This window comes from Rhipicephalus microplus, chromosome 7 (genome assembly GCF_043290135.1).
Source record: "Rhipicephalus microplus isolate Deutch F79 chromosome 7, USDA_Rmic, whole genome shotgun sequence".
In the NCBI taxonomy this organism is placed as follows: Eukaryota; Metazoa; Arthropoda; class Arachnida; order Ixodida; family Ixodidae; genus Rhipicephalus; species Rhipicephalus microplus.
In genome coordinates this window covers 146,148,948-146,414,695 of record NC_134706.1, presented here as the reverse complement: position 1 = coordinate 146,414,695, position 265,748 = coordinate 146,148,948, and the positions used below count along the sequence as shown (strand labels likewise).

Sequence of the window (265,748 nt, the reverse complement as noted above, 5' to 3'; positions counted from 1 at the left end):
CAGTACTCTCGCAATGTCAATCTAGAAATTCAGGGCATTGTCAGACAAGAAAATGAAAGCGTGCCGCATATCCTGTCACTGATCGGAAGTGCCAATAATGAGCCAATCAGAGAAGCCGACATATAATCTTGTCACAGAGTGCCTACGCAAAACCCTGAGCGATTCAACATCGTTCTACAATTCAAATCAAGAGCGAAGCGTGATGCAACTCTGAGGAAAGCAAAGAAGGCTCGACTAACAAACAAAGACGTGGGACTAGATATCTCGACACCGATCTACATCAATGAGCACATTTGCCCGACATTGAAACGGCTACTTGGAATGGCAATAAGAAAAAAAAAACATGAATGCAACTGGAAAGCTGTGTGAACAGCGAATGGCAAAATTTTCGCGAGGCAGAGCAAGCTTTCAGCTGTAATTCAGATTCATGATGAAAGTTCTTTATCTAAGATAACTTCTAGTTCGTAAAGGCTCACTGTTTGGTCCAAGAAAGATGGCATACCACGAGTTCGTATTGCCTCATTTGCTTAGTGCTCAAAACAGATTCCATTCGACTGTGTTGCATTTCAATTCTCGATCTGCAGAGCTTAAGAGTGACGTCATACACTACCTTCTCAATGATTTCGACTTCAAGTTTCAAGTCATCATGATGACTGAAACATGGTATGACGGCGCAAGCTGCCGGCAGAAGTTTAATGGATATGAGACATTTTTCCTTGACCGTCGTAACAGGCGTGGTGGAGGCGTTGCTATTCACGTAGACGGTCGCTGGAAGTTTAATTTAGTATTGGATTTCTGTGTCACGTGTGAGGACTACGAAGTATTGGCACTCAGGCACAATTGAGACATGATAGCTGCGGTGTATTGTCCTCCAAGGGGCAATATTTTGAGCTTTCAAAGCTTCTTTGATAAATTTCTGCATTACGTACCGTCCAACAATTTTACACTGGTATGTGGTGGCGATTTCAATATCAATATCTTGAATGATAACCCTATTACAACGGATTTTTGAACATGCTTCAATGTGCCGGATTTAGGAATGTCATTTCCACAGCAACACGTGTTACACCATTATCTGTTTCGTGCCTTGACTTATTATTATAAAATATCAAAGCCAGCGTATTTCAGTGTGGAACAGTTTCATCAGATATAAGTGATCATTGCCCGATATTTATGTGTTATTTTCACAAGCCGAATATTAAGGAGATGTATCGCAAACCGTACACAATACAAACAGTAACAAACCACAGTTTGGAATCTTTTAGGAAGGATATTAGTGAACATGATTGGTCTTTTCTTTTCAACTTAACATCTGCAGACGAAGCCTATCGAAAATTTCTTGCTGTCTTTGTACATATATACGTAAAACACTTCCCGTTCAAGCAAGTTAAACTATCGAAAAAAATACGTAAACCATGGGTGACCCCCTCTCTTGCTGGTATGATACGACTTACGAATAAACTTCACAACTTATTCTTGAAATCAAGAGTACTGACAGGTTTGGCAGAGTTTAAAAAAACACGTAACAAGCTGAATCGGGAGCTTAAGTGAGCTAAGGTAACTTACTACGAGAAAATCTTTGCTGAAAGCGCCCAGCAATCACCTGACGCTGTTTGGCGCTTAATTAATGATGTGCTTGGTCACGGCAAGCGGGACTCCGCACCAGCTAAGATTACCGTTGACAAACTCAATATCGCCGGTAAAAAAACTTGCGCATCACTTGAATAATCATTTTGTCAATGTGGGTGTATCAGCAAACGTGCCTTTGCGGGCAGACTCTTTCAGGGCTACACCAGGAAATAAACGCCCCGACAGTATTTTTCTATCACCAACGGATGAACGAGAAACTTACACGACATTCTTGAACCTAAAGAACAGTAAGGCACTAGACATTGACAACATTCAATTAAAACCTATAAAATATGTCTTAGATTGCATTACTCCTGCGTTCAGCCACATTTTTAATTTGATACTTAAGTCGGGTGTTTTTCCAGAAGATATGAAAAGAAGCAGAGTGACTGTGTTATTCAAGGGTGGTGACAGTAACCTGGTCACTAATTATAGACCTATATCTATTATTCCTGTGTTTTTTAAGGGATTAGAAAAATTAATCTATACGCGTATATCTGCCTTCTTCTGTTTCAGAAATATAATCACTGACTTTCAGTTTGGTTGTAGGAAAGGAAGGTCAACGGAGACGGCCCTATTAACACTTAAGGAAATGATACTGCAAAATTTTGAACGAAATCTTTTTACGTTAGCTGTTTTTCTTGATTTCAGCAAGGCTTTCAATTGCAATAATCATACCATCTTACTGCTTAAGCTAGAATCATACGGAATCCGTGGCACATCACTTCAGTTGATAAAGTCATACGTGCAAAATAGACAGCAATGCGTTAAGTTAAGCACTCATACGTCATCATATTTACCTGTTCTAAATGGTGTGCCCCAGGGAAGCGTACTGGGGCCACTATTATTTATTGCTTACATAAATGACGTCGTGGATATTGATCCCAGTGTGAGCTTTGATATATATGCTGATTACACGAAATTACTCTTTTCAGGCCCTGACGCAAATGAGCTAATTATCCGGTGTTATGAGCTATTTGTGGTCTAGCAAAAATTTATTGAAAATTAATTCACTGAAAACAAAAGCCATCGTATTCCTAGCTAAAAGCAAAATATTTTCATCAACACAAGCGTTAGCTTACGCAGGTGAAGACATTCGTTTCGAGGATGAACATAAAAATTCTTGGTGACACGTTTTCATCAAACCTCAGCTGGAACCAACACGTCGTTGACATCTGCAAAAAAGCCTCTAGTGTAGTTGGTGCGCTAGCTCATTCTAGATATATCTTACCCGCAAAGATGAAACTGCAAATATACCATGCTCTTTTTCTTTCGCACATAAATTACTGCAGTTTGGTGTAGGCAACCACGACAAAAACTAACATAATGAAACTTCAGACCGTGCCGAAAAAAATTACTAGACATGTCGCTAATTTAAATTTTTGTCATCAACACAACTTGGGGGTCGGGACTACGGTATTATTAAAGTGGAATATATGTATATCTTTCGCATTGTGCGATCCTGCTATTTCTGTTCCATTTCGTTTAAACAGTTCATTAGAAATACCGCATGTCTAACTGAAAAAAATAGGAAGCAGTGATGTTTGGATTGTTCCGAGGTTTCGCAATATATACAAATCTCAAACATTGCAATACAATTTACCAATGATTCTCAATAAATACAGTCACGTAAACAGTTTCTCATTAAAAGAACTGCGATCGTTTTTTGTAAATATAGGCTAACTTTTTCACGTTGTAAAATGTGCTGTCTGTACGATAGTACAATTTCATTTTTCTTTCAGTGTGTGCATCCATGCTGTACCGTATAGGTTATATGATATAATTCTGTCTGTATAAATTTGTTTGTCTGACATGTGATGTACATTGTATGATGCAGCACATACACAAGGGGCAAATTTGTGTATATCTTCCCTGATATTTTCATCATTTATTTATTTTATTATAATATTTTTGGCAATACTGGTGTTATGGTTGCTGGATATTTCTTTTGTTTATTTGTTTTTTTTTTTCATTTTGCTCGCGTCCATGTAATCTTCTGTGCTGTGCTGGTATCAGGATGTTTCGTAGGAATGTATATATATGTTTTCATTACACCGTATTTGGTATTGTAATGCTAGCTTATGGTCTTTATTATTATACACATCTTTGTCATTGTCCCACTTGCCTTGTAGAGGGATCACTGGCCTCGTCAAGCTGTCCATAAACAGCTTTTATTCATCGAACTTCTCCAGAACCTGTTTCTTTCTGGGAAAATAAAATGATTTGATTTGATTTGATACAGCTACATAACTTTAGTGAAAACAAGTGTAATATGGCGCTTTTTGTAACCTACAATATATTACACAGATATGCATGCTGTATCACATTTCAGCTCAATCCTACACATATCTTTTAACAAGCAACAGATTGGAGGAAGCTAGCAAAACATTTTTGTACCATTGGGTTACTTTTGCGTATTATTCGATAGCTTGAAATACATTATTTAGGTACCTTCAAGAAGTGACAAAAGTTTTATAAAAGAAAATGAAAATATTTTGCCCCAGCGCCGTGCTTTAGAGCGCACAGTTGCTAATGTTCACTAGCCCCGCCGGGGTGGTCTAGTGGCTAATATACTAGGCTGCTCACCCGCAAGTTGCGGGATCAAATTCTGGCTGCGGCGGCTGCATTTTTGATGGAGGTGAAAATGTTGTAGGCCCGTGTGTTCAGATTTGGGGGCACGTTAAAGAACCCCAGGTGGCCGACATTTCTACATCCCTCTTCTACAGCGTCTAGCATAATCATATGGTGGTTTAGGGACGTTAAACCCCACATATATATCAATGTTCACTAGCCATTATTGCAAATAATGAAATCAATCACTGGTCATTACAAGCAGTAGAATTCAAACTGGGTTGTGTTGGTACTTGCTGAACATCTTGATAGGATAAGGATACCAAACCTTTGTAAAGCAAAAAATCAACAGCGCGAAAAACATGAACAATCAAAGGGCGGGAACACGAACTAGCACTACTTTGAGTCGTCTCCCTTTTCTGTTCATATTTTGCCGCACCTAAAAAAACTTTCTACGCGATGAATTACAAACCCGAGCAAACACTCACGCTAAACAAGTATTCAAAGAAAAAGCACTTCACAATGTAGAACTCATGAAAATTTTAGATCGCGCAGATGCCAAAAGTGTTGCCTGAACTCACACGTCGCCGTAGTAATACAATTTAGAGTGTATGTACGAGCTAAACAAGAAAAAAAATGCACACTCAGGAGTGATCAGCATCATGAGCTAAGACGCCGACAGAGAAAGAATAATGGTTGCAGCTCGTCATGTATTTGCTTGTACTCCTCTTTCCTCTCAAATACGTACCAACATGCCCAGTTTGGTTAACATATATGTATTTTCATAACAGTATGAATTCATTCAACAATTCAAACTTTCGGTCCAACTAGGCTATCAAGGCACTGTCACACAGATTACACTTTGCTGTGTGGTAGGCCTCCATGTCTTGTGAGCTGTGTGAGATACCCACATTCATGGTATTTTCATAGGTTGTGGTGGGAACATGTTCCGAACAATGTGATGAAACATGAGTGTGCGCTGCCTCCCAAGAAAAGCTGTCCCTGATTCTGATGATTAAACTCTCGGGCATATGAGATATTTGAGAAGGTTTCTTGGGAAAAGAATAGTCACTTGCATGTTTCACGATGTTACTTAAAACAAGATTGCCCTTCAACCTATAAAAATACCACAAATCTGATCATACGCGTGAAAATTTGAAAACAAGCTGAAAAACCAACTCCTGTAACTACCTCAAGCAGAAATGTGCCAAATTTTGGTGGCCGTATGTGTACATAGGAAAAGTGTGCCTATTTACATTCATTAAAATTTTTGAACTTTATTGTGGTTTACTGTTTCCTTCAAAAAGCACTAAAAATGAATGTCACTTTTACTTGCAAAAAATTTGTTCAAGAAATATTTTGTTTTCATTAAAACAAAAAAGTTCAAGGTAAAAGCAATCATCTCAACAATAGGCGAAACATGATTTTAACTAAAATTTCACGGCACACAGTTTCATGACAGTCAGAACGAAATAGACCTTAAGAGAGGAAACTTCAAAAGACCAGCAAATTCTATAAGAGTAAATGTCCCTGCAGCCAACCTTCCAACTTATGTGATATTGAGCACAACGTAACACAAAGACCAGGACAGAGGACGCAACACGTACCCGAACTTTATAAAAGGTAATTTATTGCAACCAAATCACTAGAATATACAGGGTGAGCATTACGTCACAAATTTTTGTGTTTACGTTGCAATAAACCATTTTGTTTAAAGTAAACGCACCACTCTCATCCTTGTGGTATATTGAGCTATATATTACCTAATGTTTTAGAAGAACTATTGAATTTTGTCTTGTGCAACCCTTCAACAAGAACTCTTCCTATGTTCAAGACAGCAGTGACAAGAAACACCTGTTCCCATTACCAAGACGCCTCCAAGTGTCGCAACGTTGGCTGCAGCAATATTCTATGTTAAAGGATTACAAACCAAATGACACATGTTCAATGTCCAAGAAATACTGCACTGAAGGGGAGGACATAGGCTTCCCACACCTAAGCCAAAAGACAGTGTATGCTATATTTTAAGGGCTTTATGTGTCCGAAAGGTCCCACTGTGGTAACGAAAATAAATGCCTTCCACTTAATATGGCTCGCCAGGGCTTGCAGGGAGACCGCCCTAATCGTGCACTGAAACCTGTCCTGTGTGTCGGGACCATAAACAACCGTCATCGCTGATACATACATAACAGATACCACAAAATTTTACTTTCACACACAATAAACAAGATATCCAACAGACATAGGGAATACCAAACATGCCTTAGCCAAGTGTTTATTGATACATTAAAAGGTCAATCCTTGAATAAAGGGATCATGGCAGAATCCGAACAGGCATTGCTGTACTATCCCCTTCTTGCTGACAATCGACAGGGTGCAACTGCATGTTTTGCATTCCCAAAACTACATAATAAGACCAGGAAGAGCATGTACAAGTGTATGGGTGATCTATCTGAGGAAAACAATATTTTCAAAGAGTGCATGGTCTATGCGCACATGGTACGTGTGAGAGCGAGCTATGCATATTGTATTACATTATAAATGTAAGCTCTTCAGGAAACAAACTGTTGGGAATATGAATCGCATTCCCATGTAGTTTGACTTGTTCACGGACGTTATCTGCAGGCTTTTTTAAATTAGAAAAGCCCCTCACAAAAATAATATTAGTCTGAAACTTTCTGTCAACATGTCAAAACATGTGAATAAGATCTTCTGGCTTCTAATTTACTACCTCACAAAACAAAACAAACAGTAAATCATTGTATGCTACACATTGTTTATACATCCTCGTCATACAAGCACGTATAAAATATCAGTAAAACGCTGATGTGAAAAAGAAAGAATGGAAATACAACTTGAGGTGCCACCCAATAAAGCAACATTTATACTACATGAGTGCAGTGTGATTTATTTGTGATGAGGAATCTCGTATGGTTCAAGCAGACAACAAAAAATTTATATAGCTAACAAAAGTTCACACAAATATTGCAACAAATGGTGTCATGTATTATGGTAATTACCCTAATTGAATTCACATATTCTTCTACTAGAACTACTCTATATTAACATATCTTCAATGCAGTGGTAGGATTGTACTCTTAGTTTCAGCACATAGTGCAGTTTAATAAAATACGAACACTTGGACTTAGCTCTCTCAAAATATTTATATGGCAGCTAGGATAAAAGCGTAACCGCAAAAGAATTGCAAGCATTTTCGCACAAAAGAACTGGGAGCGCAGTCACTAAAACATTTCCTTCGTGTGCATTTGACAGGGCTGTTCGTTTTTCTGTCTACGTGCCCAGTCGTGTGATTGTTGTGCGCCTAATAAAGCACAAACCATCAAGTTGGGTGAATGTATACTGCTCTCGCGACACCCGTATAGTTTAAAGCAGACACTTTTGTACGGCGACAAGGGATCGAAAGATAATCTCATGCAGTCAACAGCTAAGAAATAACAGCACGACACGAGGCTTGCGGGATCGCAGGATAGATCGCGCATCACACATTAAATCACACGAACAGCACGAGCAATTACTAAATGAAGGAAGAAATCGCTTTTGACAGTGAACAGAAAGGCGCGCGTCCGATACGGCTGTTTGTAGCGGCAACGTACGGCGAGGCTTCGTCTGCCACTCGATCAATGCAGCAGAACTTCCCGACACGCAGAAGCTATGGAGTAGATGAATTTTAAAGGAGGATAAGCATACAATGCACGCAATATCTATCAACACGCTAATAGGTGACCGGTAAAAGGAGCAATCGCAGGGAACTGTGGGATACGACAGCTTTCGGTTCGACGCACCACACAGGTGAGTAGCGGCAAGCGCGCATTTCTGTACTGCTCCGTTGAAAAAAGCTGCTCGCCGTGCATTAAGTTGTTTTTTTTTTCCGCACCATGACTGTGACGATGACAAGCTACGAAAGCCATGAACGGTCCGCAAACATTTTTGTCACACTAAAATGATGTGCAATGCTTTTATGTTGCTCTGGGGTGCTGTCAGTTTGGCTAGAGGATCAGTCGATACGCATAACAGTTTTCCTTGTATCATACGGTACTGCAGATAAGAAGTCGCCATTTTAAAGATCTCAGGAATGGGGATGACTGTAGCAGTGTGCTAAGAGTTCATTTCGGGATCGCTGCGACGGCCGACCTCGTCAGTCGATCGGCGTGAAGCGCAGCACTTATTGAGCGCGTTGAGATATTTTTTTTGTGGCCTTCAGCGCGCTACCAGATGCATTCCTTAGTCGAAGCCAGATGCTTATTCGAACGCTGATCTCGGTCAAGCAGCATGGCACGGCGGCACATAAACGATACAGTCAGACATAGACGGCGCCGAATAATCGAAAAACTGCACATGTTTAACGCACTTCTTCCTTTGGGTGCCATCCTGGCGCACTGTTTGACCAAGATAAACGCAAATGGACTTGTCCAGCGCTTCGCGTAAACTTTCTCTTGAGTGAAGCTTTTGCGTTTTTTGTCATGTATGTGGGTGCAGTGGCCGGCTCTCAACTCGTATGGCAGGTAGATTGCGCCCGCGCGTCGCCATATTAATTTTGCTAGGCGCGCCTGAACAACAGTTTATTTCTCAGTATAATATACGTGCCAAATTCATGTGCAAGCTTTTTTGGCGTGGAATGTACCTGAAATTGTGATAAAATGGGTTTCTCACACTCTGGCTTCAACGTTCTGTACTCAAAGGCTACCTGTATCTCTGGCTCTCTTTACACCCGCTGCCCACCTCAATTTTTTTCTTCGTTCTACGAAAATTACACCTGCGTTTGCCTTTCACGCTCGAGTAGGAGCCGCCAACGGCTGAAAAACTGACCATGGTTTATCAGGAGGAAGATAAACGGGCGACCGCGCGCACAAATTCCAAATAATCTGAGGCTTTCAGCAAAGCGGTTCGCCGTGTTCTACTCTTTTCGAACCGGAAGCCGGCAGCAGACGGTGCATCCCACAATCCCTCACTCTTTTTCTGGTCACCTATAATGTAACAGCTGACTTGCTGCACACATGCTATCGTGAAGCTATTAGTGAGCCTGCAGTGCAACGAGGCCTGTTGCAACTGCTGGTATACAGAATAACCCAAAATAAGCGAACAGGCGGAATTACTAGCGAGCCATAATAAAAATATTTTCACAATATCAATCAAATTTATTTGTAACTTTTTATGCCAAATAGGTCTTTTCATTAGTAGTTTTTATTATATTTAGTTGTGCAGTTGTAAGTATTTTGTTATGCATAAAAAATTTTCAGAACTCTTGTCCAAAGCGATAGTCATCTCTGAGCCTCGGCAACGCAACGCCAATAAGTACAGGTCTCAAGGGCAATGCTTTTGCGGCAGCGGCTTTGGTCGTGTGTAGAAAAGCATGAATGACTTGTGTCCCCGCTCAATAAAGAAGGACCGGATGTCCCACGCCGAGCCCATGACCCCCTCCCTCCCCTCGTGCTTTTCAGACAAATTCATTTTTCGCAATGGCATACGTGAAGTAAAATGACTATTTGCCTGCCCCCTTTCACTCCCCGAGATCAACGAGATGTTCTTTTACTTCCCCTTCTTCGTTTATCGTTTACCTGCGCCGCTGTCTCTACGTGACAGCCAGTGTTTTGACAGCAAGCAGTGGAGAGTGAGAGGCATGGCTGCACATTAATCCTTCTCTGTTCCTCTTCATCACACCTTCACTCGCACCGACCTGCTGGCGGCAGCGATGGAGAGAGAGCGCACATTTGGCAGTTGCCACTCCCAGCCACTTTTTCTTGTTGTAAAAGTTTAGCTGATATTTATATCTGGTTCTAAATGCACACTACAACGATACAATGTGTTTATCTCTTGTGGTGCCCTCGGTGTCCACTGATCAGGTAATGCAACCGTCCCCCTCCATGCAAAAGGAAAATTGGCTACTTATGTAATTGTTCGGTGTACCGCTTCAGCACGAGCGATCGTTCTTATGCTTGTCAGTTTTAAATACATATTCAAAATCTATGCGCGCAAGGTGGTGGAAAGCACCCCTGACTGTCCCAATAAAGTTTGCGTCCAGATCGCGTTGCTGTTACGAATATCTCATAATAATAATAATAATAATAATAATAATAATAATAATAATAATAATAATAATAATAATAATAATAATAATAATAATAATAATAATAATAATAATAATAATAATAATAATAATAATAATAATACTTGTTATTGTAATATTATTATTATCAGTATTATTATTATTAGTAGTAGTAGTATTGCTGTTATCCCACAACCAGCGGGTCAGCAGCTGAATACCTTAGCCACTACACAACCGTGGCGGGGCAACTTCGCACAACTTTCCTTCCCACTGACGTCCCTTCTTCATAAAGATGATGATGATGATGATGATTAATGGGGTTTAACGTCCCAAAACCACCATTTGATTATGAGAGACGCCGTAGTGGAGGGCTCCGGAAATTTCGACCACCTGGGGTTCTTTAACGTGCACCTTCTTCATAAAGACACACCGTAATTGTGGGATGATAAATCTGCGGCTGCATTCCAACAGCTGAAGTTTTTATTGATTTGAGGACCCCCCTGAAACATTTTGATCCTGACGCTTTGACTGAACTTCATACTGATGCTAGTGGGTTAGGTGTTGGTGCTGTGCTGATCCAACTCTGCAACAGCCGTCAGCACGTCGTAGCATATGCTAGTCGGGCCCTGACCAGAGCAGAGAAGAGCTACACTGCCACCGAGCTTGAGTGCTTAACAGTCGTCTTCGCCATTCAGAAGTTCTAACCGTATATTCATGGCCGCGAGTTTAAAATAGTGACCAATCATCACTCACGAAGCTGGCTTCTGGGACTTCGCAACCCGTCTGGCCGGCTGGCTCGTTGGGCGTTGCGCCTCCAAGAGTACAACTTTTCTGTGTCCTATAACAGCGGGCGATGTCACACGGATGCCGACTGGTTATCCCGTCTTCCTTCAGTACACACCAATGCTGACGACGATGACATTGATGACTTTTTAGTTTCTGACTCGTCCGACTTCCCAGATACTAGCAGCTTCAAACGTGAGCAACAACGCGACCCCACCCTGAAACACTTGCTCGAAGCTGCACATAACTCCACCGACAAGCACTTTACAATTTCAAATGGCTTGCTGTACAAGAGAAACTATTCAGCCGACGGACTCCCGCTGCTTCTAGTGGTGCCAGAAAACCTGCACCAGGTCGTCCGTCGTTCTATGCACGGTGATATATCATCCAGTCATCGTGGTTTCATGCGTACGCTACATCGACTATGTGAGAGCTTCTACTGGCTCAAAATGAGACGACAAAACTTAACGTCGCCAGCTGCGCTATATAACAGCGCCACAAGCAGTACACCACTGCTCCAGCAGGTCACTTGCAGCCCATCTCACCACCGACACGCCCTTTTGAAAAAGTCGGCATCGACTTGCTTGGACCGCTTCCTAAGACCCCACCCAGCCACCGATAAATTATAGTGTGCGTGGATTATTAAACTTGTTATACGGAAACGTACGCACTGATATCGGCCACAGCAGCCGCTGTTTTCTCTTCGCTGTTACTACAAGTCTTACTGCGTCATGGTGCTCCACTGGTTGTCATCAGGGACCGCGGGCGGCAATTGATCACCGTTGTGAATGACAAAATTGTGTGCCTCTCTGGCTCATCTTATCACCACTCCAATCCATACCATCCGCAATCTAAAGTTCTCACTGAGAGAATGAATCGAACTCTTACGAATATGCTATCAATGTACGGTGATGTTGAGGACAGAAACTGAAACGCCGTCTTACCGTTTGTTTCTTCGACATATAACACCGTCAAGCATGAAGTTACTGGACATTAACCCTCTGTCTGCTTTACGCACGAAACCAACGGAGTTTTCTGGACACTCTCTTACCTTTCTCGCATGAGGAGAATCTGTCCATCACTCGGACGCTGTGTCATGCTGACGAAGCACGCCAACTAGCGTGCCTTTAAACATTGTCTTCTCAAGAACACAGCATAAGTCGCTATGACACCAAGCATATTCCCGTACAGTTTTCTCCTGTCGACTACTTTTGGCTATGGGCTCCTGGTCGCACAAAATGAGTGTAACGGAAATTTCTATTTAACTATTCCGGCTGAATTGTGATATTCGCTCGTCTCAGTGACGTGAATTACATTGTCACTCGAGTTACAGCCAATAACCGGCGTTCCCGCATTACGCATATTGTTCACTTAACCCACCTCAAACAGTAACATCATTTGCATATTTAACTCGCTCGGCGAGCTTCGTCTGCCACCGGGGGAATTGCAACGAAAATGCGTGAGTGTATAGGGCACGTTGTAAGAAGAGTACTGGAGCCGGCGTTCGACTGCGTGGTTGGGTGAACCGGACTAGGCCTGTCTCAGAAAAAAACGCTGCTCTTTCCCAACGTCATTTCACCTAATCCATGAAGAAGCACATAACTCGTAACAATATATTATGGATGCGTCCTCTTGAGTTGCTCTTCCCCATTTCATTTAGAAGTTCCGCACAGAATTTTTCATCTTGGCATGCATCACACAATGCTTTACCTGCTTTTGGTGCTAGACATTTCACTTTGAACAGTCCAACTTAATAGCCATCGCTGGTGAAGTGGTCGGAAAAGCTGCCGAAAATGGGTATACTGCCAGGACGTGAAGCCTTGTTTCCAAGACTTCGATGCCTTGGTCATACAAGTTCATTCATTCTTTTTCTGCCTCTACAGCTACTGCTTCATTTTGCCGAGCGTACAGCTTTGGGTCATGAGGATTAAGTGAAGTCTTCTTCTTCCTCAGATAGAGAATGCCTTCCATTAGGCCTTCAGGCTTCATGAAGTGAACCATCGTGAAAAAGTTGGACGCTGTCAGTCAGGCAGTTCTTTCCTTTACCCACTCCGGGTTCTCAGCTTGTTCAAGTGTGCTTTTGCATATTCCCGCTGTCTTCGCTGGTAACAGCACCGCCTGCTGTTGCACACATGACTGTAACCTTTCTATGCACTTTTCTGGGTGCAAGCTTTCTCTGTCTTGAAGGGCGCTTTCAATGTGAGGGAGTGGCGGAGATCCTGTGCTGTATCTATTAAATAGTATACTTGGTACAGTCTTCTTGATATCACATGGAGACCGTCGGTCTGCGTCTGCTCCATTTAGTGAACGCGCGCGTTGAAGGAGATGCTTCACTTTGCATGACACAGACCATTGAAGACATATTTCGTAAAAGTTATGTCAGCGATGGTTAATACAGGGAAATGGTTCTGTCCTGAAATAAATTAAAAATGTATTGCTTTTCGAGTTCAGGCATTTCATGGTGAATTGAAAGAGCTATAAATGAACACAGTGAAAGAAAATGAAGAGTCACACGAGTATCGCAGTTTTTCATATTTATGCTAACCACCTTAGTTTCCATTGATTTTCTCAAAGTGCGAACATTCTATATTGTGGTTGAGTCTTCTTGATTGTCCATGTGCAATGCATAATGTCATTATAGTATAAATAAATAATGGTCGGTGGATCGATTCTATAAACACTGTGCATTTATGGGAAAGATATAGGAAAGCCGTAACTGCGCTTCTCTCGCAAAAATGTGATTCGTAGGCCAAAATGACCCAGTTACAAAACGCAGCTATATGGAACGTGATCTGCTGTTTGAGATATGCCTGTTTAATCCTTCTTTTTTATGCAACGTGAGCTGCACATCCAGCATGCACAGATATTCTCAAAAGATTATTAGCAGGAATTACGTATCAAGCCTAGTAAGCTGTGTCTACTTGCAAATATGTGCAGCTGCTGAACTTATTTGCGCACAATATCCACCACAATTATAGTAATACCTTGTAATTCTCAGTTTTGTCAAAATACACATTCAATGTAGCATGCGTTGACAAGGAATTACCTTGACTCGGTGCCATTCATTTGTGCGGCATATCTGTGCATGAGGGCGACTTTACATTCATGAGGGCAAACAGCAAGGTAGCAACATGCTGGCACCTCTCGCTCAGCCTGCAAAGAGAGTTAGACTTGATTCCACACACTTTCCAATTACGACTACTAGGGAAACTGTCCAACAAGCACACACAATTTCTTGTTCATAACTGGATTTGTTTTCCCCTTGATCAGTGAGAAGAAGCCCTCATTTGAATAGTAGAGCCATCAAAGTTTGACAATTTTCACCACACCTCGAATGTTTCCTGCACTTGCAAGGCATGTCAAAGCAGTCGAAGCGCGATTTCTAGCATGTTAATAGCTGTTACTTCTTGATATTGAGCATCAGCAGGTATTTGTAGTTTCTTTACCCTCTTTCCATGAGATAGACGACATTCATGAAAGCACTTCGGTGTTAAGGTGTCACCGGTCGCAGAGTGTTACCAAATTTTCGTACTATCGAATCATCGCAGAAGGCTTCGAAATGAGGTTGCGAGAAACGTTAACGTTCACTTTCGCATGTGCTTTATTAGGATTCGCCACAGAATATTTGCGAAACTTTTGAAGTGCATAACACCCACACAGTAGCATGAAGGTTGACTGAAACAGGTCCCTTAAACACTGACGAAGAGTTACAGCTGTGCAGAGTTTGTAATAGGGGGCCATATACTGCACGGTGCTTTGCCGCACTTACTTCACAGGACAGAATCGGCTACTCACCCAGCAACGCAGTCGCAGTATGCTTTCAAAGCGTGCGAATCAGCTTCTTGCTGCGCAACAATATGTCGTAAGTGTCCGGACTTGATGAAACATAAGCATATGCTGCGCGTGACGGCCAAATCGCAGCTGCAGCGGTAGTGGTACACTTCGAATTCAATGCGGCATATGTACTGCTCTTCTATAAAGGCCCACTCTTTTCTTCTTGTGGTGTGAGCTACCAAAGAGGTCATCTGTGGCACGTTTCATCATACAGGTCACATAAGTTGGGTCGGTCGGCCATGACCCTCCGGAAACATAGCGCCACCACAACTTGTCCAGCAAAAACTTATTGTGCACGGATGGCCGTCTAACTACCATTGAATATACAAAAAATATGGACATAGACATTGCAACAAAGAGCGCGCGCACTGCGGAAGCAGCTGAGGAAGCCAAGAAGTTTCACAAGGTGCGACGAGAAGGGCAACACCTGCAGTTGGAGGTGGTAGGTGTACACATAAGAGCAACAATAGCTTTTGTGATTGGTTACCAGCCTGCCGTCGTAAGCCTTCAAGGTAACGGGCCACCAGTTTTGATTTGCCTGCACCCACTGAGAGCACTGTTCTGACTGCAAAAAGGCCGAGTCAAAAAAATTCATTTTTTATGAGAGGCGGCAGCTTGTTGCATACACGTTGCCTCGCTATAAACGAAATGCTCATAGCATCCATTCGCCCGTCCACCGAAAACCTCCGGTGGTCAAAACTTCTGGAGCCCTCCACAACAACGCCTGCCATATTTGCATCGTGGTTTCGGGAGGTTAAACTTCATAAATTATTTTTACTATAACATTTTGCAGTTGTGGCACAGAATGCAATAACCATACCTTTTTGCTGGTACTCCATGTCGACATAACATATTGAATTTGTGACCAGATTATAATAACCATAACTCGTTGCGTGAACCTATTTCAACCTAGATTCGTTTCTGTACTCATGTAACAGAACGTGATAGCCATACCTTTTTGCTGGCACTCCATGTCGACATAACATTTTGCTCTTGAGACCAGAACATAATAGCGATAACTCATTGCTGGAACTCTATGTCAACATAACTTTTTTGCGCTTGTGGCACAGAATGGGATACGGATAAGTTGGCTGGCATTCCTTGCCTCAAGAAATATTTAGAAAAAACCAATGTAAATAGGCAAGAGCAGGAACACAGTCATAACGAACATTGAGAAAATAGAATACGTTATAGAATGAGTAAATTAAAAACACAACAATAACAAGAAACAGTATCGCACTTTCAGGTCCCACTGAGGCAGCACTGAAACAAGGCTGAAGCACTACTTGCATAAGACAGGGCCTCCTCTGATTTTTTCAGTGGGTGCTGCGGATAATGATGGGCGCTGCGGATAGGGTGAGTCGTTTGGAATATCGTTTGGTCACTTTGGTGCCGTTTAGGGGCTGTTAAGATTGGACAAACATACAAATGTAAAAACAGACAGACAGACAAACACATCAAACTTTTCGCGTCGAATGTCTCCAAGGAAGACTATCGTCTCTAAAAGCAATTATTGCGCATATCTGAGGCACCATAACAACACCTCAATATTCTGTATGTATGTCTTTTGCTAGAAAAGGCATGCATAGGTACTTGAAAGGAGTGTAGCATTTATCACGTGGCGCTGACCAGGCAACGCTTGCACGAAAAGGCAAGTGTTTCGTACGTTTTGCTAAGACGACACGGTGGTGGCACCAACCCGTCGCCTTGCTTTCTACATCTTATCGCCTCCGAGACGGGCGCGCAGGATGCGCACGCTTTGTTTTCTAGGATAACTGCTAGATAGCACTCATGTCTCATGTATGACGTGACTTGATGCACTTGTTCACCTCCACTGCATGCTCGAGGCATTCTAATGCAGTGCCTATAGTATACCGTTCACAAATTTTCTTGCGCAGAACATCAAATGAACGTTTTGTTAACTCTCTCCAGACGCTAGACTATTTTCTTTCGACGACATCTGCAGTGTAACGTGTAGATACGGGGCAACTTTTAACCATCGTCCCGCCAAATCACTCCAGCAAATACCTAAGAGAACGGTTTCTAGCATGACGTTCAGTGAGAAGTCACCCGTAAATCTAACGTGTGGCGCACCTCTGACGACTGACCTCTTTGTTGCTACTGCGCACAGCGGGCCATGTGTACCACAAGAGTGCATATCGTAGGATAGGCCTTCAGGGGTTTCACCCTAACGCGCGACTACCCTGAAACGGGGAGCGTCTTCGCGAGATTGAACAATATCTAGCATCGCAGAAGCCGTTGCCTCCTGCACAAAGCCACCGACCACGTTCCCGTTCTCCTCGGCGTATCGGCTCTCCTAGTGACTACACCACGTGTTCTGGTGTTCGAAATAAGTGCCGAAGTTCTGGCCCGTGACAGGAGAACTGAGGCCAGCGGCTTCCAAGGGTTGGGCTGCGGTTGACCGAACTGGCAAGCACCCTCCTCTATGTCACGTTGACGACGCTGATTTCCCTGTCGCAAATTTTTCTGAACGCGGCATAGCAGTTTCCGCCGATGTTTCGATAACAGTCGACAATCACTTGGTCACCGCAGTCGTGGATACTAGCGCGGATTAATCCGTTATGAGTGGCAAGTTCGCAGCTATTTTTCAAAATTTGATGACGCCATGGAACGATCCGCAGCTCCGTACCGTGAGTATGCATCCAGTGACGCCGGTTGGGAGGTGCACTGCCTGAGTACATATTGGTGCTTTGACCTTCATTGGAACCTTCGTCGTACTGCGGGAATGCCCGAGGCAGGTCATCGTGGGATTAGACTTCCTTCGAGAATATGGTGTTATTATTAATCTGCGGGAATTGCTGGTGACGTTTTCACGTAATGCACATAATCAGAATTGCAAATCTTGTATGATGGTGGTGCCTGTAGGCGACGATTCAATGACAGTACCGCCCCTTTACACTGTCCTGGTTAACGTGCTGAGCGACATCAATGAAGCGACTATGTTGTGGAAAGCACTGTGTCCGGGCTCCGGTCTCCTCAATTGTGCATGGCCCATGGCTTTACAGAAGTAACACAAGAGCCTGCGAAAGGTGTACTAGCAAATTTCAGCCATGAATACTAGCACTTCATAAGGCAATGTGTCATCGCTTACTTCGAACAAATCACAGACTCGAAAGCCAGCTTATCTCTCGCGCAACTCTCTTTCGGTCCTCACGACGACCAACATTCTCCGGTCAAGCTTGATGTGAACTGCACACTATCGAATTCAAAGCAAGAGAGTCTTCGCTTCCGTCGGCTTTCCTTCATTGACTGCTTTGTCACGACGTGCAAAATGAAACAGACGCCCGTCGCGAAGCACGGAATCATAACAGAGACTAATGAAAGGCCAATTCGACAACATGATTATCATGTCTTCACAGAGAAGAAGACGCCATTCACGACAAATTTCAACAAACGCTTGATGACGACATTATTCAGCTATCTACAAGCTGTTGGGCATCGCCACTTTTATCGGTGAAAAATAAAGAGAGCACATTGCGTTTATGTGTTGATTATCTCAAACTGAACATCGTGACAAAAAAGGACGTTTATCCACTTCCTCGCATCGTCGGCTCACTCGACCGCTTCCTAAACACCAGATATTTTTCATTCATGGATCTACGCAGTTGTTATCCGCAAATTGAGCTCGATGAGCATGACCGAGAAAAGACGGCCTTCATTACTCCTAACAATCGGTTATAATTCAAAGTGCATCCTTTTGGACTGTGCACTGCTCCCACGGCATTTAAACGAATGATGGACACAGTTTTGTTTCGTCACAAGGGCCAGTCGTGTCTTGTCTATTGGTATGACGTCGTCGTTTTTCAGAGACATTGGAGCAGTACATTCAGCTTCTCTTTGCAGTACTTGAAGCGCTCCGGAGAGCTGGCCTGTCACTCAACCACAAAAACTGCCACTTAAGCTAAGAGGAGCTCACGCTCTTCAGACATGTCATCAACAGTGACGGAATTCGCCCAGATTTTGAGAAAACAGTTACTGTCGCTGCCTTTCCAACTCCTAAAAACAAACACGACGTACGCAGTTTTCTGGGCCTTTGTGCGTACCATCGGCAGTTCGTTCTGAATTTTTTTTTAAATAGAACCTTTACACCAACTCACGAGAGACAACGTTTCTTTCTTGTGGGCCTCATAACAACACAAAGACATTTTTTTTGCTACAATGACGCCTTAAGATTCTTCCAATCTTAGGTCATTTCGACGACAATGCTGACACTGAAGTGCACACGGATGCAAGTGTTGTCAGCCTCGGAGCCATGCTTGTGCAATAGCAGGAAGGCATCCAGCGAGTGATTGTCTATGCTAGTAGTACGTTATCATCAGATAAAACGAACTGTTCCACCACAGAAAAGGAATGCCTAGCTGTTGTGTGGGGCATAGTGAAGTTCCAGCCGTATTTGTATGAGCAACCATCAAAAGTAGTCACTGACCACCATTCTTTGTGATGGCTTGCAGGCCTAAAAGACCCTTGAGGCCGCCTCACTTGACGGAGTCTCCGCTCACAAGAATTTGACGTCACCGTGATTTAGATGGCGGGACGAAGCACAACGATGCTGACTGCTCACCACGTGCCCCAGTTGAGTTGATTCTCTCGTTACCAAACTGACAAAGAAAGTTTCCTCATGGCCGTCACAGCCTCTGACACTGCTCAGAAACTACGTGATGACATATACTTTCGCCCTGTCATTTACAATCTCGAGAACAAGCCTAAAAAATCACCACGAACATTCAGGCGCACGATTAGATGATGATTATATTAGGTATATATTCGCGCAAGGGCCATGTGAAGGTCAAAGAGCGCCATCAACAATGATGATCGAAATGCAATGGTGCGTTATTAAAGTAATATGAACACAATATGAACAATGATAGTAATGCGCGGCTGTAAGGCCTAAAGTTTCACGCCCTGAGGCGGGTTAAAATTAAAAATTACTAAGTTATGGCAGTGACCTGAAACACGTGGAGGAGAAATAAATGACAATGTTGGTGGTGAGGACCGTCGCAGCCGCGACCGCTGTACAAAGGTACACCTGCAGATCGCCTCAATATATGTGGTCAAATCCACAGACATCTTTTAAAAAGGCAAAAAGTGACTGAAGTTTAAAAAGTGGATCCCTACCGATAAGCATGCCAGGAAGTAGTAGAAGCTGCAGTTGGTAGGGCAATCAAAAGTGTTTTTTTCTTCAAATCATCTAAACCACTACACTGAACTAGAATGTGGAGTACCGTTGGTGGATTTCCACAGCTCTCCCAGATTGGTTGGTCATGGCCAGACAAAAGGTATGAATGTGTAAAGTGTGGGTGTCAAATCTGCGGCCTTGATAGTGTAACCTATGTGTAGCTTGATCTAGACACTGATGGCTAATTTCCAAGTGTCGGTTTATTACCATGTATTTTGTTGTCTGTTTGCCTATCCAGTAGGTGCTGCCAGCACGCCCTGAGCTCCCGTCGTATGAAGGGCTTCATGTCAAGTCAAAGGATGTCCATGGGTGTATTGGTGGGTGCGTCGTCTTGCGCAGACGCAGCTAGCTAGTCGGCTGCCACGTTTTCAGCGATCTCACAGTGCTCTGGCACCCAGAACACAACGACATGTCGTTTGAGGGCGTAGATACTGCATAAAAGGTAGTAAAGCGACATAAGTATATGATTTCTACGTTTTTAAAGTGTTTTCAGAGCTTTCACAACCCTCAGTGAATCTGTGTATACAACCGCCCGTCGTGGTTAAGTTCCTTAATGTGCCTGAAAGCCATAAAACCGCATAAGCTTCTGTGGTGAAAATGCTTGTTTGGGGGTCCAGTATACCAGAATTTGAAAAAGATGGGTTAACAGCTGCATCGCACACGACAGTATGAGACTTAGTAGCGTCTGTAAAGGATTCTGGGCAAGTGTACTTGTGTTGAAGTTCGAGGAAGTGCATGCGGATATGAGCAGCAGGCGCGTGTTTAGTGACTTCCACGAAAGATATACCGCCGTCTATAACTTGCCATTTTTACGGTGGCGGATATACTGCTGGAGCCATCAAATGGTGTTTTACAAGTGACACAGCTGTTTCCTCAGCAAGCGTCCTGACACGGAGTGAGTAAATCTGCCTGAACGATGGACGGTTGTTGAAGAAGGTAGAATTGGATAAGTCAATAACTGTGAAGTGAGTGGGATGTTACTCGTCTGCGTTCACCCTGAGATAGTATGTAAAAGACATATCATCTTTGCAGATGTACTGACCATTCATTTGATTCTGTCCACAAGCTTTCTACGGGGCTAGTTCGAAAAACACCATTAAAAAGGTGAATTCCTTCGTGGTGGACGGTGTCGAGCATTTTTAAAGCAGATTTTTGTCACAGACTGGTAGCTTATAGCTCTGTAATCTAGGCGCGTGTGCCCAAGGCTGCTATACAGATTCATCAAGCGTTTCCTGTCACCACCCCACGTAGTGCGTGACAACACTTTCAAAATATTCATTATTTTTACGCACCCGTTCTTTAAATACTTGATATGAGGTATGAAAGTTAGTTTTATGTCTACTATAGACCCAGAAACTTCTGCTCGGTTTGTACTGACAGACGTTGACAATGCAGGTCAAGTTCGGGATTGGGATTAACACCCCTCTTTCGGCAAAAAAGACACATGGGCTCTTTTGCGCATGCAGTTTAAAACCATTCTGATCTGTCCATTTAGAAACGTTGTTCAAACCTAACTGAACCTGTCGTGCACATATTGATAGGTTGCAAGATTTAAAACCGGCCTGTACATCATCAACATAAGTGCAATAAAACATATTGTGAGCGAAAGCAAGGGGCAAAGAGTTTATATTAACTATGAAGAGTGTACAGCTTATTACGCTTCCTTGCGGCACTCCTGTTTCCTGAAGAAATTTTCACAACAAAACAGTGCTTACGTGAACACGGAAAGTGCGATTGGTTAAGTAGCTTTCAGTTATGTTCATCATTCTACCCCGTACACCGATGTGTGAGAGCTCTCTCAGTATGCCAAAGCGACACGTAGTATCATAGGCCTTCTCCGTATCCAGATACAGAGAGAGAAAAATTTGAATATGAACGTAAGCATGATCAATTTGTGTCTCGATGCGAAAAAGGTGGTCCGCAGTGGACCTAGCCTCTCGAAACCCACATTGGTAAGGCTGAAGTCGGCCATGAGTCTCAAGGAAGTGCATGGGTCACCTGTTTAGAGTTTTGCAGAGACCTTGCAAAAACAGCCGGTTAATGCCATTAGATTCTAGCTTGAAACTGAAGATGGTTCTTTCCTTGTTGTAATATAGGAATAACTATGGCTTCATTTCAGATCGACAGCACTTCGCCGGAGAACCATACAGCATTATACAGGCACAGAAGGGATCCTTGTGTTTTCGACGGGCAGGTGTTTCAGCATTTCATAAGCCACACGGTTGGAGCCTGGGGCATGCTTATTGCAGCTGTTTAGCGAGGCTTGTAGCTCAGCTAAACAGAAAAGTGCAGTGTATGCCTCGTAGTAGTTTGTACGCTGTAGTTTCTCTGTTTATGTTCTGACTTTGTATCGTTGAAACCCTGAGGTATAGTGCGGTGAGCTGGAGACCTCCTCAAAGTGTGCGGGGATAGAGGTTGCCTGGTCTTCCAAGCTGTCACACTGCGTGTTTACAAGTGGGAGTAAATGTGCTAGTCTTCCTGCTGATTTACCAACTCTGCTCCAACCTACAGCTATACCTGTATGAGATATATTGCCTGTAGAAAATTTCTGCCAATTCTACCGCCTCGTCTTTCGGCACACTCTTCTACCTTGAGACTAAATCGCCATGAAACTATCATGGTTTTCGACAGTTGGTGAGTCCTGAAGCAACTTCCATGCTTTGTTTTGTCTTTTACGTGCATCTCGACACTCACTGTTCTACAAAGGGACACGACGTTATGTGCCAAATGTTGTTTGTGAGATACAGTTTGTTGCAGCATCAATTAGAAAAGTTGCAAGGTAATCGGCAGCTGCATCTACCCTTCAGCCACACATATCAGATCAACTTTATTTGCTACCATTTTGAAACTTTTCCAAATATGCCTAGTCAATATGCCATCTAGAAGGGCTAAAGGACCTGTTTTATCTGCTGTTGTACTCAAAATAAAAGAAAACGATCATTTCCGTACAGATTATTTATGACTTTCTATGTGAGTAAAGGTACGAGCGATGGAGAGACAATGCATAGGTCTGTAGGTGAGTAGGTGTTATTAGCGAAACTATAGTATGTTGGGTCCTTTCGACCTATGAGAAACGCGCCAGAAGAGAAAGAGAACTGTTAAACTAGGCGACCTAGCGCATCACAGCGAGAGTAACCCCATAAGCTACTATCAACAATAAAGTCCCATTGGACAATATATGATTCTGGAAGTTCATCATTGAGCGACAAGAATTTATGTCTGTTTAGTTGATGAGGTGGAGGTATGTAAATACTGCAAATTGTTTCCAGTTTATTGAAAATGACAGCTCAAACAGCTTCTGCTTCAAGAGATGTTTGAAGAAGCAAATTTGTGCAGGCTGTTTCTCAACTAACTTATGACAACATCGCCGGATGAGGTGACAGCACCATCTCGGTCGTTTCGTAAGATGATTTAATTGCCTGGAAAGTGTGTTTTGACTTTGACTGTCTTTCTTGCACACAGCACTTTTGATGTATGCTTGTGTAAGAGCTTCTGGATATCGTCGACGTTTCTCAGCAGTCCTTTGACGTTCCACTGTAGTATTTGTGTCATTTTATAGTTGTGTTGCGCTGGGTGTACAAAAGTGTTGCCTTATGTTACGGGGCCCTTTTGGGGCTCTATAATTTAGGTTTTGTTCTTTCTTGGCGTGCTCCGAAGAGTTGCGCCTATCCTTCAGCGTCTGAGGCATCGGAGGAGTCGTACTTGTATCCATCACCTCTTGTGAGGTGGCAGATGGTGCCTCCTCGGCAGGCAAGTTCACAAAACATTTGGACCTAGCTTTGCTTGCAGTGGTCGGAGGGTCAGCAGGTACGGGGGTCTCCCAGCACTATTTGTCAGGAGACGGAGCTGTACAGGCTGCTTCAGCCGAGGGCACTGGCGGCGTAATCGCGGGCACACTCTGTGCGACATTCGTGGGTGCGGAAACTTGTGGTACGGCGTCCCAGTGCTTCACATGTGCAAAAGAGGGATAAGGGCAATCGAGCAGTGAAAAAAGTTTACGTGCTTCTTGGAATGACAGATTGAATTGGACCTTGAGTTCTACTATTTGTTTCTCTTTTTTTCATGTGGGCATGATCGTGAGCAGGCACGGTGATTCCCATCACAGTTTGAACAATGAATTGCTTCTTAGGTGCAGTCGTCCAATACGTGTTCAATAGATGCACACTTTGCGGAAGTGGCGCACCCTCTACAACTCTGCGATCCATGCCCGAAACGTTGACACTTGAAAGATCGACGAGGAGTGGGTATATATGGTCTTACACGGAGCTTACAGTAGCCAGTTTCAATTGATTGTGGTAAGTGACTAGTACCAAAGGTGATCATGATGTGTTTCGTGAGTGTGTCTTTCATGTCTAGTCATATATTATTTCTCTGTAGCTTGACTGCATTCTGGTATTGCCAGTATTCCAATAGTGCACTTTCTAACAGTTGAAAAAGATCATCATCAGAAATGACGCCGCGGACTGTGTTCATAAATCTATGTGGGCCTACTGATAGTGGGACGTCCCCGATCGCTGTCAAGTTCTGAGAAATTGTCATACTGGAACTTGTCGCGGACCTCCAGAAGAAGGTCGCCGCTTCCAGTCTTGGTTACATTATATCCTGGGCCTGTTGCTTCCGTGAGGGTTTTTCATAAAAGAAAATGTGAAATTGATTGAACTGACCTAATTTCTTTTTGGCTATGTATTACATAATACTTGGAAAAGTATTGTTTCGGTTAGAAAAGTACAAACAGTTTATCGGTGCGCCACCTTTTCGGGTGGCAAGCAGGAAGTGGGGAGAAAAGTTTGCCCTACATGGAATATAATGTTCAGCGGCGATAGCGGCCACCAACCACTGAGCTCAACAAGAGAACGCTGCAAGGTAGAACACTTGAAGACGCAAGCAGTGCATTGTCGCTAGGGTGGCTAGGAATAACCTTGTGCAATCACTCAAACTTGGGCAAGTATATATGGTTATAACCATATATATGTACAGAAGTTCGAGCATTTACACAGGGTTATCTCTAGCCGCCAGGAAATTTCGAAGTAAATAGAACAGGGAAGATAACAGGATAGATTTAGAGGCGAAAAGACGAAGATGTAGGGAGAGAGAGATAGAAAAAAGTGACGGCTGATTTCCCTTGGTAAGCCCAGGGGTGCCGTTTACGTGAAGCCGGGGCCAAAAGGGTTTGTTGCTTCTGTCGGGGGGCCTTAAAAGTCCAATCACCCGGTATTCGCTCAACCACCTGGATCACCTTTACCCCGGACACGGCTCAGCCACGAATGGCGAAGCGTGGGAGGAGGTCGAAACACTCCCCCTCCCCCGTAAGTTTGGGTCCATGGTGTTGCCACACACCAAACGCCTGCTTGCGCTTATTCCCCAGCGGGTGGCACAAGTCCCATTATTTTTTTCTCTGTCTCTGTGACAACATCCTGTACGCGCTGAGCTTTGATCTCAATGCTCAAACCACCCTACTGGTGGCACAATCCGCTTTGCAAAACGACATCTGAAGGCGTGCCTTGAAATATCGTCTCCGGGCATTTAGGGTTCACGCGTATTCTGGATCGTATCCGCCTGAAGTACTACTGGCTCAAACTGTCTCGTACCGTCAAGCACTACTTCAAAACCTGCTGAGACTACCAGCGTCGCAAGAATACGCCCATAAAACCTACTTGTCTTTTAAACCCTGTGGAGCTAGCCCAGAGCACCTTTTCTACAAGTTGGTCTGGGCCTGCTAGGTTCATTACTGATATCTTCAGTGGGTCATCACTGCCTAATAATAGCGATGGACTATTAACCCGTTACTTCGAAACATGAATACTTCAACGCAGTAGTGCAAGTGATGACGCGGACTCCTTCATTGATGCTGCCGTCCTCCGTCATGGTGCACCAGCCGTGGTGCTGACCGTCAGAGGCGTGGCCTTTACCGCCTAATTTTTGGAAGATGTTATGACACTAAGCGGCACGGTATGTAACCGGACGACAGCTTGCCATCCGCAAGCTAACACCTTAACAGAACGGCTGAATAAGAACATCACAGACATGATTTCCATGTATGTCGACTCGGGCCGTAAGAACTGGGACAGTGTCCTCTTTTTCGTAACGTTCGCATAAAAAATCGCCATGCAAGAAAATACAAGATTTACACCTTTTCGGCTGCTTCACGGCCGCGAAGTTATTGTAATGTTAGAGACCATGCTTTTACCTGACATCTTTTCGACCATCACTGAAAAAGGCTGACCAATATGCGCAGCGGGCCGAAGAACCTCGACAACTAGCTCGCTTGCGCATTCACTGCCAGCAATGATATGATGTTTACAGGTACAACCTTCGCCACTGAGAAACACCTACAACCCCGGAGAAAAAAACGTATGGCTCTGGAGTCCCGTGCGCCTACGCGGCCGCTCTGAGAAGCTCTTCCGTTGTTATTTCGGCCATTATCATGTCCTTCGGCGCCTCAGCGATGTCAACTACGAAGTTATCGCAGAGCCTAGTGAGCGCTCCTCCCATCGTGGGGCACGGCTGGACATCGTCCATGTGACCAGGGCGAATCCATATTACTCACGCTGGAGATTTGTTCTTGCCAGTCACACATCGGAAAGTGTCGAGTCGATGCTTTTAGAGAGGGAGAGTAATGACACGGGCTTATAATGTGTTTGTGGCTGAAATGAAACGCATCACGGCACTGAATGAAGCAATCCTCTATTGCTTCAGGCTCGTTGCACAATCTGCATTTTAAAGACGGGGACACGTATGCACCTTTTTTTTTATGAAGCCATGTCTTTACATGTAGTGTGGAGGTGTGTAGCTTGAAGAAAAATGTTTTCGCTGCTGGCATTCTACATATTTAGTCACACCGTATAACACATTTTGACTAGGTCAAGATAAATATTGCTGTCGGTCAACAGACTCGGGGAAAAGGGGCTGACAAGTGCCAATGTGTGTGTTATACTCTGTTGTCAACATTTCTAACGGCAAGACTTTTAAATGCACCATTCACCGTTTGGTGGTCCCCGAAGCTCCTCGAATTCAGAGCGTTTTGTTCATCAAAAGCGAGATAGTACCCAAGGTCTAAAGGTCACCCCGTCCCGCATTTCGATGAGCGCCGCCTCCACGGAGCATTCGGATCTGCATTCGTGCTTGTCGGATTCGTGATTTATGAAAGCACGAATGTCACTTCACTTCCGTCCACGACCGCGTTCACGAAAGAAAGACGCTGCTTACACACAAGGAATTTGGACAGCTGTTCGTGCTTGTCTCGTAACTATTAATGCGTTTGTTTCATGTGTCATTCTGTCTGTTTAAACACCGCACATTATATGTCGAGCTGGGACAGTTGTAAGTCAGTGCTCGTAGTGTGTATGCCCATTTCAGGTGTGCTTTTGCGCGGGCTGCTTTCCGTTGCTTGAGTGACTTTGCGGTTTGTTTCTGTAGACGTCATTCTTTCACCCTTGTGTCAAAAGAATGCACAAAACGCTCAGCTACATCTGTGAAGAGACGTTTCACTAGTATGTTATACAAATTCCTGCAAAGACAGACCAGCCACGTTTTTTTGTTCCCTAGCATTCACCTAATTTTTCCATTCCTTTACAGTGGTGCAGTGAGTAGTAGTAGTACTTACCTAATTTCTGCAGCGAATAATTTTTTCTGGAGAAGGTATCTTGCAGCCACTGTAGCATTTCTCGTTACCAAGTGTAGGGTCCTATACTAACGCGATAGCATGAAAGAGAACGTTTCGCATACATTTCGGCAATGGTGTCAGCGTCAGTGTCGGTGTTGTTCATTCTAAGTGAAAACTCATCATTGAATGACCAGAAAATGGAGAATAATTCAAACAAAATGAATTAAAAACTTGTGGCTCAAAGTGGATATCGAACACTGGTCGTTTGCGTGGCAAGCGGGTGTCCTGCAACAAAGTCATGTCTATGCTTACGAACACTCTCAAAATAACTTCCTCTGCTTGATAAAGTCGAAGGAACTTTCATGCTTTACAAAGAAACGTGACTTGTACACTTGCTGGGAAGTAATTTATAAAGAAACAAGATTATAAATATAAAGAAACAAGATTTATAAATATAAATATAAATATAAAGAAACAAGATTATACTTACATTATTTACTCTTAACGGTTCTATCATAGTTCATCGTGAACGCTTTTTTTCTTATTTCTTCAGTGCTCACGCGTGCGTCTTGATGGCTTCTTCTTCTCCTTCTTCTTCTCAACAAAAGGTAAACATTCAATACATATATCAGAAAACAACGTGAAATATTACTGTAATATTGCGTGGTACAAGCGTAGATTGCCATCGAGCGTCAGAACGGAGGTTTCTCACAATGACTTCATAGTTTAAAGCCAGTCACCCATTACAAAAAGCACACATGCTACTGCACCCTTAAAGGAGCACTGAGATCAAATTTTAAGATCAATATGTGCTCAATATTCGATCGCTTGGTCTGCATAGATCTTCTTGGCCAAATTTAATGGCTTCCGTCATGTGAAAGTTATTTTATTACGAAGTAAAACAGCGTAGAAAAGCTGAGAAAAAAACTGAAAATAGACTGCCCTGTGACATCGACACATGTGCTACGTGTTCGGTGTGATTCATTCTACCTTTGCATTCCCCCAATACCATTCTTAGCGACGGTGCCGCCGTAGCGATGACGTGTACAATCCGAGCGTTCTTATTGTGGCGCCTAGGCGCAGAAACGCACTCGCTCATCGCGTCTGACTTTCGTCGCACCGGTTTGAATGATTTCGTGAAGTTATCAAGGTAAAAATCATCTTTAAAAGAACCGCAAAACAAACGAGCAAGATTAAACAGGTGCTCGTCGGTCAGCATGTCAAGGAATCGTTGTGAGTTGCAGGTGAGTTACAGTCGTCTAGTTCGAAGCACGGAAAAAGCGCAATGAGCGTGTCCTTTCATATCACGTATGTGTTACACATCAACACGACCACAAGCTATCAAAAGTAGAACAGCGTATTGTCAGATATCATCGCCAACAAGTAACATGCAGGTATTGTTGTATTTTAGCTCATCTGTAGACTTTGCCCCACGTAAAAGTGGTAATACCGTGTTAATTGCAAGAGGCTACATAGGTGGGGCCATCTCAAAGCACAAAAAAGAACCTGCCAAGCAGGAAACGTATTCTGTTTCTCTGCTGATGCTCATTCGCGATAGCTCTATTGATTTGACCCCTCTGCATATACCTGAATGCTTGGCACACCAAAACACACCAATATAGCTATCTGAGACACACGAGTGAACATGGCTGGAGCGCGCATCCTCGGGTACCTCTGCAGTGCTGCTTGGAACGGCGTCTATTTCGGAATCACTGTTTTGTAAAAGGTCGATGAAAGCAAAAATAATTCACGACGTCGCGAATCGCAGAGATTTCAAGCTCTAGACTATCGTATTTAACCCGAGTCGACATTTTGTACGGCGACGACAACAATGCAGGTGACAAGCCATGACTGAATGTGTCCGCCAAGCAGACGAAATGTTTGCGGAGCAGCTGTGCTGACCCGCAGGTCGCGGGTTCAAATCCCGGCTGCGGTGGCTGCATTTCCGATGGAGGCGGAAATGTCGAGGCCCGTGTGCTCAGATTTGGGTGCACGTTAAAGAACCCCAGGCGGTCAAAATTTCCGGAGCCCTCCACTATGGCGTCTCTCATGATCATATGGTGGTTTTGGGACGTTAAACCCCTCAAATCAATCAATTGCGGAGCAGCTGAGCCTGACGTCACTATTTTGTGTGGAGAAGTGGCCAGCTGTGACGTGATCTGCAGGTGACCGGGAGGTAGCGACACTGCTGGTGCTCTCTGCGCTGAAAATGGCGGGATTGCAGCCTTTTTGAATAGTGCTGGATACCAGTGATACAAATCACTAAACGTGATTTGTATTTTCCCTCAGTTGCGTTTTAGGTCGCGAATCGCTGCTACGGGGTCTATAGCTACTCGCTGACGCCAAAATCTTGGCAAGAGTAAATTTGATGTTAGTGCTCCTTTAAGGCCACGTGGTGTGTGTATAGCAAGTTGGTAAACATTGCCTACGCTGTTTGAAGTACGCACTAGGAACAGTTACCAAGTTACTCTTAAAGACGAAGCTTAAGAGTCCCTCAAACTTTGGCCCTCCTTTTAGGAGCGAAGCTCCTCAAGGCGTGGGCTGTGCGTCTCCTGTATGTAGCCACCTCTCGTTCAGTTCTAAGTATTACGCTAGCCACCGCCCGATCTAAAGGGTACAGCCATATCCATCCGTCCATCCGTCCATCCGTCCGTCCATCCATCCATTCATCCACCCATCCATCCATCCATCCATCCATCCATCCGTCCGTCCGTCCGTCCGTCCGTCCGTCCGTCCGTCCATCCGTTCATCCATCCATCCGTCCATTCGTCCGTCCGTCCATCCATCCATCCACCGGTCCATCCATCCATCCGTCCGTCCGTCCATCCGTCCGTCCGTCCGTCCGTCCATCCGTCCATCCGTCCGTCCGTCCTAAGATGCAAGATGTTATAAACTAGACGGCGGTTCGTGTAGTTGATTATGAAAGATGCGAGGTGTTATAAAATAGGAATGATGCCACATATGGCGCGTGTCATCGTTCGATATAGTGCGGCGACGTACGCTAGAGGGAGCGTTGCAATAAAATCGAGTGGGCAAAATGTACGGAGGATTCATGGTTTACCAGGTTTACCTCCGGAGCTTCGCCCACTCATCATCATTCACTTCGTGGATATGGCGGCATTTTTTTATAGGAGCGTTGCTAAGAAGTGCAAATTGCCTGTTTTTTGTTGTACAAACTAGTTTTCTTCGAAATCACTTCAGACATATTGCAGCCAGTTTGAACGATTTCGCTGTTACGCTTACAAATGTAGAGGTAGTCTGCATTTGTTAAAATGTTGTCTCCATGGGGGACGTGTTAATTGTGCAGATGTCCGAACAATTAGTGCTAGCTACCGAATGTAACTACCGAATGTACTCCACGCCTCGCGTTCAGTTCGTGAATCCTATGGAGTGACAAAGTGCTATTTTAATGAGCTGACAATAACATGTCAAATTATTTTTGTAGGTGACAATGCCTGTTACTCCTGCAAAATTGAAATTTGCCCGGTGAAATATTCACTCTCAAAAATACCTTGCAAATGCCAATATGATGCGTCTTTTTTATTACTATCAGCACAAACAGATTATCAATGCCAGTGGGTAGTTTTGCGCGCACGGACACAAAGGTGCTCCTTACAGTTACTGATTTATTTAATTGGGAATTTGTTAAGCTCAATAATGGTAGTAGTCAATCAATTTTAAGAAAGAAAAATCGAGTGCTTTCTATTGTTTGTTCGTCAAGAAAGGCTTTCAACTACGCATCTTGTTTGACACTACAGTAATTGTATATATTGACCTACACTATTTCAATGATATCAGTGAAACAATAATACCTCTCTTCGACAATACTACAGTGTCGCTGTACTGCACTGCAAGCCCACCACTTTGCCTTTACTCTTTCACTCTTTGTCCAAGTGAGCTCAGCTTTGGCTAACATCACTACTATTGTTTGCTGATGCATTTTTTGTTCTATTCTATTGCTTGTAATGATCAACTCTATTGTTTGCATTGTTTTTTTCAATTATTAACTGAGACATTCAGTTAAAAAACTTTGTTGGTCTGCTCGGTGGCGTGTTTATTGGGTATCGCTAAGCATTGTTACGAATACAGGCACTGCCTTTCTGTTCATTAACAGAGGAGCTGATAATGTGCGCCCACCCTGCCGTGGTGGTCTAGTGGCTAAGGTACTCGGCTGCTGACCCGCAAGTCGTGGGATCGAATAGCGGCTGCGGCGGCTGCATTTTTGATGGAGTTGAAAATGTTGTAGGCCCGTGTGCTCAGATTCGGGTGCGCGTTAAAGAACCCTAGGTGGTCAAAATGTCCGGAGCCCTCCACTACGGGGTCTATCATAGTCATATGGTGGCTTTCAGACTTTAAACCCCATGTATACATATATATATATATATATATATATATATATATATATATATATATATATATATATATATATATATATATATATATATAGTCTAGTAGATCCTCCGTGAGCGGTCACAACGTGGTTTATTTCGACGTTTCGGCCTAGAGTCTGGCCTTCATCATATATATATATATATATATATATATATATATATATATATATATATTGTCGTGGGTTATAAATGACAGGGGGTTTATTTGAAAACACGGACAGTGGGACTTGTAGAGACGCTCTCAGAAAGGGCGCTAATATGGTCGTCTTCTTCACTCTCCTGCGCTGCGCCTCTCGAGCAAATCCGCGTTCTTCGTTGTCGTCGCTATCTCGCCGCTAAATGCAGCTATGCACGCGGCATTACCCTCCCGCCAGAGTGAGTGTAGAGGTAGAGATGCGGACGCTCAACAGGTAGAGATGCGGACATCGAGTGTTTACATCACTGAGAGTGGTAAAGTTTCATGCAGACCACGTGCACTGTCTCAGGCAGATGCTGGCGACGTTTCGAACAGGAGGAGGCGTCGGGCACGACTTCGTACGTCACGTCGCTAAGACGACGAGAACCTTGTAGGGTCCGAAGTATTGGCGTTGAAGTTTCAGTAAGAGGCCTCGTCGTCATACAGGAAACCAAACCCAGACTCTATCTTCTGGTTGATAAATGACGAATCCATGGCGAAGGTTGTACCGCTGGGCGTCAAGTTGCTGCTGGTTCATTATTCTGACGCGGGCAAGCTGCCTTGCTTCTTCGGCGCGCTCAGTGAAGTCTACGGCGTCTGTCTCTGAATCAATGCAATCGTAAGGCAGCATGGCGTCAAGCATTGTCGTAACTTCTCTGCCATGAATTAGTGCGAACGGCGTCATTTTTGTTGTTTCCTGGCGCACCGTATTATACGCGAATGTGATGTAAGGCAATATTCGGTCCCAATTCTTGTGTTCTACTGCGACGTACATGCAAAGCATGTCAGCGATTGTCTTGTTATGTCTTTCTGTAAGCCCAATCGTTTGTGGGTGGTAAGCTGTCGTCTTCCTATGCGCTGTGCCACTGAGCGTAAGCACAGTGCGCAAAAGCTCGGCTGTAAACGCGGTACCTTTGTCTGTTATGACGACGGCTGGAGCACCATGTCTTAGAACAATGTTCTCAATGAAGAACTGGGCCGCTTCAGCTGCAGTGCCACTCGCGATTGCCTTGGTCTCCGCGTATCGGGTGAGGTAGTCCATCGCCACTATAACTTATTTGTTGCCGCTGTCCGATGATGGGAATGGGCCCAGCAGATCCATTCCGATTTGAGCAAACGGGGTTTCTGGCACGGGCGCAGGATGTAATAGCCCAACGGGTTTAACAGGTGGTACCTTGCGCTGCTGACAGTCAATGCAAGTTCGGACGTAATGTTTAACCTCTGCTGCGATTCTTGGCCAGTAATATTTTTCTTTGATGCGTTTCAGTGTTCTTGTGAAACCGAGGTGGCCCGCAGTGGCTTCGTCATGGCAGGCTTGTAGAATTTCGCTGCGGAGAGCTCCTGGAACTACCAGCAGATAGCTTCTACCTGTTGATGAAAAGTTCTTTTTGTACAGAATTCCGTCCCGTAAACAGAATGACGATAAGTTCTTCGAAAACACTCTTGGTGCATAGACGGCTCGTCCGTTCAAGAATTCTATAAGCGAGTTGAGCTCCCGATCATGTTTTTGTTGCCGAGACATGATAGCTGCATCAACAACTCCTAAAAATCTGGGAAATCATAATCCTCTATAGCCGGTGATTCAATCGGTGACCTTGACAAACAGTCGGCGTCTAAGTGTTGCCTTCCGGACTTGTAAACAACGGCCATGTTGTACTCTTGGAGCCGTAAGCTCCATCGTGCTAAACGTCCAGATGGGTCTTTCATGTTGGTCAACCAAGAAAGAGAGTTATGGTCGCTTACGACTTGGAAAGCGCGGCCATATAAGTACGGGCGGAACTTCGCAACTGCCCAAACGGCGGCCAGACACTCTTTTTTCGTTGTGGAGTAGTTGGACTCGGCACGTGTCAACGTTCTGCTAGCGTAGGCAACCACTCTCTCCACACCATCTTGGCATTGGACAAGAACAGCACCTAGGCCCACATTGCTGGCGTCTGTATGGATGGCTGTTGGTGCATTCTCGTCGAAGTGAACGAGGACAGGTGGAGTTTGTAGACGCTGTCGCAGCTCGTTGAATGAAGCTTCTTGCTCTTCACCCCATACAAATGCGATGTCTTTCCTTGTAAGGCGGGTGAGTGGAGAGGCGATGTGTGCAAAGCCTGCTATAAATCGCCACTAGTAGTCGCAGAGACCCAGAAAACGCCTGACCACTTTCTTATCAACAGGCCTTGCGAACTTTGCGACGGCTGCTGTTTTATCTGGGTCAGGCTTCACACCTTCGCGACTGATCACGTGTCCCAGGAACTGGAGTTCTTCGAAGCCGAAGTGGCATTTTTCCGGTTGAGTGTGAGTCCAGCGGACCGCATGGCTTGAAGGACTGAGAGTCCTTCAAGCCATATATATATATATATATATATATATATATATATATATATATATATATATATATATATATATATATATATGTATATATATATATATATATTGTGAGCGCTGATTATGTACTTCATCGGAAAATAGTGTGAGCGCTGACTATGTACTTCATCTTCATCTGTATGACCAAGCCATTGTAGTGATCATCATCGTATGTCACGCGGGCTGGCTCACTGGCTCGTGCGTCTGGATTAAAGAAGGATAACCTGGTTGCTGCCGTACCGGACGTGGTCTCATAATATATATATATATTTATAGTGGGAGTAATAATTGAATGGGCCAAGTTAGTATAACTCATCCCCTGATGAAGGGAGGACCCCTCCCGAAACTGTTGGGAAATAAATATATTTATCCTTGTTGACAACGCTCCCGTTGTTCCATATATATATATATATATATATATATATATATATATATATATATATATATATATATATATATATATATATATATATATATATGTATATATATATATATATATATATATATATATAATACCGCGTGCATAGCTGTATCCGTTCGGCTGGTACGATACTTCTGGAGCCAATGGACGACGCAAAGCGTCTGCATAGGTACACGAGTTTGGACGGAGCGGTGAAGCGGAATATTGCTGAGGAGAGGCAAACGCTTGTCGAAGTTCATGGCGAACGACTTCAGTGACGGAGGCTACCGTGGACTCGTGCTGCAGGCGCCGCCGCACTTACCGCAAACGACGAGTTTGCTCTACGCCACCTGATTAGACAGATCGTGCGTGAGGAGATCGCGAAGGAGAACGCAAAATACACATTGCAGTCACAGGCGCCCCCGCAGCAGGAGTCCACGGTAGCTTCCGTCGCTGAAGTCGTTCGCCATGAACTTCGACAAGCGTTTGCCTCTCCTCAGCAATATTCCGCTCCACCGCACCGTCCAAACTCGTGTACCTATGCAGACGCTGTGCGTCGTCCATTGGCTCCCGAAGTATCGTACCAGCCGAACGGATACAGCTATGCACGCAGCAATATATATATATATATATATATATATATATATATATATATATATATATATATATATATATATATATATATATATATATATATATATATATATATATATATTTATATATATATATATTTGTTTTATGCCCGCACAAACAGCAACAAGATTGCGCCAAAGATAGCGAGCGGCTGCGGCAGCGGCTGGCATTAGCAGCAGCCGGGTGTTATATAGCGAAAAAAAAAGCATGCTCAATCCCTGTGTCAAAAGAATCAGTAAAACACAAAAAAACACGAAAGTGAAATGTGTCCTTACAGGAATAAGAAAATGTTTACTGTACGTTGATATAAAATAGCTTGCGCGATGTGTATTGGTAGTTGACAGAAATAGCGCTACTTATTGCAGCAGCGTTGCCGCTCAGCCATATATGTCGACCCCAACGACAAACGTCTATGATTCAGCAAACCCATGTGGTCACAGATGCTTGTGTTAAGGAAGACAGCGAAACCAGAGAACACGATGTGACAGCCATAGAGTTTCGTAAAATTAAATAGAGAGGACTCTGGCGCTGCGATTGTTCAAGGACCATGGGAGTGATAAGTAGTACACACATTTTTCTAGTCTTCGTACTTCTAGCGAATCCTACTTGCGGCTTTCTTTATTGCTGGATTTCGGTTTTGTTTTGAAAGAAATATTTAGCCCTTTTAAACTTCGCGACCCGATTTGGAAAGGTACGTTTTAAAGAAATAAGATGATGAAGCGCAACTGCTGAACATTTGCTAATAATTGTTTCGTAAGAAAACAGTTTGAAGCCACACGAACACACACGGAGCCAAAAGCAGGCCAGAAGTATGAATAGTAGACAAATGTGTGTACTACCCATCATTCCCATGCTCGCTGAAGTGCCGTGCGTTGCAGCTCCCATAGACATTAGTGCTAGAGTTCCCTCTAGTGTATATTGGGAAACTCTATGGTGACAGCCAGAAGAGTGTTGACGTCAACGACTGGCAGATTCGAAGTGGCCAAGGAACTCGGCCCCAGAGCACTCAACTCTAGCGGAGGACAACAGAGGGAATCTACCAATTGAATACACGTGCTCTCTCTGGAGCAAGGGGCACAATAAGAATGGAACGTGCTTAACCCAACTCTCTTGTTGCTTGAGTCGGCATGCTGCAAACAGTGATGCTACGCTAGCAAAATGTGTTCTCGACGCGAGCGGCGTCCTTTGGCACGCCCAATGTCAGCACCGTTTGAAAGCACAGGGCGCTTGCAACGTCCGGTCAAATCGACCAATTTTCGCAGAGCAGTAAAAGTTACTCTTATGGAGTGGATGTCGTGACGGAGCTGCTCCAGATCTACCAATAGAACATACAGAAAGCACCCTCAATTTGCCAATGAAATAGACTTCCTCCGTATGTGTTACCGCAAGTATTGCCAAAGTATTACCGCAAATGCTCCGAATCTGCCAATGAATGACACTATATGTCTAATTGGACGCCAAACTATGGCTAAGGTTGCCTACTCACTGCATTTTGGCGTTATGCACCCCTGCGCAGTGGAAGAGAAACGAGAGGTACGTCACGTCTGCCTCTTGGCCAGCCGCGAGTGTTCGCGTCGGGAGGGTATACATGAAGAACGCATAGTTAAAGGCAGACGAAGCAAATGGGCGTTGCAGAGCTGTTTGGTATCGATCATAGATTTTCATACAATAACACCTAGATGGGAATCTGGCCCTAGTGTCACGCGTGCTCCTTTAGATGCGCTTGTACCTTCATGAAAATTATGGGAAGTACAGGCTTTGTATCCTCTTCGTATGTGTCATATTCTTGAGATTCGCTCCGCTTTTTCTCCGAGTGTAAAGATGTATGCACTTATATTTGATTGAAATTTGCTTCATTTTTTTGGACGCAATCTTTATCGCAAAATTATTTGTGATGAGGCGGCAAAAGTGAATTTAGGGCAAATTTAATCACCAGGATATGCATTGCTCTGCCGTTGCGTTCTATATTTGGCATTGGGATTTCATGAATAATTTCTGACAACACTTGAAAACAAGCATGCTTGTCTTTTTCAGGAAAGTACGCTTTATTTATTCATGGAAATACTGGTGCAGTATTAAGTGAGAAACACCTAACGTTCCGCTTTCAGCGATGCTGGGTGCGTTTGACCAAGTAGTCTGCCCCAAAGGCACCTCTGGTTTGTTAGGTAGTCGAGTCAGCGGAGCTTGACGGTTCGTCTATTTAGCTTCGTCTTCGTTTCGCAGTCAATTTGAAACGACCTTCGGCAAGGTGTGCTAGCAAAGAAACATTAACACGACGCAATATCCTGCACTAGCATGAGACGCTACATTATGCGCAGCAGCGAATGAACGACGCGCAGTTTAAACTGTCAAATACGACTCGTAAAGCTTCAATGCCACAGCAAATGACAGGCCTAGCAGTCTTAAGCCTCTTTAAACAACAATGGTGTTGCGTCATTGCTTTTCACTGCGCTCCATTACAAGCGCTGCGTGAAGAAACAAACTAAAACTGTAGAAAACGTCTGTAGACAGTTTGCCAGCTAAGCATACCTAATCCGAAGCCTGTACATTTTATTATTCCCATGGAGGTACACAATCGAAGCGAAAGATTTCTCTCTAGGTATAATTGTATGGAACTCTGTGGTTTCGATTGATGCTATAAGAGACGCTGACACCTGGGGTAAGGTTGCCACATGGGTGTGTGTTGAGGCGTTCACAGAATAGCTCTTCTTCTATTAGAAACGCGCCGAATGGGAGAGACACTTAGAAGCGAGGCGTGGAAGAAACTCATGGCAGATACCACAATTATGATGCATTTCAGCACTTTACCAAGAACACAGAGAGTAGAGTGGCAGATATAAAAGACGTATTTTGAAGTGGAAATGCATCTTTAGTCAGGCTATGTCAGGCATCTGGCCTATTCTGCGATGGTGGCCTCGCGCTGGCAGGTGCTATTTTTTCGTTCTCACTCCCTCTCTCATAGCAACAGCTGCTGGGGCACATGCTTCTTCTCACCCCTAGGCACCAGAGCACGTGGTGCAAGTGAGAGCAGGAGAGGGTAGGTGCAGCCCTTCACCACTCTTCTCGCCGTTCGCTCTCTCCTCTCTGCGCAACTCTCGCGTCTGCTGGCGCCTCACTTTCGACTGTTCGCTGGCTAGGTGCCTTTCAAGAACATCGGGAAATGTGTGCTCGAGACGCCGCTGTGAAACGCCAACGCCCAGCCGAGAGCGCTGATGTCCCAGTATCCGGTTAGCTCACTCCTCACTCTTAACTGTTGACTGGATGGGCGCCTCTTAAGGCAATGCCAGAAGGGTGCGTTGGCGAATTTTTGATGGCAACGGTACCCTCTCTGAGTGCCACTTCGCGATTCCCTCCGAGTAGGTGGGGGCATTTCTTAAATGTATACCAAGTTTGTGACATTGGCGAAGTGCGTTGCGTGCCCGACATCTGTTGTCGCGCACCCAGGGGTCATAGGCTCTAATACCACTAGCATATTATCTTTCTCCGTATGTTGATCGTCCTTATTTTTGAGATGTTATTTTCGTGAAAAAAGTACGTCACTAAAATTTTGGTGCACCGCAGAATAAAACACCTCCGTGTTAAATACACTATCATCACTACGGCAAAACAATTACTGTGATAGTGAAAAATTTGAATACCACATGAAGAACAAGCAGCTCGATACTTTCAGCCCACTGCTGCAGCACAGTTTGAGACGTCGAAAAGAACGCATAAGTCAAGAACGCACATGAAATTGTGAACAACTGTCAAAGTAATACGTCTTCGTCTTCTAGAAACGCGCAGTGAGCCGACTGTCATAAGAGTGTTACCCACACACAAAAGTAGAACTGAAGAAGACGAAGGAGTGTGTGCTGTGGTGTGCACGATAACGAAATGAACGTGATGTGCATGAGCTAGCGAACGCTGTCATAATAACAGATTCCCTATCTCTCTGTGCGGCACTTTCAGTTGGTGCTCATGATCAAGTAACAAAGGCGTTCCGTGCTCTAGTACCTGCGCATTTGAGAAAAGTACGATTAGTTTGGGTGTCTGGACATAAAGGGTTGTTTCTAAATGAAATAGCCGATTCCTTAGCTAAGTCGTCAATCAGCGAACCAATTCTACCTCTCTGTCCATCATGCGCTTATGTGACTGCTGCTCGATTCCGCAGACGTACCCTTATGCAAGTCTTTAAAGGTTCAGCACTAACAAACTCTACAGAATATCGCCATTTATTATATCCCTGGCGAAGAGACTTTTGCCGCACTCGAAAACAAGAAGTAGCTATCACGACGCTGCGTTGCCGGGTACCAAATCTAAATTTCTATAAGCGCAGGTCTGCTCAGACACCTTCGCCACTGTGTGCATTCTGTGATGAACTGGAAACAGTAGACCATTTCTTTTTGATCTGCAGGCGGTTTAACACATTAAGAAAAACCCTATTAGAAATACCTTTACGTGGTATTGGTATGGACTTAACTCTGCCTGTAATTTTGTCTTTTGGAGCTTCCATTTCTGGTTTCTCTAATGCGACAGTATGCGCGGCCGTCCAGGAATATATTGATGAAACTAATAGGTTGACTAAATAACTAGTTTAATTATCCTAACAGGTCCACATAATTATATACGTGTAAAATCAGATTATTGCTCTATTCTAAGAATAAATTCGTTTATGTATATATTTGTATGCATTACATTAAGCACCACACTTTCCTAGGCTATCGCTAATTTTTCTGTTAAACCTCCATCAATCTAAATCTGAACAGTAAATTTTGAAACCACTTGATTCTTGGCCAATCCCCCAAAGTGGGTATGCGCCACTAACATCAGGAGAACAAGAACAACAACAACGCGGACGGGTGAAACCAGCCTGGCCAGCGAACCGAGCAGTGGGGGATGTTCAGCATGAGGGGCCCAAAACGGAGCGAGCTTTTGCTAGCAGACTATCCGGAATGAGTTTAGCGGTTTGCCTGCGGCGAGCGATTGCTCCGGTCATGCCGTTCAAGCGCGGGAGCCGAAGTGGGCAGCTTATGCAGACTCAGGTGGTGTTCGGACAGCCACTTGCTACTGAAGTCGTGGAAATGGTGCAGACGTAGGTCGGGTCTGGCCAAATCGCCTGATGAAGGCCGGACCTTGGAGTCACAAGTTTACAGACTGGCACAACCGGTTTTAGGGCATCGCCTTGGTACTGCGCCACCGAATCATCATCCCACGCGTTTTCTGAGTGATGAGCTATGTCTGCTCTTGGCTTCGCGACTCACTCATTGCGTCATACGTGCTGCAAGCTTCCGTCAGCTGCACTGTCGCAGGTACCAAAAATGACACCTCTGTACCCAGAGACTCCGTATAAGACAGGACGGATATTCGCGTATGCTTACGGACTGTAAGGACTGGTTGTAGACGAAGATAGTTGCGTATAGCCTGTTTATTTGTGTGTATTTGTCTTGTGGAAGTTTCTATAAATGGTTTTTGCCCTGGACTCTGTGTATAAGGGCCCACTAACTACTCCAATTGGCAATCCTCTGCCAAGATGGCTTATTAAAGCTTAAAGCCGATACTCAGATATAGTCTGCGTTAGGGATATGGAAAAATTATTGCACTTAATTGGCCGGCAGCAAGAGTCACGAACGAGGAGCTTAGGCAGTGGGTTGACAAAGCGCGTGTTGAAGTTCGAGATAAGCGTGCTAGGTAATGGGACATCGCAAAAGATGACGCGGGACGACAACTAGAGCTACTAGAGCAGCCACAGAAGGTACAGGAGCAGCGACAGAAAGTGTAGGGGCGGGAGCTTAAGATCCCAGAGCTGAAGCTGCAACTTCAGGAGATTGGGAGGCAGCCACAGTTTACTGACAGAATAGAAAGTTGGGCGAGTTGGTGTTTATTTATATCAAAAGAAAAGCGGCGCACAAAAAGATGGAGACAAAGAAGAGCTGTGTGTGGTTTTCTTCTTTGTCTCCGTCTTTTTGTGCGCCGCTTTTTTTTAATATGAACAGTTTACTGAGACTGATGATCAAGAAGGGCCTGGAACAAGCAGCAGAGATAGGACGTACATCTGCAGTCCTCATTAGTCGATACTACCCTTCATTGAAAGAAGGTATGATCTCGACGTGTACCTGCAGCGTTTTGAGTGGATTGCAACGTGTCAGACAGGGCTGCGTGAAAAGTGGGCACTTTTGCTTAGCCTCTGTATGAGTGGTGAAGCAATAATTATCATAGGCTGGTTGAACCTAGCAGCTGCACTGAGTTGTGATAAGCTAAGGGCTGCGCTTATTCAGAGGTTCCGTTACACTGTAGAGGGCTACCGCGAGAAATTTCGCAAAGCAAAACCAGAAGAAAACGAGTCTTGTTTGCAGACTTTCCGGCTATTTCGGCCACTGGCTGGAAATAGGTAAAATATAGAAAAGCTATTCTGGCTGAAAATAACTCACCTTATGTGAACAGTTTATGAAAGTCTGTTCCCCAGAAGTCTAAACTTATCAGAAGCAGAGAAGGTACCAGCCACGATGCATAATGTGTGGGGCAGCCATCTGTTTTATGGATGCACAAGCGATCATAAACCTCAGTAAATAAAGCATTTCAAATGAACCTGGACTACCTCCGCCAAAATAAGATTTGCGAGGAGGGCAGAGGAGCTCTCAAGTGGCTGCTTTCAATACAAAAGGGCTGAAAATCGCGCAACCGAATACTGTATAGCAAAAAAGCATGCTAATGAGTGCCTATTGACGTGTTCTGCTTGGCAGAGGGCACAGAAACAAAGCATCGTGCCATGTGTGAACTGATGCGAAGTCAGCAAGAAAAGAAGGCTATGCCAATATAGAAGATAGGGACCAAATCCCCATCGCTTCTTCGTCATTGGGCTGATGTGGAAGTGAGGGCATGTCCGTTGGCAACGGATCTTTAGATTTCTTCCCAGTGACCTTACTGCGTAACTCGGGATGCCACACTGTTATAGTGCGGCAGGCATTAGTGTCAAAAAAAAGCTTAACTGAGACATATCGTCCGATACTTCCGATCGCATGGCGGGTAATTTACGATAGGTGATGGTCTCCTTGAATACGCCACTTTTCAGAGGAGAAGTCCCAGTTCAGTGCGTGAAAGATCCCCTTTATGATGTTGTTTTAGGAAACATCAAGGGAGCTTTAGCAAGAAACATCACGAGAGCGGTGGACAAGAGGTAAAATGCAAGTCAATGCAAGTCATCGCATGGACATCGACAGAAAGACACCTGAAGCGTCTACTATTCATCGTAATGAGAGAAGATGTCACTTCACTGTGAGTCATCCTGCGAAGCGACGATGTGTGCCAATGCCCGAACCCAGTGACTACAGTACAGTTCCAGATGAGAGTAGCACCCATACGGCATGAGCCAGTGGCAAACAACGGCGCATTCATGTGAATCTCCTTGTGTATCGACAACGCCATGGCGGAATTTGCAGCTGTATTCAACGCTCCCCTTGGTACACCTAAACCTCAAGATGAGACGCGGTCGCGAATGAACACAATAGAGCCAGGGCACCAACATGGCGACAAGCCAAATAGCACGTCAATTTCAATTGACGTGATGCCTACCACCTCATTTGATCTCAGCTGGGGGTTTCGATGCTTCACAGCGATAGCACTGGGAGCCTCAGTGAACCAGTGAAGCAGGCATCATCACCACCTTTGCTACCGTTGCAACCGCCACCTTTTCAGAACAATCATTGATGACGCAGGACTAAGACAAGCGCTGTGACCACAACCAATACCGATCGCTAGCGGGAACATCGCGTGGTGTCGCCACTGCGACAAAAAGACTAAGCGAAGACGAGAGATTTTTATCGTGCAATGTGTGTTGTGGGTACTTAGTGTGACGCGTGTATGCGAACCAGAGCCACCAGTTGGTGCCTGGTTCGGAAGGTTACTTATGTAATATTGCGATATTATGTGTTAGACCATGCGAAAACAGCGTCTACCTCCGGGGTCTGAAATTGTGAACCAGATCACTTGAAGTGTTTAGTGAAAAAAAGTTTTAAATACTACATACTTATGTGACCAGTGATTATTTTTATACCTGTGTTACGTTGTGTCGCGTCAGGCCTAACATTATCAGCGGCAGAGCGTACTCAAGTTAGGGGGAAGTACGGTAACAACCGCCCCGCCGCGGTGGTCTAGTGGCTAAGGTACTCGGCTGCTGACCCGCACGTCGCGGGATTGAATCCTGGCTTCGGCGGCTGCATTTACAATAGAGGCAGAAATGTTGTAGGCCCGTGTGCTCAGATTTAGGTGCACGTTAATGAACCCCAGGCGGTAAAAATTTCTGGAGCCCTCCACTACGGCGTCTCTCATATACATATGGTGGTTTTGGGACGTTAAACACCACATATCAATCAGTATCGTAACAAGCAATAGTAGAAGGGAAGAAGACGAAGAAGTGCGCACGAGAGCGAGATTAACGCAAAACGCGTGAGCTTGAGAACTCGGACGGGAGAATTCAGTGTGGCCAGTGAAACGAGCAGCTCAGGGCGTTCCGCCTAAGGGGCTAGTCAGGACAAGCTTGGCGATCCATGGCCGCGAGAGAATGTTCCGGTCGTGCTGTTCTAGCTCTGTGCGAGCCAGAACGGGCAGCTGATCCCGGCTCTGGTGGTGTTTTGAGCGTAACTGGCTGCCGAAGTTGTGGACGTGTAGATGACTTGGGCAGAGTGACTTGTTGGGCAAGTTGGTCCAGTGGACCGTATGAGATTATTGGCTTGGGTCCGGCAGAACCACCTGTAGACGGTGTGACCTAGGTGCTACCCTGGTGCATCGTTGTGCCACGCGTTTCCTGAACGAGCAGTTACAGGCCTGTTTGTGCCACCATGAGCGATTCATTGCGCCATCTCTGCTGCAAGCTTGCATCAGCAGCACTTTAATTACTAGCATGAGCGACGCCTACGGACCCAGATACTTCATATAAGACTGGACGCGTAGGTATTCGCGTATGCTTGCGGACTAAAAAGACCAATTGTAAAGGAAGAGAGCGTTATATAGCAATTTTGTGTGTGTGTATTTGCCTTGCTGAGTGTGCAGAAATATTTTTGTCCTTTATTCTGTTTGTGTTTGACATTCCACAAACCACCCCTCCAACACTGTCAGATTTTTTTCATTTTTTTCTAAGTTGCGCCACGTAGAAACTTCAAGTGTTGCTTGGAGTTATCGTTGTGTATGTGTGTAGTCCGGACAGTCGTCAGGGTTTATCAATTCAAGCTGACACTATGCGAAGACTCATTCAAACACGGGTCTCTCTGTAAGTAGAAACAATTTTCTCCTTATCATTTCATCCACTGTTTTACGTTATTAGGCCAGCCATATGTTTCACTAGTACTTATGTTTCACTAATCAATGAGAACCACTATTTACTACTATATCTATTTATCAGAAATATTTTCGCTGCTACAAAACACCCGCAAATCGGGATACTGCCTTAAAAGCAGGGCCACACGACTTTTAGCGGTTAGAATCTTTTCGAATCTACAGTTGATGCGCTGCATCCGCCAGCGACGTGTACGCTCAACGTAACAATAAAATAGATGTAGGCGATCAGTTCGAAAAACGGGAGCTCGCAACTTGCCAGTCGACAGAAAACGTCAAAGTTGAAGTACCATGACTCGATATCAGCAAAGTTTGACATCATGAACACCTTAAGGATAAGCCGGATTTGCTGACAATATCACGATTAGCCATCAATGTCAAGTTAGAGCGATACAGGATTACGTTAGGATAGAATAAAAACCTGAAAAGGAGGGAGATTCAAAGCGCTAAGCTGGCCTAATCTCGCACTCAGAAGTTTGAAACCACACTGGATGTTTTTTGGAAGGACATATGGCCTTTCATACATTTAAAAAAGGCCAGGCGTGCTAAGAGTCATGTGAGATTGAGATCTTATAGGCGGTCAGGCGGTAATCTACAGTGCTAAGAAAGGGCAACAGGACCCCTAGTTAGAACTAATGCAGCAACCTAGCATGCAATGACGAAACTCGGTTCTAATGGAGGTGTTTGACTATTTCTAATTGCATAATTATTTGAAAAAAAAAGAAAAGAGCTGGGCTGCGGCCTCACTGGCAACCACTTGCTGGTAATGCACTAGTTCACCATGGCAGGATTGGCCACCCTCCTGCAGTACGCGACCACTACCTCTGATACGAACGTACCAATTAACCTTTTGCCCTCAGTATCTAGTGGCTGTGAAAGAACTGTACAATGTGGCGGTCAGACCTGCGAAGCTGCGGAGGGTGCAAGGGACTCTGGGTCCGGGCAGGCCGCCGTAGGAATCTTAACTTAGCTGCGTTTGATGGTACAGCGCTACCTAGATAAGCTAGTTTACCTGTGGTATTCGAGAAATCTCAGGTTGCTAAGTGGCATTTATTTGGGCCCAGTGAAGCTGAGAGGACATGTGAGGGTGTAGAGTGCTGAATAGCACACATGTTCTATGCTACCAAGCACTAGTTAACAAAAAAATAACCAGGTTTGGGTTTCTTATACACAGAATATCTCTGGCAACATAAAGGAATATCACCACAATTAGTGAGGTTATGGCAAGTATCATAAATAGGGTATAGCAAAAGGTACAAGGCTAAGGCGGTACAGGCCTATGCGCCTACATGGTTGAACGCTTCTGTAAACATATACTGTCAGCCATTGTAAAGTGGAGACAGAGTATGCTATTCTGGCGTGCGGCTCTAATGCTAAAGTAGGCAAGAAACAGGCCGAGGATCGTACAGTGGGGGATTATGGCATCGGTTCTGAAAGCGTGAGAGAAGAGTTGTTAGTAAAGTTCACACAATGTAATAATTTATGGATCTTGAATGCCGTCTTCAGAGAACGAGCTAACCGTTAGTGGACGTGGTGAAGTCCTAATCGCGAAACTAAAGATGAAACAAACTTCATTTTTTGTGCACACCGAGGCATTCAACAGGATGTAGAAGTTGGCAAGATCTCATGCAGTGACCATAGAATGGTAAGAGCCCGTATTCACGCAGATTTCAAAAAAAATCAAAGACAAAGACTGATACTCAAGAAGCCAAATTAAGAGATAGCAGAGAGAGAGGGCGAGTACACGAATTCAAAGTATTGTTTCAGTATAGAAACGAAGTAACCGTCATTTGTGCTGACACGAAGAACGATAACCTTACTAGTATCATGAAAGAGTGTGCAGTATAAGCCGAAGGTACAATCACTAGACACGAAACTGACAAACTATCTCAGCAGACAAAAAAAAGTCACATTAAGAGACGACAAGCCCTGAAAGCCCTAAATAAAACCGACAAAATAAAGCTAGAGGAGCTTTCGAAGTTAATTATTAGGCATAATCTAGCAGATATCAGGAAGTGTAACATCGAGAGAGTTGAGCAGGCTGTTAAGAGCGGCAGAAGCCTAAAAGCCGCGAAGGCAAACTTGTGCATAGGCAAAAGTAAGTTGCATGCAATAAATAACATGGAAGGTAATTTCTTACCAATAAGGATAGTACAGTTGAGGTGGCGGACCAATTCTGTATAACGCTGTACAGAAGCTGAAACAGCCTGAGTGATATCAAGAGAAGCAATATCAGCCGAGAGGAATTCTACATTCTACCAGTAACGATAGGGGAAGTAAGGAAAGCCTTAATAGAAATGCGTTTAGGCAAAGTAACTGGAGAGTATAAGGTAACAACTGACCTGCTGGAATATGGCAGAGAAATTGTGTAAGAAAAACTGGCAAACTTATATGTGAGTCTCTCTTGACGAGAAGGCTACCAGAATCTTAGAAGAGTGCCACATCATATTAGATGAGAAAGGAGATAACAAGAACTTGAAAACTCACTGACCGATCAGTGTACTGTCCGTTCTCTACCGAAAATTTACAAAAAAAAATATTAGCTAATGAAACTAGGATGACATTACTGTTCGATCAACGGAAAGACCAAGCAGGATTTCATACATGCCACTCCACAATAGACCATATTCATACTGTAGTAAGGAAGCGCACGAGTGACATAATAGTTTCTGTAACCGTAGTTTTTGCCTCCGTTAATGTGCAACTCGCATACGCCACATCGGAATCGCCATAGATGTTTTTCTGGTGCGCAAGAACTGCACCAAGGCCGATGTTTCTGCCTTCGTTAATGTGGAACTGGCATGCGACACAGTTTACTCATCACGGAAGTCTTTCGCTTGCACTGGGTTCGCACCAAGGCCGATGCTACTAGCGTTCATGTGTATCTCTGTAGACGCTTAGGAGTCGTAATGATGGAGAATTGGTGGTAAGGTTAGTAGGCGCCGTAGTTGCTGGAAGGCTTCATCACGCGAGTTTGATCACGGCGAAATTCCGTTGCTTGCGGTAAGCAATGGATTTAGTAGGGCTATAAAGCTTTCAAAATTTTGCACAAAACTTTGAAAGTTATACCAGAGCCATATGAAACTACTGAGTGCCTTGAGTGTAGTGGGCTTTGGGAATTCTGCGACTGCTCGAGACTTGTCAGAGTTAGGAAGCACGCCATCTTTGATAGGACATGTCCTAATGGTGTTAACTTACAGCCAGCAAAACAGCACTTTTTGATGTTAAGTAGGAGTTCGGTGAAGAAAAGGCGTCAGTATCTTACGTAAGTAAAGGGGATGCGTTCAAAAATCGGTCGAAAACACGACAAAATCTCCAAGATAGCGCAGGCATGTTTCTCCCTTGTAGTTGCGAAGAATGGTATCAATCATGCGCTCGAAGGTAGCTGGCGTATTATACAGGTCGAAAGACATGACACTAACTGTGCACAAGCTGTCAGGCTTTACAAAAGCTGTCTTTTGGCAGTCAATTGAAGTCATTGGTACTTGCCTATAGCCGGAACGAATATCCAGAAAAGAGAAGTACTGCGCACTCGACAAACAGCCGAGGGCATCATCTATTTAGGGTAGTGGATACGCATCTTTGCGAGTGATGCTATTTACCAACGATAATCTACACAAACGCGTATTGACCCGTTTTTACGACGTACAATCACCACAGCTGCCACGCACAGGTTATGGGAAGGACGAATGACGCCACGTTGCAGCATATTGTCGACTGGCTCGCTAATGACCCATTGTTTGGCAGCCGACACGCACTATGGTCACGGGTTTAATGAAGCATGAGAAGCCGTGTGAATGCTGTGAGTGATATTTGACGTACGTCCCGTGGATGGTTCGTCGCAATCAAACGATGACCGAAAATACTGAAGGAGAACGAGGACTTGCTGGTGACCTGGATCTCGCAACTCGGCGTCCAAGGCGTTTTCACGAGCGTCTGACGAGATCCATGGCAATGATGGTGATGTGAAATGCTCTGAAGAAGTAAGAGCGTCGAGGTGAGAACAGGGTACATTGTCAGGAGCCTCCAGAATGCGAAGTGGCTCAGTGGGCTTAGCAAGACTTAGTGATGTTCCTCGCACTGAGAGTACGGGGTGCAGAAATAAATTAGAAACAAAAATAGCTACGTAAAAGGAGAGGAAGAGCCTGTGACGTAAAAAAAATAGGTGACAGTGAAAACTACGCTTTTGTCTGGCGTCGCGGAACAAGATACGACCACAAGGACAGACATTTCGGGCCGTACTTCAGTGTGGGGTAAAATGGTGATCTTCATTGGTTCACTGATTGAAGGGGTCTAGCAGTACAAATCCGGAGACTGAGAAAAGCACCACTTCAGCTCGGGCACAGTCTAAGATGGCACGACGTTGCGACAAGGCGTCTCTGCCGAGGATGATTTAATGGCAGCATGAAGGCAGGACGAAAACTTTCATGACGTATAAATCGCCTTCGATGACCGCTTTTTTGTTGCACACAGCATTCGGTGCTATATGCTGCGTACTTGCAGTGCGCAGTAGCATGCCTGATAGCGGATCTAAGACCCTATGCAGTTTTCTACAAAGTTTCCTGTTAACGACTGAATCTGCACCCCCAGTAGTAATAAGCCCTATAGCGGCAGTTGCTTCAACTCTAACGCCCAGTCGATTGTGTGGTGACTGATAAGGTCTTGTAGAGGTTGCGAAGCTGGAAGTTCGTGCCTGCGGAACTACAGCAACTGGTTTCCATTGTGAAGGGTCTGCCAGATACGCAAGGGCAGTGGCAACAAACGAGGTGACAGGGAGTGATTTGTGCTAAAGGGCCGTCGAGCAGGAAGTGAAAAGTGTGAGCTAAGACACCCAGTGTAATCATCTGCTACATGTGAGTAGAGATATCTGGGCGTTGCGGTGCTGAATGGGCGGGCGGCATGTGATGGTTGCAATAGTGTGCTGTATGAGCAGCAAAAACCAAACAAAGCAAATGGGCGGATGTCGCACTTGCGCCAGGGGTTTTGAACATGACTTCAAGTATGCATTGGGGGCGGCGCACAAGGTTGGCTGTTCGCTGGTGAATTGCTTAAGGGAAGGCGAACGGTTGCAGTAGAGCTCGCGCCGGGGCCACGGCATAGGCAGAAATGCTTGAGTTAGAGGGGGGAGCTGCAGGGAGGCTGGGCTGGGTCCGAGGTACCAATTCGGCAAGTTGCTTGCGGATAGCTCTTCTTGTTGGATCAGCCGGTGGTAAGTGGCTGCAGGAGTTCGTCGTTTAGAGCCAGCATTGAAAGCTTTCGCACCACCTCCTACCGAATGAAGTCTTTGACTTTGCTTGATAGGGATGTACCAGATGAAGCGTTGAGAGCTAGCGTGAGGCTCGAGAGTGGTTCAGCAGCTGCGACAGCGCTACGCGCAAGGAGCCTTTGTCGACGCAGCTTATCGAAATTTTGGCAAACAGTGATGACCTCCAAAACCGAGACACAATTTTGCGCAAGAAGCATCTGAATTCCGTCGCCCACGGTGTCTTTGAGGGTATCTTTCATTTTCTCCTCTTCGCTCATGGAAGCATTGACGCGTGAAAAAATGCTGACTGCATCTTCGAAGTAGCTCGTATACGTCGCACTAACCATTTGAGCGCGCTGGCCTAAACGTTGTTCTGCGCACAGTTTCCGAAAGGTAACGCAGCCAAAGACATCTGCGATCGCTTTTTGAAATTGAACGAAGAGGGAATCTCACCCTCGTGATTGCGAAACGAGAGCTTGGTGCCAGCATAAAGATAGAAGATCACGAAACGAAATTTTGCCGGGTTATTCCCATTATTGCACGCACTGACACGCTCATAAGTGGAAAGCCACTCGTACAGGTCAGCCTCACCTGTTCCGCTGATGATGGGAGGGTCACGGTACCGCTTAATGGCACTGCTGGAGCCGGAAGCCATGGTGGTGTTGGGCTGATGGCGGGCACTGTCAGTCATTGCAGCAAGTGAAGCAGCTAGAAACGCCTAGTTGCGAAGTTCCAGGGTGAGGGCAGTGAATTCAACAGCCTCCACGAGTTTTTGTACGACCATTTACTGTTAACGTGGTGACAAATGCAAGTAAGGTTAATGCCAATCTGCCAGGGACGCAGATTTTGTCCACAAACTCGTCGTATTCCTCACTAGAGTACTATAAATCAAATAATAAAAAATTGTGAAACACAGCTAAACTGAATACATAGCATTCAGAGATTACGACGAGGCCTTTCATTCAGTTTTGCCATCACGAGTAATGCAGGTAATACAGAATAAGGGCATCGATGAAACTTACATAAATGAACTGAAAGAAATCTAGAGTGGCTTCGCAGCCACAATGTTCTTGCATAAAGGAATTGACAAAATCTTAACAAAGAAACTTGTAAGGCAGAGAGACACAATCTCTCCAGTGCTTTTGAATGCATCTTTACAGGAGATTTTAAGGATCATATATTGGGAAGATATATAGGTAAATGTTAATGAAGATTATGTTAGTCGCCTGCGATTATCCAATGACACTGCCTCGATGGACAACTCAAGGGAAGAATTAAAGCTCAGGATTGCTGAACTGGACACAGAAAGCAGAAGAGTAGGTCGGAAGTTCATGTAAAAAGCTAAACTAATGTGCAACAGTCTCGGCAGACTATAACACTAGGAAATAGGTGGACATACGCTGCTGATTGTGAAGAATTGTGACTACAAAGAAGAGGTAGTAACTGTGCCACTGAACCATGAAAGTGAAATAACAAGTATAAAACTGTGGTGATTCAAATTTTGCAAGCATTCTTAAATCAAGAAAGGTAATCTTCCTCTCACCCTCAAGAGTAAACTACATAATAGCTGCCTCTTGCCGGTAATTACCTACAGAGCAGAAACCTGGAGGCTCACAAAAAAAATTCAGTTTAGTTTGAAGATGATGGAGCCAGCGATGCAAGGGAAAATGATAGGTGTAACCTTGAGAGACAAGAAGAGAGCGGATTGGGTCAGCGAACAAAGCGGGGTAAGGATATCACAGTCAAAACCAAGAAGAAGAAATCAACTTGGGCTGGGCACGTAGCACGTAGGCAAGATAACCCGTGGTCATTATTGGTAACCGAGTGGATCACTAAAGAAGGCAAACGCACGAAGAGCAGACAGAAAGTCAGCTAGGCCGATGAGAATAAAATATTCACAGGTGTTTTCATTTCATTTTATTTCACCCTCAGGACCGGAGTATTACTGAGGTGAGTGGTTAAACAATACGAACAAAAGTAAAACAAAAACAAAGTAGCGAAACTTGCTCGGTAACACAAGAAATAATTGGCCACGTAAGTCCAGAAGTCATAATGCCCGAACAGACCAAGCGAAACTTTAAGTGGTCCTAATTAGAAACAATAGTGCCGTGGAAGTGTTACAACTTTTGAGACTTCCTGGGAATAAATGATTGGTGACAGGTTCTGCTATGCCAGCGTATTATCCTAACATTATGACCATGATCAATGCGAGAAATACAACAAGGAGATTTTATAAGGTTATTTTGGCACCCAGGTAGGCACTGTAGATATATAAAAAAACAAGGCTAAAACACTAATGTCGGGACAAAGGGGAAGGTAGTAGTTAGGAGTTTTTCCTGAAAGTCACGTTTGATGTTCTCCTGTAGTTGCTACAAATGAAACAAGCGGCATTATTAAGGATTATTTTGAGTGATTGATTATGGGTCGCAGAGTAATGGTCCTTGACGGACGATGCGCAATTCATTTTACTTCTAATGAGAGATATAAGAATAATTTTAATAAAGAGGAGCAGAAGATATTCAGATATGTCTTACCATGTTATTATGTTAGTAATTAGCTTACGATTGTGTGAAGCCCAGTATAGTGTAGAAGTTATGTAGGCACCAAGGTACTAGAATAACTTTGCGAGATTCCAAAGGAATGCTATTATAATATTTGTTCGGCGGAGGATTATTGTTATGATATACGCGCATATATTTACATTTAGAAATTTAGAAATGATTAGTTGCATTAGCCATATATTGTACAAAATACAGACATTTTTTTATTGTCAAATACAGACTTGATATTGTTGTTATCTGAGATTTCACGGAGGATAGCGCAGTCACCTGCGTAAAGATAAATTTTGCATGAAACATCGTTTGACAAGTCCGTAATGTATATAAGGAAACGAAGAGGGCCTAAAACTGATACGTGTGGTACAATTGTGCCTACAGTGTCAAATGAAGGTGGATGACCAGTTGACCCAATGTATTGTGGCCAATTTCAGAGGAAATTCTCAAGCCATTTATACAGGTCAAAATCAAGACAAGTTTACTAAGTTTAAAGTGTAGAAGTTGGTGATAAGCTTTGTCGAAGGCCTTTACATATCCGGAAAATACACTGTCAGTCGAACAACTTCTGTCAAAACTAAGATGGAGACTGGGAGTAAAAAAAAGAAGTGTTTCGCAACACAAGTTTTTCCAGGAACCATGTTGCGCATTTAGGAAAAATGGATCATGGTTAAGGTGTTTTTTAAGTGTGAGTATAGCATAAGTTCTAGAAGCTTGCGGGAAACGCTGGTGAGGGAGATGGGGCGATATTTGAGGGATTAATTTTGGTTGCTGAACTTGTGAAGAGGGACCATTATGCCAACCAGGTCAGAAGGTAGCTCATAGGTGTCTTAGGAGCGCTGAAAGATGAACAATAGTACTTTTCAAATTATTTGAAATATTAACTACTGAACCGGGACTATAAAACAACTTCAGATCGTCAACATAACTTTGAATTCTAAGAGGCTAAATGAAAAGAAATTCTGTAACAGGGCAATTGCGCTACTCAAGATAAGGGTATACAGGTTTAGAAACTACAAAGCCGTTGTCACAAAAACAGAATAAAAAGCTGCGGGCATACATCATCAGGTACCGGTAAACCGAGAGAATCAATAATTGGCCCGCAATTGTCACTAGAAGAAATTACGACTCAAAAATCTTGTTGGGTTGGTTTGAAAGCGTTGTCGGCAATGAGTGCATGTAGAATCCCTTTTTTGCTAACTTTATTGCCGATATATAGGTGCTGTTTGAGTCCTTGTAGGCATCTCATTTTGAAGCCATTTAACTTTTTCGGCTATAGAATGCATTCGCTTTTATTGTCCGAATGTTCTTTCAACTCTGGATCTAACCCGGGGTTTTTATCATTACAACATACCTGATTCAAGGGGACAAATTTGTGAGTCAGCTCAAATATTTTATTTTTAAACATAGCTTGGTTATTGTCTACCATGCTACAACCAAATTATTGAAGAAGGAATCTAGGAAAATGACAAGCTCAGAAATAATGTCGACAAAATTTGCCAGGTCTTACGGAAAAATACTTTTTTCGAGGTCCAGCAAAAACACGGCAGCAGAAAGCACGCGACCAGGTTGATTATCAACCATGGGATAGGCCGTTATCCTGCAGTGAGCGTATTCAGACTAATGATGAAGACCTGGAATGTCTACACTGCATCTCCTGAAGCCTACTTCACATGCGAGCCACCGAGAGGTGGCGGTCGCGGCGATGAGCGGCGAGAAGACGTGCGGACGCGCGTTCGTTTCACATGCCCCGCTCTACCGCTGCTTTTGCGCGATGCCCGCCGCTCTGGCGGGCAGTGTCGTCCGTGGAAAGGGCGGGTCAACCGCTGTTTTCAGGTATCTAAAAGCCGCGTTCTCCTCCAAGTGCCCTTCCTTTGGCAGTTCTGTGCGGTGAGGTTCGTCATCCACAGCCCCTCGATTTGCACGCGTCTGTGCACTGGTCGAACTAAAGGTGACATGAATGTTACAACAATTAGGCAACGTTTGCAGTTGCTTTTTGATTTGTCTAGGCTTTGGAACGTATGGTTCTTGTTGCGCGCTCATATATCTGACCGTGGAAAGGCAAAAGGTTTGCTGGTATGGTTTTATTAGACAGCTGTTTCAGCTTGGTGAATTCTTAAAAACTGCGAGCCTGTTTTGTGCAGCACTTCCCATGTTTCTCCAATTCGTTGCTCCTTTTGCTGTCAGCGATTTAACTTAGGAAAACGCGGAACAAGGTTTCTGTCAACCACTATACACAACTCGCTAAATTCATACCTAAATTTTGTACCTGTTCACTCGAGTCAAATTAAGAGTTTTTATAAAAAAACGCAGTGGTAAGCTTCAGCAGTTTGTGGTCACCCTTTGGCTCATGCTAACACACCCTTCATTGAGATTTTCTGAGTGGTCTACATCCCTTCTGGCGCTCGAATTTCTATGCTTCCACCCTAAACAGTAAGATTCTTACATTTATTATTGATTTAGTAGAGCACCCCAGGAAGAGTTTTATTAACGGTAGGTAGCATGCTATACGTGATACGCTCGTTGTCCCGGTTCTTTGGCTGCTGTATATACACTTGTGCGTGGCGCAGGTGAGGGACTACGCAGCGATTCTTGCTTTATTTTTAATTTGCATCCACAAATGCTGCGGTGGTGGGCAGGAAAGCCGAAGTATCACATCATTTCACACAACAAACATTTGCCGTCGGCACATAGTGACATTCAATTGGTAGCCTTCGACCGTGTAATATAGGTGCATTCCCCTAGAGATGTGCTGCTGCGCTGGTGCCTGAAATCAACATCATTTCTTCGTTATTTATGCAGTGTACGTTGTGCTCGTGACCGAACATCTATTTTCGCCTAGCCAGTAACGCATTCTTGCACTGAGTGTCATGGAGAGCAGCTGACTGGTGTGGCAGGACCTGTCGACAGGCTGCAAACTTGAGTGCTGTGCAGTGCAATTCTTCCTTGAGAGAAAAGTGTCGCAGAGGACGCGGACAAGTAAGCCTGTGGTTTAGTGAGAAATCAAGGTGTTGTTGGAGGGGAGAACAGAAATAAAGGCCCCTGATGAGTGCCTTATTTTCCCGATTCATGACAGCAAGCTTCGCGCCCATTCTTTGTTTAGTTACATCACGAAATTCCTTTTCAGTGATCTGTGTGGAATGCTACTGCTCAAGTCGACTACCGTAGCACCCGTCCTTGCGCTCTAGTTCGTGTCAAGCTTTTCATCTATGCACCGCGTCACCAAATGTCATCGTTTCTTAAACCAGCAACTATTTCCGCGACATGGAAGTACGGCGTGCCATGCGGCTCTTCTGTGGGAGTAACTTTCGATGAAAACGCAAAGAAAATAGTTGTAATAATATTATTGAAATAAAAAATGCACCGCACACAATTGTCACTCCGGTGAAATGAAAGAAAAACGCTGCACTTCGACTTCACCAGTCAACATGGCCAGTTAGAACGACGAAGTTTACTTTGTGGAAGTATGCGACTTCGGCAATCTCTTCCCAAAGATTTATCTTCCTATGCTTCTTGCGGAAATCATCCATCTTGACTTCTGAAAGAAGAGATCATTTCACAACTTCTATCAGCGAATTGTTGAAAGAAGCGCGATAAATTTGTGAGCCAAGGAGAGGATGGATGTCGTCTGCTACTGAGTTGGAGTAAGTTGTTCTGTGAAGCCAGTTCCTCGCAGCGCGTGCGTCAACTTCTCGACTCCGCCCCCGTCGTCAGTTGTCAAACGACGTCACTGGTTGCTCTGCCGCTTGCGTCGCTAACGAAATTTTCCAGTTCTCGCGGTATTCACAACCGCATCCAGTCACCGCCGTAGAAACCTGTTTTGGCCTCGCGCGGCAGCTGCCGCTTCGCTCTTAGAGCAAAGTTGCTCACTTGTGAAACAGGTTTGACACGTGGTGGCGTGTGACGCTAAGTTTGCCCAGTGTTCTTTTTTTTTCTCTTCTCCATAATGAGTGGTACACAAAGGGGCCAATTTATTGTCGGCATCAAGGACAGTTTTCAATTTAAAAGTAAACAAAAAAGTGTTGGTGTAAGAAAATACGCTGAAGCAGTTCTAGGATCTCTGTATAATGAGCAGTAAGTGATGTATATGAATAGCTCTCCGTGATATTACCAGCGAAAGCATTGCGTGTTGATTATCACAGTGGTCTCTGGAACAAAAAGCCGCTGGTTCGAATACTGGAATGGTCGTTTGAATTATTGTCATACCGGTTCTTCTTGATGCCTTCTTCACATATACTAGTGCATATATAAATACGCCATATAAAGTAATGATCATGAGAGCACCCATAAGTAAGCCGCTAAATAGATAGGTGCAGAAGTAAGTGGCTATATACATCAACAGATATATCGATCGATAGACGCCAACGAGAGAGAGAATGAAATGAGGGAAAGTCAGAGAGGTTAAACAGAAATGCTACGCTGCACTAAGGAAAAGGGGAAAGGAAGAAAAGATGGGAAAAAAAGCGAAGAGCGAAATATACACGCGTAAAAGGAAAAAAAAATGAAAGAAAGGTAGCTGAGGTGCTATAGCCTATTTAATTGGCCACTACCACGCAAAAAAGTTCAAAGTGCTTGCAGAACGCAAGAAAATGTTTCGCATTTAAAATGGTGGCAGATTGAGGTAGCGGTGGCGAGTTTCTTTTCATGGTAGTGGTGGCGAGGCAATGATGACGATAATGGGAAGTGATGACAGATGATCGAAATGTGAAACGTTCTCATGGTTGCCTTAGTTGAATAAGCTGAATGGTAGTGGCATGATAAAAGTGCACGTTTCAACATGTGAAATCACAGCGGTTTATAACGTTTTTTTTTCTCAAAAGTACAGCAAACTAAGATTACAGCTAAAAAAAAACCAGCACATATAATAGGCTTTCTAGAAGGCTTTTTTATTCGTATGACAGCTATGTGCTCTTGAATGTTTCTGCATCACAACTGCCGTGAATGTTTGCATTTTGTGCACGTTTACATAGTGGCTGTAATCAGGGTTGCAGCGCAAACATGAAAGTGCTGGAGGAAAGGCAAACGGTAGGCGAGGAACGGAAGACAAAGAGGACAACACGAGTGCTCACTACCAACTGACTTTATTTCTCGCAGCGCATACGTTAATGTATAAAACAGACAAAATCTTTTATTACAAACGTGAGCAACAGGGAAAAGTTCAGGTTAGTGCCCGATAGAAATTAGGGCACAATTGTAAAATGGCTGATGCCGATGTAAAAGCGCGATCACTTTTTTATGCAAAGCCACCCAAGGCTGGCTCACGCATTCGCGACCAAAATTCCTAATAAGATATGACTCAGCAACCTGCAATTCTGGCTTACTTTGCACGGGAATGATAATACCACATCCACACGTTATCTCGAGCCCACGTTTTTGAAGCCTTGGGAAATATTGTAGAAGTATGAAACAACAGTCACTATTTTTTGCTATTTCCTTCTTCTTGGCTTCTCTTGCTTTTGTTTGATTTTCTGCAGCAATGCGTCGCACACATAAAAATGATAGATTTCGAAAAAACCGTGGAACAAAGGCTGGTAATATGCGTTCTTACACTGTCAGTAATTTATGTATCCGTGACTTAGATAAGCTAGCGTTTATATCTCACGAAGCAATCACCCTTTAAAGTAGTTTTGTGTGGCAGGATACACAGCTTAGGAAGGGCTTAATACTTTGTCGTTGGTATTATTTGCCAAGGTCAGCACGATTCCTAAAAAAACTGGAAGATTTGGTACAAACCGCCTTCAGTTATGTGGACGACTATTCATTTTTCTGCATTCTGCCGTAAAATGAGCCAAAACCAGTTTGAAGTTGTAATAGTGCTTTCATAACACATGGGGGCCCTTCGTCCAGAACTTTGAAGTTTGCACTGCAACCCTTACTACAATCAAATTTATTCATCTAGCCCGAAAAGCCGTTCTTATACACATATCGATTTGACTTCCACGATGTTTTGTTGTATTGGGGTGTTTACAAACCTCTAAATGAACACCGAAAATATCTGTAACGTTTTTTTCCAGTTGTGCAGAAGTTAATGAACGCTTGCTTTGCAACTGTCTTTTCAAACCGTAACATCAGTAGATAGGTTGGTTCACGACATGGGTGCCGTTCTTTTAGGTAACGCGAAAGGGGGGGCGGATGAAGTCTGCCCCATACTTTGACCTAATAAAGGAGGCGCGCTGCGATAAACGTTTGGCTCCTGGGACGCGAAACGCTGCGCACGCTTACGAACAAGAAAACAAGTACTATAGATTGGGCCAGTTGGTGCATGAGAAAAGCGTATGCTTCTAACACACCTCTGTTTGAGCGTGAAGAAACGAAACAAGTGAAAAAGAGAAATACAAACGACCGAACGAGTGCCCATCCTATCATCTGTATTTTCCTTCGCCACTGGATTCTTTTCTTCGCAATCTAGCAGAGCTGCACTATAAACATATGATTTCGAAAGGAAAACAGCCGCACCTTGACATTACCCAGGTGGAAGCACAACTCATGTAACTCCTGCCACACACTTACCACAACGGACTTTAGCGCAAGAGTGGAAGTGCATGCATAGCTAAACCACATATTCTTTTAGCTTTACGAGGCGTCGGAAGAAGCTCCATCAAGTGCAGCTTCCCGCAATGTAATCTGTAACCAAAGCCCAAGCCTAGCGTATTGACAGGGTCCGTGTCTGCGTGCCATCGGTGCTTGTGACCTTCTGGATATAAACGGTGTAACACTCTGAGACGCAGTTCCGAAAACAGCGCAGTTTATTTCGCCATCGTTCCAACAACCTCTTCTTTCTTTTTTGGAGAATACGCACTGACAGTTCATGTCCGAAGTTTGTCGCGCCAGAAGAAAAAAATATACGCCACAGAGCCCCCCCCCCCCCCACGCCTGCAGACAAGCGGCTGTGGGCACATGAAAAAAAAACGATCACAGCGAGTTTGTCAGAATGGGTGCTGTCTTGATAACTTTAACGCTGACTGTGTCTTCGTGCCCATTATTCAGGATTGTAAAATGATGTTGAGAACGTTTCATGACTAGAAAAGGGCTGTCAGAGTAAGGCTGAAAAGCACGTGGGGACAGATCAACACCAACAAGAGCGTGTGGAGATGTCAGTAGGTTTGCCATCAGAAAAATAAAACCATCGTTCTTAGTGTGCGCTGAAGTGGGTGATTCACGCAAGCATTGCGTGAAGATCCGCAGACGCTGGACGAAAGATGGATCCAGAACACCGTGCGTAGTAACGCTGCTGGCGAGGTCCCGAGACAAACGGAGTGTGTACCCAAAAACCATCTCAGCTACAGAGCAGGCAAGTTCTGACCGAATTGTTGAACGAAGGCCAAAAAGCACGGTGGGGGGTGTGGTACCCAATCTTCGGAGTGAGGCTGTGAGGCGATTGCTGCTTTTAGATGACGATGGAGTCTCTAAACAATGCCACTTGGGGCTCGATTATATACTGTTGTGCGAATCCGCGCAAAACTCAGTAGAGATGTGACACAGGGGAAAAGCGCTGACTCAAACTGTCTGCTTCCAGCACTAGAGACCGTTGATGGTACGCTGAAACAGCTAATCCAGATAGCAAGAAAGGTACGAGCAACGGTTTCTGCCGTGATGTCAGGCATTAGAGCTGCTTCAGGCCACCTAGTGTACCTGTCAATACACGTAAGCAAGTACGTATATCCCCGTCATAGAGATAAAGGCGCGACAATTTCCAAATGAATAGCGTCGAAACGTGCATCAGGGAGAGAAAATTTTTGCCAAGGAGCCTGGGTGTGCCGTAGTACCTTCGTACGATGACACGCTGTGCAAGTGGAAACTCAGTCAACACTGTTAGCGCGTATGCGCGGCCAGACATGGCGTTCCGTAACCGGCTGTTGCGTAGCTCTTGCGCCTGGATGTCAGATATTGTGGAGGGTGTCAAAACAGCATCATGAAGTTGTGAAAAAACATAGATACGAGTGCAGTTTTTTGAAACGTCGCACCACAGAGTGACGTCGTCGTTGGGAAAGTTAACTTATTTCAGTCGGAGAGAGGTATAGAATCGGAATCGTGGAAGCTTATCGTCTATTCTTCGTGCATCTTCGAGCGAAGACAATGAAATGCTCGTTCGTGGCATTGATGGTAATACGAATGAGAGCATCCGCTGCACTATTAAAGCTGCCTTTTACATAACATGTGTCTGTTGTGAATTTCGCAATGAAAGCAAGGTGTCGAAGCTCTCGTGCTGTGTGCGTGGCGCTGCAGGAACGTGAAGCCGGAAAAGTGGCTCGTAGACAGTAAAAATGGCAAATTGTCGCCCCTCAAAGAAATACGTGAAATGCTTCACCGCAAGGTAGGCCGCGAGGAGCTCCCGCCCGAAAGTACTGTATCGGTGCTCAGTATCGCGTAAATTGCGGGAAAAGAAGGGAATAGGAGCCCCTGCACCAATGATCATTTGATGAAGAGTAGCTCAACTGCTTCTGAAGAAGCGTCCACCATGGACTAGTGGGAGAAGTTGGTGAAGGGTGGTGCAGGAAGGTGGGCCGGGCGAGTTTGGTCTTTGCTGCAGCAAAAACTTGATCCGCGACCGTGTCCCAGGAAAGTATGGCTGAAACGACTTTAGAAGTCGAGAGTAGTGCTTCCAAAGGCTGCAGTGGTGGAGAACATATAAGGATGACGCGGTGATAAAAATTGAGTCCGAGAAAATGTCGGAAACTATGTGTGAACGTGAGCGGTGGATAGTCGATGATGGCTTAAATTCTGTCAGGTAGAGCAGTGATGCCATCTTTAGTGATCTGGCGTTGGAAGAACGCTATCTCCAAAACTCTAAACTGACACTTTTCGACATTGATGGCCAGGTCGTAATCACGTAGTAGAGTGAAAAGCTCACGGATATGTGCCTTGTGTGTTTCAGTGTTCTTGCTAGCAACTAGAAGATCGTCTATATAGGCGAAAGAAAACGGCAAGCCGCTTGTGATTTGTCTATAAAACGTTGAAATGTCTGAGCTGTGTTTCTCAAATAGAAAGACAGAAAGACACTTGCAAATGTTCATAAAGCCCAAATAGGGTAATTATTGAAGTTTTGGGAATTTCGGAAGACTCATCAGGAATCTGATGTTAAGCTTTCACGAGATCAATCTTTGAGTATACAGTTGTGCCGGCTAAAAAAGCAGTGGACTCCTGAATATTGGGTAACGGCATCGATTTGCAACGGTGAATGCATTGAGAGCCCGATAATTACCACAGGGCCACCAGTCATTGTTCTTCTTGGGAACCATGTGTAGCGCCGACGACCACAAGCTTCATAACGGATGGATGATCTGCAGCTGTAACATATGCTCGGATTCATTGCGAGCAGGTCGAAGTTTATCAGGGACAATTTGGTGAGGGCGGCAGTGGACAGGTGGGCCTGTGGTAACGATGCAGTGGGTCACAGTGTGCTTGGGGGTCTTATTCATTGGAGACTGCGCAGTAATCTACGGACACTCGTTGAGCAGAGCTGTATATGGTGACGTAGGTGGTTTTATTAAAGTGGGGTTAGGCGCCGTAGCACGTGGCAGAAAACCATTGGCGGATAAACCGATATAGCTATCCACCAGACAACAGCGGTTTATATTCACGTGCAGATGATAATTCCTTAGAAAATTGGCGCCTAAAATTGCGTAGCGTACGTCTACTATTCAAAATAACCCCTGTAGTTTGTTCTTGAGACCTAGATCAAAGGTCAGAGACTTGTTTCGTAATTTGCAATGACAGAAAAATTGATCGCTAGTAAAGGATTTGGTTTTTCGTGGAAACACCGGTCAGCTTTGGAAGCTGGCATTATGCTGACTTCTGCTCCTGTGTCCACCAGCAAGCGAAAACCTGTGGTTCTGTTGGCGATGTGAAGAAGGTGGCTTCCTAATTAGCCTTGGTCGCCCCCCACTGTTATTGACAATAGGCCTGATTGTTTCCCATGTGCCAAGAGCAGGATGGCGCACATTTGGAGCCACGGCACGAAAACGCCGGAGATAAAAGCATGTCGTCAGCGATGAAAAGTGGTGCTCGGGCTGGTGGAGTGGCTATTGCTGAGCAGGCGACGTGATGGCTAGTCGGTGTGGAGGAGGCTGATCATTTAAGTTCCAAATGCTGAGAAATTGCAGACGCAAGTTGGCGCTTTCAGCTGTGAGACATTTTATCGTTTCGTGAAGAAAATCTACTTCGGAAATCGAAAAGGTGCGGGTGGCGTTTATGACTGTCGGAGCAACTTCCATTATGTTGTCAGCCGTTTCTGCCAGCTACGACAGGGTCTTATACTGAGCTGGGACAACAGACATTCGCATGGTAGGTGGAAGACACTGTAGAAACAACTCACGTAGTATGGTTGTTTCCGAGCAGGCCGGCTGGTCCTCAAGCAGGTGTTGTGGGTGACGTAAGAACTGTGCACGACAGCGCTCTTCCAGCTCTTCGTTGCACAGGAGTTGCTGAATGCACCGATGCTTAGGAGGAAAGAGTCGGTGAAGAACAGTCTGGTTGACTGTCGTATAAAGAGGTTCACCAGGCCGGCCCAAGAGGATGTCGCGTATTTCGGCCAGTGCCTGTGGCGGCAACGCTTCAATGAGAAGCTCATGCTTCCGAACTTCTGATGTGATGCTATGAATGCGGAACCTGTTCTTTATTTGAATGATCCATAAGGAAGGATAGGCAAGCCACAATCTCGGGAGCGTTGAGGTAGTACTACCTCTACCAACGCCGGCCCTATCAGACCAGCTTTGTACCAGTAGAAGTTTAATGGGGATACACGACATCGAAATCTAGTGATCATCACTTCTGATTTTCGAGATAGGCTCCACTGAAATTTTCATGGGTATTTTAGGTGATTATATTCCGCCCGCGTGGTTATTGCTACCCCCCTATTCGTGCGGGTGACTGATCTTCTAAACCTGATTGCGGTGAAGTAATCTACCATCGGGAGAACCTGAATTATTGGAAGATCTTGTGATGAGCGGGCTAATGCGTCAGCCATTTTATTTATTGTTAACCCACAGTGACCTGGTACCCATACGAATTACAGGTACTTCTGCTGAAACGGAACTGAAGATCGTAACGCAGTGATGGCACGACAAGTATAAGTAGCTTTAAGGGCTGTGCATTCCAAGAGCGAATCAGTAATTAATATTGTTCTGTTCTCATTCCTCGAAAGTTTTCGCAGTGCCATGATGACTGCCATTAGCTTTGCCTCCAAAACAGGAGTGAAATCGGGCAGCCTCACGGCAAATGACCAGCCAAGTCATTTGGAGACTATCCCTACACCTGCCCTTCTCTCATCGACGGGAGCGTCTGTGGCTATTATGTTACGTGTCTGTGTATGCTGCAGAAAATCTGCTAGCCTGTTCTCTAAGAATTTTCGGGATAAAAATTTTGATTGTGGAGGAAAGGTCTCATCATATTTTATAATCAGAATATGGTTTCAGATATCAAATGCAATTTGCAGATTTCCAACAACCTCTTGTTTCTTTTCTGAAGACTACTGTCTGCTATTTCAAGCCCCAATTTTGTCGCGCCAGAAGAAGAAAAAAAGTACGCTACAATGTCTTTGTAAAGCGGCCCTAACACAAAAAGTATGGCCTCGCGTTTTTCTGCTGCAGTGTGTTGCTTGGGGCCAGTTAGTCAAAACACGACACATCGTTTACTGGAGGAAGCAACAGATAATTATTTACAGGCCACTCATTATTGAACTGTTTCTGTTTCTGTTTTAGAGAGCTCCAAAATCTTGAAGGCGCCCGGTGCAACAATTGCCCCTTAATGGGTGCAGCTCCCGACCATGGAAGTACACAGATCTGTGGCTCACTTTTGTACTGTCCGCAACACGAATTACTTTCAAATACAAAACGGGACTGCAGTGTCGTCAGCACAATACTTTCAAAGCTTGCGCCTTGGCCATGCACTTGCGACCAGCCGCTGAGATGCACAGGCTGCGGAAACACACGCGGCAAAAAATAATGGCTATGACGTCATCATAACTAGTTTAAATGACTGAAGCGTGGTGACGTGGAGGAAGTGAGGGGTCTACAAAGGGTCCCCTTCGCGGGCCTCAATGACCCGATGGAGTCAAGCTCTCATGCAGACTTCAAAATATTTAAACTATTTCCAAAATATATATTGCCACCCACACGTAGTGGGTCGACAGCAAGAGCGGCTCTACCATCTGAAGAAGAGAAAGTAGATCGCGTGCCTCTTCTCGACTCGAGAGCCAGCCATGGCTCACGCATTGTGCCAGCACTAGCTATTCGGTGGTTTAATGAACCCCCAGTACCTGGGAATCATCGTGACAAATTGGTGAATGTGCTGGGTAGTCTCACGGATGCTACAGACCCCGCCAGGGAGCCGTAATACAAGTCCAGTGCCAGTCAATAATCCCGTGCATCGGACCAGCCACCGAATCAGGGAATTGCCTCCGGAAGTCGACGATACTGCTCCCACCACGTCAACAAAAATTAACAGCACTTCGGTACAAACCATGCCAACCAGCACGGGAAGCACGTCGTCGAACCGCTATACGTTGGAAAGCCCGCGGGCACCGGCGACGTTCCAAGGTACGGAGCGCGAGGATGTTGAGCACTGCTTAGTGGGCTTCGAGCGCGTAGCCGCTTTGAAACAGTGGGACGACGCGGCGAAACTGGGTCGTGTCTACTTCTATCTCAAAGACGGGGCACGCACTTGGTATCAAAATCGAGAGGAGCAGCTGATGACGTGGCCCAAATTCTTTCGTAGACTTCTGCAGACATATGCCAGCGCCGACCGCCAAGAAATAGCTGAACAAGCTATTCTTGCCCGCGTCCAGTCGCCAAACGAAAGTGTGACCGCGTACGTCGAAGAAATGACGCGCCTCTTCCGTCGGGCAGATTCAAGAATGACGGAGGAAAAGAAGTTGCGTCAGTTGATGCGCTGTGTCAAGGACCAGCTTTTCGCCAGCCTCGTGTGAAGCCCTACGAAGGCGGTCGCGAAGTTCTAGACCGAAGCCGTGACAATGGAAAAAAAAGTGCCGCCATATCCACGAAGTGAATGATGATGAGTGGGCGAAGCTCCGGAGGTAAACCTGGTAAACCATGAGTCCCCCGTACATTTTGCCCACTCGATTTTATTGCAACGCTCCCCCTAGCGTACGTCGCCGCACTATATCGAACGATGACACGCGCCATATGTGGCATCATTCCTATTTTATAACACCTCGCATCTTTCATAATCAACTACACGTACCGCCGTCTAGTTTATAACATCTTGCATCTTTTGGACGGATGGACGGACGGACGGACGGATGAACGGATGGGTGGATGGATGGATGGATGGATATGGCAGTACCCTTTAGATCGGGTGCTGGCTAGCGTAATACTTAATGCCGTCAGCTACAAGTACCGCCATCTAGTGAACACTGCAAGAACTGAACGAGAGGTGGCTACATACAGGGGACGCACAGCCCACGCCCTAAGGAGCTTCGCCCCTAAAATGCTGTAGCAGCGATCAAACGAATACGACAGGCAAGTCAGTGGCATGTCCACTGCTGACATTTTCACCGCCGCTGGGACCAGCAATGATTCCTTACGTGAACTCATCCGTAATATCGTACGCGAGGAGTTGCGAAAGACTGGTGTAACAGCTCCTCCTATGGTTAGCTCTATTGCAACTGTGATCAAGAATGAGCTGCACCAGGCTCTCCGGGACCCCTTGACCCCTGTTACAGCTGCGTCAGCTCCTGCTGAATACCGCCGTGGGACAACCTACGCGGAAGCCTTGAATCGCCGCCATTGTTCGTTCATCCTGTCCCTGCAGTTTCACTCCAGTCTGCGCAGCACATACCATACTACGAAGGCACGTACACGCCACTGCCCCTGCCCTTTGCAAGTGTTGCTTCCGTTGCCCATCGTTCGGTGCAACTGGTCCAGTACACCGATGATCGCACTCGTCTCCTCGGATCTGGTGTCTGGCGCACACCCGCTCACCGGCCTCTATGCTTTCACTGCAGAGAAGCTGATCACTTGTACCGCCAATGCCCATATCGCCGTCTTGGGCTTAGCGGTTTCTCTGCGTACTCGCCACCACCCCGTTACGGCCAGAGACCACGCGACATCGAAAACTACCTCTCCCAGCAGCATGCACCACCATCGGCCAGGCGCCAGTCGCGCTCGACATCACCGAGGCGATTTTCATCAACGCCCTCAGTGGTATTCTACCGCACAATCTCCCAGCCCCCGCCGGGAAAACTAGCCGAAGCGACTTCTGGGGGCGGGGTCGCTGAACATCGAAGCGCTGAAGACTTCCTATTGACGCAGAACCGTACAGAAACTGGTCCGCCATCACCTGCTGCTGCAAAGGATAGCCGGCTTTCACTCGACATAGCAGTGACAATTAATAGTTGTGTAGTTAATGCGTTAGTGGACACCGGCGCAGACTATTCCTTACTGAGCGCGGAACTGCTGAACGCAGCTGAAGAAAGTAATCACGCCGTGGCATAACTCGCAGATTCGGACAGCTGGTGGCCATGTCGTCACACCACTGGGCGCCTGCAAATTTAGAGTACAGGTTCAAGTGTATACATTTGTAAGAAGCTGCCTCGTTATACGTGAATGCCCCCGTTACGTCATTCTGGGAGTTGACTTTCTACAGGAAAATGGAGCTATCATCGATCTGCAAGAGCGCCGCGTCACGTTCTCAGCCCAGGGAGGAATCAACTTGCAGGATGATGGAAGGCGTGTCGACGTACTCCGTATTTCTGAACAGAGCGTGACGCTTCCTCCCCGAGCAAGTGTTGTAGTCGACGTAACATGCTGTGGTTTGAGCGATGGCGATGTGGTGGCCGAGACAAATTTAGAACACCTCCTGCAGCAAGGCATCTGTGTAGCGAGAAGTGTAATACACGTTCGTGAAGGCCGATCTGAATTACTCGTTACCAACTTTAGCAACGAGCATCGACACCTTTTCCGTGGCACTGCGATAGCGTTTGCCCATTAAGTAGCAAGCGTAACTAACTGTCTCGCGTCAAAAATAGCGAATAACGAAGACACGCCAATGAGCAACATTGACATCAATCCTGATCTCTCCACCGATAACCAAACTGCGCTGCAAGCGCTCTTGTTCGAGTACAGGTCTTGCTTCGCAAGTTGCTCAATGATCCACCAAACGTTCATCACTCAACACAGGATCATCAAGTACGAGGACGCACGCCCAATACACCAGCACCCCTTCCGCGTGTCGGCTAAAGAACGTGAAGCGATAGGTACGCAAGTTCACGAGATGCTTGACGTTGGCGTTATCGAACCATCCAACAACCCGTGGTCATCTCCAGTCGTGCTTGTCAAAAAGGACGGGTCGCTACGCTTCTGCGTCGATTACCGAAAGCTTAACAACGTGACGAAAAAGGATGCGTACCCACTGCCGCGTATTGACGAATCGCTGGATAGACTTCGTCATGCCCATTATTTCACTTCTCTTGATCTCAAAAGCGGGTACTGTCAAATCGAGGTAGATCAGCGAGACCGCAAGAAGACAGCCTTCGTGACTCCAGATGGCCTGTGCCAATTTCGAGTACTCCCTTTCGGCTTGTGTTCAGCGCCGGCAACTTTCCAGCGAATGATGAACACTGTCCTCACAGGGCTCAAGTGGCAGACTTGTCTTGTCTACCTTGATGATGTGGTGGTCTTCTCTGCCACGTTTAAGCAGCACCATCACCGCTTGCGCAGCGTGCTGGAGGCTATCCGATTGGCGGACCTCACATTAAAGCCACAGAAGTGCCACTTCGGCTATGAAGAACTAGAATTTTTTTAACATGTAGTTAGCACCGAAGGAGTACGGGCCGATCCAGACAAGCTTGCCGCTGTTGCCGAATTACCAGCTCCTGTCGATAAGAAAGCCGTCCGGCGCTTCCTTGGTTTGTGCGCCTATTATCGCTGGTTCATTCATGGCATTTCACAGATAGCAGAACCTCTGACTCGTCTCACAAGGGAATACACGCCGTTTTTCTGGGAAAACGAGCAACAAGCAGCTTTTGATGAACTGAGACAGCGCATGCAATCAATGCCCATTCTCGCTCATTTCGACGATGATGCTGACACGGAGATCCATACTGACTCTAGTAACGTTGGGCTTGGTGCAGTGCTCGTTCAGCGTCAAGAGGACATTGAAAGAGTGATAGCCTATGCTAGATGCTCTCTATCCCGTGCCGAGGCGAATTATTCCGCTACGGAGAAAGAGTGCCTCGCAGTCGTCTGGGCAATCGCCAAGTTTGGCCCGTACCTTTATGGTCGTCCCTTTAAGATAGTGACGGACCACCACGCCCTCTGTTGGTTGGAAAGCCTGCGCGACCCTTCAGGACGGCTGGCATGGTGGAGCTTGCGGCTGCAGGAATAATTTGTCACCATCGTCCATAAGTCCAGCCGTAAGCATGAAGACGCTGACACACTGTCACGCGCACCCCTTCATGTTGTCAGTCAGGAAGCAGAGGAAGACGAAGGCTTCCTGGGCGCCATTAGCTCATCAGACTTGAGCACACGGCAGCGGGATGATGCAGAGATTCGTCCAATCATCGATCATTTAGAGGGCCAGGGCACAATCATACCACGTAATTTATTCCGCTCGTTGCCATCGTTCTGCCTCCGAGTTGGTGTGCTGTACAAGAAGAACGCTCGTTCGAACAACTGTGCCCTACTCCTGGTTGTTCCTCGAAACATGCGAGACGACGTCCTCTTCGCTTGCCATGACGAACCCACATCCGGTCATCTGGGCTACTCACGCACACTTGCCAGAGTGAGCGAGAGGTAATATTGCCCAGGACTTTCCGCAAGCGCCAAGAAGTACGTCTAAAGCTGCCGGGAATTTCAGCGCCGAAAGCAACCATCTGATAGGCCAGCTGGTTTGCTTCAGCCCATTGAAGCACCTTGCACGCCATTCGACCAAGTTGGCATGGACATTCTCGCGCCGTTTCCCCTGTCTGCGGACAGCAACAAATGGGTGATCGTCGCGACCGAATATTTGACGCGCTACGCTGAGACACAGGCGATCCCACGAGCCACGGCTTCTGAGGTAGCACAATTTTTCATGCGCCACATCGTGTTACTACACGGTGCTCCTTCCAGTATAATAACGAACAGAGGGACGGCATACACGGCGCAGCCTATGGACGAAGTTTTCAAACTGAGCAACAGCAGACACCGAAAGACATCTGCGTGCCACCCACAAACCAACGGACTTACCGAGCGACTGAATAAGACCATCGCAGACATGATGTCCATGTACATCGACGTACAGCACAAAACATGGGACGGGATCTTACCTTACGTGACCTTCGCGTATAATATCGCCGTGCAAGAGACCACGCGATATACGCCATTTCGGCTTCTCTACGACCGCGAAGTGCAGACCATGCTGGACTCTATGCTACCGTGTCAAGACGAAGACGAGTTGGCAACTGACGCTGACAAAGTCGCAGAGCGTGCTGAGGAAGCCCGACAGCTCGCGCGACTACACATCGGCCAGAAACAGCAGGCAGGCGCACGGCGCTATAACATCCGCCACAGAGAATTGTTTTCTAACCCCGAAGACCAAGTTTGGGTGTGGACGCCCGTCTGCCGCCGTGGCGTCAGTGAAACGTTAATGAGCGGGTACTTTGGCCCATATAAAGTGTTACGCCGCGTCAGTGACGTGAACTACGAAGTGGTTCCGGACTCAACATCGCAGACATGGAGCAGGACACGACCGAGGCCGGACGTCGTTCATGTGTTGCGCATGAAACCATTTATTAGGCGTTGTTCGTAACTTTTTCTTTGCCGTACACTGTCCTTTGTGATATATTCATTTTGTGCACTTGCTTCTCGTTCACTAATTTTTCCTATACTGGCACGCTCGTTAATTTCTAGTTTTACTTGATCCGAATTTCCTATGTCTTTTTTTTTCACGTGCCCATGTCGTAACAACGGGGTGATGCTATGTACTTTTCTTTTCCTCTTTTGGGACTTTTTTTGTTTTCGAAAGGGAAGATAATGCCACCCACACGTAGTGGGTCGACTGCAAGAGCGGCTCTATTATCTGGAGAAGAGAAAGAAGATTGCGTGCCTCTTCTCGACTCGAGAGCCAGCCACGATTGACGCATCGTCTCAGCGCTAGCTATTCGGTAGTTTAATAGACCCCCTGTACCTGTGAATGATAGTGAAAATATGCTGTTTATATTTTGCAAACTGTATACAAATGTTCACAGGAATCAACCCTGCTGGCTATCTCGGCCGCAAAGTTTAGTGTCAGGAAGCATTTTTTTCTTGTGTGCATTACCCGCACAAGTCCGATGTGCATCGAAATGACACGCTTTCAGCAAATGCTCCCGTACACTGACAGCCAGCGATCCCACTAGCTAGCATTTCCCTGGCTCGTATGCAAGAACGCGAACTTGTCTATTTGTACGTGGTACTAAGTCATTATGATGGTATATTTTTTCCACACTGCATTCATGATTCGCCAAGCCGGCTGTACTCTGTAGCGTACATCGCAGCCGCAGTGCGCTGTACGTTACCGAGGAAAAAAAATATATAAGGCCCAGTCGTCAGTCCGTGCACTTTATGAAAAAAAACCTAAGAGTCAACGTAAAGCATCTGCTCATGTCACCGTGCGAAAGCAGCGAGAGAGAGCTCAGAAACTTGGTAGTAACAAATAGAAACACGACCGCGCTAGTAGTTCCACCTTATATTTTTGTAGTTTCGTTGTTGATTGTAATATAAAATTAACCCTGTTGCGGCTACCGACATGTTATTCGATCGCGACAACATTTCTTTAGGGCGTGTTTGATATATATACAAGCTTTGGAAAGATGTGGAGATCGAGCCTTTGTCGAATATGCGATGCACAAACCTTAAGCGAATGCCATATTAAAAAATGGCAGCATATCCACGCAGTGACTGATGGAGAGTGGGACAAAGCATCCATCTGTCCATTCGTTCTTGTTTCCGTTTGTCCATGCATCCGTCTGTGTGACCGTCCATGCGTCCATTCGCCCGCCCGTGCGTGCGTGTGTTCGTGCGTCCGCTCCTCCACCTGTGCGTCTGTCCCTGCGTTCGTCCATGCATCCGCGCCTGCGCCCGTCCATGCGTCCGTCTATCGGTGCAGCCATCCGTGAGTCCGTCTATGTATCTGTCTGTGTGTCCATTCGTCCATCTATTCCACACTCCGAGTACCACCAACTCGCAAATTTTCATCCTTTATTCCTTTTATAAAAGCACCTCCATCAAGCGGACATTCCAAGGACTTAACGAGAAGAGGCACACGCACACTTTTTTGCGGCTTGCGCTTCGTGTCTCTTTAAGCACCTCGAGTTCTTGTTGTATACTAGTTCACTGTATTTATGGCAGCGCAACCCAACGCTCGATAAACCTTTCTAAAACTAATAAAGTTGCGCCCGGTGAGTATAACGTAGCTACCCCTTCTTGTCAGACAGTGCTCAATGTACATGCCAATGGCTGCTAAGGGGGAATGAGAGACAGGAGAATACGGCCTTTAGTTAATGCGCACGCCACGAATTTTTATTGTTCACCAACGCACAGGAAAAATCTCTCACCGGCATAACCTCAGAGGTCAAAATGTAAGACTGGTTATACACTACGACATCTACTACGACTACGAGGGACGAAAGTGTGCCCCTATAAGGAGCTTCGCCCCTAAAAAGTTATTGACCATATACCCGAAAAGAATCTAGGATACGAAGGAGGACTGGTGCGCACGGCGTAGACCCGCTTGAAACAGGTGTCGACGCTGGTGCTGAAAAAATTTGGCAGATTCTACGTACAGTGGGAATCGATGATATGCAAAGGACGAATGAGAAATGTTCATATGTCACTTTAAAATCACCACAACGTTATGAGCTGAAGGTAATGATGCCGTACACCACTTCCGTGTAATCATTATGATGTTTTCATGTGTCGTTTACCTTCGTCATCTATTCACGTCAAGTGATACCAAATCTAGTATATGTGAAGCAAAGAACGTGACAAGCGTGTCATGTTCTTACATAACACGCTTGTCAAGATTATCATGTTTGTACCAGTCATATAACTCGTCATTCATTGACGTCACGTAACACCAAATTAGGTACATGTGAAGCTAGCAAAACAGCCGCGAGAGCATCATAAAGGGCCCAATATACTCCTATGTAGCGTTGACGCGCGTACGCTGGGTTCAGCGATGCTACGTTAGCAAAACGCGAGCACTCTTTACTCCTACGCCAGGTAGGTAGGTAGTAAGTGCACTGATCATTCCGCCTCTGCCCCAAAACATGACAAATGGGACTCACGATGGGCGGCGTACAGCGAGGGCTACAGCCCTACAGCAACGATTTGGCTCAAGCCCGGGAGTCTTCTACACGGACGAATCCGGCCCCCACCACGTTGGGTGGTACACGGCCGCTGTGGTTCACCAAAACGTACCTATTCAAGGACTCACCTTTCGAGCACCGGATATCACACACGCGGAGGAGGTCGCCATAGCCCTCGCCGCAGCGGACCCCGCATCTCGGATAATTATTACCGATTCGCGGAGGGCGTGCCAAAATCTCACACGGGGTTGCATCAATGATCGCGCGGCCAAAATTTTTAAGCGATGCTATTATCTAGATCGCCCAAAACCACGCACCGTCATCTGGACTCCTGCTCATACGGGGCTAGTTGGAAACGAGGCTACAGATGCCTCGGCCCGCGCGCTTAATTACCGGGACCCGCCTCACGCTCCATCGCCTGATGTTCCAGAACCCAATCCGGCTAGCTCTTTCACAGAAATCACCGCTATGTACAAATCGAACAGGCTCCGCTTCCCACCCCCAGCATCGGGCCTGCCCAAGAAGGACGAGCGCTGGCTCCTCCGTCTCTATACCAATACAGTATTTTGCCCGGCGATACTCAAACATTTCAATCCGGCATTCTCTGGGGAAGGCCCGCACTGTGACCATCCGTTCACGGATACTTTCCATATGGTTTGGGCATGTCCCTCAAATCCAGCGGTCCCGCCACTTCCTTCCCCTTCCCTCCCTACCCGAGAGAGCTGGGAGGCTGCCCTGCTCGATTGCTCGACCCTAGAGGACCAGCGTGCCCTAGTGGCCCGAGCGCGTGCTGCAGCAGAAGCCACAGGGGTCCCGGACTAGGGACTCCTCCTAGATTTGGTAAGGGGCCGGCCCTTAAAGCCGTCCCCAACTCTCTCCTGTCAACTCCTACGCCAGGCGCTACCAGCGTTCGTCGGCGCGGCCAAGCGGCAACCAGCGCGAAATGTGACATGCTTGCATTTCGCGCTGATGAGTTACCCAGACAACACTGCGTTTCCCACTTTTCGTGACGAAGGGATGCTGGACGCGCTGAAATGCGCATGTGTCAAAGCAACGCAGCGCGGCGCGCAGCTGAGACTATACGGTAGGACCGGCGCCGGTCATGGCAACGCCGTCGAACACTGCATCACGTCATGTCGAAATGTATTGGTGCCTTGATTGTGGCTTGTATTCATGTTCTCACATGACACGCATCTCATGATTATCATGTTTGTACCAGTCACTTAGATCCGTAATCCATTGGCGTCATGTAATACCATATTCGGCACATGTGAAGCCAGCGAAACGGCCATGAGCGCAACAAGAGTGTGGCATGAAGTCATGTTGTTACGTGATACGCATATTATGTTTATCCTGTTTGCCCCAGTGTCATACCTTGGCCATCCATTCACTTTCCGTAAAATCAAATATGGTATAGGTGAAGCCAGCGAACAACCGCCAGTGCATCATGAGCGTGGCATGCACTCATTTTACATGACACGCATCTCATGATTATCATGCTTGGATGTGTCATTTACCTATGCGTCCATTCACTTCGCGTAATACCAAGTTAGGTACATGTGAAGCTAGCAAAACGGCCGTGAGCGCATCATGAGTGTGACATGTAGTCAAGTTGTTACGTGACACGCATCTTATGTTTATCATGTTTGCCCCAGTGTCACACCTTGGTCATCTATTCACATCCCATAATACCAAATATGGTATAATTCAAGCTAGCCAAACGGCCGCCAGCACATCATGAGCGTGGCATGTGTCTCATGTTTTTACATGACGCGCATGTCATGACTTTTATGTTAGGGTCTGTCGCTTGTGTTCGCCATGCAATGATGTCATACCATACCAGTTTGTTTTGCAACATGCTTTGTGAACAAACCACTCAAAAAGCTGCAGGACCATGAAATGTCAATCATGACGTTCATGCCATACATGTCATGATTTTCAAGTTATGACTAGTCAAATATGTTCTCCATACAGTCGTGTTATACCATAACAAGTTTGGTATCGTTACCATTCATATAACGGCCAGGAGAGCTAAAAGTCAGTGGCGGCTGGATAGATAGATAGATAGATAGATAGATAGATAGATAGATAGATAGATAGATAGATAGATAGATATATAGATAGATAGATAGATAGATAGATAGATAGATAGATAGATACGCTCAATGTTTCCAAAGTTCGCTGAGATGTGCTTCGCATTTAAAAATTTGTTGAAATATAACTCGGTGTAGCGTTTACTCGAGTAAACGCTTCTTTGAAACGCAAATATACGGGAGGTGGGTGTGGTATTGTGTAAGTTCATTGCAGAGAAACGAGCCGAAAGGGTAGACAGATTAGTTACGCTTCTTCAGCAGCCAAACAAACGCAGCCTGCTGGCCATTTGCAATGACAGGCAGCGTCTGTATGGCTGCCGAAGACGCGCAAGGGCCTCTACCAGGGAGGCTGGCGCTGCGATTGTTTTGACGTCACAATTGGGGCAGCAGTTGTGTATCACGGAAACTTTGCTCTTGCGACACCACATGCATCGTTCTTAATGACTGCACAGGTTCTTAGTCCCGATTTTACGATGCAAATTAGTTACGACAATGCAATCGGGGCACCGATTCGTAGTTTGCTTGCCCGTAATCACTTGTTTAAGCAATGGGCTTCGATATAAAGGGAATAACAGTGGTGTCTACAGCAAAAGCGCAAAAATGCGGAGTTTCTAGCAAACAACGCATTTTTTTTCTTTTTTGTGACATTATCACGTAGGTGGCGCCGCTGTATGTCCTCGAGGACAATAGTGTTTCTACTCGACGTGCGGTTGAGTGTTGCACGTGGTGGAGAGGGTGTAGCGAGAGACAAGTGCGTTGTTAGCGGGTGGAGGAGTAAGCAGCTGCTGATGCGGGAGGAAAAAAGTGGCGTAAATGCGCAGCTGCGACTTGACCAACTAGGCACCAATCCAACACCTGCGGCTAGGGGGTTTGTGCAGACTCATGGTATAGTTTTACACAGGTTACTCAACGAGCTTCTTCGCATCTAAAACTAGCGTTGCTGCCGAACGAAACGGGACGAAAAGCATGTCTTAGATTGGTTAAGGGTTGAAGCACTGGCCTCAGGATTAAAAGGTGCTGCGTTCGTTTCGAAATGGTGTATGGCATTCTTTGTTTGCGCGGACTTTTTTCAGGGGCAAAGCTCCTTATGCCATGGGTGGTGAGTCAACGATGTATGTAGTAGTAGCAGTAGTAGTAGTAGTAGTAGTAGTAGTAGTAGTAGTAGTAGTAGTAGTAGTAGTAGTAGTAGTAGGTAGCCACCTCCACGGCTGGACAAGACGAGCGGCACGCGCTCACTTTTTTGAATTTAGAGGGAAACCTGCCCACAATATTCATAAATAAAATGATAGTTTTTTTTTGTTGGAGTAACCTACATCGGTGAGTGTCAGTTACTTCATCTACAATAAAAATGCCTTAAATTTGATACCAGCTAAAAAATTCAGTAACAAAAGTAACAAAAGTAAGACTTTCAGCACTATCTGTCCGAAAAAAATTGCCACATTAAATTTCCTGGGCGTAACTTCCTCGGACTTAGCAAGGTCTAGCGAGAGTTGGGTCTCATTGACAGCATTTACAGTGGTAAAAGGTGGGAACTAAACAGGAAGCGCAGTCCATAAGATAGTGCATGCGTGCCACTCCTCTAGTCTGGCCGAGCCACCTCTCGTTTAGTCCTTCGAATGTCCGCTGGATGTCGGCACTTATATTTAGTGGATACATGATGAAAAGATTGGAAATGGCAGTAGTTCGAGAGTTCACTGGATGTACGGACGGATAGACAGACGCGTGGATGGAGAGACAGACATATGCACGGACGGACGCATGGATGAACGGGTGAACGGGCACGCAGCCGTACGGATGGACGCATGTAGGTGGCACACATGGATGCACGGACGGGCGAAAGCGCGAATGGACAGACGGCGCTTCGCCCCACTCATCATCATGGTCTCCGTTCATGTGGAGTGATTTTTTACTAATGCTTGGCCCAAAATATTTTCAATACAGATATTTGTGACAGCCACACATGATGATTCTCACGCTGTAGAGCTGTTTTGTGCTCCGCTTCTCTTCAGCGTCCACCATACGCAGCATCCGTCATTCACCAGAAGGCACCATATGCCTTGATATGGCAGGATCATAAGCAACCACTATTGCAAATGGTGCAATCAAGCATTCACATTGTGTGCACATATTAAAGACGATAGTCTTTCTTGGGGACCTTCGACTTAAAAATTTTGGGGCTGTCTGTCTGTACAATTGTCTGTTTGTCTGCCCTAAAGATACCTCTAACGGCACCAAACGGCCAACCCCATCCGCAGTGCCCACCAATATTGCTCAAGGTTTAGCGTTCATAGTTGTGCGATTGCCAATTAAAAAGCAAATATTGCGCATATCTGAGGCGTCAGAACAACACGTCTATGTTTTGTATGCCAACGTTTTTACTAGAAGAGGCACACACAAGTAACTCTAAGGATTGTAGCATTTATTGCGCTGCGCTTACTGTGCAACGCGATGCTAAAGAAGTTGTTTCTAATGCTTTGCTATGACGACACGGTGGTGGACCCCCGTCGCTTTGCATTCTACACCTTATCAGCTCCGAGACTGGCGCGCATCTTTCTCCGCGGTTACGCACGCCTTCGTTTTCGAACATAACTGCCTGATGGCGCTCGTTCGTCTCCGCTACACGCTCGAGGCACTCGAACGCAGCGCCTTAAGAATATTGTTCATCGATTTTCTTGCACAGAACATCAAATAAACGTTTTGTTCACTCTCTCCTGACACGAGTTTATCATCTTTCGACGACATTTACAGTGTAACAAGTATATTCGGGTGAATGTTTATTTGTAGAGGATTTATCAAATGAAAGATGAAAGTTGTTTGTTCTGTCCTTTGTGCGGACATAAAACATTCGCACATTGCACGCCCATGAATTCCTACTTAACCACTGGAAGCACATAGGGTGCTTGAATCCCCACAAACCATTCAATGTTTATCTAAAGAACTCCACATTGATTAGCTTGCAGCTAACATACTCCACTCCGTTAACGTAGTTTAAAAAAAACACGGTATTTAGAACAGCAGAAGTGCCTTTCATCACACCAAAAGTGCCATTTGCAACGCCAGAGTGCATCGTACTTTGCTGGACAATGTAATTGCAGTATGCGAAAGCATGGTACACGCAGAATTAACGATTGCATCTGCTTTCGTGGTTAATACAAAGAGTGTGAGAACTACACATTTGAGTTTATAACTGGTAACACGTTAGGAGTAAAATATAGTTTCGATGCGTTTGCAGTAATAATACGTGTAGTTCGTATAATCTTTTAAGGGCAAAGCTTCATAAGCTGCGACTCAGTACCACCTCCACACTCCGTTCTAGTAGGCACCCCTTAGTCCTCACAATGTTCACAAGATGGTGCTGTGCCATGGCCTCTGAGATTGCGGGCGCTCGGCGTGTTTCTCTCCGGCTGTCCGAATCGCCGCACCCGCCAGCTAAATGAACGAGTATCGCCTTGCGCGCCCGGCTACCGCGAGAGGGCGCGGATTCTGGCTGTTGCTTCTGAAAAACATTTATTTACAGATGCTATTTACAGGGAGGGTGGGAACGGTCCTTAAGGGGCCGCCCCGTACAAACACTAGGTGAGCTCCCTCTTACGGGAGCCCATTGGCGTTGGCCGCGGCCCGGGCACGCTCGACCAGGGGTCGTTGGGCCGTCAGGTCAGAGCAGCCGAGCAGGGCTGCCTCCCAGTCCTCCCGCGAAGGGTTGGCTAGTGGGGTAAGGTTTGGGGTTTTTCGGCATGCCCACACCATGTGGAAAATGTCAGAGGAATTTTCCTCACAATGCGCGCACTTCCCCGTGCAAGCGGGGTCAAAGTGTTTTATTATTGCCGGGCACAATAGAGTTTTAGTATAAAGGCGAAGGAGGATTCGCTCCTTCGCCTTCGTGAGGCCCTTACAGGGTTTCGGATAGACGTTATGGCCGGATTGATAAAATTGTGTGACTTCCTTAAAGGTGTAGGCGGGATTTCTTAGCGAACTTCAGCGAGTTTGAGCGTATCTATCTATCTATCTATCTATCTATCTATCTATCTATCTATCTATCTATCTATCTAGCAGCCTACGACATTTAGCTCTCGTGGCCGTTTCGATATGGGTATCAATACCAAATTTGGTATGCCAATGCATGACTGTGTGAAAAACATATTTCAGCAGTAATAACAAGAGAATAGTCAAATGGATGTCATGAGTTACATAATTTACTTTTCATGGTCCTGAAGCTCTTGCGGTGGTTTCGTTTACATAGCATGTTGCAAAACAGGCATGGCATGACATTATTGCATGGTGAAAACAAGCGACAAACCCTAACATGAAAATTATTACATGCCCGTCATGTAAAAACATGACACATGCCACGCTCATGATGCGCTGGCGGTGGTTTCGCTAGCTTCACTTATACCATATTTGTATTATTGGACGTGAATAGATGACCAAGGTTTGTGACTGTGGCAAACATGATAATAATGAGATGCGTGTCATGTAACAACATGACTGCATGCCACGCTAAGGATGCGCTGGCGACCTTTTCACCAGCTTCACTTATACCAAATTTGGAATTATGGGACGTGAATGGATCGCGAAAGTAAAATATCAGTGCAAACACGATAAACATGATATGCGTGTCATATAACACCATGACTACATGCTACGCTCATGACGAGCTCCCGGCCGTTTCGCTAGCTTCACATGTACAAAACTTCGTATTACGAAACGCGAATAAACGAAATCGGAAAATGACACTTAGAAACATAATAATCACGACATACGTGTCATGTAAGAACATGATTACATGCCACACTCATGATGTGCTCGTAGGCTGTTTCACCAGCTTCACACATGCCAAATTTGGCATAACGTGATGTAAATGTATGGCGAAGGTATGTGACTGGTGCAAACGTGATAATAATGAGATGTGTGTCATATGAGAACATGGCTACACGCCACAGTCAAGGCGCCTATACATTTCTAACTGACGCGGTGCGCGTGCTCGCCGGCGTTGTGACGCCAGTTGACGGTCCTGCCATACACACAAAGCCGATTCTGACCCTAAAGGATGTAAATGAGCTTGTCGCCCGACGAGCACCCTTTGCTTCCTATTGGGTGTTCAAAAAGGGTGCTGAAAAAGGGTGCAGAGTTCAGCACCCTTAAGAAAAGGGTGCAGAGCAAAAAATTCATAGGATGTAATTAAAGCACCCTTTATAAAAAGTGCTGTGATGTCATAACCCCCTTTCAAATGGGTGTTGGAAGGGCGCTCCACAGCGACGTTCCAGTGAACCAAATCTAGGATTGACGCTGGAGATAGCTAAAAATGCAGATTGCTGTATACTCTGTAGACCATGCTGAGTGACAGCCCACATACTGTTTGTTAGTACTTGAACACAAGTACTATGTCGTCCATTCCACCCTGAACACGTGCACCATGCACGCGGCCGGCCCTCCACAGAGTGCCTTCCGCAGGCGCTTACAAAACTAGCACCAATACACAATGACAGCTCTAGGTGGGGCTTTTGCATCATTGTGTTTTTAAAAGCGCTACAGTGAAGCGACTGGCAAGTTGGCTGCAGTGTTTTGCTTTTCCTATACGTAGGCAAATAGGCAATCCGGCACTGTTATCGTGAAGTGCTACAATTGTGCCTTACCCTGTCCAGCTGCTGCTCCTCGTGTTTTTGTTTTTTGCTGCTCTGGATAGAACAAGCCGCACTTATTGCACTTCTTAAGAACAGTGCCAAATTTTAGATAAGCTTGTAGTGTTGCAAGAGCAAAGATAGCTTCACCGCAAACGAAGTGTGATTTGGTGAAGCCGCCTTTCTCCAGCAGCCAACAAAGTGGAGGCCCCACTTACAGCTGTCTGTACGTTTGTGTACTAGTTACCAAAGTGCCCTCGAGAAGCGCTCAACAGAGTGGCGGATGCATAGTGCAATGTTCAAGGTGGAAGTAGACAATATGTAAACATATACCTTAAACAAGATATATTGAATAAATATGTGTGTTTCAATAATCATGAAATTGATCCGAGAGTGCGTATATGGCCTGTGCTACCCATTTTCGGTCCAGACTGAGTGTAATCTATTCAAGGCCCCTTCCTGCACACATGCATGCCCAATTTATGGATGCTTGGTCACCATACAGACGTGTATGCCAGCAAATTAAAAATTCATAAGTTTCGAATACTGGTGATTATTTGAGAAGCCGAATACTCACTTTAAAAGACACACAGATAATATGCTCTAAATACAGAACGTTACCACAAATTATGTGCAGCAGAAGTGAGCTTTTATGTATGTGAGAATGCAAGGTATTAAGCCCCCAAAAAGTATATGACAAAGAAATTAACATGATGCAAATAGTCACTATTTTATTTACATAGCATACAACCCAAAAAGACTGACAATAGTAAACATGAGCATGAACTACGGCATCGATTGTGATGGTGAGATCTGTGTGAGTGAGGATCACTCTTCTGTTTTTCTAATCTTTTTCTTATGAGTCGACATATTTTTTTGTGACGAGACTACTTTTTTACCTTTGAACGTTCTGACTTTCCCTCCTTTGCATAGTAGGTAACAGATAAATTATTTAGAACAACAAAATATAAGTTAGAGGCATCAGCAGTCCAAAGGCACTTATTGAGAGTGTTGCAAGTGCCCACACAGAAGAAAAAGAAAATGGATAGGAAAGTAGGTCTGTGTTAAAACATGTGGACTTATAAAACATGCTTTGGTCATCGTGCTGAAAGCCTTGACTATGAACTTGCTCAAGGCTTATATACAGCTCTCCCTTTATATATGTGTGTGTGTTTCTAAACTTGTGCGTTACAAAATCACAAACTGTGATGGATTAATATATTGTGATCATTCAAACACTTGCACAATCCATATTCAGCTGCCCAGGCGACTTTTGTTCCTTTGACAGAAGTGTGGTCAGGGCATTCCTTCTCTACAGCATATCCGCACCCAGAAGCCTAAAATAAGGATAGAAGTAATCACCAAGAGTTTCACAAGACAGACTGTCCAAGATACAATATGCTTTGTCATGCTGGAGTGTTCTTAGTTCTGTGTGAGTAGAAGTCAGCATCAAAATCTGCTTTGTTTTCAACGGGAAACATGCCTGTTGGGGGTACCCCAGGCAAAAAGCTGTGTAAACAACTTGACAGTACCTGGGGGCCTACAGAGGGTAGCACATACAGTAGATTTCACATACAAAAACAAACAGCATAGTAGAAAGGAAATATATATACGAGAAACATCTGGGCAATGATTCAGCATGATGAACACGTGAAATATGAGTTAGGTTTGAGTAAAAAAGCTGTTCATCAAGTAATTGTTCACATCCGATTTGAACAAACCGAATAAGGCAATGAAGTTATTTAGGGTTTTTAAAGAATTGTAAAGTGCCAATAAGCAATATTCTAGTCTGGCTCTACTATAGTGTGTCATGTATGTAGTACTAGTATTTGCCTTTTAGGTATGCTGTAGTCATGAATATATTCAGTCTTCTTATTACCTAAAACATAGAATGTTGCAGTCTATGTGTTTATGTTCAATAAATAATTGTTTATGGTAGCATTCAGGCTACAAATTTGATGCTGAAAATTCGGCAGATCCCCCATACTTTAGGAATTGATGTTACGTGAAACACGCGGATGCAAGGTGAATGTGATTTATTTTTTATTGAGCGATTTTATGAAGTGGAGCTCTATATATGTACAAATTCCCGCACACACATACGGTAAACAGCTTCGTATGTTTCATTTCTTATGGGGAGATGTTACACCCATGACAACATTAGCAGTTATTTGCAGTTTCGTAACGATGCCAGCAGAAACATGGATATTAGCCACACTAGAAGTGGTAGGCTGGTATGAAGCATTGATGTTTGCGCTGGGACTCGCGAGGATAGTAGCCCTGAACACTGCTACACAAATACCTCACAGGATGGTGCCTGACTACAATAAACTTTGATTCGACCTCACGGCTGCATCATAGGAGTGCATATGTAATAGTTATAAAATTTAATAGCCAGTACTGCAATGACAGTTGATGTTACACAAACATTGGAGACTATTTGTAAGAGTATAACCGAGGCCGGGCACGGCTTTGTGGTAGAATACTTAATTGCCAAGCCGAATAGAAGGTTTTGATTCCTGCTGGGACACTTAACTTTATTTTTGCATTCATTCGGTCAATGCTGCCGATGTCAGCTTTTTATTATGACAGCGTTGAAGAGCTCGTGTCACAAAAAACCCACCACCGGCGTCTGCCCCGTTGATTGTGAGCGAAAAATCGTCTGTGGATCTATGACCGAAAAATCAAGTTACCTAGTTTCCAGAAACTCAAACAAATCCTACTTTTATGACCTAATGGAGGCATGCTAAATGCTGCAAAACAAAACCCTCAAGTCGTACTACTAGACACTCAACGCAGGGCTTAACACACGGAAGTCCATTGACATCGGCCAAAAATTAACTTTTGATGCACAGCGCTATTCCTCTTCCCTATTTCATGAACCGCACAATGACATGTTAATTGTAACTTGGTATTCTTGGTGGGCTATATCGCAAAAAAATTCAAGGATTATGCAAAAAGAATGGCATCAAATTTTACCAACATGTCATTGAAATAGAGACACAGGCTACTAGTCATTTATAATGCTAACAACATTTAAAGTAAACGCATTGAAGATAGCTGGTAGCCTTTTTCACTATCTAGGTATCATTTTTTCACTATCAAGGTATCAAAATTCTTCCATGTTAGCCATAGTCATAGGGGGGAACAAGCAGTACCACCAAAATCGCGCTCGAACGAGTGAACAACTGCTCAACCTAGCGCTTGCACAGCTAAGGTACGGCTATTCAGCCACTCATAGACAAAATGTATTGACCCCGGCGTAATTGCACGCTTTGAGAAGCGCACCTACAGCACACTGTGTCAAGTTTACGCACACTTAATTAAGCTGAATATCATTCTAATTTAATGTTATACGTGCCCGGTGGATGCAAACATATTTGGTCATACAGGAAAGCACAATTACCTTATAGTAGTCACACACAATAAATGATCATGTAGCTGTTGAAAAGAGGGCGCGTAACATATGAAACTTTCTTCAGATACTTCTTGGCATAGAAAACGAACAAGGCCGCGTAAATACAAACGCGGATACTACGTCATTCTTCTCCATTTTTCTAAATTAAATACGAAAAGATCTAATTCAACGCGAATCACCGAAATACTCCAACGCACGCGACACACAGACGACGCTTACGGCTTACAGGTGCTGTCGTCGAACAGCGTCTGACGGCATTGCAAAAATATGGTGATTCTTAGCGTGCAGAGCGTCGCCCGCCGAATCACAGCCACCCAGGCACATTGCTTTAACTCCCCTCCCCACGGAAAAAGTTCGTCCGCGCGTAACGTTCCTGAGCTTAGACTTGAGCCTAATGAAATTAGACACGTCAACAGGCTTGCTACGTTAATAAAAACTCACTTATCATCTACTAGCTAGGAAAACCTTAGTTCACAACGTTATACTATTGCGTTCCCGGTGTTAACCGTGGGAGGAGCCAACGACGCGAGCGGAAGCACAGCAGCCTGGATCAGGCACGCCGCCACCTTGGCGGGAAAAGCAAAAAAGAAAGCTTGGACAGCAGAAATATCCACCTCCCTTTTTAATTTGGCGAGCGCTCGACGATACGAAGCAGCCGGTCCTCTCTTGAATGTAGTGCATCTTCGTATAAGCAGCACCAACAGAACACGAAAGACAGCGCAAGCACTCTTTGAACAACATAAAAAAATTGACTTTAAACGTTTTGCACACGGCCGTTCTGGTCTCCAGGAAGGTTCCGCCATTTCTGTCCTCCTGACACCACTGATCCGCATTTGCGCACAAATTCTTTTATATGAGGAGTAAATAGATTGTTTCTGACTAAAAATATTATAAAAAGTAGTGAAAATAGAAGATATGGTAGTGTGTATTGCACAAGATATTTCTTAACTTTGAAAAAGAAAAAAAACATAACGCGTATTCGCGCGAAATTAGAAATGTCAAAAAGCGCACGAAGCTTAAAACGTTGGCTTGCATGTGTATTTCATATCGACACCTGGCTGTTACCGATAAGCTGGCTGTTAAAAACAGTGTTAAAATGGTTGTAGATAGTGCAAATTACAGGCAGCAAGCCAAATTTCTCACAACAATATTAGCGTGCTGGTTGGCAAACATTATTCAGGCTCTCTTTAGTGAACTGTTTTTAGGAAATTTTGTCAAGGCTCATTTTAACTTGCCTTGAAGAATATTTCTATGAACAAAAGCAGAAAACGTTTCCTTTGTGTTATAATAATAGAATGTCAAAGTCCATAGCACACCATAAAAATTGGTAACAAGTGTTAACTTATACAATATAAGATTAACAAATATTTGTACAACATAAAAACTATTTTCTCTACCATGGTCTTGTTGGTTTGTATTTCTTTTTACTAACAAATGTATGATTTTTATAAACTGTCCCGGACAAAGTTTTGTTTGCAATGTTAGGCGCAAACGAGGCCGAGAGCTCTTTATGTGTAAGTCACAATCCTTTTGTAGCTCTACAAGATGCGTACTCCGCCATTGGCTAGTGAGCTTGTAGCGCATAGCTTGGTCAGCGCCGGCCGTGAGGCGACGCGAAAAAGGAAGCAAGAATGCCAGAACAAGTGCAGAACTTACATTCAGCAGGGCCCTACCGATATTCAGATATCCGTTACTGCGGTGTCGCTACTAAAGAGACCATGGTGTCTAACCAATAGACCTCTAAAAGCTGTTGGTTATGCTCTATGACCATGATGCTCACAAAGTTTTGTCGGTGACTGTGCACCCTAATGGGTGCTCATCAGCACGCATTAGTTGTTGCAGCCTTTTTGCACCCTACTTTCCACACTTTTGATGTGTGCACCCTTTTGGTTCCGCTTGTTGGGTGCTGAGGCGCGAATAGGGCGCTCAAGGGTGTGCTTAGGGAGTCGGCAGCCTTTTTGACACTCTTGTGGGTCAGAATTGGTTTACTGTGCATACTCGCAGGCGCGCGCCGAGCTGCGTTGCTTTGACACATGGGCGCTTTAGCGCGTTCAGCATCCCTCCTTAACGAAAAGAGGGAGACGAAGTTTTGTCTAGTTAACGCATTGGCTTGAATTTCGCGCTGGTGTCCGTCGGATTCCACCGACGGACGCTGGTCGCGCCGGTCACGCCTGGCGTCAGATTATAGAGTGCTCGCGTTTTGCTAACGCGTTTGACCAGCGTGCGCGCACGACAACTCTACATTGAAGTGTATTGGGCCCTTGAAAATGCGCTCGCGGCTGTTTTGTTAGCTCCACATACCATATTTGGTTTTAAATGACGTCAATGAATGACAAAAGTGTATGACTGGTGGAAAGATGATCATTTTGACATTTCGTGTCAAGCAAGCACATGGCAATATACCGCGCTCATAGCGTGCTCGTGGTTGTTTCGCTATCTCCACATATACTAAATTTGGTATCACGAGACGTGATTAGAAGATAAAGGTAAGCGACACATCGAAACAGGATAATCATGACATGGAATTCATGTACGGGACCGTTTACCTCCACTTCGTCACGTTGTGCTGATTTTAAAATGACATATGAACATTTCTCTTCCGTGCTTCGCATATCATCAATACTTGGAATCTGCCAATTGTTCATCGTGTACGAGCAAGAATCACCGCCAGAATATTCTGGCTGAACCGAAAGAGAGTATTTTTCGGTGGACAACGTGGCAGACAGCAAAGCACGTGGGGTTCCAGCATGCGCATGTTTTTTTTTGCGTACAAGCAAGAATCACAGCCCGAATCTTCTGACAGGCTGAACTGAAGGAAATTATTTTTTACTGCATTTTTTGGGGGGTGCACGTTAAAGAACCCCAGGTGGTCTAAATTTCCGGAGCCCTCCACGACAGCGTCTCTCATAATCATATAGTGGTTTCGGGACAAAACCCCAAAAAGAAAAAGAAGAAGATGCATTTTTTTGGTTCCAATCACGAATAAAAGTATAGTAACTGCAGCATGTTTCTGATAGGTAATTCTATCTTCATCCTCATCATCAGCCTGACTACATACACTACAGGACAAAGGCATCTCCCGTGTTCCGCCAGATAACTCGGTCTTGTGCTTGCTGCTGCCAATTTATACCCGCAAACTTCTTATACTCATCTGCCCACCTAACCTTCTGTCACCCCCTTCTTCTCTGGGATTCGAGGTAATTAACCTTAAAGGAGTCATGAAATGCTCACTCTAAAGCGACTATGCAAAGTCACTAGGTGACGTCATCATAACTAATGCTTTACCTATCGAGGAATGTGGAACTCTTCGGTACTTGCGAGTTCGTGCTACTGTAACACTAATCAGCGTGTTTGTCATAAGCAATCGGTGCTAACTTGAACTCCGATGTCAAATTAAGCAGCGTCCTGTGGGACGCGTATAGCGTATTGCAGACGCCGATGAGCGCCTCTTGCGTGTTCTCGATATGCCATAGAGTTCCGCGTTCCTCTATAGGCAAAGCATCTATGTAGGTCCACTCAGGCTGATGATACAGTTAGCGGATGTGGCTGTGGATGGCGCCGCATCGCCGTTGTGAAGTGACCATTTCACGACCCCTTTAATGACCAGCAATTGTCCTGTCTACATGCTACATGTCTGGCCCATGTCTAATGCCTCTTCTTGATTTCAATTGTTATATCCTTAACCACCGTTTGTTCCCTAATCCACTCTGCTCTCTTCTTGTCTCTTAAGGAAGGTTACACCTACCATTTTTCTTTCCATTGCTCGCTGCGTCGTCCTCAATTTAAGCTGAATCCTCTTTGTAAGTCTCCTTGGTTTTTCTCCGTAGGTAAGTACCAGCAGGATACGGCTGTTGTACACCTTCCTCTTGAAGAATCGTGGCAACCTACCTGTCATAATTTGAGAGTGATCGCCAAACGTGCTCCACCCCATTTTTATTCTTCTAGTTACTTCAATCCTGTGGTTGAGCTCCGCAGTTATTGACTGCCCTAAGTAGACATAGTCTTCATAGACATTCAAAACTTCAAGAGGACTAGTATCTATCTAAGGGCGCTGCTCTCTTCTGAGGTTGTTGTACATTACTTTCGTTTTCTGCAGATTAATTTCAAGGCCAACCTTTCTTCTATCGTTGTCTAACTCCGTAATCACGAGTTGCAATTTGTCCCCTGAGTTACTCAGCAATGCAATATCATCGACGAAGTGCAGGTTACTAAGGTACTCTTCATTAACTCCTATGCCTAACTGTTCGCATTCTAGGTACCTGAAAACCTCCTGTAAGCAAGCGGTAAATAGCATTGGGGAGATTGTATCCACCTGCCTTACACCCTTTTTGATTGGTATTTTGTTTCTTTCTTTATGAAGCACTAGGGTAGTGGTTGATCTCCAGTAGATTTCTTCCAGGATGTTTATATATGCTTGATTGATGCCCTGAATCCGCAGTGTCTGCATGACTGCTCATATTTATACTGAATCAAACGTCTTCTCGTAATCTATGAAGGCTATGTATAGCGGTTGGTTATATTCTTAGCATTTATCTATTACCTTATTGATAGTATGGATGTGGTCAATTGTTGAGTAGCCTGTTCGAAATAATTCTTGTTCCTTTGGTTGATTGAATTATAATGTTTCCTATCTCTGTTAGCAATTACTTTTGTAAATAGCTTGTACACTACGGAGAGCAAGCTGATCGGCCTGCAATTCTTCAAGTCCTTGTCATCTCCTTCTTTATGTATTAAGATGATGTTAGCATGTTACAAAGCTCTGGTACTCTTCCCGTCAGCAGACACCTCGAAAACAGGGTGACTAGTTTATCTAACAGAATCTCTCCTTCATCGTTCAGCAGATCTGATGTTACCTTATTCTCACTAGCAGCTTTGTGTCTTTGCATGCTTTCCGAGGCTTTTCTGACATCTTGTATCATTACTGGTGGGGTGTCAACTTGGTTACTGCTAGTTCTTATAGCATTAATGCCGTGGCTGTCGAGGCTACTGTACAGATCTCTGTAAACCTCCTCCGCTATTTTAACTATCCTATTCATATTGATAGTTATTTTGCCTTCTTTGTCACTTAGTGCATACATACGGTTTTTTCCCTATCCCAAGTTTCCTCTTCGCTGCTTTGACACTTGCTCCGTTTTTCACAGCATGTTCAATTATCTCCAAGGTATGCCTTCTTACAAGAGATACCTTACGCTATTAAACAACTTCGAAAGCTCGTACAGTTCTATTTTGTCTGTTGTACTTGAGACTTTCATTCTTAGATGTTTCTTAATGAGATTCTTCTTTTCCTAGGAAAGCTTGCCAGTGTCCTGTCTAACTACCCTGCCTTCAACTTCCAATGCACGCTCCTTAATGATACTCGTCAGAATATCATTCATTGTATCTACGCTAAGGTTGCTTTTCTCAATAAGAGCCGAGTACCTGTTCTGAAGGGAGACTCTCAATTTTTGTAGTTTTTCTCTCAGTGCTAGCTTATTGATTGGTTTCTTGCGTATCAGTGTCTTTTGTTCCTTCTTCATGTCTAGGCCAATTTGAGATCGTTCCATTCAATGGCCACATCATTATACCTTGCCAACGACTTCCACATCCTGCATGATGCCTGTGTGTGCACGCTTAATAAAGTCTACTTCGTTCTTATTTTTGCCATTAGGGCTCCTCTATGCCCACTTACGGTTTCCTCGTTTTCGGTAGAAGGTATTCAAAATTCGTAAATTACTTCGTTCTGCGAATTCTACTTGTAGCTCTTCTGTGGCATTTCTAGTACCGATGCCGTGATCTCCTACTACCTGGTCTCCAGCCTGCTTCTTCCCTACCTTTGCACTAAAGTCTCCCATCAATATAGGGTACTAAGTTTCTACCTTCGTCATTGCCGATTCCTCGTCTTTATAGAACTTTCAACTGAAGCGTCATCATGGATGGATGTAGGCGTGTAACCCTGTACCACCTTCATCTTGTATCTCTTAATGACTTGAGTCTATTTACAATACCTACCACTCTTTCATTATTAATATATTATTCCTCTCTGTTGCCCGCTATGTTCCTGTGAATTAGGAACCCCACTCACATTTCTATTCTGTCGGCCAAGCTCCGATAGCAAAGAAGGTGCACATACTGTAGCACCGTATAGGCCTCATTTGTCCTCCTAACCTCACTGAGGCCTATTATATTGCATTTACCACCCTCTAGCTCCTCGATAAGTACTGCTATACTTGCCTCCCTAGATAAAAATCTAGCATTAAACATTGCCAAGTTCCGGTTCCGATGGGTGGCTCTTCGGATCCAGAGATTCTTAGCACCCTCCGCTGCGTTGCAGATCTGACCGCCGCCGTTGTCAGTTGCTTCGCCGCTGCTGGGGACTGAGGGTCATGAGTTATTGGACGTTTGCATGTAGGGGTAGTGGCAAAGTACTGCTTTGGTGTGGCTATTTCTTCTTTAGTGACAACCCCCCGTTAGCTCAGGTCCATGGTGTGGCAGGACACCAAACGCCTGCTTGCAGAAACGCCTCTGCGGTTCTAAGGAAGTATCAATTCGTCTGTGGCAGTATTACTTTTTTGATTACGGTGCGTTTTGGCTCGCTGCTAAAGACCTTGATTTCAGAAGTATAGAGGCATTTTAGCATTCCTCCTTTATGGAAACTTTCATAGAAGAAACTGGGCTAATTATCGCCGTTGATGTTATTTCTATTTCATCCTCTCTCAAAGATTTACTCTTATGTCACGGACAGGTCTTTATGAGGTGGTTGACCGAAGTGCAGTTAGGCTCTAGATAGCTGAGTGTCCTCTTCATGTAGTTGAAGTGAGGTACGTGAAAAGTATATTTCCAGAATATTGTTGAAGGCTTCGATTAGCCGACCTACCTTCGCTCCCCACGTTTTAACAGTGCAGGTGCTTGAGTTCTGATCATCTCTTTTTGTCATCTGAACTTTGATTATGTTATGGTCGCACAATAGCAATATCAGTACTCTCGACTGCATGCAAATCCTAGGGTCAAACATGTAGCATAACGGCGTCTTTCTAATGCAAACTAAGCATTCGCCGAGGCAGACAACAAGCAAAGCATTCTGATCTTCGTTCTCACATTGTCCAACGTCTTCATTGAACACCGTTAAATTCACAGTGTGAATGGGCGACCATAAGTGACTAAAGCGTCCCTGTGACCAGCCCATGGTCGTCACTGAACCGGTACGCGACGCCCAGTCTAGACATAGTGTAGACACATGGCGACCACCTGCACTCTTCTCACTTTATGCTGCTTCTGCTGCTCGGCAGGAAGATTTTTCAAACGGCGTTTTATTAAAAAGCAGCGCTAGTTCCATGAAAGGACTGAAAAAACAAACTTTTTATTTGAGTGTAACCCGGGAAATTAGAGTGTGGCACTCTTCTGCCTTCAGTCGTTGATTGCACTGTCTTTTTTTTAAATGCAAAGCATTTCATACTCAACTTTAGCGACTTTCAGCGTATCTATCTATATATCTATCTATATATCTATCTATCTATCTATCTATCTTTCTATCTATCTATCTACAACTTTTAGCTATCCTGGCCATTTCAAAGAAAGTATCGACACCAAACTTGGTATAGCATAACATGACTGTATGAAAAACATATTTCACTAGCCATAACATGTAAATCATGATATCTATGTCAAGAATGTCATGAAGTACATTTCATGGTCCTGCATGATTGATTGATTGATTGATTGATTGATTGATTGATTTGTGGGGTTAACGTCCCAAAACCACTGTATGATTATGAGAGACACCGTAGTGGAGGGCTCCGGAAATTTCGACAACCTGGGTTTCTTTAACGTCACCTACAATATTTCCGCCCTCATCGGAAATGCAGCCGCGGCAACCGGGGTTCGATCCCGCGACCTGCGGGTTAGCAGCCGAGTACGTAAGCTACTAGACCACCGCGGCGGGGCTTCATGGTCCTGCAACTCTTGCGGTAGTTTCGTTCACATGGCATGTTGCAAACTAGTATCGTATGATATTATCGCATGGCGAACATAAGCGACAGACCTTAACACGATAATCATGAGATGGTTGCCATGTAACAACATGACCACATGCCACACTTATGATGCGCTGGTGGCCATTTCGCTAGCTTCACTTATACCAAATTTGGTATTGTGGGGCGTGAATTTATGACAAAGGTATGATACTGGAGCAAACATGATGAAAATTAGATGCGTGTCATGTAACAACATGAATACATGGTACGCCCATGATGCGCTTGCGGCCGTTTCACTAACTTCACATGTACCAAACTCCGCATTACGCAACGCGAACGGACGACATAGGTAAAATGACATATCCAAACATCATAATTACGACATGCGTGTCATGTATCAACATAACGACATGTCACACTCATGATGCGCTCACGGCCGTTTTGCTAGGTTTACATATGCCAAATTTGGTATTACGTGACGCCAATAGATGACAAAGGTATGTGACTGGTGCAAACGTATTAATCATGATGTGGGTGTTATGTCAGAACATGACAACTTGCCACACTCAATTAGTAATTACATTTTAACATGATGCGCTGCGCGTGATCGCTGGCGTTCATTTCGTCGCGTCATGCCGGCGTTGCCACGTCAGGTGCAGGTCCTGCCATATACTCGAAGGTGCACGTTGCGCTGTGTTGCTTTGATGCATGCGTGCTTCAGCGCGTCCAGCGTCGCTCCTTTACGAAAAAAAGGGAGACGCATTGTTGTCTAGATAAAGCATTGCCATACAGTAATGTTATCCTATGGCATCGGCGCGAAAAGCAGCTTGTCGCATGTCGCGCTGCTTGCCGTTGGGATGCGCCGATGGACGCTAGTCACGCCAGGCGCGAGAATATTGAGTTATCGCATTTTGCTAACGTATACCGTCGCTGTGCCCAGCGCGCGCGAGCCTCAACGCTACATTGGAGTATGTTGGGCCTTCAATGATGCGCTCGCGGCCGTTTCGCTAGCTTCGCATATACCGAATTTGGATTTTTCTTGACGTAAATAAATAGTTATTCATACCACTGGTGCAAACATTATAATGCTGGCACGCGTGTCATATAAGAACATGATAACATACCACGCTCATAGTGAGCTCGGGCCTTTTCGCTAGCTCCACATATACTAAATTTGGTATCCTGTGAGGTTAATAGATGACGAAGGTAAATGACATAACTAAACATGAAAATCTCGACACGGAAGTCAAGTACGCATTCTTTACATCCATGTCTTAAAGTTAGGATGATTATAAAGTGACATATGCCCTGCCGCGGTGGTCTAGTGGCTAAGGTACTCGGCTGCTGACCCGCAGGTCGCGGGTTCGAATCCCGGCTGCGGCGGCTGCATTTCCGATGGAGGCGGAAATGTTGTAGGCCCGTGTGCTCAGATTTGGGTGCACGTTAAAGAACCCCAGGTGGTCGAAATTTCCGAAGCCCTCCACTACGGCGTCTCTCATAATTATATGGTGGTTTTGGGACGTTAAACCTTACATATCAATCAATCAATAAAGTGACATATAAACAAATCTCAATCATGCTTCGCCTATCATCGATTTCCACTGTACGTCGGATCTGCCAATTTTTTGGAATGCGAATCATTTCTAAGCGAACTGCAGCAACTTTCGGCATATCTACCTATCTCTCTCTCTCCCCCCCCTCTCTCTCTCTCTTTCTCTCTCTATCTATCTATCTATCTATCTACCTGCTTATTTATGTAGCCGCCTACGACATTTACCTCTTCTGGCCTTTGGTTAGTGGTATCGATACCAAATCGGGTACGGCATAACATGACTGTATCAAGAGCATATTAGACTATTCTTAACGTGAAAGTCATGACATGTATTTCATAAATGTCATGATTTACATATCCTGGTTTCGCTGCTCTTGCAGTGGTCTCCCTCACATGACAGCGACGAAAGCTGATATGGTGTGACATGGCTGCATGGCAAACACAAGCGAGAGTCCCTAACATGAATATCATAGATATGCCTTTCTTGTAACGACATAATTACATGTCACGTTCATGAAGCGCTCGCGGTGGTTTCACTAGCGTCACATATACCAAATTTGGTATTACAACATGTGAATGAATGACGAAAGTAGGTGACTGGTGTAATCATGATCAGCATGAGGTGCGTGTCATGTAAGAACATCACTACATGCAACGCTAATGATGCGCTGGTGGCCGTTTCGCTAGCTTTACTTATACCAAATTTGGTATCACGGGGCGTGAATGAATGGCTTACGTATGAGACTGGGGCCAACATAATAACCATGACACACGTGGCATGTACACACTAAACCAAATCTGACCCTTAAGGGTGTAAATGAGCTTGTCGCCACACGAACACCCTTTGCTCCCTATTGGGTGTTCAAAAAAGGGTGCCGAAAAAGGGTGCAGAGCTCAGCACCCTTAAGAAAAGGGTGCAGAGCAAAAATTTTGAAGGGTGTAATGAGTGCACCCTTTAAAAAAAGGTGCTGTGATGTCATAACACCCTTTCAAATGGGTGCTCGTAGGGTGCTCCACATCGACGTACCAGCGGGCCAAATCTGGGATTGATGCTGGAGATGGCTAAAAATGCAGATTGCTGTATACTCTGTAGACCATGCTGAGTGACAGCCCACATACGGTTTGTTAGTACTTGAACACATGTACTAAGTCGTCCATTCCACCCTGAACACTTGCACCATGCACGCGGCCGGCCCTCCACAGAGTGCCTTCCGCAGGAGCTTATGAAACTAGCACTGAAACACAGTGACAGCTCTAAGTGGGGCTTTTGCATCATCGTCTTTTAAAACACAGTGTCTCTGCAGTGAAGCTACTGGTAAGTTGGCTCCAGTGTTTTGCTTTCTCTATGTGTAGGCAAATAGAGAATCCGGCACTGTTATCGAGAAGTGCTGCAATTGTGCCTTACCCTGTCCAGGTGCTGTTCCTCGGGTTTTCATTTTTGGCTGCTCTGGATAGAACAACCTGCACTTCTGAAGAACAGTGTCGAATTTTAGATAAGCTTGTACTGTGTCAAGAGCAAAGTTAGCTTCACCACAAAGGAAGTGTGATTTGGCAAAGCTCCCGTTCTCCAGCAGTGCACAAAGTGGCGGCCCACTTACAGCTGTCTGTACGTTTGTGTACTAGTTACCAAAGTGCCCTCGAGAAGCGCTCGGCAGAGTGCCGTATGCATGGTGCAATGTTCAAGGTGGAAGTAGACAATATGTAAATATATACCTTAAAGCAAGCTATATTGAATAAATATGTGTGTTTCAATAATCATGAAATTGATCCCAGAGTGCGTATATGGCCTGTGCTACCATTTTTGGCCAAGAATGAATGTAATCTATTCAAGGCCCCTTGCTGCACACATGCATGCACAATTTATGGATGCTTGGTCACCATACAGACATGCATGCGTGCAAATTAAAAATTCACAAGTTTCGAATACTGGTAATTATTTCAAATGCCATATACTCACTTTGAAAGACACACAGATAATATGCACTAAACACAGAACCTTACCACATTGCGCTCTTTTAAATTATGTGTAGCAGACATGAGCTTTTATGCATGTGAGAATGCAAGATATTAGGCCCCAACAAAAATTTATGACAAATAAATTAACATGATGCAAATAGTCACCATTTTATTGTACATAGCATACAACCGAAAAAAATAGACAATAGTAAACATGAGCTATGATGTTCTGCATCGATTGTAATGGTGAGATCTTTGTGAGTGAGGATCAATCTTCTGTTTTTCAAATCTTTTTTTACGAGTAGACATCTTTCTTGTGAAGAGATTTCTTTTACAACTTTAAACATTCTGAGTTCCCTCCTTGCATAGTAGGTATTAAATAAATTATTTAGCACACAAAAATATAAGTTAGAGGCACCAGCAGTTCAAAGGCGCTTATTGAGGGTGTGGCCAGTGCCCACAAAATTGAAAAAGAAAATAGATATGAAAGTAGGTGTGTGGTAAAACATATGGGCTTATATAACATGCTTTGGTCATCATGCTAAAAGTCTTGACTACAAACTTGCTCAAGGCTTATTTACAGCTCTCCCTTTATATATGTGTGTGTGTTTCTAAACTTGTGCGTTACAAAATCACAAATATGGGCAAAGTAATGCAAGTGGTGTTGGATTAATATAATGTGATCATTCAAACACTTGCACAATCCATCTTCAGCTGCCCAGGCGACTTTGGTACTTTTTACAAAAGTGTCGTCAGGGCGCTCCTTCTCTACAGCACATCCGCACCCGGAAGCCTAATATAGAGACAGAAGTAATCACTATGAGTTTCACAAGACAGACTGTCCAATATACAATATGCTTTGCCACGCTGGAGTGTTCTTAGTTCTATGTGAGTAGAAGTCAGCATCAAAATTCGCTTTGTTTTCAACAGAAAACATGCTTTTTGGAGGTCCCCCAGGCAAAAAGCTGTGTAAACAACTTGACAGTACCTTGGGGCCTACAGAGGGTAGCATGTACAACAGATTTCACATACAAAAACAAACAGCATAGTAGAAAGGAAATATATACACAAGAAACATCTGAGCAATGATTCAGCATGATGCACACGTGAAACATGAGTTAGGTTTGAGTAAAAAGCTATTCATCAAGTAATTGTGCACATCCGATTTGAACAAACCGAATAAGGCACTGAAGTTAATTAGGGTTTTAAAGAATTGTAAAGTGTCAATAAGCAATATTCTAGTCTAGCTCTACAATAGCGTGTCATGTCTGTAGCACTAGTATTTGCCTGTTAGGTATGCTGTAGTCATGAACATATTCAGTTTTCCTAATACCTAAAACTTAGTATGTTTCAGTCCAGCTGTTCATGTTCAATAAATAATTGCTTATGGTAGCATTTAGGTTACAAAATTGATGCTAAAAATTTGGCAGACCCCACATACTTTGGGAATCGATGTTATGCGAAAAACGCATAACATGTATTTTGATCTTTTTATTGAGCGATCTTATGAAGTGGAGCTCAATATAAGTACGAATTCTCGCACACACATACGTTAAACAGCCGCATATGTTTCATTTGTTATGGGGAGATGTCACACCTTTGACAACATTACCAGTTATTTGCTGTTTCGTAACGATGCCAACAGAAACATGGATATTAGCCACACTAGAAGTGGTAGGCTGGTATGAAGCACTGGTGTTTGCGCTGGCACTTGCGACGATGGTAGCCCTCAACACTGCTACACAAATACTTCACAGGATGGTGCCTGACTACAATTGACTTTGATTCGACCTCACGGCTGCATCATAGGAAAGCACATGTAATAGTTATAAAATTTGATAGCCAGTACTGCAACGACAGTTGATGTTACACAAACATTTGAGACTATTTAGAAAATATAACCGAGGCCGGGCATGGGTCTGTGGTAGAATACTCGATTACCAAGCAGAATACTAGGTTTCGATTCCTGCTAGGACACTTGACTTTATTCTTTGCATTCATTTGGTCAATGCTGCCTATGTCAGCTTTTTAACATGATAGCCTTGAAGGGCTCGTGTCACAGAAAACCCGCCGCCGGCGTCTGCCCCGTTGGTTGTGAGCGAAACATCGTCTGTGCATCTGTGACCGAAAAATCAAGTTACCTAGTTTCCAGAAACTCAAAATTTCTACTTATGACCTAATGGAGGCGTGCTAATTGCTGCAAAACAAAACCCCCAAGTCGTACTACTAGACACTCATCACAGGGCTTAACACACGGAAGTCTATTGACATCGGCCAAAAATTAACGTTAGATGTACAGCGCTATTCCTTTTCCCCATTTCATGAACTACACAATGCCATTATAATTGTACCCTGGTATTTTTGGTGGGCTATATCGCACAAAAATGCAAGGATTATGTCAAAAGAATGGCATCAAATTTTACCGACATGTCATCGAAATGGAGACACAGGCTACTAGTCTTATTTAAATGCCATGAGAATTTAAGGTAAAGTCATTGAAGATAGCTGGTGGCCTTTTTCACTATCTAGGTATCAATTTTTCACTATCTAGGTATCAAAATTATGCCATGTCAGTCAAAGTTTACTGACATTGCTAGCTCAAGAAAAGTGTGGCTCTGAAGGCATCAACACAGCGTTTCGCCAGATCTTCTAAGAAGGCAGTCTTTAAAATTGCAAATGTTTCCAATTTTTTGCTATAAGTTTCGTGCCTTGCATCCAAATGAACCTCCATCCTACTTGTTTTTTTGCATTCGTGCTCTCACTAACTGCTTACCTTGTCTTGTCAAGTGTTCGTTGACATAATAAGGACTACTTGATCTAAAAGGAAAGGCCACTGTAGACAGACGTAAGTTTTTTGTCTTATCCAGAACATTTCATTTGTAACATCTTTCATAATGCACTATTTTTTTCTAATTTAGGCTTGTTTGTTCCTACTCTGTCTGCAGTGTCAATATCATCACGAGTAATAGTTTTTCCATCAACGCCCAAAAATTTCAGACAGCGTCAAAAGAAAACCCTCATCTGAGACGCCTTTGATGTCGGATAGTTCAACCTTGAATACAGTGTAAATTCTTCGATTTTTATCTGAAGTTGCTTATTTTCACCTGGAAGTTTTTTGTGCCTGTTTTAAGGTGGGACAGGCTCTTCAAGCAAAGCCTTTATTTCTAAAGAGAGCGCGTTGACACTGTCACACCCTTCGTTTAACACTTCTTGAAGGACTAAAGTTCAGTATGAATTTTGTGCTTGAAATCCTCTGTTTACCGTGACAAACAATTCACAGGAAACATTAGTACTCTTGCTTGGCAGGAGTGCATGCAGTAATACTAACACAATTAAAGCAAGAAATAAGTGTCTCACCTGTGCAAAAATGATTTTGGCAAGCACCGTGAAGACCACAGACACTGCTGCCAAACTGAGGAGAATATGGAGAGCACTTCATATAGGTAGGCAGCGTCCAGTAGCTTGGTGAGGCACCGCGCATAAGCAGGGTGAACAGAGCTGATGCTTGAAACAATGGTTCAGAGTTCGCTGGTGCTTGGGCTCCTTGACCTTGTCAGGAAATTTCCTTGAGCAGCCTCACTCAAATGAAATGACAGACCGTGCCAAAGAATTTCTGCACCAGTGCAAAAAAATTATTTTAGTGAGGTTTGTCTAGACTGCATGCGCTGCTTGCCAAATTGCAGTGAATGGCTAGAAACGCATGGCCAACATATATTTAGTGGCACGCAACTGAGAAATACAAAAAGGGCATGCTGCAGTATAAATACAACGAAAAACATGCTGCTGCAGAGCTTTTCATGTCGATGTCATACATGTGAATTTTCATTCACCTTTATAGCTCACTCATGCACAAAATGAAGTTAGAACTCTTAGATGAAGACAGCCCCTTTTAGCTTTATTGACTGCGCGTAATTAAGAGATAAGCATGCGTGAGTAATGCTGTTGCCTGCAATCAATAAATTCTGTTTTTGAAGCTGACCAAATATATGCATGAGTGCATCCATAGAGGCATATTTGCATTTCTGTAGTTATGATACCCATGTGATGTGTTTCTTAAGTAAATGCCATGCAATATGCAGCATATGAATATTTTATTTCGTAAAATTGCAATACCACTACATATACATGTCAGTATGTGCATATGCATCCACCGCAGATAAAGCATAAAATTAAAGCAATACTGACACATGAATTTTTTACCAAGGTAGTGGAGGGCTCCAGAAATTTCGACCACCTGGGGTTCTTTCACGTGCAAATAAATGTAAGAACACAGACCTACAGCATTTTCACCTTTATCGAAAAAGCAGCCAACAAGGCTGGAATATCATCCTGCGACCTGCGGGTTAGAAACAGAGTACCTTAGCGACTAGACCACTGCGACAGGACTTCAATCTCCCTGTTCCCTCGTGTAGGGTGATAGACCGTCTTTGCTGGTCTGGCTAACCTCCCTGCCTTTCCTTCTCTACCATTTATTCTCATGAGTTCAACGAATGAAGCTTCCTTCAAACTGCTAACATTCGGACGTTTATAATTTGCCTGAAATTGAGTTCACTAAATGAATATTGTGTGCTGCTTCATAGTGATCATTTATCTAAATTGTTCTGGTTGGCTAAAAAGGCACTACTCCTCACTTCTAATCAAACAGCACAAGCTGTGTAATGACCATAGGAGAGGAAAAGTGGAAACGCTAAGACAAAACATCAATCTTGAACCCCATGCCATCACAATGAAGCAGGCAAGTTTCTGCAATATTGACCGGCAACCAGGATCTCAGACACTGCAGATAGCTACATAACGTAATGGTTTCCCAACATGATGTAAAGGCAGCAGAATCACATATTGCCTAACCTGCTTCATTATGATAACGATGAGGCCATAACGTTATTGGCCTCTGTATGCTAATAACAATTTACCTTGCATATCATGTGACATTAACATTCAATATGACGTCATGAATCTTGCATCCTACCATGTGGTCCAAGTACCAACAATGCGGTTTTAGTGACGTCGGTGCAAAGCAATAAACAACAATCACTTGGTGAACATTATTTTTGATATTATTCAATCGATCTGATGCGTACATCTTCAAAAAACGGCAGTTTAGATTTGTTCATTCTTAGATAAATACAATGTCTAAGTTTTCATGTCAGCAGCAACGTATGCACGCCTTTGACACGCATACTGTGATGTATAACCTTATTGTGTTTTGAGCAATAAATTAGGCATTCATACACTGCACATATCACAGGTCACTTGTAAATCTGCAGCGCGGTCATAAAGAATTTATGATATCAGATAAAGCGTTACACTTGTATTCGAAAGTGTCATTGGAAGTTATGGTACAACTTAGTTTTAGAATGTTTGTAGACGTATAGGTATTCGGCAAAGCTTTAACACCAAAGTGGGCTGCAGCGCCCACAATTCTTTTACAAACCAGAAGAATGCAATGATATGTTAACAGGGGGGAACAAGCAGTACTACCAAAATTGCACTCGAACGAGTGAACTACTGCTCAACCTAGCGCTTGCTCAGCTAAGGTACGGCTATTGGGCCACTCATAGAGAAAATGTATTGACTAAGGCGTAATTGCACGCTTTGAGAACCGCACCTACAGCACGCTTTGTCAAGTTTACGCACACTTAATTAAGCTGAATATCATAGTAATTTAATATTATACGTGGCCGGTGAATGCAAACACATTTGGTCACACAGGAAAACACATCTACCTTATAGTAGTCCCACACATTTAATGATCATGTAGCTGTTGAAAAGAGGACGCGTGACATATAAAACTTTCTTCATATACTTCTTTGGCACAAAAAACGAACAAGGCCGCGTAAATACCAACGCGGACACCACGTTATTCTTCTCCATTCTTCTAAATTAAATACGCAATGATCTAATTCAACGCGAATCACCGGAATGCTCCAACGCACGCGACACACAGACGGCGCTTACGGCGTCCATGCGCAGTCCCCGAACGGCGCCCGACGGCATTGCAAAAATATAGTGATTCATAGCGTGAAGAGCATCGCCCGCCGACTCACAGCATCACAGCGCACATTGCTTTAACCTCCTTCCCCACAAAAAAAATTGATCCGCGCGTAACGTCCCTGAACTTAGACTTGAGCCTAATGAAATTAGACACGCCAGTAGGCTCGCTACGTTAATAAAAACTCACTTATCGTCTACAAGATAGGAAAACCTTAGTTCACAACGTTATTATACTATAGCGCTTTCGGTGTTAACCGCGGGAGGAGCCGAGGACGCGAGCGGAAAGACAACAGCCTGGATCGGGCACGCCACGGCCTGGCCGGAGAAGCAACAAACAAAGCGTCGACAGCAGAAACATCCACCTACCTTTTTAGTTTGGCGAGCGCTCGACGGTACAAAGCAGCCGGTCCTCTCTTGAGTATAGTGCATCTTCGTAACAAGCAGCACCGACAGAACACGAAAGACAGCGCAAGCACACTTTGAACAACATAAAAAATCGACTTTAAACGCTCGGCACACGGCCGTTGCGGCCTTCAGGAAGATACCGCCATTTCTGTCCTGCTGACGCCACCGATCCGCATTTGCGCACATAATCTTTTATATGATAAGTAAATAGATTATTTCTGCTTAAATTTTAAGTAAAAGATAGCGAAAATAGAAGATACGCTAGTGTGTATTGAATAGAATATTTTTTACCTTCCAAAATGACAAAATCACATAACGCGTATTTGCGCAAAATTTGAAATGTGAAAGAGCGCGCGAAATTTGAAACGTTTGCTTGCTTGTGTATTTCTTATACCGATACCTTGTTAACATCTGTACATTGGTTGAGTGGTTTAGCTGGCTGTTAAAAACAGTGTTAAAGTGGTTGTATATTAGTACAAAGTACAGGCAGCAATCAAAATTTGTCACAACAAAATAAGCGTATTAGTTGGCAAACAATATTTTAGCTGTCTTTTGTGAATTTTCTTTAGGAAAATGTTTTAGTCAAGGCTCATTTTAACTTGCTTTGAAGAATATTTCTATGAACAAAATCAAGAAAACGTTTCTTTAATGTTATAATATTAGAACGCCAAAGTCCATAGCCCGCCATATAAATTGGTAACACGTGTCAACTGATACATTGTAAGGTTAACAAATATTTGTACAACGCAAAAACTATTTTATCTACCACGGTCTAGTTGGTTTGTATTTCTTTGCATTAAGAAATGTATGATTAATATATACTGTCATGGACGAAGCTTTGTTTTCAATGTTAGGCGCAAACGAGGCCGAGAGCTCTATATGTGTAAGTCACAATCCTTTTGTAGCTCTACAAGCTGCGTACTCCGCCATTGGCTAGTGAGCTTGTAGCGCATGGCTTGGTCAGCGCCGGCCGTGAGGCCACGAGAAAAAGGCAGCAAGAATGCAAGAACCAGTGCAGAACTTACGTTCAGCCGGGCACTCTCGCTATTCAGATATCCGTTACTGCGGTGGGGCTATTAATGAGACCATGGTGTCTAACCAGTAGACATCTAAAAGCTGTTGGTTATGCTCTATGACCAAGTTACTCACAAAGCTTTGTCGGTGACTGTGCACCCTAACGGGTGCTCATCAGCACGCATTAGTTGTTGCACCCTTTTTGCGCCCTAGTTTCCACACTTTTGATGTGTGCACCCTTTTGGTTCCGCTTGTTGGGTGCTGAGGCGCGAATAGGGTGCTCAAGGGTGTGCTTAGGGAGTCGGCAGCCTTTTTGACACTCTTGTGAGTCAGAATTGGTTTGCTGTGCATACTCGCAGGCGCGCGCCGAGCTGCGTTGCTTTGACAGCATCCTCAGCATCCCTCCTTTACGAAAAGAGGGAGACGAAGTGTTGTCTAGTTAACGCATTGGCTTGAATTTCGCGCCGGTGTCCGTCGGATTGCACCGACGGACGCTGGTCGCGCCGGTCACGCCTGGCGTCAGATTATAGAGTGCTCGCGTTTTGCTAACGCGTTTGACCAGCGTGCGCGCACGACAACTCTACATTGGAGTGTATTGGGCCCTTGAAAATGCGCTCGCGGCTGTTTTGTTAGCTCCACTTATACCATATTTCGTTTTAAATGACGTCAATGAATGACAAAAGCGTATGACTGGTGGAAAGATGATCATTTTGACATTTCGTGTCACGCAAGCACATGGCAATATACCGCGCTCATAGCGTGCTCGTGGTTGTTTCGCTATCTCCACATATACTAAATTTGGTATCACGAGACGTGATTAGATGATAAAGGTAAGCGACACATCGAAACAGGATAATCATGACACGGAATTCATGTACGGGACCGTTTATCTCCACTTTGTAACGTTGTGCTGATTTTAAAATGACCTATCAACATTTCTCTTCCGTGCTTCGCATATCATCAATACTTGGAATCTGCCAATTGTTCATCGTGTACGAGCAAGAATCACCGCCAGAATATTCTGGCTGAACCGAAGGAGAGTATTTTTCGGTGGACACCGTGACAGACAGCAAAGCACGTGGGGTTCCAGCATGCTTTTTTTTTTGCGTACAAGCAAGAATCACAGCCAGAATCTTGTGACAGGCTGAACTGAAGGAAAATATTTTTACTGCATTTTTTTGGGGGTGCACGTTAAAGAACCCCAGGTGGTCTGAATTTCCGGAGCCCTCCACGGCAGCGTCTCTCATAATCATGTAGTGGTTTCGGGACATTAAACCCCAAAAAGAAATAGAAGAAGATGCGTTTTTTGGGTTCCAATCACGAATAAAAGTATAGTAACTGCAGCATGTTTCTGATAGGTAGTTCTATCTTCATCCTCATCATCAGCCTGACTACATACACTGCAGGACAAAGGCATCTCCCGTGTTCCGCCACATAACTCGGTCTTGTGCTTGCTGCTGCCAATTTATACACGCAAACTTCTTATACTCATCTGCCCGCCTAACCTTCTGTCACCCCCTTCTTCTCTGGGAATCGAGGTAATTAACCTTAAAGGGGTCATGAAATGCTCACTCTAAAGTGACTATGCAAAGTCACTGGAGTCCACATACACTAACTAGGTGACGTCATCATAACTAATGCTTTACCTATCGAGGAATGTGGAACTCTTCGGTACTTGCGAGTTCGTGCTACTGTAACACTAATCAGCGTGTTTGTCATAAGCAATCGGTGCTAACTTGAACTCCGATGTCAAATTAAGCAGCGTCCTGTGGGGCGCGTATAGCGTATTGCAGACGCCGATGAGCGCCTCTTGCGTGTTCTCGATATGCCACAGAGTTCCGCGTTCCTATATAGGCAAAGCATCTATGTAGGTCCACTCAGGCTGATGATACAGTTAGCGGATGTGGCTGTGGATGGCGCCGCATCGCCCTTGTGAAGTGACCATTTCACGACCCCTTTAATGACCAGCGATTGTCCTGTCTACACGCTACATGTCTGGCCCATGTCTAATGCCTCTTCTTGATTTCAATTGTTATATCCTTAACCACCGTTTGTTCCCTAATCCACTCTGCTCTCTTCTTGTCTCTTAAGGAAGGTTACACCTACCATTTTTCTTTCCATTGCTCGCTGCGTCGTCCTCAATTTAAGCTGAATCCTCTTTGTAAGTCTCCTTGGTTTTTCTCCGTAGGTAAGTACCAGCAGGATACAGCTGTTGTACGCCTTCCTCTTGAAGAATCGTGGCAACCTACCTGTCATAATTTGAGAGTGATCGCCAAACGTGCTCCACCCCATTTTTATTCTTCTAGTTACTTCAATCCTGTGGTTGAGCTCCGCAGTTATTGACTGCCCTAAGTAGACATAGTCTTCATAGACATTCAAAACTTCAAGAGGACTAGTATCTATCTAAGGGCGCTGCTCTTTTCCGAGGTTGTTGTACATTACTTTCGTTTTCTGCAGATTAATTTCAAGGCCAACCTTTCTTCTCTCGTTGTATAACTCCGTAATCACGAGTTGCAATTTGTCCCCTGAGTTACTCAGCAATGCAATGTCGTCGACGAAGTGCAGGTTACTAAGGTACTCTTCATTAACTCCTATGCCTAACTGTTCGCATTCTAGGTCCCTGAAAACCTCCTGTAAGCAAGCGGTAAATAGCATTGGGGAGATTGTATCCACCTGCCTTACACCCTTCTTGATTGGTATTTTGTTTCTTTCTTTATGAAGCACTAGGGTAGCGGTTGATCTCCAGTAGATTTCTTCCAGGATGTTTATATATGCTTGATTGATGCCCTGAATCCACAGTGTCTGCATGACTGCTCATATTTATACTGCATCAAACGTCTTCTCGTAATCTATGAAGGCTATGTATAGTGGTTGGTTATATTCTTAGCATTTATCTATTACCTTATTGATAGTACGGATGTGGTAAATTGTTGAGTAGCCTGTTCGAATTAATTCTTGTTCCTTTGGTTGATTGAATTATAATGTTTCCTATCTCTGTTAGCAATAACTTTTGTAAATAGCTTGTACACTACGGAGAGCAAGCTGATCGGCCTGCAATTCTTCAAGTCCTTGTCATCTCCTTCTTTATGTATTAAGATGATGTTAGCATGTTACAAAGCTCTGGTACTCTTCCCGTCAGCAGACACCTCGAAAACAGGGTGACTAGTTTATCTAACAGAATCTCTCCTTCATCTTTCAGCAGATCGGATGTTACCTTATTCTCACTAGCAGCTTTGTGTCTTTGCATGCTTTCCGAGGCTTTTCTGACTTCTTGTATCATTACTGGTGGGGTGTCAACTAGGTTACTGCTAGTTCTTATAGCATTAATGCCGTGGCTGTCGAGGCTACTGTACAGATCTCTGTAAACCTCCTCCGCTATTTTAACTATCCTATCCATATTGATAGTTATTTTGCCTTCTTTGTCACTTAGTGCATACATACGGTTTTTTCCCTATCCCAAGTTTCCTCTTCGCTGCTTTGACACTTGCTCCGTTTTTCACAGCGTGTTCAATTATCTCCAAGGTATGCCTTCTTACAAGAGATACCTTACGCTATTAAACAATTTCGAAAGCTCGTACAGTTCTATTTTGTCTGTTGTACTTGAGACTTTCATTCTTAGATGTTTCTTAATGAGATTCTTCTTTTCCTAGGAAAGCTTGCCAGTGTCCTGTCTAACTACCCTGCCTTCAACTTCCAATGCACGCTCCTTAATGATACTCGTCAGAATATCATTCATTGTATCTACGCTAAGGTTGCTTTTCTCAATAAGAGCCGAGTACCTGTTCTGAAGGGAGACTCTCAATTTTTGTAGTTTTTCTCTCAGTGCTAGCTTATTGATTGGTTTCTTGCGTATCAGTGTCTTTTGTTCCTTCTTCATGTCTAGGCCAATTTGAGATCGTTCCATTCAATGGCCACATCATTATACCTTGCCAACGACTTCCACATCCTGCATGATGCCTGTGTGTGCACGCTTAATAAAGTCTACTTCGTTCTTATTTTTGCCATTAGGGCTCCTCTATGCCCACTTACGGTTTCCTCGTTTTCGGTAGAAGGTATTCAAAATTCGTAAATTACTTCGTTCTGCGAATTCTACTTGTAGCTCTTCTGTGGCATTTCTAGTACCGATGCCATGATCTCCTACTACCTGGTCTCCAGCCTGCTTCTTCCCTACCTTTGCACTAAAGTCTCCCATCAATATAGTGTACTAAGTTTCTACCTTCGTCATTGCCGATTCCTCGTCTTTATAGAACTTCCAACTGAAGCGTCATCATGGATGGATGTAGGCGTGTAACCCTGTACCACCTTCATCTTGTATCTCTTAATGACTTGAGTCTATTTACAATACCTACCACTCTTTCATTATTAATATATTATTCCTCTCTGTTGCCCGCTATGTTCCTGTGAATTAGGAACCCCACTCACATTTCTATTCTGTCGGCCAAGCTCCGATAGCAAAGAAGGTGCACATACTGTAGCACCGTATAGGCCTCATTTGTCCTCCTAACCTCACTGAGGCCTATTATATTGCATTTACCACCCTCAAGCTCCTCGATAAGTACTGCTATACTTGCCTCCCTAGATAAAAATCTAGCATTAAACATTGCCAAGTTCAGGTTCCGATGGGTGGCTCTTCGGATCCAGAGATTCTTAGCACCCTCCGCTGCGTTGCAGATCTGACCGCCGCCGTTGTCAGTTGCTTCGCCGCTGCTGGGGACTGAGGGTCATGAGTTATTGGACGTTTGCATGTAGGGGTAGTGGCAAAGTACTGCTTTGGGGTGGCTATTTCTTCTTTAGTGACAACCCCCCGTTAGCTCAGGTCCATGGTGTGGCAGGACACCAAACGCCTGCTTGCAGAAACGCCTCTGCGGTTCTAAGGAAGTATCAATTCGTCTTTGGCAGTATTACTTTTTTGATTACGGTGCGTTTTGGCTCGCTGCTAAAGACCTTGATTTCAGAAGTATAGAGGCATTTTAGCATTCCTCCTTTATGGAAACTTTCATAGAAGAAACTGGGCTAATTATCGCCGTTGATGTTATTTCTATTTCATCCTCTCTCATAGATTTACTCTTATGTCACGGACAGGTCTTTATGAGGTGGTTGACCGAAGTGCAGTTAGGCTCTAGATAGCTGAGTGTCCTCTTCATGTCGTTGAAGTGAGGTACGTGAAAAGTATATTTCCAGAATATTGTTGAAGGCTTCGATTAGCCGACCTACCTTCGCTCCCCACGTTTTAACAGTGCAGGTGCTTGAGTTCTGATCATCTCTTTTTGTCATCTGAACTTTGATTATGTTATGGTCGCACAATAGCAATATCAGTACTCTCGACTGCATGCAAATCCTAGGGTCAAACATGTAGCATAACGGCGTCTTTCTAATGCAAACTAAGCATTCGCCGAGGCAGACAACAAGCAAAGCATTCTGATCTTCGTTCTCACATTGTCCAACGTCTTCATTGAACACCGTTAAATTCACAGTGTGAATGGGCGACCATAAGTGACTAAAGCGTCCCTGTGACCAGCCCATGGTCGTCACTGAACCGGTACGCGACGCCCAGTCTAGACATAGTGTAGACACATGGTGACCACCTGCACTCTTCTCACTTTATGCTGCTTCTGCTGCTCGGCAGGAAGATTTTTCAAACGGCGTTTTATTAAAAAGCAGCGCTAGTTCCATGAAAGGACTGAAAAAACAAACTTTTTATTTGAGTGTAACCCGGGAAATTAGAGTGTGGCACTCTTCTGCCTTCAGTCGTTGATTGCACTGTCTTTTTTTTAAATGCAAAGCATTTCATACCCAACTTTAGCGACTTTCACCGTATCTATCTATTAATATATATCTATCTATCCATCTATCTATCTATTTATCTATCTATCTATCTATCTATCTATCTATCTATCTATCTATTTATCTACAACTTTTAGCTATCCTGGCCATTTCAAAGAAAGTATCGACACCAAACTTGGTATAGCATAACATGACTGTATGAAAAACATATTTCACTAGCCATAACATGTAAATCATGATATCTATGTCAAGAATGTCATGAAGTACATTTCATGGCCCTGCATGATTGATTGATTGATTGATTGATTGATTTGTGGGGTTAACGTCCCAAAACCACTGTATGATTATGAGAGACACCGTAGTGGAGGGCTCCGGAAATTTCGAAAACCTGGGTTTCTTTAACGTCACCTAAAACATTTCCGCCCTCATCGGAAATGCAGCCGCGGCAACCGGGGTTCGATCCCGCGAGCTGCGGGTTAGCAGCCGAGTACGCAAGCTACTAGACCACCGCGGCGGGGCTTCATGGTCCTGCAACTCTTGCGGTAGTTTCGTTCACATGGCATGTTGCAAACTAGTATAGTATGATATTATCGCATGGCGAACATAAGCGACAGACCTTAACACGATAATCATGAGATGGTTGCCATGTAACAACACGACCACATGCCACACTTATGATGCGCTGGTGGCCATTTCGCTAGCTTCACTTATACCAAATTTGGTATTGTCGGGCGTGAATTTATGACAAAGGCATGATACTGGTGCAAACATGATGAAAATTAGATGCGTGTCATGTAACAACATGAATACATGGTACGCCCATGATGCGCTCGCGGCCGTTTCACTAACTTCACATGTACCAAACTCCGCATTACGCAACGCGAACGGACGACATAGGTAAAATGACATATCCAAACATCATAATTACGACATGCGTGTCATGTATCAACATAACGACATGTCACACTCATGATGCGCTCACGGCCGTTTTGCTAGGTTTACATATGCCAAATTTGGTATTACGTGACGCCAATAGATGACAAAGGTATGTGACTGGTGCAAACGTATTAATCATGATGTGGGTGTTATGTCAGAACATGACAACTTGCCACACTCAATTAGTAATTACATTTTAACATGATGCGCTGCGCGTGATCGCTGGCGTTCATTTCGTCGCGTCATGCCGGCGTTGCCACGTCAGGTGCAGGTCCTGCCATATACTCGAAGGTGCACGTTGCGCTGTGTTGCTTTGATGCATGCGTGCTTCAGCGCGTCCAGCGTCGCTCCTTTACGAAAAAAAGGGAGACGCATTGTTGTCTAGATAAAGCATTGCCATACAGTAATGTTATCCTATGGCATCGGCGCGAAAAGCAGCTTGTCGCATGTCGCGCTGCTTGCCGTTGGGATGCGCCGATGGACGCTAGTCACGCCAGGCGCGAGAATATTGAGTTACCGCATTTTGCTAACGTATACCGTCGCTGTGCCCAGCGCGCGCGAGCCTCAACGCTACATTGGAGTATGTTGGGCCTTCAATGATGCGCTCGCGGCCGTTTCGCTAGCTTCGCATATACCGAATTTGGATTTTTCTTGACGTAAATAAATAGTTAATCATACCACTGGTGCAAATATTATAATGCTGGCACGCGTGTCATATAAGAACATGATAACATACCACGCTCATAGTGAGATCGGGCCTTTTCGCTAGCTCCACATATACTAAATTTGGTATCCTGTGAGGTTAATAGATGACGAAGGTAAATGACATAACTAAACATGAAAATCTCGACACGGAAGTCAAGTACGCATTCTTTACATCCATGTCTTAAAGTTAGGATGATTATAAAGTGACATATGCCCCGCCGCGGTGGTGTAGTGGCTAAGGTACTCGGCTGCTGACCCGCAGGTCGCGGGTTTGAATCCCGCCTGCGGCGGCTGCATTTCCGATGGAGGCGGAAATGTTGTAGGCCCGTGTGCTCAGATTTGGGGGCACGTTAAAGAACCCCAGGTGGTCGAAATTTCCGGAGCCCTTCACTACGGCGTCTCTCATAATTATATGGTGGTTTTGGGACGTTAAACCTTACATATGGATCAATCAATAAAGTGACATATAAACAAATCTCAGTCATGCTTCGCCTATCATCGATTTCCACTGTACGTCGGATCTGCCAATTTTTTGGAATGCGAATCATTTCTAAGCGAACTGCAGCGACTTTTGGCGTATCTACCTATCTCTCTCTCTCCCCCCTCTCTCTCTCTTTCTCTCTCTATCTATCTATCTATCTATCTATCGATCTACCTGCTTATTTATGTAGCCGCCTACGACACTTACCTCTTCTGGCCTTTGGTTAGTGGTATCGATACCAAATCGGGTATGGCATAACATGACTGTATCAAGAGCATATTCGACTATTTTTAACGTGAAAGTCATGACATGTATTTCATAAATGTCATGATTTACATATCCTGGTTTCGCTGCTCTTGCAGTGGTCTCCCTCACATGACAGCGACGAAAGCTGATATGGTGTGACATGGCTGCATGGCAAACACAAGCGAGAGTCCCTAACATGAATATCATAGATATGCCTTTCTTGTAACGACATAATTACATGTCACGTTCATGAAGCGCTCGCGGTGGTTTCACTAGCGTCACATATACCAAATTTGGTATTACAACATGTGAATGAATGACGAAAGTAAGTGACTGGTGTAATCATGATCAGCATGAGGCGCGTGTCATGTAAGAACATCACTACATGCAACGCTAATGATGCGCTGGTGGCCGTTTCGCTAGCTTTACTTATACCAAATTTTGTATCACGGGGCGTGAATGAATGGCTTACGTATGAGACTGGGGCCAACATATTAACCATGACACACGTGGCATGTACACACTAAACCAAATCTGACCCTTAAGGGTGTAAATGAGCTTGTCGCCACACGAACACCCTTTGCTCCCTATTGGGTGTTCAAAAAAGGGTGCCGAAAAAGGGTGCAGAGCTCAGCACCCTTAAGAAAAGGGTGCAGAGCAAAAATTTTGAAGGGTGTAATGAGTGCACCCTTTAAAAAAAGGTGCTGTGATGCCATAACACCCTTTCAAATGGGTGCTAGAAGGGTGCTCCACATCGACGTACCAGTGGGCCAAATCTAGGATTGATGCTGGAGATGGCTAAAAATGCAGATTGCTGTATACTCTGTAGACCATGCTGAGTGACAGCCCACATACGGTTTGTTAGTACTTGAACACATGTACTAAGTCGTCCATTCCACCCTGAACACGTGCACCATGCACGCGGCCGGCCCTCCACAGAGTGCCTTCCGCAGGCGCTTATGAAACTAGCACTGAAACACAGTGACAGCTCTTGGTGGGGCTTTTGCATCATCGTCTTTTAAAACACAGTGTCTCTGCAGTGAAGCTACTGGTAAGTTGGCTCCAGTGTTTCGCTTTCTCTATGTGTAGGCAAATAGAGAATCCGGCACTGTTATCGAGAAGTGCTGCAATTGTGCCTTACCCTGTCCAGGTGCTGTTCCTCGAGTTTTCATTTTTGGCTGCTCTGGATAGAACAACCTGCACTTCTGAAGAACAGTGTCGAATTTTAGATAAGCTTGTACTGTTGCAAGAGCAAAGTTAGCTTCACCACAAAGGAAGTGTGATTTGGCAAAGCTGCCGTTCTCCAGCAGTCAACAAAGTGGCGGCCCACTTACAGCTGTCTGTACGTTTGTGTACTAGTTACCAAAGTGCCCTCGAGAAGCGCTCGGCAGAGTGCCGTATGCATGGTGCAATGTTCAAGGTGGAAGTAGACAATATGTAAATATATACCTTAAAGCAAGCTATATTGAATAAATATGTGTGTTTCAATAATCATGAAATTGTTCCCAGAGTGCGTATATGGCCTGTGCTACCATTTTTGGTCCAGAATGAATGTAATCTATTCAAGGCCCCTTGCTGCACACATGCATGCACAATTTATGGATGCTTGGTCACCATACAGACATGCATGCCTGCAAATTAAAAATTCACAAGTTTCTAATACTGGTGAATATTTCAAATGCCATATACTCACTTTGAAAGACACACATATAATATGCACTAAACACAGAACCTTACCACATTGCGCTCTTTTAAATTATGTGTAGCATACATGAGCTTTTATGCATGTGAGAATGCAAGACATTAGGCCCCAACAAAAATTTATGACAAATAAATTAACATGATGCAAATAGTCACTATTTTATTGTACATAGCATACAACCGAAAAAAATTGACAATAGTAAACATGAGCTATGATGTTCTTCATCGATTCTAATGGTGAGATCTTTGTGAGTGAGGATCAATCTTCTGTTTTTCAAATCTTTTTTTTTACGAGTAGACATCTTTCTTGTGAAGAGATTTCTTTTACAACTTTTAACATTCTGAGTTCCCTCCTTGCATAGTAGGTAACAAATAAATTATTTAGCACAACAAAATATAAGTTAGAGGCACCAGCAGTTCAAAGGCCCTTATTGAGGGTGTGGCCAGTGCCCACAAAATTGAAAAAGAAAATAGATATGAAAGTAGGTGTGTGGTAAAACATATGGGCCTATATAACATGCTTTGGTCATCATGCTAAAAGCCTTGACTACAAACTTGCTCAAGGCTTATTTACAGCTCTCCCTTTATATATGTGTGTGTGTTTCTAAACTTGTGCGTTACAAAATCACAAATATGGGCAAAGTAATGCAAGTGGTGTTGGATTAATATAATGTGATCATTCAAACACTTGCACAATCCATCTTCAGCTGCCCAGGCGACTTTGGTACTTTTTACAAAAGTGTGGTCAGGGCGCTCCTTCTCTACAGCACATCCGCACCCGGAAGCCTAATATAGAGACAGAAGTAATCACTATGAGTTTCACAAGACAGACTGTCTAAGATACAATATGCTTTGCCACGCTGGAGTGTTCTTAGTTCTATGTGAGTAGAAGTCGGCATCCAAATTCGCTTTGTTTTCAACAGAAAACATGCTTCTTGGAGGTCCCCCAGGCAAAAAGCTGTGTAAACAACTTGACAGTACCTTGGGGCCTACGGAGGGTAGCATGTACAACAGATTTCACATACAAAAACAAACAGCATAGTAGAAAGGAAATATATACACAAGAAACATCTGAGCAATGATTCAGCATGATGCACACGTGAAACATGAGTTAGGTTTGAGTAAAAAGCTATTCATCAAGTAATTGTGCACATTCGATTTGAACAAACCGAATAAGGCACTGAAGTTAATTAGGGTTTTAAAGAATTGTACAGTGCCAATAAGCAATTTTCTAGTCTAGCTCTACAATAGCGTGTCATGTCTGTAGCACTAGTATTTGCCTGTTAGGTATGCTGTAGTCATGAACATATTCAGTTTTCCTAATACCTAAAACTTAGTATGTTTCAGTCCAGCTGTTCATGTTAAATAAATAATTGCTTATGGTAGCATTTAGGTTACAAAATTGATGCTAAAAATTTGGCAGACCCCACATACTTTGGGAATCGATGTTTTGCGAAACACGCATAACATTTATTTTAATCTTTTCATTGAGCGATCTTATGAAGTGGAGCTCAATATAAGTACAAATTCTCGCACACACATACGTTAAACAGCCGCATATGTTTCATTTGTTATGGGGAGATGTCACACCTTTGACAACATTACCAGTTATTTGCTGTTTCGTAACGATGCCAACAAAAACATGGATATTAGCCACACTAGAAGTGGTAGGCTGGTATGAAGCACTGGTGTTTGCGCTGGCACTCGCGAAGATGGTAGCCCTCAACACTGCTACACAAATACTTCACAGGATGGTGCCTGACTACAATTGACTTTGATTCGACCTCACAGCTGCATCATAGGAAAGCACATGTAATAGTTATAAAATTTGATAGCCAGTACTGCAACGACAGTTGATGTTACACAAACATTTGAGACTATTTAGAAAGTATAACCGAGGCCGGGCATGGGTCTGTGGTAGAATACTTGATTACCAAGCAGAATACTAGGTTTCGATTCCTGCTAGGACCCTTGACTTTATTCTTTGCATTCATTTGGTCAATGCTGCCTATGTCAGCTTTTTAACATGATAGCGTTGAAGAGCTCGTGTCACAGAAAACCCGCCGCCGGCGTCTGCCCCGTTGGTTGTGAGCGAAAAATCGTCTGTGCATCTGTGACCGAAAAATCAAGTTACCTAGTTTCCAGAAACTCAAAATTTCTACTTATGACCTAATGGAGGCGTGCTAATTGCTGCAAAACAAACCCCCCAAGTCGTACTACTAGACACTCATCACAGGGCTTAACACACGGAAGTCTATTGACATCGGCCAAAAATTAACGTTACATGTACAGCGCTATTCCTTTTCCCCATTTCATGAACTACACAATGCCATGATAATTGTACCCTGGTATTTTTGGTGGGCCATATCGCACAAAAAATGCAAGGATTATGTCAAAAGAATGGCATCAAATTTTACCGACATGTCATCGAAATGGAGACACAGGCTACTAGTCTTATTTAAATGCTAAGAGAATTTAAGGTAAAGGCATTGAAGATAGCTGGTGGCCTTTTTCACTATCTAGGTATCAATTTTTCACTATCTAGCCCAGGCAGCACAGAAGGTTGGCCCAATATTGGGGATAGATCGGCAGTGCCTGGCCCATGAACGGCCCGGTTTTCACAACGTACCGCCAAGATTGGCTATGCCAGCCAAATAGAACGGCGACGTTGGACCAGCGTTTACAACGTACCCCCAATATTGGTTCTGCCAGCCGAATAGAACGGCTATGTTGGACCAGCATTAACAACATTCCGCCAATGATGGCTGTGCCAGTCTATTAGATTGGTTATATTGGGCCAGCTTTCAGAACTTTCCGCCCATATAGGCTGTGCCGGCCTATTAGAACGGACACATCGGGCCAGGTTGTACAAGTAGCAGCCAATATGGGCGGAGCCATCCAATAAGACCGGCATTATTGGCCCGCCGTTTGAACGTTATTGCCGGCGTCAGCTGAAAAGTCAACATCACGATGTCATAATATTAGAATATGAGCCAATTTCTGCGTGTGCTGCTTTTTGGCGCTGTTCTGGCCCCAATTCACGCGCCGATTTTTCAAGTTAGAGAGAGCTCGAGTAATATATGTGCCGGGCACAATATTAGAACTATCTTTTCGTCATTAAACCATGCCCTGCCGCGGTGGTCTAGTGGCTAAGATACTCGGCTGCTGACCCACAGGTCGCGGGTTCGAATACCGGCTGCAGCGGCTGCATTTCCGATGGAGGCGGAAATGTTGTAGGCCCGTGTGCTCAGATTTGGGCGCACGTTAAAGAACCCCAGGTGGTCGAAATTTCCGGAGCCCTCCACTACGGCGTCTCTCATAATCATATGGTGGTTTTGGGACGTTAATCCCCACATATAAATCAATCAATCATTAAACCATGCACAGCTCGTTGAAATGCATAATCGTTGGTTGAAGTTGTGCAAGGTAGACTTTTAAAGTGAGAAAAAATTACCGATCAAGTTTCTCTGTCAGACGTGACGTCCGATGCGGTGCTATCCGTACGTATGACGAAGCTGCTGCGGATACCGCTGTCTTACGCGTGCATGTAGACGTCGAATATGTGACGCAAATCTTATCGTATCATGTGTCGGGCTAGCTATCTACGAGACCTAATCGAATCTGTTTTGCGTTCACAGCACAGTACGGTTAACGGCACTTGCTGCTGCTTGACGTGTGGGAAGAGCGGGGGTCGTCAGTCGCGTTATGGTGACTGAATCATAGAACATATGCAGTTGCCGTGACCTAACACACAGACGCGCGTGCGCACGCACGCACGCGCTATATTCATGCAACGACCACCCGAATTCCCAACAACATCGCAGCGAACGGTTGGTAAAGTGTCGCGGAGTGTGTGGGCGTCGTAGGGCACCCTGTCGGTGCCCAGCTCGTTGCGAACGCGAATTTCGGCGTGGAACGCATCTTTTTTATGTACTTTTTTTACGTGTGCCCAAAACGGTAGGCTGCGCGATACGAGAAGTACGACACACACAAAAAAAGAAGAAACGTGAATGCATAGGGCAAATCGTTAATAACAAAAAAAAAACACGCACGCTCACGCCACTGCAGTGGCGTGAGCGTGCGTGTTTTTTTTTTGTTATTAACGAAGCACATGTGCTTCCATAAAACATGACATCCAAGAATGATGAAGTATTCATTTACATACAAATTACTATGAGTTGCTGAAACTCACGCAAAAGAACATAATTTTCTTCCTTGGATATTGATCGAGTGCCTTGGAATTATGCTATGTGAATTTGACACATCAACAGTGCATTATGATTCCCACCATAAGGGGCCACAATCTTGGCAAGTAATAGAAGTACTCTTCCCACCTGATGTGCACCTAACGTAAAGAGGCCTTGTTTCTCAAGTTAGCAATATATATTATATTATATATATATATATATATATATAACCACTGGAAAAATATACCAGGTGTAACCAGAAAAAGGTGCACCTGCAGTTTTAAAGTTTAAAAGAAGCAATGACATGCCAACCATCCAAAATAGAACGCCCGAGAAAGGAGCATCAATCAGTATTACAGCAGCTAAAAGCCTGCTAACAGCTGAAGGTAGTCATGCTGCTCTTCCATTCAAGTATAGTGTACACTGAGAAAAGATACTGAAGATACACTATCAGCAAATGACAAAAGCAATACAGACAGAGCTTTCTCTTATAATACAAAAAGTCTTTAGCTGAGGAGGCAAATAGGTCATTGGCACACAATAAGTGCACAAAAAAAAAGCTGTCGCACGAGGCTGTCAGCGCTTAGACAACACAGGCAAAAATACAGTAGACTGAAGAAGGGAAAACCCATAGCAAAAGTTACCATACTCCTGAGTTCTTGCTTTGCGTGCAAATGAAGCTAGCGTGAAGTTGAACACTAGATTAAAGCGCCACAATCAAAATCTGGAAGTCAATGCTTTAGGAATAATACAAAGTACTGAAGAAGCATGCAAAGGGCATTCCTGTGAAGGCAAATATAAAAAAAGACTGAAAGCTCTGTGGCCCTGAACAAGACAACACCACAACCAATCGAAGAGCCATTCGGACACACCAGCAGTTCTGGCCAACACTAAAAAGTCACAAAAACATACCTTTAATGCCTTTTTTACAAGAGAACTTCAAAAGAAATGTGCATACACCAATGCCAGAAGTATCGATGGAAGCTATTACTCATATTCAGCTCTTCATTGAAACACTGACAGAAGATACTTGTACCTGGATGCTTAATTACTTTGGTACAACTCAAGAGCGTCGACGCCAAGTGGCAAAAAAATTATGATGGAAGACTACAATGTTATCAAATGCACACGTCAACCACCAACCAAGGTCCTATGCTAGAGTGAATATCGCAAAAAGTCTTGAACGCCTAATGTCACTGGCTCATACTCAGCGTTCTCAATCAAAATCTTGACCTCCCACACAGCATATTATTTCAACAACCTGCCACCTCTCACCATGTCATGAAACAAGCTCGAGTATACACAAACCCTCCTCACCGTTAGGTAGTTGATAGCTCCACTAGTGCTTCACTCTCGGAACACATAGACCAGGGCCGTAACTAGACGGGTAGTGAGGAGGTTCTGAGCCCCTGAAGTATTTTCATGCTCTGACTTTTCGTCAACAATAGCTTAATCTGGGCAAGTTGGTTCATCGTGGTTGTGTTCTAGTAACAATGAGAGAAGTTCAGGAAGAGACAAAAAGGACAGGAAAGAGCGCTGACTGCCAACTAAATTCTACGTCCACTTTTTTACAGAGTACAAGAACAGTGCTCATGCACAACGACACATGTGAGACCATCATAATATAATCTTAACTGAGAAAAGAATACTCTCTCTCCGAATGGATGAGTGAAGGTATACTAATGCACTAATCCATATGAAACATAGAACTGCACTTACATTCTTTACAGTGTATGGCCATGCGACTACCATAGCCATTCTTAACATTTTAAGCATGCTGTCTTGCTCAAACATTGGGGCATTGCCCAGTTTGTCTTATGTTTACGTTTCCACGTGTCAATAGTATCTCATACACAACATTATATTGGCATTCAGTATACCTATTCTCGTGACGAATGGTGAAATAATGGCTATTCCTGTTGCTTTTTAGTACACACACTTTTGAAAACTTGCAAGGGATGGCAAATAACAAGATAAAATCATATCGGCTCGCTATTTTCTTTATATTATGAAACACCTTATGTACGTACGGTATAGCATGCAAAGATCTTTGGTCATTCTGTTTTTATTTTGGTCCTGTTTTGTTTAACTTGACTTTCTGCAGGAGGGTTTAGCACACGGATGTGATGGTGCTGTTGGGATATCCAGCATCCTTTAGTCTTTTAATCTGGTTTTTAAGGCTTACCTCATCCTTGTGCTCACATGACTTCTGAAGGGTGGCCTCAATGCACGTGGTGGCAATTCCTCTGTGTAAATTGTGTAAATGTGTAATTATGTGTTATGATGTACTAAAAAAGATGTCCCAAGAATCAGAATAAGTGACAGTAGTCAAAGTTTTTGTCACTGCCTTTATACAAATACCAGTTTATTTGTTGCCTCCTGCAGTATTTTAGGGCCTCTTATATAGATAGGATGTTTTCTCACTTTTATTACATTTTTGTATTGATGATGCCATATGCTCAGGAGGTAGAATGTCGTTATGTTCTTTCTGATAACTTCTAGCTTCTGAGCAAAGATAATGTTTCAGAAAAATGAAAAAAGGCTAGCATAATATTAAGACATGGGAAGAAAGCAGAGTTTATCAAAAATGAATGCATTAGTTGGGAATGAGAAAAAAATATGGATGACAGGTCAGTAATGTCAATTAATTTATATTAGAACACATGAAATGTAGCAGAGGGTGGCAGGTGATTAGTTCCAATGAGATCGAGAAATTATCAGCCATAATATGAAATTGGCTCATACAGGACAGGGAACATTGATTGGGCTTCCACCCTGCAGTGGACATAATATAGGCTTAACGCTAACAATGAGCAAAGCCTGTGAAATTAATGCTCCATGAAATGAGCAGTACTGCACAGATTGCTGTGCTGTACTTCCCATTTTGCATGTTTTTACCAGCTTATCCTGCTCGCTGTTCAGACACAAAGCTTCACCAGAAAAACAATGTTATACTTGGTGAGGATAATGCCAGTGAATCCAGTGTTTTATCTACACCTTTCCTTGCTTAAGTCCTCCTCCAAACTATACGATTTTTCTTGGAAATGTTCTGCTTACAGCACACCAACCGATCAAGTGAAACAACTTTATTGGGGTCCTGCAGGATGCGCCCTAGTATGCAATCACCATTTCACTTCACGTTACAACATACTGGTGGTAAAAATATTCTCTGGCAGGGTACAGAAGTGCATGCACTGAGCTAGCTTGTGCAGCGCGGTCTATTCCAGAAAGCTGAACCTATGTTTGGTACAGAATTTTGTAACCACACGATGCTTGCACAGATTAAATGTGGCCACACATAGCAACTTCTGAGCTTTTTTATGAAATGATCTCGCAGTATCTGAAAACATTTGTTTTTTTGTTTACTTAATAGTTCCCAGTGAAATATTTCTCTTGTTCCTCTCATTGAATAATGGCATTTGGTGTGACTAAGGTGTTCCTAATGCCTCACTATGAGATCAGAAAAACGATTCTCCTTGAAATTGCTTCACAAGCATTTCCTATGATATTGAATGACACTGCTTGCACATGTACAAACATTTGCTAGTTTTATTGAGGGTTGATGATAAAGGGAATCAGTTGGTGCATCCAAACCGGACAGAGATTGACTGGCCCTGAAAAGGGCCGTTTAGTTATATATCTTGCAGCTTGTTCCAGGTAGACAGGGCTTCATTCTGTAGAAATGGTAACTCATCACACTGGTTCCCCAGCATGAAGAACATAACTTGATGCTAACACTGACTCAGATGTTCTGATATGTCATAGAGGGTACATGAAGGCTGGGTACATGAAGGTTGTAGTTATACTAACTGTACAGTCAGCATGCTTGTGTGATATGTGCATAGCTGCATCAAAGCCACGTGTGAGAATTGCGTGAACAGCTGAAAATCTCAATGGCAGCATAGCTTAAGAAGTCTGTCATCCCTTTTTTGCCAGTTTCCTATATCATCCTTCCCTTTTCATGCATCTTCTTTCAATATATCTGGGGTTTTAATTCCCAAAACCACGATATATTAATGAGACGGAAATTTTGAACATCTGGTGTTCTTTAGCATCTTCCCTTGTTTGCAGCGCAACACCACAAACACAGGACAGGGAAGGAGCAAAAGAGAAAGAAAAGACGGCACTGACATCATGACACGCACATGTCGTGATGTAAGCTGCCCAAAGAGTGGCCTCCCATGAGAATAATGAAGAATTGGGAATAGGATCTACCAGTAAGGGCTTTGTGTGCAATTCACAAACAGTGAAAAAGATCCACCAGGGGTGAACCACAGGTACATGGTGCACTCTGGTTGAGAGAGAGCAGAGTAAAACAGGTGTGCCAGGCAGGAGATTATAAATGGTTTTGTCTGGAGCTGGTGCCAGACCGAGCTCTGATTAAGCGTAAGGGAGTATTGAGCGCCAGGCGAATCTGATCCCATTCCTGTGATGGGGTGCAATGTGATGACAGGTGCGAATTCCATTTTCTTTTTTTTTTCCATGGGTTTAGGGAAATAATTTTTCAGGGATCAGATGAAAATACCTCCGACATACATAATAACGTGCCTATTCTTGGGCGTAGTCATGCCTAGCCACCAGATTGGGAGAAAAAGGAATGTTTCCCGAAATGTGCGATAAAGTGTTTGGTGCTACACCTTGACGGAAGTATTGATAGGTGCTTCGGAAATCGGTACGCCATTTCTGTAATCGTTAAATATGCAACTGCATGTGCCACTGCTAGGGATAGCGTGACACTCCCAGCTATTTCGGGGTAAGCCGTTTTAATCTACATGAAGATGTTAATGAGCCCGTTCTCCATCACAGCAGTAGCTGTGGCCATTCCTTCAACTAGGCCTACTGCAGCGCCAACTAAACGTCTGCATGAATTTAGCGCTTGTACCGTACATAATAATCAGCACGTGCCTTGGGTTCACTTCGATGGTGTTGTGAATTCATCTTGCGTGACAATGGTTCAAGTTGCATGCGTGCCTTAATCATTATTGCAATAGGAGACCATGATTTATCGTCACGCATGGTGTTGCTTAGCTCGGTCCTCAGTGTTCGAAGCAGGTTCTGCCTTGTGATTCATGAGAGAGGCACAAGAGTTGATTTCTGCTCTGTGTTTCTATAATTCCCTAGCCTGTATTATACAGGAAGCGGATAGTGCTGGTGTGCGTCAGCTGCCTCGGTGCGCTCTCAACCGCCTGCCTGGTAAGACTGATAGCTCATTCTATCAGCGCCTTGTAGTACTCCCTCCTCACACTGCGACATGTCCTCCACTTGGAGGACATGATGACGGAACAAGATGATACGAAGCCCAAAACCGCAATGTTTGCAAGCCACAAGCTGAGCAAACAATTCAACGGTGAGGCCAGAAAATCTACCTGACTTGGCCTGGAGCAACAAGCCAGAGAGCATATTCTTGGCTGGATAGATGGATGGATGTGGCCGTACCCTTTAGATCGGGCGGCGGCTAACGTCACCTAGCCGTAATGCTTAGTAAACTAACCACTAGATTTTTTTCCCCTTAAAATAGTAAAGTTGGACGGGTACTTTGAAGCGAAGGGTTTAATTTTCAATCGTGCCTTGACTTTAGCCACCAATCAGATAACCTCCTTCTAGTTAAGTCTACCCGCTTAAAGTCTATTTTGCCCTCCCTGTCCCTAAACACCAGTGCTTTGAAAAACTCTGCACCATCATCTTGAACTATAAGGTGAAGCCCTTTACAGAGCATTGTCAAGTGTTTGGCAGTTTTTTCTTTCTCTTCGCACGCACTGCATATTGCGTCTACCTCTTCATATTTGGCCCGATATGTCTTGGTTCGCAATACTCCCGTCCTTGCCTCAAACAGTAGAGAACTACCCTGAGTATTATCATAGATTCTTTCTTTGGCAATTTCCTGCTTAAAAGTTCGATAGATCTCTAGTGCAGACTTCTTAATCATGTCAATTCTCCACATGTCAGTCTCCGTTTCCTGCAGTTTTTTTTTAACCGATAGTTCTTTCTGGTTTGGCCACCTGCTGTTTTCTAAGTATTTACCAGTCAATTTCCTGGTTCGTTTCCTCCATTTTGTATTGACATTTTTCATGTACAAGTAGCTGAAAACCTTCATAGCCCAACGCTCCTCCCCCATTTCTCTCAATCGCTTCTCAAATTTTATCTTGCTGCTAGCTTCCCTGCCATCAAATGATGTCCATCCCATATCACCTTGTACTCCCTGGTTTGGTGTATTCCCGTGAGCTCCTAAAGCAAGCCTACATATTTCACGTTGCCTAATTTCTAATCTTGCTTGAACTTCTGACCTCATGCACAAGACCGCGTTGCCGAACGTCAGCCCAGGAACCATGACCCCTTTCCATATTCCTCTCACAACATTATACCTATTGTAATTCCACAGTGCCCTATTTTTCATCACTGCTGCATTCCTGTTATCTTTAGTCGTCACGCATATTTCGTGTTCCCTCAGGTACTTGGTCCTATTGCTTATCTATATGCCCAGTTATTTGTATTTATCTGTTATCTCTAGTGTGACTTCCTGTATTCTAAGCTCACTACCTTTGTTATCATTAAAAATCATGACTACTGATTTTTCCTAACTGAATCTAAAATCTAACCTATCTCCCTCATTACCGCAGATGTCCATCAACCTCTGCAAATCTTCCTTGTTGTCGGCCATTAACACTATATCATCTGCGTAGATTAATGCTGGTAGTGCCTGATCAATGAGTTTTCCTGGTTTGACTAAAGAGAGGTTGAAGCCAAGTCCCCTTGCCTCTAATTTGGCCTCTAATCCTTGTAGGTACATCATGAATAAGAAGGGTGACAGTGGGCACGCCTGCCTAAGTCCACGTTTCACCACTGTGGGCTTGGATACCTGTTTTTCCCACTTTTTAACTACCTTGTTAGTTCTATAGATTTGCTTTAAACGATTAGTGACTCCATCTTTTACACCCAGTGTGTCTAGTATTCCCCACAAGTCCTCTTGAACCACGCTATTGTACGCTCCCTTGAATTTCCGCAGGCCGGTAGGAAGCTTCACAGCACAGCGCCTGATCTTGTGAAACGGCGCAGCCATGCAGGCAGGGCATTCAATTCCCTCCCTATTTTTTGTATACTACTGTCCTTGTGTACATCGTAGAACACATAACAGTAATGATAGCAAACAGATCATTGATTCGGGTAGGCTTGGTGTTTTATTTCAAATGGAACAACGAGGAAGCTGCTGAAGCTCGTGCCTGTATACAGCTGCTTTATATGGAGATGAAACTTTAACGAAAAAAAAAAAATGTAATGATAAACAGTAGGCTCATAACAAACAACATTTCTCTGAGGGTGCATGGAATATATGTCCCATGCAAGGCTATGCATTGCAGTCCTTACTGCATTAATTATGTACACGTACTGCAGGGCATGCAAGTGTATGCAGACACACGCTGACGAAATGACATTTTTTGCTACATACAAACGTGCACCACACCAAATAAGACGCACGTGTTTGTATAGTCAGGGAACACTCGTGAATATTGATGAAATCACACAGCTCGCTTACAGTATAAAACAAACACAATTGCGAACAATAAAATGCGACGCTGTTTAAAGAGGCGGACCCAGGTTACGAGGAGAATTATCAGTATGGCATACACACCACGTGTCAAGCTTTTGCAACATCTAAAGAGACTAAATATGGAAAGTTGCCTTTGTAAGTTAACATGACAGCACCAAATCAAGAAGCCACACGAGAGAACAATTCATCGTGGGCTAAAGAATGTGTTTTAAATATTATACACAGCTTTGCAAGATAATATCGACGAGTTTTACTCGTCTAGGTGTGGGAGGTGTAGGCCTGATAAAATGCGATGTTGCTTCAGAGCCTTTCTTTCGTAATATTGCAATTTTATTCAACTCTTTCAAACGCGGCACCGTAAATTTCTACTGGGTGCTCGAACACGGCAAGCAGGTCGAGGGGCAAAATCTTTGTAACATTTTATTACCGAAACAGCGATACTAGCAATGCTTGAGCTGCACTTGCTGTTTTCTAAATTGTAACCTCCTCAATCTCATCACTGTGATCAGGAAACAGAGAGGAAAAGTACACTAGTAGTACGTAGAGAAATATTCAATTTCAAGCCCTTTAGCAATATCATCTAAACAAATTGCCAGTTCACTGTTGAATTCTCGATGGAAACAAACAGCTGATCAGGGACGCAAGCTTGGCTTGGCGCTGGCTTGGCCGTTCATACAGAGCCAAAAGCCGCTGCAGGAAACTGGATTGCGGATCGTATTGAGACAAAATATTTTATACATTTTTGTTTTCTTTGTTTCATTTCTCTAATTGCTCTTGTGATGGCGTGGACCGCGCTTCGTGATCTCACGTACCGGCGCACTGTTTTTAAGTTTAGTATGGCGCACGATAATACATGATTGCGTGCTTTAATTTAAAAAGGTTCGCGAGTATGGCAGCAACACTGCAATGTCGGGAAGAGGCACGGGGAAGAGGATAGTAGTAGAACCAGTAGCAGCTGCATGCCCGGGTGGAGCGACTGATGCCCAGATGGAGGAATGTCAACCCGATGCCTTTTGTGTTGGCCGTTCTGGCAGTTCCGCCGACTTTATAGAAAGAGACGACCCCGTCGCTTGTCCTCTTCTCTTTTCCTTCGGGCATCAGCGACAACATTGACGGACGACGTGTTCAACTTCACCGTGCACGTGAGTATAGGTTGGTTTTTCATTCGAGTGAATTCTTGTTCAGATTTGCAACTTGTCGACTTCATCCTTATCACCTGTCACCGGCAATAAGTCACATACGTGTGATATTTAGGTGAAATAAATGATAATGCACATTTTCTGCTCCATTTGCGTGACTTAGCTACACCAGGACATGAGGTAAAGCCTTTGTCGCCTAGCCACTAGCAGGCAAGATCGATCACTCGCATCCTTCAGTTCACGAATCAACGCGCCTGCCTTAAAATAAGTAAGCTGCTCGCAAAGAAATCTTACCGAGGCAATTTTGTTTTCTGTGAACAATGCACCGTAGATTTGTCTTGAATAACAAAAAAAAAACTTGAAAAATAAATGTCGCGACCTTTTAGAAAACGTCGTGTCTAAGAGCTAGACGCGGCATTTTGTAAAAGGCTCATTAAATTCAGTATGTTTTCGTAGTTTCTGCTTGAAATTATTATTGTCTATGAATTTCATGGCCCAATCTTTTGCTTTGGCTGAAAATCTCGGCGGCAAAAACTTTGTTCAGTGTCCCTTTAAGGGCAGGTGTAGATGCCATCATTTCAGTCGCAAATCTTTTTGCTAGTCGGTCGGCTGGTTAACAATAAGGGTACTAACTAGAGTTCCAGATTTCATCAGCAACACATCGTCATGGCTTCATCAGATGCTGCATTATATACATTCTATCCTCGTTTTTAAATAGGTGTACCGTATGGTCCACTGTTACAGGAAACAAGCGAGCTCATGGACAGTGCGCCATGTGGTGCTAACTGGCAGCGAGGCTTGTGAATGGGACGCATGCGCATAGAATCGGGGTGCGCCCAGTTTTGTCTGCCATTTCTCTGCCTGTACGCATGACAGCATTGGAAAGCGCATCCGTATTTTAGCTGCGCAATTTATCTAGCCCAGTGCCTCCTGCTTCAGGGATTTCCTGTGAGCACAAAAAATGCATGATTTTAATCGTTGCTGCAGTGTTTTGCAAGTTGTCACCGTAAAGCACATCATATTTTTCGCATAATGCTCGCTGCAACTAGCAAGTTTCGATGACTCAAAATGCTGTTCAGGTCTGATGTAGCAAACATTTTAAGCTCGTCCTCGTGACCATGAAATATTGGTTTATTAAATAATGGAAGGCAGAGTTGGTATCAGTTGATTTACAGTGTGAAAATGAAAAGTGCGAAGGACCGTGCCTCGCAAGTAAACCCCGAGAGCATGAGCAGAGAAGTAGCAGATGAGGATGCTCATGCGCTGCATTTCCAAATCTCACCAGCACTAATGCTTGACGGACTGCTGGCCACGTACTAGCGTGTTCTTTTTGAAACAGGACTTTGGCCCTGTAAGCAAGTTCTTGAAGGGCATAAGTAAAACGTAGAATGGGCCACCTAAATGCACCCATCCTTGAACCATTAGTGCCCTTTTCAAAATACAACTATTCTGAGCTATAAATTGTGACAGAACAGTGCACGAAGTTTAAAAATGGGAAAAAAGTCTTTAAATGTCCCCTTTATACATAGTGTTCTTGTGATGTCACTTCTGCCGTTGTCGCCCTCTCCCGCCATGCCCGGGTAACTCCCTGGGTACCTACGGCAGTTCACGTGCGGCAGTGCGATTTGTTGGGGGCTCGTCATCTGTTGCTGTGAACGATGTGGAAGCATTGTGGTTTTTTGTTGTCTTACTTTAACGAGCTCATTGGATTAGGAAGGCCTCGCTCGTTCACTCGATCCAAGACCAAATAATCAAGATGTGCGACACATATGCCAGCCACGGCGTACACCGGCTGCCCGCCACAACCCATGAGGGCCTATTATCTTGCTTTCACTACAAATTGCCTGGCCCAAAAACAAGTGAAAGCTCAAAATCTCTCGAGCCGCAATTTTAAGAGTGGATGTGCGAAGCGCAGCTGCTCCCATCGAAAACTAGTCGTGCAGAGCTAGGCAAGTTTACAAGAGATATAATATCATGAATATATTGTCACGGCCTACGCCACCAAAGTAGCAATGTCCCCCCCCCCCCCCCCCCAAGTGTTTTAAACAGTGCTGATGTTGAGCTTGAGCCTCTTTGATTGCAATTTGTGGAAATGGTCGAGGAAAATATTATACAAGGCAGATAGCGACTTTGCGTGGTGTGTGCCGCGGTAATGCCAGTCATCACTTTATTTTTCGCGTATGCTTTAACACACTTTTCAATTTGTATTTTGCTTTTGTTGTACGCTAATGTACAGTGGAGTCACTGAACATGATAGAGACCGTGTATAGAATTAATTGACTAATTAAAAAAAATCCTGACGCCCAACTTGAACCGATCGGCTATACTTCAAAGTGAACTAATATTGTTTCCCATTCTTTATAGTTTGTTTCAATGCAATACCAAATCTCTGCGATCGCCATCACGATTTTAACCGCCTTCCTCGCCATCATGATTTTAACTGCGGACAAGTTTGTATGTACAGTATCTTGGTAAGCTATATCTGTTTGCAGGTAAATACTTGGCTATGGCACTTACCCGTAATGAAGTTGCACCTGAAGATGCAAATATTGCAAAGTTTATTCAAGTAGCTTTTGTTAATCTGCACCAGCCAAATACGCTGGTACTTTTAGGAAAATCGGAATGTGCGTTCTCAATTTCAGGTTATAACTTTCAGCGAAGAAACACCCTAAGCTCTGCTCCCTCTGCGTGGACTACTAAATCAACTTGCCTCACTAGCAGCTCATAATTTCTCAAACTTGCATCGTGAGGCAAAACTAAACGGGTGCAAGCACAAGGAGACAACATGGCAGTTGTAGGCGATAGATTCGGTTGGTGCCCGGGCATGTTGGTGGCACATTTCGGAAGTGACGAAAAGGCGCTGCGAGATGCACGTGCACACTTTGTATAGTTGCTGTATTGGACAGCAAACTTTTTTTCTTATCTGAGCAGTTTTACCAAAGGAAGCTTCATCATATGGCGTGATAAATGAAGCGAATCCACAGGTTGAACCACATCATAGCCTAGCTGTGCTTTTGTACTTTTTTTTAGCTCGCAAAATTTATTTGTACATATAAGTGACAACTTGCCAGTAATAAGGCAGCACTTGTTTCTTTACCATATGATCATCTCCGGTGTGCTGCTGCCTCAATATTTCAAATTCTAAGCATTTACACCATTGTATGCTAACTTTTCCTTCAAAGTGAGACAAGCCACATGTGTATCGTAGATCAAGAAGCATGCCAGTTTTACGTACTTGCAAGGTAAACATCAGAAATGCTAGTTTAATCAAAAATACTAGTTTAATGGTGCATCTACATAGCAGAGCACCTGTGGCACCTCGGGAACAAGATAATGCCACATATGTTACAAGAGATAAGTAAAAAAGACAGGGGACGTTCCATGAACAAATAGAAACAAAAATAAAATGGCACGTGGCAGCGAGCGAAGGCGGCAAGGGGGGGGAGAGCCCGTGGGACTTCAGCGGATGAACGTAAGATGTGTGTTTAATATGTGGAAGAAAAAAAAAATTCAAAATTTTGGCGACTGAAATGAGGGTGACTTAGTGAGTGCGCTCATGACGAGAGTAAACACGGTTATTATTTTTTTTTCAAATCTATTTTGAAAGCCACAAAAAATCTGTATGTGGTGCAGCCTAACAGAAGGTCCGTGAAGGCAAATTATGAATTCGTCGTTGTACAAAAGGCTATTTTTTTTTTTCATGCGCACCATCCCCGCCGCGGTGGTCTAGTGGCTAAGGTACTCGGCTGCTGACACGCAGGGCGCGGGTTCGACTCCCGGCTGCGGCGGCTGCATTTCCGATGGAGGCGGGAATGTTGTAGGCCCGTGTGCTCAGATTTAGGTGCACGTTAAAGAACCCCAGGTGATCTAAATTTCCGGAGCCCTCCACTACGGCGTCTATCATAATCATATAGTGGTTTTGGGACGTTAAACCCCACATATCAATCAATCAATCATGCGCACCATAAATAGTGCTCAAAATTTAATTGCATATGTTGTTTTCATCCTCGCTGTATTCCGTGCTGTTTATGATGTAAAAAAAAAAAAGTAGCACGCTGAAGTGGTGCTGCTTTTGGGCAACAGTTGAAAATGGCGGGGTGCATGAATGCGGAATACTGCCGCTTACACTCAAATCACTCTTGTGGTCACCTCCCACTGTTTGCAGCATGTGTTGTGTATACACAGCTGCATATTTCCTAGCTAGAAAAATTTGATTTTAGGTGTTTCACGCCATTTTCCATGTAACTATTCCACAATTGCACACACTGATCAGCAGGCTTTCAATTGCGCTGAAGGACACAGGTGCCATAAAATTCATAGTCGATTCTTTCAAGAAACCGTATGTAAAGGCTGAAGCTTCATGCGTACATACACACTCACATACCATATTGTTTTTTGTACTTTATGAAAGATGCGAAGGTCTCATGTGCCTCCAAGCGTAACCTGTCTTATTTATTCTCCATCACCGCAAAAGTTTTGTGAGTTTCAAATAAAAGTACTTTGCGCATGGCCACTTTTGGGTAATTTTTTTGTGTAGGTGTTATTTGAGCAGCCTACAGTGTTTACTTTATAAGCCTGTATGTATATGTTGCATTATAAGGATGCAGAATGTGTGTAGCTGTACAATATAGATGAAGTGTAAAAATTAAGTGTGTCTATTGTAGTGCTCTTGCAACCAATCTTACCCCCGTATTCTAGAACGTCCCTCCACTCAACGCTTCACCTTCACTTGAGATGTCTGATGGGAGCGCCGTCTCTAAGCAGAGAAAATTGCTGCATGTCAGCAATAATCTGCTGTGATTCTCGAGTAGCGCAGCGTCGCTTTCAAACGAGCAGCGGCACAGTGCTCAACTCTGTCATGTGAAGGGTGAAAGTCGAGTCGGGGAGCGTTTATGAATATGGGGGTTAGTTTTGTGGTCTTGTTAACCTGCCATTAACACTGGATTGATGCTACTTTGCTCTAGCTGTACAGTGCTCTCCAAGGCTCAAGGAGGCACCGCACGGGGAAGGCTCGGAGCAAACCATGCGTGAGTTTCCTTTCATTGTTACACTATGCACGTATTAAGTGATAGACTTTAATGTATGCTATTTGTATTGTGCAAGTTTTTGGGGACATACAACTTCCAACACTTATATGTTCTCACAAAAATCACGCAAGAATGAGAAAAGCTTGTGCAAAAATTATGCAAGAGTGTAAGAAGCTGTTGCAGAAGTCTGTGAAATGAAGTTTTGAAATTTTGTGGCAATGTGTCATTGTACAGTGGTCAACAGTCTTGCTCAGCATGCTTGACTGCAGGGCTCCCGGCTGCACAGGCGCATCTACGGAGTGCCTGATGCATGATGGGCCAAATATCAGCCTGCACACTGGTGCCTCTTATCCCCGTTTGTCTGTTACATCAGTGTCTCTTGTAAAGGGGATCAACTGTGCTACCTTTTTTTTTTTTCGAATGTAATAAGTTCTTTTTCCAGATTATTGTTGTTTTAAGGTAGAGCCTCACATTTCTATCAAATACTGAAGATTTTATTTTTCCTTCTAGATGCTATGAAGTCACTCCTTGTGTTACAATAGAGTGAACACTGTTGTGAGAAAAGCTACTTTATGGAGTTAACTCACTCCATATTGACTTAACACACAGAATTGGTGAAAACTACACTCCATTCCAGCTGCATTAGGAATAATATTCATTTGCATACTTCTGTTTCTTTTGTTTGTTTGTTGGCTGGAGGTTTGGAGTATAGGGTGGCCAGAGGGCACTGTGTAGTCTTTCTTCATCTTCCCAATTTTGTGAACATCAATTGATAGCCGTATGGGAAGCAGCCAGCATGCTGAAACAGCGGTGCAAGCATGCAAGATGTTCACCATTGCATGCAGTCAGTTGCTGTGAGCAACCTACTGCATACAATTAACTGCGAGTGGTGAACTAACGCTGCACTATGTGTGCCTCCTGGAAAGCTGCAATGGTAAAGTGCCACAATCGTATAGTAACATGGATAACATCGCAATTTGTTTGTTGAATAATTTTGCAACAGAATTAATGGAGTTTTGGATAAATTTGTGTATCTGCCTGGTTCATCAAAGCTACAGTGTCAAATGCGGTATATACTCGCGTATTATGTGTACTTTTTTTGTCAATCCGGTCATGTGCGAAGCTAGTAGGAATCGCTGGCCTAAAAGCTCAACTGGGAATATATGTTGCAGGCGCTGTCACAACTGTCTCAAAGCGGATTGTCATTTGTTTGCTAAGCCTGTTCAAATGCCCCCATTTTCTTGAAGTTCTTCCGAACAGTGCTCACAAAAACCAGTTCCCACGACAGGGTTATACCAGAGAACATAAGTACTCTCCAATAATTGTCGGGAACCCAACGTAAAGTAAGATGCAGACAAGGAAGCGCGATGCCAGCACAGTGCTGTGTGTGTCGCCCTTCATGTGTGTGTGTGTCCATTCCTTGTCCCAGTCTTCTATTGCGTTGTGTTCCCTCCGATATCTAACCAACACACCCAAGCTTCTATGCTAAGTCTTATTCAACGCACTCTTCTGCTGGCTCCCATACTGAATATTGCATGTCGAAGAACTCCACGCTGATGTGCTTAGCGGTAGCACGGTTTCAGTTTTCTTCGGTAAGCTTTATAACAGCAATCTGCCTCGTATATAATTATTGTAGCCTATCACAAGGAACGGTAAAAACGCAATGGCCAGATGGCGAAACCGAAAAAAAAAAATGAGTGCGAAAATCTGTCTCATCTAGTTGATGTAACAGGTCCTTGCACGCGTTCAACATCTGTGCTGTGTCTCGGGAATACATTCTTGCCGTGGAAGAGGTGGGAAGATAGGAGGCAAACCTTTAGGCATTCGGACTACACATAAACAGGTTTCAGTTTTCAAGTTCGATATTCTAGGGAAAGCATAAAAGTTCATGGAAGAAGGGACCTTGCACTCAGTCCATTTTGTGTAAGACTGCACTCGCCTGCTCGACAAGAGATGTGCCTGACCAGAGCATCATGAAGTCAAATGTGTCTGTGTGTGTGCTGGCAAGGTGGCTCGGGCTGGTTGGGGAGGGCAAAGTATGCGAGCAAAAAGTTTCTTGTAGTAAAGCAGGCTGGCTAATTATACTGGTGAGCAAATTATGTGAGGATGCAAATTGTGCGAGTAAATATGGTATGTACTCTTGTATGTTTCAGCTCTATTGCTACGGATCCTGCGAATCCAACTTGGCATCCGGCAGCAACAAAGAGAGGTTCTGCAGGAGGTGCGACAGCTGAAGCACAAGGTACGGCTCTTGTCCGTGCCTCAGCATGCCCAGCCAGCACAGCGCCCCTCTGACCTTCCCCGGCTGCCTGCTGGTACAATTGGAGAAGTGGAGGCAGCTGTGCAGAGTAAAGCTGTGGCTGCGGCTTTGGTGTATATTTCTTGATTTTTAATATGCCTATGTAACATGCAGAAATTTAGTACTGCTTTAAGATACTGTGTTTCGGGAAACAAACTAGTCAGGTTATCTCATGAGCCACTGTACTACAGTCGAATATGAATAATTCATACTCAAAGAGGCCAGAAAATTTGTTCAAATTAAAAGAAGTTCAAAATAATGAAAGTTACCGTAATTACTTGAATCTAACACGCACCTTTTTTCCGGTTAAGAGAGTTCATAAATCGCATGTGCGTTAGAATTGAGTACGAAAAAAAAACTGAATATGGTCATTCTATTGCCATCGCCACTTACAAAATGGCCGCCCCCTGCGTGCGTCGGCATGGCGCGTCGGTCATTTCTGCCTATGTGTTTCCCATGCGCGGCACTTCATACGTGTGCTGAGGAGTTCGTCATCTTGTAGTACATAAGCATCGACGCCATGGTAGAGCCGACTCCAAAAACTTGACGAGTGCACCACAATGCTGCTTCTAAAAGAAAAGTCGTCGCGTGTGCCGGAACGGACAGAAATCGGGCCGCATCGCGGTCATTCGGAGTTCCCGAAACGTGTGTGCGGGACTGGCGGAAACAAAAGCAGAATATTGTCGACAGTAAAGATTCACGTAAAGGCTTCAGTGGACCACAGCAGGGTCGGTTTCCACAAATTGAAGAGCTGCTCGGCGAGTATGTGATTAAGCAGTGAGCGGCACAGCGGCCCGTGACGACAGAACTGCTCCAAGTGCAGGCTATGCAGTTAGCCTTAGAAAAAGGGCTAATGCAGAGCCATTTTAAAGCGAGCAGGTGCTAGCTAACGAACTTTATGAAGAGAAAAGGCTTTTCCCTCCGAAGGCGAACGGGCATATGCCGGAAGTTGCCGGAGGAGTACGAAGAAAAGCTTCAGAGTCTTCAGAGGTTCCTCCTAAACTTGCGGCACAACAACGGCTACTTGCTTGGGCAAATCGGGAATGCCGATCACACGCCTCTTTACTTCGACATGCCTGGCACCACAACCGTCTGGGAGAAGGGGGCGAAGCAAGTTTGCGTACTGACATCGGGCCACGGTAAAACTAAAGTGACAGCAATGCTCTGTTGCACGTCAGATAGGCATAAGCTTCCCCCGTACTTTATATTTAAACGGAAGACGCTCTCAAAGAGAGTCGTTTTCGCTAGTGGTGTGATCAAGCGGGCCAACGAAAAAAAAGGGTGCGCGTTGCAACCGATGTCTTGTTTTCTTGTTTTCTTTTTTTTTTGTCGTGGAAACTGGGCGCGCGTTACAATCGAGGGCGCGGTAGAATAGAGTAAATACGGTAAACGAGCGGAGGGCTCACCATGCAGTGATGCATGTGCATGGAGAAGTTTTATTCACAAATTACAGGACATCCGTCATTAATTAAAGTAGTCAATACATGTCTGTACACGTTGGCCTTGCAACGAGTCAACAAGTTTTGCGTGCAGTTTGCAAAGCATTTGTACTTCGGCTTCAGTATTCTCCTGGCAAAAGAAGTTGCGCGCGGCAATGTCCAGTGCTGACACTCTTCGAAGGCAACTGTGTTTCCACTGTTACCATCTGCGCTGCAGCCGGAGCGTGGCCAGCACATGATGAGAATGGAGGAGCGTCTCCACCTGGAGAAAAGCAGATCGGCATTCGAGAGAGAAACACTCCGCGGCAGCTTTTTTTTTTTCTCTTCATGCGCGGTGTTGAAAGGAGAAGAGTCTCTACATAGCAGGAACGAAAAACAGGGAAGCGTGACACCGGCGCGTTGCAGATCCGCATGAGAGAGCCAACTCTCTGCGACAGCTTTTTTTCCCCTCTTTCTCTTCATGCAAAGTGTTAAGAGGAGAAGGGTCTCTACGTGGCAGGGACGGAAAAAGCCGAAGCGGGGCACAGGAATGTCGCAGATTGGCATTTGGCAAACATTCCACCGCAGTCTTTTCTTTCCTTTTCTTCATTTTCTTCTTCAAGCACAGCGATGAGGTGTCTGAAGTGCCACCGCAGGATTGGGCGGGGTGCTGAGAGCATTTTCGGAGTGCGGTATAGCTTTGATAGGACCACAGCGTCAGTTCGAATTAAGTGTGTTGGAATTAATGAGATTAGACTGCATTTACTATAGTCTGTGAAGTCCGAGTGAACTGTCCTAAGCTAGCAGACGATGTAGGCGGCATCGTGCATTTGATGGGCAGTGACAAGCAATAGCCTGCTTAAAACAGACATTCAGTAATTTTGTTTATTTATCACCCTATTTCGTGTTCGCTGCGGCTCTCTCTACTTTGAGCTACAGTTCACCCTGCCTTGTGTTAGCCGATTTCTTACTCTTTTAAAAATCTAACTTGCACCCAATTTCGCAGTGTGAAGAAAAATGCACCTTTGTTTATTGTGATGAGATTTCTATAGCGACAGGCCTCTTTGTTGGCTATCACAGAAAAATATAAACAGCAAATGGTGCGACCATCTAGTGCGACCTTTATTTTTCTATCAGTTTCATCTATGACCAAGATTTGGTCGCTCTAAGGTTGCCTCTTAGTACGCCTTGATCATGTTCATTTATCTTGTTGTGCTCTGCTTACAATGCCTTGATTAAAAACATGTCCAAGCTTCTTTTTGAATTCCATATATTTCATCGTTTTTCACCTGTAGAAGCTACTCCTGGCCAACATTCAGGCAAAGACATTGTAACCTCGAAGAAACGTGTATTGGAATTTGAGCACTGTACAAAGTAATTATACTATTTCATAGCTAGAATCAATATTTATTAAGGGTTATAACAGTGTTGTATTTGATTTCATAACAGCGAAACTGCATTCAGAGAAGGACTCTGATAGGTTCTCACACTGAGTGTGAGAGGGCTGATGTGGAAACCATTTTAGGTCAAGTGAGTTGAAGTTAGCGTAGAAAAACAATGAAATGTTGTGATGCCCAAAAATTCAAGTTGTTGTTTTCAGGGTCCTCTTCTTGCAGATTTTTATCATGAAAACATTTCGATGTGCTGTTGCGTTTACCCCATCTATGCTGCTTGCATTTTTTTAACAGCGCAAGCACCTCCTGCAGATTGGGGGACGTGGCCTTCGAGAAATTGGTGTGAATGCCATGAAGGCTGTATTGGCACATGACGTGCAAGTGCTGTACAGCCTTCATGGCAGAAAAGGGAAAAGGGCCTTTGTGACCCTGAGGCTCTGTAGATTAGTGACAGGTTAGACTTGTTCATTGTTTTATGTGTGTGTATCCTTGTGTATTCTCTGTACTGCAGTGCTTCATGTGTACTATGGTATTTCTGTTCTTGTATGCAGATGTCATCTGCCAAAAAGCAGGGTGCGACCAGGCGGAGGCCCTCAAGTTTATTAAGAGCTGGCTGCCAGGGTCTGGTGATCGCTGTGGGGGCAGGAAGCGGCGCTTCAGAGAAGCATTTGTTGTGGAGCAGCCCGATGATCCCCACTCTCAGAGTGCAGATTATCGGCTGCTCGCGGCAGCTGGCTTCCTGCCCAGCCACAGCAGTCAGGGCCTTGACAGCACCACTGTCACTGTGCCCCCAACGCAACCTGACCTGCAGTAGAGCGGGCCTTTTTTAGTTGTGTATATATATTTTTCAATGTATACATTTTTTGTTGTACCAAATAAATAAAAAAAAACAAAGAATAAATAGTCTGCAGACTGTCGGTGGTGCACTGTTCGGCTAGCTTATGCTGATTCGGAAGCACCATCACCATGTTTTAGTTACAAAAAAATGCTCTAAACTATGAATATTCTCGATTACCATGTGGGGGACATATGTGGGGATTGCAAGTGGGGGACATACGCTTTCAACATTTACTTCCTAACGACTTTTTTCGATCTGCTGTACCAAATACCAGTACCAAATAAAGCACTCGCTATTGCAAAAGATAAATTGGTAAAAAAATAAACTACACTTCTAGTGTTAGCAAAGGGAATGAAGTATAAAAGATGAAATAGATCGAGTAACTGCTTTCAGTTCTCAGCATTCAATTTTCTGTTGCCCCAAGTATACAGGGCTGCAAAGCTACAAGAGCGGGTCATCGAGGCATATTGTTTAAATCTTCCGGTAAGAAAAATTCCCTACTAATAATGGTTACATGATGGCAAGCCAATCAGTAGCCAATATTCCTCGTGCAGGAAACATCGGTGTAATAACGGCATTTGATTGGCTGCAATGTGGCCCTGGATTGGTCCAATGTCGGTCGTACATCCGTAGCCAATATTCGTCGTGCAGCAAACATCGGCGTAAAAATGGCATGTGATTGGCTAAAATATGGCCCAATGTTGGCCGAACATTGGCAGCTTTGTCGGCAATACGATGGGCCTTCGTCGGCCCAATGTTGGTTGCATACTGGCTAAAACATCGGCAAAACGTCGGCCCATCATTGGCTTGAACGTCGGCCCGACATTGGAAGAAGTTGCACTTCCGACGTCGGCCCGACGTCGGTGCCGATGTTAGCCGATGTTGGTCCAAGATTGGTCCAACGGCGGCGTGCTGCCTGGGAGGTATCAAAATTCTGCCATGTCAGTCATAGTTTACTGACATTGCAAGCTCAAGAAAAGTGTGGCTCTGAAGGCATCAACACAGCGTTTCGCCAGATCTTCTAAGAAGGCAGTCTTTAAAATTGCTAATGTTTCCATTTTTTTTGCTATAAATTTCGTGCCTTGCATCCAAATGAACCTCCATCCTACTTGTTTTTTTGCATTCGTGCTCTCACTAACTGCTTACCTTGTCTTGTCAAGTGTTCGTTGACATAATTAGGACTACTTGATCTAAAAGGAAAGGCCACTGTAGACAGACGTAAGTTTTTTGTCTTATCCAGAACATTTCATTTGTAACATCTTTCTTAATGCACAATTTTTTTCTAATTTAGGCTTGTTTGTTCCTACTCTGTCTGCAGTGTCAATATCATCACGAGTAATGGTTTTTCCATCAACGCCCAAAAATTTCAGACAGCGTCAAAAGAAAACCCTCATCTGAGACGCCTTTGATGTCGGATAGTTCAACCTTGAATACAGTGTAAATTCTTCGATTTTTATCTGAAGTTGCTTATTTTCACCTGGAAGTTTTTTGTGCCTGTTTTAAGGTGGGACAGGCTCTTCATGCAAAGCCTTTATTTCTAAAGAGAGCGCGTTGACACTGTCACACCCTTAGTTTCACACTTCTTGAAGGACTAAAGTTCAGTATGAATTTTGTGCTTGAAATCCTCTGTTTACCGTGACAAACAATTCACAGGAAACATTAGTACTCTTGCTTGGCAGGAGTGCATGCAGTAATACTAACACAATTAAAGCAAGAAATAAGTGTCTCACCTGTGCAAAAATGATTTTGGCAAGCACTGTGAAGACCACAGACACTGCTGCCAAACTGAGGAGAATATGGAGAGCACTTCATATAAGTAGGCAGCGTCCAGTAGCTTGGTGAGGCACCGCGCATAAGCAGGGTGAACAGAGCTGATGCTTGAAACAATGGTTCAGAGTTCGCTGGTGCTTGGGCTCCTTGACCTTGTCAGGAAATTTCCTTGAGCAGCCTCACTCAAATGAAATGACAGACCGTGCCAAAGAATTTCTGCACCAGTGCAAAAAAATTATTTTAGTGAGGTTTGTCTAGACTGCATGCGCTGCTTGCCAAATTGCAGTGAATGGCTAGAAACGCATGGCCAACATATATTTAGTGGCACGCAACTGAGAAATACAAAAAGGGCATGCTGCAGTATAAATACAACGAAAAACATGCTGCTGCAGAGCTTTTCATGTCGATGTCATACACGTGAATTTTCATTCACCTTTATAGCTCACTCATGCACAAAATGAAGTTAGAACTCTTAGATGAAGACAGCCCCTTTTAGCTTTATTGACTGCGCGTAATTAAGAGATAAGCATGCGTGAGTAATGCTGTTGCCTGCAATCAATAAATTCTGTTCTTGAAGCTGACCAAATATATGCATGAGTGCATCCATAGAGGCATATTTGCATTTCTGTAGTTATGATACCCATGTGATGTGTTTCTTAAGTAAATGCCATGCAATATGCAGCATATGAATATTTTATTTCGTAAAATTGCAATACCACTACATATACATGTCAGTATGTGCATATGCATCCACCGCAGATAAAGCATAAAATTAAAGCAATACTGACACATGAATTTTTTACCAAGGTAGTGGAGGGCTCCAGAAATTTCAACCACCTGGGGTTCTTTCACGTGCACATAAATGTAAGAACACAGACCTACAGCATTTTCACCTTTATCGAAAAAGCAGCCAACAAGGCTGGAATATCATCCTGCGACCTTCGGGTTAGAAACAGAGTACCTTAGCGACTAGACCACTGCGACAGGACTTCAATCTCCCTGTTCCCTCGTGTAGGGTGATAGACCGTCTTTGCTGGTCTGGCTAACCTCCCTGCCTTTCCTTCTCTACCATTTATTCTCATGAGTTCAACGAATGAAGCTTCCTTCAAACTGCTAACATTCGGACGTTTATAATTTGCCTGAAATTGAGTTCACTAAATGAATATTGTGTGCTGCTTCATAGTGATCATTTATCTAAATTGTTCTGGTTGGCTAAAAAGGCACTACTCCTCACTTCTAATCAAACAGCACAAGCTGTGTAATGACCATAGGAGAGGAAAAGTGGAAACGCTAAGACAAAACATCAATCTTGAACCCCATGCCATCACAATGAAGCAGGCAAGTTTCTGCAATATTGACCGGCAACCAGGATCTCAGACACTGCAGATAGCTACATAACGTAATGGTTTCCCAACATGATGTAAAGGCAGCAGAATCACATATTGCCTAACCTGCTTCATTATAATAACGATGAGTCCATAACGTTATTGGCCTCTGTATGCTAATAACAATTTACCTTGCATATCATATGACATTAACATTCAATATGACGTCATGAATCTTGCATCCTACCATGTGGTCCAAGTACCAACAATGCGGTTTTAGTGACGTCGGTGCAAAGCAATAAACAACAATCACTTGGTGAACATTATTTTTGATATTATTCAATCGGTCTGATGCGTACATCTTCAAAAAACGGCAGTTTAGATTTGTTCATTCTTAGATAAATACAATGTCTAAGTTTTCATGTCAGCAGCAACATATGCACGCCTTTGACACGCATACTGTGATGTATAACCTTATTGTGTTTTGAGCAATAAATTAGGCATTCATACACTGCACATATCACAGGTCACTTGTAAATCTGCAGCGTGGTCATAAAGATTTTATGATATCAGATAAAGCGTTACACTTGTATTCGAAAGTGTCATTGGAAGTTATGGTACAACTTAGTTTTAGAATGTTTGTAGACGTATAGGTATTCTGCAAAGCTTTAACACCAAAGCGGGCTGCAGCGCCCACAATTCTTTTACAAACCAGAAGAATGCAATGATATGTGAACAGGGGGGAACAAGCAGTACTACCAAAATTGCACTCGAACGAGTGAACTACTGCTCAACCTAGCGCTTGCACAGCTAAGGTACGGCTATTGGGCCACTCATAGAGAAAATGTATTGACCAAGGCGTAATTGCACGCTTTGAGAACCGCACCTACAGCACGCTTTGTCAAGTTTACGCACACTTAATTAAGCTGAATATCATAGTAATTTAATATTATACGTGGCCGGTGAATGCAAACACATTTGGTGACACAGGAAAACACATCTACCTTATAGTAGTCACACACATTTAATGATCATGTAGCTGTTGAAAAGAGGTTGCGTGACATATAAAACTTTCTTCATATACTTCTTTGGCACAGAAAACGAACAAGGCCGCGTAAATAACAACGCGGACACCACGTTATTCTTCTCCATTCTTCTAAATTAAATACGCAAAGATCTAATTCAACGCGAATCACCGGAATGCTCCAACGCACGCGACACACAGACGGCGCTTACGGCGTCCATGCGCAGTCCCCGAACGGCGTTCGACGGCATTGCAAAAATATAGTGATTCATAGCGTGAAGAGCATCGCCCGCCGACTCACAGCATCACAGCGCACATTGCTTTAACCTCCCTCCCCACAAAAAAAATTCATCCGCGCGTAACGTCCCTGAACTTAGACTTGAGCCTAATGAAATCAGACACGCCAGCAGGCTCGCTACGTTAATAAAAACTCACTTATCGTCTACAAGATAGGAAAACCTTAGTTCACAACGTTATTATACTATAGCGCTTTCGGTGTTAACCGCGGGAGGAGCCGAGGACGCGAGCGGAAAGACAACAGCCTGGATCGAGCACGCCACGGCCTGGCCGGAGAAGCAAAAAACAAAGCGTCGACAGCAGAAACATCCACCTACCTTTTTAGTTTGGCGAGCGCTCGACGGTACAAAGCAGCTGGTCCTCTCTTGAGTATAGTGCATCTTCCTAACAAGCAGCACCGACAGAACACGAAAGACAGCGCAAGCACACTTTGAACAACATAAAAAATCGACTTTAAACGCTCGGCACACGGCCGTTGCAGCCTCCAGGAAGATACCGCCATTTCTGTCCTGCTGACGCCACCGATCCGCATTTGCGCACATAATCTTTTATATGATAAGTAAATAGATTATTTCTGCTTAAATTTTAAGTAAAAGATAGTGAAAATAGAAGATACGCTAGTGTGTATTGAATAGAATATTTTTTACCTTCCAAAATGACAAAATCACATAACGCGTATTTGCGCAAAACTTGAAATGTGAAAGAGCGCGCGAAATTTGAAACGTTTGCTTGCTTGTGTATTTCTCATACCGATACCTTGTTAACATCTGTACATTGGTTGAGTGGTTAAGCTGGCTGTTAAAAACAGTGTTAAAGTGGTTGTATATTAGTACAAAGTACAGGCAGCAATCAAAATTTGTCACAACAAAATAAGCGTATTAGTTGGCAAACAATATTTTAGCTGTCTTTAGTGAATTTTCTTTAGGAAAATGTTTTAGTCAAGGCTCACTTTAACATGCTTTGAAGAATATTTCTATGATCAAAATCAAGAAAACGTTTCTTTAATGTTATAATATTAGAACGTCAAAGTCCATAGCCCGCCATAAAAATCGGTAACACGTGTCAAATGATACATTGTAAGGTTAACAAATATTTGTACAACACAAAAACTATTTTATCTACCACGATCTAGTTGGTTTGTATTTCTTTGCATTAAGAAATGTATGATTTATATATACTGTCATGGACGAAGCTTTGTTTTCAATGTTAGGCGCAAACGAGGCCGAGAGCTCTATATGTGTAAGTCACAATCCTTTTGTAGCTCTACAAGCTGCGTACTCCGCCATTGGCTAGTGAGCTTGTAGCGCATGGCTTGGTCAGCGCCGGCCGTGAGGCCACGAGAAAAAGGCAGCAAGAATGCAAGAACCAGTGCAGAACTTACGTTCAGCCGGGCACTCTCGCTATTCAGATATCCGTTACTGCGGTGGGGCTATTAATGAGACCATGGTGTCTAACCAGTAGACATCTAAAAGCTGTTGGTTATGCTCTATGACCACGTTACTCACAAAGCTTTGTCGGTGACTGTGCGCCCTAATGGGTGCTCATCAGCACGCATTAGTTGTTGCACCCTTTTTGCGCCCTAGTTTCCACACTTTTGATGTGTGCACCCTTTTGGTTCCGCTTGTTGGGTGCTGAGGCGCGAATAGGGTGCTCAAGGGTGTGCTTAGGGAGTCGGCAGCCTTTTTGACACTCTTGTGAGTCAGAATTGGTTTACTGTGCATTCTCGCAGGCGCGCGCCGAGCTGCGTTGCTTTGACAGCATCCTCAGCATCCCTCCTTTACGAAAAGAGGGAGACGAAGTGTTGTCTAGTTAACGCATTGGCTTGAATTTCGCGCCGGTGTCCGTCGGATTGCACCGACGGACGCTGGTCGCGCCGGTCACGCCTGGCGTCAGATTATAGAGTGCTCGCGTTTTGCTAACGCGTTTCACGAGCGTGCGCGCACGACAACTCTACATTGGAGTGTATTGGGCCCTTGAAAATGCGCTCGCGGCTGTTTTGTTAGCTCCACATATACCATATTTGGTTTTAAATGACGCTACTAATGAGACCATGGTGTCTAACCAGGAGACCTCTAAAAGCTGTTGGTTATGCTCTACGACCATGTTGCTCACAAAGTTTTTTCGGTGACTGTGCACCCTAATGGGTGCTCATCAGCATGCATTAGTTGTTGCACCCTTTTTGCACCCTAGTTTCCACCCTTTTGATGTGTTCACCCTTTAGGTTCCGCTTGTAGGGTGCTGAGACGCGAATAGGGTGCTCAAAAAAAGTGCTTAGGGTGACGGCACCCTTTTCGACACCCTTAAGGGTCAGAATCGGTTTACTGTGTAAGAACATGACAACACACAACGCTCCTGATGTGCTTGCAGCCGTTTCGCTAGCTCCACATATACAAAACTTGGTGTTACGTGACGTCAATAGATGACGAAGGTATATGACTGGTACAATCATGATAACCATGAGATGCGTGTCATGTAACAACATTACCACATGCTATGCTCATGATACGCTCGCGATCATTTCGCTCGATTTAGCTAGACTATTTCGCCAGCTGTAGCAAATTAGGTATTACTTTACACGCATGGATGACATAAGTAAATTACACATTCAAACATGATAATTACAGCATGCGTGTCATATGACTACGTGCCACACTCATGATACGCTCGCGGCTTTCCGCAAGCTTCAGATACCTCAGGTGGTCTATATTTCCGGAGTCCTCCTCTGCGGCGTCTCTCATAATCATATGGTGGTTTTGGGATGTTCAACCCCACAAATCAATCAATCAGCAAGCTTCACATATGCCAAATTTGGTAATACGTCACGTCGATGGATGACTAAAGTGTGTGACTGGTGCAAATATGATAATAATGAAATGTGTGTCATGAGATAACATGACTACATGCCAAAGTAAAGGTGCCAATACAATTCAACGTGACACCATGCGCGTGCGCACCGGTGTTACCACGCCAGCTAGGCGACAGTCCTTCCATATACTCGCAAGCACGAGCCACGCTGCGTTGCTTTGACGCATGCGCGTTTCAGCGTGTCCAGCGCCTCTCCGCCACAAAAAGAGTCAGAGGCAGTGATGTCTGGCTAAAAAATGGGCGCGAATTGCAGCATATCGCATTTTGCGCCGGCGCCATCGGGCTGCGTCCACGGATTCTGGTTGTGCCGGTCGCGCCTGACGTCAGAACATGGCGTGCTCGCGTTTTGCTAACATAGCGTCGCTGTGCCCAGCGTGCACGCGCGCCAACGTTACGTTGGAGTATTTTACGCCCTTCATCATGCGCTCGAGGCCGTTTTTGTAGCTCTACATATACGACATTCGGTGTTACTTGACGGCAATAGATGACGAAGGTATTAGACTGGTACAAACACGATAATCCTGACATGCGTGTCATGTAAGAACATGACAATATACCACGCTCACAGCGTGCTCACGGCCGTTTCGCTAGCTTAACATATAGTAAATTATGTATCACGTGACGTGAATAGAAGGCGAAGGTAAACGACACGTCGAAACATAATAATCATGATACGGAAGTAATCTACGGCATAATATACCTGCACCTTGTAACGTTGTGCTGGTTTTAAATTGATATCTCAACATTTCTCATTCGTGCTCCGCATATCCTCGATTTCCACTGTGCGTGGGATCTGCCATTTTTCTTTTTTTTTGCCAGTGCGCTCCCTACTATACAGCCTGCAAACTTCGAAGTACAGTAAGTTTCCAGCACATACGGATCTCTTGCAGACGTATCGCGGATATAAACGCTTTAATATGGACGGAGCAAGTCTACAGCAAAACAAGTCTATTTGAGAATATATACGCCTACGCATTGACTTCACCTCTCGTACAACTTGGCTCGACAGGTACAAATGACCACAAAGTTATATAAATGCGCAAAACCATTTTTTTCTCGCCAAAAGGAAGCTTTGCCAAAAGCACGGCAGCCTTTGCGACCGAAAGAGTGCTGCCGTGGGGAGAAAAGAGCGCGCCAAACCCACTTTTAGAAACACGTGCTCTTCGTATGATTAGGACGGCCGGAGAGAAACCGGTCGCGCTCCTGCAGTCTCGGGGGCCATGGTTGCACTGTTTCACTACGTTAAGTGATGACTAGATGGCGTGGAAGCGCACGCCGCCTGTTTTGGTCAATGAAAGCATTAGAAGAAATGGGGTTCTGTTGCTTGCAAAAGTCTTAATAAGGATTGAAAGGCAGCTGTGAAAATTTGGAACCATCTAAACTCTCTAGGAAATGAGACGAGCCTAGAGCAGAGGTTTATAATTACAGCTCAAGGTGCTAGGCTAGAAGGGGACGAAGCTATCGAATATATAAGAACATGGGTGACAGAAATGTTTGAACAAAGATTGCTTAATGCACCACAATAGGCAAAGTTGAATCAAATGGCGCAATGGCTCTATTTTCACAAAGAGAGTGGGAAAAGGCTGAGAAGGGGGTTCCAAGTAATATATCAGCAGACCCAGATGAAATTCCAATCATGCTGATAAAGACATTGGGTCCGAAGTCTAAGCAGACTTTGAGAGAGGCAGTGAGCAAATAATAATCGATAGAAAAGTCTCTGAAGGACGGAACCAGCAGCAGGAGCATGATCTAAAAAGGAAAGGGGGACAAAGCTGACATAAAGAACCACCGTCCTACAACAGTGACATCAGTGGTCTACAGCCAGGTGTTGCAGATTATAACAGAAAGACTACAGGCATGAATAGAGGATGAGGGGGCGTTGAGGGAACTGCAGATTGGGTTTCGAAAACGCAGGAGGTTGGAAAACAATCCGTTCTCACTGACGCAGTGCATCCAAATACCAGAAAAAGAACGCAGGCCCCTTTGGCTAGCAATTTTAGATATCAAGGGAGCGTATGATAGCGTGGTTCAAGATGACTTGTGGGGAATACTGGACACACTAGGTGGCGAAGATAGAGTCACTAATCTTTTAGATATCTATCAAGGTAACGAGCCAGTTATAAAGTGGAAAAAACAGGTATCCAAGCCTGCAGAGGCAAAACGGGGGCTTAGGCAGGAGTGTCTTCTGTCACCCTTGTTATTCATGGTGTACCCACAAGAATTAGAAGCCAAATTAGAGGGAAGTGAACTTCGCTTCAACCTCTCTTTCATCAAAAGAGGAAAACTCGTTGAACAGGCACTACCAGCATTGATGTACGCAGAGAATTTCCCGTAGTATTTCAGCATGCCCTAATTATTTACTGAATAATACTTCACTTGATCAAGTAATATCCTATAAATATCTTGGTGTGCATATTACTAACAATCTCTCATGGAAAAGACACATAGAATACATTACATCGAAAGCTAACCGCATGCTTGGTTATTTAAAACGTAATTTTTCCTTAGCTCCCCCGAAGTTAAAGCAACAGCTGTATATTACTTATGTTAGGTCTAACCTTGAATACGCATGCTCCATATGGGATCCTGGTCATGCTAGTCTGACAAACATAATTGAAAATGTGCAAAATCGAGCGGTCCGTTTCATCCTTCACAACTACCATCGAACTGCCAGTGTCACTGACATGAAACGAACACTTGGCATTCCCCTTCTTTCTTCTCGTAGGAGGTTATCCCGTCTTTGCCTTTTTCATAAAATATATTATCATAACAATGAGTTGAAGTCCCGATACATCACATCCGCATCCTATATCTCCCCACGTGTCGACCACCCTTTCAAAGTTCACGTACCATCACAGCGCACAGTCACCTACTCATATTCATTCTTGCCAAAAACATCTTATGAATGGAATCACCTGCCTGCGTCACTAGTCGCAATCAGAGACCCTGACCGTTTCCGGAAAGCATTAACGAACACGCTATAAAGCTGCATCACGTTCACAAATGCATTTACAACACACTGAAACTGCAATTTACTTCTTTACCACCTATCTCTGTACAGGTCTTGATCTCAACAATTTTTTTTTTTTTTTTTTTTTCCTTGCACTGATGTTTTCTTTTTGTGTGTGTAACTCGATAAAATTTGCTTTTTCATGTATCATTTTTTTTTTTTTTTTTGAACATGTGTATTTTATTTTTTTTTTTTTTTTTGAACATGTGTATTGAAAAGGCATCAGTCGATTATTTTTTGTGCAACTTGCACTGACATTCACTGTGATTGCGACGTCAAAGTGTATTTTTTCGTCCTATTTTCTTTTGTTAGTTCATGTATAAACTTATCTAGTTTGTTTCCTTTTGTGCTCTATCTCTTAGTGCCACTTTTTCTGTGTATTCCTTATAGTGTTTTCATTTACTTCAGCCCCTCCCCTCTACAATGCTTCTTGTAAGCCCTGAGGGTACCAATAAATAAATAAATAAATAAATAAATAAATAAATGATAAAGTGCTAATGGCCGACAACAAGAAAGAATTGCAGAAATTGATGGACAACTGCGGTAATGAGGGAGATAGGTTAGAATTTAGACTCAGTAAGAAAAAATTAGCAGTCATGATTTTTAACGATAATGAAGGTAGCGTGATCGGAGCTTAGAATACAGGAGGTCACGCGAGAGATTACACATAAATACAAATATCTGGGCGTATAGATAAGCAATGGGACCGAGTACCTAAGGTAACACGAAATATACGTGACGACTAAAGGTAACAGGAATGCAGCAGTGATAAAAAATAGGGCACTGAGGAATTACAAGAGGTATGATGTTGTGAGAGGATATGGAAAATGGACATGGTTCCTGGTGGGACCTTCAGCGATTCGATCTTGTGCAAAAAGTCAGAAGTTCAAGCAAGAATAGAAATGAAGCAGCGTGGAATAGATTGGCTTGCCTTAGGAGCTCACGGGAATACAACAAATTAGGGAGTACGAGGTCATATGGGATGGACGTCATTTGAGGGCAGGGAAGCTAGCAGAAAGATAAAAATTGAGAAGCGATTGAGAGAAATGGGGTAAGAGCGTTGGGCTGGGAAGGTATTCAGCTACGTGTACATGAAGAATGTAGATACAAAATGAAGGAAGCGAACCAGAAACTTCAAATAGTTAGAAAACAGTCGTCGGCCAAACCAAACGGAATGATCGGTTAAGAAGAAGGTGAACGAAGCTGAGACTGTTATTTGGAGAATCGTCATAACTAAGAAGTCCGCACTAGAAATCTATCGAACTATTAAGCAGGAAATTGTCAAGAAAAGGTTCTATGATAATACTCGTGGTAGTTATTTATCGTTTGAGGTTAGGACGGGAGTATTGCGAACCAAGACATATGAGGCCAAATACGAAGGGGTAGATACGCTATGTAGAGCGTGTGGAGAGGAGGAGGAAAGTGCCGAACACTTGATATTGTTCTGTGAAGGGCTTCACCCTACAGTTCAGGATGATGCTGCAGTTTTTCAAAGCACGGGGATTTAGGGACAGGAAGGGAAAGATAGTCCTTCAGCGGGTAGAATTTTATAGAAGGAGGTTATCTGATTGGTGGCTAAAGTCAAGACACGAGTGAAAATTAAACGCCTCAATGCAAAGTACCAGTCTTCAACCACACTAGCTGAAGGGAAAAAATCTAGTTTTGGTTCACTAAGTATTACGTCTTGGTGGCGTTAGCCAACACCAGATCTAAATGGTACAGCTATATCCATCCAACCATCCATCCATCCATCCACCCATCCATCCATCCATCCATCCATGTGGTTTAGTTTGATCGGAGCATGATAGGATGGCGGACAGACAGACAGAAAGACAGAAGGATGAACAGACCGACGAATGAACGAAAAGACGGGCAGACGGACGAACATGAAAGCAGTGCTTATACTATTTGAAGTTTTTTCGTCACTCTACAACTTGGATATAGTTTTCTCCATCGTACTCCTAGAAACAGATGGGAATGGCACGCAAAAAGAAAACTCAATAGTGTTCACAGCCACAAAAGATCACAAAACGAAGACGTTTCTCGGGGTAAATTTCGTTATTAGGTACCACGTGCTCGCACTGCTCAGAAAATAATTATAATTGCAGAGCCTTGTTCACTCTTTCAGTGTCATTGGGATGCTTCAACATCACGTTTAGTTGCTCGAAAGGGCTCTGCGTTTTTTAGGCTTCTCTTACCGTGCTCTGGAGTTACCATACCATACACTGTAGTGTTATACGTGCCCACAGTACAGACCATTTTCACAGACAGTTCTCTGAGCGCCGCCACAGGAAACCAGCGCTGAAAACCACCCTTGCGGTGAAAGCGAGCACTTCCCAGCTGCAGCCGCAGAAGAGAGTGGCGGCTGGTAGAGGCAGTGTGGGCGTGCATTGCTGTAACAAAACCAAAGAGCGCTGGCGGTACTGCTGCGTATTCATGTGCAACGTTATGTAAATATAAAAAGTACGTATATAGAAAAAGGGGGGCGAAGAAACACGAGGCGGCGTCGCATCCAAGCGGAAAATTCTAGTGCTATCAAGCATAATTAAAAACCGAAATGATGCGTGTCTGCTACATTTGTTTCATAGAGAGGACGGCCACCAGTGGAAACCAGGGCCAAAAAGTTGAGTTTAAAGGGCTTTTTGCCTGAAACAAAGCGAGCGTATTATGAAACATAAGACATATGTAAACGTTTCCTTGTTAGTCTGGCCCGGTGGGCGTTGAGTTGTGCACTTCAGGGCTAACAAATTTTTTATGCATTCATCCATCTGACCACCACCACCAAACTCCATCTGATGCCCCCACTTGAAGTGAATGATACGATAGGCCGGTAGTCTTTGTTTTGTTTAGTTTTTTTTGACAGTTGCGTGTAAAAGAAAGCTGCCTTGCCCATAAGCCTTGTGCGGGGCCACATTCACCTACGCCCATGAGATACTATAAAAATGCTCTCGCGGTGAACACTTGATGCCAAATGCCTCTGTTTAACTTCATTTGTGCAAAAGACAGGGTTCTTGTTACGAACAAAGCAGTGGACTACTCGAAGCTTAGCTTTTTAGAGTCACTCGATGTGTTAAGCGTATTTTTCTCTGGCTGCCGTGGCTAAACAACAACTAAATTTATGCCTGGTTATAGAAGCCTCAAATGTCTTCATTTTTTACTCGTTTAGTTCACCTAAGACACAGTTTCAGTTTTTGTGCTTGCATGTTTCGCCTTAAAATGAAAACGTCTGTTCAACATCGATAATCGCTAGGCTTTCATGTGGCAAACAAGATATCATTTTAAGGTACGCTGTAGTACACGTATCAAAATTGCGACCACTTGGAGTTCTCCAATGCGCACATATATCTTGTTTCACGGGTGATATTTTTATATTTCTCTCGCATCGAAGTGCACCCGCCGTGGTAGCTAATCTATCACTCGCCTTCAAGGATAGCAGTGCAGCACAACACGGGCTCGTCTGCCACAGTCGTTTGCTTGATCAACGTCCCCCTTCACACACATCGCGGACAAGGCGTACAAAAGATGCCAGGAAAAAATTGGCACACCTACCGCTTACTCTTCTTTTCTATTTGTTTCGTTTTACTGCTGATGTTGGCAGTGTGGTATCGTCGCAGACTGGCCATATCAAAGGGGGCATGTGAGCCAGCAGTATCATTAGCCCCAAACCCAGCACACAACCAGAAAATGAAGACGAGGGAGTTGCCATCAGGGCACAGCATTGTCCCCTTGATACCCTATGTATAGACGCAGCCCGCTTTGCAGGGCTTCACTATTTTTTAGTGCTTTGTGTGAGAGAGTAGCCTTCGGACCAAGTTATTTTTCTGAACAACAGTGCAGTATTACTGACTCAATGGCTTTTCGAGCATTTATTTCCAAAGTTAAGCGTGGAAGGGGCGCGCGAGCGTGGTCTCAGAGTAGTACTCTGCGGCCAGTCGTGTGGGCGTGGCAAGCTGAGTTGCATCGTGACTCCCGGGCAGGTGCTCTTTTATGGCGGTCTAGCTATTCTGCGCTGGTCCGAATAGGTATGACGAAAGCTGCTCGAGTTTTCTCTGTTTCTAGTTTTACAGAAAAAAGCGCTTCATCTGGTTCCCGGCACACGTTGGCTGACACCTCCATGGAACCATCTGTAATGCCAACGAGTTGCGCACTTCCGGGCGCGAGGTAAAACATTACACGCTGGGCGAACCACTCGGAGATAGAGGATAACCTTTGGTGTTATCGAGATTCGCTCCGAACTTTTCAAGATCATATGGTGGTTTTGGGATCTTCAACCCCACATATATATCAATTAAATTTTCAAGAAGTTCGCTAGCACTCTCACTTGGAACAGCAGATGTTCCTCCTCCCACATTAAACTCTGAACAGAGCTCAGTCTGTCACGTTACGTCAACTACATAGTGAGGCACACGCTTCTTCACTGAAGCGCCTAAATATATGAATGGTAGACAGCCAGGCCGTCCCCGCTGTGACAACTCGCGTTGCACTTTGCGTTTTGCAATACATGCTGTGGCAATGTCCTGCCCTGAGCGAGATCCCCGGGTCTCCTTCAACTTGGGAGGACTAGCAATTTCTTCTCACAACCAATGAGGAGCAAGATCAGCTACGGGCTATCAAGAGAGCCTTGGCCGACGAAAGGCATCTCCCCGTTCCGTCGTGGGGGCGGCCCGCCGATGTCGCTCCCTGAGCGGGAGTGAGCATCGTCTCTGGAAGTAATAGAGTTCTTCGCCTGCCTGCCTGCTCCCGAAAATGCTTCACCGTGAGTTTGACATCAGCTTGTGTACTCGCGCGTGTAGCCCAGCATGGGGGCGTTTTAAACAAGAAGGTTTTTCTCTCGGTAGAAGAATCGCGTACTTAAAAGAAGTGAATCAATAGGAGCGGACAAACTTCTTGGTATCCAATATCTTAGTAACAGCACATTATCTGATAACTTTTCTCTGTAATGACGATTGAGTAACATGAACTACACATAGAATTGTAAATGTGTTTCCGCTTCCGCTCATTTTAGGCCATTCAAGGGAGATTTCGAAAATAGGAGAGTCAAGGGCATGCCTTGAAAGTCATTGTAACCCGCTAGCTCAGCGGTGGCAAGACACCGTTTTAATATGAGTAATTTGTTTAGACATACAGTGCTGGATGTGTGTATATCTGCTACAGCTTTCTTTGAGAAGCCTAAGCATCTAGGCACATTTTAATTGAGATAAATTTGTTAATCCTCTTTTAGATACCTTATTTTTGCTGGTAAAACCAATCTCTTACCTTATATATTTAGCCTAAGTGTACATAGAAGTCTATCGTAAAATCATTTTTGCTGTCTGCTACACATTTGGTTAAGGTATTGCAATGCTTTCGCATCACGACTACCACGTAAAGCAAGCCTAGGTTGTAAAGAGCTTCGCCCCTAAATGTTCCGCCGGTGGAAGAACCACCGACCGCTCAATCTATTACACGTGGCATGTAATGACTTAATGACGAGGTATGAGTTTTTCAGAATGCTCACGGCGACGTATTTACATGAACCATTTAATGCTGGTGGTCCGTTGGTCACGAAGTAACTTGGTTTCATTAACAGCACTGAGATGAAGCGAAGAGCGCCAAGGCAACCTGCTTTAACGTTTTAAAGGTAGTCGCCTCAGCGATTCTTACGCGCGCTGCCGCCACGTGAACTTTGTCAAACATGTTATCCGCACCCGTGAGCACTCGTTAATCTCGTGTAGGAGTGCTTTCTACGTCTTGTACTTTCATGCCAAGTTCAAGTTCAATTTCCAGAGTGCACAAAAGTCACCTTGTTCCGTAAAGCCTCGTTTGCTAAAGGAGCGCGCTACAGAAACGAAACAACAAAGCAAAAATATCGCTGTTTTTGAATGTTGATTGTGTACAAAGGTTTTATTGTGTCATGGTACCTGAGCGAGAACTTTACTCCGAACTTTGAATTCATCACATACACAATCTGCTTTATTCGCTGCGCGCTACCTCAATATGTGCTCGTTCCATGCACTTTTCAGAACCAATGGCTAACAACAGGGTTTATGATTACTTCTAGATGTAGTAACCACCGGAAAAACACTACGGAGCTAAAAATTTTACAAAATAATGAAGAAAGTAACCAAGCCTTCCTATGTTTTCTGCGGAAACTCACGTACCATCGCTGTTACACATCACGGTGTTCACATACCGCGAAAGAGTACAATTGTGCTCAATAGAAGCAACCTTTAGGATGTCCCTTCTTCCACACTTTTCTCCCAGTATACTGAGTTGGCAAGCCTTGTACTGCATCTACATGCACAATGCAGTGAAAAAATACAAAGAGAGACACTGGAACAAAGACTCCTTGCTTTCGTCGAACATTGAAATAAAGCTTATATCGTTACCACATGTTGAACAATAACTTCCAACGGAAATTTTTTTTGGTGGCAAGTAATAAAAATGAAGTTGGCTTTGTCCTTCACCCACCAAACACAGTTACCTCTTGTGCTGTCATCAAAGCCAGAATACTATGGTGTTTTTCGTAGTCTGTCAACGAAGTGCATTTCTTAACTTAATATACGAAGATCATAACAGTCCTATTGCAACATAACCACAAAAAAGTTAAACATTGACAGCTGTACATCTTTCTTATATGTGCTAAAGGACACTGTTTTTTAACAGATCTTGACCTAGAAAAAACTTGAGATGAAGCTGCTTCTAATGACTCTGATGTTGATGGTAGACGTATTACCAAATAATGGGTGTAAGTAATGCATACGCTAATAAATAAGCTGAATAGTCTCCAGCGTTTTTTGAGAAGATATCATAAAAATATGAAGAGCATGTGCACTGCAGTGTTTGTTTTTTCTATTGATACAGCAGTTTTGTCAATGAAAGTATGATACTGGTGTAGGCAATCATAAAGCTTTGATTTCCTATAAAGGGATTCAGAGTACCAATGGGCTATAAGCTATGTACGTAGGGAGTCTCTGAAGTCGTTGAAAAGAGGTCCAGACCTTCTGGGTAGTTGAAAGTTGATCACGTAGCTCTTCTATTTTATACCAATTTTGCATAATAAGCGCTTGTTCTATAAAAATTGTCGCACGTTGCAAAGTCTTATAGCATGCAACTTACCTGGACCTGGAGAAATCACATGCTAAGAGACATACCTATAACGCTTATCACGCAAAAAATGACATTGTAGTCTGGACCGACGTGTCTCAATCTTTCAGACGCTTTCCACGTTATTCTGTTATCTCTTCTTTAATATCCAGGGGCATCGCAGTTGATCTACAACTGTCGATAATAAAAAGACTGGCGACTCGCCCCAAGTACCTGCGCATAGGTCAATAATGTACACGCCCAGCGTAAGCTGTATGTTTTAATAGCCAGTAAACAAGCTCTGACATTTTGCCCCTCCTAAATAATGTTACCCATTGTTTCAATAACCACAGCGGTGGAAATTCGCATCAATCACAGTTTTTGTGCTGAAAGATGTCATTGCAGTGTGTTCCTATTTTTATACTATTATTCTCTCTTCACAAACTCTTTATGTACTTTCTTGTAGTCCTCAGCCCAATGAGGTTCTTCACAATATAAATGGTTTATCATATGAAGAGAAATTCGCTCCCGCTATTGCTGAATTATTCGCAGCAGTGCAAGTACTGTACTATGTATCTACATATGCCGTTTTATGTATGTTTGCTGTGGCTCACTTACAAGTTGGGCTAGTGACATGCTTGAGAATACATATGCTAGCATAATTAGCTGACTTGTGAAGCAATGCGATTCTTACCAACAGCACTCTGGCGCCTTATCAATGGCTTAAGTTTGCACAATATTATTGTGGCATTGCACGGCAATACTTTGCAAGTGAAAGCAAAAACAGCGCTATCAGATATGGGCAAATATGCTCATTGATGCATTGGCAGACCCTCTTCAATTGCTAATTTGCGATCAGCACAGTTTTGTTGACGTATTATATCAACAATATTTTCACTAAAACTTTTTTTAACGCACTCTATAAGGCGTATGTTTTTTTAGGAACAAACTTGTTTAGCTTAGTGCGTTATTCGAGTGTCAATCTGCCTGGCAACACAATGAAGAGGTAAGTGCTAACGACATTTTATGGTAAACAGCAGTGGCCACACAAGAACATCAATGTTGAACGATTTTGTATTCAAGAATTGGTGGTCACAAGTTTCATTGATACAAATTTGAGCAGTTCAGAAATATTGTTCTTGTACTTTGCTTTATCCTGGCTTAATAGCATTTCTGCATTCCGTACAATACTGCCTGAAACATTTCTAAGCAATCGTTGTTACTCATGTCTGTGACTGCGCGGTTGCCACTGCAGTTCTGCTGCCTAGCTAGAGCTGGCCTATGTTCCGAAAGGACAACAGATATCCTGAATTCACAGTTACACTTGAGTGCCGTTCAAGTTCAGCGTTGCTAAATACATGGTGAGGGCCTATCTTCTTGTGCATTCTTTGTTAATATCATGATTACGCCAACCAAATCCTTCTTGTAGCAGTGAAACACTTGATAGTGTTTTTTTATTATGTACATGCTGCGGCTGTTACCGTCTTGAGCCTGAGGCCGAGAGTTGCTCATACTACCTTTTCGTCGCCTTCAAGGTGTACCGTGAGTTAGCGAGAGCGAAAACACCTACGCACCGGTTCCTTCAACATAGGCCAGCTGCACACTTTCTTCAGCTCCTCTTCAGCCATCTTTTTTTCACACACATCCCTTTCCCCGGCTACTCGCGTCTGGCAAGAACAAGGCATCATATAAACTTTTGTAGCATGCACAAACTGTCCATCGTTGCATGCAAGCAACAGCCCAGCTTCCATCTGGGACCACACACGTGAGAATCAATGAGGTCAGCAAGCAAGCCGTTGTGTTTAGCGTTGACTGGTTTTGTACAGACACACCCACTATCTCCAAGTTTTCCAAATATTTAGCAGACTTTCAGTTGTTTGTGACTTAAAAATATTAGAACGACGGTGAGTCGATATCCAATATCTGACAAATGTGCGAATTGTAGTAAATAAAAATAATGAGATTTGGCGCTCATGAGTCGATTTGTTCCCGTGACCCTGAGTCGCTATCACTGATAATCTTTTTCATAAGTTTCTTGGAAGTATAAGGAATGTTGACGTCTTTAACAATATCCCCGCCGTGGTAGTCTAGTGGCTAAGGCACTCGGCTGCTGACCCACAGGTCGTGGGATTGATTTCCGGTTGCGGCGGCGGCATTAACGATGGAGACGAAAAGCTGTAGGCGCGTGTGCTCATACTTGAGTACACGTTGAAGAACCCCTGGTGGTCGAAGTTTCCGGAGCCATTCACTACGGCGTCTCTCATAACCATATGGTGACTTTGGAATGTTGAGCTTCACATATTAAGCACATATAAATATTTTCTAACCATCATTTCGTGCCTTTTGTTCGTAACGCTAACCTAATGACTTCATAAGCCTTAAAAGCTATTATGATGCGACTGAAGTTCACTTATTTGTCGACGTAATCTACTGACTGCCAGAATAATAGCACAAAAAATAAGTGACAAATTAACAGTATACAACGAAGTGAATAGCCCGAGCAGCACATTGCTGTCTTTGAAGATGATGATGTTAGAGCGTATGCTATTGTGAACACTCAATAGATAATTGTCTTTCTTGGTCACACAGTGGTTGTGTATATTATCGTTACCACTCTGCGGTACTGGTGATGGTGCTGGACGTTTACGTCTCATGCACGGGACGACTTCACAGACGGACACTTCGGGTTGTACCTCGAAACCTGCTGCTGCAGTGGATACGCCTGTCTGCTGCTAGAGCCACTGCCGTCAAGGCCTTATCATCAAAGCTATGTCCTCGGCACGTTCCCAGCCAGGGACTCTGTCTGAGGAAATGACAACTGGAGGCGCCTCACTGGTGTCCGTTGAGCAGCTTCGTACACACACACACACACACACACACACACACACACACACACACACACACACACACACACGCACGCACACACACACACACACACGCACACACACACACGCACACACACGCGCGCGTTGGCATACAGCGCTTTAACGTGAACTGAGAATCTTGAGACCACATTCTATTTCAAATCCAGAACGTTTCTTAGTCGCACGATGTCGTGCTTCGGTGTCGGCGTCGTTTACACCCCCAACTGCACATGCAAGACTTGTGTCATGCTTCGTCTCATCCCCCACGAACGTGGGTGATGGCAAGTGGCGGAATGCGCGTTTAGAAATCAGTCAAGGGCGTCCTTAGTACTCTTTGCTTGACTCGAGTAGATGCAATATTAACGCGATACATCGCCCCTCTCGTCTGCAACGGATTTACTCGAGTTCCACCCACGAGAATATGTGGGCGCCATCAAGTGAGCCCTATAGGAATGATGCCTCTATTACGACCAATCAAACAGTGTCTCTATCACCGTCTTTGCTGTGACTGCCAGCTTGAAGTTTCTGCACGTCAAGTTAATGCATATGTCGACTTGAGAAAATCCATGAAACACTTGTCACCCCGCAAGAACACGCATTGATTTCTGTTGAGCAAATTGAGCGGAAAAAGAAAAAAAACAAACAAGAAAACAAGGCAAACATTTCTTGGCGACGCTGTATCGTTTGTCATTTTGTCGAAGTGCTACAATGCATCATCTTTGAAGTCAATTTGTTTTGTGATTACGGCTAGCTACATATTGCGTACAGGACGGTTCTGCTTTAGACAGCCACTTATGAAGTTTAAGATATGTGCTTTACAGCTCAGTGGCGTAACCCTCTGGATGTCCTAAACAATGATGCCACTATCACACCAGGGTCAAGCACTCTATAGCTGTAACACGCAACCTACGAGGCATCTCCAACCCCACCCAACAAGTTGAAACGTTTTTAATCAAGCTTTTGTTGTTTATTTCAAGAAGCTCGCAAGTATATACTGTGGACGCATGAAAATCCTGATCAGAAACTTTGGTTTTGATTAACTATATGTTGTGAGATGTGTGTTAATTGCGTACACAATGGTTGTAACTGAGTTCCAAGGCTGCATGGCTGAGGTTCAAGATCCCGCCGCTGGCCAGCTGCCCGTGCCTATATGCAACAATGTTGATCCAAGTTTGCTGCCTACACAGAAGAAAAAGATCTGAGACTTACGATTCAGTTTCAGGACTATTTATTTTACCGTAAAACGCCGTCGACGAAATATCGCAATATTAAGTTTCAAACAGCAAGTCCTGTGCGCGAAAAAAATGCGTGCCGGCTCTCTCGATCCTTTCGCTTGCCCTCAATTTCCCACGCCAGAAATGCTTCTAATCTTTCGTGAGCACTCCTAAATTACAACTTCAATTCTAGCTAAAAAGGTTGATGACAGTTATTTATTTCAATAAAATGTGCTCCATTTCAGCCTCCTTCCTTTTGCGAAATGTCTACTTGAACATCGAAGCTTATTGACACACATTGTGTCATTGTCGTCGTATACGTAGTAGTAGTAGAAACAGAAGTTACCACGTAGGTCAGCTGGTTGTAAAAAGCTTGAGTAAGGGAATAAAAAAATGGTAACAATGAACTTTTGCGTTCAAAGTCATCATCATCATCATTGTAATTTTCATGTCATAGAACTACCTTTTCAGGGTGAACAGCAAGGTACTGATCAGAAGATTAGAGAAAATGGAGGTCACGTCATAGAGCTCTGAGATCCACCCAATTAAATATTTCACTAAGAAGGAGTTCATAATATGACGCTTACCTGTTCATGATAACGCGTCTAATGCTCGGACGTGTTATTCGTAGGTCGCAGGTTCAGCCCCTGCCCACAGCTTGTTATCTTTTCATCCAACATTCTTTCTTCATATTAGGATTACATGAACTCTTACTGAAGTTCTCTCTAATTTAGTTGGCCTAACAAACAGCTGATTGTGTGTTAGATCTCAATAATATACTCAAAAGGAAGGAAGATACTTAAAGGAACCGCACAAAAACAGCAACAGCATCACTATTCGATGTCATTATTAGCGTGCAAGTGCTAGAGTTTTTCTCACTGCCTCTCAGCGTGCCCTCAGAATGAAGAACCAAGTCAATGCTTTAGCCACGACTTCGTTCCTCAAGTGTACTGCCCCAACGTCGAGCAGCAGGAAAAGTGGCATTGCAAAAAGAAGAGTTACATGCAGTGCGTTTGCAAAGGGAATCTTCATAGAAGAGACGATGGCAAATGCGTACCGGAAGGTGAATGTGGTAAGCGAGTTTTGAAGTTTTTCTAAAAATAGATAGTTTGTTGCAATCAAAGTAGCTTGAAAAATCTAATGATATAATAACAAAAGATGTTGGTGACAACATATTTGCGGACGTATCCCGAACAGCCGCATAAAATATATTACCTGGCGGAGCATGTTGTTCCCCTTTGTGTATAAAGCCGATTGTCAGTTGTACGATCGCCGGTTGAGCAAATAATTCGGTATGACGAGGTGTTAAAGTGTTCTTGACGGTTTCCCTGTGCTATCTATGAAAACATATTTCAGTTACAGGATTTTTCGTACAGTGAATTCAGTAAAAATACGTTATTTGTGGACCCGGGCTGATTTCTAAATCAATCCTAATATGTTTTGAGCTCCACAGCGCTGACGTAGCCTATGAAAGGCGCCCCCCGATTCACGCATTCATTGGCAGCAGGGCAACATTGCTTGTATATGCTGCGTGGTCAATGGAGAGCGGCTGAGTGGCAGACCAACGCGAAGTATGTGTGCTTGAGTAGCTGCGAACTATCATACTAGCTAAATGTACCCAGTGTTCTTCTGAAAACTAAAGAAGACGCCAACAAAGAAGTTGTAATGTCAGAGTCAGATTCAAGCGATGCATCTTTACCTGAGAATGTCGGAGTATTAGAAAGTTGTGAAGCTTCATGTGACAGCAAAAAGCTGTACCAGAGGCAGGGCCCCTAAACGTAATTTCTCCAGCTGCTTTGGTTTTTCTAGCGCTTTACGGACATAAATGAAAATGAAAGTAGTACGTTTTTTTAGAAATTATACGCGATTTCTGGTTCACTTTCCGTATTATAGTGAATATCCAGTTCTGTGAACTTTCAGTTAAGTGAAATATTTAATGGACATGTCCTATTTCAGTCATAACAGAGTTCACTGAATTGAAATATTCATAACGCCATTTAGCGTCCTTAAACATCTGAAAGTTCATAGCCAAAGTGAAATGGTAGCATATATCGACATTAGTTTACTTGAAATTAGGGGGCACTAAAGCTTCACCTTTAGTAATTGAAAGCGATAGCAACAACCTGTTTTTATTACGTGTTTCAAACACTTTTTTATAGTATTTAATAAATACTTGCGCAATAAAGACAAAATCAAGCAAACAAAAGTACAATCAAATCACCAAAGTAAGCGCTCAAGCGTTACTCATAAACACTAAATGGCTAACACAGCGTGAGTTCCTCACATGAAGAGTTCTTCACATCGTGTTATACAAACACAATACGTTATCTTCTGCCAGCAGCGCTTGATGAAGTACCATATTATATGTTTTTCCTCATGGGTATGCACAGCTTGTGGAAGACACGAATGCAAGACCGCAATGCAGAGCCCGCAACCTCTTCAAGCGCACACTTCATTCAAATGGCTATCTACCTAAAAAACATTTACGACGAGCTAGACTTTAGACCAGACTGGTACTCCGTCTTAGAGAACTGTTTGACCTCACCCCTTTTTTTGTACGTGTTTGAAACACTATAAGTGCATTGAAATATTTTTGAAATTGCTATGCACCCACTGTACGTGGCTTTAAGAGAATAGGCGACGTAGCGTGTGTGCTTTTTGTATTGGGGTACCAGCTTTCAACCACTCAGCCATTAAGATAGTATTTAAATATAGATATTCCTATTTTTGTTAAGCTACTTGATTCTTGGCTAATCCAGCAGGTTGGGTTTGAGCCAAAAATTAAGTGTATACATTTACAGATACACATTGTAGTTACATATTCTGACTCCGTTGACAATAGACGCTTGTACACGCTTCATAACTGTTATATTCTATACTGCATTTGTTGAGCATGTATACAAGACGAGTGTGTTTGCGAAACATGAAATCTACTTTCACTGCATTGCCAAGCAGAAGAAGAACTTTGTACCGTTTTCACAAACAGAGGCGTGGTCGTGTAATAGAACATACACTTACCACGCAAACGACCCGGCTTTGATCTCCACTTGGGCCCAAACAACCCTAGTTGAGTCTCCACTCTGCTCCAGGATTGTTTTATTTTATTTCTATTTGCGTCGTTTTCTCTTTTTCTGTTATGCACAGGATGATGACATTTCAATCACAACCAAGGATGTTGACGCCAACGTCAAAACCGAAATTTCTTCGAAACGAGCTCTTTAACGCTATCGCGTTAAAACTTCTGCCCTCACCGAATGAACGCAATTTCCTTGCTATAGCGACCAGTGGCAGCAACGAGGTACGAGATTTGCTGTCGCGGAGGCCCATCCGTCACCGCTGCTTGTGACGTCGTGCCTTTTAGAAAGACTAGAAAAAATCGCTTGTCGCCCGGCGTGCAGCATGGTAATTTTTGGCAACATGGCTGCGCCCCTAGTCCTTGCTTCGGTCGCAGTTCACTCTTGATGCTTTTTATCTCTGCGCACTTCAAAAAACAAAAGGTATCGACGGCCTTTTTCACATTCAAATCTCATGCAGAGAGCGAGAGCGCGGCCGTATTTTAATGTAAATCTCGTTATCGAAGGTTTATTTTGACGTCTCGATGGCAACTTGTGAAAATTTGGTCACTTTCTACATTGCACAATTGTCATATCAAGTGCAGTGTAGCCGTGGTAGCGTACGCTTCTGGGCACCCTGTCGCAGTGAAATCAAATATTGCGAAAAAAGAAGGTCGTTAAATGCTTTTGTACCTTTCTTCTGCCAAACAATTAAGCAATCAATTGGGCATGTTGTCGTTGAGCAACTTTTTAAAACTTTGTTTCGCAATGTATGGGTAAGCACGCAATAGTTTTCAGTCTAAAAACAATGACACTTAGTCACCGATATGCGGTTGCAGCCGTTACACAGCAAGGGCACGATGGGTCAAGTTTGTCGCTGTTGCTAGCAAATCGCAGTGCATGTGGTCAGGGGTTTAGTATTCTCGTGCTTCAGAATGATGTCATATTCCAAACATATTTGCACAGCGCAAGACTACGAGTAGTTACGACGTAACTACAGAAGAGACAAGGACAGAAAGAGCACTGTCACGGAACTTACAGCATTGCTGGCCTTTGAGCGGAGCACTTCATTCGGCAACACAGCAAAAGCTCCATCCTTATCCGCGGTCAACAAGGCTAGTGAATTCTCTCTGAAAAACGGGACAACACGGTGAAAAGGCAGGTTATGGCGCTCTGGTGGAGACTGTGACCGAACCTGAATGCCTTCAGCTACACATCTATCAGATTCGGCCTCGGGAGCCAGTTCGGCTACTTGCCTTATAACAGTCAGCATTTCTGGAGGTGCCAGCTGAGGTTGTGTGGCAAACTTGGTACCCAAGATTAACACACGCGGTACACAGTTCGGAATGGACACCTCACACGCAATGTAGATTGGTTGGCTCGGTGAGGGTTTCTTCCTGGGAGAGATGGCCTGAAGATGTACCAGCATATGTTGCCAAATGAAGTCGGTCGTTCTGCCAGTGTAGGCGCAAAAGTCTAGCAACTTTTTCTTGGCCCTTCGATTGCTGTCGGTACTGTTCACTTGAAAGAACATCACGTCCCGAAGCTGGCGCGATCGACGTTTTTATTCGCAGCAAAGAATTTCGCAAATTTGAATGCCATGTCCCGTCGAAGGGGTGAGGCGTCCGAACAACAGCTTCACTGCAGGCGGTAAGAACTTGAGGCGTAGGCAATAGGTAAAAGTGCGCGATTGGCACTCAGCAATGGCAATGAGGTTGGCGAGATGACACGGATCAGCAGGAAAACGCGAGAAAGAGCCCGACCTTCTAGAAATTTATCTTGATAAGACAAATTCTTGGGCTAAATGATGATTGGGAATCAACATATTTGCACAGCGCAATACTACGAGTAGTTACGACGTAACTACAGAAGAGACAAGGACAGAAAGAGTGCTGTGCAGAAACAGTGCTGGACAGAAACAGCGCTCTTTCTGTCGTTGTCTCTTCTGTATTTACGTCGTAACTGCTCGTATACTTGCGCTGTGCAAATATGTTACTTCCCAATCACCAACTAGCCCAAGCATTTGTCTCATCAACTCATGTTCCCTATTCTTCTTTGATACAATATATGGAATATGAACAGAACGCGTGGAGAATGTTCAATAAATAAACTCACGAAGGAAATTGCTTGTGTTCACTGTAAATGCCTAATGAATTATTGAACATTGGACATATCTAACCGAAATGACCTAGCGTGCTAACAATAATAAGGTTTTGTTATAGTTAAGGCACAAGGCGATGACTTCGACAGGAGCCCTGAAGCACCTAGTCTACTTGAGGTTCACTTCGCACAATCCAATGCCTCCACATGCGCGTAGTTTGCTGTCAATATCTATATTTTAAATTCTAGTAAGACAAACACTGCCATAGTAAAATGCAGAGCGATGAACACCCCTTGGAAAAAACTCTCAAAAAAATAAAGAGGATTCGCATTCTACAAGGTTAAGCGCATTAAAAATTTTATGATGATATAGTCTACTGATGCAAAGCTGCGTAAAAACTGTAGGCGTTATAACTATATGTAAAGTAAGTACTTTGAACTGTGCATTTCACAGCAGGAAACACCCTGGTGCAAGTACAACCTCCGCCTCCGAAGAAGGCACTGATAGATCGTACGGCAGAGCTAACGGTAAAACACTATTTTGCCTCAATATATATTGCACGATGCTACAATTTCTTCCATTTTGTATGTGCTTAAGAAGCTGTGCTATGGCCAGGTGTGTCTCTAGCTACTACTGTTTAGTGCAGTTTTGTTGTTCTCAAAAACCAAAAGACTACTACAATATTCACAGATGACTAGATATTAACATTCGTCTTCCCGATACTACTACAATATAATTGCCCCCGTAACAGCAAGGTCAACATGTCATAAATATTCGAAATCACAAAACGTCCACACTCAAGACAGTGCGAGATCAAGCCGCTTGCTTCAAGGTTTCTCACAACTACTGTGCATTCATGCGCACATCAAACACTACTTTCACGCAAAGTTAAGGGGGTGATTACGAGAGCACCCAAACCTAATCAGCTAGACCGATAGAGAGACAGATATGCGCAAAGTCACCGAAGTCCGCTGAGAAATGCTTCGCGCTTAAAAAGTTCCGTAGCAGCTGCAGCCACACCCATGGTGTTATGAGCCTTGAATCTGCAGAGTGTGGTGCAATAGACTCTTCCACAAACCCTAGATTTTTCAACTAGCTATACATAATTTACTATTCGGAACATGCACAGCTCTGTAGCTTCAGCGGGTTCTTGTTATCACAACTGAACTTTGTACGAAGGCCATAGAGGGCGCACGTTAAAGTTCGTCGCCTCGCGTCTTGCAATGCACGCGCACCTGACGTGGTCACTAGTGCGCGTGCTTACCTAGTAATGTAGGGCTTGTACATTTTATACCTTCACTTGAACTTTGCGTTCAAGTTGAAGATAGGCGGAAAGGGACATAGCTCGCTACAACATCCACGCTTGCGCAACGATCGCTCTCCTGACACAAAATTAAGGGTTGTGACAGCTTTTAGCTCATGCTTTTCCTTTGCACACTTTTGCGTTTGTTTCGTGCGTTGTTGAATGTGTTCGAGCACAGCGCTAATACCCTCTTCAGTATAAAGTTTCCTGTGGTGGCAAGTAGCCATAAGTACCAATATTTTTGTCGAAAGTGTGGCAAAGATGATTAGGCTATTCGAACGTGTAATTAAAAGTAATTTTAGCTCGTACATTAGGCATTCTGTACAACTATGATAAAAAAGCGTGTTTTATAGTTTTTGTGTTTTTAAATTTATGTGAGTACCTACAATGGGTGGTCCATATTATCTTGAGTTGAATTTTCAGTGTCGTAGGACTTGACGAGACGCAAACGTGGGGCGCAATAACTGTCATAAAGTGATAATCCACTAGTTTATTACCGTAACTATATTTCAATGATGGAATGATTGAGCGTTTACAAAGAAAAAAAACAATCACGAGAGACCGTGTCCGTGATTATTTTACTGGATCTGATAAAGTTCTCGTTTCGCAGCCTATTTAACACACCCATACAAACAGTTCTTTTTCGCGTTGTGAAGTTATGTCGCAAATCCCATTGCCTGTTTATTCGGTAGATTAACATGCAAATAGATATTCGAAAGCTATATGAACTGTGCAGGTATAATTTTTGTGGCACCGCAGATATTGATCTGTCTATTGGCTGGTTAGTTACAGTTCCTCAAGAGCAACGAACGTCTTCACTTACAAATGATGCGACGGGATGAATGGGTGGACAGCGAATGCGAATGCTTGGGATCGTCATTCTTGGCGGCACATATTATTACTGTTGAACGTACTTTGGATTGTTACAAATATGTCATAAATAGGTATGTATAACGTGCTTTTATCAGGCTCAAATCATTCCTTTAGGCAATAAATTATCAATAGAGAAAGATCGCGCACGTCCTGCCATTCATGGGAATAAAGTTCCCTGGAAGAAATATTTCGTTGGGTAACTAATTTATATGCCAAATTATTCAAATCAATCCAATTGTTAGATGGCGGATCAAAAGTGTAGGTAACTTGAGTAGCTGGCCCCACATGGAGTCGCTTACAGGTACGACGCTTACACTGCCACTAAAGGCCAGCTCAAGACATCACGTAATGCAGACACTCAGCGTGAGAGCAGTGCAATAAGCCTTAGCCAAAAAAATGTCAGATTTGGTTTAATATAGTGTATGGCATGAGTTCCGTTCGTCTGCGTTTTACAGCAACGTTCACTGTAGCTTGTAAAGCCATTAGTGCGCACTTGTAATCATTGGTGCATTGATCTAAAACTTAATAGCCATTGTCAAGAACCGCGATTAGCCATTGCGTGACATGACGCGTTAAATAGCTCATTTTTCCATATTCTAGGGTCAGATTTGGTGTCCACGTTGTTGATTGTCAGCAAAAGATTAGTGTTCTTCCTTTTCCTACCACTGAACTATGCCATTGCTTTTTATTTCCCACGCATTTCGCAATGAACCAAAACCCCTTGAGAGTTACAGAACACGTGTCTGTCTATCATCTATCTATCCATCTATCTATTTATCTATCTATCTATCTATCTATATATCTGTCTACGTTTATCTGTCTCTGCGTATGTCTGGGTGCTCCCATGATCGCCTTCTTAAGATTGTGTAGACCAAATTTAGTATGAGGTATCACAGCGGTTAATAGAAATGGCTCTCTGGTGATTGTATCACTAACGTGAAGTCCTGCCCTGTACGTCTTTACACATTTTGCGGCACACACGTGTGGGAGGTACCGTTATAGTACTGACCCCAATATAGATACCCACACTGAATAGTGTGAACAGGCAGTTTAGTATATAGTATGCGTGAGCTTTAAGGAAATCTTGCATCGGCGTGTTTGCTGTAATGAATACAAAGAAAAAAAAATAAAGTTGGCATAGAAATGCAACCCAAGCGGTCTATGTGGCAGAGAGAGAGAGAGAGAGAGGGAATAAACTTTTATTTAGGCAACACATTGTACGTTCAAGGTGGGTGGCCTTCTTATTATAGTATCCGTTTTAGGGGGCGATCAGTCATTTTAGGTCAAAGCCATGACAAGCCTTGAAACTGCTGTACAAAAGGCCCTATGCAGGCTTAACGTCAGTGCAATTGTCAATTGTTGCTACAGTGTGTGGATATCTAGTTTTATAACTATAGAATGAACACGTACAAGCTATGATATACCAGCTTCCAGCTCTTTCATCCACACCTTCAGTTTCTCTATGCTGAGGCCTAGTTTCTCAATGTGCATTCACACGCGGGGGAAAAATCTTGCTCCTCGGCAGACCGAACACTCACGTGGTCAGTTCCATCCGACAAAACCGCAGAGGGAGGAAGAGAGAAAACAACTTTGATGAAACCAAAGAGGTGTCGTATGCACAGAGCCCGAGCATGGCTTACAGAATCCGCGTGCATACTATCGAATCATGCGCCTAGGCAACACTTCTCCTGCTCGAGCACCAGTCACAAAACTGCATTCCAAGATGAAACGCTGCTTCAAATGACGTTTGTGCGCAAGCAGGTGCGCGAGGCATTGCAATCCGTAGCGCAAGCGGAAGATGCTGGACAGGGCGAGGATGGGGATTTCTCATACTGTGTGCGTCATGTGATGCGCCGTTACCGCAAAAAATCACAGCTTATCCATGGAGTGAATGATGATGAGTGGAGCAAAGCATCGATCAGCCCATCCGTGCTTATGTCTGTCCGTTCGTGATTGCTTCCGTTCGTCCACGTCATTATCCATGCGTCCGTCCGTGAGTCCGTCCATATGTCTGTCTGTCCGTTCGTTCGCCCGTCCATCTAGTGCACACTTCAGGTACTGCCATCTCGCATCCGCTGCGGCACATACCCGCTCCGTGCATCTGTCTGTCTGTCTGCTAGTCTGTCGGTCCTTCCGTCCATGCGTCCGTCGGTGCGTCCATATTGTGAACACTGCAAGAACCACCATCTCTCATCTAGCATTCCCTGTGGCACATAGCCGCTCTAAAGCGGGTATGTGTCACCATTGGCTGTATACACCCATACCCTGGACAGACCCATACCCTGAGGAGATTCGCCCCTGAAATTCTTCCTCCATCCATTGATGTGAATCAAGCTTCAGCGACGCTGGTTAGCTCACTTCTTCCGTGTTACATCTGAACACTACAGAGAGCCTCGGCCCAAGTTGAAAGCCACTGAGATGGGGCCCATCGAACGTTAGAACTATATGCAGTATCTTTGCATGTCTGAAGGTAATTTGGACCAGCTCTGTATAGCTCTACGATGCATTGATTTTCTGCGGACGCAACACCGTCCGCGAAAAACGGCAACACTGTTTGAAGGTTCAGAACTAATTTATGAAAACATGAAGAAAAAACTCCCGGCGTATGCACTAGCTGAATGATGATGAAGGAGCTTGCTCCAGAAGTTAAATCCGGTCACCCGTGAATTGCGAGCCCTCCGCGCCAACTACCTTGTCTTCTGCGTGGTTCCCATTGGGTGGCGGTAACGACGCGCACTGACTGATGTTCGACAAAAGAAAATGAAAGGGCGCCAAGAAAGTGCTGTAAATATGGACAGCCACCTAACGGTCTCTTACTAAACTAGAGCATGCGCCGAAAGTGGAGCGAGCATCACCTGACCGGCAGCTCGCGCTATAGCACAGCTGCGTCTCTAGCGGGCGCACTGAGCTTAAGCGTAAACACCGCCACAACGACGAGAAAATGCCCCACCAAAAAAACAAGCTGCTAAAAAATGTTTTCACCTCCTCGAAGGGAATCAGGAGGTTATGAATCAGAAGGTGAATGAATTTCTTGCTAGAGAGCACACGGCGTAGTAATTTTAATGTCGTTAATCAATGACGAGAGCACCACGTGTACCGTAACGATTTCTTTACAAGTTCATCAGCCAGACAACGGTCGAAAGTGAGGCGCGCGCTTCTCTCCTTTTAATATACGTACGAGCAGGTGAACAGGAAAGTGGGGAGCAGGAGGGAGAGAAGGTGAATGGCAAAAGAACAAACGGCAAACCACTGCACATACACTCTTCTACACTGCGTGAACATACGCGGCGCTCGCCACCCGGAACCATGAGTGGCGGCAGGGCAGCCACCACGCCCGCTCCCGAAAACTGGATTTCCGAGAGAGGAGCGTGCCCTCCTTCTCCGCCTGCGCATCGGCTGCTAACGCACGGTGGCACGGGGTCACAGACAGTCGGGACGGGGAGACCAAACTGCCGCCATTGCCCACCGCCAGAAACACTCCATCACATTAACTTCCAGTGGAGTATTCGAACGCGCGCAGATCACTCTTTGATGCTTACAGCAAACTGGGACTCTCCACCGGCACTGTTGATGTGATTCTTTTTCCCCGTGCGCACGCCTGCCTGGTGAAGTGCGCGCAAGCTGCCCTCATCACCTTCCTCAAGACTTCTGCGCTATTTGAGCATTTGTGAACTGAAGGAACATTAGTGCCTCCCCATCGATGTCCACTGGACTCGTATTAGTGAGTGCTACGGCCCACAATTTTTTCCGTACAGAGATTACGCGCTTCGGCGAGTGCTTCACGCGCTTTGTACGACGCGCCAATAATCAAACCGTTGACCTCCTCTCGATGACGATACCTCTCCGGCCCTTGGGAGCTTTCCTAGTCAGCTGCGCATGGCGAGTGGGGGTTGTGATTTCGTTGTGAAAAGCAGAACGAATGACCCTCGCCTCTCTTTTTTTTCTCTTTTCCAATATTTCCCTTCCTATATCTTTTATTCCCCATACCCCATTCCTGTGCTGACCCCTTGAGGTGTCCTTGTATGGAGAGACAGTTACGGGTCGGCCCTTTTCTTTTCTTTTCTTCTGTTATAACCACCTATATAAACACGTACGTGGGATCTCCGCAGAGCTCCTGCTATGCGAGCACCCTCACATGCCAGAGCGCACTGCTCATCTCCACTCAGTATCCGCTACTCCGCCCACACCACCTGTTCCGGTTGCTAAGGGCGGTGATAAGCCCATGCTGCCGCAGCTGTTACTACGAAAGAGGGAGAAAAACCGGAGAGCTAACAACTGCCTGCGCATGGACACCACCGCATGCCTGACTTGCCCCGACTAAGAAATGCATTTGCGTTAAAAATGACAGCATATCCACGTGGTGAATGATGCATAATAGAGCGAAGCTGGGTCCGCACACCACTGCCGCGAGGTTTCGGCCTCCTGTTCTCGTATGCCATGCATGATATTGTCGGCGCCGCCGCGCAACTTCACGGCTCGGTTCTGCCTTGCGCGCTCACACAGCAGGGTTGCATCTTCGAGCACAAGCCGCCGCCACCTTGCACACACACCGTCAGCAGCCTTGTCAATCCGCCGACAATCTGAGCGCGCGCGTGCCAAAACGGCGTTAATTTCGCTACACCACAGCATCTAGCTTATGGCGCCATCGATCACCAACGTCTTTGTGTGAAGCCATTCCTATTTTCTTGCGCGCTCGCACGTCGATGTACCGTCTTCGAGTGCGAGCTGCCACCGCTTTGCGCGTATCATACTTTTTATCGGCAAACAGTGAATCACCCACTGCCTGCGTTCCTACATCGTCTGTCTGTCTGACTGTCTGTTTAATGAACGGACGGACACACTAACGGACGGATGAGCACACGAAAGGTGGACAGATGGGCGGATGGACGCATAGACGGATTCACGAATGGGCGAACACACGAATGAACAGATGAACGCATGAACGGGTGGACGGACGGAAGCATGGACGAACGAAGCGACGGATCCATGAACGGACGGACATGAACGAATGGATGGATGCACGAGAAGATTAACGGACGCAAAAACAAACGGACGCATGGACAGGTACGCGAATGAATAGGCGGACGCACGCACGGATGAACGTATAGACACACGTTTGGACATATGGACGCATGGCGGAGGGTTGCAATATCGAACGATTGGCCGGAAGCAGAGGCGGAATGACAGACGCTTTGCCCCACTCATCAGTACTGGATATGCTGCGTGGATAATGTCATGGGGTCGGGACGTTGCCGAAGACAGGAGACTTTACGTTGGAATTTAACTGTTTATTTGGGCGAACCTGTGCCCGGTAAACGGAAAGTCCAATTACAATAGCAGTCTTGGACTGATAGCGGCAAACGGAGCGTCGGCCGTCGATCAACAATTGGCAAGCGGCGAAGTGCGTCGGCATTTATACTCTTGCCGTCGAATGTTCTTGCGTTATCGCTGGCGGTGGCGTAGGTTCCAGAATAATCTGTACCGTTCGCAGAGTGGGCGTGATCTTATCGAAATCATCTACTACAGTCCGGAAGTTTCTCGGAAACTGCAGGCGAGGTTTGCGCGGAGATTTGTAAAGTGTTTTGGGGCGATAACAATACTTTAGAAAAGGAACGTGTCATTGCCCTCTCTGAAAAAAGGCATCGTCCCGATGCTTTATCTATAGATGAAGGTGCAACAATAATGCAAGAAAGTACAATGAATAAAACCAATACGATAATAATACAAAAAACACTGTTTCAGTTTGTTAAGGTGATTGAAACGGCTTGAGGCGCGCGGCATGGACGACTTCAGGTGACGATCGGCGTCGTTGAGAGTTCGTGATGCCGTCGGGGACAACCTCGTAATCAAGTGGGCCGAGACTTCGAACCACCCTGTACTGTCCGAAGTATCGTCACAGAAGCTTTTCACTTAGTCCACGTCGGCGCATCGGCGTCCATACCCAAACACGTTCACCAGGCTGGTATTCCATGAAGCGTCGTCGAAGATTGTAACGGTGGCTGTCGATCGTCTGTTGATTATTGATACGGAGACGTGCGAGTTGTCGGGCTTCTTTGGCGCGTTGAAGGTACTCACTGACATCGAGGTTTTCTTAGTCGCTGACGTTGGGTAGCATGACATCGAGCGTCGTTTTTCGACACGTCTTGTGTTCGACATCAACGTACATTGCCAGAATGTCGGCGATCATCTTGTTAAGCCGCTCGGTGAGACCGTTGGTCTGTAGGTGGTACGCTGTGTACCAGTGGTGGTTTTTCTGGCCGTAGGCCAAGATCGCTTGAGTCAAATCGGCAGTAAATGCAGTTCCTCTGTCGGTGATAAGGACCTCCGGGGCGCCGTGACGTAGGACGATATTTTCGACGAAGAACTTAGCTACCTCGGATGCCTGCTTTTAGGAAGGGCTTTTGTCTCGGCGTAGCGGGTGAGGTAGTCGGTAGCTACCACGATCCACTTGTTTCGGAAAGACGACGTCAAGAAGGGCCCCAGTAGGTTCATATCAATCTCCTGGAAAGGTCGGCAAGGTAGTTCAATTGGCTGAAGAAGTCCCGCTGGCCTTGTCGGCGGTGTCTTTCGTCACTGACAGTCTCGACATTTCCTCACATAACGAGTGACGTCGGTGGTAAGATGTGGCCAGTAGTACCTTTCTTGTATCCTCGCAAGCGTGCGAGAAACACTGAGGTGCCCTGCCGTCGGATCATCGTGCGGGACCTGCAGGAGTTCAGGTCGCAGAGCTGAAGGCACCACAAGGAGGTACTTGGCTCGGAGCGGTGAAACGTTTTTCTTTTGAAGAAGACCGTTTCGCAGGAAGAACGACGCAAGTGCGCGCTTGAATACCTTCGGGACTTTGGCGGTCCTGCCTTCGAGGTATTCTATTAGGGCCTTAAGTTCCGGGTCGGCCCGCTGTCGTTTAGCGAAGTCGTCGGTAGTTATCGTTCCCAAGAAGTAGTCGTCATCCGGGTCGTCAGGTGGTGGTTGGTCGATAGGCGCATGAGAGAGACAGTCGGCGTCAGAGTGTTTCTTGCCGGAAATGTAAATGATAGTAATGTCATATTCTTGAAATCTCAGGCTCCATTCTGCGAGGCGACCTGAAGGGTCCTTCAAGGTGGCTAGCCAACACAAGGCGTGGTGGTCGCTCACAACTTTGAAGGGCCTGCCGTAGAGGTAGGGGCAAAATTTCAAGGTAGCCCAGATTATGGAGAGACACTCCTTTTCTGTTGTGGAATAATTTGCTTCTGCGGTGGATAGCGATCGGCTGGCGTAACTAATAACCCTTTCAAGTCCGTGAGCCATCTGCGCAAGAACAGCGCCAAGACCTACGCTACTTGCGTCAGTGTGTATTTCTGTCTCGGCGAAGTTGTCGAAATGGGCAAGTAACGGAGGCGTCTGTAGGCGATGTTTAGGCTCCTGGAAAGCGTGTTCCTTCGATGTTTCTCACTTGAACTCCACGTCGGCCTTGGTAAGGTTAGTGAGAAGATCGGCGATTTGGGCGAAGGTTTTCACGAACCACCTATAATAGGCACACAGGCCCAGAAATCGGTGCACCACATTGTTGTCAGTGGGCGGTGGTAAGTCGGCAATGGCGGCTTTTTTCCATGGATTGGGACGAGCTCCAGACTTCCTGATAACGTGGCCCAGAAACAAGTGCTCCTCGTACGCAAATCTGCACTCTTCTGGCTTCAGTGCGAGTTCGGACGTCTTGATGGCTTGAAGTACAGCTTCACGGCGCCGAAGATGCTCGTGGAAATTCGCGGAAAACACGACGACGTCGTCCGAGTACACAAGGCAAGTCTGCCACTTCAATCCAGCCAGTACTGTATTCATAACGCGTTGAAAAGTTGCAGGCGCTGAGCTAAGACCGAAGGGCATCCCCTTAAACTCGATGAGGCCGTTCTTTGTTATAAACGCAGTCTTCTCTCGGTCTCTTTCGTCGACTTCGATTTGCCAATAGTCAGTCTCGAGCTCCATTGACGGAAAGTACTTGGCTATGGAGCCGATCAAGTGCGTCATCTATTCGTGGGAGAGGATACACGTCCTTTCTTGTTATTTTGTTCAGGCGGCGATAATCGATGCAGAAACGTAGGGTCCCATTCTTTTTCTTCACTAACACCACGGGGGATGCCCATGGACTCTTGGACGGCTGGATAATGTCATTCCACTGCATTTCATCAACTTGTCTCTTCATGGCCTCACGTTCTCGCGTCGAAAGCCTGTACGGACTCTGAAGCAGTGGTCTAGAATTTTCTTCGATTATGATGCGATGTTTCGTGATTGGGGTCTGCCAAGTTTTTGATGACGACGAAAAGCAATCTTCGTATTGCAGGAGCAGGGCCCTGAGCTGTTCTTGCTTATGGTTCCGAAGTCTGGTATTGACATCTAAAGCTATGGGAGGGGCTTGGTTCCTCTGAGCAGGTTCCGCAGAATCGTCGAGGGCGAAAGCACTGGTGGCTTCGACCATTTCTTCGATGTATGCGACCGTTGTTCCTTTGTTCACATGTTTGTACTCATTGCTGAAACTCGTGAGCATAACCGTTGCTTTGCCTCCCCGCAGCTCTGCAATTCCTCTTGTGACGCAAATATTTCGGGTGACCTACAGCAGCTGACTGCCTTCAACGACGCCTTCCAAGTCAGGTGATTTAGGAGCGGCGACTGAAATAATGACGCTTGAGTGAGATGGAATGGTGACTTGATCTTCCAGAACATTCAAGGCATAGTTTCCTGACGGCGTGCGCGGTGGTAGTGCTTCTTCTGTGGATAACGTTGTCGACTTTGTTTTTAGGTTGATGACAACACCATGGAGGCATAAGAAGTCCATGTCGAGGATGACATCTCTCGAGCAACGCTGTAGAACTAAGAAGACTGTAGGATAAATACTGCCGTTAATGATGACTCTCGCTGTGCAGATTCCTGCAGGCGTTAAGATATGACCTCCGGCTGTGCGGATTTCAAAGCCTTCCAAAGCTATTCTAACTTTCTTTACCTTAAAGGAGAATGACCTACTGATGACGGAGTAGTCGGCTACAGTATCAACGAGAGCGGTCACACTGTGGCCGTCGATAAGAACGTCGAGGTCGCTAGTTCGCCGTCTCGCGTTACAGTTAGGGCGTGGCGTCGGGTCACGGCGGCGTCGGCTTGTTCCGCTGCTTCCATGTTGCGTCGTCAGGTCACCTTCGGTAAGTGAGGTTTCGTCGTCAGGGCTTTGCTTGGTCGGCGTTGTGTTCGGAAAGCTGCGTCGCGATGGCGTCGTCGTCGGAGGAGCTGCGGTAGTTCACCGAACAGCAACCGCACCTCCATCGGTTGCTGCCCTTAGTTTACCGGATACGGGCTAAGAGACCGGCCCCACGTTGGGCCAGAGTACTGCCGGTGGTGCGGTGACGTGCGGCTGCTGGGCGACAGCGAACGGGAAGGGCTTCGTGGTGTCCACTGAGTTTCTGTCAGGTAGTCGGCGATGTCACGAGGCCAACCTCCTGGCTGTGGACGTAGTGCATTGACGGCAAAGCCACGCAGTCTCATCTGTCGGTACTGGCAACGGCGGTATGTGTGTCCGGCCTCGCCGCAGTGGAAGCAGAGCGGGTGGTGGTCAGGGGTGCGTCAGACGTCAGTCTTCCTCGGAGCACTGCGCTGAGCCGCTGGCGAACGGTAGGACGTCAGTGGGGGTGGTAGCGGCGGTGGCGTCTGGCGACGGAAGTGCGATGGGGCAGTGTTTTGGCGTGCGCGTGGAGGAGGGGCGTGGCGGCGGGCTGCAGAAGCATAGCTCATAGTTTGCAGCTGAGGCTCTTGAGGTTGAGAAACGCCCAGCGATTGCTTGATCTCCTGGCGTACGACGTCCGCGATAGATTCCACGTGAGGCTGCGCTGAAGGAAGTGATTTTCTCAGCTCCTCTTGCACGATCACTCGGATCGTATCACGCAAGTCAGTGGTTCCAAGCGCTTGAATGCCACGTAGCTTGTAGACGAGAAGCTACGGTTATATTGCCGCTTGCGCCTCTCGAGCGTCTCCTCTATTGTAGATGCTTCTGAAATGAATTCGGTGACCGTCTTTGGCGGGTTTCCGATCAGCCCGAAGAGGGTTCCTGCTTTACTCCTCGCATGAGCAGACGGACCTTCTTCTCCTCGGACATGTCGCAGGAGGCGTAGCGAAAAAGTTTAATCATATCTTCTGTGAATAGCGCCACGTTTTCGTTTGGGATCTGCATGCGGGTTTCGAAAAGAGCAGCGGCCTTCTTTCTCCTTGCGCACCACACTTGCGAAAGTTGTGAGGAACCTGGCGCGAAAGACGTCCCACGTTGGAAGGCTTCGCTCTTGATTTTCGAACCAGGTCCGAGCAGCATCTCCTAAGGCGAAATACACATGCCGGAGCTTGTCATCGTCTGTCTAGTCATTGAAGGTCGCGACGCAGTCGAACCTTTCGATCCAGCTTTCCGGGTCTTTGAGTGGTATACCGCGGAAAGTTGGCGGCTCTTTGGGTGGCCTGAGTAGGAGTGGTGCAGGCTGCACGGGGGCGGTCATGGTTGCAGTAGATGATGTTGGGATCCGGGTCTGCCTGGCTGCTTCATGAAGAGCCCGTACTCTGGTTGTAGTCTCCTCTGCCTGCGGCTTGTTCGCTGTTCAAGGTTAGTGTCCGTGTCTTCTTTGATGCTTGGACTGGGGTCGCGGCTTGAAGGCGTCGTCCGGAACATCAAAGAAGCAGCACCTCCACCAGATGTCACGGGGTCGTGACAGGGCCGGAAACAGGAGACTTGACATTGGAATTGAACTGTTTATTTGGGCGAACCTGTGCCAGGTAGACGGAAAGTCCGATTACAGTAACAGTCTTGGCTGTAAGAGAATTTTATTTCCGGATATATCATTTCCGGCTATATCATACGCAGTCTATGTGCACACATAAAAATGGACAATGGTGAACAATGCGTATGTACAATGAAAGCTGTTATTTATAGCAAAAGAACTTATAGCGTATGCAGTGACGTACAATGTGAAAATCGTTCAACAAAGACAGGACATTCTTACCATCGAGATGATTAAACTTAAATAAACTGTAAGGCTATATGAACAAACAAGGGGAGGTCATTCACAGTGAAGGGTGATGTTTTGCATTCACCTGTGAGGACAATTTGCTCTCGCGCTCAAGAACAATACTGCAAAAAAGGACATGTTTTTAAGGAAGAAAAGAAAAATACACACTGTAATGGCACAGTGGTATAAGCTCTAGCCCACCTCCTCAATAGGGGAGGAAAGGCATGGACACTGTTGTTTTCACGATAATAAATTGCGTAAACCAACGTCGGAGGAAAGCCTCCTCTAACAGCGTGACTAGCTCTGTGTTAAGATGCATAAGCATTACGTTTCTTAGCCGATATAGTAGGGGAAACATGACTCTCTTGGGGCGTCCCCTCAGACGGGCCAGTCCCCTTCGTTTCCATAAGACGAAGGCTCCGATAGTCATTAAGAGTACGACAAAGTTATCCCCGTGGCTAGACTTCCACTGCATAATTGTTTTGAACATTTTGGTAACCATGCGCCAAAAGGTGCGTGCTACTATACATTCATGGAAGACATGGTTCAGTGTTTCGACGTGACTGTATTGCGGGCATGTGGCGGAGGGCGCCACGCCCCACGCCGCAAGGCGGTCGGCCGTTGGTAAAGCCTCCCATTCCCTAAGCCAGTTTAGGTCACAGACCTCGGAGGGGAGAGACGTGTTTGTGAAAGTCCAACGTCTTTTCGCCCGGCATTTCCGGCGTTGTTTTCAGATAGGCTTTTAAATGCTAAGAATTCACTCATGTTGGTGGGGGACATTTCCATAAGTTCTTGAACTGGAAAATCGTTTCGCCGTTGTTGCAAAGATTTTATAACATGTGTGTAATACATCGGTGGCTGTTCGGCAGCTGGTCCCGTGTCGTTTACTAAACCGAAAAATCTTCTAGAGGTTCCTAGAAGATACACAAGGAGTTGCCTGCCTCGATACGATGAGTTCTCTAAGAGTGCACAGGTGTTTTTTAGAGCCAACATGCGGCACATTACATCACGTTTGGGTACACTGAGCCCTCCCCATTTTACTGGTAGGCGGACCAACGCTCTGGCAACAGCTTCGGCGTGGCCATACCAAAAAAAGGAGCCGCACGCAGTGGCCACTCTCAACAGAACCCGACGAGGTGGTCGAGCAATTCTGGCTGCATAAACTAGTGGCGCTGTTATGCTGGATTTAATTAAATAAGCTCTTTCAGTAAAAGGTAGTTGGAACGTTCTGCCAACTTCAATGCGTCTGTCCACTTTGTGTTGAATTTCTTTCCATGCGGTGCGGGCTACATCGCCAGTCGAGACGAAAGTTACACGTAAGACTTTAACGCCTTGGATGATTTGGACGCCATCAGGAAACTCCTCAATGTGCATTCCAAAGCAAAATGCCTTGCTTTTTTAGGGATTTAGACGTGCTCCCAACAGGTAACTATTCGTGTGGAATATTCACAGAAAGGTTCTGTAGCTATCTATGTTCCGAATAAACAGTGAGATGTCATCGGCGTATGCCGCTACTTTCACTTCGCCCAAGCCTGGGAAAGGAAAACCACGTATCGAACTGCAGTTCTGGATTTGTTTCAATTGATTGATATGTAGGGTTTAAGGTCCCAAAACCACCATAATATTATGAGAGACGCTGTAGTAGAGGGCTCCGGAAACTTCGACCACCTGGGGTTCTTTAACGTGCACCCAAATGTGAGCACACGGGCCTACAACATTTCTGCCTCCGTTCAATAATGGATCTATGCATAATACAAAGAGAATTGCGGAGAGGGGACAGCCTTGTCGAATGCCCCTACTTACTGAAATAGGTTCAAATGTGTAGCCATTCACTACTAATGACGTTTCTAAGTCTGTGTAGAGTAAGCGGAGGATGTCGGTTAAATGTGCTGGGAAGCCATAACACTCAAGCACAGCGAAGAGATAGCTAAAATTCTACGCAATCAAAAGCTTTTTCCTGATCCAAGGAAACAAAATGCCAGATATTTGTGTCCTTGTAGCATACGTAGAAAGATCGCGAGTCAGCGCAAGCAAGGAATAGATTGTACGACCTGGGACACAGAATGTTTGTATGTTGCTTACTATTTACGGTACAATGGCAGTTATGCGGTTTGCAAGGATGGCTGTCAATATCTTATAATCAGAGTTAAGTAGGCAAAAGGACCTCCACGTCCTTGGATCGGACGGCTGTCCCTCGCTTTTAAGTAAGAGTATAACTCTGCTCTCTCAAAACGTATTCGGTCTGATTCCGTCAGCAAGAAGCCCATTCAGCATTGACAAAAGGTGTACTTGTATTGTTTCAAGGAATGTTTTGTAGAAATTCAAAGGTATCCCGTCAGGGCCGGCGGCGGCGGTTGCGTTCATGTGCTGGAGCACAAAGCGTAATTCATCCAGCGTCCCTGGGCTGCACAGACAATCGTGGAGCTCTTCCGGTACGCGGGAAATTCCCGCGCAAAACTCGTTAACTATGGTGGTGTACTTCACGTCGCTCGCGTTCTCCGCCCTGAAAAGATTCAAAAAATGTGTTTCAAAGACCCTCGTTATGTCTTCTGCTCGTGTAGACTGTTCGCCGTTCGGCAACTGAACGAAAGGAACATGCATGTGTTCACCCAAGGAGCCGTTGCGAACACTTCGAAGAACCGCTGGATCTGAAACCGGTCGTCCGTTGATAAAAGACTGCGCAGCCGTGCGCGAACTAAGACGTAGCAAAAGTTCGTACCGCGCCTTTAACTGATCGAGATAGTCATGCATTGCGAACGTTAGTATCTTGCCTCTGCGTACAATGCGCGCTTTTCATAGCGTGTCGCTTATCTCTGTCGTCAGGCGCGCTTTCCTTTCGCGCCCCGCTTTGATAAGCTCGGCGCGCCAACTGTGTTTCAATGCGTCCCAGCTGCGGGGTTCAGGCGGCCTACCACACGCTTGCTCTAGTGCATTGCTCAGTAATGCTGCGCTTTCCGGGTCGTGCACGAGTGTGGTGTCCATTTTCCAATGGTTTCTAAAGGTAGTGAACTGTTCAAAGAAAAGTTTTACAGACACTAGAAAGTGGTCTGTAATGCATGTAGCGTCCGGTGGAAAATGTAGAACTTCGCAGCTTCCGACATGTGTGGCTCGCACTTCGGGAAAATAGTAGCGATCTAGCCTGGTCATGTTGGAACCCCGTTGCCATTTTGCAACAAATCATTTCCGTGAATGTTGACCCACACATCCCTGAGCTTGAAGTTGCGGATGAGTTGTCGCAATGCGCTAACTCCGCTATATTGTCTGCTTTCTCTGCGTTCGCGCGCATCACTGTCGGTGTCCTCAACACAGTTAAAATCCCCTACTATGAAAGTGGGGTAACTGTCAAACATAAATGAGTCGAGTGAATTGAAAAAATCGGCCGTGCCCCCACGTTGAGTTGGGGCATATATTACGAGCGCCCTTACTCGTCTGCCGTGAAGGTCAAAGTCCACTGCTATTGTGCGACCGTCCAAACCATAAACACAGTGTGCTTCTCGACGTAACGCTGGTGTCAAAAAAACAACTCTAACTCCGCACATGTTTGAATCAGTCAGCGAAAAAAAGGCTTCGACTCCAAAATGCGAACGAAAGGGTTGCCCATCATAAGGGGTTCTAAAGTTACATTCTTGTAAGAAGAGGATATCGATATAACGGGACCTTGCGAAGTGCATGACTTCTCTCTGTTTATCTTGGCGTCTGAAACCCCTGATGTTTAAGGAGAGAAATTGCACCGTAGCCATTTTGTAAAGGGAGTGTGCGCGCAAGCTCCAGCAAAACTCCTAGCAGAGGGTGGGGCGAGCGCTCAACGAGTGAACATGACTAACGACTTTAGAGCATTAGCGAGTTTTAAGGGCTTACTACTGTCCGTAGAGCCATCAGAGTCCATGGTCGGTGGGTGGGCACGTTTCGTGGCTGGACGGTCAACTTCCATGGTGCTGGCACTCGCACCAGCAGCCACACCTTTATTCTGGTAAATGAGATTAGACAGGCTTAGTTTACGGGTCTGGGCCGAAGATTTGGCGGCGCGGGTGTTCGGCGTTGTCAATCGCATAATCACCGTCGTGGTCTTGACTGGGCCGATGAACGGAGCTTCTGCACGTCCCGTTGTTCGGGTGCCGCGTCCTATCGAAGCTCTCGGCGCTGCTGGTGGCGCCAACTATGTTGGAACTGTAATCCTCGTGGTCTCTGTTGAGTACGGACACACTGGCTTCGACTTTGCATGAGCTGTGGTCTTCATACGCGTCCGGCGAAAAGTCGCTCGTCTCGGACTGGTTGCGAGGGGTTGACGAGGCTTTCTCAGACAGGGGAGGCAGGTCACCTGCGTTTTGTGGTTCAGTATGGGCGTCAGTGTCGCTTGTGTCGGTGTCGCTCGCAGGCTCGAGCGCTGGATAATCATCTTGCAATGCGGGCGTGAGGTCGGTACACGCTTGTTCTTCGGTTGCCGCTGCTGCAGCCGCTGCGAAGGACTTCGGACGTACGCAGTCGGCTGTTGCATGGCTGCCCAAGCACTTGCGGCACGGTTCTGCGCATCCCTCTGTGGCATGTCCAAACACGTTGCAGCGTGTACAACGGGGTGTGGCACAGTCTTTGGCAATTTGGCCAGCATTTCAGCATTTAGAGCACACTTTCTTGACACCCCGGTAGTCACACATGACATTGTAGCCTTGAACTGTCAGAAAGTTTGGTATTTGGCTTTTCATTTCCACTCGCGCTACACGGCCACCTGTGCCTACCCGAGGGCGGCCCTTGAACACTGGCTCGTGGATATTTTGCACGTTGCCGTAGGCGAAGAGAGCGGTCACTAGGGCCGCGTCGCCTACCCACAGCGGTACCCGGAAGACTGTGACGTGAACTATTTCAGGACTGACGCTGACTAGTGGAACTGAGACCGTTCGAGAGAATGGCGCCCCGCCTCTTCAGCTTGGTAGCTGCGTGGACGTTTGCGGCTGCGGCGCCGAACTTTGCTCCTCCCATGTGCTGGAGGGACTTGATACCGGCTGGGCCGGTTACGGCTTCGAGGGCATCTATGATGTCGTCAACGGTGCTACCCTCTGGAGCGCTGAAATAAAGCAATGAGCTTTCGGCGGTGGCGCTGCGAAAGCCATCGCACTTTCGTCCTGGCCCTGGCTCCTACGGCTTGCGCTGTGGTGCCCGGGCGTTGAGTCACGATGAAGGCCTGGACAGAGCCGGGGGAATGTCCCGGGGTCTGCGCGATGCTTGATGAGATGGGGTCGATGACTGGCAGCGGGCCTGGTCGCTGGAATCCCGGCACCAGGTAAGCGGCGAACGGAGCGTCGGCCATCGATCAACTACTGACAAGCTGCGAAGTGCGTCGGCATTTATACTCTTGCCATCGAATGTTCTAGCGTTATCGCTGGCGGTGGCGTAGGTTCTAGAATCATCTGTACAGTTCGCAGAGTGGGCGCGATCTTATCGAAATGATCAACTAAAGTCCGGAAGCTTCTCGAAAACTGCACGCGCGTTTTGGGCTGAGAATTGTGTGGTGTTTTGCGGCGATAACAAAACTTGAGAAACGAAACGTGGCATTATGCTGCAATTTTTATTATTTATCATACTACATGTAGCGTCTTCTAGTATCGTACCATTTGCATTTTTCAGCGTATATACATTTCGTTATATGTGCAAACACCGCCTTCTCCGGCAGATTGAAAAACTAACGAGAGATGGCTACTTACGATTACGATGGAATGCTCCGCCCACCCCTTGAAGAGCTTTGATCTTTAAATTACTGACAATCTCCCCGAAGGGAACCCTGATAGAATGGGAAGCAGCAGCGGTGCGCACGGCATTAACCTGGTTGAAACGGGCGTTGAAGCGAGTGCTGAAAGATCAGTTTGAAGCGAGACTCAGTGTGACGTTTAGTCGAGTAAACCTTTGTTCGCAACGGAAAGACACGGAAGGCGGGTTGGGTTTTTTGTAAGTTCATCACAGATAAATGAGAAGAGTATACAGATTGAGCTGCGCATTTGCAGCTGCTTTATGGACGCAGTAGTCCATTGCTATCGCTGGCAGGGTAGGTCCGTATGGCTACTGCGAATGCGCGACCAAGTTTGTCTAGTGTTTCCACTCGACATGAACTCGATTGTTGTGGGTGGTGCAGAGAGTGAAGCGAAAGAGAAGCGTGTTGCGAGCAGCCTGAAGATCCGGCAGGTGCTGCGGGTGTATGAGGGAGTTACGTCAACGCGTGGATGCAACTTGACCTACTTGGCACCACTCCAGCAACTGTGGTGAAGGAGTTGGTGCAGACGTGCTCGACCGCGGTAGACAGACTAGTCGAAGGCTGCTTCGCATCTAAAACTGAGCACACACACGCACACAACAAACAAAGCAAACGAAATAAATGACTAACAATATTCTCTGACGAGCGTCCTAGCAAAAAGTGAGGCTCTCAGCTGACACTGACTGTTCAGTTGGAAGTTGAGCACTTTGGGCTATGGTATGAGGTGGCTTGAGGGCGATGCAAGGAGCCAGCTCGCATCAATTGTGCGACCTAGCTTGGAGAGGTCACTGATCAGGTGAAAAGGTTGAGAAGTGACCCGGAGCCTTGGTAAAGGGGGGTTGCAGACAGTGACACAAGCAGCCACGTTAAGCCCGTCGCAACAACGTGCGCACCGCGTCTCAGACACCGACACACGAACCCGATCACTCGCTGTGTAGAGCTCCAAACACTGTCGGGCCTATTCTTTTTTCCCAGCACGCGACTCTCTTTTGTTGGGACTCAGCTTCTTTAGGTGTTCTTTGAGTATGGCTCGTAGTAGTATGTTTTAGTGGGCACGTCTACTTACTTTCAGGAATCGCTCACTAGATGGCGTTGTGTGTGCATGTCCTCGGATATATTACCACTAAATTGCGTTAGTGGTTTTAGTATAAAAGACAGACGCATGGACACATAGACAGTAAAACTGGCTTTGGGCTAGATGGTGCATGTCTAAAATAATCGTCCATTTCACACACGAAACACGGCCGCACAAAGGAAGATAACACCTATACAGGACCGTCCTGGCTATGTGTTGTTTTATTCTGTGTGGTCGTAGTTTTGGCGCAAAATTGACTACATATTGTGGACAACCAGAGGGACATACAGACAGAGAGATGGAGAGACAGGCAGACGGACGGACAGACAAAAAAACAGTCCATGGTACGGCCATGCCCACTGCCTCGCGCACCACGGCCGGGCTAAAGGCTCATTCACACCGAAGGCGGCACGGCAAAGCGGCGAAGCTGAATTTCCGAAGCGGCAAGGTGGCGAGTGCGTGAACCTGTTCAGACCACATGCCACATTCACCTTACCGTGCGGCAGAAGAAGCGGGCGTCTCGCAATTTCGCGCACGTGTCGCAATGACGTGTCAGTGCTTATTCCAAACGTACACCCACGCCACCACCGCGCCTCCGCTGCGTGGCGTTCTGCTTGGCGGCGGCAACACGGCGAGCCTCGGCAGGCGGCAAAAAAAATGCTCCGAGAGCGATCGCCTTTACTGCTTGATTTTTTTCCCGCTTTCGCCGACTGCAGAGAAGGTTTTCCTGCTTGCTGCGATGCCGCCTCGCCACTTTGGTCGCCCCGACTTCAGTGTGAACGAGCTTTAAAGAAGCGGATCACGCGCACTCTCTAGTGCGCACGTGCCGCTTTTTTAACCCAGCCGTGGCCGTGCTCACGCTGTTTCACACGAGCACCACACCTCGGCATCTTCTGTGGCGCATCACGCACTCGGGCACTGCCCATTTTATTCTCACACGTCCAAACGTTTGACACGTATTGTTTGGTCGACGATGCATGTTCGCTTTAAAACGATTAAACCGACTAGTAGATAATTCAAAGATTACTTGCGCAATGGAACGAGCATAGTTTTACCTGCACAACGAAGTCAGTCCTTTTTTAAAATTTACCTAAATATCGCCTGTGTTAGAAGCGTTATATTGTATTTCTTTGACCATGCTCTGAGTGATGCTTTCCGGTGCTGTGGTCCCGTCAGACAGAAGACATCTGTCTTTTGCTTTTGTAACCGAGACATATTTTTATCTGAAATGAAGAGCTGATGGGTTGAGTGATTACTAGCATTTACAGTGGTTGTCGTGTTTTTTATATGGACCTGCTTTCTCACATCAAACTGCTGAGCTTGTTATCAATTGTTGAGCACCAAGATTTTATGTATTAGGGCCTCCTGGAAAGTGTTTGATTGTTTTATTGTGAATATTTCAAAAAATACACTGCAAATAGAATTTTAAAAAGTTTCCAGAAGAGTAGATATGCCGGTATAACTTGGTTATCAAATATTAGCATTTATTACAAAAAAGTAAGTTTTAGGAGCGCTACTACTGTGGTGACCTTTACTATAGCACAATGGGTCGCATGTTTACTTCAGCAAAAGTTTGCCGAGAACGTTTTCACCAGATTGTTCCATGCCCCGCCGCGGTGGTCTAGTGGCTAAGGTACTCGGCTGCTGACCCGCAGGGCGCGGGTTTGAATCCCGGCTGCGGCGGCTGCATTTCCGATGGAGGCGGAAATGTTGTAGGCCCGTGTGCTCAGATTTGGGTGCACGTTAAAGAACACCAGGTGGTCTAAATTTCCGGAGCCCTCCACAACGGCGTCTCTCATGATCAAATAGTGATTTTGGGACGTTAAACCCCACATATCAATCAATCAACCAGATTGTTCCACGCACTGCCTGCTTCCAACCCAGGGCAATATAAACGTTTCCTCAGATGCCGTCAGTTGAGTTTATCAGCATGAATCGGCATGCAAATAGGCATTACTTCGAGTCCCAGCTGCTCCTTGGAGCATTTGTTCTCGAAAATGCACAACATTGCAAAAATGACGTCACAAGTCTCTGAAAGGTTGATGAAGTATTTGAACAGTCTATATATAGTTTACTTGCAGAGCCTCACAGTTAAATGCTAGAATTAAGCTCGAAAAATTACCAACGCACCGTTGGTGTTTACTCAGAATATCACATGAAAGAGTACTACTAATTATGACGCATTAAACTGCATGCACTTGTGACCGCAGCTGCTCATCTATGTCACGAAAGTTATACACATCCTGGCAGTGGTGTCATGGGAGGTAGTTTCTATGCCACTATATAATTATTTACCGACTATATTACTTGCAACCACGAAGTGCGGATTAAGCAGCTTTTAATATAACCATTGTGAATAATGTGCATACGTCTAATATTTCTGGAATATAAATAATCCAGCCAAGAACAAATAGGGTGGAAGTCTTTTACTGGTACTGCCATTTGTGTTATGTCGCTTTCTGGAAACCGCTTCTAACGTACAATTATTCATTCGCCTTTTTCAGAGGTGCCCCCACATCAATATCAGAATCGTACGTATTCGAGAATCATACATAACTTACTTACCTTGAGCAAAAAATGTTGAGTCATGAAGGCTGGAGTGTTCAAGTGAGAATTGATGTTGGTACTCGAGCAGTCATAATGGACTTAGGGGATTTGAGAAATTTCATGAAGTCGGTTTCATTTTAGCGCTGCAGTGAGTCAATGGTTATCTATGGTGCATATATATATATATATATATATATATATATATATATATATATAAGGGAAAGAAGCGTATACCTAAGGGCTCGTTTTTCTGTGTTTTAACACAATATTAACGAGATCTAACAAACAGTAATGCCAACGATTGTACAGGGGAAGTTATTAGAACCAATGGAATGTAAATAAGAAGAAAGAAAAGTGGATGAAAAAATAACTGGCCATTTGCAGGAATCGAACCTACGACCTTCGAATAACGCGTTCGACACTCTAACCACTGAGCTACCACAACGGCCTTCCCTCCTTCCACTTTTTTGGGTTTATATGTGAATTTAGAAGTAGGATTGACAGTCAGCGCCATCTATAAGCTAAACGACGAGTGTGAAGACACTCTTATGCGCATGTTTGGCGTCACGTAGCACGTGAACTTATCATGAGCGGGCAGCTGATTAATTGTCCCTCTTATACAACCTAAACACACCAAGTCTGCCAGTACGAGACCCTCGTTCAATGAAATAAGGGAAAGAAGTGTATACCTAAGGGCTCGTTTTTCCGTGTTTTAACACAATAATAATAAGATCTAACAGACAGTAATGCCAAGGAATGTACAGGGGAAGTTATTAGAACCAATGGAATGTAAATGAGAATAAATAAGAAACGTATAAACCCAAAAAAGTGGAAGGAGGGAAGGCCGCTGTGGTAGCTCAGTGGTTAAAGCATCGAACGCGTTATTCGAAGGTCGTAGGTTCGATTCCTGCCCACGGCTGCTTATTTTTTCATCCACTTTTCTTTATTATTATTTACATTTCATTGGTTCTAATAGCTTCTCCTGTACATTCCTTGGCATTACTGTCTGTTAGATCTCATTAATATATATATATATATATATATATATATATATATATATATATATATATATATATATATATATATATATACCAGTACTACTATTGTCACAGACAGCGGGGACTATAAAGGCCTTTCAGCTGTCGTCAGCCTCGGGCACGACATCACTTCCAGTATGCCTTTCACACCAATGCCATTGTTGCAGGTTAGTTACTTGGCAGATGATGCCTCGTTGAAGTCCAGCAAATATTGTATTATGGTGGTGTCGTGCGCGACAAAGTAGACTGATGCGGTTAAGCGCTGTTTTATTACTATCAAAATTATGTTTTACCTTGTCTGAATCGTTACTTATTCTTGCGGGCGATGCTGAGTTGAATCCTGGCCCAACGACCAAGACAGAGGGAGACGCTTTTGCCGCAGCTTTGGGGCAAATATACACGCTCGAAAATGCCGTAGCTGCTGTGCAAGCAAAATTACCAAAAGGGGCAGGCGGCTGCTCAACAAACTGAGCGCAAATATGCAGATAATGAAAAAGCTTTTTTCCGCTGATTTGAAACGCGCGAACGAAGAACGTAGCGCCGTGGTAGAGGAAATTAAACTGCTAAATGCCAAGTTAGCAGCGTTGGAAACGTCCATACCAACACAATTAACATGCGTTTCCGGAACGTGTTTGGAAACATTGCGTGACGTTTCCAATTACCTGAACAGAATATCTTCTAGATGTGAAAATGCAGAAAACCGAATGCAACGATCCAATCTGACCTTTTTTTTTAGAATAGCAGACGAACCTAAGAAAAAGTAGGCTGCCTCAGAAAGTAATGTCTTGAAACTCTGCTCTGAAACAATAGGTATGGAACTAGTTGCTTCGCAGTTCGAAAGGGTACGCATATTATGAATAAATACCGAGAAAAATGTGAGACCTATCAGTGCGATGCTGACATGATTCAAAGACAAAGGACGTATCTTGTCTGCGGCCCAACGGTTAAAGGGATCTGTCTTTTTAATTCATTAAGATTTTTTGCCGGCCACACGGCAGCTTAGAAAGCAGCTAATTGATTTTGCCAAAGCAAAAGCCCAGTCTTTTAGCCTATCAACCGATAGACTACAAATTTGCGGCGTCGTTTATGTCTAAGATAGCGTCAGTAAAGTTGTTCCTTGCGATTGATAGAAGCTTCACTCTGCGCACAATTGTAACCACAAGGTGTCAAAGCCACTTGAAATCGCACCATCATTATCGCTTTTTTTTTCACTAACATCCTTAGTCTGTTAGCTAAACGCGATGCTATCTCCTCATTTCTAGATGACTGCAGTTCAAACATTGTTGTTTTCATTGAAAGTTGTCTACACCCTGAAATAGCCGATCATGAAACAATGCTACACTATAGGTCATTCAACATGTTTACGTGTGATCGCTGCAATGCAAAAAATGGTGGTGGTGTACTACTGGGTATCAAAAAAAGCATTGGCGTCACGTATTGTAAGCATAAATTCTAGTATCGAGGTAGTATGGGCGGAATGTAAAACCTACAGTAACAAAGTCCTCATAGGATGCTGTTATCGTCCTCCTTATACAGACTATTCGTTTCTTGTCGAACCTCGTAATAATATCTCAAAACTCTTGAACTATGTTTACCTGAAATTGTTTATCTCTTTGGCAATCTTATTTTCCTCTCACTGACTGCAAAAAACCTGTCATTAACTTGTCGCACTTCCATGCAGTTCATTTCGTCAGCTTTATATTTGAATTCGTTCCAAATAGTTAAACAACCTACTGGCGGCACAAACAATTTAGATTTAGTCTTCGCTAACAACCCCGAAATTGTTGGCAAAATTTTCTGCTTAGATGGCTTCAGTAACCTTAAGCTGCCACAATTTACTCCTAATATCGCCTTGCAATTTATTTCCATACTAAACAAAACTATACGTGACTACAACAAAATAGACTATGACCAAGTCAACAAAGAACTTGAAAGCTTTTTCTCTAGCGCCCTTTTACCTTCATTCTCGGCTCGTTCAGTACAAGAAAACTAGCTTCTGTTTAAAGAAAATCTGTGTACATTAGTGTAAAAGCATATCCCGCTAATCAGAATATCGGGCGATAAGTGTATAGTCCTTGGTTCACCAAAAACCTTAGAAGGCTAAGGAATAAGAAGGAAAGGCTCTACACAAATGCGAAGCGTACAAACTCGCCCGTGGCGTGGAAAATGTATAGTATGTTCTTGAAAGAATATTTTTCAGCTTTATCAGATGCTACGGACAAATACTACACGCATGATTAACCATCACTACTCAAATACAACCCTCGAAAGTTCTGGCAGGTGATCTCACCAAATAACGGCTCTCATCACATATCTTTATGCGACAGAAATCAGGTTCCTCTAAATGACAAGGACTGCGCAGATGCCTTTGATACATTCTTTTCGACCATGTTCATCACAGAAGACCATTCAAACATTCCGCAAGTCATAGATCTAGAAAATCAGTACATGCAACCCATCGACGTAACAGAAGATATCGCAGGTCTCTTTACCCAGCTTTAGCTGTCGAGTTCATCGCGTCCTGATAATATCAACTCCAACATTTAAAAGTGCAATAAAACTCAACCTCTCCCTTCAAACTCAGAGCAATCGTCTTGACATGGCACTGTTGTCGTTACTCCATAAATATGTTTACCAAAAAATGGCATCAGACCTACCATTGGTACGCGCGTTGTGCGCATGACGAAGTCTTTACAACGACTTAAGCTACACTCGCATCTATGGAAACACTCACGCATGTAATTTCTCGGCTTTACCACGAGCCATTCGCCAGTGGGATTCGCCAATAAATGACACTGTTGCGCGAGCAGATAAGGGTGAATTTAAACAACTCTTGATTGTACAGTATTCATCGCAACAAATATCCACAATCATCACATTAGACATCAAGCCTTATCGCGTCATGGACACTTTTTCTTTTCATTGGGCGAATTATTAGTGAAGCTCCGTGCTACAAATTCCTTACTAATCTGTTTTTTTGCTTCTATGAGTGCAAAAGTGATGTACATTTTTTACACGACTTGCATGCAGCTCTTTTTGCAAAAATGAGTGTTATTGTTTCATTACTTTCTGAGTGTCGTTTTCTTAGTATTACTGTTAGGTAATAGTTTATGGCTTATTTTTACTTTTCCAGAGTATTGTTTTCATATTATTGTGCTGTTAGTTAGTACTTGGTGTTGTCCTTAATCTTATTTTGCCATGTAATTTAATTTGCTTCACTGTCTCGCAAGTACGTTACTGTTGCACTTTTCAGACTCATTTATCGCATTATTTTCCATGTGTTTTTGTGATGCTCCCTTTACACAAGGCTCCCCGAGGAGCCTGTAACATACTTGTGAACAAAGATATAGTTTATATATATATATATATATATATATATATATATATATATATATATATATATATATATATATATATATATATATATATATATATATATATATATATATATATGTGTGTGTGTGTGTGTGTGTGTGTGTGTGCGTGTGTACAATTGATAAGTTTGTCTATTGGTTCAAACGTATTTGAGTAGAGGCACAAATTAGCGGTTGTCTTAATTTTATTTCCAATGGTTTCGATTTGTGGAGCAGTTGACTTGTCCCTGACGCACATCGGGCCACCAGTTGAAGCCACACACATACACACACACACATATATATATATATATATACATATGCAGAAGAATAACTTCGGTTGCCGCAAGGTTATAAATATGAAAGTAGATGCGCTTTCACATAACAACTGTTTATTGTGCCGACGTTTCGACAGGAACCCTGTCTTTTTCAAGGCATAATACTATTTACACATGTTCCGTGCCTTTTTATATCCTGTCGAGACAGGAGGGGAGGGGTCAATTGAGAGAGAGAGAGAGAGAGAGAAAGAGAAGAAAAAGAAGAAACAGCGAAACGGGAGGAGAAACATTAAATAAAATATAGAAAATCTAGGAGAAGAAGCAAGACCGACATGGCGTAATTAGAAAGGAGCAGCATTTCAACAGAGTAGGGCAGTGGTAGATGAGGAATGTCATCATTGTCAACAATACCTCCCCCGCACCCACACTTCCCCAAGTGGGCAGGGAGCCGCCGTTTTTGTATTTCACCTTTCTGTGTAGTCCGCTGGCGGCTCGTTCCTCTTTGAAGTGTATGAAAAGTTAATGGGGAGGGCTTAAGCGCTTTAAGTGCATGCTGGTGGCATCGGGAGGAGCGAAAAAGCCGGTGAATGAGGCACCGTCATCGATATTCATTATATGCATTGGCTCCTTGTCAGTGAAGGAACAGAATGTGCGTTAAAGGATTAACGAAGGAGAAAAAAAGAAGAAGAACAGGGGGGGGGGGGAGACTGTACCACTCCGGGACAGTCACCACACAGTTGCGGCGCACTGGGAAGATATGCGCGCATGTAGGAAAAAGTTAACGAAACAACCTAGCTGTCAGCTCCTTGTCAGTGAAGGAACACAATGTGCGTTGGAGCTTGACGAAGAAAAAAAAAGGAAAAAAAGAAAAAAAAAGCAAAAAAAGCAAAAAAGGGGGGGGGACAGTACGACCTCCGGGACCACTTATCTGTGCGTTCCGGCTGTGCTTGTTGAGGCAAATCATTTCTATGTTGTCAGATGCATAGGCCAAAAGCTTTGTTAGCGGGTAATATTATTGTCGTAATGAAACCGGACTGATTAGAGAGAAGCGTTTACGTCTTTTAGCGGTCGTAACGCAGACAGAGTGCCTGGGTGTTCCTTTATTCCGTATTTTACCGTGTTAAATTTGTAGATAAAATAAGATTCCCGTTGTTCCCGTTCTCTGATTGTTCGAAAGTTGTTTTCTAGTAGTGTAACCCTGATGTCATCAAAGCTGTGGTCTTTTAATGTGCAGTGTTTTGAAAGTGGAAGGCCTGGAAGAGATCGTACATGTGCCCGATGGTTGTTGAATCTAATTCTAAACGGAGTGTCTGTCTGGCCCACGTATTGCTTGTTACATACCCCACATTCCAGGAGGTATATGACATTGTCTGAGTCACAGTCTAGTGCACCTCTTATCCTGTGCTTAAAATCCGAGTGGGTGCTTTTCGCCACTGTCGTTGTCTGCATGTGTTTGCATACCCTGCATCTGCTTTTTCCGCAAGGGTGACACCCAATTTGAGGCTTCACACCTATCTTTGAATTTATTAAATGATCCTTTATATTTTTCGGCCTTCTGTATACAACACAAGGAGGAGAAGTGAAAATTTTGGATAGTCGCACGCTCTGTTCCAATATGTTAAAGTGTTTTCTTAGGACCTTGTTTATGTTCGGTGGGTTGCTCGTGAAAGTTAATAGCAAGTTTTTGTTGCGGTGTTGGTCGGCGTTTCTCTGGTGGTTGAGAAGAATCTGGCGGTCCAGATTTTCAGCTTTTTTGATGGCGTCATCGATGATAGCTGGTGGGTATTCTTGATTAAGGAGTACTTCGCGCATATGTGTGCTGTTTTTGTGGAAGTCCTCGGTGCGGGAGCAGATTCGTCGAAATCTGTGTGCTTGGGAATAGGGAATGCTGGTCTTGCAATGTCGCGGGTGGCAGCTTTTGAAGTGCAGGTATTGTTGCCTGTCTGTAGGTTTTCTGTATACGTTAGTTGCCAACGCACCATCGTCAACTCGAATGACTACATCAAGAAAGTTTATTTCAGTGTTAGAGTAGGTGTGTGTAAAATAAATGCTGGGGTGTACCTGGTTGAATGCCTGTATGAATTTGAGGAGCTCGTTTTCCGAATGTGTCCAAATTATGAATATATCATCTAGGTACCGTTTATAGAGTAATGGTTTGATATTACAAGATGAAAGAAAATTGGACTCTATGTGGTGCATGAATATGTTGGCGTAGTTTGGGGCCATTCTTGTACCCATTGCCGTACCGCTGATTTGAATATAGTACTGGTTGTTAAATTCAAAGCTGTTCAAATCGAGTACAAGTCTTGTGAAGATTTCCATTACTTTTTTACTTGGATAAGCGACAGGGTTGTGTGTGCCATACGATTCAACAAGTGCCCTTACACCATCGTCATGTGGGATATTTGTGTAGAGTGAGCTAACATCCAATGTTACGAGAAATGCACCGTCTGGAATTTTCACGTCTGCTATTTCCCGAAGGAAGTGGTTTGTGTCACGCAAGAAGGACTCATGTGTGGGTGGTATGTCTTTGATTAAAGAATCAATATAACTGGAAATGGGTTCCGTTAACGTTCCCATGCCTGATATAATGGGTCTGCCAGGGTTATTCTTATATGTATATATATATATATATATATATATATATATATATATATATATATATATATATATATATAATAAATGCTCAATGTGCTGTTCATTATTTACCCTTATGTGTGTACACAAATATCCACGTCATCGTGCTCGATCTCACCGGGTGTTCAGTGTCGGGTCTGGGCCTCGCGTTTGCGCAGTAAACACAGCAATCACGGTCGTACCTGACATTGTCTCACAAGTGGTGAAACCTGCGGTGATTATCACGTCATCTTGTTTTACCTGTCGCCCCTGGAGCTCTGTTGTGGTCAACGGTTGTTCTTCTCCACAACAAACTAGGCGCAAAACGATTCCCACCACCTTACTACTTCCATCACACCTGCTCAGCCTGCTCGGTCTTACTACACCATAAGTACCTAGAAGCGAGAGCCTCATGTAGTTTCAAGTATTCACGGTGAGGAGGTATAAGATTGGCTAAGCAGTTACGACAGAAACAAATCTTGCAAATACAGGGACAAAAACACCAGCAGTGTTATGTTCCTTTTACCTCAAGTGTGCCACAAAGACCTGCTACTATAACATCGAAAGCAACTTTCCTGATTGATAAGCATTAGCGGTGCAGCAGTGTCATATCTTTGTCACGTGTACAGGACGCTCTTAGCTATCAAAGCAGAAACTTCCTACGCACATCTAGGCACCCGATGAATCGTGTACGCTATACATTGAAGACGTTCTGGCTATCTGCCACCGTGTCCAAAATGGCCTGCCGCTGGCTGGCTGTATTCGTCATATTCTGAAATGCATTAACTCAGTCGCTTTCAGAGCTCTCGTCATGGACAGCCGGACTTTTGTTCACAATATCATTACCACCTACCAGCGCCTGTCCGCACTCTACTCTGAGCCTTCCACATGCATCCTGTGACAATCGCCTTATTGGCGAACATGAACTGCGTGCTCTTATTCGCATCATCGGGCACGAAGAACTTTTTAACCTTGTTCGCAACAGTACAGCTACAACATCTTACCGCTATCTCTCTCATAATCTGCAGAAACTCATCAAGGATGAACTGTCGTCGATGACGAATGTGGCATGTGCCCCGTATTCGATACCTTTTCGTGCACCTTCGTCTGCTGATGTTGCCTCATTGCCCCCTGTACAAACTCCACCTTTGCCTTCGGATGCTTCATACGACCATTTGACCGCGATGGCAGCCCAGACAGCAAGCACGACAGTACAGCGCGCCATTTAGGAGGACACACATGCGAAGGAACGCGTCATTGCGAGCAGATTTGAGGCGATCAATGAGCGACTACAAGGAAGCATTCCGATATTGTTCATCACCAATCTCAAGAAACCGAGACAAGAATATGACGCTGGGGCTAGGCACGATGGCTGATAGGTCGGGTTGATCAACAGGGTAGTGGACTGAGGAATCGGCGTCAAGATGGAGGCGTCCAGACTTGTAAGCAGCTCAGTAGGAATACTTCTGGTGAAGCTAAAATTAAGGAGTGGAAGGAACACACACTTATATAACTGGTTGCTGTGGTATGGGGCACAGTAACACTGTGCGCTAGTCGAACGTATGTATGCGGTGAGATTATGTAATCGCCATCAGGCACGGGTGGTACCGATGAGAGACGCACGTACGAGACGACTCAAGGTGGCAGTAGAACAAAAGTGGTTGGGCTCAAGTGGCTGGTGGGCTTCTCAGAGCTGTCGGGGAGGACTAGAAAAACGAAGCTCAATGTACCAGATGAACAGTTAAATAAATCCGAGTGTGTGTAAAAGAAATCCAGGCCAAGTAGGAGGTCATTACAGACACAAGCTGGAAAGGCAGAAAGGACCATGTTGGGAAGAACGGCAAGGCTGACAGGAGCAGTGAACATTCCGATAAATTCTACAATGCCACTATCGGCAAAACGTATTTCCCGCGTGTTAGATGGTGTAGTATTCTTCTGCAAGCAGCGTCCTTGAGAAACGCTCAAAAGAAACAGGTGCGCACCTGTGTCAATAAGAGCGATCGCAAGATTATGGTCGACTTCCACTTCAAGCAGGCTGTGGTGTGTGGAAAGCGTTAGTATAGGCTGTTTCGGCATCGTTGGTGTTGCAGCTTCCCCTTCAGAAGCTACAATATTTGTACTCGGTGACAACCTAAAAATAAGTATGGGCTGCATCCACGAGACCCTATTGCCCTTATGGAAGTAGGTCCCAAACAGTGGCCATAATTTTCGCGCATATAATCACTACCTCAAAATATTTCATCAGCATTGAAAAAAGAATGCGAAGCTATATACGTGAACCCAAGAAGGCACGAACTTGCGCGTCAGCATAGCAATATATCTGTTTTTAAAGCGCTCCCTTCATTGCGCTGACGGTGGAGTCCACAAAGAAGCAATGCACATCTCTCGAAGGCAATGTTTCTGCGTGGTATCTATGGTTGTAGTTAAAAAAAACAATGCCACATTTAAAGTAATGTTTAAAATAAAGAAATATTTATTTAGCGGTTACAGAAAATGAAACAGGAGCATTATTCGCATTTGATTAGGTTGTTTGCAATTTCTTTTACAAAACTTTCGCTGCCACTGTCTTCGCATTCTTCTGTAACTACGACAGCTACGCTTCAAAGTGCCACGTAGGTTAGACTTCGTGAATTTTGATTTTTGTGCTGCCGTAAATACCGAATGTGCGTCTGGCGTCGCCGTGCTTGTCATCGTGTTTGAGGTAAATGCCAATGTTTTATTCGACATCTTTTTCATCGAAATAAAAGCGCGTAACGCATATTGTACTTAACAGTTGGGATCATTGCCTATGTTGTTGTTAAGTTAATGCCAAGGTTATGTACGTGGCTAAAGTGGCAATGAGTAAAAGCTACAGGTAAATTTCGTTTCTTGCTTCGACAACTTCCACTCCATGTTATTGGCATCACCCCGTTGGCCATTGAATATTTCAATTTTTCAAGACAAGACGCAGTTTTGCTATAATGTGGGCTACTACCTTCAAGGATTGCGGCTGTGTGAAGGTTTTTCTGTGCAGGCAAGGTAGTTTTTCTTCTCTAGCGAATGCGGGTGCATTGCGAATCAAATTTTGCTTTGAGAGGGGAGTGCAATACATCCATATTCTCTTTCTTGAGACTGATATTTATTATAAACAAGTTATCGCTATATGTAACACGTGGACGCATTGCCTTCAAATTGAAAGACATATATATATATATATACAAAAAAGTGAGTCTTCTTAATAGGGTGTTGTTAAAGATAATTCAATGCCTTAAACAACGAAACCTTTTCTCTCTTTTTTCCCCTCAATAATAACTTTAGCGACATCGTTTCAGTGACGATGACAATCGATGCAGCGATAGTACATGGCGTGCGTCATTTCCCGGTTTGAAGAACCTCGCACGGTGTTTTTCATGCAAGGCGTTCGTACTTCGAGCGTGAAGCAAGCGCTTACGCATTAAACACTTAAATGTGGCACGTAGTTATGAGCCAGTAGGAATAAATACCGTTATTATGACGCAGATGTGCCGATCGGCACACGTTGAAGTAATTAAACAAACACCCAATTGCTATATTTCGCTTTATAAAGCATACATCAATGCATATTTTCTCCAGCATGGTTGTTTACTTGCGTACTGTGGGACCCTACCAGGTCCTCTCAGTTGCTTTTTGCTCACAACTCGCGCACGTTTAGATCCCTCATATGGGTGCACTACACAGTCCATATCGCAAAAGTTCACTATAGTTCGCACGTTTCGACACCCAACTAACACACTCACTCAAGCACATGTGGCCACACTGATGTCATGGCTACACCGGGTGGTAAATCACACGCGCCCACATTTAACAAAACAAAGGTGCGCACATTCAGACTTCACCTTCATTTCACTGCACACAAATGGCTACTACGACAATCATCGAGGGTGGTCACCCTTCGGCGAATGAATCAATAAAACACTTATTCCAGAAAATATAGATCAAGTGAGGACTGGGTGGGTCCCTATCCCGGAACTGCGTTGGATTGCGCTACAAATCGCACCTACTTCACGAGTCTCTGCTGGTTCTCTAAAGCTGGGCCTGACGAAGCCAACTCCCAACCCTCCCGCGTTGGCTGCGTAATTTGCGCGATGCTTCTATTAGACTGTCAAGCCGACCCATGTAAAACAGAACAGCGCGGCTGCCTCAGAAGTTACACAATGCACTCCCCACATAGGTTGTTTGCTCTCGTACTGTGTCACGCTGCCAGGAGCTCTCCGTTATTTTAGGGGCGAAGCTCCTTAGGGCGTGGGCTGTGCGTCCCCTGTAGCCTGTATGTAGCCACCTCTAGTTTAGTTCGTGCAGTGTTCACTAGATGGCGGTACCGTCCCCTGTATGTAGCCACCTCTAGTTTAGTTCTTGCAGTGTTCACTAGATGGCGGTACCGTCTCCTGTATGTAGCCACCTCTCGTTTAGCTCTTGTAGTGTTTACTAGATGGTGGTACTTGTAGCTGATGATGAAAAGATGCGAGATGTTATAAACTAGAAAGCGGTACTTGTAGTTGATGAAAGACGCGAGATCTTATAAAATAGGAATGATGTCACATATGGCGCGTGTCATTGGTTGAAGGCAATCGTTCGATTTAGTGCGGCGACGTACGCTAGGGGGAGCGTTGTAATAAAATCCGTTCGCTGTTGGCGCGCGCTCGGAGTCGCCGGATGGATAAGGCTGCACAGCGTAGAGAGCGCAAGGCGGCAGCAGCGCGCGCTCGCAGACAGAATCCCGATGTGCGAGCGCGCGAGGCAAGGGACATCGCAAGCCATCCATCGTCTAAGAACAAATAAAAGTTGATTTGTGTATATACACACACAGCGTTTCTCACGTCTTTACATGATGATTGACTGGGCGAATTACACGGAAGATTCACAGTTTACCGATGAATCCCTCCGGAGCTTCGTCCATTCATCATCATTCACCCCGTGAATATGCCGTAATTTTTTTATTCTGAATCTCGCCTGTGCTTACTTCACTCATATGGGCGCAAAACACAGCACATATCACAGATCACTATGTCCCCACGTTGCGACACCCAGGAAACGCACTCACTCAAGCATATGTGGCAGCGCTGATGCCATGGCTTTAGTGGGCGGTATATCACAGGCGCTCACACTAAACAAAACACAAGCGCGCACATTCAGACTGCATGTTCCCCTTACTACAAACGAATGACCCTGACGACAATGATGGTGATGTGTGCTGCTTTATGAAACAAGGGCCAATTTATGGCCAAAGAGTGTGATTTCAGTGACTAGAGAAGTGAACAATAATATGGTGCGTGGCTGTATAGGGGCCTGAACATTCCTCGCGATAACGCGGGTAAAAACATAAGTATTAAAATCATGACTGTGGCTTTTTATGTAAAATGAAAATGGGTGACAAAATGTTTTGATAATAAAAGCATGTGTAAAAAGTTATGACGCTAGCACAAGTGCTTCATCAGCGCCCTTGTGTCCAAGTGCCGCAAGGCAAGCGCTTTTCAATGCAGCCACTGCAGCAGCAACCTCTCTTGAGAAGTCGCGCAAGGCAATGCCTGGGTATATTACATGATAGAAGCGGACATCTTTTAAAAAAGCTAGCCACGATATATGAGTGAAAACTGGTTCCCTACCAACGAACATTGCAGGGTGTAATGGTATATGTTGTCGGTAGGGTGATGGAAAGTGGTACCTTCTTAGAGTGCCTAATTGTTCACACTGGATTAAAATGTGAAGAACTGTTAGTGCTTCATCACATCTGTGAAACAATGGTGGATCGCCATTGGACAAAACATATGAGTGTGTTGTGTATGTGTGTCCTGTCCTGAGCCTCGTTAGTGTTACCTGTGTACCGCGTGATTTCGATTCTGGTGGCCAATTAGCAAGGTGTGGCTCAATAACGTGAAACTTGTTTTGTGTATGTCTATCCCACTTGCTGTTTCAGTAGTCCCCGAGGTTTCGTTTGAGAGGCGGCTTAAGATCAAGGGTCGGGATTGATATGAGTGTAGTGTCAGTTCTTTCGTGGCGGAAGCAGCAAGCTGATTGATATCTGTGGTTTAACGTCCCGAAACCACCATATAATTATGAGCGACGCCGTAGTGGAGGGCTGCGGAAATTTACACCACCTGGGGTTTTTTAACGCTCACCCAAATCTGAGCACACGGGCCCAAAACATTTCCGCCTCCATCCAAAAAGCAGCCACCGCAGCCGGGAATTGATCCCGCGACCTGCGGGTGATGCAGCAACCTGATCCGCCATCACGTTGCCTTGGATCTCACGGTGCCCTAGCACTCAACACACTACAACATGTTGTTTGAGTGTGTAGAGTGTGCATGAAATAGAGGAAGGTGAGACGAGGACAGGATTTTTTGTTTTTTAAAAGTGTTCAGACCTGTTATTATACTGAGGAAGTCTGCATAAACGACTGCTTTTTGTAGTTGTAATTGTTTGATGTGTTTAGCCACCACAATTACCACGTAAGCTTCCACTGTGAAAATACTTGTGTCTGGATATAGGCAGCCAGCATGCAAAAAGAATGGGCCGACAGCAGCGTAGAGCACAGAGGAGTTAGATTTAGAGGCACCTCTAAAGCACTCAGGACGTGTGTATGTGTGTTGAAGTTCCCGGAAGTATGTTCAGATATGGGTTGTGGGCGCATGTTTTGTACCTTCTGGGTAAGACACATCTCAGTCTATAGTCTACCACTGCCATGGTGGTGGGCATGATACAGGAGCCATTAAACTGTGTTCAAGTGACGTACCAGTTTTCTCAGCTAGACCCTTCAGGTTAACTGAGTTGGGCTGCCTCGTCGAAGGCCTGTTTGGAAACAAATTGGAGCTGAACAAATCATTATTAGTAGTGTATGAGGACTCCTTCTTGTCTGCTTTCACCTGAAGAAAATATACAAAGTATATGTAAGTTCTCTGCACATGAAGCGACCACTCATTTGACTCAACATAAAGGCTTTTATAGGGCTGGTGCGAAAACCCCCCGTGGAAACGCGGATGCTCAAATAGTGCCCGGGATCTAGCATCTTCAAAACACTTTGAGTCGCAGACTGATAAACAATGGCCCCATAATTGAAGTTGATGTGAATGAAGCTTCTATACAAATTCATGAGACAATGCCTGGCACTGCCCCACATTGCACGTGACAACACTTTCAGAACATTCATGGCTTTTACGCATTTTTAAATACTTGATTTGTGGTACACTTTCAGTCAGGTGCCGGATAACGAATGGCACATAGGTGGCGCGCACCTGCCTACTGACTGAAATCATGTCTATAGGGAGCCCAGCATAAAAAATACCCTTGACATCCGGGCGGCGCGGTATTCACGCATACAGCCCGTAAGAGTAGATGCAAGAAGTAATGAAAAAGAAAAAAGGGGAGAGCCGCTCTCTTCGTCACACCAGCCTGATGCCAGGAGCCGGCATCAACTTATGCGGAACCGTTCGATCACAAGCGCGAGCGCGGAGAAAAAAAATGGATCCTTATCGGCAAGTTTCTGGAATTGTCGTCGACAGACGATAGTCTTACGTGTGGAGATAGTGAACAATACATTTATTTGATGTTCTGTGAAAGAAAATCAGTGAGTGGTAATATGGAGGCACTGCTTTAGAGTGCCTCGAGCGTGGATCGGAGGCGAACGAGCGCATCAAGTCACGTCACACACGAGACATGAGTGCCATCTGGCACTTTTCTTAGAAAACAAAGCTCGTGGCTTTGAGACGGGTGTGCGTGCCCATCTCAGTGGTGATAAGGTGTAAAACGCAAGGTGACGGTAGATGCCACCACCGTCTCGTCTTAGCAATAACCGCTACGGTCTTTAAAACCAAATATGTATGTCTTTTCTAGGAAAAGACGCACATGGGGAATATATACGTATTGTTATGGTGCCACAGACATGCGCAATAATTGCTTTTTAATTGACAATTACCCAAGCTTGAACACCCAATCTTGAGCAACATTGGTTGGCGCTGCGAATGCGGTCGGCCGTTTCAAGTAACCGGTGTCGTGAATCGTGGACAGAGAAATGTACAGACAGACAGAGAGAGAGACAGACAGACAAACAGACAGACAGACAGACACCAAAACTTTTGCATCGAAGGTCCCCAAGAAAGACTATCATCTTTAAAAAAAGAGAAAGAAACGCCCCCCCTTCCCCCCCCCCCCCCCCCCGTACTGGCGCCACGCCAGCTGGGCGCTCGGCGCCAGCGTCACATTCACCGTCGCCTGCATGCCGTGGCATTTTTGCGTCGTCGTTTCATCCCGCTGTCTTGTGATGGTTGTTTTTCTCCAAGATGATCTGGGACTGAAACAATTTCCAGTGCTATATGGCACGTTTTTTTCAAGCTATCATACATATTCCTGCATTTGGGCATACACTGAGATGTGCAGTTCCATTGTAACTATTTTGACTTCAAAAAAAGAGTAGAAACAACTTTTCGTTCATCAGTTTTCGAGGTATGACGCTGTGTCATGCACTAAGTAAAAGAGTACTAGTGCACGCGCGGCAGCTTACTGAAACACTGGCCTATGTATGTTGATGCTCATGTTCTACTAAACAAGTTGAACTGATGATTTTAGGAATGCATGGCGAGAAATAAAGAAACCGGAGGCCGCGAGACAGAAAAAGTTCAAAATTGAAAATCGATTGGTCGATGTTTGATTAGTGGTTGCGTAATTTGATAACGAACATGAAGTACAGAAGTCAAAAGTCTGGTGCAGAAGTCAGCAGGATTGCCCCGCCGTGGTGGTCTAGTGGCTAAGGTACTCGGCTGCTCTCTCGCAGTTCAGGGGTTCGAATCGCGGCTGCGGCGGCTGCATTTCCGATGGAGGAGGAAATGTTGTAGGCCAGTGTGCTCAGATTGGGTTCACGTTAAAGAATGCCAGGTGGTCAAAATTTCCGGCACCCTTCATTATGGCGTCTCTCATAATCATATGGCGGCTTTGGAACGTTAAACCCCACATATCAACCAATCAATTAAAATCAGCAGGAGAGCGTATGTCACTGACATTTGCTCACTCTTTTTAATATTAGGCACAGTTCTCATATTCCTTCATGAATTTGAACAGTGAACCCCAACCAAGACAACCAGTGTTCTTCTGTTGAAATAATGTACCAGCTATAAAAATCCCCATTTTCTAAAGAACAACTGCTAGCAGTGACAATAAATATTTTTAGGTTCATTCTGCACCATTTCTTGACCGCAGCTGCACGCAAACATTCGCAAAGGAGACGTGCAGAGGCATTATTTATTTTACTTGGAGTGAGACTGACCTCTCTGTCGATAATTTGTGTACGTCATACTTGACCTTCGCGCGCGTTTCGGAATTCACTTAACAGCGGTGTGATGCTGAATAAAATCAAGAGTAGCCACTCCTCATACATAAGATCAATTAGAGACTGAAATTCAGTAAAAAATGGCAGTGGCTTAGCTCAGCTATGCCAGGATATATGTAGCGTTTGCAAAGGTTCAGCTGATTATTCTTAGCTTTCCAGATATCATGCTTACAGCTGTTCCAATGACACACACATGGTATACGTATTATGTGGCTTATGTATAATTAATTTGCTGGGACACTACTTCGGGATCCGTTGAGTTAAGCTTCTCCGCTCTACTGCATCGTTGAGCAGCATTTGCACTCTTTTTCTCTATGGCTCTAAACGCCACCTCTAAACCACCTCTAGCACCTCTAAACGCCAGTCAGAGGTGCTATCAAGCGGATCCAGCGCAGTGTTAGATGGCGACTGCATAGGGAAGGCGCGCACGTTGGCGTCCATATGTCTACCAAGGCTATGACGGCACTTCTCAGGAAAGCGCACACTGGCGGAGGCGAGTCGCGCGCGGCTGTGCCGAGTGCGAGGGAGGTGCCGGCTCCGGTACGTGACACCAGTGATCACCTGCGCAGCGCATCGAATTGCGCGCACACCGGCGGTGAACCACGCGCGGCGGCGGCGGAGTATCATTGCGCATGCACAGACCAGTGCCACGCAAAATTGGCTCAGCGAGGCCAGTGCAGCTCACGCTACAAGACCACTCTATATATCGAAATATTCCGCATAATTTCTGATTGCAAAAATAAGTAATCGTTAAAATGCTAAAAACGTGCTGCTGCCCCAGCGTGCAGCTCACGGCAGTTCGCGCGTACGAAACGCAGGTGTTAGAGAAGGCACGCTAAAATACCCATGCAACGTTTACATGCGAAAGCGCATTGTCTTCAAGCAGCTGAGAATAGGCTGCTGTAACTGACACGCGTGTACCTCCCGACACAAGTCAGCAAAATTTCTCACAGCACACGCACGTGCAAGCATAATACGCAGGTTTCGACAGACGAACACAGCCTTTTCATGAATTTCAGTGAGCGTAACACCCATAGTTCACAGGGAATCACTAAAACGACGCACAAACACACGTTATTTGTTCTTGCAGAACGGCCCACCATGAACCGAAGTCGAAGCTGAAAGCACTCTCCGCGGTTTTCTCGAGTGCATGAAGGCCTACAAACTATTCACTGGTCAAATGCATGCACTTTGCGCAAAAACAGTTGAAGTTACGAAGACGGTTCGCGAAAATCCGCTTGGTAGATGTGCACCCGGCAAGAAGACTCGCCTCCACGTGGTGGCGCTGTGGTGCAATGCGTAAGAGGGGAATGGGGAAAAAACAGGTTTAGCCGGTTCAACTGTCGCAAGGCCCAGCTTCATTAAGGTAGTGGTGGAGCTGGGAGGGGACAAAGCAGCCGGCGTCACAGTTGCAAGTAGCCCCCAGGTGCTGGACGCTCCAGCTGAAAAGTCACAGCATGTGATAATCGCCGGGGACTCGAATTTAAATCGATGCACAGAAGCCATAAGGAGAGGGTAAAAGGTGACAAGAGGGTTGCAGTAGGGGCGTTCCCAGGACGCAAGCTTGAAGCAGTCATGAGGTGAGCGAGCGCTAAACTCAAAACTACAGCTGATAGACAACACCTCGTGATAATTTCAGGCGGTTTAAACGATGTCTTAAATGAAGATACAGCAGGAATAGCAGCCACACTGGCGAAAGGTGTCGATGACGTGCGCGCCACTTCTCCTAGGGTACAGGTAGTGATATGCATGATACCGGAGGTACCGGTGCGTGATATCAACCTGCAAAGAGCGGTTGGCAACGCAAACCAAGAGATATGGCGGATGAGTCGAGAGAAAGGCTTTGAGGTGGTGGAAATAAACAGAGAGGTGCACAGGTGGGGTGGTTTACAACGAGACAGAATTCACTTCGATGGCCGGCTAGGTCATGAGGTGGGTTGGCGACTTGCAGGACGCGCAGTAGCTTTTTTGGGGGGCAAGCGAGCCCTTTGGGTAGCAGGATAGCTAGTAACGAGAAAAACAACCAGGGAGACTCTTCGACAGGTGTTATGGACAGATACGATTCCAAAGTGGCACCAATGTTTAAGATAGGTAGAGTCCGGGGCATAAATGGACGTAGCCACGAGCGCCGAGCCCATTCAGACATAGGGTATATTAACATGCAGGGTGGTAGAAACAGGCTGAAGTGGAAAGAGATACAAGAACAGCTAAGGGAAGAGAGGCCGACGGTAGACGGTTTTGTAGAAACACATTTTAGGGACATGAAACAACCTCCGAACAATCCGGACTATGCGTGGGAATATTTTAATAGAACAGAAGGCAGCAGAAAGGGGTTGGTATTGGGGCATTCATTCATAAAAGTACAGACTGGCAAAGGGTCAAGCAGGAGTGCAAGGAACATTTATGGCTAAAAGGGAGAGTGGAAGGTCAAATGACACTCCTTGGTTTCGTGTAATTGTGGACGGGAGCAAAGGCCAGAGAGGAAACCAGGCAATGGTAGAGTGTATATTAAAGGACATTCAGGAGTTAGGAAGAGAGAGCGAGATAATTATACTAGGAGACATGAATGCGCACATAGAAGATATAGATAGGTATACCGACCCGACAGGCAAAATGATCATGAATATGTGTGAAAGGCTTGATTTGATCATTTGCAACAGTACCGAGAAGTGTGAATGGCAAATAACATGAGAGGTAGGAAGGCTGCAGTCGACGATAGATTATGCACTGATGTCACTTGGATGTAAGATAAGCTCAGGGGAATGCACATAGATGAAGGTGGCTCCAGAGGTCTGAGTAGTGATCACAAACGTACCAAGCTAAGTTTTGGAAGAGCAGTGAAAGTTGGAAGGAGACAAGATGAGCAACTACAGGAAAATTTTTATTCAGAAATCAAATTGAGATAGCCCCTAAACCAATTGAGAAAGTAATCGCGGAGGATAATAAGACAGTGTGGACATACACAAATCTAATTAGACTCTCTGAGCTAGAACTTGCTAAGACGCGTAACAAGTCACCCCGGAAAAGAAGACACAAACCCAAAAGTTGGTGGGATGAGGAAGTTAAGAGAGCCATAGCAAAACGTCAGAAAGCCTCTAGGGAACACAGACATGCTAAGCAGCTGGGTGAACTGACAGATGATGTTGAAAGAAAATGAGAAACGTTTCTAAGCTGTACAAGGGCTGCATCTCTTCTGATCAATGAAAATATTAGAAGAAAGGGAGCTCAGTGGCTGGCACAAGTACATAAAAAAGATAGAAAGGCAGCTGCGAAATTTTGGAACCATCTAAACTCCCTAAGAAATGAGACGAGCCTAAAGCAGAGTTTATACCTACAGCCCAAGGTGCCAGGATAGAAGGGAACGAAGCTATTTAATATATAAGAACAAGGGTGACAGAAAAATTTTAACAAAGAAGTACTTTATGCACTACAATAGACAAGGCCGAATCAAGTGGTGCAATGGCTCCATTTTCACAACAAGAGTGGGAAAGGGCTGAGAAAAGGGTTCCTAGTAGCACATCAACAGGCCCAGATGGCATTCCAATTAGGCTGATTAAGACATTAGGTCCGAAGTCTAAGCAGGCTTTGAGAGAGGCAGTGAGCAAAATAATAATCGATGGTAAAGTTCCCGATGGATTGAAACTTAGCAGGATGAGCATGATCTATAAAGGAAAGGGGGACAAAGCTGACATAAACAGCTACTGTCCTATAACATATGGCAAGCGAAATCTTGCCATATATCACGTTTGCATACAACACGGCCAAGCAAGAAACAATCCGGATGACCCCGTTCAGCCTAATTTACGGAAGGGAAGCACGAACCATGTTAGATGCGATGCTAGCGCACGAATGCGACGACATCAAACCGGATGCCGAGATGTTTACAGAACGAGCGGAAGAAGCAAGGCAACTAGCACGGTTGCAAATCCAGCAACAACAAGAGTACGACGCGAGCCGCTACAATTCTCGCCACAGAACAGTCGTTTACCAGACCGGCGACAGAGTATGGGTTTGGACGCCCATACGGAAACGAGGAATCTCTGAAAAGCTCCTAAGGAGATACTTTCGACCATACCTAGTACTGCGACGACTGAGTGATGTTACTTACGAGGTCATCGCCGACAGTTCGTGTAGTACAAGGCTTCGCCAGCACCGTCCTGAACTAATTCACGTTGTTCGCATGAAGCCTTATGAAAGGTAGTGACTGCGCAAAACACTTCTTAAAAAAACTAAAAACTGCACTAATGGTTTAGCATCCGGGTGATGCTCATTAAGAGGGGGGCAAATGACGCGTGTGTACTGGTGGACCAAAACGACGATAAGGGGATTCGGCGGACACCAGGTAGTGGAGCTCTGGCTGATCGAAGATAAAGAAGGTGATCTTGCTGTTCGGCTGCTGAGAGTCGCTGTGTCAACGTTTATCTGCCTTTGGTTCGCGCTGTACCACGGCAATATATAACATGGTCGTGGCCGGGGCAGAATTACTGCAGGAGTTCAGTGATGTTTGTTGCTCAGCTGAGTTGAAAGGGTGGTTGTATGCCTCGTATTTTGTACACTTGTAGTCTAGTTCTTGCTTTTCTATTTTTGCTTTATATCTTTGTAAATCTTCCATATAAGGCGACGAGCTAGACACCTGCTCGTAGTGTGCACCGAGAAAGCTCGCCTGTTATTCGAGGCTGTCACCTTGGGTGTTCACAAATGTGAGTGAATGTATTTGTCTTCTAGCTACTCTACCAACCATGTTCCAGACAATAGCCTCTTGAGTATATGAATTGATCCCTGATAAAAATTTGTGCCAACTTTCTCTCCTGACCTGCCGACGCGTTCTCCTGGCCTGAGACTTCAGTTTCTTAAATATGTCAAGGTTTTCGGCTGTCGGTGAGTTCTAAAGCAACCTTTATGTTTTGTTTTGCTGCTTGCGCGAATTTAGGCACTGTGAGTTCCACCGTGGCACACGGCGTTTTCCAGGGTGTTCATTTCTTTGTAGGAGTCATTTTGTTGCTTCATTAATCAGAAACGCTGTGCAGTAGTTGACAGCCGCATCAATGTCTAATGTGTATATGTCGCGCCAATTTAAATGAGTGATGGTATAAAACTGTTCCCGGTCGGCTTTGCCTATTATACATTTGGGAACCCACGGCGGGCATTGAGTTGACGTAGGTATGCTCAAAACTACGCTAAAGTGGTGATTTCCGTAGGGATAAGTAATGACTTTCTAGTGAAGTGGAGGCACAAGCAATAGCGATACTATGCTTTGTCTATGGAGGAATAAGTATTGTCAACGAAGTTGTAATACGTTTGTTCTTTTAGGTTCAGGAGACACGCGCCGAAAGAAAGTTGCTGTTCAATCAGTCGACCTCGGGCGTCATAATGACAGTCGCCAAGTAGCCTGCTATCTGCTATAAAGTCCTCTAGATCAAGATGGGGCTTATCAAGGCCCGGAATTATGTTTTGTCTATCAAGGCCTAGAATTCATGTTTGTGTAGTTGAAATTGTGGTGGTATGTATATAAAGCAAATGATGACGAGTTTGCTTAGAAGCACCACTCTAACAGCCGCTGCCTCAAGAGACGTTTGGAGTTTTAAGTGTTTACATGCTAAACCTTGCTTAACTATAACAGCTACACCTCCAGACAATGCCACGGAGTCACCGCGGTCCTTCCGGAAAATATTGTGACTGCTTAGAAAGTTGGTGTGTTTAGATTTTAAGTGTTTTTGTACACACAGCACTTTTGATGAGTTTGTGTAGAAGTTCTTGGACATTGTCAAGGTTTGTAGAAAGCCTCCGACATTACATTGTATAATTTGTGTTTTCATCTTGGATGGAATGTGGTGCCGTGTGTACGAAAATGAAGTGGCTGTTCAAGTGGGAAGCTGTAACTCAAGTAGCGGGGCCATCGTCGGGCCCTGGTATTGGTTTCTTGGTTTTCTTAGCACACTCCAGCAAGCCACACCGCACTTCCGGCACCTGAGATACCGTGTTTGTGTCCATCGCCTCATTTGAAGCACTGGAAATCCGCGTGCGTGAGCTGCGGTTGCGTATTTGCGACCTCGCCTGGTGAGACGTGGCTGTTAGACCCGACGACTCTGGAGTTGCCTGAGTCTCTGGTTTGGTAGGTGAAGCAGGGTTGGCTGCTTCCACCACGGGGCGGCCGCCACACCCGATGGCTCAATCTGCGTGGGCCTAGGTAGTGGCGGAGGTTGATGCGACGCTGCCCCCTGACGCACGGCATCAGCGTAAGTTGTGCCCTGAAAGGCCGAACCCCTCCAGCGTGCTTCCTTGAAGGGGATGTTTTCGCGGATCTTCAATGTATCAATGTCTTGTTTTGTTTTCCACAGCAGACAAGAACGTGAACATGACGCATGGTCTCCGCCACAGTTTACACAATGTGTGGTTTCATTACAATTGTCACAGACATGGCCTTGGACATCACATTTGGCACAAGCAGGTCAACCATCACAGCTCTTAGAGCCATGGCCGAACCTTTGACACTGATAACATCGGCGGCGGTTTGGTATGTAGGGTCTGAGCGATGTCTTAGTATAGCAAGTTTGTTGTTTGTGGTAGTTCACTGGTGGCGCCCCGCCGCGGCGGTCTAGTGGCTAAGGTAGTCGGCTGCTGACCCGCAGGTCGCGAGATCGAATTCGGGCTTCGGCGGCTGCATTTGCGATAGAGGCGGAAATGATGTAGGCCGTGTGCTCAGATTTGGGTGCACGTTAAAGAACCCCAGGTGGTCGAAATTTCCGGAGCCCTCTACTACGGCGTCCCTCATAATCATATGATGGTTTTGGGACGTTAAACTCCACATATCAATCAGTTCACTAGTGACAAAGGTCAGTACCAAGTGTTTCGGGGGGGGGGGGAGGGGGGGGTCCTGATTGTTTTTTTGAATGAAGATTCGCTCCACATTGGTAACATTCTGTTTTTTCCTGCCTTCGAGGAGTTCGGCCTCTTTCAGGTCAAGGAGGTCTGTGTCGGAAACAACTCCACTTGCGGAGATCAGGATCGATGAGGTGTTACGCTGATTGAAATGTCGCCTAATGTTGCAAGGTTCTATAGTTTGTCAAGTTGTTTTTTCGTCACGGAGTTTTAAAAATAGGTCGCCACTAGCAGTTTTTACCTTTATAGCCATCACCTAACGTGGCTGTCAGTGACCATGATACTATGAATGGGGACACTGTTCAGTCTGTTTTGTTGGGCTTCTCTATGTGTACGACATGATAGCGAGAAAATACTTCTTTGGGCCGCTGAAAAAGGAAAACTATTCGGTGCGTAAGAAATTTGAAGCGGCAGAATCATTGAGGAGTGGAAAGTTTCTATGCATGATAGGGGAGTATATATCAGTAATGATGGCGGCCACCCACCACGTAGCCCAACAAGGGGCGTTACAAGATTCGTGAAACGCGAAACATGCAGACGCCAGCCGTACACCGCTACGATTCCTTAATGCGCGTGGGCCAAAGTTGGCTAGTTGCACAAAGTAAACCCATGCCACCTATGAAATTGGGGAAGTAACAGATGAAATAAGAAGATAGGACAGATGAGAAAGAGCACAGGAAGTAAAAAGATTGAAGAGGAGTTTAGGAAAAGGCGACTGCCAATTTATCCTGGATGGGTCAGCCCAGGGTTGCCGTCTACGTGAAGCCGGGGCCAAAGGGGTGTGTTGCCTCTTACAGGGGTCCTGTAAGGTCCAATCAACCGGCGTCGGCTCAAACACAAGAATTCCCTTTTCCACGGACACGGCTCAGCCACGCACGGCTAGGCGTGAAAGAGGTCGAAACCCCCCGTTAGCTCGGGTCTGTGGTGTCGCTACACACCAAACGCGTGCTTTCACAGACGCCTCTGCGGGGACAAGTGACCCCGACGACAATCATAGAGAATGTTCACCCTCTGGTGATATGCTCGATGCATCCATGTGACGCAGAGAATAGACGTCATGTAGCTGCTTTACGCTACTGAACCGACGGAACGCGATCATGCTCTGCCGGTTCGGTGTAAGTATCGGTGTAAGTGGCGCCTTCTTACCTACGTGAATTACGTCAAGTACTAGGCTGGAATTGCACTGAATAGCTACGAAGCAAGCATTCAAGATCGTGCATTGCCACACAGACGAGCCAAGAACTGCTAATCGGCCCGTAGATCAGGAAATCTGGCTAAGCAAATATGAAAGGCCTTACGGCGAGCAGAACGCGTAAGTTACTGCTCAGTGAGTTTGAATACGATGATGCAGGGGCTGAATGATTTTGATTACGACACGTACGAGTGCTTCCTGTGCTGTTGCGCAAAAACACTCCACGAAGTACTTCATCACCCCGTGCTCGGGCCTGCCACACACGAACAGTCTCGGGAAGGTGTGCTAGCCACAGTGTTCAGCATGCAAACCATGCAATACGCATCAAGTTTACGCCGAGGCTATAAGGCTGTGCAGAAGCGAACCGGCGCTGAGAGCACGCCGCATAGCGTCTGCTATTTTGTTTGCCCCATACCGGTTTGTTTGCCCCATGAGTTTGACGTCACTTCCGCCACACTTCTCGCGATGCATTGGGATAGGATAGCACCTCTCTCAGTTTTTCCTTCCTCCATGGCGGCCAACGACAGAGGTCCGGTATGTCCTATGAAATGCATTCGCATTTAAAGTAAATTGAGCGCTCGTTGGTGGTCGTCATTCCGAAGGGTCTCGAAAGGGTATTGTAGGAGGGAATCGGCGAGTGTGTACTGGAAAGCAACGACTTGTCAAGGGACAGGCTAATAGAAGGCTGAAGTTTGAAAAGTCCTGCCTCACCACAGCACGAATGAAAGCTTTCGACAGTAGCGGTGGGTCAGAGGCGTACGTTGTGAAAACAGGTGTTTGAATAGGTGCAGGACAGGTGGCTTCGATTTCTCAAAGAAGAATGGGCGGGACGTTGTCATGCATAGGCGGTGGGCAGGTGGCTTCAAGTGATGAGGTTGCGGCCGTGTTGGGCAAGCGTCTCAACCACTGAGTAAATGACGGCTTTTGGCTTCAAACCACCGGCACTTTTTGTTGATTGCGTTTATGGCGGCAACATTCGTATAGACTGGAAGATTAAAGACAAGATATGCGGTGTCATTAAGCACGTAGGATATCTTCTCAGACCCAAGCATGTGCTCGTCAGTAAGGTGGAATGTGTTGATGACATCGTAAAGGTACGTGACGTACGACTCAATAGACGTCTGTGCATGAGCTGCCAGCTGATTCCTCGCAGCTGCCTGCCGTGCAACCGTGTTAGCACAAATGCCGCGTCTCTTCTGTTTAAAAGAGTCCCAAGTAGAAATATCGAACTTTGCGCGTCTCCAACCCCACTCTCGGTGGGCCATCGAAGTAGAAAAGTACGATGGCAAGCAAAGAGATCGGGTCCTACCTATAGCTGACACTCATCGCTTCACAATGGTTGATCCTGTTGCGTGCAGTTATACCTACGCAGCGACGATGATAAAACGGAGGCAGTCACGAGGAGGCGAGAGTGGGGGCTATCGAACAAAACATTTGAAACAGTTCGTTTTTATGTTCAAGGGAAAAGCATTTTTCTTCCTCGTGCACTTTGATACAGTAGTAACTCTGGACCATGGAATATCATTCCAGAAGCTTCTACCGGACACTGCACTTAGCCGAACAATTTCTGACCTGCTCATCACGGCTAGGTGCTATGACCATGACGCCCTGCATCCTGTTATCACCAGTATTTTTTGAATTTGGGTAAATAGGCCTTGTCTCCAGGCTTATCGAGATGAAGACCAGTTTTCTACTCGTGTCACAGCAGGACAAGTACGCCATTACGGTAACGCCACTTCCTCCTGCTCTGCTATGCATCATGCCTAATCTTATGTCGCAGGTATATGACTGACTCTGAAGGTTTCGTGCTAGCCCTACCGTAACCGTAAGTACCTTGCATCTTGCTACCTACTACGCTGAACGTTAATTTTGAACCTCTGGAGGCCAATACATTGCTGCCCAAACAAGCCAACTCAAGTTGCTTTCTTGGGTTTAAAAACAGCGCAAATAAACCAAGATGAAACAAGAAAAAACAAAGCCCTGATCTTCCGTATTTGTATATTTCCGCTGTTTTTACATCCAAGCATGAACCATGAACTCGCCCCATGATCGTCGCTAGTGCAAGTTGCTCGATTCCACCATGTTTTCGCACGGCGGCATCAGTCAGTTTGCAGGTAACCACGCAGCCATTGCGTGAAAAGTTTTTTTTTTTGACGCCACGCCCAGGACACCACTTTGCACGCCACGTGCCGCAAACGAGTGCCACCTAGTGCCCGAAGCTTTGTGCACCAAAACTGCCTTTGCCGACGCCAGCGTTCACCTACGAGTGCAACTCCGTCAATTAGCACAGATATGAACACATGATGTGCCAACGCCAGCAGCATACAATAATGCACAGGTGCTACAAAAGCTCTTCGCAAGTGCATGGTCGGAGCAGCCATCAGTAGCCTGAAATGTCTGTCAATTTTTATCAGAAGTATTTACTTAAGAGACAACTACTACCAACGTTGTAGGACGCCAACACGTGGTTTGTATGGTCAGCCAGCTCGTATACTTCAACATGACTTGATGCACCAATGTTTTCACAAAAGATCGACGTAGCAGTTGAGCTAACTGCAATTGAAAAGTGTCCTTCTGGCTGGTCATACGTAAAACAGACCGCACACGTTCTACAGGACGCGCAGGCAGATTACCCTTCTGAGACCCTGAACATGTATTTGATAATTTCAAATAAATCAGTGGCCAGTGAAAACTGTGACACCACGAACCCAACGCCTGCGGTGCATCTCAATACATGAAAAGCGATTGCCTTGGTTGTCCCGGCCCGACGTTTCCGCATCCGTGGACAAGTGCACCGGTCCCAGCCTACCACACGTCCTACAATGCTGAGGATGGCGTTACGTCGACACCGCAGTCCACTCCAGCACCACCGGTCCACTACAGACGTAAGCGGCCACGCCTCCCGACAGCCGGCCCGCTTTCGATCGATGCGTCCAAGTGATCGTGAGACACGTTTTTGCATGTCCTTAGCGCTCTAGTGTGTACTCTTTTCTCTATTGCGATTTTCCCCGTGAGGACCACAGAAACATTTGTGAAGACCCTGCGCCATTTTATGTTGAGGACCACAACATTCAAATGGACACTTTTCACTATGGCTCTATCTGCATGGTCAGGGGCCCTGTCACGTGCTGCCATGCTGACGCAGCGACAAGGACGAAGTGAAGATAGTCGCAAGGAGGTGAGCGCGTGCCATCAAATAAAAGTTTTTTTTTGTTCGAATGTCACGTGCTGCCATGCCGACGCAGTGACGAAGACAAAGTGCAGGTAATCGCAAGGGGGTGAGCGCGTGCCATTGAATAAAACAGTTGTTTTTTTGTGTTCGAATGTAGTGGCACCATTCTTCTTTTGCCTTTCCGCTACGTTTATTTTGTCGATGTTAGTACCATTATGATCGGAAAATATAAGAGGATCATGAGCGGGAGGTAAGACGAGGTAGATAGATGCCACGGGAGCAGCAGTGAGTGAAGGCAATGTTGCTTCAACATGTGACATCGTCAGACCGGTGATGTCATAGCCGTTGGAAAGCTTCGCGATAAATACAAAGAAGAACTAGCATATTCACCACAAAGATGTGTTAAAATGATACGAGGCATGGCTATTGACAAGCTAAAATTAAGCAGATCCGTTTAGCTTCGATAAAGATGGACAGCTCCCTCACAGAACAGACAGACGAGCCCTCTTGTATACCGGCTTCTTTGTGCTTGATGTCTAATTGTAGATATGCCAGCTACGTGAAAATATTGTAGCATCTAACCCACGGTTACGTGTTTCGGAATATTCTCTGTATGTTGTTTGAAAACATGCGGTCAAGGTGTAATGGAAAGCTCTTATGCGCATTGGCGAAACGTGGCAGCAGAATGCGCAGAACCGGATCACTTGACGAACCATGGATGTGGTCTTTGCCCAGCAGTGGGCAAAGTCAGGCTGCTAATGATGATGATAATGATGATAATGATGATGATGATGATGATGATGGTGGTGGTGGTGTGCACTGATAGAAGACAGTCGTCGTTTTGAAACCGTCATTACTACCGAAGGTTTTTCTCTACAAACGCTTAAATAATTATTTGGCGTCACCAGAAGCTTGATGACAGTCTCTGTTGATACTAAAGTACGAATACTACATATGTAGAGGACACTATAGTATATATACTCTTTGAACACATTACATTTACACCCTAGTGGAAAGCCCAATGGGAACCTTGAAGTGTGATTCTCATCACAAGTCGAAGTCCATGTGTAGTGCAATTAGCAATGAAATGAAATAATGAGATTGCTATTTTTGTTTCAGGATTAAAAGATACCGACAGATAAAAAAGTAAGTGAATGCAAGATTGAACTCTAACCAATAATTTATTTTAGCAACTTCATATTCCTTCAAGTTATGCCTTAACATTGATATCGTTATAAGTAGTTTAAAAAATTCGCAGATCTTTTGAATTCGGAATTGAATGTAATGCAACAATCGAACATGCTGCAAAGCATAGTGAGAAAAAGGTACTGCAGCGCACTATTTTTTATTCAATGAAACCTTACATAATCGGCAATTAGACAGAAGCTCCAAGTGTCTGTAGCAAAAAAAGGCCGCCTGCATTTTCCTACAAGGGGACGTCGAGTAAATGCGTTAGAGTGTGGTGGGGGCATCGCGTAATTGATGAGTAATTGCGTATAGTTTGGGAACGTTTAATTTTTATTTCGTCTTTCATAATCCTATTTATCCAATGAAAAACGAGCATTGCCTCCAATGAGGGGTGAGACACTGATGTGTGATCCAGTGCCTAAATTTATGGGGTGGCCAGTGAACGGTTGTGCAGTTCAAGCAGTCGGTTTTTACTCGCAGACGCTGCGTGCGTCGGCCTTGCGAAGCGACAGAGGGGGGGAGCTATACTCAGCGACAACTTTCTGTGGCAGCAGAGCCAAGGCTTCGAAGCCTTAACATGGCCTATTTCACTACGCTTCAGCATGTAGTTCATGAACGCTAACTTTTATATACTGTGCAGCATAAAAAATATAAAAAAATATTTAAATATTATCTTCAAGATTGTTGGCATTGTATTGGAAAGTTGAATCCGTGCTGGATTTTTGTTCTTTGCTGTTTGTAGTTTTCTTGTTTTCTCGTGTCATTTCACTTTTTTCCTGCCCCGGCAAACAACGATGGTGTCGATTTGTTGCAGCATGTTCACATCGAACCTTGTGACCGAGCATGAGTGTGTGTTCGTTAGGTAATCTGTGTTGATCGAGCAGGGGAAAACGATGGCAGTGATGTGCCAGGAATTACATTGTTTCCCGTATATGCAATCGCCTAAAAATAAGATGTGTGTAAGAGAGATCATCACTGAAGTTGGGATTATAATTGCTACAACCATCTTGATAGTGAAACCAGCGACTTGCCAGTTTTCAGCAAAACCAGCTGCTTGAAAGCAATAGTGCATTCAGAAAGTGTACATAAAAGCAATGCCCCTTTTTTAAATTGCATGGCTTTTCGTCGGCATATCGGTTACCTAATATTGTTGATATGATCACGCTGAAGAGCGCGCTCTGTACCACAGCACCCGTCAGAGTCTATACGGAGGGAGTGGTTCTTCGAGCTTTGTGATGACAACGACCTACAACGATAAAATTACCAGTGCAAAGCTTCACTGGGCAACAATGTGTTCATGAGAATTTACTGTTGGCTGTGGGAAAACAGCGTTTCATCCACATAGATTTACGAACGTCAGACGCCCGCTCATGACTGGTCATCTCCGAGATTTCTTCGCGACCCCATAAATAATAACGTGAGCTTAATTGCGTCTACAGAAAGTATTTGCGTCTCCAAAAGAAGAAAAACAACGATGCTGACCCAGTATGCACTGAAATTTAGGAAACGGTTTCTTGCCTTTGCGTTGGTTTTTCCTATTGCCCAGTTCCTACTCGGTCTTGTCCACTTTTTTTCTCAAGTGACTTGGAACTGTTCAATAAAGCTGAATTCTTGTTCTTTTCCATAAAAAAGAACATTTTATCTATTCCTCCCCAATATTTTAACGTTCTTAGTATGGCGCTCGTGCTGTTCAGTGCACTTGCAAAACACATGTGCATAAGCTTCACCCCGTAGCGTCGGTCGTGCTCCCTCAAAGCGCTGTCGCCTAATGTAACAGTTGGCACGAGACGCAAGTTTGTGGCACAATACGCGAGCTGTGATCGTGCGCAGCCGGGTTGTGGGCAACGCCGACACACGACGCGTGTCATCGTGCGACTAAGAAATGCTGCGCATTTAAAAACCTAAAAAACAAGAAAGGTGCACTTCACGAACAGTGAATAAATAACAAAACCAGTGCAGCTTCTTCAAATAGCTGTTCTATTTATATGTTTTGTAAGAATTCTTTTCATTGGAACTTAGCTTCGGGTTCGCCTGCGTGAATGCCGTGGTGAGCTGGGTGACCACATGCCCGTTTTAGAGTGAGCTCTTGCTGACACTCATATCAGGCAGCTTCTTCTTCGGGAGAAGCGTTAGGCATCATGAAAATCCGAGTCCACGAAAAGCAATGCCCTCTTTTATGCACGACCGAAACGCTTTCCAAGCCCTTTATGCCAAGTGGTTAGATTGTTCAATTGACCAACACTCCAGGCCGCTCTGACGCGTCACTAAACGTTCATTTTTAACGCCTCACCAGGAGTCTGTGACTGTGTTATTTCCCCTTTAACGCCCTAATAAACGACGTCAGGGCTGGCAGCGACAAATGCTCTTTGACTTACGACCCTAGCAAGAGGAATAAATATTTAGAAATTAAATCACTTAATAAGCACGTAGTGTCTATCACCAGGCACGCCTTACCTCCAAGGTCTCTGTTGTGGGTGTTTTTTTACCTTTCTTTGTCGTTTATGTCGCCTGTGTGGGGTGCTTTTCTTTAGAGTAACTCCTCACATGTCCTGCGCCTCGTGTTCGTTGCGCGTTTCAGTCTCCGCACATTGCAATCACGCATAATGTAAACACTGCAGCCATGCAGCATGTCCTGAAAAACAGAAGAATAAATTGCACTCAAAATGTATTCCGTCTAGTTTTACTATTCTTGTTTCCAAAAACCAACATTTTCATCGAATGTGGAGCAATACTGGCTCCTTAGATTAAGCAAATAAAAGAAGATGAAAATACACGCGTTCATAATAAATGAAAATAGGAAAGTCTTCAGCAAATTTAGAACTTAGAGAGGAGCGATATAAAAAGCAGATCATAGCACTCGGACACACATTATACAAACACAATTTTCATGCTTACAAAAGTGCAGAAAACCTTCTAATACATACGCAAGCCATTTCACAGAATTGGGCTTGTATGACAATATTTTCATAGCAAGTAAACGCCAAAGTTCACCTCATAGCGAAAACAAGCAGTTGAAGTAAATAATAGTCAAATAAAGATGTAAAGATTCAAATAATTTGAAAAGAAAAAGCCAAGCGACTCAGCTAGTATTGGTCGTGCTTCATTTCGTGCATTTTGGAAACCGTTCACTTTCACATAAATGTTGTTATAAAAAATGCAAAGAAATTGACCTTATGATGATCAAAAGATTCATGCCATCTTTCCTTGAAAAGTGCCACTTCTCTAAATCGCCAGTTTTGCTCTAAATGCAGTTTAGGAGTGCTTTCACCTGGAAGAAAAATGCCAAGTTTCAATGAGATGAAGAGTGTCATTGACTCATGCGAAAGCGACCTCTTTTCTTAGTCTCAGAGCTGTAGATCTGTTCTAACATATACCAAAATTTTCCAAACGTGGTTATATGTGAAGGGGAGTGATTAGCCGGACACAAACGGAAATCACAATACCAAGCACATGGCTCTACAATCGTTTATAACTTATAACTATTCGGAATGCTCGTGAACTATAAATTACACTTTGTAAATGATGCCGAAAGGAGGGTCAAATCGCTCTTTATTTAAGGAACAGACACGGCATGTGTGTAGGGTCCATACGAGCTTTATGAGCTGCACTCCAATATAAGTAAGATCAAAGTAGTTCTCCTAATCATGGAAGTGCGCCACTTATCTGTTATTCACTAAATGAAAGGCTATATATCGGCTTTGTTATCGTGCATGAATAATTCTTCGCTAAATTTGTGCGTGCTACAAAAAACTGTACGAGTTAAAATGAACGCATGAACTGATTCGGCACCCTGAGGTAGCCCCGCTGCAGTGGTCTAGTGGCTAAGGTACTCGGCTGCTGACCCGCAGATTGCGGGATTGAATCCCGGCTGCGGCGGCTGCATTTCCGGTGGAGGCGGAAATGTAGGCCCGCGTGCTCATATTTGGGTGCACGTTAAAAAACCCAGGTGGTCGAAATTTCTAGAGCCCTCCACTACGTTGTCTGTCATGATCATATGGTGCTGTTGGGAAGTTACACCCGTCGTATCAATCAATCAATCAATCAATCAATCACAGTGGGTTTGCCGCCGTAGTAATCAGTAGGCCGCTAGTGAGTAGCGTGATCACTGCTGCACGGTGCGTAATGTTTAACGTGGTAACAGTTTGCAAACATTAGTGATTCGTTATTCCCATTGCTTTCCAAGGGAGGAGCAAGGGCTTGCTTTTTCAAAAAAAAAACACATGTATTTAACATTCCATTCTGTTGCGCTTGTGTCACAGACGTGCTCAGACTAGCCATGAGCAGTTCATTGCACTACAACGCTGCATGTTCGATCACCTTGATCGGAACATGAATAGCGAAAACAAAACGCATGTATGGTTTTCTCAACGTCTAATTCTTCGACACTCAAGGCATTGTGACATTCGACACTATGTGCATTGTGTTCAGCCGTAACTTAACAATTTATGGCTCAAAATATTTCGCTTCGTTGTTCAATGCCAGCATGTTAACAGCGTGTGGCACTGTATTCACATTAACTTCACTACATTCACTACACAAAAAATTACGTCTTTATTTATATCTACTAAAAGAATGGTATACAATAATTGCAATCACTGTGACTTATGAGCATAAAAAACGCCAGACCTGCTTGAACGGCAAAGCACAGTCTTAGCGAAAGCATGATGAGTTACCTTTGAGAGCCTTTTTTCAGTCTCGTTGGGTTATCGATTGAAGCACACTTGCTGTAGGCTATCTTTCGTCATTCTTCGGAGAAGCGTGGTATCCGTTAAACACATGTAACGAATTTCGTGTTTCATTCAGGGGCTCACGAAGAAATATATTTATGGCTGAAGAGGGTATGTGTCAAAGTTATTAGCTGATCAACAAGCATTTGTAATGTGTTGAAGCATATACATTAGCAAGGAGTCGGTGCGCATATTGGTAATATGAGGCCTATAGCATGAACGTCTTATGGTATAAAATAATTTGAAAGATTAATATACTTAAGAACGAATAAATGTAATGCAGACAACTCGGTTGCGAGTTTTTCTCAGATAGTTTTAGACCTTGATGTTTTATATTTGATGCATATATAGATTCAGGGGGACGCTTTGAGCTTGCTTTACATTTGGCTAAAACATGTGACTGCGTAAGAATCACAGAAAATTGAACTCATTCAATTTTGTGTGATCTACTTATGTGATGTATCAGTTTCTAAAGGATAGCGCATTCTATTTTTAACAAACAGGTATATCTTCCCCAAAATTATCCCCAGTTCAGAGGAGTTCATCAAGGTTCTTTCCTCTCTCTCGTTCTATATACTAGTTTGTTTTTATTTCAGACCCTCTTCAAAATAACCTCGAATTGTATATATATGCAGACAATAATGCTTTCTTTGCTGCTACTAGTGATACTCATTCTTTGCATGCAACAATACAATCATATTAGGAATCATTACACTTATGATTTCAACATATTTGAATTACCCCAAACGTCAGCAAAAGCTCTGTGAATGTTTCTGCTTTCAATTCTCCAGTTAGCATTTCCCTCAATATCGCCAAGTTGTGTTTTTGCTGAATGACCAGGTTAAATAATTTGGGGTACTTTTTGATGAAACTGTAACTTGGCTAAATGTCATTGAATATAATACCTCAAAGGCCACTCGAGCTATTGCATCAATTCGCAAACTTGGTCGACACACCCGTGGTGTACGCAGGGCGATATTAATTATAATTTATCTTATGTATGTCCACCCGATTCTAGAATATGGTTGCATTTTATACTATAGGGATTCACTTTAAAGAATAATTCTCTCGTTTCCCTGAACCAGGGGCTTTTCAAAGCTGTTAGGGGTTCCGAAATTCACAGACAACAGTGAGTTCTATGAACAATCCTGAATCCCCATTCAAACTTGTAGAATCTGCACGCTCACCATCAAAGCATGTTTGAAAATTTACGCTTGCTCACTTAGACGATTAGCGCATGTACTCCTGGATTGAGAACAGTTTAATTAAATTTGGTGTTCGACCATAGGCCTAAAGTTTTTTTTTCAACAACAGCTAGATTATTAAAAGGTTAACATATGCAGCACTATTTCAATAAAGACAATGCCAAGAACAAAAATTGAGTTTCATACTATTTTCTCTTCTAATGCCACGCTGTTAGAACAGCTACATAATAGGTTTGTTAAAAGACCATCTCTTTCGGTGGAAAATTGATACTGTAATTGCCAGTGAGGAAATTATGTGTGAAAATAGAAGAAGTGTAGGCATACTCTCAGAAAATTTGTCTTGGTCAATCTCAGCAGGTTTCCCGGACTACACTCTGTATTTGAAGCAGAGCTTTTAGCAAGTATTTTAGCCCATAGAAGGCTTCCAGTAAATGATTCAACCATTGTTATAATTGCTGATTAACTCTCCCGATGCAGATTCATAGCTTCAGCTTCTTATTTCGAGTCTTCTGTTTGGAATGCTTTCGCTTCTTTATTCACCAAAACATTTCACTACAGTGTGATTAGTGTGAGTACCAGGACAACAAGGCATACTTAAGGATAAACTCGCAGACGCTCTCACGCAGTGATCCGTGGATGGCACTTCAATGTCAATCGCATATGACATCGTTGTTGTAACTGAATCCCGATTACGTAGTTAGTGTTTACTTAAGGATCCCATGAAAATTAGGTTACCAGTTGAAGATACGCTCACTTTACTTTTTTTGGGATAAAATGTAGTGCCCCATTTCGAAATCGCATGTACGCTCCACAAAACTTTGTTGCCGAATTTCGCATCTTAATTTTTAATAATATAATTCTGCTCAGGTGGCATCTCCGCTATGCTTTTTCTGTCAAGAGCCAGAAAACACTATTGAATTTACAAGCATCTTTACGTTTCACGAGCAGTAGAAAAAAAACAATGGGAGATTTTAATATGCAAGATCGTCATGACTATTATTTTGAAAACATTATTTTTTTCGACGCTACTTTCTGAGCCATAGCAGCAAGAACATCCGCACAGCCACCTGCAATTTACTTAGAGAGACGAGAAGATTTTCTTGCTATATACAATTCTTAATGGAAGTATCGTTTTTCAAAATAAGTGATTATTCATTAGAGTTCTATAAATGCTTTACTTGTACGTAACTTTAGAATTGTTAAACATCGTTTCACCTGTATATCTGATGTATTCATTTACTTTCTCATATTTGAAATTCTTTTATTCTTAGTAAAATACCCACTGGTTTAACGGCCAATCCCCTGTGGTGCGTATGAACCAATTAAAGGCACTAGCAAGCAAGAAAGAATTACACGACTCACGTTTTAGGCGATTCGCATTGTGTGACGGATGATTTTTTTATTTGCTGTGCTAAAATGCTTGATACTCTTATCAACGCGATTACTTTTCCGACATCAAACTTACCTATAGCAAGTTTACGAGCGAATCCCTGGCAGCACCGTGACTCAGTGGTAGCATTTGAGCTAGCACGCAGTGCTTCCGGGCTTGAAAATCAAAATGTCAACACGTGTTTTTGATGTTTTTGCTTGAGTTTTTTCCTATTTTGAGTGGTAGTTGCTACGGACACCGGTGATGGCGGCAGCAGTGTCGGAAGCGGCGGTGGAAAATTATGGCACGGCACGTGACCCGTGTGTTGATCTCATCACAGCTATAACTGTTGTTATAACACAGGTGCTCCCGCATTGCGCGCTTCAATCTCCGAACGAGACCGGACAAATGAAAGCATAAAAAGGAACTGTTATTGATCGTGAAACGGGTTTTGTAGCTAGGAGGAGAGAGGGGTAAGAGAGCACTCCTTGTGCCCATGCCCGACTAGCTTTGCCGCGATAAGTGGCAGTAGCAGACATATAGGAGCCCTTGCTACAATTCTCTTCTCGTAAGATGTTAGAGTCGCTGTGGTGGTTTCCGCTGACGCTTTGAATGCGATATCGGTACTTCGCCAGCATCCGCAGGTGGGTGTCTTGCGTCGGCCCCTGGACTGCTGGTCGTACTGGGGACACTACCTGCTTCGTGGACGGTTCTTTCTCTTCCTTGTTTTTTGGTCCACACTGCACCGGGCTTGACTGGGCCGAACGCACCTGATCAACGTGCCGCCGTACGGGTCCCTCAGGTGTACCAATGGTGACCATTCTGGCGCAGCATACAGATTTACCTCCCGGCCCGTAATTACGGACATAAACGGTGACGTTCACTGGCACCGTCTAGTCGTCCGTTTTGGTGGATGCTGCAGGAGTGGAGAAGGGGGATAATGCGGCTAAGTGAAAACGGATGTGGTAGCCCAAGAGAAGTTCAGAAATGAATTTTTCAGATCGAAGGGGAGTCCATCTGTTATTAAAAAAGGCGATCCACGTTATCTTCTATGCTATCTTTGGCCGTGTTTCTGAGGCCGTCTTTATTTGTGTGAACTGCCCTTTCTACTAACCCGTTCGATTGCGTGTGGTACACAGGCGTGGTCACATTAGTTATGTTGTTCTAGTTCGTGAATGTCGCGAACTCTTCACTGGCGAATATTGTGCCACTATCTGTTACGTTGGTACGCAAATACCAAATAGGCCAAATATATTCCTCAAACAGCTTCCAGTAGCAGAAGTGCCAGCTCTCTTCTTTGGAACAGCCTCTATGCAGTTGCTGTTGGCGTCTACAAGCACGAGGATCATTGTATCTACAATCGGCCCAGCAAAGTCAGCGTGTACTTTTTCACAGATCTCCTCTGTCTTTGGCCAGTTTCTTGTCGGTGCGTCAGCTGGCATGAGCAGGTTGGGATGCTTCTTTTACAGGAAGCGGATAGCCGTTCAATATCGCTATCCAGACCTGGCCTTAAAATTGAGGCTCGGTGACTGCCTTCATGGCAGAGGAACACTGATGCGTTTCATGCAAGTGTGCCAACACTCATGCGCACAGTTTTTCTGAGATCACAACTGTTTGGCTCTAGTACAGTAAATCATGTGCTACAATCTCCTCCAGTTTCCGGTGAGAAAATGCTTTCATGTCTGCTTTCACAGTCTTACTTGCTGGTCAGCCCCACAGTTCATATCTTAGAACTTTTGATAAGATGTGGTCGATTGCCGTTTAGTGATATAGTCTCCTCTGAAAAGATTTCCAACGTTAGGAGGTAATCAGCGGGCTCACCTCCAGCCTCCGACTCACTCGTATTTTGGGGTAAGCAGCTCAGGGCAACTGAATTGATGAGCAGCTTGTTAGGACAATATTGTAGCCTATAGCAGAATCTTCCGAGATAAAATGCCCACCGCTGAATACGAGCAGCAGCCAATGTCGGAGTATGGCTGTCACACTTCAGGAGCCCCAAGAGCGGCTGGTGGTCGGTGACCAAGGTGAACTCGTGGCCTGCGAGATAGTCCTGAAATTATTATACACCAAGCGCAAAAGTCAAAGGGTCTCTCGCTCCTGCTGTGAATAGTGAATAGTTTTGCTAGGCTTTGGTCAGCGTTCGGGAATGAAACCCGGTGGGTCTGTTGACGCTTCCCTTAGGATAGAAGTCTACAAGCACTCCTGCTTCCCGCACACTGCACTTTGCCGTTAGAAACTCGTCCAGTGATTACTTCGGCGTTAGAACCTCGTTGTAGTAATCGTCCAGTGTATTGACTACTCTTCATGAGGGAGAGCTTTGAACTTCCTTGGTGCCAGCCTTACTGCAAGCACTTGCCCGGTTTTTGTGTTCAGTGCTGCCGGCTGTGGCGGCCGCATTTTTGGTGGAGGCGAAAATGTTGTTTGCCCGTGTGCTCCGATTTGAGTACAGTTTAAAGAACCCCAGGTGGTCGAAATTTCTGGAGCACTCCACTACGCCCTCTCTCAATGTCGTATGATGTTTCTGCGACGTTAAACATCACATATAAATCACTCAGTTGTGTTCAGCGCTCCAATAAGTAATGCCCTCTTCGTGGCCTGGTCGCTGAAAGCCGTCGCTTCGAAGTAAACCTCTGCTTTGCTGATGTAAGCTTGCTTCTGAAAGTTATCTTTTTTGTCGTCATAACCTGGTAGCTGGTGATGCGTCATTGGAACAATTCTTTCAACAGCCGCTGCTCGGTCTCCGTTGCCTGGCTCGTTTTTGACTCCGAGAGTCTTCTCCACCTTCGTCGCCATTGCTACATTGTACGCGCTCACACAGTTCGCACTTCAATCTCCAAATGAGACGGGTCAAGTGCAAGCATAAGAAGGAACGTTAATTGATTGTACAATCGGGCTTTTACAGCCAGGAGAGGAGAGGGAGAAGTGAGCATTGCTTGCGCCCACGTGCGGCTAGCTTTGCCATGATAAGCGCAAATGGTATCTAATTACCATCTGTCACTAAAGCAGCGAAGCGCATTAAGGCATGAGGGGTTGTTAAGTGCAACTCTGTCACCGTCAGTTAGCAGCTAATAGCTGAGTGTCGCTGTTACTCTCGATACTTTTTGACAGCGTTCTACGTTTAGTCAAAAATTTCCATCGTCAAGGTGAATTTTAAAATTGAAGCATTTTTAGCGAACTTCGACGACTTTGACCGCATCTATCTATCTATATATCTATCTATCTAGCCGCTAATGTTTGGGTGATCTCGTGGTTACCCCAATTACTTGGCGTGAATCAAAATTAGCATGACAGCCTAAAACGGTTTCATGCATATGACGCGTTTGTCAAGACAAGAATAATGTGACAATCCCGTCACGTTCGCAGTCACTTTCCACCAGACAGAGGCACATACCCTCGGGTGGGTATGTGCCGCTGGTCCGCAGGTATGTACCACAAGTGATTGACACTTTGTGTTCGCTCAGAAATGACTGGAAACCACATGGGCAATTTCAACACGCGAGTGTTAAAAAATACCTCAAATCGTTAGCGTCGACCCGACGAGTCCCAGCTGAAATTAAAACAAAGCATTCTGGGTGCCAATGAAGCATTTTACCACCGAGCTACGCTAGGTTCCGGAACTATACTTTTTAAATAGACGCTAATCTTTGTGAAACGTAATAGTGTTTCAGTTCTGCCTACCAAATTTTATAAACATTACGTATGTACAATTCTCATACAGCAGTAAGGTCGGGTTAACGTCAGATGTGGTTAGTTGCTTTGCGCTGAAGTGGATTTAGGTAGCAGTGCTCAGGGCAAGCATCTTCGCGAGCATTAGTACTTCATATCAGCTTCTGGTGTTGCTAATAGGCATGTTTCAGTTGGCATCCTTGAGCAAGTGCAAACAACTGGTTATGTAAACATCTGCAAGTCTTCAACATATGTCTGTGTGTGCGGCATTCATACATCAATTTAGAGTGATTTCGTGACGTGTCGCTCAATAAAAAAAAATGCAACACGGTCACATTTATTCCGCATGCTTCGCATAACGTGGATTCCCAGCTACGTGGGATGGGCCGATTTTGTTTCCATAGCCCTCATGAAAGTAATCTGAAGAAGGTCATCCGCAGAACGCCTTTGACCACTGAGCGTCACAAGTTCATGTTGGCGCAGAGAAAATTTTGCTCTAAAATCAGTCAACATGCAGACCTCTTGCAGTGTGTTGCCTCCGATAAACACACGTACAAAACAAAGAGGTGCTGTGATGGCCAACTGGAGATCGCTCGCGAGCATACGCGACATGCCGTGTACAATATTATGGAATTCATGCGCTAGAGAAGCACTGAAAAGTGCTATATGCAAGCACAACTAGGTGTCTTTTAACTGAAAGGGTGGGCAGTTAAAATTTAACCCACGTGAGACAGAAAACTCTGACGCCAAATATTTGACCCTATAAATATGACCAAAGTTTAGAGCTCTAATTGTCGTTCAACCTTTTTTGCGCCAGGCTATAATTATTCACAGCTTGGCGCACTCTCTAACAGTGTTTTTGCTCTCGCTGGCTTTTTATGTGTCAGCACGTACCAACTAGCTCAGTCCTTCGCTTCGGAAGAAGCGATCTTAGAGGTGGCTATACTTATTCTAAAGGCATTTACCAGGCGCGGGTTGAACTTTAACTGCATCCCGAAGCGGTTGCCTTTTCACAAGAGATCGCTTTGTTATTATTTAATTATTTTAAAGAAAGCTATTGTGTAGCGCTGGTTATGTGCCAGTAACACGAAATTTGATTGAAAAAAAAACGCTCGGAGGCAAAAACTGAACTGTGAATCAAGTTATAAATGTGTTAAGCACTAAGTAATAAGGGGTTGATTGGTGCAGGTACAGTCATAATTGTTCGCAAGTATGTAGGTACAGTCGGTGTAGGCACCGGCAAAATCGACTTAGAGGTTTGGGGAGCGTGGGCCAGCTAGAAAAAACCACTAAAGGTGAGTTATTTGCTTCCGCCGCAGCGCTTCCCACATAGCTGCCACCCTTTCCACAACAGCACTGCAGTATCTTTTTATAACACGTTTTCATTTCGCAGTACCAGCTATCAAATGCACTCACGAAAGCAGCAAAGTGGACAATCAATATTCATAATGATAAGTAAGGGGACGTCCAAAAGAAAATGAGACATGAACACTCTTTTACACGTTACTCAAGTACTTGTAGTGTAATTTTGTAATCTGCTGCATATATATTCTTCCAGATCGATTGATGTGGACTTTCAAGTAACAAGAAGTGGCAGCGAAATACACGTTCATGTCTGGCTTATACTAGCAAGTACTAGTTCTTCATGTTTTATTTCTAGTATATCTCTGAGATTTGGTAGTCTTGTAACTTTATCGTAAGCCTGCGTTAATTTTCTGACTCCGAAGTGTGTGTTAAGTGGAGCTTGCGAAAGGGCTAAAATTTTTGCTTGGTCTTAATATGAGCTTGCGTTATTTCAAAGCAATCCTCCAATTCTTTCATTTTACAAACACCTGAACATGTGCAATATTACCGGTTCTGTCTCATTCGGTAAGCAAAATGATAGTAAGTGTACTGTTCGGTGACCATTCTCGCCGTACATATGTATATCATCAATTTAATAATTTTTTTGAAATGAGGCGTTTCATAGAGCTCAAAATTTTACACCGAGACCTGCTGTGACCCCTAGCATCTCGGGGTGCACACTGATGAAGAAAGACATGATTTACACTAAAACGTGCTATGCTTTTTTTAACTTTTATACTGAAACACCCGCAACAATATACTAATCACAGTAGGCTGTCTGAACTTGATGCTGAGAACTAACCAGCTTAAAAAAACTTTTCCTCATCGTTTTGGAGCAAAATCTGACTACCCCAGGAAATCAGTGGCTTCTTTTTTTCCCACTTTTCATTTGTTCTGTAAAAGTCACGTAAGGCTACTCTCATCTGTGTCTTAGAAGCACGTGCTATCCGCAACACATCTATTTTCAATTGCACGTATAAAGGCTAACGTAAGGCATCGTCCTAAGCTTTATATTTCCGCATCTGCTTGGGCCATGTGACCTGCAGTATTTTTGTAAATAAAAATAAATGAAAGAAAAATACAAAACTGCCTCAACTGTACACTTCGCCTTACCCCCGCCTGCATCTAGTCCTAACCCAAGTGCAGCTTTGCTTTCTATCAGCTTTGGTTAGGAGTTGTTTTCACGAAAGCATTTACAGCCCTAATGAAAGATGCTGACAATGCGGCATCCGATGTTTGCAGTGCCTACGAACATATTGTCATGAGCATACTAAGACCGAGAACCAGGAGTTTAACCTAACCAGAGCAACCAAAAATGTCCTCTTCTTCTTCACCGACAATACGAGTAGGAGCCACAATAACTTGTTCTTCAATCGTGGCTTGAGTTATCATTCCCTCTACCATGAAGCATCGTCTCGAGGCAAGGTTCAGTTTGACGTCGCTTAAATGCTTCCCGGACTTAGATAGTCAATTTCACCAAACTGCAACCAGATTGGGCAGAGAAATTCTCCCCAGTAATTCTGCCTTTTTTTCCAGGGCTCTCTCTCATCCGAGGTGCATTTTGTGAGTGCGACGTTGGCTGTTTTAATTAACAAAATGAACATACAAAGCGCGTTGCAAAAGTCAGGGGCGCAAGTCTTGCTGTGTGCGCATCTGTGCAATTAAGAGGTCAGTCAGTCTTGATCGTGTTTCATAATTGGGGAATCAACGCGCAACGACGCTTATGAAGACATGCTCAAGGAGAACTGAATTTGTGCGTCGCATTTCAATATACGTCGAATTCATATCGCCGAAGCACGGAATATCTCTGTCACTGTGCGCACCTTGTCAGCTACGCACAACGACGCGTTTTCTGGGGAAACCGGAACAAGCTTGCAGCCTTGCTACATTTGTTTTTCTTATGTACTACAGGAGTCCTAATGATATGCATTGGGCTGACACAGCAAGAGGAAGCATAGCGTCCCCGTCGTCGCGCTTGGTCGACGAGACACGATCAGCTGTGCAGAGAGCTGGCTCCCTACTTCTGAGACACGACCAGACACAATCAGAAAAGGGAAGTCAGAAAAGGGAAGCTCACCGCCTCTTGCGACTCTATTCAGTTCCCCAAAAAAGCCGTTGCTGTGCGTTGTCGACCAGATAAGCAAAGCTACAGAGATATTCCATGTTTCGGCGACACAAGTCCGACGTATATTGAAATGCGGCGCACTTCTACAACGCACCGTTCATTTTGTTATTTAAAACCGCCATCGTCCCAAAATGCACTCGAAAACAATGTCGCACATGCACTCGCAAAATGCCTCCTAATTGCAGAGCTGCGCACACAGCAATACAAGGCACCCCGAATTCTGCAGTGCGCGTTGTACGTCGATATCGTGACCAAGGCTACACGCACACTCGCAAATTGCACAGCGGACACCGTGGATGATACAGAGCCCTCAGGAGAAGGTACAATACAAATACAGAAGCAAATTTCCTCGCCAAGTATGTCCGCAGTCCGGTGACAACCAACCCCTAATCGAGCAACTGACTTACGCAACGCTAAACAGAACCTTGCCCATCTTGATGCTGAAATGAAAGACACAAAAAATGAGATGAAGGTTACTATACAAACAAAATGAATGGTGTGACGCGAATTGGCGTAGTTGGTTGGGAAGTCAGGAGTCAAGTAAATAAATTAGGAAAGACCTAATTTGAAAAAAGAGTAAATAACTCAAGGAAATTGTGGAAACAATACGTGCAAACAAAAAGAGATGGTGTATTATGAGGCATGGAGTGCGACCTCGCCGGTGATCACCGCTAGTAACACACTCCCTCACTGGAGAAGGATTGGCCACACTGGTGCAGTATCTGTCCACTACCTCTTACAATCCTACGTCAATTACCTCATGACCCTCAGTCGCCAGCAGCTGTGAAGCAACCGATCACGGCAGCGGTCTGATCTGCGACGCAGCAGAGGGTGCTAACAATATCAGGATCCGAACAAGCCGCCATTGAAACCTGAACTTGGCAACATTTAACGCTAGAACTACATCTAGTGAAGCAAATCTAGCTGTACTAATTGAGGAGCTAGAGGGTGTTAAAATGGGATATAATAGGCCTCAGCGAGGTAAGGAGGACAGATGACGTTTGTACAGTGCTACAGAGTGGGCACGTCCTTTGCTATCGGGGTTTGTCGGACAGAAAAGAACTTGTAGTGGGGTTCTTAATTCACAGAAACATAGCTGGCAACATGAAGGAATACTTTAGCAGTAATGAAAGGGTGGTAGTTATCACAAATACACTCAGTAAGGGATACAAAATGAAGGTGGTACAGGCTTACGTGCCTAAATCCAGGCATGATGACGCTTCAGTTGAAAGCTTCTAAGAAGACGTGGAATCGGCAAATAAGTAAGGTAAAGACACAATATATTATACTAATGGGAGACTTTAATGAAAGGTAGGGAAGAAGGAGGCTGGATACCAGGCAGTAGGAGATTATGGCATCGGTACAAGAAATGCCAAAGATGACCTACAAAAAGAATTCCCAGAACGCAATAGTTTACGTGTTTTCAATAGCTTCTACTAAAAACGAAGAAACCGTACGTGGACATGAAGAAGCCCTATGGTGAAAATAACGAAATAGACTTTATGATGAGTGCCAACCCAGCCATCGTGCAGGATGAGGAAGTGGTCGGCAAGGTATGACGCAGTGACCATAGAAGAGTATGGTCCCGAATTCGCGAGGACTTCAAGAAGGAATGACAAAAACTGATACGCGAGAAGCCAATCAGCGAGCGAGCACTGAGAGCGAAAGCACAGAAAGTCAGAGTCTCGCTTCAGAACTGGTACTCGGCTCTTATAGAGGAAACTATTCTTAGCGTAGATGCTATAAATGATAATCTGACGAGTATCATTGCGGAGTGTGCAGTGGAAATCGGCGGCACGGTAGTTAGACAAGACACTGGTAAGCTTTCCCAGTAAGCGAAAAATCTGATTAAAAGAGTCAAAGCATCATAGTGTCATGTACAACAGACAAAATAGAAATGGCAGGGCTTTCGAAGTTGATCAATAAGCATGATTTGTCCGAGGTAAGAAGATATAACATGGAGAGAATCGATCATGCTCTGAAAAACGGAGAGAGCGTCGAAGCAGTGCATAAGAATTTGGGATAGGTAAAAATTGGATGTATGCACTAAGGCACAAAGAAGGCAAGATAACTATGAATATAAATAGGATATTTAAATTAGTGGAGGAGTTTTACAGAGATCGGTACAGTAGCCGGGACAACCACGACCCTAATACTATAAAAACTAGCAGTAATCCACATGACACCCCACAAGCAATGATAGAAGTCAGAAAAGCTTTGGAAAGCATGCAAAGAGGCAAAACTGCTGGGGAGGATCAGGTAACATCACATCTGCTGAAAGATGGAGGACAGATTGTGTTAGAAAAACTAGCCATCCTGTTTACGAGGTGTCTTCTGACAGGAATAGCACAAGAGTTTTGGAAGAATGCTAACGTCATCCTAATACATAACAAAAGAGGTGACAAGAACTTGAAGAATTACAGGTGGATTTGCGTGCCCTTCGTAGTATACAAGCTATTTACAGAGGTAATTGGTAACAGAGCTAAAAAAACACTACAATTCAATCAACCAATAGAACAAGCAGTATTTAGAATAGGCTACTCAACAATCGACCAAATTCATACTATCAATCAGGTAATCAAGAAATGCTCAGAATACAGCCAATCATTATACATAGCCCTCAATGATTACGAGAATGCGTTCGATTCAGTAGAAATATCAGCATTCATGCAGACGCTGCGTAATCAGGGCATCGATGAAGCATATATAAGCATCCTGGAAGAAATATACTGGGGATCAAATGCTACCATAGTGCTTCATAAAGAAAGCAACAAAATACCAATCAAGAAGGGTGTAGGGCAGGGTGATACTATGTCCCCAATGCTATTTGCCGCGTGCTTACATGATGTTTTCTGGGGCGTAAAAAGGGAACAGGTAGGGATAAGAAATATTGGGTAGTACCCTAGTAACCTTCGCTTCGCTGTTGACTTTGCATTGGTGAGTTACTCAGGGGAAGAATCGCATATCATGGTTACGGAGTTATACAAGGAGAACAGAAAGTTGGGTCTTAAATTTAATCTGCAGAAAGCTAAAGTAATGTACAACAGCCTCGGTGAAAGCAGCGCTTCGAGAGATGTAATGTTGCACTTCAACTTGTAAAAGACAATGTCTACTCAGGGCAGGCAATAAGCGGGGAGCCGAACCACGAGAATCAAGTAACTAGAAAAATAAGAACGGGGTGGAGCACATTTGACAAGCATTCCCAAATTATGACAGGTAGATTTCAACTATCCCTTAAGAGAAAAGGAAAGTGTATAACAGCTGTATCTGGCCGGTACTTAGCTACGGAGCAGAAACTTGGAGACTTACAGAGAGGGTTCAGCTTAAAATGAGGACAACGCAGCGAGCAACGAAAAGAAAAATGGTAGGTGTATCATTAAGAAACAAGAATAGAGCAGAGTGAATTAGGGGGAAAACGGGAGTTACGGACATCATTTTTGAAATCAAGAAGAGAAAATAGACATGGACCTGGCATGTAGCGCGCAGACAGAATAACCGCTGGTCATTAGGGAAACTAACTGGATTAACAGAGAAGACAAGCGGGTTAGGGGGAGACAGAAGGTTAGGTGGGCAGAAGAGATTAAGAAGTTTCCGGATACAAATTGGCAGCAGCAAACACAGGACCGAGTTAACTGGCGGAACATGGAAGAGGCTTTTGTCTGGTGGGGACGTAGTCAGGCTGATGATGATGAAAAAGAAGATGATGTGTTCAGCGATCTTCCAAATTTTTTTGACAAATCGCCTTTAGCACGCACAGAGACCCAGAAATCGGCATAGGTAGCACCTATTTGTGGCCTCTAGAAATGCGACAATGGCGTGGGTTTCTCTACCTCTGGGATAATGCCCACGTGGCTCTAAACATGACCGAAGAATTTCGAGGCATCTCTCGGGTTTTACGTAATGCCCCACTGCTCTAATTGCCTGAAAAACTGCCTGAATGTGTTCGTGGAAATGTTAAAATACGTCTGCATAGACCACGACGTCGGCAATTTCAAAGAGACACCATTTTCGTCTGAGCCTCGTGAGAAACGTCTCCTGGTGCTGAGCATACTCCGAAATGAAAGACTTCAAATTCGTATAGGCTGTCGGGAGTAATACTGTATTAGAAGCAGTATTTTCACTGTCACGTTCATTCACCGTTAATTGCCAGTAGCCGCTACGCAAATCCACGGAGGCAAAATGTTTCCATTTCGTATATGGTCCAACAACTCATCTCTCCGGGGTAGAGAATAAACGTCCTCATTGGTGACCTTGTTCAATTTACAGTAATTAACGCAAAAGCGCAATGTACCATTCTTCTTTTTCACTAACATACCTGGAGAAGCCCAGAGACGGGCCAATGGCTCGAAGAATTTGTCTTTAAGCATCTTCTGGACTTGCTCATGTATAGCGTCTTGTTTCTTTGGTGACACACTATAGGCACATTGTCAGATGGGCCTCTCGGAGGGTTCCAGAATGATACGACGCTGAGAAAGTGGCGTCTCGCCAACCTTTGGCACAGTAGCAAAGCAGTCTTGAAGTGTGCCGAGTATACGCAAAAGAATTTTTTGTAGTGCCGAAAGTAGAACCTCGTTTACGTCGAGAGTGCTTCATGACCTCGTCAGGGTGGTCATTCGATGAAAGAGAAGCTAACGTGGACGAACGTTGAGAATCGGCAAGTTCTTCAAAGTATGCAACGGCAGTGTGTCTTGAAAGATGGCGTTATTCATCGCTGAAGTTCGTGATCAGTAAGTGAGCATGTCTGTTGCTAAGGCGAATGATTGCCCACGGACGCTGGAGTCTTCAGCCCCCTGAAGGTGGCATCTTCTCAGGTTAATACCACAGGATGGCTACGATGAGCGTGGATGACGAGGATATCACGCATTAGGAGTATGAGAACGAAGCAGGTAGGCGCCTTGTGAACAGAAGAGGACGAGTCAACAAAGAAACCACAAAGCATGAAGCCAATGACCAAGAAACGCACTTCTCAAGCGTGAACGCGGCCAGTAATAGGTGGAGGGAGGGATAGAGAGCAAGACAAATTGTGTCTGCGAGCAGGATGCCCCGTCTGCCAAAGGAAGATAACAACATCATTGTGCGCACACGTGACGGCTTCAAGTTCACGGACTACGGCATCAATTGTCTAGAATACTGTGTCGCCAACGCCACTAAAATACCGAGGAATAAATCGGAAAAAGACACGGTATGTGCCAACTATAAACAGAACATTCTAGTCTTCAGCACACCGTCAGAGGAGCGCGCCGAAAAATACAGTATCATCACTCAACTGATGATAGCGGACAAGGAATTCGAAGCCAATGCGTACGAGTCACCTCCGAAAGATACATCTAAAGGGGCAATCCGAGAAGAAACGCAGGACGTGGTCTCAAAGATAGATCGTGGAACTGCTAGTAACCCCGAAAAATTCGACGGTCGTCATGGCCAAGAGTATTAGAAACACCAGGAACGTCATCGTCCTTTTCGATGGGCATCGCGTTTCAAGTTATGTGAGATACGAAAGAGCACTGGTCAAGTGCTCACTATCCTGCAAGAAAATAGACATGTGCTACCCTTGTGGACGCCTTGGTTAGAGAGCTGACGTGTGCCTGAGCCCGCATAGCAGAACATGCAGAGGGTGTGGGGATAAGAACCTACCGCAGGACCACGAGTGTGAAGTGAAGTGCCAGCTGTGTGGCGAAGACCACTCGACGGCAGATCGCCATTGCAAGCCCAGATTCAAGGCACCGTAGCTGGTGAAATCACGCCGCTGGGAACGAGCCCGACGAGAGAAAGAAGAAGCAATTTACTACAAAACGGAAGCGAAAGCACTTCACAGGCAAAGATGGTCAACGATCGGAACATCGGTCAACTCGGGTCAACGATCGGAACATTGAACACGGGACGCATCCCGATCAGAAGCCTTCACCAAGCTGGAAGCACAAGACAAAAACCGTTCTACGTTTACTACCACCACATCTATGTCGAGATCTAGATCGAATTACAGATGGAGGTCAAGATCAAGATCCAAATTGAGGTATAGACCGAAGACAGGCATTACCGGGTTTGCCCGACCACCGGAGGGAGGAGGATCTCAAAGCACCAAAAGACCGAGTGGCGTCCGTGACACCGCGGGACCCTTCCAGGTGAGCTGGGATGATGTAGCTTCCGGGGCGCGCACAGAGGCCGAGGCTGCTTTTCAATGTAGAATTAAGGCGCTAGAGAACGAATTGGCGCAGATAACGCAGAACAATGTTGCATTTATGAATGAGATTAGAAAATTCAGGGAAGAAAATGACCTTCTCAAAAATGGAGGGGTTGCACGCATCGAGGAAACCTTACAAGTTTTAACGGAGGAAAAAGGTGCAGCAATTGTCGAAAAGGTAGCAACCCTCACCTCAATTAAACGTAAACCAGAGAACGCTCTGACTAAAAGCGTGGTAAAGAAACCCAAAGCAGTGGCAACACCACAAGAAAGACAGGAAGAATTTGCAAACACCATGGAAGCCAAAATGGAACAAATTGAAGGGAAATTGTAAACTAAGCTCAAAGAACAAGAAGTTAGATTTGAGGCAAACATAGAGGCAAAAATTGAGGCACTAGGCACGACGATATTGCAGAAAGTGCAGCAAATGGTGGCTGATTTCGACGCCAAGCTAGCATTATGGGGATCGCATTCAAGTGGTGAAGGCCTGGTTAAGGCGTCTTTTAAGCCGTACGCTAGGACCTTAGTGCCCACCGAGAGATCGGACAGCCTGTAACGCCGCCATGGACAGACAAAATAGCTACGCGATTTGGCAATGAAATCGTCGAGGAATATGATCTAAAACGATACATTTTGCAACAACATCTTGAAGACACCAGCACCCCGGATGTAATAATGGTGCTTGAAACGCACTGTCTGGTCAAATTGTCGGGATATAAGTCATCCGGCCGGGCTGATAAGGAGACAAAGGTAATATCAACGTTGGTTAAGCGAAATGACGCGGTGATGCAAGATGACACGGAAATTAAGGCAATAAATCACATTCTCCTCGAACTCATACCCATGCGGAAAACAGAGGACGGACTTTTTGTATTGAATATTTACAGCCGTACTAAATGCAGAAAACACGAATTCCGCACGCTGTCAAGAAAAACCCTTGCTATAACGGGCACCCAGGCGCTAGTGTTTGGAGAAGATCTCAACGCCTCACGCGGTGCATACGGATATAAGATCGTAACCCAGAATGGCCGAACCTTGTGGTTGGACGCACAGTAGGAGGGCCTGACGCTCGTGACCGATTCATCTATTCCTACAATAACACGTAGTAGCATTTACGCGTATACCACGACAGATTTGACGTTCACCAAAACCATACTGGACACGCAGTGGACCCATACGCAACTTGACATGGGAAGCGATCATTTTATAGTTTAAATAACGGTGAGGGCAGGGCCGCGCAAGGCAAAAGGCAGACAACTTAAACTTGTCGACTGGGACAAGTTCCAGAGCATCTGAAAGGAGCACGAAGAAATGATAAAGAGTATTGAGGATGAATCGAAAAGGTTAAACGAGACGTGCAGGCAGCTACACAAATGGTGCCATCGGAGGCGCAGCCAGAGTATGTAGACAATGAGCTTCTCCACATGTGAGAAGCTAAGGAAGGCTTACAACGCTGGTGGGAAAACCAAATGCACAACCGAACACTTCGTAGAAAGATAGCTAAATTGAACAGGGATATAGAGCAATACGCCCAGATGCTTTGCAGACAACAGTGGGAGGAAAAATGCAATGACATGGACAACCAGACTGGAATGGCGAAAACGTGTACCATCCTTAGACATTTGTTAAACCCGGACGGAAACAAGTTGGCAAAAAAGCACAATATTAATCGGTTAATACAAAGGTATCAAAGTACAGAGCAGGATTTACTGAATCTCTCAAGCGCTTCCCAATACACACCCTGATTACACAGGGCTGGCAAATGATGATTTAGACAACGAGATCGGGCAGGCAGAAGTAAGGGTCATCTAGCAAAGCTCAATACTAAATCAGCACCTGGACCAGATGGCATAACTGACAAATAGCTACGCAATTCGGGTGACGAATACATAACTAAGTTAACTGAAGTCATTAACAAATCAAAGAAGGAAGGACAGATTCCGCAAGAATGGAAGACGGCAAAAATCTTGTTTTTACCCAAACCAGGTAAGCGACTGCAGATTACGGACTTGAGACCCAACTCTCTCACATCTTTCATGGGAAAGCTTATGAAGCACGTAATTCTGGAGAGGATAACTACCTAACTCGATGACCAGGATGCACTTCCATTCACAATGATAAGGTTCAGGAGGAACCTCTCAACGCAACACGCAGTGCTACAGTTAAAACATCACATTAGAGATAATCCGGGAAGAGCAACAAAGGCCATTCTAGGGTTAGAACTCAAGAAGGCCTTTGATAATGTAACCCTTGGAATGGTTCTAAAAGGGTGAATGATCTAGATCTGGGACAAGGGACGTACAATTACGTGTGTAGTTTCTTGACGGGAAGGAAGGCAAAGATCATGATAGGGGGCCTAGTTTCGGTGAAAATTGAGATGAGCAGTGCAAGTAGGCCGCAAGGCTCGATATTATCGCCAATGTTATTCAATTTGGCTTTATTGGACTGCCAACCAAACTCCAAGCAATCGAAAGACTGTATCATACAATATATGCAGACGACATCACTCTATGGGTGAGAATTGGGAGTGATGGTCAAATAGAGGAAGCGCTTCAAACAGCAGTCAAAACAGTCGAGCGGTATCTGGAAGGTACTGGTCTTGCCTGCTCTGCGGAAATATTGGAGCTGTTGCTGTACAGACCTACGCGTAGAGGTCGCAAACCAGGCAACTGCCTGCAAGGTCTCGCTCTTGGAGAAGAAATACAGTTAAGAACAGCCGATACCCATAGTCGACAGGAACAGGGTACTGGGTCTGCTCATCGAAGCCAAGGCAACAATGGAGAAATCTTCAGACAATGGATGCAACTGTAGCCAAAACAATGAGACTCATGAAAAGGATAGCAAATAAGCACACTGGCTTGAGGGAGACAAACACGATAAGGTTAATACAGGCATTCGTGATAAGCCAAGTATTACACGTAGCACCGTACTTCGAATGGCAAGTCACGGAAAAGATCTAAGTTAGACTGCCTCACTCGAAAAATATTCAAACTAACTCTAGGGCTACCGATTAGCACAAGCACCGACAATCTGTTACAGGTAGGCCTGCATAATAACATGGATGAGCTCATTGAGGCGCAGCGTACGGCGCAATATGAACGTCTTTCTAAGGCCCGAGCAGGAACACATATCCTAGAGTGACTAGGCATAACGTATCACTCACAACACGGCGTTAAGGTGGACATCCAAAAAGAGACCAGGAAAGCAATTATCATGCCCACTTGCCAAAAAACATGCAACCGGACACAATAAGGCCAGACGAGAGACAAGAGCAAAACAAATACAAAAAAAGGTTTGGTAATGACAGAGACGCAGTTTTCATAGACGCTGCTCAATACAAGCGCAGAGGGGGTTTGCTGCAGCAGTAATCGATAGCAACAAACGCTGTACGAGCTGCGCGACGATACGCACTACAAGTACCGAGACAGCGGAAGGGGTAGCCATAGCACTCGCAGTAGCTCAGACAAACTCTACCGTGATAGTCAGTGACTCTCAAACGGCAATGAAAAACTTTGCCAACGGCCGCATCTCCCCGGAAGCACTACTTATTCTACAGTGAAGCTGTCAAACAAGCCCCTGAAATACATACATTATATGGAGAGCTGCTCACGCGCTCGCGTGGGAGAGCAACAACGGGGCTGTACATGACGCAGCTCGAGGGCTCACCGACCGAGCTGCCCTCTCAAGTGCCACCCCAGCCTCCTCCGGTGATTACGGCCCGGCAGACAAGTGGGGGTGAAAAGACAGAATGACGAGATACAATTACATTACAAAACATTATAGATTACAGAGGGGTATATTGCTGCCCCCTCACCCAAACTAACAAACAGACAGTCTGTCTATTGGTGGCAGTTACAAACTAGACGTATCCAAATCCTGACCTCTCGCACATTATATATCCTAATATATTGAAACGTGCTAGCGAAGATTCGACGAAGAGGAGGAAGAAACTCGACTGGCTCGCGAGCGACGCTGTGGATCCTTGGCTGAGCTACACCTCTGAATTACCCATCTTGTAAATAAACGCGTTCCATCGTCACAATTGTGGTGGAAGGTCCTGGGTAAGCTAGCTACTACCAAGTGATACCGGTGAGGCACCGTCCCCTAACGACGGAACCGCTACACGAGCTTCCCCGCAGCCGTCGACTAGCGGGCTTGGCACCATTACCTCAAGAAATGAGCTCGGACGGAGACAACCAGCAACCAGCCGCAAGGACGTCGCCCTACCACTACAGGGAGCCGCGAACCTTCACAGGGAAAGCCGGCGATGACGTGGACGAATGGCTAAGCCACTATCAGCGGGTGAGCCGATCGAACGGTTGGAATGCGGCTAGCCAGCTGTCTCACGTGGGGCTCTTTCTCAATTTCACGGCGCTGGTATGGTTTGAGAACCATGAAGGCACATTGACAACCTGGGACCAGTTTGTGGAGGAAATTAAGAAATGCTTTTGAGACCCAGCAACGCAGAAGAAACGTGCCGAGCAGACGTTGTCGCAGAGGGCTCAAGTCACCGGTGAGACATGCAGAACCTACATTGAAGAGATTCTGAAGTTGTGCAAGTCGGTGGATGCCCACATGACGGAAGAAGACAAAGTGGGCCATATACTCAAGGGCATCGCCAATGACGTCTACCAATTCCTCATTGGTAAGGAGAGCCTGGAATGCGTGGCCGGCGTGATTAACCACTGCCGAACCTTCGAGAATCTTAAAACTCGTCGCATCACATCGAAGTTCGGACGTCTGGCCAACGTCACGACTGGTGCCACCGTCGATGTCTGCCAGAATTCTCTACCTGCCGACCTTTCCTCCACCATTCGTCAGATCGTACGGGAGGAACTGCGTCGCCATGTCTCTGTTCCCATACAAGCTGGAGACCCACAGTGTGATACACTATCCCCAAGCATCAATGCTGCGAGTTTCGACGAGCGCAGTTACTCCACCCGCAGTCCACGGCTGAGGGCTCCGCCACCACAGGCTACTTACGTCCAGTCGTCTTATGCGCCCCGCAGCAGTTATAGCTACGACAGCCAACCGCCTCCGTTTGTGTCCGAGTGGCAACAGTTCTCTGAGCATCCTCTCCCCGCCGCAGCATTCAATGTGCCTCGGGAACGCCCCGTGTCTACCAGTGCGGTGTTCGCGGACATATCGCCCGGTTTTGCTCATCGCGACGTCGCCCACGCACGACGTTTTTTGACCAACCAGCGATGCTTGCACGGCGAAGTCAACAGCCCGATTACGCCTACTGGCCTTCGGATTCAACTGCCCAGAAGCACGGGCACCGGCCGAACATCTGCAGTGACTCGCCTGCCTCTGTGAGGAGCTTAACGCCACCTACCACGCGCCAGCGACGGTCCCCATCTCCCCGTCCCCGGCCACGGCTTTCCTCTCCGCCACCGGGAAACTAGCCGGCGCGGCCGATGGAGGCGAGGTCGCTGGACGTACCGCTTTGCACACAAGTATGCCTCCATTAGTTCACATGCTTCACAACAAGGTTCATGTATTCATTGACAATGTTCCCACAATGGCTCTGGTAGACACCGGTGCAACAGTTTCTGTAATGAGTTTAGTTTTCAAGGAGAGACTTGGCCGCAAGGTTATGTTTTCTTGGGATAAATCTTGTACTTTTCGAGCAGTCAGCGGCACGGCTTTGTGTCCAGTAGGTGTGTGCACTGTGTCTGTTCGTTTTGCTGGTAAAGCGTTCAAGGCAGAATTCGCAGGGCTCGCTCATTCCACGCATGACGTTATTCTTGGAATTGACTTCTTGCAAGAGTGCCGTGTGACTGTCGACTGCGGGGCAGGCGAGGTTCTGTTGTCCGCCCTCGCCCAGCAGCCTCAGTGTAGCGGAGACGACAACCTCGTTGTAGTTAAAGACACTATTCTACCGGCATGGTCTGCTGCCAGTGTGCCCGTTGCTGCTTCGAATGCCGACTCGAGTTTCAGTTCTCCTGATATTGTGATTGAGCCGTTGCCTTTGCCTTGCATGAAGAAAAGCATCTTTCTGCCGCACTGCGTTGTGTCTCTCACCGAGGGAAAAACTAAATTATGGGTAGTTAACTGCTCATCCGAGTCTGTTGTACTACCAGAGGGAATGCGCCTTGCCATGTTTGAAAGGCAGTGCAGTATCTGCATAGGAGCTCTCAGCAATGCGGCAAATTCGGACTATGCTGATGTATCCGGCACAGAATACGAATTTTATAAGGTGGTTAGCAAGTCTATACCCTCGCATAAGCGCAAAGTGTTGGTTACACTGCTGGCCAGGCACGCTAAAGTATTTGATTTTGCACGGAAGTCGCATAGACCTCAGACGCCCAGCACACGCACTCGTCACAAGATCTACACCGGATCTGCGCACCCCCTCAGACAGAAACCTTATCGAGTTTCCGCGTCAGAGCGCAAGGTAATTTCAGAGCAAGTCAGCGAGATGCTAACCTCTGGCGTAATTCAAGAATCGTTAAGCCCCTGGGCCGCGCCTGTTATCTTGGTCAAGAAAAAAAATGGGTCCTGGAGGTTCTGCGTTGACTACCGACGTCTCAACTCTATAACTAAGAAGGACGTGTACCCGCTTCCTCGCATCGATGATGTCATCGACTGCCTGCATTCAGCGTCTTATTTTTCGTCGGTGGACTTGCGATCCGGGTATTGGCAGATCCCCATGGATCCGGCCGACAAAGAAAAGACGGCCTTTGTTACACCCGACGGTCTGTTTGAGTTTAATGTTATGCCATTCGGCTTGTGTGATGCCCCCGCCACTTTTTAAAGATATATGGACACCGTTTTCCGGGGCCTCAAATGGGAAAATTTGCCTGTGTTATCTGGACGATGTGGTGATTTTTGGCCGAACATTTGAAGAACATAATCATCACCTTGACCTCGTTCTAACCTGTCTCGAGGAAGCTGCGCTTACACTGAACTCAAAAAAATGTCGCTTTGGAGAACGTGAAACCTTGGTTCTGGGACACCTGGTGGATAAAAATGGCGTCAGACCGGACCCGCAGAAAGTCGCCGCTGTCAGCAACTTCAAGCAGCTGCAGTCCCCCAGGGAGTTGCGTAGCTTCCTGGGCCTGTGTTCTTACTTTCGTCGATTTGTTCCGAATTTCGCTGATAAAGCACAACCACTGACTGACTTGCTGCAAAAGGATGTCCCTTTCCACTGGACACCCGATTGCGAAGCAGCCTTTAAGCAGCTTCGGTTCATATTGACTTCAGGACCGGTACTACGCCATTTCGATCCATCTGCTGAAACGGAAATTCACACAGATGCCAGTGGAATCATCCTTGGTGCAGTGCTCGTTCAGCGCCATGACAATGCTGAACACGTGGACGCTTACGCGAGTCGTTCGTTGAGCAAGGCAGAACGAAATTACACATTCACAAAACAGGAGTGCCTCGCAGTCGTTTTCACCGTGCACAAGTTTCGCCCATACATCTACGGCCGTCGCTTCTCAGTAATCACCGACCATCATTCTCTATGCTTGTTGGTAGGCCTCCGAGACCCATCTGGACGACTGGCGCGATGGGCTTTGCGCTTACAAGAGTTCGACTTCACAGTACGCTACAAGAGCGGTAACCGGCACGCAGACGCCGACTGCCTATCGCGCCTTCCTCTACCGACGACTGAGTGCGACGCTGACAACTTCGACCAGTATATCGGCACTGTTGCCTCTGAGTTCCCTGATCTCGGGACTTTCCGGACAGCCCAACAAGAGGACCGCTCCTTAGATTCTCTGTTCGCCTCCGCAAATGAACACGCAAACCCAAGCTCTTTTGTGGTTCATGACGGCGTCCTTTACAAGAAGAATTATTCCGGACAAGGCGCCCGTCTGCTTCTAGTTGTTCCACGCACTTTACGGGCTCACGTCTTTCGGTCCTTACACGACGACGCAACCTGCGGCCACATGGGCTTCGCCAGAACGCTTCAACGAATCCAGCAAAGGTTCTATTGGCCCAAGATGCGACACGACACGGAAAAATACGTTGCTGGATGCGAACAATGCCAACGACACAAACGTCCCACGACTACGCCGCCAGGACTTCTTCATCCTGTTCCACCTCCTAACTCTCCCTTCGAGACTGTTGGTGTCGATCTGCTCGGTCCATTTCCACGATCGAGCAGTAACAATCGATGGGTCGTCGTCTGTGTTGACCACCTAACGCGCTACGCAGAAACTGCTGCAATACCTGCTGCAACGGCCATGCACGTGTCGCAGTTTATGCTTCGCTGTATAATTCTCCGCCATGGTCCTCCACGCGTTGTCATTAGCGACCACGGACGTCAGTTCCTTGCCGACGTCGTTGAAGAGATACTGCGTCTGTCTGTCTGCCATTTCCGCCATGCCAGACCATATCACCCGCAGACCAATGGTCTCGTAGTAGTAGTAGTAGTAGTAGTAATTTATTTTATTTCTTGAAAGGCAAGAAAAAGGATACAGAAGCAAAAGGCGTTTCATACGCCTGACAAAGGCCTCAAATGCGTCTCGTAGAGCGCACGAACCGGACTCTCACGAATATGCTGTCTATTTAGGTCGATTCTAAGCACAAAAAGTGGGACGAAGTGCTACCTTACATCACGTACGCGTACAATACCGCGAAGCATGAGACTACAGGTTACTGTCCAGTTTACCTGCTGTACGCTCGCTCCCCACGATTTTGTCTCGACACTATACTACCTTTTACACTAGACGTGGAAACCTCGCCAGCCGAGACGCTCTGCCGCGCAGAAGAAGCCCGTCGCATCGTACGCCTCCGAACCTTGGCATCCCAGCAGCGTTCCAAGAAACGTTACGACGCCTGCCATCGCTACGTATCTTATAGTAAGGACGATCTTGTGTGGTTATGGACACCAGTCCGCAAACGTGGTTTGTGCCAGAAGGTCTTGGCTCACTATTCCGGTCCATTCGTCATTCTTGACCGCCTCAGCGACGTCACGTACGTAATCTCGAGCGTCACAAGCAATGGTCGCCGCTCTAGCAAAACACAACTGACACACGTTGCGCGCCTTAAACCGTGCCACCATCAGCCATCTGAGTGACTCGCCCAGAGGGCATCGTCTGCGAACCGGGAAGTGAAACGCGCTAGCGAAGATTCGACGAAGAGGAGGAAGAGACTCGACTGGCTCGCGAGTGACGCTGTGGATCCTTGGCTGAGCTACACCTCTGCATTACCCATCTTGTAAATAAACGCGTTCCATCGTCACAATATACAAAACGGACAGGTGCAAGCGTTGTGACTCCAGAGCCACTCTGGAGCATATGTAATGGAATTCTAGAGGAATTAGTGCTCATAACAAGTATGCGGCCTTTGCTGACAGCTTTCGCGTGCGCTGGGAAACCACAATGCTCAGCTCCGTCCTCGAAGACTGAATCTGGGTCGTCCAGCGGGCCGAAGAAGCCACCAGGATTCAAGGACTCTTGGCCATAACCTAGGTGGGCTATTCACCCACGCCTCCTGCTCGCCGTACTCTGAATGAAGTTCTTTCCTCCTCCTTCTCCTAGCCCTATACAGCTTTTGCTGCAAAAGAAGGATAAAACAGAAAGCTAAAGGGCCAGTGCTGTTCCCCTGGGTAGTAACTAACATGAAACGTTCGTAAGGGGTCAACATTCTTTCGACGTTGGACCAACTCTGCATGCATCGCTAGAAAATGCCGCACCTGCATCCACCACAGAATTGACGTACACTCTTTCCACTGCCAAAACAACACCTTGGACTGGCCTGGTGGAGGAATATCAGTTCTAATTCTGAATGCCATTTTTCTTCCAGAAATTGTAGCACTTACTTTTCCAAAATATTGTCAGTGGTGAGTGAGGGAAGCCTAAGTAGGGAAGAGTAGAGGCGAAAGGATTAAGGTAAGCGGCATGTGGCGTCTGGAGACCGGTCTGGAGGTGACAAATGACGCTGACCTTGATAACAGGCAACATAAGAAGAATGCCGTTCATGATGTCATAATCCCAACGCACGTCCTGCTGCCACTATTAGCAGAAACGAGAAATGTGGCCATGATATCCGTAGTAATAGCAGACTGGACAAGACGGGTTCCAGGGGCCGAATAGCATGCATACACAGCCCTTAGAGGGAGTGCATGCAGGTTGGCAGGCGAAGGGTCAGACCGTATCAAAGAGAAATCGCCCGGAGGCACGACAGTGTCCGACGCGTGCGGTGGTAGCAGCAGCGTCATAATTACGTCGCTGGCCTCGACGCGGTGGTCTACTGGCAAAGGTTATTGGCTGCTGACCCGCAGTTTGTGGCATGGAATGCCCGTTACACCAGCAATGTTTTTGATGAAGCGAAAATGCTGTAGGCCCAAGTGCTCAAATTTTGATGCACGTTAAAGAACCCTAGGTGGTGGAATTTTCTGGATCCCTCAACTACGCCGTGTCTAATAATCGAATGATGATTATGGGGCATTAATCCCCACATATCATTCATTACGTAATGGGAAGGTGCTAATGCGGCTTGCGCGTAGGATTGATGGGTGGAGACCTGATGGGTCGAGACCTATGTATTGTTTCGATCACGCAACAATATCATGCCTCCTATATTACTAGATTTGCAATTGAACGAATTTCAACTTGACGAAGCCAGCTCATTTAAATATCTTGGCGTGATATTTGATAAAATCTGCACTGGCAAGAGCAAATAAACACAGTTTGTACAAAGCTCTCCTCGGGATGCTACGCACTCTCACAAGCACGTCATCGTCTTGATACCAATACTCTGTGTACTTTATATTTTTCACTCATTCAAAGCCACATCTCATACTGCAATGAATCATGGGGTACGACATATAAAACGTTTCTTGAACCTCTTCGCAAACTTCAAAAACGAGCCCTGAGAATAATCCCCCAATCTTGCTACAATGAGACGAGTATGCCTTTGTTTATGGAAATGAATATTTTGCCTTATGATAAGGTACACGAAATAAAAATTGCCACGTGTGTTTTCAATGTTGTCAAAAACAACCGGCCTTTTTATGCTTCTTTATTTTGAACATCCTCTCATGTAACCAGAAATCAAACATGGAAATTTTAATCTTCCCCCAACGAAGAATATTTACGGACAACGTTTGCTGCAGTTTTCAGGGCCAAAAATTTGGAATAAACTACCAGCAGAAATAAAACAGTCGAATAATTTTTCATCAGTTCTCAAAAATACTTACTTACACAATACAATGTTTATCAATGAAAACAATTATAATGCCATTTGTGTGTGTGTCTGTGTGTATGCATGTGTGTCTGCCAGAAACTTGTGAAATTGTTTAAAAATATCAGGTTTTTGTTTTCGGTATTAGCCATGCATATTTTAACCTTCATATTAATGCAACAAACTGCTTTGTTTATTTGTATTTTCGTAAGTTAGAACTGTTAAAAACAATCGTGCACTTACCGACACTTTCGTTCTCTCTTTGTATCACTCGTGCAAATTAACGATGCACGATAACTGTCTGTACGCGTGTGATATATCTTTTTTGTACATGGAACCCTTAGGTATTTACTTTTTGGACCCCCAAGTAACCTTCGGCTATGGGTACAACCTGTCGTGATGTTTCTGTGTGTTTCACAGTTTGCAAATACAGAAAAGAAAAAAAAAGACGCGACGGGTGGAAGGAAGGTCGTTGATGTGAGTTCGTTCCTAACTGCGTCGCTCAAGGCTGCTTCAACAGACTGTGTCGATCACGGTGAAGGAGGTGATAAACCCACAGACTGAAATTCATCCCGTATGATCTTCTTTATGAGGTCATGGAGATGTGTATGAGCATAGGTTGATCGTCGCCAATGTCAGTTTATAGACGAACCCAGTCTAGTGCATCAAGGCGCTCATATGTCGTGACAACGTCCATGATAATAGCCAGGTTCTGAGCAGCCAGCAATTCAACATTGAAAACAACAGGATCTGTACCGTTCAAAACTTTGCGTACTGTGGCCGACTCTGGCATATGCGCATTGGCACGCCGGCAGAACGCGTGACGTGTGTACACCAAGTACGACTCACAGGGAAGTTGTTGGCGAGTATCGAGAGTTTTCTTCGCGATTGTGGCTAGTCTCATCATATGTCAAGGATATATGTCATCACATGTCACTCATAATGCGCAATGTAACCAATTCCATTTGTTTTTCACTTGCTCCAAGAAAGATGTTTTACGATGAAAGTGCAAAAACAACCACTGCAATGTCTGCGAAATTGCAACAACTTGCAGAATGTACAAATATCCAAGAAAAAAAAACTATAAACCGCAGACTTTTTTCTCCGTGGAATTGCGGCGTTTTACGCAGAAAAAAAAAACAGGAGAAACACTATTGTATAAAACAAGGAACTAAACAATTGAGGCTTCAGGAATTGCCGACACCGCTTGTTTCGATTTTGTGTACATTAAGCTTTCGTCTTTATGACGATTGAGACGAATATCACTGTGTTAGTCGTTAGAGTTCAGTAAGCTTGGCGATAAACACCAGCCAAGACTTTAGCTATATTGGTAAAGGTTAACACTCATGATCTTGCCACAAACTATACTTGATGCGGTTTAATGGCATTGTACAGAGTGTTCCTGCTGCTGCCAGTTTTGAAAGTGAGAGTTCTGCAAATCGATGTCTGGATAGCAAATAAAGCTAATGTTAACACACTTTTTCTTTTCAGTTCAACCTACGGGTGACGCACCATATATACTTCCTCACAGCTACGTTGTTCAAGAGGCACAGAGTAATTGCTTATTACTTAGCTATGCCCACCCAGCCAATGGTACGTCTGTAGCGTTGATAATGACTTACACATAACTTGAAATTTTTCGCAAATCCACGAGCGTCACTATTTGTTGTCGCGGTATCGTTGAAGAGTGCGTTTCGCACAAATGCCAGCATTTATGGTTGGAAGGGAGAGTCGAGATAACTGCATTATGAAAAAGCTTCCATTCAAGTTCTGAGTGAACACAGGACTCGAGCGCAGGATGTGCACCTTTTATGTTGGAGCGAAATCATTCAATAGAACTGCCGTTAAAAAGCTTTACGGGCGTCATACTGGCAGTTACGCAACACAACATAGTTATCTATGTTAACTATGTTAACGTAGTCAACTTTCTGTTTTGTCAACGTAACATAGATAGCTATGTTATGTTGTGTGATGGAAGCGTTTATTTGGACAATACGTCAACATATGAGAATTGCACAACTACAGGAGGGTTTAAAAGCCCACACATTACAAGCAAATACATTCATTATTAGTGGCGGTGAAAACATCAACAAGATCTGCGTAGGCTTTCATATTGTCTTAGTGGGTAATGAGCTTATACGAAAAATGGCACAGGCGCCATTCGTCACTGAAATTTTATTGCAAATGCTTGCTACTATGCATAATCAATAGTGGCGGCAAAACACACCAGTACACATTTCTCGCGTACAAACTCTAAAAGTTAACGATTGTAAGTTTTACTGACCAAGTGCACAATGTTGGATGATTGGTAAGTGACTCTGCGGTTGTAAAGAGGGCTTTTCGCAAGCCAGTGCCCGTCGTAGGTCTGATTGCAGAAGTGTGTGGTGGTCACTATGCGGTTTGGGATGGCAAAAACGGGCACATTTGACCACATGGGCTTCGGTAATGTTGATATTGTTAACAACGTCCCTATACCCTACCACTGCAAAAAAAAATGTGTCCCTTGTTGGATTTGAAGTTTCTTTCTGATGCATACTTGGGTACAGGATTCATTTCAACAGCATGACGATGGACTTTTTTAAGTTAGACCAGTATGCCGCGCAAGCATATGAGCACTATAGGAAAAGCGTGTGTGTTTCGTGAGCCAGCTGTTCGATCGCCCAGTAATCGCTGAAGCTGTGTAAGCATGAAATCAAAAGGAAGCATTACCGTGCGTTCACTGTCATTGCATCGCATGTATTACACATATCCAAAGTAGAATAATAGGGCGCTCAGTGTAAGTATTACCAAGCGGATCTATATCAGATGTAGCAGTGAAGCGAGATGAGCATGCGGATGCATGTTGTCAAAACAAAGTATCGCGACACAGAACACAGAATCGCGTGAACACAGGCTTTAGCTTAGGTCAACGATCACTTGTTCACAAGCAGCTCAGGAAATTTTATTGAGCTGGTAACACAAAACTGCAGAGTTTTGTTATATTATGTAGCTACCCAATTGCAAAAAAAAACCACATACCCAGCGTAATGCAAGTACGTTATTGGCACTGGTACACGCTGAAGAAACTAGTACACGCTAGTATTCACTAATACTTAACTGGGCGCAATGGGGAATGAATGTGTCACACTGGTAGGGACGCTGGCCTAACTGCTGTAATATTGGTGCACACTAGCAAGCGTTGGAAGTACTAGAATTTTAACTGGCAAGCGCTGCTGAATACTGGAGCACGCACTGTTCCTACTAGTGCAGCGTCCACATTTATGTAGCGTGTGCCGTGGTACGTCTCGGTGTCATTGAACATAAACGTTTGATGCAATGGCATGGATATATGCTATCTTAACAGAACACAAGCATACGTAATTTTTGCGAGGCACGTATGTATCGCAGCAATTATGCGCGGCCCGCGTACACCAGCCATATGCGCTTAAGTCGTGTATTGCTGTCACGATTCCATGTTGCAGTGCTTATAGGCCTGAAGCTGTACGCCACCCCCAACGAAAACAAAAAATTGTTTATGTCGCCAAGTTTATGAAATGTGAATAAGCTCTCTCGATCGCTTAGTAAAGTTTCTCATCGGAGGCGAAACCGCTGTCGTTCAATTCCGCCCCATCGTAAATTAAGACCTAGCCATGCTTATCCTTTTACTTAATTCAGGTAATAGTTAAAAATGTTCTGAAGCTCAAATGCAGAAACATCGACCATCCCAAATCACCGCACCGAGGGCGGTCTTACCCAGTGCTACCCAGTGCCGGCCTAGCGAGGATTAGGCCTATCGTGCCGGTGGTGCTGATGGATATGTTACCGGCGATTTTTGCTTCCTGTACCCAAAATTTTAATGTGTGCGAATAACTCTAAAGTACAGTTAAGACATTCATGTACCTATATCAACTATTTTGCCTTGTGTTAATGTCCGCTCAAGGAGCGCTGACGATCAATCCGTCGTGCTTCTAGCTACGCAGGCTGTTACCGAAAGCTGCTGGCTGCACTTAGCCGCTACCTCTCTGACATACTTTTAAGAACACGCAATTTCAAGTTGGTGATTTGGTACGCCTTCGTGAGCTGACTTCATGGCATACGCTTTCAGCGGATGGCATTAGTCCTTATTTGGAGTTTTTTTAGTTGTTGGTATTTTTACAAGTGCAAATCTGTACACTGGCACGCCTGCTGTGTACCGCCAGTGGAGGCCAGTAAATCAGCTGTCACTCGATATCGGCACTGCGGAAATGCATGCCTAGCAGTGATTGAACTTCTACTTACGTTCGGTACAGTTCAGGTGAAAGCTAGAAATGTTGCAGAAACTTCAAGCATTGAAACTGAGCTGCGTCCAGAGTGGCCTTACCCAGAGCCCCGTCCCAACGAGAATTAGGCTTATTGTGCCACTTTAAATTCTACCAGTGCTTCTTGAATTACTTAGTCAGAATTGTGAAGTTTAAGAATGACTGAAAAGTAGAGCTAGGACATCTCTAAGCGTAAATCAACCATTTCTCTTCATGTGCGCTGCCCGCACAGGAAGGCACGTTGGTCGATGTGTCGTGCTTTCGGCATGCAGGCTGTCATCAAAACCTTCCTTCTGAACACAGTAGCCGGTTCACATCTGAAACGTATGTAAAAACACGCAATTTCAAGTTGGTAATTTGGTAGGCCTTATTGAACTAACACCCTGGCGTAACTCTTTAGCGGAATACATTAGTATATTCTTCGGCGGTTTCTTAGTTGGAAGTATCAGAATAAACCTAAATCTGTACACTGGCACGCCAGCTGTATACTGCTATATTGTCGATTGCGCTAGAAAAATACTCAATATTCAATCGTGTGCGCACACAGGTACCAAACAATTTGTTATGAATAATCTGTACATGTTGGCCTCAAATAACTGCGACAAGTGACTATCAAAGAAAAAATATGTCAGCAGCAACAGCCGACATTCGGTGGCTGCTCCTGAAGTCAACTTGAAATTTTTCTTAGTTAGGATTTGGATTATTTGAAAGTATTCTCGCTCTTTCGAATATACGCACGTCATTTGGTGCCCAAAAGCCGCTCGTTACTGTCCAATGAAGACGCAATTGTTGTTTGGAAAGGAATATCGTGTATATCTATACTGCGCGACTTGTGAAAATGAAGTCCAATGGCGTTTTCTTAGGACACATAGTCATTTCACAAGCCAACCAACCTGTTCTGGCAACGCCTAGCGGGTAAAATACTTGGATTCGAAATCGAAGGTTACAAGTTGAAATACTAACGTTGGGCATTTTTATTTTCTGTTATTTTTTATCTGAATGCGCGCAATATCGCTTCTTCTACTGCTAAATTTTAATTTATTTTTGGCGAATGGGCACCCCCATTTGAACCATGCGAAGTCAATTTGCGCAAAGTACCCAACACCTCTCAGGCCTGGTATTGGGACGCTGGCGTTCCAGTGTCCCAGTACCAGTGAGATACCGTGCCCATACTAAGGCTTGGCGCTAGACGCTGGTACGCAGTGGCGCTGATTTTTTTTAATATGGTACCTATACAAATGAACCTTTGTTCTTATTTGGCATGTCAAACGCTGCACAAACAAGTGAATATATTGTAAACGTGCTTAAAAAATGAAGGAATGGGACTACAATTCACTTGTGAGGAGCCTTGGTACGGATATAATGTAGTTTGTCTGTTAATGCTTACCATGAATCATGCATGCTTGCTGGCATCTGGTAGCGTACTGACAATTTGTTCAGCAAAACTTGTTTGAGTTTCTTTTTCGCGTATTAGCATAATATTCAACAATAAAATTTATTGTCATGCTTGGGGGCCACTTAAGCACATAAGCGTATGGCATTGCTTTATAATTATTGTACGTCGTTTTGGTGGATTTACGAATGTTTCGTGAAATCTGTCTCACAAGTCATCGACGGAAGTTGCGAGGACTTTTCCGGTATTACAGTTCTGCAAATGGGCCTATTTTCAATTCATTTTTTGGTGTTATCTACCGCCACGTTAGTGGCGAACAGAAGCCTAACTCGAACACACACGAAAGACCATGGCCCGGCCGCTTAGGCGGTAGGGCAGGCTAGTCTTGGCATGGGCTAGTCTTGGCGTGTCTGAAGATTTTCCCGCATACCCCCGCTATTCATCAGAGACGTCCGAGGCCCACTTAAGTTTAAATAGAAGTTGTACAAGTCGGACAGGAGTTGGATCCGGACGAGTTCCGCGAGGGCACGGGAATGGTGTAAAATCAAAAGACACAGCAAAAAGCTTCAGAAAGAGCAGCAGCAGACGGCTACTTCATTAACCACAGAAATCTCAACGGCTGCCGGGACCGTGTTGACGTGAAATAGAAAGAGCACCCGCCAAGATTGCTACATGGTCAAGGTCAGCAGGATGCCATATCTACCGACGAACCACTAGAAAGTCTTCGTGCGCCCTCGAACTGGCTGGCTTCAACGTCTTCGACTACAAGACGGACCAAATCCACTGCTACCTGCGCTACGTGGCGGAGACAGGCCACAAAGCAGCCTAAGAGGATAGCATGTGCCTCAACTACAAACAGAACATTGTGGTGCTCAGCACACCCTCGGAAGACCACGCCAAGAGATACGGAGCCATCAGCAAACTCCGCATTGGAGAGCGACAGTTCGAGGTAAGCGCCTACAGATGCGCCCCTAAAACACTTCCAAGGGCTCATCAGAGGTCATTGCAATAATGAGAGCCCCGAAAACATTGTCAAAAACTTGGTCCCGCAGCGCAATCCCGGCATGCTGCACGCCGAACGCATGAGAAGTACAGTTTACTACGGAGATACTAGGCATGTACTACGCATGAGATACGTGTACTACGGAGCGATGCTCGTCAGGTGCAGCCTTTAGAGAAACCATATCGGCGTTTGTTATGAGTGCGGCAGGTTGGGACACAGAACCCACGTGTGCCCCAATCCAAATAACAAGATGTGCCGTGGATGTGGCTGCAGCTACTCATCACAGGAACATCGATGCGATCCGCAGTGTCAACCTCATGGTAGACCGTCAGTGCAAGGCTAAATACAAGATATCTTATCTGGTTCAGCGGTGACAATGGGAACGAAGAACACGTGACGAACACGACGCCGCGCACGAAGCCTACGGCAACTGCTATGACAGCGCCGATAACGCAAGCTACTACAATGCCTGGAAAAAAATTCCAGGACTCTTAAAGTTCGCCTTTAACAGTTGAACGCGATAGCGAAATCCGGCCCCTAGTGCGCACTTCAACTGCTAAGAGGTTACATATTTATATGTTCTGTTACATGCATACACACGCAAACAAACATGCACACAGTAGATTGAACCAGCGCACGCTGCTGAATGGGCTCGTTTTTGCCCTGACACGTGTCGAACAAAATGCATTAGAGGGGCCCTGAAACACTTTTTTCGAGTAATCACGGAATAAATTGACTAGGACAGCTTATTGTCTCACGAATGCAACGCCGCAAAAGTTTAATACGTCCAGTGCGAGTTGAGTTACAAATGTTTGTCGCATGCTGCAATTGCATTCTCTCTTCTCTCGTCCCGACAAAAGTGCTGGAAGCTAAGCAGGGAGGGGTGACAGGGCAAAGAAACTACCGGGGCTTGTGCCCTTGAGCACTTCTTTTTTCTTCGAACGTGCTGCTTTTTCAGTGGGATCGAACGTGCACGCGCGGCGAAGTAGTGGCCCCCCGTGGCTATCTCGGTAACTCTGATGTTTAGGTCACAAACTCAAAGAAAATTTTTTGCTCAAAACCAACAAGGACCGACACCGGCGGCGGGTGTTCTGCTACAGAAGCTCTCTAACGCTAACAACACGTTAAACCGACACCTGAGCAAGGAAGGATGCTTGGCCAGCCATGGCGTGAGCGGTAGTACAGAAAAGTCTCGCTGGAGATCTAGCGCACGCTCACGTTTACGGTCGCAAGCTGGTTCCTATACATCGAAGCCTAGAAGCAACTCGAGAACGTGGAGTGCAGCCGGCCCAGGCATCCCTGTTTCGCGGGCTATGGCATTAGCAGACATGGCGGTACCGGTAGCTATTGGCAGCGACAACAGCAGCGACAACGCTACAATAGCAACGTACTGGAGGTAAGCTTGGCGGACGTTGCTGCCTCCCCCGGCGCCGGCGGCACTGCCGCGCGCCATAATGGTGTCGCGGTCAGAGTGGGGGTGGCCCCGGTCTCTGTCGCATGAGCGGTGGCGAGCTCGAACAAGCCGTGCAGCACCACTTAGGGTCTCCAGAATATACAATATTGAGTTAGGACACAAAAAGGCGCTTCTTGTAGAAGAAATAGCCAAAAAGAAAAAAAGAATGGCACAGAAGCGGAAACGCCAGGTTATATTACAGCAACAACCTCTTCCACCGCATCCCGTGCCATTCGAGGTAGACACTGGTAACGAAAGCTCGGTGGAGAGAGCGGACGAACGCGAAGACCATCCGCTATGTTTCAAGAGCGCAGTTGCAGAACCCGAAAGGCCCACGACTAATCATGTATCACCTCCTACGGAAGGCTAAAAGACCACATAGGCAATATTGAGACAAGCCTAGACAAGCGTTTCACGATCCAGACGGAACAAGTTAACAAAATGTTTACAGTTGTGAACAACTTGGTAGCTAAGCTCGTGGAACAAATGACTGAGGTGATTGCGGCGCTTATGGCGCGAATAAACGAAATCGAAGCAAGGGCCCCACTTTTTGCGGGCAGGTCAATGCGGACGACCGGTAAGCCATACGCGAGACTGCAACAGCAGCACCAGCAATCGCCACTGATAGACACAAAACGCAGCACAACCAACCGAGTCTATCGGGCGACGGGCTACATCACATACACGCATCATAATGGCTGAGCGCGACAAACTACACACACACACACACTAGACAATATCCACAACAGTTCACGGCATGGCAGTGGAACTTACGTGGTTACAGAAGGAAGAGGGGCAATCTCCAGCAGTTTGTTTACAACTGTGAGAGGAAACCGGACGTAATCCTGTTACAGGAGACAAATGACCAGGTCAAACTAGTAGGCTATAAGTCCTAGATGCAGCCGCGCCTAGCAAAGTGCAAAGGAAAAGAAGACACTGAGTTGCGTTGACTGGTGTTGAGGTGGTGACGCGAACGACCTCCGCAGTGCTCGTTCGTCGCAACCTGAGAGTGCCGGAACGTGAGCTTCAAGGCGTAAATATATTGTGCGTGTTCAAAGAGATAATTCTGAGAAGGTGCCAAGTACTATTTGTATTTAACTTATACAGCAAGTCCTCGCTGCAGCACAGATTCTGGGAGCTGTTGTGCAAGGTACGCGCAGTCGCCACCGATCGGCCGCAACTCGTTCCGGGAGCTTCAACGCGCCTCCCGTGGCCTGTGGATATCCATGAGAAACACTCGAGGGCAGGCTCCTGTGCGAGGACTTGGCAGACCAGCAACAAGAGTTCATCACGAACCCTGCCGATCCCACGCGCAGGGGCAACAGCGCATGCGCTGACACGCTACCAGACCTTGAGTTCGTGGCGAACATAACCAACGCACAGTGGCACAACATGCAGGAAGATATCGCGTATCAATAGAGTATAAAATAAACACAGGATGACATGCGAGTGGGTGTCGATTCGAGAGCGAAAGGGAGGCCAGATGACGAAGGCTCCATCTCATGGAATGGGATGCATTTCATGGGACATGCAAAGAACGTCAGCGAGGTGACCAACCAATAACGAACATTGAAGACTATACCTGGAGGCTCAGGGCAGATGCGGAGGCAGCAACGCACGAGACCCCTGCTGAGGCAAGCCTTCAATTGATAGATAGCCGGCTCCTGCACATGTGGTAGGCCAAGCAGTGTTTGCTGAAGAGATGGAAACGTCAAAGGTATTATATGACTTTACGCAGGCGCATATGAAAACTAGACAGTCAACAGAAGAACACGTTTTTCAGGTATGCCGAATACTATGGGCAGAGACGTGCATTGACCTCGAGAAACAGATGCTTAGTGGGAACGCTTGGTGCCTCTTCCGGCGTCTTCTCGATCCGAAGGAGACCAAGAGCTTTCAGGGGCACAAGACTCGCAGGCTCGTACGAAACTTTGCGGGCACGCCAGATGAATTTCTTGAGGCCGTTCGCGACGCTATCTTAGAGCAGGTGAAAGAACACAGCACGCGATGTATGACCGAGACCGCAACGAGAAGCTAGACGTGGACTTTAGTAAAGCCGAAATTAGGGCAGTCTTAGGCAACCTCAACACCGGGTCTGCTCCAAGCCCGGATCGGGTGACCAACAAGACTCTACGCAACCTGGATGGTGAGTCATCTTACGCGACTGACGGAATACTTAAAGACAGCTGGCGAAAGAGCTCCCTCCGCGATGCGTAGAAAAGGGCCTGCGTTGTCATGATTCCCAAACCAGACAAACAGGTGACAATTGGACAAGCAGGTGACAATTGATAACCTCAGGCCGATCTGATTTCGCTCACGATCTGCATGGGCAAAGTCATGGAACACGCTGCCCTGTCTCGCCTTACTGATTACTTCGAAGACGGTGACGTCTTCCCCCCCCCCCCCCGCGATGGTCGGATTTGGCCAAAACCTTTCCACACACGACGTGATGCTGCAGCTGAAACATCAGATCGTAGACAGGACTTCTAATTCCACCAAGACAATCCTTGGCCTTGATCTGAAGAAGCTTTTGACAGCGTCGAGCACGCGGCAATTCTCGACCGTGTCTGATCGCTGAGATTAGGCCAAATATTCTATAACTATATACGCGACTTCCTCACCGGCAGGAGTGCGAGGGTCATTGTCGGCAACACGCAATCACCGGAATTCGAAACGGGTCCTGTTGGTTCGCCGCAGGGCTCCGTCGTGTCGCCCATGTTGTTTAACCTCATCCTGGTTGGGCTACTTGAAAAAAAACAAGCCACAATGAAGGGTCTGCACCACACCCTTGACGAGGACGACATCAACCTCTTGGTCTTAGGAGGAAGATTTGATGGCCACATGGATTTGTCGCCAACAGAAAACAAAATGCGCGATTTTTTTCATTAGTTTTAGAGAATCTGACCCATAGTGCAAGTTAGCTGCACTGTTCCGGAATCATTTAAGTACTTACTCCAGCCAAAAGATCAACAATCACTCAAGGCTCAAAATGTGGTCTATACCTCAGAAGAAAAAAATGTCAGCATATCCACGGAGTGAATTGCGGAGAGTGGGGCGAAGCATCCGTCCGTTCATTCGTTCTTCCGTCCGTCCATGCGTCCATCTGTGTGACCGTCCGTGTGTCCATTCGCCCTGCCGTGCGTGCATCTGTTCGTGTGTCCGGCCCTGCGTTCGTTCATGCATCCGCCTCTGCGTCCGTCCTTGCGTCCATTTGTCGGTGCAGCCATCCGTGAGTCCGTTCATACATCTGTCTTTGTGTCCGTTCGTCTATCTATTCAACACTCCAGGTACCACAATATTGCATCTTTTCATCATATATTCCGCATATGCACCGCCATTCAGCGGACTTCCAAGGCCTAAACGAGAGGTGGCACACGCACACTTTCTTGCGGCTTTCGCTTCGTGTCTAGTTCCAACCTTTAACCTCCTCGTGTTCATGGTATATACCAGTTCACTGTACTCATAGAACTTCGGCCCAACGCTCGCTAAGTCTTTCTAAAACCAAGGTGGTTATGCCCAGCGAGTATAACTTAGCAACCCTTTCTTGTCAGATAGGGCTCAATGTACATGCCAACTTCTGCTGAGCCTGAATGAGAGACAGGAAAATTCTGCTTTTAGTTAACGTACACACTGCGGCTTTTTTTATTGTTCAACAACGCACAGAAGAAATCTCTCACTGGCACTACCTTGGAGGTGAAAATGTAAGACTGGTTACACACTACGACTACTACTACGACTACGAGGGATGAATGGGTGCCGCTATAAAAAGTTGCGCCCCTAAAAAAGAGCTTGTAAGCATGGCTCTACAATTCATCAGTGAGGAACACCATTCCAACTCTCCTGGCGTATTTGGTTGCAGCTCACTCAAGGAATGTACCGCAACTTCGCTTTGTTCACGTAACTAACGAACTAGCAGCACTTACACTATCTACGTTTTACGCCCTCATTCCCCTTCAACCATGTAAAAGTATAGCACATTTTTTTCTGACCTTCCTACCACTCCTGCACTGTCAATTGTCGTTCGACACAGGTATTGAAAAGGCAAGAGTGCGCTCGTGTCAACTTGCAGTTCGCACTTATATTGATACGTGAGGTTCAACATTCCGCAACCACCATATGAATAGAATATACGCCATATTGGAGAGCTAGAAAAATTTCTGACACGTGCAGCTCTCTAATGTGTACCCAAATCTGAACACAAGGGCCTAGAGCATCTTCCCATCCACCGAAAAGGCAGCTACCACAGCTGGAATTCATTCCCGCGACCAGCAATTAAGGAGCCGAGTAACTTAGCCACCAGACCACCCTGGCGGGCGCTGCTCTCAGCGACCCGCTGCTTTAAGGTTCTACGAGGCTTATGCCATCAAAGGAGCTGAAGCAATATGGAACCTGTGACGGCGCCTTAAATACGTCCGGCATGATTCACATGTTTGCTAATTTACTGATGAGATTTGTAATGCGAATTTCATACGAAGGTACCAGAAATGAATTGGTAATTTTGCTTAGAAAAATTTTGTTTTGAACTTTGCATTTTTCCATCATATCATTGTGATACGAATTTGTCTATGCTACAAATTGTTTTTTTTTCCTCAGGTGAGAAATCATGTATGCTTTGGGGATTAAAAAGAGATGACGTGAACAAAGACACCGAATGTTATCGGAAGATTTTGTCTGCGTGTCCAGACGATATGGAGGACATCACGGAAAGCAAATACAATGACCCATGTGAGCAGACTGATGAGGACGAAAGAAAAGGCGAAGAACTAAGAATGAAAGAGATACACGAGGCTATGAAATCAGACCAATGAGTTGACTCAAGCAAAGCTATGCATGAGTGATCATGTAGTTATTCATTCAGCATCCATGTTTACAAGCTTCATGCTCTGTCAAGAATTAGAAACATTTTACAAATGATATATAAAGTAAATATGTTGGCTCTGTTCCCCGAACGATCTGTTCCCCGAACGTTTTCGCGGTAGCCCATTACTGCGAACCACTGAACCAAACCAGTAACAACGCGTTATACTTTACCCTACAGTTCAATTATCCAATGTTAAAGCTTTGTAGGCTTGCACTTCTTAAACAAAAAAAGACTCGCTATCAGCAGCCAAATAAAGCAGACCCATTCATTGAGCTCTCTTCAACATTGTCTTTTTTCTACAAAAGTGTTTCACGCTAAGAAGTTCATTTGGATGGCTTTTAACGCAAGGAAAAAAATACGAGCTAAATAGACAAATGCCGTGCCTCCATCTTGTGTCTTGTCAGACTTTTACGCTGTTTTCTCTGTTATAAATCAAACACAGCTTCCCAAATATCTTCCATCGAACCTATTTTTTAGGAGAATGTGATTAGCACATGAAGTGTTTGACAATTTCTTTCTACGTTTTATAAGCGATAACGTAAGGAAGTGACTGCCTTGAAATGTATACTCATCTGTAAAGTGTTGCATCATCTCTGCTTTCTAAGCGCCTGATAATAGATAGAGAACATAGATATTTACAAGTGTTACCTGAAAGTTTGTTAGTATAACTTGTTACACAGTGATATTTATCAGAGGTACCAAATTTTGTTGTACTTACCTGGTTATACTACTGAGGTAGTAAAATTCCATAGACCTGCTGATATACGGCTGCAGAATCTTTGGCATATTCCATAGCCTGATCTAAAAGTATATCCTTGGCAGATGGGATAGATTTATGGGTATGTACACCATTGGCATGTTCCGTAACTTCTGAATACAATATTTGACAAGTATTTAAGACCGTTAAGCATTCTATCTTGGCAATGTCACTAAGTATTCTGTCAAAAAAAACAGAGAAACGAAAGTACCACAATTTGAAATAATCGCTCACCCGTGACAACGATGGGAAACATTGCTCTAAAAAGGCAGCTTAGATGAGGTGAATGTAATATAATCACGAGACGCTAATTTTTCTCAGGAAGTTAGGTACGAGAGTGTTGCCTGTTGGGCAAGCTCATACATAATTAAACCAGTACCAAGAAAGAAACGGCAAAAGCATGATCTTCGGCATTACCCCTTATTTATGCGATTTGTACTTGGCTAATAGCAGCAGGCTTTTTAGTAGCAGCCTGAACGAAGATTGTCATCTGAGTGTTACTTTTCTTCTTTTCAAGTGTTTTATGCCGGGACCCATAAAGACTTCAATGACGTATTGCTGTTACGGAAGTTACGTCGGGAAAATACTGTTACCAGTGACTGTTTATTTACAGATAAGTTGAAATGGCGCTGAAAAAGAGCAGCGTACTTCTGTTACAGGCCTAGTCTGTTTCACCCAACCATACAGTCCAAGCTCCGCTCTACTACTCTTCTTCTTCTGCACCGCGTAAGCTCGCGCATCTTCGTTGCCATTCCCCCGGCGGCAGATGAAGCTCGCCGAGCGAGTAAAATAGGCCTATGATGGTGCTGTTTGAGACGGGCTACGTGAACATTTTGCGTAGTGCGCAAACGCCTGTTATTGGCTGTGACACGGGCGACAACATACCTCAGGTCACTGAGACGATGGACTATCACGAATGGGCCGGAATAGTTTGCTAGAAACTTCCGGTACAATTTTTTCTACGAGCAGGAATCTATAGCCAAACCACTATCCCGAATGAGCCGGAATAGTTTGCTAGAAACTTCCGGTACAATATTTTTCTACGAGCAGGAGTACAGAGCCAAACGTAGTCGCCAGGAGAAACTCTAAGGGGATATGCTTGGCATCGTAGTGACTCTCGCTGTGCTCTTGAGAAGACAACGTTCGAAGGTGCGCTAGTTGACGTGCTTCTTCAGCACGACACAACGTGTGAGTGATGGACAGATCTTCCTGATTTGAGAGAGGCAATAGAGTGTCCAGAAAACTCCGCGGATTTCATACGTAAAGAAGAAAGAAGGGCGAATGTCCAGTAACTTCATGCTTGGCGGTGTTTTACGCGTAGGTAACAAACAGTAGGACGGCGTCCCAGTTCCTGTGGTCAGCATCAACGTACAACAATAGCATATTCGTAAGAGTTCAATTTGTTCTCTCGGTGAGACCGTTAGTTTAGGTATGGTAAGGGGTCGAGTGGTGATACGAGGAGCCCTAAAGGCGCAAAATTTCTTCAACCACATCGGCGATAAGTTGTTCATGATCACTGATGACAACCCGTGGAGCACCGTGACGCAGTGTGACCCCTTGTAACAGAAAAGAAGAAACAGCAGCTGCTGTGGCAGATGTCAGTGCGTACGTTTCCGTATAACGCGTTAGAAAATTTACGAACACTATAACATATCGGTGGCCCGATGGGTTCTTGGGAAGGAGTTCGAGCAAGTCGATGCTGACTTTTTCAAAGGGGGATGCAGGTAGAGCGATGGGCTGTAAGTAACCTGCCGGGGCAGTGGTGGATCGCTTGTGGCGCTGACATATAGCGCAGCTGGCGACGTACTGTTTTGTGGTCTTCCACATTTTCGGCCAGTAGAACCTCTCACGTAGTCGATGTAGCGTACGTGTGAAACCGAGAAGACCAGATGTTATGTCATCGTGCATAGAACGAAGGACAACCTGGCGCAGGCTTTCCGGCATCACTAGAAACAACAGGAGGCCGTCGGCTGAATAGCTTCTTTTATACAGCAAGCAATTTGAAATTTTAAAGTGGTCGTCGACGGAGTTATGTGCAGCTTCAAGCAAGGGTTTCAGAGTAGGGTTGCGCTGTTGCTCACGTTTGAAGCTGTTGGTATCTGGGAAGTCGGACAAGACAGAAAATAAATAGTCATCAATGTCATCGTCGTCAGCATTGGTGTGTACTGAAGAAAGGCGGGATAAGGAGTCGGCATCTGTGTTACATCATCCGCTCCTATAGGTCACAGAAAAGCTGCACTCTTGGAGGCACAACGCCCAACGAGCCAGCTGGCCAGACGGGTCTTGAAGTACCACAAGCCAGCATAGTGAGTGATGATCGGTCACTATGTGAACTCGCGGCCATGTAGATATGGTTGGCACTTCTGAATGGTGAAGACGACTGCTAAGCACTCGAGCTCGGTGACGGTGTAGTTCTTCTCTGCTCGGGTCAGTGTCCGAGTGGCATATGCTACGACGTGCTGACGGCTGTTGCAGAGTTGGACTAGCACAGCACCAACACCTATCTCATTAGCATCAGTATGAAGTTCAGTCAAAGCATCAGGATCAAAATGCTTTGGGATGGGTCCTGAAGTTAAATAAAAACTTCAGCTGATGAAATGCAGCCTCACATTCATCATCCCACAAGTATGGTTTGCCTTTATGAAGAAGGGAGTCAGTGGCGAAGCATGCTGTGCGAAGTTCTTAATAGGCCGGCGGAAATATGAGCACAGACCCTGAAAGCTTTGCAGGTCCTTCACTATTCGTGGTAGTTCAAAGTTGCGAGCCACTGTGGTCTTCTGGGGGTCTGGTCGCACGCCTTTTTTAACCACGAGAAAGCCTAATACGAGGGCTTGACGTTCTCCAAATTGACACTTCTTTGAGTTTAAAACAAGGCAACCTTCGCGTAAGCATTCAAACACAAGCGACAAGTGGCGGTTATGCTCGTGAAAAGTCTTGCCGTAGATAATCACGTCATCTAAGTAGCACATGCAAATTAACCATTTTAGTCCACAGAGTGCTCTATATATACATAAATCTCTCGAATGTCGCTGGCGCATTGAACAAACCAAGGGCAGAACGTTAAACTCAAAGAGACCATCTGGTGTTACGAAGGCCGTCTTCTTTTTATCGGAGGGATGCATAGGAATTTGCCAATACCCAGAACGCCTGTCGTCAGAAGAAAAATAGGAGGCAGAATGCAGGCAGTCTACGGCGTCATCTATACGTGGCAAAGGGTAGACGTCTTTTTTTTGTGATGGCATTTAGGTGACGATAGTCTACGCAAAATCTCCTGGAGTTATCCTTTTTTTAACTAGAATGACAGGAGCTGCCCACGGACTACACGATTCCTGTATATGACGCCCTTCTTTAGCATGTCTTCAACTTGCTCAGCGATGACTTTCCTTTCGGAAGGCGATACGCGATAGGGCGTCTGGCATATTGGTAGTGCTTGGCCTGTATAGATGCGGTGTTGCGTACGTGAAGACGGTGGTGTACCAGTAGATGTCTCGTCTTGGGCAAAGTCAAAGACTGAGGCGTGGCATGCGATTGACGCTTACAGCAGCGACCGTTCAGTTGACGCAAATGGCTTGTTGATCATACGGTCAATGCTGGCAGAATAGTCGGGGTACTAGTTGGCGTGGGGTTTCTTTACATCCACCGACAGTTGAAGTGACCCTATGGTAAGAGTACTCTGCTCTTGAAAGCTTGCCAATTCTAGTCCTGCAAGCAGAGATATGAGCTGCGCGGTAACGTTCACAGTCCACAAATCGGCACAACGCTTGACGGTGAGCACGAGACAACGAGGCACAATAACGTTTTTCTTAAGTGCGTTAAAGTTCGGCTCGGCTAAACCATAGTAAGAAACCACACAAGAACGCGAAGAGTTTACGTGCACAAACACTGCGAAGAGTTTACGCGCACAAACTACCAATGTCTAAAGTTGCACCACATTCACGCACAAAATCTGTACCTAGAATGACGTCGAGCGTTGCTCGTGCAAGCACCGTTAGTTCAGCTTAAACGTATGATTTCCTACAGAAAGTAAAACAAAAAACACCAACTAGGCTCAACGTTTCTCCCCCTACACCGCCGAACGTAGCACTCCAATTCCAAGCAAACATTACTTTAGTTCCAAGGCGATATTTAAAAGATGTGCTCATTATAGAAACGGCAGCACCGGTATCAACTAATGCAACCGTACTCATATTGTCTAGAAAAACACTCACTTTGTTCTCAACCATTACAACACAAGGGCGGCTTGCGGAAGATAATTTTCCGACCTCGCCCCCATTGGTCGCACCAGTTAGTTTCCCGGTGGTGATGGCGTCCCCGAGCGGCGACGTGGAGACGGGGATCACTGTTGGCGTGCGGGGGGTGGGGTAAGCTGTGGTCGGAGCAAGGCGAGTCAGCACGTGCTTTGTGTTGCCGTTGGAAAGCGCCCTGATATGGTCGAGACTCGCCAGCAGGTACATAGGGCGTTTACACGTTGAATCGTGGAGCTCGCTGCTGGCTATGGTAGCAGTACCTAGCGGTGTGTCCAGGTAGCCCGCAGTTGTAGCAAGTACTAGTGTCACGTCTAGTCGTCCCCGGCAAAGTAGACCTCGTCGGTTGATAAAAGCTGGGCGATGGTCTCCGAGGAGTAAATCGCCATGATGCAGCTTGTCTGCGTTCCTGGTTTTCGAGTGGCCGTTCACTCCTTCGTTCAAACCGATCGGTGTCATTCGGGCAAGGCTCAAAGTAGCTCTAACGCATCCGAGGTACCAGTGGTTCAGGGGGCAGTTGGTCGAATGCACACTGATGGCAGACACCGGTGGTGTCCACAGCTTGCAGTTGAGCAATTTCTTCCTTAACCACTCGTCCTAAAACAGAAGAGATGTCGTCCTGCAATAAAACGTTGACAATTGCAATCGTGGGCACATTGTCAAGACGTCCAAAGTTTGGTAAGACTCTCCTTCTTTTTAGCGCTTCGAACGCTCGGCAATGTCTTCTTAGGTCGGAAGGTGTGTGTAGGTCTTCCTTAGTGATAAGAAAATTGTACAAGGCTTCTGCGATTACCTAGAGCAGATGACTTACCTTATCTTCGTCAGACATGTTCACACTCACGATTCCGCAAAGCTTCTAGACGGCTTCGTTGTAGGTGGTGCATGTTTCGCCAGGTAACTGAGCTCTATGTGAAAGCGTTTCCTCCGCTTGCTTGGCCTTAGCTGTTGAGTCACCAAAACACATCTTCAGATCGTCCACAAAAATGAATTAAGTGGTCAATCCAATCTCATGGTGTCAAAGTAAAGAGGCACGGTGCTGACGAGAAAAAAACACCACGTTCTCGATCTGCTTAGCAGTGCGCCAGCGGTTGCTGTGAC

General features: G+C 45.0%; 2 protein-coding genes and 1 long non-coding RNA gene across 5 annotated transcripts; 2 read left to right on the top strand and 1 right to left on the bottom strand.

The window, feature by feature from the left end:
* Positions 1 to 31,476: 31,476 nt before the first annotated feature.
* Positions 31,477 to 259,932, top strand: LOC119185478 (uncharacterized). 3 transcript variants are annotated; one of them, XM_075868324.1, is made up of 11 exons: positions 31,477 to 31,574; positions 72,289 to 72,582; positions 153,662 to 153,743; positions 159,049 to 159,231; positions 163,767 to 163,840; positions 165,403 to 165,560; positions 185,818 to 185,844; positions 214,841 to 214,867; positions 227,435 to 227,508; positions 248,154 to 248,255; positions 259,382 to 259,932. In XM_075868324.1, the coding sequence occupies exons 3-11, from the start codon at positions 153,686 to 153,688 to the stop codon at positions 259,594 to 259,596; spliced, it is 918 nt and encodes a 305-aa protein (XP_075724439.1). In that variant the 5' UTR covers positions 31,477 to 31,574; positions 72,289 to 72,582; positions 153,662 to 153,685; the 3' UTR covers positions 259,597 to 259,932. The 3 variants fall into 3 exon arrangements, with proteins under 3 accessions (XP_075724439.1, XP_075724438.1, XP_075724440.1); XM_075868323.1 differs by lacking the exon at positions 72,289 to 72,582; XM_075868325.1 differs by lacking the exon at positions 72,289 to 72,582 and having other exon boundaries at positions 227,435 to 227,504; positions 259,382 to 259,543.
* Positions 90,514 to 104,379, bottom strand: LOC142767666 (uncharacterized). The gene is made up of 3 exons (XR_012885084.1): positions 101,972 to 104,379; positions 98,969 to 99,224; positions 90,514 to 96,404 (listed from the first exon to the last, which is right to left on the bottom strand). It is a non-coding gene; the product is annotated as an uncharacterized LOC142767666 (long non-coding RNA).
* LOC142767665 (uncharacterized) lies at positions 125,352 to 136,788 on the top strand. The gene is made up of 5 exons (XM_075869831.1): positions 125,352 to 125,752; positions 130,714 to 130,776; positions 132,930 to 133,018; positions 136,182 to 136,341; positions 136,439 to 136,788. The coding sequence occupies exons 2-5, from the start codon at positions 130,773 to 130,775 to the stop codon at positions 136,699 to 136,701; spliced, it is 516 nt and encodes a 171-aa protein (XP_075725946.1). The 5' UTR covers positions 125,352 to 125,752; positions 130,714 to 130,772; the 3' UTR covers positions 136,702 to 136,788.
* Positions 259,933 to 265,748: the final 5,816 nt, after the last annotated feature.

Excerpts from the sequence above, each read along its gene's own strand:
- LOC142767665 (XM_075869831.1), top strand. Across the intron at positions 133,019-136,181 it reads TGCGACAGCTGAAGCACAAG|CGCAAGCACCTCCTGCAGAT; the intron begins GTACGGCTCTTG and ends TTTTTTTAACAG. Across the intron at positions 136,342-136,438 it reads GCTCTGTAGATTAGTGACAG|ATGTCATCTGCCAAAAAGCA; the intron begins GTTAGACTTGTT and ends TCTTGTATGCAG.
- LOC119185478 (XM_075868323.1), top strand. The coding sequence starts at position 153,686 with ATGAAGCTGCTTCTAATGACTCTGATGTTGATGGTAGACGTATTACCA. Across the intron at positions 153,744-159,048 it reads CGTATTACCAAATAATGGGT|CGTGCCCTCAGAATGAAGAA; the intron begins GTAAGTAATGCA and ends ACTGCCTCTCAG. Across the intron at positions 185,845-214,840 it reads CCCACATCAATATCAGAATC|GATTAAAAGATACCGACAGA; the intron begins GTACGTATTCGA and ends TTTTTGTTTCAG.